The 287922-nt window shown below is 40.3% G+C and overlaps 3 protein-coding genes and 1 pseudogene across 7 annotated transcripts; 1 reads left to right on the forward strand and 3 right to left on the reverse strand.

Annotated features, from left to right (window-relative positions):
- Positions 1 to 21218: 21218 nt before the first annotated feature.
- LOC138070108 (cytochrome P450 2C21-like) lies at positions 21219 to 70893 on the reverse strand. Of its 3 annotated transcripts, none has more exons than XM_068961190.1 (9): positions 70718 to 70893; positions 64294 to 64452; positions 62592 to 62741; positions 48436 to 48596; positions 43658 to 43834; positions 42549 to 42690; positions 41812 to 41999; positions 24270 to 24411; positions 21228 to 21971 (listed from the first exon to the last, which is right to left on the reverse strand). In XM_068961190.1, exons 1-9 carry the CDS (start codon positions 70887 to 70889, stop codon positions 21790 to 21792), a joined length of 1473 nt encoding a protein of 490 aa, XP_068817291.1. In that variant the 5' UTR covers positions 70890 to 70893; the 3' UTR covers positions 21228 to 21789. The 3 variants fall into 3 exon arrangements, with proteins under 3 accessions (XP_068817292.1, XP_068817291.1, XP_068817290.1); XM_068961189.1 differs by having other exon boundaries at positions 21231 to 21971; positions 64294 to 64456; positions 70722 to 70893; XM_068961191.1 differs by lacking the exon at positions 43658 to 43834 and having other exon boundaries at positions 21219 to 21971.
- Positions 70894 to 92257: 21364 nt separating this feature from the next.
- LOC138070575 (cytochrome P450 2C21-like) lies at positions 92258 to 156679 on the reverse strand. 3 transcript variants are annotated; one of them, XM_068961870.1, is made up of 9 exons: positions 156492 to 156679; positions 149525 to 149687; positions 147807 to 147956; positions 142492 to 142652; positions 119374 to 119550; positions 118286 to 118427; positions 114945 to 115132; positions 95868 to 96009; positions 92258 to 93822 (listed from the first exon to the last, which is right to left on the reverse strand). In XM_068961870.1, exons 1-9 carry the CDS (start codon positions 156657 to 156659, stop codon positions 93641 to 93643), a joined length of 1473 nt encoding a protein of 490 aa, XP_068817971.1. In that variant the 5' UTR covers positions 156660 to 156679; the 3' UTR covers positions 92258 to 93640. The 3 variants fall into 3 exon arrangements, with proteins under 3 accessions (XP_068817971.1, XP_068817972.1, XP_068817973.1); XM_068961871.1 differs by having other exon boundaries at positions 149525 to 149683; positions 156488 to 156679; XM_068961872.1 differs by lacking the exon at positions 119374 to 119550 and having other exon boundaries at positions 149525 to 149683; positions 156488 to 156679.
- Positions 156680 to 179463: 22784 nt separating this feature from the next.
- Positions 179464 to 190392, forward strand: LOC138070538 (multiple coagulation factor deficiency protein 2 homolog pseudogene; annotated as a pseudogene).
- Positions 190393 to 214926: 24534 nt separating this feature from the next.
- Positions 214927 to 251801, reverse strand: PDLIM1 (PDZ and LIM domain 1). Its single transcript, XM_068961419.1, has 7 exons — positions 251613 to 251801; positions 236123 to 236274; positions 234537 to 234621; positions 230404 to 230603; positions 219750 to 219901; positions 215867 to 215984; positions 214927 to 215433 (listed from the first exon to the last, which is right to left on the reverse strand). The coding sequence occupies exons 1-7, from the start codon at positions 251706 to 251708 to the stop codon at positions 215247 to 215249; spliced, it is 990 nt and encodes a 329-aa protein (XP_068817520.1). The 5' UTR covers positions 251709 to 251801; the 3' UTR covers positions 214927 to 215246.
- Between the last annotated feature and the right edge of the window lie 36121 nt (positions 251802 to 287922).

The following is a 287922-nucleotide window of genomic DNA, read 5'->3' on the forward strand; positions in this document are numbered from 1 at the left end:
TGGGGGTTTTCTATGTAGAGGATCATGTCATCTACAAACAGTGAAAATTTTACTTCTTCTTTTCCAATATGGATTCCTTTTATTTCTATTTCTGCTCTGATTGCTATAACTTCCAAAACTGCTGAATAGTAGTGGTGAGAGTGGGCACCCTTCTCTAGTTCCTGACTTTATGGGGAAATGCTCTCAATTTTTCACCATTGAGGAAAATATTTGCTGTGAGTTTATCATGTATGGCTTTTATTAGCTTGAGATATGTTCCTTCTATGCCTGCTTTCTGGAGGGTTTTTACCATAATGGATGTTGAATTTGTCAAAGGTTTTCTCTGCATCTATTGAGACAATCATATGGTTTTTAATCTTTCAATTTGTTAATGTGGTGTATCACATTCATTGATTTCTGAATATTGAGGAATTCTTGCATCCCTGGGATAAAGCTCGCTTGGTCATGATGTATGATCTTTTTAATATGTTGTTGGATTCTGTTTGCTAGGATTTTGTTAAGGATTTTTGCATCTATGTTCATCAGTGATATTGGCCTGTAGTTTTCTTTTTTTGTGGCATCTTTGTCTGGTTTTTGTATTGGGGTGACGGTGGCCTCATAGAATGAGTTTGGAAGTTTACCTTCCTCTGCAATTTTCTGGAAGAGTTTGGGTAGGGTAAGTGTTAGCTTTTCTGTAAATTTTTGATAGAATTCCACTGTGAAGCCATCTGGTCCTGGGCTTTTGTTTGCTGGAAGATTTCTGATTACAATTTCGGTTCCATGCTTGTGATGGGTCCATTAAGATTTTCTATTTCTTCCTGGTTCAGTTTTGCAAAGTTGTGAATTTCTAAGAATTTGTCCATTTCTTCCAATTGTCCATTTTATTGGCATATAGTTGCTGATAGTGGTCTCTTATGATCCTTTGTATTTCTGTGTTATCTGTTGTGATTTCTCCATTTTCATTTGTAATTTTGTTGATTTGATTCTTCTCCCTTTGTTTTTTTTTTTAGTTTAATTTTTATTTTTACTTTATTTTACTATACAATACTGTATTGGTTTTGCCATACATTGACATGAATCCACCACGGGTGTACATGCACATGTACTCCCTATGTTTTTTGATGAGTTTGGCTAATGGTTTGTCAATTTTATTTATCTTTTAAAAGAACCAGCTTTTAGCTTTGTTGATTTTGGCTATGGTCTCTTTGTTTATATTGCATTTATTTCTGCCATAATTTTTATTATTTCTTTCCTTCTACTAACCCTGGGGTGTTTCATTTCTTCTTTTTCTTGTTGCTTTAGGTGTAGTGTTAGGTTATTTATTTGATTTCTCTCCTGTTTCTTGATGTAGGCTTTTATTGCTATGAACCTTCCCCTTAACACTGCTTTTACTGAATTCCATAGTGGGTTTTTGTGTTTTCTCTGATTTGTTGGTTATTCAGAATTGTGTTGTTTAGCTTCTATGTTTATAATTTTAATATTTTTTTCCTGTAGTTGACATCTAATCTCACCACATTGTGATCAGAAAAGATGCTTGAATTGACTTCAGTTTTTTGGAAATTACCAAGGCTAGATTTATAGCCCAGGATGTGATCTATCCTGGAGAAGATTTTGTGTGCCCTTGAAAAAAAGGTGAAATTCATTGATTTAAGGTGAAAGGTACTATAGATATCAATTAGGTCTAACTGGTCCATTCTATCTTTTAAAGTTTGTGTTTCCTTGCTAATTTTCTGTTTCGTTGATCTATCCATAGGAGTGAGTGGGGTATTAAAGTCTCCCACAATTATTGTGTTGCTGTTAATTTCCCCTTTCATGCTTATTAGCATTTGCCTTACATATTGTGGTGCTCCTATGTTGGGTGCATATATATTTATAATTCTTATATCTTCTTCTTGGATTGATCCTTTGACCATTATGTAGGTCTTTCTTTGTCTCTTTTCATGGCCTTTATTTCAAAGTCTATTTCATCTGATATGAGTAATGCTACTCCTGCTTTCTTTGGGTCTCCATTTGTGTGAAATATCTTTTTCCAGCTCTTCACTTTCAATCTGTATGTGTCCCTAGGTTTGAGGTGGGTCTCTTGTAGACAGCATATATAGGGGGCTTGTTTTTTTCTATCCCTTCAACTAGTCCTTGTCTTTTGGTTGGGGGATTCAACCCATTTACATTTAAGGTATATTGATAAGTGTGATCCCATTGCCATTTGCTTTGTTGTTTTGGGCTCGAGTTTATAAACTTTTTCTGTGTTTCCTGTCTAGAGAAGATCCTTTAGTATTTGTTGAAGAGCTCATTTGGTGGTGCTGAATTCTCTCAGCTTTTGCTTGTCTATAAAGCCTTTGATTTGTCCTTCATATTTGAATGAGATCCTAGCTGGGTACAGTAATCTGAATTGTAGGTTTTTCTCTTTCATCACTTTAAGTATGTCCTGCCAGTCCCTTCTAGCCTGAAGAGTTTCTATTGAAAGATCCACTGTTATCCTTATGGGAATCCCCTTGTGTGTTATTTGTTGTATTTCCCTTGCTGCTTTTAATATTTGTTCTTTGTGTTCGATCTTTGTTAATTTGATTAATATGTGTCTTGGGTTGTTTCATCTTAGGTTTATCCTGTTTGGGATTTTCTGGGTTTCTTGGACTTGGGTGGCTATTTCCTTCCCCATTTTAGGGAAGTTTTCAACTATTATCTCCTCAAGTACTTTCTCATAGCCTTTCTTTTTGTCTTCTTCTTCGGGGACTTTAATGATTCCAGTATTGTGGTGTTTAACATTGTCCAGAGGTCTCTGAGGTTGTCCTCACTTCTTAAAATTCTATTTTCTTTTTTCCACTCTGCTTCATTTATTTCCACCATTCTATCTTCCACATCACTTATCCTATCTTCTGCCTCAGTTATTCTACTGTTGGTTCCCTCCAGAGTGCTTTTGATCTCAGTTTATTGCATTATTCATTATTGATTGACTCTTTTTTATTTCTTCTAGGTCCTTGTTAAACTTTTCTTCCCTCTTCTCAATTCTTGCCTCAGGACTGTTTATCTGTAACTCCATTTTTGTTTGCAGGATTTTGGATTATTTTTACTATCATTATTCTGAATTCTCTTCAGTTAGACTCCCTATCTCTTCCTCTTTTGTTTGGTTTGCTCCACTTTTATCATGTTCCTTAACTTGCCTAATATTTCTCTGCCTTTTCATCTTGTTTAGGTTGCTGTGTTTGGGGTGACCTTTTTGTATGCTGGAATTTGTGGTTCCTCTTTATTGTGGATGTTCCTCCCTTTGAGTGGGTTTAGATGAGTGGCTTGCCAAGTTTTCCTGGTTAGGGAAGCTTGTGTCGGTGTTCCGGTGGGTGGAGATGGACCTCTTCTTTCTGGGGTGCAATGAAGTGTCTAGCAGTGAGTTTTGAGGTGTCTATGGATTTAGTGTGACTTTTGGCAGCCTGTATTTTTGTGTTAAGGGTTATGTTCTTGCTTTGTTGAAGAATTCGCTTGGTGTGTCTTGCTCTGAAACTTGTTGGCTCTTGGGCAGAGCTTGGTTTCAGCAGAGGTATGGAGGATTTTGGATGAGCTCTTGTCAAATAATGTTCCCTGAAGTCAGGAGTTTTCCAGTGTTCTCAAGTTTTGGATTTAAGCTTCCTGCCTCTGGCTTTCAGTCTTATTCTTACAGTAGCCTCAAGACTTCTCCATCCATACAGCACTGATGATAAAACATCTAGGTTAATGGTGAAAAGATTCTCCACTGTGGGGGACACCCAGAGGGGTTCAGAGTTACATGGAGAAGAGAAGAGGGAGGAGGGAGATAGAGGTGACCAGAAGGAGAAGAGGGGGAATCAGAAGGGGAGAGAGCAATGAAGCCAGTAATCACACTCCTAAGTAAAAATGGGTACTAAAGATTGGATTCTTAAATGTACAAAATTGATAACAAATACCAAAAAGCAAAGATTAAAAATCTAGAGTAGACGTTAGATTCTTAAAAATACAATATTAAAAAACAAAACAAATTCAAAAGTTATAAATATATATATGTGAAATTTGCTTTAAAAATAGGGTCTTTTTTGCAAGGTAATAGTAGGTTTTAAAAATGAAAATTAAAGGAATAATAAAGAACTTAAAACTAAAAATATTAAAAAATGATAATAATAAAATATATCTAGCAATTTCTCTGGAGCTGTTGATGGCAGTGTGGGGTCGTTTCAGTTTCAGATAGTTCCTGTTCCAGCTCATCCTTCTCAAGTTCTATAGGTCCCTTCCAATGTAGCCAGTGCTAACTATAGGGTTTTAATCTGTTGCACCTGTCACTTCCAAAGTGGTTCCCTCTTCTTTGTTTATTTTGGCTCCCTCTGTTTGCAAGTCTCTTCAGTATCTAACTTCTGCCCTGAAACAAGGGGGCAAAGGTGGTCATTTATTTAGGCTCACTTGTTCAATTCTGCTGCAGGGAGGGAGGAACATTGCAAACAAATATCACTGGCATGTGTGGTGAGTGCTCGCATTGTCTGGGCCACACTGGGTTTGCCCCCATTCATGGCGTGTATGCTTTCCCAGTCTACACTGCTCAGGCTTCAGGTTGCTCTGCAGGGGAACTGTCCTAAGGTGGGCCCTGGGTTTCATGCACTTCCCAGGTCTACGCTGCTCAGGTTCAGGTTCTGGGGTACTCCACAAAGGCACAGACTTGGTTGAGCCTGCGTTTTGTGCCCTTTCTGGGTCCGAGCAGCTCAGCCGACCAGGTGCTTGGTAAGCGCACACTCCCCAGGTGTGTGGTGCATCTTATCACCTCCCCTAGCCAAGCTGTTTCCCTGTTGCAGAGCGGGAGCACAGTCTCAGGTGTGCCATGTGTCTCCTCTGGGGATCTGAACTTCAGATGTGACCCTCCTGGCAGATGTCAACCTTCCAGGATCCCAGGAAGACTTGGTTAGCAACTGGGAGCCTGCTCGCAGTTTGGTAGAGGGTGCTGTTTCTGGGACTGTTTGCCTCTTGCCTTCCTGCTGTGGCTGTCACCCGCCTGCCTCCTTGTCTCCAGTGTGGGATGGGCTGGTCCTTTGCTGACTAGTTCTCCTCTGGTATTCACTCAGTCCTTTGTTCTGTGAGTGGCCTGGCAGTGCCTTAGCTTTGAGATTTTTGCAGGAAAGTTCTCTCTCTCTCGTCTTTTTTTTTTTTTCCTCTCTCTGGCTATCCCACAGTTTGGGTTGCTATCTCATATTAGCCCCCTCAGATTGCCCTCAGGGCATTCAGGCCCGGTCCTTACCCTAAGCAATGCAGCCCGGACCTCTCTGTTCAGCCACCGCTTGCTGGTGGCTGAGGCATGTGTTTGGACTACTTCTCCACTGGGACTTTCAGTTAGGCATGTAATCTGTGGGTTTTATTTATTTTTTCATCCAGATTATGTTGCCCTCTGAAATTCCAAAACTCCCCACAGACCCGCCAGTGAGAGGGTTTCCTGGTATTTGGAAACTTCTCTTCTTTTATGACTCCCTCCTCAAGACAGATCTCCATCCCCTAACTCTTTTGTCTCTCTTTTTATCTTTTATATTTTGTCCTACATCCTTTTGAAGACAATGGACTACCTTTCTGGGTGTCTGGTGTTCTCCATCAGTGTTCAGAAGTTGTTTTGTGATATTTGCTCAGCGTTCAAGTGATCATTCAATGAATTTGTGGGGGAGAAAGTGGTCTCCCCATCCTATTCCTTTGCCATCTTAGGACTGCCTCCTACTCTATTTTTTTTCTAAGGGATTCTTGCCTACAATAGTAGATATAATGGTTCAGTTCAGTTCAGTCACTCAGTCTTGTCCGACTCTTTGGGACCCCATGAATCGCAGCACGCCAGGCCTCCCTGTCCATCACCAACTCCCAGAGTTCACTCAGACTCGCGTCCATCGAGTCAGTGATGCCGTCCAGCCATCTCATCCTCTGTCTTCCCCTTCTTCTCCTGTCCCCAATCCCTCCCAGCATCAAAGTCTTTTCCAATGAGTCAACTGGAGTTTGATTTTCCAATGAGTACTGGAGTTTCAGCTTTAGCATCATTCCTTCCAAAGAAGTCCCAGGGTTGATCTCTTTCAGAATGCACCGGTTGGATCTCCTTGCAGTCCAAGGGACTCTCAAGAGTCTTCTCCAACACCACAGTTCAAAAGCATCACTTCCTCAGCACTCAGCCTTCTTCACAGTCCAACTCTCAAATCCATACATGACTACTGGAAAAACCATAGCCTTGACTAGACGGACCTTATATTGGTAGTCTGCATTAAATTCACCCATTCCTGCCCATTTTAGTTCATGATATCTAAAATGTTAATATTCACTCTTGCCACCTCCCGCTTTACCACATCCAATTTACCTTGATTCATGGACCTAACATTCCAGGTTTCTATGCAATAATGTTTTTTTATAGCATCATACTTTACTTTCACCACCAGACACATCCACAACCGGGCGTCATTTCTGCTTTTGCCCAGCCTCTTCATTCCTTCTGGGACTGATTCTCCACTCTTCCCCATTGAATACTGGAGATCTACTGACATGGGGGGCTCATTTCCCAGTGCCTATCTTTTGATGAGAGAGAGTTAAAAAGCTGGCTTAAAACTTAACACTCAAAAAAACTAAGATCATTGCATCTGGTCCCATCACTTCATGCAAATAGATGGGGAAAAATTGAAAAGAGTGGCAGATTTTATTTTCTTGGGTTCCAAAATCACTGTGGACAGTAACTGCAGCCTCAAAATTAAAAGATGCTTATTCCTTGGAAGGAAAGCTATGACAAACCTGGACAGCTTATTCAAAAGCAGAGACATCACTTCTCTGCAAACTCTGTCTAGTCAAAGCTGTCTAGTCAAAAACTACAGGTTTTTCCAGTAGTCATGTACAGATGTGAGAGTTGGACCATCAAGAAGGATGAGTGCTGAAGAATGATGCTTTCAAATTGTGCTGCTGGAGAAGACTCTTGAGAGTCCCTTGGACAGAAAAGACATCAAAGCAGTCAATCCTGAAGGAAATCAACCCTGAATATTCATTGGAAGACCTGATGCTGAAACTGAGGGACTGAACAACAATAACTGTTATTGTAGAACTCTCTGTTTATCATTTTAGGTCTTTCACTGTTTGCCTTATATATTTGGGGGCTCTGTTGCTAGGTATATATATGTGTGTGTATAATTATATTCCTTCTTGAAGGATTTACTTTTTTTTATCCAATATAAAGCATTTCCCTGGAGGAGGAAATGGCAATCCAGTCTAGTATTCTTGCTTAGATAATCCCATGGACATGAGCCTGGATGGCTATGATCCATAGGTTGCAATGAATTGTACACGACTGAAGCAACTTAGCATGCAAACAATTTCATTCTTATTGTTTCTTTTAAATTGCTATTTATTAAAAACCATTTCTTCCTTAACCTTAGTATGGTCATTCCTGCTTTATTTGGCTATTCATTGCGTGAAAAAGTCTCTTTTCCTCTTCTCATTCGACATATTTTTGTCTTTGTGTTTCAAAAAGTGAGTTTTGAATTGACAAAATGCAGTTATTTTAAATTGAGAGTGATTGACATGACATTAATTTCAGGTGTACAACATAATGATTCAGTATAAGGGCATATTGCAAAATGATTACCACAATAAATATAGTTAACATCCATTGCAACACATAGTTTCAATATTTTTCTTGTCATGGAACTCTTAGGATTTACTTTCCTAGCAACTTTTGAATATATAATTCAGTATTATTTATAGTCATCATGTGGTATAGTCTATCTGCAACACATTTATTTTATAACTGGAAGTTTATACATTTTGATTCCCTTCATTCTTTTTCACCACCCCTCATCTCTGGCAGGCACTGATACCCAATACCAAATGTGTATTTATGAGATCAGATTTTAAAGTATTTCACATGCAAGATTGATCATACTGTATTTGTCTTTCTGTGTCTGATATATTTCACTTAGCACAATAACTATAAGGCCTATCCATGTTGTCACATGTATCAGGATTTCCTTCTTTTTTAATGGCTATATTATATTCTATGTATGTATGGACTGTGTGTTATAGATATGTAATGGAATATTTATGTACATAATTTTAAAATGTATTCTTTTGGGAGTTCCTTGGTAGGCTGATGGTTAGCTTCCTGGTTTTCACTGCCGTGGCCTAGGTTCAATGCCTGAGATCCTACAAGTGGAGTGGCCAAAATATAAATATACATATATTCTTATAATATATGTTTAAAATTGTGAGTTCCAATCAATTAAAGTGATTATTAATACTAAAGGACTTATTCCTGCTGTTAGTTTTTGTTCTCACATATGTTTTTTGTTTCTCAGTTCTTCCAGTATAGCCGTATTTTTTGTATGAACATTTTTTTTCTAGTGTGCGTTTTTTCCCCTTTCAAATTTTTGTATATTTTTCAGTTAATCTTTAAAATGGGAATTATTGTTATTCTCTTTTAAAGAATAATTTTATTTATTTATTTTGGTTTCAGTGGGCTTTCATTGCTTTGCATGGACTTTCCCTACTTGTGGTGAGTGGGGGCTACTCTTTGTTGCTATATGTGAACTTCTCATTGTGGCAGTTTCTCTTGCTGCATAGCACAGGTTCTAGGTGCACAGGCTTCTTTAGCTGCAACATGCAGGCTCGGTAGTTGTGGCACACGAGCTTAGTTGCTTCAAGGCATGTGGAATCTCTCCTGACCAGGGATCATATTCATGTCCCCTGCACTGGCAGGCAAATTTTTAGCCACTGGACCACCAGGGATATCTTGTTAACTTCTTAAATTAAGAAAAATCCAGTGTGAATTGTTTTCACTGTAGCTTCAAATTGTATATGTTAATTCTGATCCCATCCACTTTTATTCTTTATTTCATTGGTGTCACAGAATATATCTGTATATGATTTTTTCTGGAATAATATATTTCTAATGATTGTTTTTATGCATTTTTCTTTTAAATAAGATAGAAAGTTAAAAGAAGTTTTTACATTAGAATATGATAATATTAACTTTTATATTTACCTACATGGTTATTTTTTAACAAGGAACTTTGTCAGTCTGGCTTTGAATTATCATCTAGTGCCTTTTGCTTTTAACTGGGAAGATGATTACCATTAGCATTTCCTGTAGGGTCAATCTATTAGTCAGGAATCTCCTTAGCTTTTATTTTGGGAATATCTTATGTCATCTATTTTCTGGAAGGATAGTTATGCCAGATATAGACTTCTTGGTTGACATTTTTACATCCAGGATTTAAATTATATCTTTCCATTGATTTCTGGTCTTGATAGTTTGTATAGAAAATGAACTGTTATCCTAGTATGAATGTTTTGTATATGATGAAGCATTTCTCTGTTGATGCTTTAAACTTTCTGTCTTTTGCATTGGCTTTTGACAGTTTGATTAAAATGTGCCTTGCTGTGAGTCTGTTTGGGTTTATTATTCTTGAAGCTTATTTAACTTCTTGGATTCATAGATTCATGTATTTCAACAAATTTTGAAAGTTTTCAGCTGTTCTTTTATTTTTATAAAGATTTTTTTGATGTGGACAATGTTTGAAGTCTATTGAATTTGTTACATTTTTTCTGTTCTGTGGGGGTTTTTTGTTTTGTTTTTTGTCTGGGAGGCATGTGGGATCTTAGCTTCCTGACCAAGGATTGAACCCTTACTCTCTGCATTGGAAGGCAAAGTCTTAACCACTAGACCAACAGGGAAGTTTCCATTCTTTTTTAAAATATTTATTTTCTGTTCCTTTGCTCTCTCTTTTCTCGGATTCCCATTAAATGGATATTGGTACACTTGATTGAATTCCATATGTCTCTTAGGTTCTGTTATTTTTTCTTTATTCCTTTTTCTTCCTGATAGTCACAGAGGAAATTTCTGTTCTCCTATATTCATGTTTTCTATTTCTTTCTTGGGCTTCCTCCAGTTTGCTGTTGAAACTGTCTGGTAAGTTTTTAAAAATTTGAAGTGTTTTTTGTTTTTTTTAAGCTATAAATTTGTTGGTTTATTTTCATAATACCTTCTTATTATTTCTCACTTGTTTATACAGTTTTCTGATGTTCTTTCATCCTTGTACATGGTTTTCTTCACCTGCTTGAGTATACTTAAGACATGTATCTCAAAGTTTTTACCTAGTAAGTCCAATATCTGGGTTTCCTCGGGGAAACCCAGTTGATTTCTGTCAACATCTCTTTTCTTTTAGCCATTAATGGTCCAAATTTACTTGCTTTGTATATACCTTGCAATTTTTAAATTAAATCATTCCTAGGGAAAGCACAGCCAACAATTGGAATGTACATTTGAAAACTTGACAACCACTAGCATCTGTTTTGTTTGGAGCTGAGACAGAGACAATGAGCACTCCACTGAGATATGGGCTCCTCCTCCTGCTGAAAGACCCAGAGGTCACAGGTATGATAACATGGTGGGTAGGGTGATTTCAAAATACATATTGGAAAGTGACTGGGAATGTTTTCCATCTTTGACTCTTAGAGAATTACTTAAATCTCTGTTTGAGCAGCTTAATTTTTTCAAACTTAATGAAGGGATCCTTCATTAAATACTAATGGGACATCTTTGCATAATATGAGAAGATGACTGAAAGGATGAAGACACTGTGGGCTGTAGCAAAATCATCACAGCAGTGTCTGGATTTCATGTGTAGCATGAAATGACCTGGGCTGTACAATGGTTTTCCTATGGAAAGACTACTTTTTCCTCTGCATCTGAAAATGTATAAATGTCAATCTGTCTCCAAATTCATCTCACATCTCCCTTTCCCCCTTCTTAACCATACATTTATTCTTTATTTGTCTGTGTCTCTATTTCTGCTTTGCAAATAAGATCACCTACACCAGTTTTCTAGATTCCACATACATGTGTTAATATATAATATTAGGCTGGTGCAAAAGTTACTGCAATTGGTGCAAAGTCAACTGAAAATACTTTTAAATCTCAGTAGCTTTTTTTTTTTTTACCAACAAGAATTGCTTTTGTACCAACCACAATTACTTTTGAATCTCAATTACTTTTGCACTAACCGCAGTTACTTTTGCACCATTCTAATTGTTTTTGTCTCTGACTTTCTTCACTTTGTGTGACAGTCTTTCAGTTCAGTTCAGTCACTCAGTCATGTCCGACTCATTGTGACCCCATGAATCGCAGCACGCTAGGCCTCCCTGTACATCACCAACTCCCAGAGTTCACTCAGACTCGCGTTCATCGAGTCAGTGATGCCATCTAACCATCTCATCCTCTGCGTCCCCTTCTCCTCCTGCCTCCAATCCCTCCCAGCATCAAAGTCTTTCCAGTGAGTCAGCTCTTCGCATGTGGTGGCCAAGGTACTGGAGCTTCAGTTTAGCATCATTCATTCCAAAGAAATCCCAGGGTTGATCTCCTTCAGAATGGACTGGTTGGATCTCCATGCAGTCCAAGGGACTCTCAAGAATCTTCTCCAACACCATAATTCAAAAGCATCAATTCTTCAGTGCTCAGCCTTCTTCATAGTCCAACACTCACATCCATACATGACCACTGGAAAAACCATAGCCTTGACTAGGCAGACCTTAGTCAGCAAAGTAATGTCTCTGCTTTTGAATATGCTGTCTAGGTTGGTCATAACTTTTCTTACAAGGAGTAAGTATCTTTTAATTTCATGGCTGCAGTCACCATCTGCAGTGATTTTGGAGCCCCCAAAAATAAAGTCTGACACTGTTTCCACTCTTTCTCTATCTATTTCCCATGAAGTGATGGGACCGGATGCCATGATCTTCATTTTCTGAATGTTGAGCTTTAAGCCAACTTTTCTACTCTCCTCTTTCACTTTCATCAAGAGGCTTTTTAGTTCTTCTTCTCTTTCTGCCATAAGGGTGGTATCATCTGCATATCTGAGGTGATTGATATTTCTCCTGGCAATCTTGATTCCAGCTTGTGTTTCTTCCAGCCCAGCGTTTCTCATGATGTACCCTGCACCCTGCATAGAAGTTAAATAAGCAGGGTGACAATATACAGCCTTGATGTACTCCTTTTCCTATTTGGAATCAGTCTGTTGTTCCATGTCCAGTTCTAACTGTTGCTTCCTGACCTGCATACAGGTTTCTCAGGAGGCAGGTCAGGTGGTCTGGTATTCCCAACTCTTTCAGAATTTTCCACAGTTTATTGTGATCCACACAGTCAAAGGCTTTGGCATAGTCAATAAAGCAGAAATAGATGTTTTTCTGGAACTCTCTTGCTTTTTCCATGATCCAGCGGATGTTGGCAATTTGATATCTGGTTCCTCTGCCTTTTCTAAAACCAGCGTGAACATCAAGAAGTTCATGGTTCACGTATTGCTGAAGCCTGGCTTGGAGAATTTTGAGTATTACTTTACTAGCATGTGAGATGAGTGCAATTGTGTGGTAGTTTGAGCATTCTTTGGCATTGCCTTTCTTTGGGATTGGAATGAAAACTGACCTTTTCCAGTCCTGTGGCCACTGCTGAGTTTTCCAAATTTGCTGGCATATTGAGTGCAGCACTTTCACAGCATCATCTTTCAGGATTTGAAATAGCTCAACTGGAATTTCATCACCTCCACTAGCTTTGCTCATAGTAATGCTTTCTAAGGCCCACTTGCCTTCACATTCCAGGATGTCTGGCTCTAGATGAGTGATCACACCGGATTTACTCTTAACTATTGCTACAACTTTATAATCTTAGTTTATACATTTAGATTATTGATTCAGGGCTTCCCAGGTGGTGCTAGTGGTAAAGAACCTGCCTGCCAATGCAGGAGACATAGATTATTGATTCATTCAGTTAATTTTTATTGTGATGGGAAATAATGATTATGTTTCCCTTTTTACGAACATGAATTTTATCCAATTTTTGGAGCAACATTTGTAGAGAGTATATTGTTTTTTGTATCTTTTTAAAAATTATTTATTCATTTATTTATGTATGACTGCTGGGTCTTTGCTGCTACAAGGGTTTTTCTCTAGTTGCAGCCAGTGGGGGCTACTCTCTAGTTACTGTGTGTGGGCTTTTCACTGCAGTGTCTTTTCTTGTTGCAGAGCATTGGCTCTAAGGTGCATAGACTTGAATAGCTGTGGCACGTGCGCTCAATAGCTGTCGCTCCTGGGCTCTATAGCACAGGCTCAGTAGCTGGAGCACATGGACTTGGTTGCTCCACAGCACATAGGATCTTTCTGGATCAGGGGTCTATGCGGTTGGTGTCTCCTGCATTTGTGGTGGATTCTTTACCACTGAGCCACCAGAGAAGCCTCTTTTTTTTGTACCTTAAAGAAAGATTTCCACATATTACTTGTATAAAAATATACAAGGGAATAATAAAAGTTGCAGACCTTTTATATAAGAAAATTAGGGGATGGAAGTCTTCCCCAAGTTTGCATTAATTATTGTTAAAACATTAAAAACATGTTTATGTATATGTAATACATGAATTTGTATGTTTATCTGCTTTGCAATGTCGGTGGAAATCATGAATAAACAATCTCTAATAGGAAGAGAAAAGATTTTTGATTCAAACTGAGGGCTATTACCCAGAAGGCAACCTCAGATAACTCTGAGGAGCTGCTCTGGATTTTCCGCACAGTTTTATACCTTGTCAGAATGAAGAACATCAATAAGTCAGGGATATATTCTTTTGAGGTTTAAAACAATAGCAACAAAAGATCAGCATGGACACAGAATTAGTATGGCATTGGCATCTGGGAGGGGAGTCTTATCACTGGAGTCCCAGCTTTGATGTCCCAGAAACAGGACATTTAATCTTTATATTTAATATGAACATTATTTCTGGTCAGTGCATCTTTTTCTTCAATGATTAAACAAATGTAGAGTGTGTTTGATAGCCTACAAACTGTTTTTATTTTAGTTAACATAATATTCAAGTTAAATTATGTATAAGCCAGAATGACTTCCCCATACCTCAATATGTGAAAATTTCTTCCATTAGTATTCATTTATCAATCTGTTCATTTACACATCATTACTTCCTACTTCAGTATGTATTCCTCAACAATTTTTGTATACAGAGCAGTAATAGCATGTATACAGAAGAGTTATCATTGATTCAACAATACTATCTAACATACAGGTTATATGTAAAATTTCCCAGTTTTCCTCGAATAACATTTTTTCTTTTTTTAAAAGAAAAACACCAATACAGTATACTAACTCATATATATGGAATTTAGAAAGATGTTAATGATAACCCTGTATGCGAGAGAGCAAAAGAGACAGATATATTGAACAGTCTTTTGGACTCTGTGGGAGAGGGAGAGGGTGGGATGCTTTGGGAAAATGGCACTGAAACATGTATAATATCATATAAGAAATGAACTGCCAGTCCAGGTTCGATGCAGGATACAGGATGCTTGGGGCTGGTGCACTGGGATGACCCAGAGGGATGGTATGGGAAGGGAGGTGGAAGGGAGGTTCAGGATGGGGAACATGTGTACACCCGTGACAGATTCATGTTGATGTATGGCAAAACCAATACAATATTGTACAGTAATTAGCCTCCACTTAAAATAAATAAATTTAAATTAAAAAAAAAAAAAAGAATCTGCCTGCCAGTGTAGCAGACATAGGTTCCATCTCTGATCTGGGAAGATCCCACATACCAGAGAGCATCTAAATCCTGTGAAAGAAAAAAAAAAGACAAAGGAAATAAAAAAGATATTCTTTATTGATATTTTTTGGGAGAAAAAACTTTATAGCTTTTTTTTTTTTCATTGCGAATCAATATCCAGCCAGGAGCAAGCCTATAATTTGGTTATATTTCCCTGTTTCCTCCTGTTATTGTTCTCTTTGCCTTGTTTGTTTTCTTTTAGTACATTTAACTTTGCAAAGAGTTCAGTTTAGTAGTCATGTAAAATTTTCCTCAGGCTGGTTTTATGTGATTGTTTCCTGGACACAGATTCCAGTTATGATTTGGTAAGAGAATTACATGGCGCTTTGTGTATCCCACTGAAATTCATTAGGGAGGTGGAGCACATAGTATCACTTATCCCATTGTTGGTTATACAGTGTTGTTCATATGATAAAGTGGTATCTGCCAGATTTCTCTATGACAAAAGTTTTTTTTTTATATTCAATTAACTGAATGTTTCTTTATGGCTTTCTGAATATCATGCTTTTTATTCATTTACCTAGCAGTTTTTAGCATTAATAGATAAAAATTGCTTTAAATAATGATTCTAAGCTGAATTGCTGTAAAATGATTTTTCTAATTTTGTCATCCTTCTGGGTTTCAAAGCTAGGATTAATCTGTAATAAAGTCTACTCTATATTTTTAAATTAAGACAAATAATTTGTGCGGCAATGGTAAACACTAATATTTGTTACTGTGCTTAGTGTTGTTATCACAAAAGAGGTTATAACTCCACATATTTTAAATTAACAATAATGATTTAAATCATAAACCACATATGAGATTAAGTCATAAACCACATATGAGATGAGTGAAAATTGATATAATAAAATAAATCAGCTGGTGGGGACTTATACTAGTATGATAATCAGATTGGATTCATAAGGTCTGACATCCTAGGACCCAGGTACTGAGTATTTCAGATGCTGTCGAAGTTCACGTTAGCAACAACACTGCCACTTGTCTTAAATTTATCCTTGTTTGTTACCTGTTTCTTCTGCCTCAAAATACCACTGCCCTTCTTTGGACCTAGGATCATTCATCTATATCATGAGACTGGAGTAAATAATTTGTAACATTTCTCCCAGCTCCATGACTTCTTCATAGTTCAGTTTATCTTTATCTGTTCTTTCCAGGGAACAGATGTATTAACATCCCTGACTTCTGTGCTGCTGCTGCTGTTGCTGCTAAGTCACTTCAGTCGTGTCCGACTCTGTGCGACCCCATAGACGGCAGCCCACCAGGCTCCCCCGTCCCTGGGATTCTCCAGGCAAGAGCACTGGAGTGGGTTGCCATTTCCTTCTCCAATGCATGAAAGTGAAAAGTGAAAGGGAAGCTGCTCAGTCGTGTCCGACTCTTAGCAACCCCATGGACTGCAGCCCACCAGGCTCCTCCGTCTATGGGATTTGCCAGACAAGTGTACTGGAGTGGGGTGCCATTGCCTTCTCCAGACTTCTGTGCTACATGATGACAAAGAATCCACAACCCAGAAGTGTTTGGACCTGACCACTTCCTGGATGAGAGTAGAAACTTTAAGAAGACTGACTACTTCATGGCTTTCTCAGCAAGTTACTTAAATTTATTTTCTTTTTTCTATGTATATATATTTTATTTCATTTTCTGTTTATTTCTTTTACTTTACAATATTGTATTGGTTTTACCATACATTGACTTGAATCTGCCATGGGTGTACAGGTATTCTCCATCCTGAACCCCCCTCTCACCTCCTTCCCCATCACATCCCTCTGAGTCATCCCAACACACCAGCCCCGAGCAGCCTGTATCATGCATTGAACCTGCACTGGCGATTCATTTCACATATGATAATATACATGTTCCAATGCCATTCTCCCATATCATCCCACCCTCACACTCTCCCACAGAGTCCAAAAGACTGTTCTATACATCTGTGTCTCTTTTGCTGTCTCGCATACAGGGTTATCATTACCATCTTTCTAAATTCCATATATATGCATTAGTATATTTTATTGGTGTTTTTCTTTCTGGCTTACTTCACTCTGTATAATTGGCTCCAGTTTCATCCATTAGAACTGATTCAAATGTATTCTTTGTAATGGCTGAGTAATACTCCATTGTGTATATGTACCAGTGCTTTCTTATACATTGGTCTGCCAATGGACATCTAGGTTGCTTCCACGTTCTGGCTCTTATAAACAGTGCTGTGATGAACACTGGGGTACACGTGTTTCTTTAAATTCTGGTTTCCTCAGTGTGTATGCCCAACAGTGGGATTGCTAGATCATATGGCAGTTCTATTTCCAGTTTTTTATGGAATCTCCACACTGTTCTCTATAGTGGCTGTACTAGTTTGCATTCCCACCAACAGTGTAAGAAGGTTCCATTTTCTCCACACCCTCTCCAGTACTTATTGTTTGTAGATTTTTGGATAGAATCCATTTTGACTGGCATGAGATGGTACCTCATTGTGGTTTTGATTTGCATTTCTCTGATAATGAGTGATGTTGAGCACCTTTTCATGTGTTTGTTAGCCATCTGTATGTCTTCTTTTGAGAAATGTCTGTTTAGGTCTTCAGCCCATTTTTTGATTGGGTCGTTGATTTTTCTGGAATTGAGCTGCGGGAGTTGCTTGTATATTTTTGAGATTAATTTTTTGTCAGTTGCTTCATTTGCTATTATTTTCCCCCATTCTGAAGACTGTCTTTCCACCTTGCTTATAGTTTCCTTTGTTGCGCAAAAGCTTTTAAGTTTTATTAGGTCCCATTTGTTTATTTTTGCTTTTATTTCCAATATTCTGGGTGGTGGGTTATAGAAGATCTTGCTGTGATTTATGTCAGAGAGTGTTTGCCTATGTTTTCCTCTAAGAGTTTTATAGATTTTGCTCTTACATTTAGATCTTTAATCCATTTTGAGTTTATTTTTGTGTATGGTGTTAGAAAGTGTTCTAATTTCATTCTTTTTTTTAATTTATTTATTTTAATTGGAGGCTAATTACTTTACAATATTGCATTGGTTTTGCTATACATCAACATGAATCTGCCACGGGTGTACACGTGTTTCCAGTCCTGAACCCCCCTCCCACCTCCCTCCCCATACCATCCCTCTGGGTCATCCCAGTGCACCACCCTTAATGCATATATATGGAATTTAGAAAGATGGTAACAATAACCCTGCATGCAAGACAGCAAAAGAGACACAGATGTATAGAACAGTCTTTTGGACTCTGTGGGAGAGGGTGAGGGTGGGATGATTAGGGAGAATGGCATTGAAACATGTATAATTTCATTCTTTTACAAGTGGTTGACCAGTTTTCCCAGCACCACTTGTTAAAGAGATTGTCTTTTTATCCATTGTATATTCTTGCCTTCTTTGTGAAAGATAAGGTGTCCATAGGTGCGTGGATTTATCTCTGGGCTTTCTATTTTGTTCCATTGATCTATATTTCTGTCTTTGTGCCAGTACCATGCTGTCTTGATGACTGTGGCTTTGTAGTAGAGCCTGAAGTTGGGCAGGTTTATTCCTCCAGTTCCATTCTTCTTTCTCAAGATGGCTTTGGCTATTCGAGGTTTTTTGTATTGCCATACAAATTGTGAAATTATTTACTCTAGTTCTGTGAATACCATTGATAGCTTGATGGGGATTGCATTGAATCTCTTGATTGCTTTGGGTAGTATACTCATTTTCACTATATTAATTCTTCCACCTCATGAACATGGCATATTTCTCCATCTATTTCTGTCTTCTTTGATTTCTTTAATCAGTGTTTTATAGTTTTCTATATAGAGGTCTTTTGTTTCTTTATGTAGATATATGCCTAAGTGTTTTATTATTTTCATTGCAAAGGTGAATGGAACTGTTCCTCAATTTTCTTTCTGTTTTCTCATTGTTAGTGTATAGGAATGCAAGGGATTTCTGTGTGTTAATTTACATCTCCTACAACTTTACTCTATTCATTGATTAGCTGTAGTAATTTTCTAGTGGAGTCTTTAGGGTTTTCTATGTAGACGATCATGTCATCTGCAAACAGTGAGAGTTTTACTTCTTTTCAAATCTGGAATCCTTTTACTTCTTTTTCTGCTCTGACTGCTGTGGCCAAAACTTCCAAAACTATGTTGAATAGTAGTGGTGAAAGTTCTCCATCTATTTGTGTCCTCTTTGATTTATTTCATCAGTGTTTTACAGTTTTCTATATATAGGTCTTTTGTTTCTTTAGGTAGATTTATTCCTAACTATTTTATTCTTTTCGTTGCAATGGTGAATGGAATTGTTTCCTTAATTTCTCTTTCTGTTTTCTCATTATCAGTGTATAGGAATGCAAGGGATTTCTGTGTGTTGATTTTATATCCTGCAACTTTACTATATTCATTGATTAGCTCTAGTAATTTTCTGGTGGAGTCTTTAGGGTTTTCTATGTACAGGATCATGTCATCTGCAAACAGTGAGAGTTTTACTTCTTCTTTTCCAACAAGCATTTAATCAATGACTGAAATTATGTAAAGAAGGACTCTGGTCTTGTAAATATTCTTCAACTTCAGGCTAATCTTATTCCTTAGTTGCAGATCTTCATAACCTTCAAGCTTCAACTGAAGTTGAAATGTCTACTTGGTCCATCTTTTTTTCTGATAGCCTTCAGAATCTGCAAGATTTGGGGGAGTTCTAAAACTCCTATGTGACACCTTAGAGTCAACCTTTAAGACTCTCACCTCTGGATTTCAAATCAATAATCACCTCAAAGGTAAAATCACGTCAAATAAGAGGCTTCCTAACATGGACTTCCCAATCCCTCTGCTTTCTTGTCCCCAGAAATTATCACAACTTTGATCACATTTACATGCTAACAAATATATATATATATATATATATATAATGTTTGTGTATTGTCTGTGTGTGTCTGTGTGATGAGTCAGAGAAATACAGACATAAATATGCATATATATATATATATAATATCACGAAATTTCTGGTCATTGCAATAAAATATTATCTGCAGATGATGAGATTTCTACTTGAAAGGTAACTAAAAGCTCCAAAATCCACCAAAGAATTCAGTCCTCAGTACACGTAAGGGTTTGATCAAGTAGTCTTTCTATTACAGTCATGACAGAAAAGAAAAGGACTTCCCTGGCAGTCCAGTGGTTAAGACCTCCCTTCCACTGCATGGGGCATGGTTTCCATCCCTGTCTGGAAATTAAGATCCTAACTGCCAGGCAGCGTGGCCAAAAAAACCTTTTTTTGAAGTAAAGTCTGGTTCCAAATAGGAAAAGGAGTACATCAAGGCTGTATATTGTCACCCTGCTTATTTAACTTATATGCAGAGTACATCATGAGAAACACTGGGATAGAAGAAGCACAAGCTGGAATCAAGATTGCCGGGAAAAATATTAATAACCTCAGATATGCAGATGACACCACCCTTATGTCAGAAAGTGAAGAAGAACTAAAGAACCTCTTGATGAAAGTGAAAGAAGAAAGTGAAACAGTTGGCTTAAAGCTCAACATTCAGAAAACGAAGATCATGGCATCCGGTCCCATCACTTCATGGCAAATAGATGGGGAAAGAGTGGAAACAGTGTCAGACTTTATTTTTGGGGGCTCCAAAATCACTGCAGATGGTGATTGCAGTCATGAAATTAAAAGACGCTTACTCCTTGTAAGAAAAGTTATGACCAACCTAGATAGCATATTCAAAAGCAGAGGCATTACTTTGCCAACAAAGGTCTGTCTAGTCAAGGCTATGGTTTTTCCAGTGGTCATCTATGAATGTCAGAGTTGGACTCTGAAGAAAGCTGAGTGCCAAAAATTGATGCTTTTGAACTGTGGTGTTGGGGAAGACTCTTGAGAGTCCCTTGAACTGCAAAGAGATCCAACCAGTCCATCTTAAAGGAGATCAATCCTGGGTGTTCATTAGAAGGACTGATGCTAAAGCTGAAACTCCAATACTTTGGCCACCTATGCGAAGGGTTGACTCATTAGAAAAGACTGTGATGCTGGGAGAGATTGGGGGCAGGTGGACAAGGGGATGACAGAGGGTGAGATGCCTGGATGGCATCACTGACTCGATGGACGTGAGTTTGAGTGAACTCCAGGAGTTGGTGATGGACAGGGAGGCCTGGCTTGCTGCAATTCATGGGGTCACTAAGAGTCGGACACGACTTAGAGACTGAACTGAACTGAACTGAAGCAGATATGTAATTTTTAGGGCATTATGCTTCTGTATCTACGAAAAATTAAAATGCATATATATGTGCAGCCACACCCCTTCTAAGAAACTATCCTGAAGAGACAGTAGAGGAATAATAGAAGACATGTGCATGTATTAATAGTAGCATTTTTATATTAACAAGGTTTCAAAAATAATATAAATATCCTTGAATAGGAAGATAATTTTTAAAAATTATCATATCTATTAACAAACTATTATGAGATACATTAACTTACACTGCTTGTGAAAATATCAACTTTATGCTATTATATAATGTCACCAAAAAACCATAGCTATAAACAATACATACGCATGCAAACACTAAACACACACATAGATTTCTCTGTGTATGTTCAAATATAACCCATATATATATTAATTACCTTCCCTTCTTCTTTACTTTTATATGTCTGTATGTCTGTGTGTGTGTGTTTAATCATTAGAGGAAAGAGAAAGAACATCTCTGGAAAGACTAATAAATTCAAGTTTTATCTCATACTATTCCCTCTAGCTGGAGTCATCTTCACCTGATTTCTTTTGCATGTATATACATATATACACAAACATACCTGTCAATCACATAATTATATTTTTAATAAACATTGGGGAAAAGCAAAGTTATTTATCCAAACTATCAAGAGATCATTCCCCTAGAGAGATAAATAGGAGTAAGAGATGAGTGCATTTTAAAAATTTTATCACATGGGATAATTGCCAACTTTAATTTTTAATTAAATATGACATTTATAAGGTGCCCTCCATTTGGCATACACAATAAATGGGATGTAGCTTAAGATCTCAGGACTGTAATTTAAAAAAAATTATTGGGGACAAAACTTGTATTTCATGCAAAAAAAAACTTGAAGTGAATCTTAAAGAAAATTAGAAGAGGCAGGGCTCAAGAATGTCACTCCTAAAGGAAAGGGAGAGGCGGACAATGGCTAACAGCCAGGATAGAGAGCATCAGCTTGTGTAGATGGAGCTGGAGATGCTCACTCTGCAACCTGGCAGTCAGTCCTTTCTTCAGACTGGAATGAAACACATCTCACAGAAGGGTGGAAGAGAGATCATCCCTTTGAACCTTGGTGCAATATCAATGTGCTTTGGATCAACCACAGGTTTCAAGGTAAAATGCTGTAAAATGCTGACCAGGAGTAAAAACAGCTCCATGCGGGCCAGGCCTTCTCCAACACAAACTCTTTTTCCTAAAAATGACACATAAATTAAATAGTTGTTCAATTCTATTTCTAACATATCACAAAGGGAAGCATAAATAAATATGAGATGAGTAAATACATAAACAAATTAATAAAAGACAAATTAACCTATGGCTTCTTCTATTTACACCAAAATCTGGTTTGCTTCATTTCCTCAGAACAGATTTCAGTGTACATTCTCTATTAAAAGGAATCTGTTCTGTACACCCATGTCAGGATTGCTTTCCTGAGGCTTGCCAGTAATATCTTTCTACATACACACTCACCCATCCCAAATAACATGAACTAAACACTATATTTTTCCATCTACTTCCAATTCAAGACCCAACAACAGATTTATTTCTCCTCATCTGGATTCCTAAAACTAATCTTGACATTGTCATGTCTCTGTTTCTAACAATATTTCAAGAGCTTACCATTGCCAAGTATAAAAAGAAATGTCACAAACTCGATACCAATATTATTAACCATTCTCTAAACCCCAGACACACTAGCTATTTCAAGTGTTATGAGTATCCAGTCATTCCTCCAACTGAAATATTGGTTCCTTCAGCTCTTCCTGATGAGATTCTCTACATCCTTCTAGATCCACAACAGGTGTCACTTGCTCTATACAAACTTCTTTGACCTATTCAGGGGGATATGATTCATTCTCTTGCTGGTTTTCCACAAGACTCATAAATGCTTCTAATGCAAAATGTTTCAAATGAAATTATAATTATTCCTGTGTCCCACACATGAAATATAAGCTCATAAAGTAAAGGCAAAAGGAGAAGGGATGTGACAGAGGATAAGATGGTTAGATAGTATCACCAACTCAATGGACATGAATTTGAGCAAACTCCGGGAGACAGTGGAGGACAGAGGGCCTGGTGTGCTGCTATCCATGGGGTTGCAAAGAGTCGAACATGACTTAGCAACTGAACAGCAACAACAAAGCAAAGCCTTAGGTCTTATATGATACTACAGTGCCAAGACAAAGCAATCCTGCAAACCCCACAAACGGGGCAGAAATCTTAAGCCAGTTTGTTATGAAACAATGGACCTAAAATTAAGGAAGTAGATAAGGAATACATTAGCAGGATCTCATTTTGAGATCAAATTCTGGGCATTGTTCATAATCTTGGGACCAAGCATCAAGCATTCCTTGAAACCTATTTTCCTGGATGTTCAGTGAGGAGTAAACCTCCTATTTCTATCCCTATTTCAGTTCCTTCTGTAGGAAAGGCCCTTCACCCTCTCCTTTCTACCCTTCTCCTTTGGACTGTGCTGAACACTCTCCACTTCTCCATCTTTCCAGATCCATACTGTGTTTGTTTTTCTTTTACACCTACTGTGTGTTTAGGAAGTTGATTTCTATGGACTGCATAACCCCACTAGTTAGTTCCCTTCTTCACTGTGAATAAACTCAAAGGATTAGACATTGAGAAGGTTAGAGTACGCCCTCCCTCAGTCCCGGCCTGTCAGGCCACAGTTTCAGCAGTGGCTGTATTCTCCAACCTATAGACCCATCTCCTGCTGAGGCATCCATTCTCTCTTTGCCAAAGATCTGCTTGGGTTCCAGCAACACCCTCCTTCTCCCTGTCCTTCCAACATAGGATGATAACGTTGTCTTGCTGATGTTCATCCCCAAGTACTTAACCACTCCTTGCTACTTCACTTAGTCGTGTCCACACCTCTGAAAAGAGTCTCTTCATTAAACTGCCTTTAATGAAACTTTTTGAGTACCCTGCCTCTTTCTTTGAAGGACCTCAACAAATTAAAGGAAGATACTAAAATATCTCTTCCTGCAAGAAAATTTCTCTCTGTCCTCTGCCCTGACCCCAAAGTGTAAGATTCAGGAGCTCCTCTCTCTGGGTTTCCACAGAAGCCTTTTGAATAGAACTTGTCTCTCTGGAGTATCATCACCTGTTAATTCGCATTCCTCTTTCTTAGAGGAGAGCTGTCCCTTATTCACATTTCTATCCCTGGATCTGAGTGAGCATGGGTCTACTACATTTAAGGTCCTCAGAGACATTTATTGAGTGAATGGCATCTCTGGACAGGGGAGAAAAGTCTCAGTGGAACTAAACTTCTATGAGGAGCCCTTAGGATTGTCAGAGTGGATGAGAGGGCAGAACTCAGTGAGTGCAGCCTCCAATCCAATCAGAAACTATCTGCACCTTGGGAGTGGTGCCTCTGGCCTCATGAAAATGACAATTTGTCCAGCTCAGAGTTGCCTACATACAAAGCTCTTCCTCCTCTCATTTGACCTCTAATGGACAGATAAAAATGAAGCATGCTTGCCTGCTGAAAAAGCCATGAAGTGGTCAGTCTTCTTAAAGTTTCCACTTTCATCCAGGAAGTGAGCAGGATCAAACTGCCCTGGGTTGGGAAACTCCTTACCATCGTGCAGGACAGAAGTCAGAGATGTTAATATGGCTGTGCCCTGAGATAAAGAGAAACGCAATAACTAGATTATAAAGAAAGTCATGGCGTTTTTTTAAAAATGACTTATCTAATCCTTTTATTTTATAAATGAGGTGAATGAAGCAAAAACATACTTTATTCTCACCATGTCAAAGAACAAATTAATGACCAAGCCTAAGAAGTCTTAAGCCATATGATGCCATATAAATGATTTATGATTCAATCATATAAATCAACAGTGCCAGTCCAGGGCATTGTTAAGTGACTCCAAGGCTAATCGTCTTCAGCTTGTAGCCTACCAACAGCACTTGCTCTTCAGAAAATTAAGGCAGGTGCTTGTTCTTGACAAATAAATTGGAGTGTTGTTTAAAAGTGCTGATGTCACTAAAATTTCAGCTCATTCTCTTTGGAACCAAATATAGGGTCCTCTCCAAATATGACCTGATTGGCCATATTCTTGAAAACTATTCAGTTTCTCTCTAAGATGAGAAACTGATAAGTATCCCTCTTGCTGCTATGTTTTTTCAATGTAATTGTTGAATGCGCTTGTGGAAACAGGAAGGAATTTCTGAGTTCTAGTAAGGTTTTCATAAACTCAGAGATTTGAAGTTTAGTTTTTATCATCAATCAAGTATTTCTCTCTTAAATTAAGGTTTATGACCATAGGTAAGTTGTTTAGCATTTCCATGCCCTTTACAAAACTTTCACCAACCTCGCTTTAAAGCAAAATTTATAACATTAATGGTATGTTCATAATATACAAAATATACATGTGATAGCTTTAACATAAAGGAAGTGGAACAAGTTAAATAGCCATATACAACTGCAGTGTTCTTGTATTTTAAACAAAATTTAATAGTATTAATTTTAATACTGTAAATATTTAAGGATGCAAATTGTAACCTCAGGGGCTTCTCAGGTGGTTGCTAGTGGTAAAGAACCTGCCTGCCAATTCAGGAGACACAGAAGACGTTGGTTCAATCACTGGGTCAGGAAGATTTCCTGGAGGAGGGCATGGATTGCAATGGATGAGGGCAATCCACTCTGGTATTCTTGCCTGGAGAATTCCATGGACAGAGAAGCCTGGCAGGCTACAGCCCATAGGGTCACAGAAGCGACTTAACACATGCAAATGCAGTGTAATCTCAAGAGAAACCACTAAAAAAAAAAATAGTTTGATGCCAATAGAAATTTACAAAGCACAAAAACTTAAACTATTCCAGAAGAAGGAAGAAAAGGAGAAATAAAGGAATATAAAGGGGAAGGACAAACAAAAACAATTATTTTAATATACAATTATTTCAGGAATAATAAAACAATGAAGAGGGAAGAGTGGAATATAAATTGAGTGAACAAGTTGGACAAAAGTGATAGATTTATAGAAATAAAACACCTATTGATAATTATATTAAATTTTAATGAACTAGGCATTCCCACTCAAAAGTCAGAATGCACTTAACAGACATGTAAGGAAAACTCCATCCAAAAGCAACAGAACATGTTCTTCTAAGCACAGATGAAAGATTCTCCAGAATAGATCATATGATAGGGTACAAAAAAAGGTATTAATAAACTAAGAAGATTGAAATCATATCAAGTATCTTTTCCAACCAAAATGGTATAAATCAGGTAATCAATTACAAGAAGAAAACTGGAAAATTCACAAAGATGTGGAGATTAAACAATGTGCTATTGAACAATCAATGATCCAAAGACTAAATCAGAAGAGAATCAAAAAGTACATTGAGACAAACAAAAATGTAAGCTGCTGCTGCTAAGTCGCTTCAGTTGTGTCCGACTCTGTGCGACCCCATAGATGGCAGCCCACCAGGCTCTCCCGTCCCCAGGATTCTCCAGGCAAGAACAGTGGAGTGGGTTGCCATTTCTTTCCCCAATGTGTGAAATTCAAAAGCGAAAGTGAAGTCGCTCATTTGCGTCCGACTCCTAGAGATCCCATGGATTGCAGCTTACTAGGCTCCACTGTCCATGGGATTTTCCAGGCAAGAGTACTAGAGTGGGGTGCCAGTAAGCACAGCATATCAAAACTCATGAGATTCAGGAAAAATGGTTCTAAGATAAAAGTTCATAGTGAGGGGCGGTCCTAAGATGGTGGAGGAATAGGACAGGAAGACCACTTTCTCCCTAACAAATTCATCAAAAGATCATTTGAACGCTGAGCAAGTTCCACAAAACAACTCCTGAACACTGGCAGAGGACACCAGGCACCCAGAAAGGCAGCCCATTATCTTTGAAAGGAGGTAGGACAAAATATAAAAGATTAAAAGAGAGACAAAAGAGCTAGGGATGGAGACCCATCCTGGAAAGGGAGTCATAAAAGAGGAGAAGTTTCCAAACACCAGGAAACTCTCTCCCCGGTGGGTCTGTAGGGAGTTTTGGAATCTCAGAGGGCAACATAACTGGAAGGAAAAATAAATAAAACCCACAGTTTTCGCATCTGATGGCAACTCAGCAGAGAAGTAGCCCAGATGCTAGCGTCCACCACCAGCAAGCAGGGGCTGAACAGGGAGGTGCGGGCGGCATTGCTTATGGTAGGGACCAGGCCTGAACGCCCTGAGGACAGTCTGAGGGACCTAATGTGAGATAGCAATCCAAACAGTGGTATAGCCAGAGAGAGAGAAAAAAGAGAGAGAGAGAGAGAGAGAGAGAGAGAACTTTCCTGCAAAAAGCTCTAAGATAAGGCACTGCCAGCCCACTCACAGAACAAGGGACTGAGCAAATACCAGAGGAGAGCTAGCCAGCTGCAGACTGGCCCATCCCCCACTAGAAGCAGAGAGGCAGGCAGGTGACAGCCAGAGCTGGAAAGGGACAATCTTGGCTCCAGAGACAGCATCCACTACAAAACTGCAAGCAGGCTCCCAGTTGCTAACCAAGTCTACCTGGGATCCTGGATGGTTGACATCCACCAGGAAGATCGCAACCAGAGATCAGCTCCCCAGAGGAGACACTCAGCACACCTGAGATGGTGCTCCCATTGTGCACCCAGGAAACTGAGCAGCCAGACCAGGGAGGTGATAAGATGCACCACCCCACCTGAGGAGAGTGCGTTTGCCAAGCACTTGGTCACCTGAGCTGCTCGGACCTGGGAAGGGCACAAAACACAGGCCCAACTGAGTCTGCACCTTTATGGAGTACCCACGAATCTGAACCTGAGCGGCTTAGACCTGAGAAGTGCAGGCAATCCAGGGCCTGCTATGGACAATTCCCCTGCAGAGCAACTTGGAGCCTGAGCAGTGTAGACTGGCAAAGCACACACAACCTGAGCAGAGGCAAACCCAGAGTGTCACGGACACTGCGAGCACTCCCCACACACGCCAGTGATATTTGTTGGCATTGTTGCTCCCTCCCCACGGCACGACTGAACAAGTGAGCCTAAGTAAGTGACCACCTTTGCCCTCTTGTGTCAGGGTGGAAATTAGACACTGAAGAGACTTGCAAACAGAAGAATCCAAAATACACAGAGGGAACCTCTTTGGAAATGACAGGTGCAACAGTCACTTAAAATCCTGTCGTTGGCACCAACTACATTGGAAGGGGCCTATAGACCTTGAGAAGTATAGGCTGGAACAAGGAACTATCTGAAAGTGAACTGACCCCACACTTCCCACAGCAGCTCCAGAGAAATTCCTAGATATATTTTTACTATTAATATTTTTTCATTTTTTCATTTTTTTTATTTTTAAGTCCTTTATTACTGCTTTAATTTTCATTTATATAACCTGCCTTGCAAAAAAAAAGACCCTATTTTTAAAGCAAATTTCATATATTTTTATAAGTTTTGTGATTGTGTTTTATTTTTTTAGTATTGCATTTTTGAGTGTCTAACCTCTACTCTAGATTTTTAATCTTTGCTTTCTGGTATTTGTTATCAATTTTGTACCTTTAGGAATCCAATCTTCGGTACTCATTTTTACCTAGGAGTGTGATTACTGGATTGATTGCCCTCTCCCATTTTTGACTCTCTTTTTTCTCCCCTAGGTCAACTCTATCTCCTTCCTCCCCCATCTCTGTTCTACCCAACTCTGTGAATCTCTTTGGGTATTCCAGGCTGTGGCGAACATTTAGAGAACTGATAACTGGCTAGATTTGTCTCTCTCCTTTTGACCGCCACCCCCCCTCCCCTTCTCCTAGTGACTTCTATCTCCTTCCTCCCTCTTCTCTTCTCCACGTAACTCTGTGAAACTCTCTGGGTGTTCCAGGCTGTGGAGAGTACATAGGGATTTGATTACTGGCTAGATTGCTCTCTCCCTTCTTGATTCCCCCTCTTCTTCTCCTGGTCACCTTTATCTCCCTCCTCCCTCTTCTCTGATGCATGTAACTCAGTGAAACTTTCTGGGTGTCCCTCACTGTGGAGAACCTTTTCACCATTAACCTAGATGTTTTATCATTGTTGCTGTATGGATGGAAAAGTCTTGAGACTACTGCAAGATAAGACTGAAACCAGAGACAGGAGGCTTAAATCCAAAACCTGAGAACACCAGAGAACTCCTGACTCCAGGGAACATTAATGAATAACATCTCATCCAAAACGTCCATACCTACACTGAAACCAAGCTCCACACAAGAGCCAATAAGTTCCAGAGCAAGACATACCACGCAAATTCTCCAAAAATACAGGAACATAGACCTGAGCTTTAATATACAGGCAGTCCAAAGCCACACCAAACCCACAGACATCTCAAAACTCACTACTGGACACTTCATTGCACTCCAGAGAGAAGAAATCCAGCTCCACCCACCAGAACACCAACGCAAGCTTCCCTAAACAGGAAACCTTGACAAGCCACTCGTCCAACCCCATCCATGAAGAGGAACCTGCGAAATAAAGAGGAACCACAAACTTCCAGAATACAGAAAGGCCACCCCAAAGACAGCAATCTAAACAAGATGAAAAGGCAGAGAAATATTCAGCAGGTAAAGGAACATGAGAAAGCTACTGGAGATCAGTGGAGAAATAACTCCAGAAAGAATGAAGGGATGGAGCCAAAGGAAACAACACCCAGTTGTGGATGGGACTGGTGATAGAAACAAGATTCAATGCTGTAAAGAGCAATATTGCATAGGAACTTGAAATGTTAGGTCCATGAATCAAGGCAAATTGGAAGTGGTCAAACAGGAGATGGCAAGAGTCAACACCGACATTCTAGGAATCAGCAAACTAAGATGGACTGGAATGGGTGAATTTGACTCAGATGACCATTATATCTACTACTGTGGGCAGGAATCCCTTAGAAGATATGGAGTAGCCATCATAGTAAACAGAAGAGTCCGAAATGCAGTACTTGGATGCAGTCTCAAAAATGACAGAATGATCTCTGTTCGTTTCCAAGGCAAACCATTCAATATCATGGTAATCCAAGTCTATGCCCTGACCAGTAATGCTGAAGAAGCTGAAGTTGAATGGTTCTATGAAGACCTACAAGATCTGCTAGAACTAACACCCCCAAAAAGATGTTCTTTTCATTATAGGGTCATGGAATGCAAAAGTAGGAAGTCAAGAAACACCTGGAGTAACAGGCAAATTTGGCCTTGGAGTACGGAATGAAGCAGGGCAAAGACTAATAGAGTTTTGCCAAGAGGATGCACTGGTCATAGCAAACACCCTCTTCCAATAACACAGGAGAAGATTCTATACATAGACATCACCAGATGGTCAACACCGAGATAAGACTGATTATATTCTTTGCAGCCAAAGATGGAGAAGCTCCATAAGGTCAACAAAAACAAAACTGGGAGCTGACTGTGGCTCAGATCATGAATTCCTTATTGCCAAATTCAGACTTAAATTGAAGAAAGTGGGAAAACCACTAGACCATTCAGGTATGACCTAAATCAAATCCCTTATGACTATACAGTGGAAGAGAGAAATAGATTTAAAGGACTAGATCTGATAGACAGAGTGCCTGATGAACTATGGCTGGAGGTTTGTGACATTTTACAGGAGACAGGAGGCAAGATAATTCCCAAGAAAAAGAAATGCAAAACAGCAAATTGGCTGTCTGAAGACAGCTGCAAAATAGCTCTGAAAAGAAGAGAAGCAAAAGGCAAAGGAGAAAAGGAAAGTTACACCAACTTGAATGCAGAGTTCCAAAGAATAGCAAGGAGAGGCAAGAAAGCCTTCCTCAGTGATCAATGCAAAGATATTGAGGAAAATAATAGAATGGGAAAGACTAGAGATCTCTTCAAGAAAATTAGAGATACCAAGGGAACATTTTATGCAAAGATGAGCTCAATAAAGGACAGAAATGGTATGGACCTAACTGAAGCAGAAGATATTAAGATGAGGTGTCAAGAATACACAGAAGAATTGTACAAAAAAAGATCTTCACGACCCATATAATTACGAAGGTGTGATCACTCACACTCACCTAGAGCCGGATATCCTCAAATGTGAACTCAGGTGGGCCTTAGGAAGCATCACTACGAACAAACCTAGTGGAGGCTATATATTCAGGTTGAGCTCTTTCAAATTTTAAAAGATGATGCTGTGAAAGTGCTGCACTCAATATATCAGCAAACTTGGAAAAATCAGCAGTGGCCACAGGACTGAAAAGGTCAGTTTTCATTCCAATCCCAAAGAAAGGCAATGCCAAAGAAGTCTCAAACTACCACACAATTGCCCTCATCTCACACTCTAGTAAAGTAATCCTCAAAATTCTCCAAGCCAGGCTTCAGCAATACGTGAACCATGAACTTTGGATGTTCAAGCTGGTTTTAGAAAAGGCAGAGGAACCAGAGATCAAATTGCCAACATCTGCTGGATCATCAAAAAAGCAAGAAAGTTCCAGAAAAATATCTATTTCTGCTTTATTGACTATGCCAAAGCCTTTGACTGTGTGGATCACAATAAACTGTGGAAAATTCTGAAAGAGATGGGAATACCAGACCACCTGACCTGCCTCTTGAGAAATTTCTGTACAGGTCAGGAAGCAACAGTTAGAACTAGACATGGAACAACAGACTGATTTCAAATAGGAAAAGGAGTACATCAAGGCTGTATATTGTCACCCTGCTTATTTAACTTCTATGCAGAGTACATCATGAGAAACTCTGGACTGGAAGAAACACAAGCTGGAATCAAGATTGCCGGGAGAAATATCAGTAACCTCAGATATGCAGATGACATCACCCTTTTGGCAGAAAGAGTAGAAGAATGAAAGAGCCTCTTGATGAAGGTGAAAGATGAATGAAAATGTTCGCTTAAAGCTCAACACTCAGAAAATGAAGATCATGGCATCTGGTCCCATCATTTCATGGGAAATAGATGGGGAAACAGTGGAAACAGTGTCAGACTTTATTTTTGGGGCTCCAAAATCACTGCATATGGTGATTACAGCCATGAAATTAAAAGAAGCTTACTCCTTGGAAGGAAACTTATGCCCAACTTAGACAGCATATTCGAAAGCAGAGGCATTTCTTTGTCAACAAAGGTTCATCTAGTCAAGCTATGGGTTTTCCAGTAGTCATGTATGGATGTGAGAGTTGGACTGTGAAGAAAGCTGAGCACCGAAGAATTGATGCTTTTGAGCTGTGGTGTTGGAGAAGACTCTTGAGAGTCCCTTGGACTGCATGGAGATCCAACCAGTCCATCACAAAGGAGATTAGTCCTGAGTGTTCATTGGAGGGACTGATGTTGAAGGTGAAACTCCAATACTTTGGCCACCTGATGTGGAGAGCTGACTCATTTGAAAAGGCTCTGATGCTGGGAAAGATTGAGGGCAGGAGGAGAAGGGAACGACACAGGATGAGATGGTTGGATGGCATCACTGACACAATGGACATGGTTTTGGGTGGACTCAGGGAGGTGGTGATGGACAGAGAGGCCTGGCGTGCTGCAATTCAAGGGGTTGCAAAGAGTTGGACACGACTGAGCGACTGAACTGAACTGAAAGGAACATGATAAGTGCCCACTAAACCAAACAAAAGAAGAAGAGATAGGGACTCTGCCCCCCCCCAAAAAAAAAATTCAGAAGATGATAGTAATAATGATTCAAAATCTTGAAAACAAAATGGAGTTAGAGACAAATAGCTTGGACACAACGATTGAGAAGATGCAAGAAATGTTTAACAAGAACCTGCTGCTGCTGCTGCTAAGTCGCTTCAGTTGTGTCCAACTCTGTGCGACCCGGTAGATGGCAGCCCACCAGGCTCCTCCATCCCTGGGATTCTCCAGGCAAGAACACTGGAGTGGGTTGCCATTTCCTTCTCCAATGCATGAAAGTGAAAAATGAAAGTGAAGTCGCTCAGTCATGTACAACTCTTCGCGACCCCATGGACTGCAGCCTACCAGTCTCCTCCTTCCATGGTTTCCAGGCAAGAATATTGGAGTGGGTTGCCATTGCCTTCTCCGAACAAGAACCTAGAGAAATAAAAAAAGTCAGTCAATAATGAACAATGGAATAACTGATATCAAAAACACTCTGGAGGGAACCAACAGAAGAATAACGGAAGCAGAAGATAGGATAAGTGAGGTAGAAGATGGAATGGTGGAAATAGATGAAGCAGAGAGGAAAAAAGAAAAAAAAATTAAAAGAAATGACGACAACCTTAGAGAACTCTGGGACAATGTCAAATGCCCAAACATTCGAACCATAGGAGTCCCAGAAGAACAAGACAAAAAGAAAAGCCATGAGAAAATATTTGAGGAGATGATAACTGAAAACTTCCTCAAAATGAGGAAGGAAATAGCCACCCAAGTGCAAGAAACCCAGAGAGTCCCAACAGGATAAACCCAAGGCAAAATACCCCAGTTCAGCTCAGTTCAGTTCAGTCACTCAGTCGTGTCCGACTCTGTGACCCCATGAATCGCAGCACACCAGGCATCCCTGTCCATCACCAACTCCCGGAATTCACTCAGACTCATGGCCATTGAGTCAGTGATGTCATCCAGCCATCTCATCCTCTGTTGTCCCCTTCTCCTCCTGCCCCCAATCCCTCCCAGCATCAGAGTCTTTTCCAATGAGTCACCTCTTCGCATGAGGTGGCCAAAGTACTGGAGTTTCAGCTTTAGCATCATTCCTTCCAAAGGAATCCCAGGGCTGATCTCCTTTAAGATGGACTGGTTGGATCTCCATGCAGTCCAAGGGACTCTCAAGAGTCTTCTCCAACACCACAGTTCAAAAGCATCAATTCTTCGGTGCTCAGCCTTCTTCACAGTCCAACTCTCACATCCATCCATGACCACTGGAAAAACCATAGCCTTGACTAGACGGACCTTAGTTGGCGAAGTAATGTCTCTGCTTTTGAATATGCTGTCTAGGTTGATCATAATTTTCTTCCAAGGAGTAAGCGTCTTTTAATTTCATGGCTGCAGTCACCATCTGCAGTGATTTTGGAGCCCAAAAAATAAAGTCTGACACTGTTTCCACTGTTTCCCCATCTATTTCCCATAATGTGATGGGACCGGATGCCATAATGTGATGGGACCGGATGCCATGATCTTTGTTTTCTGAATGTTGAGCTTTAAGCCAACTTTTCCACTCTCCTCTTTCATCAAGAGGCTTTTTAGTTCCTCTTCACTTTCTGCCATAAGGGTGGTGTCATCTGCATATCTGAGGTTATTGATATTTCTCCTGGCAATCTTGATTCCAGTTTGTGTTTCTTCCAGTCCAGCGTTTCTCATGATGTACTCTGCATAGAAGTTAAATAAGCAGGGTGACAATATACAGCCTTGATTTACTCCTTTTCCTATTTGGAACCAGTCTGTTGTTCCATGTCCAGTTCTAACTGTTGCTTCCAGGCCTGCATACAGATTTCTCAAGAGGCAGGTTAGGTGGTCTGGTATTCCCATCTCTTTCAGAATCTTCCACAGTTTATTGTGATCCACACAGTCAAAGGCTTTGGCATAGTCAAGAAATCAGAAATAGATGTTTTTCTGGAACTCTCTTGCTTTTTCCATGATCCAGTGAATGTTGGCAGTTTGATCTGTGGTTCCTCTGCCTTTTCTAAAACCAGCTTGAACATCAGGAAGTTCACGATTCATGTATTGCTGAAGACTGGCTTGGAGAATTTTGAGCATTACTTTACTAGCATGTGAGATGAGTGCAATTGTGTGGTAGTTTGAGCATTCTTTGGCATTGTCTTTCTTTGGGATTGGAGTGAAAACTGACCTTTTTCAGTCCAAAACACATATTAATCAAATTAAAAAATATCAAACACAAAGAGCAAATATTAAAAGCTGCAAGGGAAAAACAACAAACACACATGGGGATTCCCAGGCTGATCTTTCATAGAAACTCTTCAGGCTAGGAGGGAATGGCAGAACATACTTAAAGTGATGAAAGAAAATAACCTACAGCCCAGATTACTGTACTCAGCAAGGATCTCTTTCGAATATGAAGGAGAAATCAAAAGCTTTACAGACCAGCAAAAGGTGAGAGAATTCAGCACCACCAAACCAGCTCTCCAACAAATGCTAAAGAATCTTTAGACAGGAAACACAGAAAAGATATATGACAAAACCAATACAATATTGTAACAGTAATTAACCTCCAATTAAAATAAGTAAATGTATATTTAAAAAAAAAAACTCAAGCCCCAAACAACAATGTAATGGCAATGGGAACATATTTATCAATAATTACCTTAAATGTAAATGAGTTGAATGCCCCAACCAAAAGATAAAGAAAGACAAATACTGGCTGAATGGATACAAAAACGAGACCCCTATATATGCTGTCCACAAGAGACCCACCTCAAAACAAGGGACACGTACAGACTGAAAGTGAAGGGCTGGAAAAAGATACTTCATGCAACTGGAGACCTAAAGAAAGCAGGAGTAGCAATACTCATATCAGATAAAGTAGACTTTGAAATAAAGGCTGTGAAAAGAGACCAAGATGGACGCTACATAATGATCAAAAAGTCAGTCCAAGAAGAAGATATAACAATTATAAATATATATGCACCCAACCTAGGAGCACTGCAATCTGTAAGACATGTGCTAACAAGTATGAAAGGGGAAATTAACAATAACACAATATTAGTGGGAGACTTTAATACCCCACTCACACCTATGGATAGATCAACTAAACAGAAAATTAGCAAGGAAACACAAACTTTAAATGATACAATGGACCAGTTAGACCTATTTGATATCTATAGGACATTTTACCCAAAACAATGAATTCCACCTTTTTCTCAAATGCACACAGAACTTTCTCCAGGATAGATCACATCTGGGGCCATAAATCTAGCTTTGGTGAATTCAAAAAACTTGAAGTCATTCCAAGCATCTTTTCTGATCACAATGCATTAAGATTAGATATCAACTACAGGGAAAAAAACTATTTAAAAAATTCCAAAATATGGAGGCTAAACAACACGCTTCTGAATAACCACAAATCACAGAAGAAATCAAAATATGCATAGAAACAAATGAAAATGAAAACACAACAACCGAAAACCTGTGGGACACTGTAAAAGCAGTACTAAGGGAAGGTTCATAGCAATACAGGCATACCTCAAGAAACAGAGAAAAGTCAAATAAATAACCTAACTCTACATCTAAAGTAACTAGAAAAGGAAGAAATGGAGAACTCCAGAGTTAGTAGAAGGAAAGAAATCATAAAAATTAGGGCAGAAATAAATGCAAAAGAAACAAAAGAGACCATAGCAAAAATTTAAAAAGCCAAAAGCTAGTTCTTTGAGAAGATAGATAAAATTGAAAAGCCATTAGCCAGACTCATCAAGAAACAAAGGGAGAAAAATCAAATCAATAAAATTAGAAATGAAAAAGGAGAAACCACAACAGACAACACAGAAATACAAAGGATCATAAGAGATTACTATCAGCAACTACATGCCAATAAAATGGACAACTTTGAAGAAATGGACAAATTCTTAGAAAAGTATAACTTTCCAAAACTGAACCAGGAAGAAATGGAAAATCTTAAAAGATCCATCACAAGCACGGAACTTAAAACTGTAAACAGAAATCTTCCAGCAAACAAAAGCACAGGACCAGACAGCTTACAGCTGAATTCTACCAAAAATTTAGAGAGGACTAACACTTGTTCTACTCAAATGCTTCCAGAAAATTGCAGAGGAATGTAAACTTCCAAACTCATTCTATGAGGCCACCATCACCCTAATACCAAAACCAGACAAACATGCCACAAAAAAAGAAAACTACAGGCCAATATCACTGATGAACATAGATGCAAAAATCCTTAACAAAATTCTAGCAAACAGAATCCAATGACATATTAAAAAGTTCATACATCATGACCAAGTTGGCTTTATCCCAGGGATGCAAGGATTCTTTAATGTCCACAAATCAATCAATGTAATATACCATATTAACAAATTGAAAGATAAAAACCATTTAATTATCTCAATAGATGCAGAGAAAACCTTTGACAAAATTCAACATCCACTTATGATAAAAACTCTCCAGAAAGCAGGAATAGAAGGTACATACTTCAACATAATAAAAGCTATATATGACAAACCCACAGCAAACATCCACAGCAAACGTGAAAGATTGAAAGCATGTCCCCTAAAGTCAGGAACAAGACGAGGGTGCCCATTCTCACCACTACTAGTCAACATAGTTTTGGAAGTTTTGGCCACAGCAATCAGGGCAGAAATAGAAATAAAAGAATCCATATTGGAAAAGAAGAAGTAAAATTTTCACTGTTTGCAGATGACATGATCCTCTACATAGAAAACTCCAAAGATTCCACTGGAAAACTACTAAAGCTAATCAATGAATATAGTAAAGTTGCAGCATATAAAAATAACACACAGAAATCCCTTGCATTCCTATACACTGACAATGAGAAAATAGAAAGAGAAATTAAGGAAACAATTCCATTCACCATTGCAACTAAAAGAAAAAAATAGTTAGGAAAAAATCTACCTAAGGAAACAAAAGACCTGTATATAGAAAACTGTAAAACGCTGATGAAAAAAATCAAAGAGGACACAAATAGATGGAGAAATTACCATGTCCATGGATCGGAAGAATCGATATAGTGAAAATGAGTATACTACCCAAAGCAATCTATAGATTCAATGCAATCCCTATCAAAGCTACCAACGGTATTTTTCACAGAACTAGAACAAATAATTTTACTATTTGTATGAAAATACAAAAAAAAAAAAAACCAATAACTCATATAGTCAAAGCAATCTTGAGGAAGAAGAATGGAACTGGAGGAATCAACCTGCCTGACTTCAGTCTCTATTACAAAGCCACAGTCATCAAGACAGTATGGTATTGGCACAAAGACAGATATATAGATCAATGGAACAAACTAGAAAGCCCAGAGATAAATCCATGCACCTATGACACCTTATCTTTGACAAAGCAGGCAAAAATATACAATGGAGAAAACATAGTTTCTTTAACAAGTGGTGCTGGGAAAACTGGTCAACCACTTGTAAAAGAATGAAATTAGAACACTTTCTAACATTATACACAAAAATAAACTCAAAATGGATTGAAGATCTAAAAGTAAGACCAGAAACTGTAAAATTCTTAGAGAAAAACATAGGTAAAACACTCTCCGACATAAATCACAGCAGGATCCTCTATGACCCACCTCCCAGAATATTGGAAATAAAGGCAAAAATAAACAAATGGGACCTAATAAAACTTAAAAGCTTCTGCACAACAAAGGAAACTATAAGCAAGGTGAAAAGACAGCCTTCAGAATGGGAGAAAATGATAGCAAATGAAGCAACTGACAAGGAATTAATCTCAAAAATATACAAGCAACTCCCGCAGCTCAATTCCAGAAAAATCAACGACCCAATCAAAAAATGGGCCGAAGACCTAAACAGACATTTCTCGAAAGAAGACATACAGATGGCTAACAAACACATGAAAAGATGCTCAATATCACTCATTATCAGAGAAATGCAAATCAAAACCACAATGAGGTACCATGTCACGCTGGTCAGAATGGCTGCTATTCAAAATAAATTCTGGAGAGGGTGTGGAGAAAAGGGAACCCACTTACACTGTTGGTGGGAATGAAAACTAGTACAGCGACTATGGAGAGCAGTAAAGAGATTCCTTAAAAAACTGAAAATAGAACTGCCATATGACCCAGCAATCCCACTGCTGGGCATACACACCGAAGAAACCAGAATTGAAAGAGACACATGTACCCCAATGTTCATCGCAGCATTGTTTATGATAGCCAGGACATAGAAGCAACCTAGATGTCCCTTGGCAGATGAATGGATAAGAAAGTTGTGGTACATATACACGATGGGATATTACTTAGCCATTAAAAAGAATCCATGTGAATCAGTTCTAATGAGGTGGATTAAATTGGAGCCTATTACACAGAGTGAAGTTAGTCAAAAAGAAAAACACCAATACAATATATTAATGCATATATATGCAATTTAGAAAGGTGGCAACGATTATCTTATTTGCAAGACAGCAAAAAGACACAGAAGTAAAGAAAAGACTGTTGGACTCTCTGGGAAAAGGCGAGGGTGGGGGTCATTTGAAAGAATAGCATTGAATCATGCATATTATCATATGTGAAATAGATCACCCGTCCAGGTTGGACGCATGAGGCAGGGTGCTCAGGGCTGGTGCACTGAGATGACCCTGAGAGATGGGATGGGGAGTGAGGTGGGAGAGGGGTTCAGGATGGGGAACACATGTACACCGATGGCTGATTCATGTCAATGTATGGCAAAAACCACTGCAATATTGTAAAGTAATTAGCCTCTAATTAAAGTAAATAAAATTTTTAAAAAGTTCATAGTGATAAATGCCTACATCAAGAAATAAGAAAGATCTCAAACAAAAAAAAACCCTAACTTGATACCTCAAAGAACTAGAAAAAGAATAAAAACCAAAATTCAAGTATAGTAGAAAGGGAATAACCAAGAGTGGAAAAAATAGAGAGAGACTAACAAGACAATATGAATAAGACCTGTATTATTTTTTTAATGATAAACAAAGTTGACAAACCTTTAGATTCACCAAGAAATAAAGAAGCACAACTCAAATAAACAAAATCAGAAATAAAAGAGGAAACATTAAAATTGATACCACAGAAACACAGAGGATGATGACAGATGATAATGAACAACAATGCATGAACAAATTGGACAACCTGGAAAAAATAGATAAATTCTTTAAAACATGCAACCTATTAAGACAGAATCATGAACAAACAGAAAATTTGAACACAGCAATAACCAGTAAGGAGATTGAGTTGGTAGTCATAAACTCTCAACAAACAATCAAAAAAACCCAAAGATAGTTTTGGGTTTTCCTGGTGACTCAGACAGTAAAGACTTGGCCTGCAGTGGGGGAGACCTGGGTTTGATTTCTGGGTTGGGGAGATCCCCTGGAGGAGGGCATGACAACATACTCTAGTATTCATGCCTGGAGAATCCCCATGGACAGGGAAGCCCAGTTGGATACAGTCCATGGGGTCACAAAGAGTCAGACAAGACTGAGCAACTAAGCACAGCACACGGATAGTTTTGATAATGAATTCTACCAAATACAACATTTAAAGATAAACGAATACCAACTCTTCCCAAACTCTTCCAAAAATTACAAGAGGAAGGAACACTTCCAAATTTATTTTGCAAGGTCAACATTGCTCTGGTATCACAACCAGATAAGAACATTACAAAAAAATGAAAATTAAAGGTCAATAGGCTTGATAAACATAGATGCAAAAATCCTCAACAAAATATTAGCAAACTAAATTGACGAATACAGTAAAAGGGCCATAAACTATTAACAAGCTGGATTCATTTCAATTATGCAAGGATGATTCAAAATGTGTAAATCAATCAATGTGATACAACTCATTAAGAAAATGAGGGATAAAAATCATATGACCATCTCAAGAGAGTCAGAAAAAGCATCTATGAATGTCAACATTAATTCATGATAAAAGAAAAAGGAAACTCTGAACAAAGTGGGTATGGAGGGAACATATCTCAACCTAACACCAGCTGTATACAGCAACCCCACAGCCAATATATTCAACAGTGAAAAGGGGAAAGCTTTTCCTCTAATATCAGGAATAAGACAAGGATAACCACTCTCACCACTTTTATCGAACAGAAGGGATCAGGATTTGGGGAAATTTTTCTTAAAATGCAAAAAAGATTGAATATGTTTAAATGCTAATGGGAAGGAGCCAGCAAGGAGAGAGAGACTACAGATAGAGAAAAAAGAAGAAATGGTTCCTGAAAAAGTGATAGGAAAGGGATCCATGAGACAGGCAGAAAGATTTACTTTAGATAAAAAGAGAGCCCTTCTTCTACAACAAAATGAAAGAGAAAACAAAGGGTGTGGATGTAGCTAAATTTGTAAACCTTGTGGATGGGAGTTGAGGGAGTTTCCTACAATGGCTCTTAGTTTCTTTGTGGAAGACTAACTCACTTGGGGAGAAGTCCTCAGCGGAGAACTGGAAGGGAAGAATTCAGGGCTGAAAGCCCTTGTCGTGCTTATTGGAGCAAGTTGAGTTGGGTTAACAAGCAAGAATGTTGGATAAGACTGAGGATTCATTTAAGGTTGGTGATAATAATACCAACCTGCTAGGCTGCATGGTCTTTTTCAGGAGTCATTAGCTCAAGTACAGGCAGAAAGGCAGAAGACTGTTGCATTGGATTTTGGATAAGTAAGTGAAACAGATAGTTAGGGAAGTGACTAACTATCTGATAGATAGTCAAGTGGGGGCAGCATGGTGTGAGACATATGAGAATAGAGAATACTGGTTAAGTGCTCATAACAGTAAAACACACTGGAAAATAAGGAAGTAGACAGAAGAGTGGGCTAATGAACAGGCAGTGTGGAGTTATCAGTGTACTGAGAACCCTGTGGAAGCCTAAGCACTATTATATTTATTAAATTGTATTAAACAAAAAGGAAAGGAACACGTGGTCAGAGGGTAAAATGTATGACATGACTGTGTAATACCTGTAAACATTTGTGTGCATGCTTAATTACCCAGCCATGTCTGACTCTTTGCGATCCCAGGGACTGTAGCCCACCAGGCTCCTCTGTCCATAGGGATTTTCCAGGCTAGAATAATAGAGTGAGTTGCCATGCCTCCTCCAGGAGATCTTCCCAATCCAAGGATAGAACCCAGGTCTTCTGCACTGCAGGAAGATTCTTTATCAGCTGAACCACTTTAAGACTCAGGTTATCAACTATCACAGCAGTAGAATTATACAGTGCCTAACTGTCTACTAGCTTCCCTGTGGTTCAGACAGTAAAGAATCTGTCTACAATGCGGGAGACCTGGGTTCCGTCCCTGAGTTGGGAAGATCGATCCCCTGGAGAAGGGAAAGGCTACCCACTCCAGTATAATGGCTTGGAGAATTCCATGGACTGTGTAGTCCATGGGGTTGCAAAAAGTGTTTCTCTTTCAAGAGTCTTGAGTATAGATGAAATACTTCTTACCTTGGGAATGAGGTATTCTCTGAACTTAACATCCTGAGTTGCTACATGGGGCAGATTGCTGGGGACAAGGTCAATGTATCTCTGGATCTCATGCACCACAGCATCCGTGTAGGGCATGCGGCTCCTGTCCTGCATGCAGGGGCTTCGGTTTCTGCCAACCACACGGTCAATTTCTTCCTGAACTTTAGCTGGCAAGATAGGAATCAGAATTTAGGTCAAGTGATAAAGACATTTTTAATCTTCTTAATCATGGTTACATTGGAAAATTTGTTGTCTCAAAAGAATATAATTGAAAAGAATTTTTAATTGTATATAACTTTTTTAGAGTGAATCTTTTTGACAAAGAACTGTAATTTTGCTGAGTCAATCCTTTCATTACAAATGCATTTGAGTTAGAATTATCTTTTGACAACAATATATTTATCTGGACTTAGAAGGCTTTATCAAGCAATACCCTTTTAGAGAGAGAGGAAGGTTAATGCTTTCCAGATCCTAGGATAACTCTCTTTACTACATTTGACATGATGCAGATCAATGATACTCTGCCACAGAAAACAACAGTGACCTCAGCCCTTGAAACCTCTGCTGCTGATTAAATATTTCTTTATGAGTTTTACTTTAATTTGAATTTAATTCATCCAATTATAGGAAGATCTACTAATGATGATTTTTTTTTTCTTGTACAATATCTAGGCAGATGAAGAATGTTTCATCCTGTCCACCATCTCTGATCCTACCTGTGACTTCTGGGTGCTTTAGCAGGAGCAGGAGCCCATATCTCAGAGTGAGGCTTGTTGTCTCTGTTCCAGCACTAAATACATCCCATACAGTGGTGATCAAGTTGTCCATGGTAAATTCAGAATGTTTATTGTGTTTTTCCTAGCAATGATGTATTAGGATTACTTGATAAATAAAAGAACCTTATAAATAACCTAAAATAATTCCATATGACATCATAATTTTTTAATTACTCATTTGACAAATTAAGCCAAACATTAGAGAGTGTTATAGATGAAGGTAAAGTTAGATGAGTGGTTAGAATTACTTCAGTTAAAACATAGAGTTAAACTTTCAAGTCCTTTCTGATTCTTCACTTTTAATACTCACTAAAGCAAATCAGTTCTTCAGTAATTTCTAACTTGTCTCTTATCAAGTCATCAATGCTACTCACTGTCAATTCAAGCATCTATTGTTTATTTCATCATATCTGAAGTTCTCACTCAAGTATTCAGAATCACCTACCTTCAAACTGCAACACTATTCCCAAAATCATCAGTCATTACACCCATGACAGTTTCTCAGTTACAATCAAGATAATCTCTAAAAATTCCACACACTTCATCACTGCACTTATCCTTCCCTGAACCAATTTTGTCATCTCTGCTAATCTAAGCCGGAGTTTTCTCAAAACCTACCTCAGCTGTTTCCTACTATCTTTCCAACAGTAAGCCTTTCATGATTCCCACCAATTCCTGCTTTCTCTCATTTCTTACATCATCCATTCATGGAATTTATATGATGAAAAAGAATATGCTATCAATAATCTTGGATGTGTCTATTTGTCTGTATGTGAGTGCTTCAACCTGTCCCCAAATAAAGAACCAGCTTTAACGTGGTAAATATGAAAACTTCCAAATAATTTTCAGTGACAATTCATAAATATCTCAAGACATCCATAACGGTTTGCACAAGCAATATTCATTCTTGTATGTGCAAGCAGTGAACACATCTTTAAGAAGGAGCATTTGTTCTAATAAACCAATTTCACTGAGAAGAACAAAGCTATTCCATGTGTCACATCACTCCATTCACAAAGATGAAGTAGCGAATCTGGGTTCCATTTTACCTTTTCCATTTTAATTAGAAAGTAATCAATAAAATCTTGAGGGTTATTGAGGTCCAGGGATTCTTGGTGTTTCTTTATTTCCTCCAAAATAAACTTTCTTTGCTCAGTCATGTTTTTAAATATTGTATTATGACTTCCTGGGAAATGACGTAATAAAGAGGGGAAAGCATTGAAGAGCTGAAAGATGAAAGAATCATTCATTAATTTATTCAGCAAACTTTTATGGGCCCATATTATGGATCAAACACATTGCTATAAAATGAGTAGATTAAGATGAGTAACACATGCATCTTAAACTAGAATATATTTGAGATTGAGAGGAAACTGATAAATTGGCTGGAGTAACAGCAGGCACACGTTACCAACTAATTTCAAAACCATTCATGTTGATGTATGGCAAAACCAATACAATATTGTAAAGTAATTAACCTCCAATTAAAATAAATAAATTTATATTAAAAATATTCAAATTCATTTCTAACCATAGTTCTCTAAAGAAATTCAGGATCATACTACCATCTTTCCAAATGAGGGTACTGAGATTCAGAAAGGCTAGTCAATCAGTTTAAGACACCAAACTAGTGATAGAGGTAGAACCCAGTGTTCACTCCAGTTTACCCTACATGCATGTCTACAGAGAGTCACCTAAAAAGTGTGCAGGGATCACATCCTTTTTGTTATAGTTTTTATGAAAGTATAGCTGATGTGCAATATTTATTCATTTCAGGTGTACAAAATTGTGATTTGACGTTTATATGCATTACAAATTTTTCACCGTGGTTAGTTTAGGAACCCTCTGTCATCATACAGCTATTGAAATGTTATTGACTATTCCTTGTGCTGTATATTATATCCCTGTGACTTTATTTTATAACTAGAAGTTCAGACTTCTTAATCTCCTTCATCTATTTCATTCATGCCCACATTCTATCCCCTCAAGTGATCACTAGTTTATTCTCTGGGTCTACGAGTCTCTGTTTTGTTTTGTTTGTTTTCATTTTTAAATTCCAAATATGAAGTAAATCACATGGCATTTGTCTTTCTCTGCCTGACATTTTCCCTTTAGCATAATATCTTCTAGGCCCATCCATACTGTCATAAACAGCATTATTCAATCTGTTATATGGCTGAATAAATTTCCATTGTATATATACAAGCCATATTTTCTCATCCATTCATTCTTTGATAGATACTAAGGTTGCTTCTATATCTTGACTATTGTAAACAAAGGTACAGTGAACATAGGGGTACACATGCATTTTCAAATTATTGTTTTTATTTCCTCTGGATAAATAGCCAGGACTGGAATTGCTGAATTGTACGTTAGTTCTAGTTTTAATTTTTTGATGAGCTTGCATATTGTTTTCCATAGTGCCTGCATCAATTTACATTCCCACCAACAGTTCATAAGGGTTCCTTTTTCTCCACATTCTCCCCTACACTTGTTATTTCTTTTTGACAAGAGCTATTCTGACTGGTATGAGGTCATATCTCATTGTGGTTTTGATCTGCATTTCCCTGATTACTTGTGGTGCTGAATATATTTTCATATGCTTATTGGACATCTATACATCCTCTTTGGAAAAAATGTTTATTCAAGTCCTCTAGACACTTTTATTTATTTTGAGTTTGCTTTTCTGTTTTGATTTTGAATTGCATGTGTTCTGTGTGAATTTTTTATATTAATCCCTTGTCAGAAATATTTTTTGGAAATGTCTTTTCCCATTTAATAGGTAACTGTTTTATTCCACTGGCATCCTTGTCTTTTGGCTGATCTTAAAAAATGTTTTCAGATTTTCATTGTTGAGTATGATGTTAGCTATGGGCTTGTCATTATGGCCTTTATTACATTTTGAGGTGTATTCCTTCAATACTCACTCATGAAGAGCTGTTGTCATAAATGGATGTTGAATTTTTTAAAGTATTTTTAAACATAATTTGCGATCATAAATTTTTTCTTTCATTTTGTTAATTTAATGTATCAGATTGAATGATTTGCAGATATGGAACCACTCTTACATCGCTGGGATAAATTTAACTTAATCGTGGTTTGGGCTTTCCTGATAGCTCAGCTGGTAAAGAATACGCCTGCAATGCAGGAAACCCTTGTTCAATTCCTGGGTCAGGAATATCCACTAAAGAAGAGATAGGCTACCCACTCCAGTATTCTTGGGCTTCCCTTGTGGCTCAGCTGGTAAAGAACCCGCCTGCAATGCAGGAGACCTGGGTTTGATCCTTGGGTTGAGAAGATCCCCTGGAGAAGGGAATGGCCACTCTGGTATTCTAGCCTGGAAAATTCCATGGACTGTATAGTCCATGGGGGTTGCAAAGAGTCAGACGCAACTCAGCGACTTTCACTTCACAATCATTTGGTTTATGACACTTTTAATGTATTGGTGAATTCTGTTTGCAAATATTTTATTGAGAATTTTTGAGGAAGTGTTTCTTTCTCTTCAATTTTTTGCAAAAGTTTGAGAAAGATATGTATTAACTCATCTCTAAATCTTTAATAGAATTGACCTGTGAGGCTATCTGGTCCTATATTTTCAATGATGGAAGTGTTTAGATGATTATTTCAATATGATTACTAATGATCATCAGTCTGATTAGATTTTCTGTTTCTTCCTGATTTAGTCTTGGTATGTTATGTGTTTCTGTGAATGCACACGTTTTTTCTAGGTATCCAGTTCACTGGTATGTAATTGTTCATAGTGGTGATCATGATCCTTTGAAGTGTTGTGATATCAGTTGTAATACTTTTCTCTTTCATTTCTGATTTTATCTATTTGGATTGTCTCTCTTTTTATCTTGATGAGTCTGGCAAAGGTTTATCAATTTTTGTTTATCTTTGCAAGAACCAGCTTTTAGTTTCATTGACCTTTTCTACTGTCTACAGTTAATGTTTCATTTATTTAATCCCTGACCTTTATTATTTCCTTCCTTCTACTAACTTTGGGCATTGTTTGTTCTTCTTTTCTAGTTATTTTATGTGTAAAGTCAGATTGTTTTTTTGAATTTTTTTTAGTTTCCTGGGGTGAAGAGCTGTTTTCTACAAAACTCCCTCTTAGAACTGTTTTTGTTTTTCACAAAGATTTTTAAATGTTCTATTTCTCATTTCAATTATCTCAAAATATTTTCATTTCCTCTTTATTTATTGGCCTATTATCTGATCCTTTGTATTTTTTCTAGTTATTTTTTTCTTGTGATTGATTTCTAGTTTCACACAGTTGTGGTTAGAAGAGATGCTTGATATGATTTCAATTTCTTGAATTTATTGACATAATTAATTTGTTTGTGACATAACACAATCTATCCTGGAGAATGTTTCATGTGCACTTGAACAGAATGTGTATTTGACTGCATTTGGATAGAATGTTCTGTATAAATCTGATCTAATGTGTTGCTTAACACCAATTTTTCCTTATTAAGTTTAGATCTGCATGATTTATTTATTGGTGCAAATAATGTGTTAAAGTCTCATACCATTATTATATTCTGATCAACAATTCCCTTTATGTCTATTAATATTCACACCCTTTTTTAGTAATGAATAAACTCACCAGCAATATTAAGTTAATGCCTAAACTATGTAGCTTAGTTTTATTTAGGCATTTTATACCCTGAGAAATATGTGTTAAATCTCTTCAGTCATATTCAATTTTTTGTGACCCTATGGACTGTGGGTTGCCATGCCCTCTTCCAGGAGACCTTCCTCACTCAGGGAATGGAACCTGTATCTCTTACACCTCCTACATTGGCAGATGCCTTTTTTACTACTAGCACCACCTGGAAAGCCCTGAGAAATATACATGTTGCCCTTATTCACTTGGCTATTTCTAATCCTAAAGGTTATTGGCTCCTTTTTAAGTAGTACCTTCATGACTTAATACCTTTGCTAGACACTGAAGAAATTTATTAAGGCTGGTAGCTTGTACCAAACTAGCTAGAGAATTGAGAAATCTAGTTTCTAAGTTCGGAGAAGGCAATGGCACCCCACTCCAGTACTCTTCCCTGGAAAATCCATGGATGGAAGAGCCTGGTAGGCTGCAGGCCATGAGGTCGCTAACAGTAGTACACGACTGAGCGACTTCCCTTTCACTTTACACTTTCATGCATTGGAGAAGGAAATGGCAATCCACTCCAGTGTTCTTGTCTAGAGAATCCCAGGGATGGAGAAGCCTGGTGGGCTGCCATCTATGGGGTCGCACAGAGTCGGACACGACTGAAGCGACTTAGCAGCAGCAGCAGCAGCTTCTAAGTCTAGCTCATTCTTTTTCTTGGTTAGGCTACTTTGGAAAATACATTTAATATCTCTGGGTGAATTTGTATGTTCCAAAAAATGAGGAATAGGATATTTGTACTCTATGATCCTTCCCAAATGGAAAACATCATAACCTTACATCCCACATAGAATTTTAGTTATAAAGGATGTACCACATATGTTATTAACTTTTCCTGACATGTACTATCATAAAAAACACATTTTATATACCACTCTCTTTACTTATAGATATACAAGTCAGGGGGTTAAAAAGGTTTCTGAAAAAAATATTTTGCTATAATTGATACACTACAATATTATATTTTTCTTTTTATTACTATATTTCACATTTTAAAACTCAATTCATTAGCTAAATTGAATTGATAACTCACTAATCAGTTACAGGTGATAGTCTGAGTAACATTATCCATTTTGATAGAACACAAAGGGATGATGAAGGATGAGCAATCAATTAGCTAGAAAGTTGTCTCCCATTTAAAGAGAATCTTGACCTTACCTCTATCCAGGGGGTGCTTACAAGCATTGCATTTTCATTAAAATATTTTATCAAGGTTAGCAATTTCTCATCACTGTACTCAAAACGATTCCGGAAAACAATGGAGCATATCACATTGCAGGGAGCACAGCTCAGAAGTAAAGTAGGATCACAAGGAGATCCTAAAAAAGTCAATATAAATGTTAGAAAATATTCTAGTATAAATCTTACATTTACTGTTTAAAGTAAGAAGGTTTGAATTTCAAGATTTTTTTTTTTAATTATAGGAACAACCTGGACATGCAATCATCACTATTCAACATGCCTAAAATAAAATTTATTTGTTTTCCCAAGCAAAATTATCTAATCCAGTGTGGTTTACTTATTTTCCCTCCAAGTATTCTCCTATTTATGTCATTCTCCAAATAACAGCCACAAGGTAATTCACAAGAAAAAGGTTATTTTAAAATGTCTTTAATGTTGCCAGATTTAGCCCTCACTGTTGATACTTCTTCATCATGCCTACAGGAAATAGCAATATCATAAGAAAATCAAGAGACTGGGGAGACTTAAAATAATATTTCAAAAATGCAGTTGAAAAAATTGGACTGGTCAGAATGGTCATCATCAAAAAATCCACAAACAATAAATACTAGAGAGGATGTGGAGAAAAGGGAACCCTCCTGCACAGTTGGTAGGAATGTAAACTGATACAGCCTCTATGGAAGACAGTATAGAGATTCCTTTAAAAACTAAGAATAAAACTGCCATATGACCCATCAATCCCACTACTAGGCATTACGCTGAGGAAACTAAAATTGAAAAAGACACATGTACCCCAATGTTCACTGAAGCATTATTTGCAATAGCTAGGACATGAAAGCAACCTAGATGTCCATCAACAGATGAATGGATAAAGAGTCTGTGGTACATATATACAATGAATATTACTCAGGCATTAAAAGGAATGCATTTGAGTCAGTTCTAATGAGGTGGACAAACCTAGAGCCTACTACACAGTGAAATAAGTCAGAAAGAGAAAAGCAACTGTTGTATATTAACTCATAAATATGGTATCTAGAAAGACAGTACTGATGAAACTATTTTCAGGGTAGAAATGGGTGCAGACATAGAGAACAGACATATGGACACAGGTGGGTGAGAGGAAGGAGAAAGTGGGATGGATGGAGAGAGTGGCATGGAAACATATACACTAACATATGTAAAATAGATATCAAAGGGAATTTGCTGTATGAATCAGGGACCTCAAACCAGGGTGACAACCTAGAGGGATAGAAAGACGTGGGAGGTAGAAGGGAAGTTCAAGAGGGAGAGGACATATGTATACCCATGACTTATTCATGTTGATGTATGGCAGAAACCAACACAATGTTGTAAAACAATTATCTTCCAATTAAAAACAAATAATTTTTTTAAAAAGAAAAAAATTGGAGCATGCTTTTTCTGTAGAAGAAAAGAACAGTGAAGGAAATTGGAGTTACATTCAAATATTTTAAAAATATGTTATAGTATTAGAAACAGGCTTCCCAACCAAAATAAAGAATATGACTAGCTTTATTCCTGTTTGATAACAATTTGTAAGCCTTGTCTTTTCTTCTTCTACTGACATCTAGACTAGGTGACTTTAAAGAAAGCTCAAGTGATACTTCTTTGCAACAAGAACAAAATTTAAAGAACATAAGGTCTGGTTTTTCACTGAGAACCTTCAACCCCAATCTATCCCCAAAAGACCATAAAAATCTCAAGACTGCATCCTTTCTCTGCTCTCTCAAGCCATTTTTGGATCTGGTTCCTAGCCACCTGCCCTCCACAGAAAGCCTCATTAAGTGTGTAATAGACCTTTTCATATCCTATTGAGATGTGTGTATCACTACTAATCTCAACATCTAAACTAAATTTTCAATGGGAGGTCCACCCTGCCTCTGCCTGGTTACTACCACAACACTATACTCCAAAAGGAAAAAGTCTATCAGGGATTAAAAAGTAGAAGTTACAAGGAAAAAGGTTATGCCCAACATGTAAAATAAACTTCCAACAGTCAGTTAACCAGTGACAAACTCAGTTCAGTTCAGTTCAGTTCAGTCGATCATTCATGTCTGACTCTTTGCAACCCCATGGACAGCAGCACACTGGGCTTTGCTGTCCATCACCAGCTTCTGGAGCTTGCTCAAACTCATGTCCATCGAGTCGGTGATGCCATCCAATCATCTCATCTTCTGTCATCCCCTTCTACTCCTGCCTTCAATCCTTCCCAGCATCAGAGTATTTTCCAATGAGTCAGTTCTTCCCATCAGGTAGTCAAAGTAATGGAGTTTCAGCTTCAGCATCAGTCTCTTCAATGAATATTCAGGACTTATTTCCTTGGGATTGACTGGTTGGATCTCCTTGCAGTACAAGGGAATCTCAAGAGTGTTCTCCAATACCACAGTTCAAAAGCATATATTCTTGAGCATTCAGCTTTCTTTATAATCCAACTCTCACATCCATACGTGACTGCTGTAAAAACCACAGGTTTGACTAGATGGACCTTTGTTGGCAAAGTCATGTCTCTACTTTTTAATATGCTGTCTAGTTTGGTCATAGCTTTTCTTCCAAGGAGCAAGCACCTCTTAATTTCATGGCTGCAGTCACCATCTGTAGTGATTTTGGAGCCCAAAAAAGTAAAGTCTCTCACTGTTTCTACTGTTTCCCAGTCTACTTGGCATGAGGTGACGGGACTGGATGCCATGATCTTAGTTTTCTGAATGTTCAGTTTTAAGCCAATATTTTCATAACTTTTTCACTCTCCTCTTTCACTTTCATCAAGAGGCTCTTTAGTTTTTATTCACTTTCTGCTGTAAGGATGGTGTCATCTGTGCGTTTGTGGAGAAGGAAATGGCAGCCCACTCCAGTGTTCTTGCCTGGAGAATCCCAGGGACGGGGGAGCCTGGTGGGCTGCCGTCTATGGGGTCACCCAGAGTCGGACACGACTGAAGTTACTTAGCAGTAGCAGCAGTAGCAGCATATGTGTGTTTGAGTTTATTGATATTTTCCCAGCAATCTTGATTCCAGCTTGAGCTTCATCCAGCCCAGCAATTCATATGATGTACTCTGCATAAAAGTTAAATAAGTAGGGTGACAATACACAGCCTCAGTGTACTCCTTTCCTAATTTGGAACCAGTCTGTTGTTCCATGTCCTGTTCTAACTGTTGCTTCAGACCTGCCTACAGATTTCTCAGGAGGCAGGTCAGGTGGCCTGGTATTCCTTCTCTTTCAGAATTTCCACAGTTTGTTGTAATGCACACAGTCAAAGGCTTCGGCATAGTCAATAAAGCAGAAGTAGATATTTTTCTGGAACTCTCTCAGTTTTTTGATGATCCACCAGATTTTGGCAATTTGATCTCTGGCAATTTCCTCTGCCTTTTCTAAATCCAGATTGAGCATCTGGAAATTCACAGTTCACATGCTATTGAAGACTGGATTTGAGAATTTTGAGCATTACTTTGTTAGCATGTGTTCAGTTCAGTTCAGTCACTCAGTCGTGTCTGACTCTTTGCGATCCCATGAACCTCAGCACGCCAGGCCTCCCTGTCCATCACCAACTCCCGGAGTTCACTCAGACTCACGTCCATCGAGTCAGTGATGCCATCCAGCCATCTCATCCTCTGTCGTCCCCTTCTCCTCCTGCCCTCAATCTTTCCCACCATCAGGGTCTTTTCAAATGAGTCAGCTCCTTTCAGCTTCAACATCAGTCCTTCCAATGAGCACCCAGAACTGATCTCCTTTAGGATGGACTGGTTGGATTTCCTTGCAGTCCAAGGGACTCTCAAGAGTCTTCTCCAACACCACAGTTCAAAAACATCAATTCTTCAGCACTCAGCTCACTTTATAGCTCAACTCTCACATCCATACATGACTGCTGGAAAAACTATAGCCTTGACTAGATGGACCTTTGTTGGCAAAGTAATGTCTCTGATTTTTAATATGCTGTCTAGGTTGGTCATAATTTTCTCTCCAAGGAGTAAATGTCTTTTAATTGCATGGCAGCAATCACCACCCACAGTGATTTTGGAGCCCCAAAAAATAAAGTCAGCCACTGTTTCCACTGTTTCCCCATCCATTTGCCATGAAGTGATGGAACCGGATGCCATGATCTTCGTTTTCTGAATGTTGAGCTTTAAGCCAACTTTTTCACTCTCCTCTTTCACCTTCATTAAGATGCTCTTTAGTTCTTCTTCACTTTCTGCCATAAGGGTGGTGTCATCTGCATATTTGAGGTTACTGATATTTCTCCCAGAAATCTTGATTCCAGCTTGTGTTTCTGCCAGCCCAGTGTTTCTCTTACAGCTCTGCGTGTAAGTTAAATAAGCAGGGTGACAATATACAGCCTTGACATACTACTTTCCCTATTTGGAATGAGTCTGTTGTTCCATGTCCAGTTCTAACTGTTGCTTCCTGACCTGCATACAGGTTTCTCAAGAGTCAGGTCAGGTGGTCAGATATTCCCATCTCTTTCAGAATTTTCCACAGTTTGTTGTGATCCACACAGTCAAAGTCTTTGGCATAGTCAATAAAGCAGAAATATATGTTTTTCTGGAACTCTCTTGCTTTTTTGATGATCCAACGGATGTTGGCAATTTGATCTCTGTTTTTTCTGCCGTTTCTAAAACCAGCTTGAACATCTGGAAGTTCGTGGTTCACATATTGCTAAAGCCTGGCTTGGAGAATTTTGAGCATTACTTTACTAGTGTGTGAGATGATTGCAATTGTGTGGTAATATGAACATTCTTTGGTATTGCCCTTCTTTGGAATTGGAATGAAAATTTCCCAGTCCTGTGGCCACTGCTGAGTTTTCCCAATTTGCTGACATATTGCGTGCAGCACTTTCACAGCATCATCTTTCAGGATTTGAAATAGCTCAACTAGAATTCCATCACCTCCATTAGCTTTGCTCACACACACTTACCTAGAGCCAGACATCCTGGAATGTGGTGATATGAGTGCAATTGTGTGGTAGTTTGAGCATTCTTTGGCATTGCCTTTCTTTGGGATGGGAATGAAAAATGAACTTTTCTAGTCCTGAAGCCACTGCTGAGTTTTCCAAATTTGCTGGCATATTGAGTGCAGCACTTTCACATCTTTTAGGATTTAAAACAGATCATCTGGAACTCCATCACCTCCACTAGTTTTTTTTGTAGTGATGCTATCTAAGGCCCACTTGACTTCGCATTCCAGGATGTCTGGCTCTAGGTGAGTGATCACACCGTTGTGATTATCTCGGTCATGAAGATTTTTTTGGGGTAGTTCTGTGTATTCTTGCCACCTCTTCTTAATATCTTCTGCTTCTGTTAGGTCTATACCATTTCTGTTTTATTGTGCACACCTTTGCATGAAATAATCCGTTGCTATCTCTAATTTTCTTGAAGAGATCTCTAGTCTTTCCCACTCTATTTTTTCCCTCTATTTCTTTGCATCATTCACTAAGGAACACTTTCTTATCTCTCCTTGCTATTCTTTGGAACTCTGCAGTCAAACTGGGCAAACCCATGAGTACGAGGTCTCATAGTTAGGTGAAATTGAGCAGAGTCTGGATGGTCATCAGTGAGGAAGCTGAGAGAAGGCCATATTAATCATTGGGAAAATGAATCAGCTAACAATAATTTCTGTGTGAAATACAAAGCAGGTGGACAAAACCACTTACAAGTAATGTGTATCAAATTTCAGTATTCATTGATTTACTAATTCCATTTCAGAAATTTTATTCTAGAAAGTAATCAGGACAGCAGTCCTAAGATGGCAGAGAATAGGATGGGGAGACCACTTTCTTCCCCACAAATTCATCAAAAGCACATTTGAAAGTTGAGTAAATTCAACAAAACAACTTCTGAATGCTGGCAGAAGACATCAGGCACCCAGAAAAGCAGCTTTGTCTTTGAAAGGAGGTAGGAAAAAATATAAAAGATAAAAAGCAAGACAAAAGAGGTAGGGACAGAGCTCTGTCCCAGGAAGTGAGTCTTAAAAAAGAGAGGTTTCCAGACACCAGGAAACACTCTCACTGGCGAGTCTGTGGTGAGTCTTGGAAGCTCAGAGGTCAACATAACCAGGAGGAAAAATAAATAAGTAATTAAAACCCACAGATTACGTGTGCAACATTATTTCCCAGTGGAGAAGCAATGCAGACACCAACATCCGCCACTAGCAAGCGGGTGCTGGGCAGCTAGGCGTGGGCTGTATTGCTTAGAGTAAGGACTGGGCCTGAATTGCTTGGAGTAAGGACCGGGCCTGAATGCCCCAAGGGCAATCTCAGGGAGGTAACTTGAAATAGAAACCCAGACTGTAGGATAGCTACCCCGTGAAAAGCCCTAACCTAAGACACCACCAGGCCCGATCACAGAACAAAGGACTGAGCAGAGCTAGCCGGGTGCGGACCGGCCAATCCCCCACCAGAGACAGGCAGGCAAGGGCAGCCAGAGGTGGAAGGGGGCAATTGCGGCCCCAGAGAGGCATTATCTACCAAACTGCAAGCAGGTTTCGGTGCTAACCAAGACTTCATGGAATTCTGGACAATTGACATTCGCTTGAGAAGCTGTGCCGGTTGTACACCCAGAAAACCGAGTGGCAGGGACAGGGGAGGTGATAAGTTGCAGCAACCATGCTTGCCAAACACCTGGTCACCTGAGCTGCTCGGACCTGGGAAGGGCTCAAAACACAGGCCCAACCGAGTTTGTGCCTTTGAGGAGTACCTGAGTACCTGAACCTGAGCGGCTTAGACCTGGGAAGTGCATACAACCAGGGCAGGCATCAGACAGTTCCTGGCAGAGCAACCTAGAGCCTAAGCAGTGTAGACAGAGAAAGCACATGTGCTGTGAGCAGGGGCAAACCCAGTGGGGCCGAGACACTGCAAGGACACACCAATGTTGTTTGCTTGCAGTGTTCCTCTTTCCCCACAGCATGACTGAACAAGTGAGCTTCAAAAAGTGTCCACCACCTCCCCCTTGTGTCAGGGCAGAAATCAGACACTGAAGAGACCAGCAAACAGAAGAAGCTAAAACAGAGGGAACCGCTTTGGAAGTGACAGGTGCAATAGATCAAAACGCTGTAGTTAGCACCGACTACATAGGAAGGGACCTATAGAGCTTGAGAAGTATAAGCTGGATAAAGGAACTATCTAAAAATGAACTAACCCCACACTGTCCACAACACCAAAGAAAGTCCTATATATATATTTTCTATTATCATTCTTTAAATTAAAAAAAAATTATTGTTGAGTCCTCTATTATTTGTTTAATTTCTATTTTTATAACCTACTATTACTTTGCAAAATAAAAAGACCCTATTTTTTAAAGCAAACTTCATATATATATATATTTTATAATTTTTGTGATTTTTTTCTTTTTTCTTTAATATTATATTTTTGAGAATCCAACCTCTACTCTAGATTTTTAATCTTTGATTTTTAGTATTTGTTATCAATTTTGTACCTTTAAGAACCCAATCTTCAGTACCCATTTTTACTCAGGAGCAAGATTACTGGCTTGACTGCCCTCTCCCTCTTTAGACTCTACTTTTTCTCTATTAGATCGCCTGTATCTCCTCCCTCCCCCTTCGCTTCTCTAGCCAACTCTGTGAATCTCTTTTTGTGTTCCAGACGGTGGAGAACACTTAGGGAACTGTATACTGGCTAGATCTGTCTCTGTGTTTGATTTTCCCCTTTATTCTCCTGTCACCTCTGTCTGCTTCCTCCCTCTTCTCTTCTCTGTATAACTCCGTGAACATCTCTGAGTGGTCCACACTGTGGGGAGCACATAAAGAAGTGATTACTGGCTAGCTTGCTCTCTCATCTTTTGATTCCCCCTCTCCTTCTCCTGGTCACCTCTATCTCTCTCCTCCCTCTTCTTTTCTCCGTGTAACTCTGTGAACCTCTCTGGGTGTCCCTCACTGTGGAAAAACTTTTCAACTTTAACCTAGATGTTATATCATCAGTGCAGTATAGATGGAGAAGTCTTGAGGCTACTGTAAGAATAAGACTCAAAAACCAGAGGCAGTAGGCCCAAGTCAAAATCCAGAGAACACCAGAGAACTCCTGACTTGAAGGAACATTAATTGATAGGAGCTCAACAAACGCCTCCATACCTACACTGAAACCAAGCACCACCAAAGGGAAAACAAGTTCCAGAGCAAGACATACCATGCAAATTCTCCAGCAACACAGGAACATAGCCCTGAGCTTCAATATACAGGCTGCCCAAAGTCACTCCAAACCCACTGACATCTTATAACTCATTACTGGACACTTAAGAAATCCAGCTCCACCCACCAGAACACTGACACAAGCTTTGCTAACCAAGAAACCTTGACAAGCCACCCATCCAAACCCATCCATAGCAAGGAAACTCCACAATAAAGAGAACTCCACAAACTGCCACAATACAGAAAGGCCACCCCAAACACAGCAATATAAGCAAAATGAAGTGGCAGAGGAATACCCAGCAGGTAAAGGAGCAGTATAAATGCCAAAAAAAAACATACAAAAGAGAAAGAGATAAGGAATATAACTGATAAAGAATTCCAAATAATGATAGTGAAAATAATCCAAAATCTTGAAAACAAAATGGAGTTAGAGATAAATAGCCTGGAGACAAGAAATGAGAAGATGCAAGAAAGGTTTAACAAGGACCTAGAAGAAATAAAAAAGAGTAAGTCAACAATGAATAATGCAATAAATGATATCAAAAACACTCTGGAGGGAACCAACAGTAGAATAACGGAGGCAGAAGATAGGATTAGTGAGGTAGAAGATAGAATGGTAGAAATAAATGAAACAGAGAGAAAAAAAGAAAAAAGGAATTAAAAGAAATGAGGACAGCCTCAGAGACCTCTGGGACAATGTTAAACGCCCAAACATTAGAATCATAGGAGTCCCAGAGAAGAAGACAAAAATACCATAAGAGAATACTTGAGGAAATAATAGTTGAAAACTTCCCTAAAATGGGGAAGGAAATAATCACCCAAAGTCCAAGAAACTCAAAGAGTCCCAAACAGGATAAACCCAAGGCGAAACACCCCAAGACATATATCAATCAAATTAACAAAGATCAAACATAAAGAACAAATATTAAAAGCAGCAAGGGAAAAACAAAAAATAACACACAAGGGGATTCCCATAGAGATAACAGCTGATCTTTCAATAGAAACTCTTCAGGCCAGAAGGGAATGGCAGGACATACTTAAAGTGATGAAAGGAAATAACCTACAGCCCAGATTACTGTACCCAGCAAGAATCTCATTCAAATATGATGGAGAAATAAAAAGCTTTACAGACAAGCAAAAGCTGATATCAGATAAAATAGACTTTAAATCAAAGGCTGTGAAAAGAGACAAAGAAGGACACTACATTATGATAAAAGAATCGATCCAAGAAGAAGATATAACAATTATAAATATATATGCACCCAAAATAGGAGCAATGCAATATGTAAGGCAAATGCTAACAAGTATGAAAGTAACAATAACACAATAATAGTGGGAGACTTTAATACCCCACTCACAATTATGGATAGATCAACTAAATAGAAAATTAGCAAGCAAACAGAAATTTTAAATGATACAACAGACCAGTTAGACCTAATTCATATCTATAGGACATTTCACCCAAAACAATGAATTTCACCTTTTTCTCAAGCACACACAAACCTTCTTTAGGCTAGATCACAACCTGGGCCAAAAACTTAGCCTTGGATTATTCAAAAAACTTCAAATCATTCCAAGCATCTTTTCTGGCCACAGTGAAGTCAGATTAGATCTCAATTGCAGGAGAAAAATATTAAAATTTCCAAAATATGGAGGCTGGACAACTCGCTGCTGAATATCCAACAATTCACAGACGAAATCAAAAAAGAAATCCAAAATATGCATAGAAATGAGTGAAAATGATAACACAACAACTCAAAACCTATGGGATACTGTAAAAGCAGTGCTAAGGGGAAGGTTCATAGCAATACAGACATACCTCAAGAAATAAGAAAAAGTCAAACAAATAACCTAACTCTACACCTAGAGCAACTAGAAAAGGAAGAAATGAAGAACCCCAGGGTGAGTAGAAGGAAAGAAATCTTAAAAATTAGGGTAGATATAAATTCAAAAGAAACAAAAGAGACCATAGCAAAAATCAACAAAGCCAAAAGCTGGTTCTTTGAAAGGATACATAAAATTGACAAACCATTAGCCAGACTCGTCAAGAAACAAAGGGAGAAAAATATCAAATCAATAAAATTAGAAATGAAAATGGAGAGATCACAATAGACAACACAGAAATACAAAGGATCATAAGAGACTACTATCAGCAATTATATGCCAATAAAATGGACAACTTGGAAGAAATGGACAAATTCTTAGAAAAGTACAACTTTCCAAAACTAAACCAGGAAGAAATAGAAAATCTTAACTGACCCATCACAAGCATGGAAATTGAAACTATAATCAGAAATCTTTCAGCAAACAAAAGCCCAGGTCCAGACAGCTCCACAGCCAAATTCTACCAAAAATTTAAAGAACTAACACCTATACTACTCAGCCTCTTCCAGAAAATTGCAGAGGAAGGTAAACTTCCAAACTCATTCTATGAGGCCACCATCACCCTAATACCAAACCAGACAAACATGCCACAAAAAAAGAAAACTACAGGCCAATATCACTGATTAACATAAATGCGAAAATCCTTATCAAATTCTGGCAAACAGAACCCAACAACATATTAAAAAGATCATACATCATGACCAAGTTGGCTTTATCACAGGGATGCAAGGATTCTGTAATATCCACAAATCAATCAATGTAACACACCACATTAACAAATTGAAAGATAAAAATCATATGATTATCTCATAGATGCAGAAAAAGCCTTTGACAAAATTCAACATTCATTTATGATAAAAACTCTCCAGAAAGCAGGAATAGAAGGAACATTCCACAACATAATAAAAGCTATATATGACAAACCCACAGCAAACATTATCCTTAATGGTGAAAAATTGAAAGCATTTCCCCTAAAGTCAGGAACAAGACAAGGGTTCCCACTCTCACCACTACTATTCAACATAGTTCTGGAAGTTTTTGCCACAGCAATCAGAGCAGAAAAAGAAATAAAAGGAATCCAGATTGGAAAAGAAGAAGTAAAACTCTCACTGTTTACAGATGACATGAACCTCCAAATAGAAAATCCCAAAGACTCCACCAGAAAATTAATAGAGCTAATCAATGAATATAGTAAAGTTGCAGGATATAAATCAATGCACAGAAATCCCTTGCATTCCTATACACTAATAATGAGAAAACAGAAAGAGAAATTAAGGAAACAATTCCATTCACCATTGCAATGAAAAGAATAAAATACTTAGGAATATATGTACCTAAAGAAATTAAAGACCTATATATAGAAAACTATAAAACTCTGGTGAAAGAAATCATAGAGGACACTAATAGATGGAGAAATATACCAAGTTCATGGATCAGAAGAATCAATATATGAAAATGAGTATACTACCCAAAGCAATCTATAGATTCAATGCAGTCCCTATCAAGCTACTGACGATATATTTTGCAGAGCTAGAAAGAATAATTTCATAATTTGTATGGAAATACAAAAAAAACTCAAATAGCCAAAGCAATCTTGAGAAAGAAGAATGGAACTAGAGGAATCAACTTGCCTGACTTCAGGCTCTACTACAAAGCCACAGTCATCAAGACAATATGGTACTGGCACAAAGACAGAAATATAGATCAATGGAACAAAATAGAAAGCCCAGAGATAAATCCATGCACCTATGGACACCTTATCTTTGACAGAGGAGGCAAGAATATACAGTGGAGAAAAGACAATCTCTTTAACAAGTGGTACTGGGAAAACTGGTTACCATTTGTAAAAAAAAAAAAAAAATGAAACTAGAACACTTTCTAATACCATACACAAAAATGATCTCAAAATGGATTAAAGATCTAAATGTAAGATCAGAATCTATAAAACTCCTAGGGGAGAATATAGGCGAAACACTCTCCGACATAAATCACAGCAGGATCATCTATGACCCACCTTCCAGAATATTGGAAATAAATACAAAAATAAACAAATGAGACCTAGTTAAAATTAAAAGCTTCTGCACAACAAAGGAGACTATAAGCAAAATAAAAAGTCAGCCTTCAAAGACAGCCTTCAGAATGGGAGAAAATAATAGCAAATGAAGCAACTGACAAAAAACTAATCTCAAAAATATACAAGCAACTCCTGCAGCTCAACTCCAGAAAAATAAACGACCCAATCAAAAAATGGGCCAAAGAACTAAACAGACATTTCTCCAAAGAAGACATACAGATGGCTGACAAACACATGAAAAGATGCTCAACATCACTCGTTATCAGAGAAATGCAAATCAAAACCACAATGAGGTATCATTCCATGCCAGTCAGAATGGCTGCTATCCAAAAGTCTACAAGCAATAAATGCTGGAGAGGGTGTGGAGAAAAGGGAACCCTCTTACATTGTTGGTGGGAATGCAAATTAGCACAGCCACTATGGAGAACAGTGTGGAGATTCCTTCAAAAACTGGAAATTGAACTGCCTTATGACCTAGCTATCCCACTGCTGGACATACACACCAAGGAAACCAGAATTGAAAGAGACACATGTACCCCAATGTTCATCACAGCACTGTTTATAATAGCCAGGACATGGAAGCAACCTAGATGTCCATCAGCAGATGAATGGATAAGAAAGCTGTGGTACATATACACAATGGACTACTACTCAGCCATTAGAAAGAATACATTTGAATCCATTCTAATAAGGTGGATGAAACTGGAGCCGATTATACAGAGTGAAGTAAGCCAGAAAGAAAAAAACCAATACGGTATACTAACACATATATATGGTATTTAGAAAGATGGTAATGATAACCCTGTATGTGAGACAATTAAAGAGACACAGATATATAGAACAGATTTTGGACTCTGTGGGAGAGGGAGAGGGTGGGATGAATTGGGAGAATGGCATTGAAACATGTATACTATCATGTAAGAAATGAATTTCCAGTCTAGATTCGATACAGGATACAGGATGCTTGGGGCTGGTGCACTGCGATGACCCAGAGAGATGATATGGGAAGAGAGGTGGGAGGGGGGTTCAGGATTGGGAACTCATGTACACCAGTGGCAGATTCAGTCAATGTATGGCAAAACCAATACAATATTGTAAAGTAAAATAAAAATTTAAAAAAGAATACATTTGAATCTGTTCTAATGAGGTAGATGAAACTGGAGCCTATTATACAGAGTGAAGTAAGCCAGAAAGAAAATCACCAATACAGTATAATAACGTATATATATGGAACTTAGAAAGATGGTAATGATAACCCTGTATGCGAGACAGCAAAAAAAGGCACAGATATATAGAACAGTCTTTTGGACTCTGTGAGAGAGGGGAAGGGTGGGATGATTTGGGAGAATGGCATTGAAACACGTATATCATCATATGTGAAATGAACTGCCAGTCCAGATTTTGATGCATGATACAGGGTCCTCGCGGCTGGTGAACTGGGATGACCCAGAGGGATTGGATGAGGAGGGAGGTGGGAGGGGTGTTTCAGATGGGGAACGCATATACACCCGTGGTAGATTCATGTCAATGTATGGCAAAACCAATACAACTTAGTCTTTGAAATTATTTTCACCAAGTTAATAGCAGATTGTCAAAATTCACACTTGCTTCTTCTTCTTGTGCACACATATAAGCACATTTCCCAGCTCCTCTTACAGATAAGCACATTTCCCAACACTTGTGACTGAGTTACAGCCATGGGATATGAAAGAACTTTTGTGTGTCTGCTATACCTCACCTATTAAAAACAGTATTGTACTTTTCTTTATTCTTTCCTTCACCCCCACTACCATTCAAAGAGATGAACTCTGGAGCCACTGGAAGGCAACCATGTGTTGAAGGCATCAAAGGCCCTGGAAACCAGGTGCTTGAAAAGGCCATTACGCCAGCAACTTCACCTCCTACTACTGTCATGGGAGCCGAAAGTCAACTTCTGTTGTATTTGAGCCGTTACCACTCTGTAGTCTACTTGTAATAGCATTTGGTCTACCCCAGCAGTTACTGCTAATTACATAAAGAAATACCCACCATTGGTTTTTTTTAATGCTTCCACCAAACACAAGGCTTCCTCTTGAATTCTGTGTTCAATGGTCTTCTTCCCCATCCCCATATTTCTCAAAACCATGAGGGAGAAACGTCGAGTTTGCTTCCATATTTCTCCATTGCTGAAAACAATTCCTATCAGGACAAAAACCAAAAACAGAGAAAAATAATCCATTGCCATGAATTCTAGCTGAGAGTCTTTAAACCAGGAAATGACAAGGACACCTAAGCCGGGATTAAATATAGTAGTGACAGCCTCAGGAATTCCTATCGGGCCTTTCATCACCTACCTCCTCCTCTCTTAACCCAGCTTGTAACTTACTGTCAGGACTCTTGGTTTTACATATTACTACACTCTTCTTATCCATTAGCTTCTGCAAAATTCAGAACAACCCTAAGAACCAAGTTGTTTTGTTTCCATTTTACTTATGAGGGTGCTGAAAATCACAGAAGCAAGATATTCGCTCTTTGGTAACACAGCTAACAATCCATAGAGTCCAAGTTATAGGTTAAGTTTTCAGCATTGATTTGTGCACTGAAAATGAACTGTAGGAGAAACAACAAAAGAGTCAATTCTTAAGACAGAGATAAACAGCACTTGTGTATTGAAAGGAAGCTCATGCAAATCTATTCCTCAAGTAAGGGACATGGCCATAGCTCTTCCCATTTTGACATTTTCCTTCTATTTTCTAATCTCTTCCTTAAAATATGGATGTCTTCCCCGTGTTCTACCCTGCGGGTGCATGCCACCCCTTCTCACAGCCCACGACTAGGCCAAAGCATAAAGCACAAATATGCTCTGAAAAGAGGGTCATGGGGAAAGACAATAATTATAAATTAGAATATTAAAGAAAATCTTTTGAAATCAAATACTTGCGCTGTCATCTGTTTTACTACATTGTACCAAAAAAAGTTCAATGTCAAACTTCCAGAGCCAAGAACAAGATCAGAAGAGACAATGCTCATAGAGACCTTGTCAAATAAGATCTTAAAGAACAATGTAAAGGATGAAGTGACCCTCTTCAGGCATTATTTTTATAAGAACCCAGTGACCCACAGAGGATGGGATAGTTCAAGGTCTTACTATTAAAACACAGATGACAGACAGAGCAAGCATTTGATTTCAAAAGATTTTCTTTAATACTCTAATTTACATTAAGTCTTTCCCCATGACCCTCTTTTCAGAGCATATTTGTGCTTTATGCTTTGTATTATATTCTATTGGATAAAAAAAAAATTGTTGTGCTTTGTTTTCTAAGAAGAATAGAAAATTGAATGCAATGTACATACTCCAAACCTTTGCTGGTTCCATGTATATATTATGCAAGCTTCCAAAACTAGTCTCTTAGCAACCATGACTCAGGCCAGAAAGCAAAATGTTCAGTAAATAAGATAATTTATTGTCATTTTCCTCCTTTCTTTTTCTCTCTGTCTCTTTCTCATTTTCTTACCTTGCCATAATTTATTAATAGAACATTAGTGATTAGAAGATTTGTTTTCACTGCACTTAATGTTTCATTCAGACTGTGTCTTCTTCGTAATTTTAAATATGGATTAATGATCCATAGAAAACTGTTTAATGATGATGCTTTCATAAACTTCTTTATTACCTATAATTTCTCAATTCCTTAGCCTATTTGAATCTTTCAACCTACAATTCCCACACACTCCTCAAATAGAAGCATACCTAATCCCTGGTTGATGTTGTCTGCCACTGGTAAACTACCTCTGCCAGAAAATTCCTCACTCTGATCAATCAGGACTTGCTTCACTGCTTCATATCCATGCAACACCACAGTGGGCTTCATGCCAAAATACAGAGTGAACACAGGACCATAATCTTCTGCTAGCTGGAAAAGAAACAGGGGATGCAAGAACAGTGAGCATTTCAAAACTGAAAATGTAGATAATGTAGGAAAATGTAGATAATGTCGGAAATATTTTTAATCTTCTTAAGATTCACCCAGTATAAAAGGTTTCAATTTCTAGAACAAGTAATTTAATATGACATCACTTCACTACAATGGTAATTATCATTATATTATTAGAATACTGTTATTATTATTATCATCACCATCGATAGTTATTCTTTATTCAGCTCCTACTATGTGACAAAGACCATAGTATGAATTTTATTAGTATTATTCTATTAAGCTCTTTTCTGCCAAAACTATAATTGCTCCTTCCTTCTTATAGTGGCAATAAATGATACGTTTCCTCTATGTAAGGGAAGGCGCTCCATCTCTCACACATGCAGACTAATAATCATCCCCTCATTATCCATTCTTCACATCTTTAACACCAGAGACCTCTAAGCTTTCAAAATACATAAGGACATAGCCATAGACATTTTCCATCTTCCCGGTGTGATGATGTAAATAAGTTTCCACGAACCAAGATAAGCAGAAGGGATGTGCACAAATTCTACACTGGCATAAATGGGTGACAACACATCTTTCATTTCTCCTCATATCCATAGGTTGAAATGACAGCGTGGAGATGACCCCTCTGTGACTGCAAATGAGAACAACAGCCTTAGAGCACAGGATGGTAAACCACAAGACTGAGAAGATCCGGTTCTCTGAAAGACCTGGTGGAGGAGAGGCAGCCCAGCAGCACTTAACTCTATGCCTTCTAAGTGGAAGGCAGAAATAAACTGTTTTCCTTAAGTCACTGCATTATTGTGGTCTTTCTGTCATAACAGCTTATTTAGTGTACTACATGATACAGACTTTCACTCTTTCAACTTGTCTAATGTTTGAGTCCTTTTGCCACCATATAATTCATTCTCCACACAGCAACTCATTTTACAAAGCAAATGTTAAAGAACATCATATTGCTCTTTTGCTAAAGACCAATATTCTTAAAATGCCTGTAAGATCTACATACTCTGGTCCCTGCTTACCTGCCTAATCTCATCTCACACCGTGCTTTTACCTACTTTCTGGGTAACAAAAAATTGGTCCTCTTTCAGACATTCCAATAGCTAAGTCTGTTCCAGACTGAGAAAAAAGATGGGACAAACATTTACCTGTATCTTATCCAGTTAATGTCTAATTATATTTCAGATCTTAGCTCCAATTTCACTTCCACAGAGAACCCTTACTGACTATGCCTCCTACCTGTAATCCTTTAAACTACATCATCTTTCTCTACTGTGTTCCTATTACATGGTTTATAATCATACACTTATTTGCATAACTGTTTCATAAATATATGCCTACCATCTAGACTGTAAATTCTGTACTGCTGATTTTTTTTTTTAATTCACTGCTCAGATAGTCAAGGAATCCGCCTGCAATGTGGGAGACCTGGGTTCTGTTCCTGGGTTGGGAAGATCCCTGGGAGAAGGGAAGAGCTACCCACTCCAGTATTCATGCTTGGAGAATTCCATGGACAGAGGAGCCTGGCTGGTGGGTCACAGCCCATGCGGTAGCAAAGAGTCGGACATGACTGAGTAACTAAAATTTTCACTTTCTTTCACTTTGAAAATTTCCAGCATCTGACACACCTGGGTCTGAAAATAGGCATTCAATAACTTGTTAAGCTCAGGTATTAATATTTGTGCATAATAACTATTATTCACATTTTAAAGAAATAAATATTAAATCTCAGAGAGATTTTTAAAATTTGACCAAGGCTGTAATTTAACAAGTGCATGAGCTGGGGTGCTGACACAATCTCTTCAAAACCAGAGTCTGATACACAGAAGGAGGAGCTTCCAGGGGCAGTACTCTAATAACTACCTTTCCCAGAGAAGTCAGATTTCAGATAATTCCTTCAAGATTTAAAGAGCTATAGAACAGTTATTCATTCATTGAGCAAATACAACAGAAACTGTGAGATCTCTGGAAACTTGGTTATTTCCTTGACTTCAGATCACTCTATTATTCTTTCAGGAAGTTTGGGGTAGTCACTCTGTAACTATGCAGTTTTTAAAAATTAAAGCAATTTCATTGCCATTAGAATTCACCAAAAATAAATGTTATAAAGGAACATAGGTCACAACATGGACAGAGAATTTCTACTTTTGACGTTTTCAACAACAATCTAATTGATCTCAATCCTTTCTGGCAACCTTTAGCTTCATACCATCTAAAATCATGTCTGGGTGTCATACATCATGGACAAGAGGGATTTATCCCAGGGATGCAAGTATGGTTCAATATTCTCAAATTAATCACTGTGATACATCACATTAACAAATGGAAAAATAAAATTCATAAGATAACTCAATAGATGTAGAAAAGTTTTTTATAAAATTCAATATCCATTTAAGATTAAAAATTCTCCACAAAGTAGGTATAGACGCAACATACTTCAACATAATTTAAAAATCACATATATAATAAGTCCACAGCTAACATCATCATACTTGACAGTGAAAAACTGAAAGTATTTTCTCTAAAATCAAGAAGAAGATAAGGATGCCTACTCTTGCCACTTTTACTCAAAATATCATATTGGAAATCAAAGCCATAGCAATCAAAGAAAGTGAAATAAAAGGAACTGAAAAGAATGAAGAAAAACTGTCCTTATTTGTAGATGATACAATACTATGCTTACAAAATTCTAAGTTTAGTTCAGTTGTTCAGTTGTGTCCAACTCTTTGTGATCCCATGGACTGCAGCATGCCAGGCCTCTCTGTCCATCACCATCTCCTGGAGTTTACTTAAACTCATATCCATTGAGTCAATGATGCCATCTGACCATCTCATCCTTTGTCATCTTCTTCTCCTCCCACCTTCAATTTTTCCCAGCATCAGGGTCTTTTCCAATGAGTCAGTTCTTTGCATCAGGTGGCCAAAATATTGGAGTTTCAGCTTCAGCATCAGTCCTTCCAATGAATATTCAAGACTAATTTCCTTTAGGATGGACTGGCTAGATCTCCTTGCTGTCCAAAATTCTAAAGATCCCAACAAAAATCTTCTAGAGCTCATCAGTGAATTTGAAAAGTTGTAGGATAAAAAAATTGACATACAGAAATCTGTTCCATTTCTAAACACTAAGAACAAACTATCAGAAAGAGAAATTATTTTTAAAATCCCACTTATCATCACATAGAAGAGAATAAAATTCCAAGCAATAAATCTAATTAACCAAGGAAGTAAAAGACATGTACTCAGAAAACTATAAGATGCTGATTTAAAAAAGAAAAAAGACAATACAAACAGATGGAAAGACATAATATGCTCAAGGACAGGAAAAGTTAATATTGTTAAAATGAACATATTACATATTGCCCAAGGAAATCAACAGATTCAAAGCAAATCTTATCAAAATGCCAGTGTAATTTTCAAAGTGCTACAAGTAATTCTAAAATTTGCATGGAAACACAAAAGATCTCAAGTAGACAAAGATATCCAAAGAAAGAACAGAACTGAAAGTATAATACTCCCTGATGTCAGACTACGGTACAAAGTTACAGTAACCAAAACAGAATTGTACTGGCATAAAAACGGAAACAGGTCTTATGGAGCAGAACATATAGCCCAGAAAATAACCCACACTTACATGAACAATGAATCCATAAAAAAGGACACAAAAATATACAGTGGGAAAAAGGCAATTTCTTCAATAAGTGATGTGAGGAAAACTAGACAGCTACATGTAAAAGAATTACATTAAAATATTTCACAAGCTAGTAATATTATGCTCAAAATCTTTTAAGATAGACTTCAGCAGTACATGAATCAAGACCTTCCAGATGCAAAAGCTGGGTTTAGAAAAGGCAGAGGAACCAGAGATCAAACGTGTGCTTCACTGACTACACTAAATCCTTTAACGGTATGGATCACAAAATCTGTGAAAAATTATTAAAGAGATGGGAGTACCAGACCACCTTACCTGTCTCCTGTGAAACCTGTATGCGGGTAAAGAAGCAACAGTTAGAACTGGACATGGAACAACTGACTGATTCAAAATTGGGAAAGGAGTACAACAAGGCTGTATATTGTCACCCTGCTTATATGCAGAGTATATCTTAACTTATATGAAGAGTACGTCATATGAAATGCTGGGCTGGATGAGTCACAAGCTGGCATCAAGATTACCAGCAGAAATATCAATAACCTCAGATATGCAGATGGTACCAGTCTAATGGCAAAAGTCAAAGAGGAACTAAAGAACCCCTTGAGGAGGGTGAGAGAGGAAAGTGAAAAAGCTGACTTAAATCAGCATTCAAAAAACTAAGATCATGGCATCCGATCCCATTATTTCACGGCAAATAGAAGGGAAAAAGTGGAAGCAGTGACAGATTTTATTTTCTTGGGTTCCAAAATTACTGTGGACAGTGACTGCAGCCGTGAAATTGAAAAATATTTCCTCCTTGGAAGAAAAGCTATGACAAATCTAGACAGCATATCATAAAGCAGAGACATCACTTTGCTGACAAATGTCCATATAGTCAAAGCTATGGTTTCTAGTAGTCATGTATGGATGTGAGAGGTGAACCATAAAGAAGGCTGAGCACTGAAGAACTGATGCTTTTGAATTGAGGTATTGGAGAAGACTCTTGAGAGTCCCTGGGACTGCAAGGAGATCCAACCAGTCCATCCTAAAGGAAATCAGTCCTGAATATTCATTGGAAGGACTGTTGATCAAGCTAAAGCTCCAATACTTTGGCAACCTGATTGGAAGAGCCAACTCACTGGAAAAGAACCTCATGCTGGGAAAGACTGACGACAAAGAAGAACAGGGTGGCAGAGGGTGAGATGGTTAGATACATCACTGACTCAATGGACATGAGTTTGAGCAAACTTCAAGAGATAGTGGAGGACAGAGTATCCTGGCATGCTGCAGTCCATGGGTCGCAAAGAGTCAGACACGACTCAGTGATGAACAACACAGAAACAAACATTTTCTCATACTGTATACAAAACTTAACTCAAAAAGGGTTGAAGATGTAAATGAAGCCATAAAACTCTAGAAGAAAACATAAGCAGTATACTCTTTCACATGTATCATAGCATATATTTTTGGATCTGCCTCATAGTGAAGTGAAAGTGTTAGTCACTAAGCTGTATCCGACTCTTTGCGACCCCCTAGACTGTACCCGACCAGGCTCCTCTGTCCATGGAATTCTCCAGGCAAAATACTGAAGTGGGTAGCCATTCCATTCTCCAGGGGGTCTTTCTCAATCCAGGAATCAAACCCAGGTCTCCAACATTTGGGGCAGATTCTTTACCATCTTTACCATAAAAAAGAGTGAAATTTTGCCATTTGCAATAACATAGACTAATCTGGAGGGCATTACACTTAGTGAAGTAAGTCAGACAGAGAAAGACAAATACTCTATGTTATCATTTATATGTGGAATATTAAAAAATAAAATTAATGAATTGAACAGAATATAAACAGGCTCATATACATAGAGAAAAAGCTAGTGGTTACCAGGGGGAAACAAGAAGAATGGAGGGGGAAAAAGGGGGTAGGGGATTAAAAACTATAGACTACTATGTATAAAACAAATAAACTTCACAGGGAATACAGCCTATAATTTACAATAAATTTCAAAGGAGCATAATCTCTAAAATTTTCTATATTCTCACTTGAAATTAACATAATATTGTAAATCAACTCTAGCTCAATTGAAAATAAATTAATAGGGCTCTGCTGGTAATCCAGCAGTAATCCACCTCACAATGCAAGGGACACTGGTTTGATCACTCGTCTGGGAAGACCCCACATGCTGCAGAGAAAAAGCCTGAATGCCACAGCTACTGAGCCAACACTCTGGAGACTGTGAGGGGCAACTACTGAACCCAAGAGCCACAGAGCCTTCTCTTGTTGCAACAAGAGAAGTCACTATAGGAAAATTCCACACACTATACCTATAGTGCAGTTTCTGCTCGCCACAGCTAAAGAAAACCTGTGCATAGTAATAAAGACTGAGCACAGCCAAAAATAAATAAATTTATATTAAAAATAAATGAATAAAAATAAGTAACAATGAATAAATATATAAATAAAACCATGTCCAGGTGTCCAGTGGGAACTCCCCTTTAAAACCACTTTTAACAAACATGGTGTCTGGGACTATGGAGTCTGGGACAAGACATAGGGCAGTCTTATTTACTCATTACAAACAACTGGAAGAAAAGTAATCATACTTGCCTTGCTTATGGATTTGCTGATATTCTTAATATTTATCTGGAGAATATTTCCAACAATTGGGAGAGGAGTGGGCCCAGGTGGCAGCTTCCCTTTGCCATGCCTCTGATTCCATAGAAAAAGGAAAATCAAAATAGAAAGACAGATCACTAGAATTACAAAGAGATCCATTGGTGCACTTTGTGTGAGGGCAGCTGAAAGCTTAGAATCCAAACACTTCATAAAAACTAAGTGCAAAGAAAAAAACAAACAAACAAAGTGCAAGCTTATCATCAAACATGCAATAAGTCTTTGAACTTTTAAATAAATATTGCTTTATCATCAGTGCACTTTGGCTTGTCAATAGATATTTAAACAAAAGGTTACATTAGTATTGATAAACATGTAAATTTCACTGGAAATCTCAACTGAAAAATAATTCACTTTATCAGAGATGGCCATATTTTAGTAGTAAAATTGAAGCTATCAGAGTTTCAAAGGACTGGAATTCACAATCACAACAAGTGATGAGAACGTCTCTGCTCATCATATAAGCAGAAAAAGAAGCACTCTCTTAGAGCTTTTTTCTCATAAAATCCATGGAAAGGCCAGGTGAAAACAGAAGAAGGGGGCAGGACAAATAAAGAAAGGAATAGGGGGCTGGTCTTATCTTAGAAAAGAGTAGAGCTATCCCACTAGTTCTCACAGAGCCCTTTTTTTGTGCCAGGAGTTCTGACACCACTTGCTTCCAGAGGAGATGCTGGTCAGCAGACAGTAGACAGAAAACAGGAATAACAAGTCAAGGAAAGAAATCACTCAAAGACATCAGTGGAAGGTCCCGTGGCTGCATATCACCCACCCCGCTTCTTTGCATACCCATTTCCAATAAGCATCAGATAGCCAGAGCAAACATTTTATGTTCACACCTAGGTGAAAAAATACACTCCAGCATTCAATACTATAAATGTTTGAAAATGTCTAGAAACTCACAGATATGAACAAAATTTCAAGACTCAAAAGATATTTGAGGACCTCCAATTGCATAATAAGCATCAAACCTAAAAGTCAGAAAACTATTCCTTGAAGGACTTAACTTAGTGAAAACAGAAAAGTTAAAATAACTGTATCATCAGATAAATTTAGCCATGAAAAAGAAAAAGTTATTAGAAAACTGAGAAGTTCTTGGTAATTAAGTATGTGGTGGCAAAAAATATTTTTCAATAAATGGATACACTGAGTAATAAAATAGATTTAGTTCCATTTTCACTTATTTTAAACAGCAGTAAGATTTAGCAGTAACATGGGTTTTCACGAGGATAGAGTACAAAATAGTAATGATGAAAACATTAAACAAATTAAGTAGTATAGGAAATAGTTCTATCAATAGAAATCCTAGTGACTTTATCACAGGAGTTTCGAAGAGAGAGAAAAACAAGCAAAAAATAATAAGCAAAGGAAATTGAATACATTTTTCCTACAATAATGAAAAATCCAAAGAATCCACCAAATTCTAAACAGGATTACAAAGAAAAGACCCACACTCCCAAAATCTTGTGAAACATGAGAATAACAAGGGAAAATAAAACCCTGAAAACTTTTAAAGAGAAAAAGGAAGTTAAAAAGAATGAGACTCAATTTAGAATAAAATTTTCCTTACACAATGCTTATAAATGATTAAAAACAGTCAAGTAAAATCTTCAAAAGCAAAATAGGATATGATTTTCAAAATTGTTATTCCATACCAGATAAACTCAATTCAACCATAAGGTCAAAGTATAGACATTTGGGGGCCTTCCCTGGTGGTCTAGTGGTTAAGACTCCATGCTTCCACTGCAGGGAGCACGGGTTCAATCCCTGGTCAGGGCACTAAGGTTCTGTGCTGTGTGGCAGAGCCCAAAATAAAGTAAGTAAGAAACATATAGACACTTTTGGACATGTGAACATTCAGAGTTTTATAATCTTGAAATCATTTCTGAAATAATTACCTGAGGAAAAACTCCAAAAAAAATAAAAAACATATCCCCTAAAGGGGAGAAAGTGAGACACAAAATTAATGATGTACAAAAGGCAAGCAAAACTTTTGAGTCTAAATAATGACTGAGAATGTGGTAGCAAAGCTTAAAGAAATTATCAAGTTATTTTTCATAAGGAAAAGAGGGCTAAAATTCTAGATGTTTCTAACAAAATATGCAAGCTGATATAGAGGATAGGAAGTTGTCAGCATTTAGAGAGTGGTCTGTCTTATTCTAGTAAGGCTATCACTAGTAATTCTAATTTTTAATTATATGGACAGATACAAGCAATTACAATACCAAAATTTTGCCTGAAAGTTTAAAATAAACCTAAAATGAAATATCTTTTCGTTTAATAGAAGAAAAGCAAAATGAAATGAAGAAAGCTTGATCAGTCCAGCTAAAAAGGACAATATAAAAGAATGAAGTCTATTAAGCATGAGGTAAAAATCATCTAGTGAGGCACTATGACTTCTCATTTCCTACAAAGACTGCATGGGTTTTTATCAGAAGCACCTCCTGAATATACTGCCCAAGACCAGTATGGATCGAATAAATATGAAGACTAAAAGTGAATTCTGTGTACAAGAACCAAGTGCAAACAATAGCAATGATGAAAATTACCCCAAAAGTTGTATGGGAAATAGTTCTAGAATGTCCTTTATTGCTAGCAAGTACATCAATAACATTTATTTCAAGTATATCTAGATATTTAGTTTAACATTTAATTAATTAATTTAGGTAATACATGCATGCTAAGTCACTTCAGTCTAGTCTGACTCTTTGTGATCCCATGGACTATAGCCTGCCAGGCTCCTCTGTCCATGGGATTCTCCAAGCAAGAATACTGGAGAGGGTTGCCATGCCCTCCTCCAGGAAATCTGCCCAACCCAGGGATTGAAACCACCTCTCTTATATCTCCTGCATTGGCAGGCAGGTTCTTTACCATCAGCACTACCTGGGAAGCTCAATGTAGTTAATAAAATACTTCCTAATATTTCTGAAGCTGAATTTAATAATAAAATACAACTAGCATATAACCAACAAGATAAGATTGATTGAGGAAATATTTTACTGGCTCTTCTGTGCCAGATATTTCCCACCCAGTTAGCTCACTTGATCTTCATAAGATGCTTTGAACAGAAATGTTTTAACTGAATTACCTGATACCTCCCTGCCCAGTTAATAAAGCAGAGAGATGGAATGGAACCTAAGACATCTGCCACACCACATATGCCAAGTATAACTTTAAAAAAGAAACTGGTGTTCTACAACAACAGCTGCCTGGAGAGAAGTCCCATCTTAAGAGTTGTGCACATATAAAACTCAATCAAGACAGCCAGTGTTACTTAGTTTTCAACATGGAAGTCAGCAAGAAGGTTCTCAGAGACAAGAGCTTCCCTCCAAAGCTTCTGAGGCATCAGAGGACCATGGCTCAGGGTGGATACTGGGGAACTAACCACATCCAATAACAACCCAGTCTGGAAAGACCACCATGTCCATATTCCACAGAGAAGAACACAACATATTTAAACTAGCATCTAAATGCAATAAAATCAAAAGAACCAAATTTAAAAGCAGTCTTCTTTAAAGCCACTATTAGATTTTTAAATAATGTGTCTAGAATTCTAAAGTGGTTTTTTTAAAGAAAATAAATGGCTTCCCTTAACTAAAAAATAACTTTTTATTTGTAGAAAGTTTACAAAGCACTTTTGTGGCTGCCTTATTATTTGACTCTCATCATCAACTCATAGAACATATATCTTTCAATCCCTTTTACAGATGAGGAGAATGGGAACCAGAACTGAAGGGATGCATTCAAATTACTATTTCTAACGCATAGTACAAGACTTCAGCTCTGGTTTTGTAACTTGTGAACTCTGCATTGGAAAGTGTTTCAAGTCAAATACATTGTACATTTGCTGAGTAAATGTTATATATCTTGCAGCTTCATTTTGGCATGAAAATCCGTTTAGGATTTAAAAGTTACTGAGTCAGTAATTTCATCATGAGTAAATAAAAATAAGAGTTCAGAAAAGTTTGTCCCTTTGAAATCTTTAGAACCTCAGGAAGCCAGATTCACAGATTCAACGAATTTGATTTCAAAGCAACCCCATACCTATTGTGTGCTGCCTAAGGACATTCTTGACTGGAAGAAGAGTTGATTTTGTTGTTGTTATTCTTTTGGGATTCAGATGATCATTATATCCACTACTGTGGGCAATTGTTCTAAGAATCCCTTAGAAGAAATGGAGTAGCCCTCACAATCAATAAAACAGTCTGAAATGTAGTACTTGGGTGCAATCTTAAATGATAAAATGATCTACATTCATTTCCAAGTAAACCATTTGACCTCACAATAATCCAAATCTATGCCCAAACCACTGATGCCAATGAGGCTGAAGTTGACCAGTTCTATGAAGACTTACAAGATAGAATGAACACCAAAAGAAAATGTCCTTTTCATGATAGGGGGTTGGAATGGAAAAGTAGGAAGTCAAGAGATACCTGGACTATCAGGCAAGTTTGGCCTTAGAATACAAAATGAAACAGGGCAAAGGCTAACAGAGTTTTGACAAGAGAACAGACTGGTCATAGCAAACACCCCTTTCCAACAACACAAGGGATGGCTCTACATATGGACAATACCAAATGGTCAATATTGAAATAAGATTGATTATATTCTTTGCAGTTCAAGATGGAGAAGCTCTATGCAGTCAATAAAAAAAGACCTGGAGCTAATTGTGGCTCAGATCATCCTAATTGCAAAATTGCTCCTTATTGCAAAAATTCGTGCTAAATTGGAGAAAGTAGGGAAAACCAATAGAACATTCAGATATGACCTAAATCAAATCCCTTATAACTATACAGAGGAGGAGACAAATAGATTCAAGGGGTTAGATCTGGTAGACAGAGTGCCTGAAGAATAGACAGAGGTTTATAACATTGTACAGGGGGCAGTGACCAAAACCATCCCAAGGAAATAGAAAACAAGAAAGCAAAGTGGTTATCCGAGGAGGATTTACAAATAGCTGAGGAAAGAAGAGAAGTGAAAAAGCAAGGGAGAAAGGTAAATATATACCCAAATGAAGGCAGTGTTTCAGAGAATAGCAAGGAGAGATAAGAAAGCTTTCTTCAGTGAATAATGAAGAAAAGTAAATGAAAACAATAGAATGGGAAAGACTTGAGATCTCTTCAAGAAAATTGATAATATCAAAGGAACATTTAATGCAAAGATAGGCACAAAAAAGAACAGAAACTGTAAAGACCTAACAGAGGAAGAAGAAATTGAGAAGAGGTGGCAAGAATACCCAGAACTGCACAAGAAAAGGTTAATGACCTGGATAACCATGATGATGTGGCCACCAATCTAGAGGCAAACATCCTGGAATGTGAAGTCAGGTGGGCCTTAGGAAATATTAATACAAACAAAGTTAGTGGAGGTGATGGAATTCCTGCTGAACTATTTCAAATCCTAAAAGATGGTGCTGTTACAGTGTAGCGCTCAATGTGTCAGCAAATTTGGAAAATTTAGCAGTGGCCACAGGGCTGGAAAAGGTCAGTTTTTATTCCAATCTCAAAGAAGAAGAGTGTCAAAGAATGTTCAAACTACTAAACAATTGCACTCATTTCTCATGCTAGTAAGGTTATGCTCAAAATCCTTCAAACCTGGCTTAAGCAGTGTGTGAACTGAGAACTTTCAGATGTACAAGCTGGGTTTAGAAAAGGCAGAGGAACCAGAGGTCAAATTGTCGACATTTTTTGGATCATTGTGAAAGCAAGAAATTCCAGAAAAATATCTACTTCTGCTTCATTGACTACCCTAAAGCCTTTGACTGTGTGGATCACAACAGACTGTGGAAAATTCTTAAGGAGATAGGAATACCAGACCACGTTACCTATGTCCTGAGAAACTTATATACAGGTCAAGAAGCAACAGTTAAAACATTACATGGAACAACTTACTGGTTCAAACTTGGGAAAAGAGTACAAAAAGGCTGTGTATTGTCACCCTGTTTATTTAACTTCTATGCTGGGTACATCATGCAAAATACCAGGCCAAATTAATCCCAAATTAGAATCAAGATTGCCAGGAGAAATAGCAACAACCTCAGATATGCTGATGACACCATACTTATGGCAGAAAGTGAGGAGGAATTTAAGAGCTTCTTGATGAAAGTGAAAAAAGAGAGTGGGAAAACTTGGCTTAAAACTCAACTTTCCAAAATTTGAGATCATGGCATATTGTCCCATCACTTCATGGCAGAGAAGAGGAAAAAGTGGAAACAGTGACAGATTTTATTTTCTTGGGTTCCAAAATCACTGCACATGTAAACTGCAGCCATGAAACTACCAAAAAAAAAAAAAAACGTTTGCACCTTGGAAGAAAAGCTATGACAAACTTAGCAGTTTATTAAAAAGCAGAGACACAACTTTGCTGACAAAGATCCATGTAGTCCAAGCTGTAGTTCTTCCAGTAGTCATGTATAGATGTTAGAGTTAGACAATAAAGAAGGCTGAGCACCAAAGAATTAATGCTTCCAAACTGTGATGCTGGAGAAGACTCTTCAGAGTTTCCTGGACAGCAAGGAAATCAAGCCAGTCAATCCTGAAGGAAATCAATGCTGAATATTCATTGGAAGGACTAATGCTGAAGCAGAAGCTCCAATAATTTGGCCACCTGAGTAAACAGTGGACTCCTTGAAAAAGACCCTGATGCTGGGAAAGATGGAAGGCCAAAGGAGAAGAGGGCAGCAGAGGATGAGATGGTTCGATAGCATCACTCAATGCACATGAATTTGAGTAAACTCTGGGAGACAGTGAAGAACAGGGAAGCCTGGCATGCTACAGTCCATGGGGTTGCAAAGAGTCGACACGACTTAGTGACTGAATAACAGGAATAATTTAGGGAAACAAAAAGAATTGTCTTTATTTGCAGAGTATATGATCATTTATGTAGAAAATCAATGGAAGCTACATAGAAGAGTAGATTTTTGAATGATAACTATTCTCTCTATTTCTCCAGAGCAATCTGTTTATGTGAAAAACTTGTGACTTCCCTTTTTCTATGCAAAAATCCTAGGGTCTCATATGCCTAACCATTTTACTCTTCATAGAAGGAAGAAAACACAGAAATTGTTGAGCTGGGGCAGATCTTAGGAATACTCTAATAAAATGCCTTATATCTGTGTTTTAAGAGCAATGTGATAATGGCTCAGAGAGGCAAAGACTTTCACACATAATCACACAGTGGGTTAATATCAGAACTTCCAGTTGAAAAGTCTTTGCTTTCTCAAATATGAGTTTTTTAATCATGTGAATCTGAAGAAATTGTAAATATTGAACCTAGTAAACACATACTATTAAATTTTCACTCTCTAGTAGATTAACATGAGAAAGCTGAAAGGTTATGAAAGTTTGTAATAACCTGTGTTACCCCAGATAGTAGGGACATCAAAGTTTAGGGAACGACAGTCTTCCACATAACGTTCTCAATCAGAGCTCAAAAAGAAACTGAGATGTTAATAACAAGACATACTCTCTTGCCCTTTGCTCTCAGTGATCCACAAAATTCTAAATAAAGAATATGTCAGAATATTTGAGTACAGGATCTACTTTCTAGGTCCCTGACCAGAACTCTAATTTATGAGTAGGTAGAGAATAGACATTAGTTAAGGCTAAAAAAATCACACCATCCCCCAAGTAAGCAACGTTCAGTGTGGTGAGGGAACCTCCCAGGTAGAAAGAGTTCCCCTCACCAGGAGCAGGAGAGAAGTCTGGGCAACAGGCTTCTCCTGCCTTTGGGGTCATTGTACAAATGTCCTGCTTTGATTTCACCCTACCCAGACTCACAAAGCTCAGATGTATAGAGATGTGAGGAACAAGAAGAAAAGCAGGGACTACTAATAGCAGCCACACAGCAGAAGTCGTTGCAGTTCACAGGGACCTACTTAAGAGACAAACTCAGCAGATTCCACCACTGATCTTGCAAGCCAGCTGGCATTTCCTGCAGATGACACCAGTTTTTGCACTACAAGTATTCACATTTGCTGATGTGGCTACTGGAGCCCCTTCCCAGTCTGTCCCCAGAGAGTCCAAGAGCCACACCTAAAGTCAGCTTTTTTTCTGAGGCCGTGTGAGTGTAAGATGCAAGCCTAGACTCCTCTGGCTGAGACTCCAGCCTGAGCGCTGTGTGTGGCCTCCACTGTAGTGCACGTCTAGAGGGAGAGTTTGCAGCTGTGGGAGAATTTGCCAACAGCCAGGAGCCCTGCAACTGCCAGTGAGCCCTTAATTGGCCTGATTCTTGCTAGATAGATAGATAGATAGATAGATAGATAGATAGATAGATAGGTAGATAGATAGATATGTCTGCACCGGGCTTCTGCTCCAACATAAGACCTGTAGCTGACTCATGCTGCTGAGTTTGTGTCCACCACTTTCTCTGGCTACCATTAATGCCTGTCCTGTTCCCTAGCCACTGTGTTTTTAGACAAAACTGAAGATGCCTATTATCCTTGCAGTCACTGGGAAACCCCAGCAGTGTTCATGAAGGCCCACATAGTTTGTCAGTGTTTTGGTACCAGTGGCCTGAGCTGAAGAGACAGCATGCCCCTTTCCTCAGACTCAGTGCTTCCACATGCACCCATAACTCATATCTTGCAGCACTTGGCAACAAAAACAAGACCAGGAGCTGACTGTGGCTCAGATCATGAACTCTTTATTACCAAATTCAGACTGAAATTGAAGAAAGTAGGGAAAACAGCTAGACCATTCAGGTATGACCTAAATCAAATCCCTTTTGATTATACAGTGGAAGTGAGAAATAGACTTAAGGGCCTAGATCTGATAGATAGAGTCCCTGATGAACTATGGAATGAGGTTTGTGACATTGTACAGGAGACAGGGATCAAGACCATCCTCATGGAAAAGAAATGCACAAAAGCAAAATGGCTGTCTGGGAAGGCCTTACATATAACTGTGAAAAGAAGAGAGGCAAAAAACAAAGGAGAAAAGGAAGGATATAAGCATCTGAATGCAGAGTTCCAGAGAATAATAAGAAGAGATAAGAAAGCCTTCTTCAGAGATCAATGCAAAGAAATAGAGGAAAAGAACAGAATGGGAAAGACTAGAGATCTCTTCAAAAAAATTAGAGATACCAAGGGAACATTTCATGCAAAGATGGGCTTGATAAAGGACAGAAATGATATGGACCTAACAGAAGCAGAAGATATTAAGAAGAAGCGGCAAGAATACATGGAAGAACTGTACAAAAAAGATCTTCATGACCCAGATAATCACGATGATGTGATCACTCATCTAGAGCCAGACATCCTGGAATGTGAAGTCAAGTGGGCCTTAGAAAGCATCACTACAAACAAAGCTAGTGGAGGTGATGGAATTCCAGTTGAGCTATTTCAAATCCTGAAAGATGATGCTGTGAAAGTGCTGCACTCAATATGCCAGCAAATTTGGAAAACTCAGCAATGGCCACAGGACTGGAAAAGGTCTGTTTTCATTCCAATACCAAAGAAAGGCAATGCCAAAGAATGCTCAAACTACCGCAATTGCACTCATCTCACATGCTAGTAAAGTAATGCTCAAAATTCTCCAAGCCAGGCTTCAGCAATTCTTGAACTGTGAACTTCCAGATGTTCAAGCTGGTTTTAGAAAAGGCAGAGGAACCAGAGATCAAATTGCCAACATCCCCTGGTCTTGGAAAAAGCAAGAGAGTTCCAGAAAAACATCTATTTCTGCTTTCTTGACTATGCCAAAGCCTTTCACTGTGTGGATCACAATAAACTGTGGAAAAATCTGAAAGAGATGGGAATACCAGACCATGACCTGCCTCTTGAGAAACCTATATGCAGGTCAGGAAGCAACAGTTAGAACTGGACATGGAACAACAGACTTGTTCCAAATAGGAAAAGGAGTACATCAAGGCTGTACATTGTCACCCTACTTATTTAACTTCTATGCAGAATACATCATGAGAAATGCTGGGCTGGAAGAAGCACAAGCTGGAATTAAGATTGCTGGGAGAAATATCAATAACCTCAGATATGCAGATGACACCACCCTTAGGGCAGAAAGTGAAGAGGAGCTAAAAAGCCTCTTGATGAAAGTGAAAGAGGAGAGTGAAAAAGTTGGCTTAAAGCTCTACATTTGGAAAACGAAGATCATGGCATCTGGACCCATCACTTCATGGCATCTGGTCCAATCCCTTCATGGCAAATAGATGGGGAAACAGTGGAAACAGTGTGAGACTTTATTGTTTAGGGCTCCAAAATCACTGCAGATGGTGATTGCAGCTATGAAGTTAAAAGATGCTTACTCCTTCGAAGGAAAGTTATGACCAACCTAGATAGCGTCTTCAAAAGCAGAGAAATTATTTTGCAAACAAACGTCTGTCTAGTCAAGGGTATGGTTTTTCCTGTGGTCACGTATGGATGTAAGAGTTTGACTGTGAAGAAGGCTGAGCACCAAAAAATGGATGCTTTTGAACTGTGGTGTTGGAGAAGACTCTTGAGAGTCCCTTGGACTGCAAGAAGATCCAGCCAGTCCATTGTGAAGGAGATCAGTCTTAGGTGTTCTTTGGAAGGAATGATGCTAAAGCTGAAACTCCAGTACTTTGGCCACCTCATGAAGAGCTGACTCATTAGAAAAGACCCTGATGCTAGGAGGGATTGGTGGCAGGAGGAGAAGGGGACGACAGAGGATGAGATGCTGGATGGCATCACTGACTCGATGGACGTGACTTTGAGTGAACTCCGGGAGTTGGTGATGGACAGGGAGGCCTGGTATGCTGCAATTCATAGGGTCTCAAAGAGTCAGACACGAGTGAGCACTCAACTGACTGACTTACTAGCATGTGAGATGAGTACAATTGTGTGGTAGTCTGAGCATTCTTTGGTGTTGCCTTTCTTTGGGATTGGAATGAAATCCAATCCAATCCAATCCCTTTTCCAGTCCTGTGCCCACTGAGAGTTTTCCAAATTTGCTGGCATATTGAGTGCAGCACTGTCACAGCATCATCGTTCAGGATTTGAAATAGCTCAACTGGAATTCCATCACCTCCATTATCTTTGTTTGTAGTGATGCTTTCTAAGGCCAACTTGACTTCACATTCCAGGATGTCTGACTCTAGGTGAGTGATCGCACCATCGTGATTATCTGGGTCGTGAAGCTCTTTTTTGTACAGTTCTTCTGTGTATTCTTGCCACCTCTTCTTAATATCTTCTGCTTCTGTTAGAGCTATACCATTTCTGTCCTTTATTGAGCCCATTTTTGCATGAAATGTTCCCTTGGTATCTCTAATTTTCTTGAAGAGATCTCTAGTCTTTCCCATTCTGTTGTTTCCCTCTATTTCTTTGCATTGATCACTGAGGAAGGCTTTCTTTTCTCTCCTTGCTAGGAATTCTGCATTCAGATGCTTATACCGTTCCTTTTCTCCTGTGCTTTTCAATTCTCTTCTTTTCACAGCTATTTGTAAGGCCTCCTCAGACAGCCATTTTGCTTTTTTGCGTTTCTTTTCCATGGAGATGGTCTTGATCCCTTCTCCTGTACAGTGTCATGAACCTCCGTCCATAGTTCATCAGGCACTCTGTCTATCAGGTCTAGCCTCTTAAATCTATTTCTCATTTCCACTGTATAATCATAAGGGATTTGATTTGGGTTATACCTGAATGGTCTAGCGGTTTACCCTACTTTCTTCAATTTAAGTCTGAATTTGGCAATAAGGAGTTCATGGTCTGGGCCACAGTCAGCTCCTGGTCTTGTTTTTGTTGACTATATAGAGCTTCTCCATCTTTGGCTGCAAAGAATATAATCAATCTGATTTTGGTGTTGACCATCAGGTGATGTCCATGTGTAGAGTCTTCTCTTGTGTTGTTGGAAGAGGGTGTTTGCTATGACCAGTGCGTTCTCTTGGAAGTACTCTATTAACCTTTGCCCTGTTTCATTCTGTACTCCAAGGCCAAATTTGCCTGTTACTCCAGGTGTTTCTTGACTTCCTACTTTTGCATTCCAGTCCCCTATAATGAAAAGGACATCTTTTTGGGGTATTACTTCTAAAAGGTCTTGTGGGTCTTCATAGAACCGTTCAACTTCAGCTTCTTCACTGTTACTGCTTGGGGCATCGGCTTGGATTACCATGATATTGAATGATTTGCCTTGGAAACAAACAGAGATCATTCTGTAGTTTTTGAGCTTGCATCCAAGTACTGCATTTTGGACTCTTTTGTTGACCATGATGGCTACTCCATTTCTTCTAAGGAATTCCTGCCCACAATAGTAGATATAGTGGTCATCTGAGTTAAATTCACCCGTTCCAGTCCATTTTAGTTCACTGATTCCTAGAATGTTGATGTTCACTCTTGCCATCTCCTGTTTAGCTACTTCCAATTTGCCTTGATTCATGGACCTGACATTCCAGGTTCCCATGCAATATTGCTCTTTAAAGCATCTGACCTTGCTTCTATCACCAGTCACATCCACAACTGGCTATTGTTTTTGCTTTGGCTCCACCCCTTCATTCTTTCTGGAGTTATTTCTCTACTGATCTCCAGTAGCATATTGGGCACCTACTGACCCAGGGAGTTCCTCTTTAAGTGTCTTATCATTTTGTCTTTTCATACTGTTCATTGGGTTCTCAAGGCAAGAATACTGAAATGGTTTGCCATTTCCTTGTCCAGTGGACCACATTCTGTCAGACCTCTCCACTATGACACACCCATCCTGGGTGGCCCCACATGGCATGGCTGTTTCATTGAGTTAGACAAGGCTGTGGTCCATGTGATCAGATTAGCTAGTTTTCTGTGATTATGGTTTCAGTGTGTCTGCCCTCTCACAACACCTACCGTCTACTTGGGTTTCTCTTACCTTGGACATGGGGTCTCTCTTCATGGCTGCTCCAGAAAAGCGCAGCAGCTGCTCCTGCCGGCTCCAACAGACCCTACAGAAGCGTGGCCAAAAGGAGCTACCCCTCGCCCAAGGTCAGGTGTGGCGACCGAGAGTGCCAGGCTGCAACGGCACAGGAGCAGCCTAGAGGAGCTACCCCACACCGAAAGTCAGGGGCGACAGTCGAGAGGAGCAACCGCACGTCCAAGGAGCAGTGGCTGCACAGGGGCAGGATGGCCGAGAGGAGCTACTCCACGTTCAATGTCAGGAGGGGCGGCCCTGTCGAGATATACCAAGCTGCTCCTGCTAAGTAGCTTCAGTCGTGTTTGACTCTGTGCAACCCCATAAATGGCAGCCCACTAGGCTCCTGTCCCTGGGATTCTCCAGGCAAGAACACTGGAGTGGGTTGCCATTTTCTTCTTCAATGCATGAAAGTGAAAACTGAAAGTGAAGTCGTTCAGTCGTGCCTGACTCTGAGCGATCCCATGGCCTGCAGCCTACCAGGCTCCTCTGTCCATGGGATTTTCCAGGCAAGAATACTGGAGTGGGGTGCCATTGCCTTCTCCTCATACCAAGCTAGTGGTTGCCAAAAGAGTCTCTGTTTTGTAAGTAATTTCATTCATATCATTTCTTTTTAGATTCCATATATAAGAACATCTGCCCATTTAAAAAACGGAGTATTTTTTAAAATTGAGTTGTATGAGTTCTTTTTCTTTCTTTCTTTCTCTATTCTTTATGGATATATGAAAAAGTTTTTATTTATTTGCACATTTAAGCATAGTTGGTTTATAATATATGTTTCACATGTGCAGTATGATGATTTAGTATTTTGTAGAGTATACTCCCTTAAAAGTAAAGTAGTGGCTATAATTCCCTGTGCTATATAATATATTTTTGTTGCTTATCTATTTTGTAGATAGTAGTTTGTAACTCTTAACCTCATGCCCAGAATTAAAAGTCAATTAAGGTGAGCATCTGCCTGAAATGCGGGAGACCCAGGTTCAATCCCTGGGTCGGGAAGATCCCCTGGAGAAGGAAATGGTAACCCACTCCAGTACTCTTGCCTGGAGAATCCCGTGGAGGGAGGAGCCTGGTAGGCTACAGTCCATGGGGTCACAAAGAGTCGACACGACTGAGCAACTTCACTTACTCATCCACTCACTCAAGGTGAGGTTAAAAGTTACAAACTACTATCTATAAAATAGATAAGCAACAAAAATATATGTATAGCACAGGGAATTATAGCCACTACTCTGTTACAACTTTTAAGGGAGTATACTCTACAAAATACTAAATCATTATACTGCACATGTGAAACATATATTATAAATCAACTATGCTTAAATGTCTTGAGAAATCTGTATGCATGTCAGGAAGCAACAGTTAGAACTGGACATGCAACAATAGACTGGTTCCAAATAGGAAAAGGAGTACGTGAAGGCTGTATATTGTCACACTGCTTGTTTAACTTCTATGCAGAGTACATCATGAGAAACGCTGGACTGGAAGAAACACAAGCTGGAATCAAGATTGCTGGGAGAAATATCAATAACCTCAGATATGCAGATGACACCACCCTTACGGCAGAGAGTGAAGAGGAACTAAAAAGCCTCTTGATGAAAGTGAAAGAGGAGAACGAAAAAGTTGGCTTAAAGCTCAACATTCACAAAACAAAGATCATGGCATCTGGTCCCATCACTTCATGGGAAATAGACGGGGAAACAGTGGAAACAGTGTCAGACTTTATTTGGGGGGGGGGGGGGGGCTCCAAAATCACTGCAGATGGTGACTGCAGCCATGAAATTAGAAGACGCTTACTCCTTGGAAGAAAAGTTATGACCAACGTAGACAGTATATTCAAAAGCAGAGACATTACTTTGCCGACTAAGGTCCGCCTAGTCAAGGCTATGGTTTTTCCTGTGGTCATGTATGGATGTGAGAGTTGGACTGTGAAGAAGGCTGAGCGCCAAAGAATTGATGCTTTTGAACTGTGGTGTTGGAGAAGACTCTTGAGAGTCCCTTGGACTGCAAGGAGATCCAACCAGTCCATTCTGAAGGAGATCAGCCCTGGGATTTCTTTGGAAGGAATGATGCTGAAGCTGAAACTGCAGTACTTTGGCCACCTCATGCGAAGAGTTGACTCATTGGAAAAGACTCTGATGCTGGCAGGGATTGGGGGCAGGAGGAGAAGGGGACGACCGAGGATGAGATGGCTGGATGGTATCACTGACTCAATGGACGTGAGTCTGAGTGAACTCGGGGAGATGGTGATGGACAGCAAGGCATGGCGTGCTGTGATTCATGGGGTCGCAAAGAGTCGGACACGACTGAGCTACTGAAATGAACTGAACTGAACTGATGCTTAAATGTGTAAATAAATAAAAAACTTTTCCATATATCCATAAAGAATAGAGAAAGAAAAAAGAAAAAGAACTCATATAACACAATTTTTAAAAATACTCAGTTTTTTAAATGGACAGATGTTCTTATATGTGGAATCTAAAAAGAAATTATATGAATGAAATTACTTGCAAAACAGAGACTTACAGAGTAGGTACTTATGGTTGCCAGGGGAAAGGGATGGTTAGAGAGTTTAGGTTGGACATGTACACACTGCTATATTTAAGATAGATAACCAGCAACGGCCTCCTGTATAACATGTGGAACTCTGATCAATGTTTTGTGGCAGCCTGGATGGGAGGGGTATTTAGGGGAGAATGGGTACACATATATGTATGACTGAGTCTCTTCACTGTTCACCTGAAACTAGCACAACATAGTTAATCAGTTATAACCCAATTCAAAATAAAAAAGTTTTTTAAAAATGGGCAGATGATCTGAACAGACATTTTTCCAAAGAAAGTTTCCAAATGGCTAACAGGTTTGTTAAAAGATGCTCAACATCTCTAGTTACCAGGGAAATGCAATAAAAAACCATAGATAGGCATCTCCTCATACCTGCTTTAATGTCAATGATAATTATGAAATAATTGTGGTAATAATTCACAATGTATTCATATAAAACCATTACATTGCACCTTAAATATATTCTTTTCTGCTTTTTATTCTAGCATTCTCTCTCTTTTCATTTCCATAATTTTTCATCATACTTGCTATTTTCAGATAATTCCAATGCATAGATTTAACAGGTTTTTCTTTCTATTATCTAATTTTTATCCTCACACTTTCATGTGCATCTTGTTTTTTATGTCTATTTTTAAAATTTTTTCCCTTGATAAAATATTAATATAAAATATATGCAATAAAGTGTATTAACCTTAAGTGTACACTTTGGTAAATTTTTACATATGTGTACACCTTCCTAAGCACCATCTACATCAAAATCTAGAACATGGTCCTATACCACAGGAGGCTCTCTCACTTCCTTTTCCAGTCTCTCTACCCCAGACAATAAATCATTTTTCTGACTCCTCTCAATGAAGGTTAGCTCTGCCTATGCTAGACAGAAACAGAATCTTACAGAATATACTTTTTGGTGTCTGGACACTTTCATTTAACTTCATCTTGGAGATTCTTCCATGTTTCCACAAGTTGCACAGGATTGTCTTTTTTTATTGATGGCAGTACCCTATTCCATGAATGTGATGTGTTATATTTACCCACTATTATGCTAATAGATAGTGAGTTGATTCCAGTTTGAAGCCAATATAAAGCTATTGTGAACACTTTTTCCCATGTGTGATCTTAGATACAGGCTGACATTTTTCAAGGATATACAGCTTAAAGTCCTCAGGCTCCAGGAGAAGGCTGATGTCTAGCTTTAGAACATATGGTTAAACATTTCAAGGTTTTGAAACAGTTTGTCCTCCCACCAAAATGTATGGTAGGTCTAGTAGAACCACTTCCTCATGAATACTTGGAATTTTCAGGACTTTTAAAAAATTCTGGTAGGTACATACTAGTAGTAGTCCATTGTAATTTTAATTTTTATTTCCCACATAACTAAAAATATTGAGTACCTTTTTTTCATATTTATTGACCATATGGATATTCTTTTCTGTGAAGAATTTGTTCAGACATTTTGCCCATCTAAAAAAATATCTGAATGGAAGTCTTTCATTTTACTGATGTAATCTGGATGTAAGTCCTTCATCAGATTTATTCAGTGCAAATATTTCTCCCAGATTCTGGCTAGCTTTTTGATGATATTAAATGATATCTTTTGAAGAAGAGGAATTTTAAAATTAATTTAAATAAAGACCAATTTGTTGATCTCTTGTAATTAGTGCTTTTTTTGTTCTATTTTCTTAAAACTTTGTCAAGTTCAAAGTCATAATGACTTTCTCTTATGTTTCACAGCAGAGGCTTTATACTTCTGTTTTTCATACTTATGTCCATGATCCATCTCAAATAAGTGTTTGTAAGCAACTTGTAAGGAACAAGTTGATTTTTTCCCAATATTAATTTCATCTAGCACTAAGATTATTCTTTCCATGCTAATTAAATAGCACTATCACATGGCCATATAGGTGTGAGTCTGTTCCTGAAGTTTTTCCTATTCTAGTGTATTTCAAGCTGTTATTCTTGTGCCAATACCATATTGTCCTAATTATTATAGCTTTAAACTAAGTCCTCATATCTGGTGTAAGTCTTCTACCTTTATTCTTCCTTCTTCTTGATTATATTAGCTTCTTTGTATTTCCACACAAATTTTAGGTCAATTGATCAATTCAGAACCTCTGATATTTACTAAGAATTCATTGAATCTCTACATTGACAGAACTGACACTTAATATTGATTTTTCTAAATTTATGAACATGGTATAACTCTATATTTGGGTATAATTTCTCCCAGCAACATTGTGAAATTTGAAGTATTGAAGTGTTTCACATTATTCATTAGATTCAGCCCTAGATAATTGTGGGGAATGGTTAGCTTATTTAAAATATTTCTTTTATCCGTATCATTATTTAATTATTTGATCTTAGCACAAAGCAGTACAATTAATTCTTTTCAATTCATTTTTTTAATTAACCTCGTAGCCAGTTCTCAGGCCACTCTACTTTGCCACGAGCAGTGTACTTCTATTGCATTCTCAGGTGCAATACTCTCAGGACCTAAGGAGGACATGCTTAACAGTTCCCTTCCTTTATTTTTGTTCAGCAGCTCCTTGGAACTCACATAAAGTTTCTATTCTTTGTCATATATGTCCACTAAAGACTACTCAATTAGCTTAGTGCTCATCTAATAATTGGACAGATATTTACTTACTAGTTTTAGAAACAAAAATAGCTACTACTATCTGCAAGACACTTTATATATATATGTTGGAGCATGCTTTCAACATGCATCCAGACACTTTATAGTTTTGCTGTATCCTTCACTTCCTGCTTCAGAACCTCCAGGTTTGCCAGAGGTGAAAATTTAGGGTCTTCTCCAACCTTTTCAGAACATTTGTAGATTTCTAATGTCTCAGGAGGGCATCCCAGGTGTTGCTAGTGGTAAAGAACCTGCCTGACAAGGCAGGAGACATAAGAGATGAGGGTTCAATCCCTCGATCAGAAAGATCCCCTGGAGGAGGGCATGGCAGTCCAGTCCAGCATTCTTGCCTGGAGAATCCCATAGACAGACGAGCCTGGCTGGTTATAGTCCTTAAGGTTGCACAGAGTCAGACACAACTGAAGTAACTTAGCACACGCGCACACACACGCAGTGTCTCAGGAATTCATCAGGTTTTCAAAGCCTTCCATGAATATCTCATTCTTCAACTTTTCCTTTTAAGCTTTTTGGTTAGTGTATTGATTTCTATAGCTTCGGGCATCTACAATAGTAAAAAACTTCCCCTGACTGTTCTCAACAAATGTGTCTGTGGAAAGGTTGTTCATACTGGGAAAGTTCTGAGATCAATCCTGAATGTAATCTTCCACAGTGACCACAAGCAGGTCAAATAATAATGATTCTCTGGGAACAGGGTTTTGAAGGAGTTCCATCTCCACTCACTGCCTTCTGCTTGTGGCTGATATATTATTGATGATTTTCACCGTGATTATAGTCTGTAGCTTTTCAAGGCTACCTCAAAGCTGGGAAGATAGAAGGGAATAAGGCAAAACATGACAAACCTCACTGTTATTACTGAGGTTTATCCATTTTCTTGAAGAAACACTCTGCAGATTGATGCATGTCTTGGCTAATGGCCAAAGATCTGAAAAAGCAGACCTGATCATTTTTACTTGTGCTTTCATTGTTATATATCAGAGAGAATTATTAGAAGTCACTACTCCATACCACATTTGCTGACATCTTTCGGTCTAATTTTGAAAGGAAGTAATGAAAAGCGAATACTCTTACTTTTCCAAACTTATGGGGAATGGGTTCAATATTTCACCAATAATGAAAATAGTTTCTAGGATTTTAGAGACATCTGTTTTTCAGAATTTTTCTCAATTTACAGAGAATGTTTATCATTAAAAAAATGTTAACCATTATCAAACTTTGTACATTTACTTCAATAAAGGACAGAAATGGTATGGACCTAACAGAAGCAGAATATATTAAGAAGAGGTGGCAAGAATACACAGAAGAACTGTACAAAAAAGATCTTCACGACCCAGATAATCACGATGGTGTGATCATTCATCTAGAGCCAGACATCCTGGAATGTGAAGTCAAGTGGGCTTTAGAACGCATCACTATGAACAAAGATAGTGGAGGTGATGGAATTCCGGTAGAGCTATTTCAAATCCTGAAAGATGGTGCTGTGAAAGTGCTGCACTCAATGCCAGCAAATTTGGAAAACTCAGCAGTGGCCACAGGACTGGAAATGGTCAGCTTTCTTTCCAATCCCAAAGAAAGGCAATGCCAAAGAATGCTCAAACTACCCAACAATTGCACTCATCTCACATGCTAGTAAAGTAATGCTCAAAATTCTCCAAGCCAGGCTTCAGCAATATGCGAACCATGAACTTCCTGATGATCAAGCTGGTTTTAGAAAAGGCAGAGGAACCAGAGATCACATTGCCAACATCTGCTGGATCATTGAAAAAGCAAGAGTTCCAGAATAGCATCTGTTTCTGCTTTCTTGACTATACCAAAGCCTTTGACTGTGTGGATCACAATAAACTGTGGAAAATTCTGAAAGAGTTGGGAATACCAGACCACCTGACCTGCCTCTTGAGAAATCTGTATGCAGGTCAGAAAGCAACAGTTAGAACTGGACATGCAACAACAGACTGGTTCCAAATAGAAACAGGAGTACATCAAGACTGTATATTGTCACCCTGCTTATTTAACTTATATGCAGAGTGCATCATGAGAAATGCTGAACTGGAAGAAACACAAGCTGGAATCAAGATTGCCGGGAGAAATATCAATAACCTCAGATATGCAGATGACATCACCCTTATGGCAGAAAGTGAAGAGGAACTAAAAAGCCTCTTGATGAAAATGCAAGAGGAGAGTGAAAAAGTTGGCTTAAAGCTCAACATTCAGGAAATGAAGATCATGGCATCCGGTCCCATCACTTTATGGGAAATAGACGGGGAAACAGTGGAAAGTGTCAGACTTTATTTTTGGGGGCTCCAAAATCACTGCAGATGGTGACTGCAGCCGTGAAATTAAAAGATGCTTACTCTTTGGAAGAAAAATCATGACCAACCTAGATAGCGTATTCAAAAGCAGAGACATTACTTTGCCGACTAAGGTCCGTCTAGTCAAGGCTATGGTTTTTCCTGTGGTCATGTATGGATGTGAGAGTTGGACTGTGAAGAACACTGAGCGCCAAAGAATTGATGCTTTTGAACTGTGGTGTTGGGGAAGACTCTTGAGAGTCCCTTGGACTGCAAGGAGATCCAATCAGTCCATTCTAAAGGAGATCAGCCCTGGGATTTCTTTGGAAGGAATGATGCTAAAGCTGAAACTCTAGTACTTTGGCCACCTCATGCGAAGAGTTGAACTATTGGAAAAGACTGATGCTGGAAGGGATTGGGGGCAGGAGGAGAAGGGGACGACAGAGGATGAGATGGCTGGATGGCATCACGGACTCGATGGACGTGAGTCTGAGTGAAGTCCGGGAGTTGGTGATGGACAGGGAGGCCTGGCGTCCTGCGATTCATGAGGTCGCAAAGAGTCAAGACTGAGCAACTGAACTGAACTGAACTGAACTGAGAAGGTCACTTGTTCCATCAGCTAGGTTTGTGTCTATGCTACGCATTGTAAATCAAATAATGCAATGATAACATGGGACTCGGGGTGACATTAGTTTTCTCCAGCAGAAAGTATATTCCAGCAGGAGGAAAATGTTTAGGGGTTAATCAATGTAATTTAAGCAATGTTTAAAATTACGTAAAGACGAACTCTAGTCTTATAACTACTCTTCAACTTCAGTTTTATTCTTAAGACTTGTTTACAGATCGTCATAATCTTCAGGTCAGTTGAAGTTCGAACATTTACTTCATCCTTCTTACTTGGCAATCTCTAGACTCCAGTTTTTTTTTTTTTTTCCTCTGAGCACTCAGAACATTTCAGAATTTTTTTCTTTTTTTGGTTTCTAAATCTCCTACATAACATTTTATAGTTAGCCCTTCAGACTCTCAGCTCCTGATTTCAAATCAACAATCACTTCAGAGGTAAATCACATCAAATAACAGGATTCCTAATATGGATTTCTCAAACCCTCTGCTTTCTTGTCCCCAGAAATCCTCACAACTTTGAACTCTCCTCCCTGCTGACAAATATATATGTACATAGGCATGTGTTTGTATGTGTGTGTGTCTGGGATGAGCCAGACAGAGGAAGAAAATACAGACATAAATATAGATGTTATATCAAGAAGTTTCTGGTCATAGCAATTATATATTATTTGTAGATGATAAAATTTCCCACTTGAAAAATCCATGAAAGGAAACCAAAGTTACTAAATCTACCAAAGAATTCAGTTCTCAGCATATAAAAGGGTTCAGACAAATAGTCTTTCTATTAGAGTCATGGTAGAAAAGTAAAGAGATACATACTTTTTAGGGTATTATTCTTCAGTATTGATGAAAAAAAATACACATATATGTGCAGACACTTCACTGCTACCAAACTATCCCAAAGAAATAGTACAAGAATAATAAAAGATGTATGCAAGTAGGAGCATTTCTATATTAACAAAGGTTCAAAATTAGTCTAAATATCCTTGAACACTAAGATATTTTTTAAGATTATTATAGGCATGAAATATAGTATTATGAGATACATTTATTTAGATAGATTGTGAGAGTACGTGTTGCTAAAATCTAATGTCATCAAGAAGTCAGAGATATAATATAAATAATACGTACATACCCACAGAAACACACATGCATATTTCTCTGTGTGTTCAAATATGACCATAAATACATATTATTTTCCTTCTTTTTTGCCTTAATATGTCTGTATATCTGTAACTGGGTCTATGTGTGGGTCTGTGTTTAATAAGTAGGGGAAAAGAAAAAGGACAGCCTTGAAAATAACCAGCAAATATAATTTTTATCTCATGTTATTCCCCCTAGCTGGAGCAATCTTCCTCTTTTTCTTCCTGCATGTATGTATGTATGTGTATATATATATATATGTATACATGTATAAAAACATATATATCACACATATAATTACACTTTAATGAACATTGAAAAAAACAGAAATTATACATGCCAAACTGTCAAGAGATTACTCCCCGAAGGGATAATAGCAGTAAGAGATGAGTACATTATACATATATATTTTTTAACACATGTGATAATTTTCTACTCTAATTTTTTTTAAAAATCAAAATATGACATTTATAAGATACCTTTTCTCTGTAGATAAGTTACAGCTTAAGATCTCAGGATAGAATTACAAAAAACATTTTATTGAAGACAAAACAGTGAGCTGTAGTTCATGAAGCAAAACTTGAACTGAATCTTAAAGAAAATCAGAAGAGACAGGGCTCAGGCATGTTACTACTGACATTAAGGGAGAGGTGGACCATAGCTAACAGCAAGGGCAAAGAGAACCAGCTTGTGTAGACAGAGCTGGAGAGGCTCATCTGCGATCTGGCAGCGGCCTTTTCTTCAGACTGGAATGAAACAGACCTCGTAGAAGTGTGGTATAGAGCCCGCCCCTTTCAGAAGTGGTGTAGTGTCAATGTTCTTCGGATCGACCAGAGGTTTCAAGGTAAATTGCTGTAAAATGCTGACCAGGAGTAAAAACAGCTCCATGCGGGCCAGGCCTTCTCCAACACAAACTCTTTTTCCTAAAAATGAGACATAAATGAAATATCCATATAATTCTCATTTGACCTAGTGCACAGGGAGGTGTAGATAAATATGAAATGAAAGACTAGAGTAAATAAATAGATAAACTAAGGAAAATCAAATAATCAATGGCTTCTCCTATTTACACCAAAATCTGGTCTGCTTCATTCCTTCAGAACATATTTCTGTGTACATTCTATTTAATATAGTTTTTAAAATCTCTTCTGTACACCCATGTTGGAATTGCTTTCCTGAGGGTGGCCAGTGACATTTTTCTACACTCACACACACACACACAGATATACACAAACACAAAGACATATACACACACAGACATATATACACACACTCGCTCATCCCAATCGACATGAGACACACTATGCATTCTCCATCTACCTCCAACCCAAGTCTCAACAACAGGTTTGATTCACTTCATCTGATTTCTAAAAATAATCTTTACCTTGCCATGTCCCTGCTTTAACACTATTTTGAGTTTACCACTATCAGGTATAAAAAAAATGTCACAAACTAGACACAAGTATTACTACATGTTCACCAAGCCCGGACACATAAGCTATTTCAAGTGTTAGGAATTTCCAGTCATTCCTCCAACTGAAATACTCGTCCCCTGAGCTCTGCTAGCTGAGATTCTCTACACCCTTCTAGATCCACCACAGGCGTCATTTATTCTACAAAACTTCTTTTATCTATTCAAGTGGATACAATTTACTCCCTCACTGGTATTCCACAAGACTTATTAATGCTTCTAGTACAGAATATTTCACATGAAATTGTCATTATTCCTCTGTCCCCACACACTGGAATATAAGCTCATAAGGTAAAGCCTTAGATCTTATAATGGTAGCACAGTGTCAGGACAAAAGCAATCCCACAAACCCTGTAAATTGAGCAGAAATCTTGAGCAGGCTCACTATGTAACAATGGACCCAAAATTCAAGAAGAAGGTAAGGAGATTAGCAGGTCTCTATGCAATGACCTCTGGGCATTGTTAGCAGTCTGGGGATGTTTCTCCATCTTCCCAGATCCATTGTTTGTTTTTCTTTTGCACCTACTCTGTGTTTAGGAAGTTGATCTCTTTGGAATGCATAACCCCAGTAGTTATCTTCTTCACTGTGAGTAAACTCAGAGGATTGAACATTGAGAAGGTTAGAGTATGCCTTCCCTCAGTCCCAGCCTGTCAGGCCACAGTTCAGCAGGGGCTGTATTCTCCAACCTACAGACCCATCTCCTGCTGAGGCAGCCATTCTCTCTTTGCTAAAAATCTGCTTGAGTTTCAGCAACACCCTCGTTCTCCCGAGCCCTTCGACATAGGATGGTAACATCGTCCTACTGATGCTCATCCCTGAGTCCTTGACCACTCCTTGCCACTTCCCTTAATTGTGTCCGCACCTCTGAAAACAGTTTCTTCATTAAATTGTCTTAAGTATCCTACCTCTTTCTTTCAGGGACCCTGACAAATTAAAGGAAAATACTAAATATAAAATATTTCTTCCTGTAAGAAAACTTCCTTTATCTTCCAACTACTCTGCCCTCTGCCCTGGCCCTCAAAATGCAAGATTCAGGAGCTTCTCTCTCTGGGAGCCCACAGAAACCCTTTGAAGAGTATTTTCTCTCTGGAGTATCCTTGCCTTTAACCTGCATTCTTCTTTCTTAGAGGAAGAATGCATCTGTTACTCACATTTGTATCTCTGGACATGAGTGAGCACGAGTCTACTACATATAAGGTATATAGACTACATTGAGTGAATTCACTTCATTGAGTGAATTGACTTCTCAGGGCAGGGGAGAAAAGTCACAGTGGAACTAGACATCTAGGAGGAGTTCTTAGAAGACTCAGCAGTGAGTAAGAGAGCAGAAGTCAGGAAATACAGCCTCCAACCAATGAGAAATTATCTGCACTTTGGGAATGGTGCCTCTGGCCTCATGCAAATGACGATTTGTCCAGCCCAGACTAGCCTCCATGCAAAGCCCTTCCTTCTCTCATTTCAACACTGAAGTACAGACAAAAATGAAGCATGCTTGCCTGCTGAAAAAGCCATGAAGTAGTCACTCTTCTTAAAGTTACCACTTTTATCCAGGAAGTGACCAGGATCAAACTTCTCTGGGTTGGGAAACTCCTTGCCATTGTGCAGGACAGAAGTCAGAGATGTTAATATGGTTGTGCCCTGAGATAAAGAGAAACAGATTAACTGGATTTTAAAAATGGTCATGGAGCTCGAGAAAAAAAATACCTTGTCTAACCCTTTCCTCTTGTAAATGAGATGACTGAGGCACACACACACACAAAAATTGTTCTTTCCATGTCAGAGAACAAATTAATGACCAAGCCTGTGCTGTGCTTAGACCCTCAAGTCATGTCCGACTCTTTACAACCCCATGGACTGTAGCCCACCAGGCTCCTCTGTCCGTGGGGATTCTCCAGGCAAGAATACTGGAGTGCCATGCCCTCCTCCAGGGGATCTTTCCAACCCAGGGATCAAACCTAGGTCTCCCTCATTGCAGGCAGATTCTTTACTGTCTGAGCCACCAGGGAAGCCCAATGACCAAGACTAACAGATCTTAAATTCTATAATGCCAGTTCAGGGCACTGTTAAAACCTGACTCCAAGATAATCGTCTCCAGCTTGTAGCCTACCTACTGTGCTTGCTTTCCAGTAAATTAAAGGAGCTGCACTTTTCTTGATCAAAAAAAAAAGTCATTGTTCAAACTTGCTGATGTCACTTAAACTCTAGCTCTTTCTGTTTGGAATCAAATATGACATCTTCTTCAAAACTATATGAGTGGCCATATTTTTGAAAACTTTTTTCTTCTCCTACTAAGATGAGAAACTGGTAAGCATACCCTCCTCCTGCTATGTTTTTTCAATGTATTTGTTGAATATTCTTCTGGAAGTCGGATGGCATTTCTGGTTTCTTGTAAGGTTTTCCTAAACTCAAAGATACCATGTAACATGATGATTTAGAGTTTAGTTTTTAGAATCAGTTGAACATTTTTCTCTGCTAAATCAATCTCCGTGACTATAGGCAAGTTTTTTGTTTGTCTTTTTTTTTTTTTTAACATTTGCATGCCTCATTTTCATCACAAGTAAAATATAAACAGGGAATTCCTTGGTGGCTACGGTTCAGTCTGTAGCTTAGGTTTAATCCCTGGTTGGGGAACTGAGATCTCACAAGTGGCTCAGCATGCCAAAAAAGGCTAAAATGACAACAACAACAAAATAAATGATAAATTTGCATTATTTTATTATATAATGAGATAATATAAGAAACACTTTTTAAACAGAGGTTATTACCACAAGCTAAAATTCTCAATAAGTAGAAATTTTGCTCTTGTTGTGATAACAATGATTTTTTTCACAATATCTTGGGATCATAATACTACAGAGACAAAATTCAAATTCAGATTCATCTGAATGCATTCTGGTATACTGTATGGCCTTTCCAAATACATGATATACTTCCCACTCCAAAACGTCATGAACTGAAAGACAGACTGTCATTTCCACGTGGGAAAATAAATAAAAGAATCAAGATTGCCGGGAGAAATAAAAATAACCTCAGATACGCAGATGACAACACCCTTATGGCAGAAAGTGAAGAGAAACTAAAGAGCCTCTTGAAAGTGAAAGGTGAAAAAATTGACTTAAAATCCAACATTCAAAAAACTAAAGTCAGGGCATCCAGTTCCATCACTTCGTGGCAAATAGATGGGGAAACAACGGAAACATGACAGACTTTATTTTCTTGGGCTCCAAAATCACTGCAGATGGTGACTGCAGCCATGAAATTAAAAGATGCTTAGTCCTTGGAAGAAAACCTAGACAACATATTAAAAAGCAGAGACATTACTTTGCTGACAAAGTTCCATCTAGTTAAACCTATGGTTTTCCCATAGTCACATATAGAGTTGGACCATAAAGAACGTTGAGCACCAAAGAATTGATGCCTTTGAACTGTGGCGTTGGAGAAGACTTTTGAGGGTCCCTTAGACTGCAAGGAGATCAAACCAGTCAATCCGGAAGGAAATCAGTCCTGAAAGTTCATTGGAAGGACTGATGTTAAAGCTCCACTACTTTGGCCACCTAATGCAAAGAACTGACTCATTCGAAAAGACACTGATGATGGGAAAGACTGAAGGCAGGAGGAGAAGGGGACAACTGAGGGTGAGATGATTGGATGGCATCACCAACTCAATGGACATGAGTTTGAGCAAGCTCCAAGAGATGGTGATGGACAGGCAGGGCTGGTGTGCTACAGTCCATGAGGTCTCAAAGAGTTGGTCATGAATGAGTAACTGAACTGACTGAAATAAAGGAGAAACTGAAGTTTCAGTCTTTCCTGAACCTCTTCATTATGACACAGCTACTCTTGTGATTCATTTCCTGTCCTAGGTGGGCTTAGAGATATGCCCTGAGCATGAAGTACAGGAAGATAGTATGGCCACAGTACAAAGGTTTTCATATAAAGTTAATTAGTGACAAAAAATTTATCCTGGATGATGGGACCATCTGTTGCTGTTTAGTTGCTAAGTTGTGTCTGACTCTTTGTGACCTGGAGGACTATAGCCTGCCAGGCCACTCTGTCCGTGAGATTTCCCAGGCAAGAATACTGGAGTGGCTTGCCATGTCCTTCTCCAGGGGATCTTCCCATCTGAGGAAGATGGGACCACCTACTTCAAGGTATAACAGAGTAACTGCTTTTGAGTTGCCCTCACAAACCTGAAATATACATAAATACAGAGAGGAGGACTTCCCTGGTGGTCCAGTAGTGAAGAATCTGCCTGCCACAGGACACGGGTTTGATCCCTGGTCCGGGAACATCCCACATGCCTCGGGGTAACAAAGTCCGTGCACTACAACTACTGAGCCCACATGCTCTACAGCCTGCATGCTGCAACAAGACAAACCATTGCAATGAGAAGTCCAGGCACTGCACTAGAGACTAGCTTGTACTCACTGCAACTAGCAAAAACCCACACGCAGCAATGAAGACCCAGTGCAGCCAAATTAGATAATACTTTCTGAAGTCTACGGGGGGGAAAAAACACAAAGTAACAGCTTTCCAGCATTGAACAAGAAGCAATCCAGGATTGTGAACTTTAATAAAGAGGAATTGGTAGGCCCTATATTCACTCCTAATATACTTCTGAAAACATTTTCCTCCTAGAGTGCAGGAGATGGCAGCCAAGCAAAGTGGGACCCTTTCTGAGCTAAGGAGACAGAGATCAAAATCTGATGCCTACAACTCATGAGGAAGGACACAAGTCAGGAAGAATCTATAAACAGGGAAGATCTCAAAAGTATATGAGACTACTCTCTGTACTTTCATGTCTGTGGGTTGGGCAGCTTCAGGACTCCAATTAGAGTATGACTCCTGGGGAGGTGAGAACTGAAGGTGGATACCAGATACTGTACAGTGATAGAGAAGCTGAGGTTCCAACCCAGTGAGAGTGGAAAGAACTTTCCTGGCAACTCAGGTTTTCTGTCATGATTGATCCCCCAAATTCTAAGTTGTTGGATTAGTGAACCCACCCTGGACTAAGGGTCATGCCCTAAGATTAAATCAAATATTGAAATTAAATCACGGTGACAAACAATTATAGTAAGCTTAAGAGACTAAAGGACATCTGTCAGTAATTTAGGTGCCTATCAAAATAAAATTCAGTGCCCTTTAAAGAAAGGGTAATCCAGACTCCCCATAAGACATCATTCAAAATGTTCACTATACAACAGAAAATTTAAAATAAATGTGAAATGAAGGAAATGTGACCAAAATTTGAAAGAAAAAGAGCCAATAGAAGTAGAACCCATATTATCCTAGATATTAGAATTATCTAAGAACTACACAAGAACTACAAACCATCTATCATAAGTATAATCATAAGTATATCCAAGTTCTTAAAGGAATAATTAATAACAAAAAAAGAATAAACAAGAAATCTCAACAGAGATTTAAAACTGTAAAAATAAAATTCTAGAAATGAAATTTTTACTGGATTGAATTAAAAACATTAGAGACTGCAAAAGAAAAGGTTAGTTAATTTAGAGACATATCAATAGAGTAACAGCTAAGAAGCCCCTAGTGGAAGAACTTTCCAACAGACAGTAATTATAAACTATGAAATACACACAAACACACACATTCTGCAAGGTAGCCAAAAGCATGAAGATACTGAAGTGTAGAAAACATATGAGGAGAGAAAAAGATACTGGGTGAGTTTTCCATTTTAAAGATGTTATCATGAGGACAGGTCTCAGACAACAAAATATTGAGTGACTACAACATCGCCATAAGCCAAGTCTCACTGCTTTAAAGAATCAGTGACAACATTCAGCTGTACCTACTGCACAGAAATGAAAAAAAGGGGGTGGGGGGGTGGGGAGGTAATGCCATAAAAGAAAGAGCCAGAGAAGATGAACCTTAAATTCCCTATATGGAATATCCCAAATCTCTGACAATCCTATAAGCCTTGAATTACATGTGGAATAAATTCCAGATAAGTACCCTAAAGTTAAAAAAAACTAAATTTAAAACTCAGAACTTTGAGTTGAGAACAACATAGTTAACCACCTGCTAAAATAAGCAAATGAACAAAGCTTGATGTTTCTCAAAGGACATAAATGAATCAAGAGTCCCTATGATATATCATTAAAAATAAGTAGGACAAAATCCAAAATAATTAGACACACATACATACAAACACACACACCCCAAGAAAATGTGACCCATACACAAGATAAAAAGAACAACAGTAACACTAAGATAACGATAGTGATAATGGAATAAACAGATAAGAATTTTGAATCAGAGTCAAAATTTGAATTTATAATCATAACTATTATATTCAAGGAAATGAAAAAATGTCTCAACATTAAGTAAAATGTTAATGAATGAATGATCAAAATATAAATTGTAAAGAGAACCCAAATGGAAATTCCAAAACTAAAATTTATGGTTGATTATATTAATTATTAAATAGGCTTTACAATAGTTTGAAAGAAAAAGTGGTGAAATAGAAGATAAATAAATAAAACTTTTTTCAGTCTAGAGAAAAGGAAAAAATTGAAAACAAATAAGCAACCAGAACCTAAGGAACATTTCCAACAACACCATAAGGAGATTGGAGTACTGAAAAAAAAAAAAAAAAGAAAAGAAAAGAAGTAAGAGAGGATGGGCAAAAAAAATTGAGAAAATAATGAAGAAAATGTAGACATCTACAATGTAGACAAATAGAATAAATAAAAACAAAACCAAACTTAAACATAAATATATTGTAGTTAAAATATAGTCAAATACACAGAGAAAACTTGAAGGCAATCGAAGAAAAATGGCCCATTACCTACACAAGAACAAGAATTCAAATGACTGCTGACTACTTATCAATAAAACTACATTCCAGAAAATAGTAAAATGATAAAACTCCTAGAGGAGGACATAGGCAAAACACTTCCCAACATAAATCACAGCAGGATTCTCTATGACCCACCTCCCAGAATATTGGAAATAAAAGCAAAAATAAACAAATGGTATATTGTAAAGTAATTAGCCTCCAATTAAAATAAATAAATTTAAATTTTTTAAAAATGAAACGAAAATAGTAAAATGAAATATTCAAAGTGCTAAAGAGAAAAAATTTATACTCAATTAACACAGTAATCTATATCCAGATATCCACCTGTTGTAAACAAAATTTTATTGGAATACATCCCTGCCTATTTCTTAAAGTATTATCTATGGTTACGTTTATTCTACAATGGCAAGTTGAGACCACATGGTCCACAAAATCTGTATCACTACTTGGCCTCTTAAAGAGATGTTTGCAACCCTGTTTAGAGTACTAATTATAACACTAATGGTAGCTTTATTATATACATACATATTATACATGTGATAACTTTGGTATAAAGGAAGAGGAACAGGTTAAATAGTCATATACGATTGCAGTGTTCTTGTATTCTTTAATTTAATAGTTTAATTTTAATAAGATTGTAAAAATTTAAGAATATATATTGTAATCTCAAGACAAATCATTTAAAAAATAGTTCAATGACAATAGATATTTACAATCCTGAAAAATAAATCTACTAATCCAGAGGCAGGCAGGAAATGAGAAGCAGAGAGATATAAACAAGAGGGACAAACAAACAAAAAACTATTATTTTAAAATACAGTTATTCCCAAGAGAAGACAGTAAAGGAGGAAGAGTAGAATTATGAAGTTGGTGGATAAGCAGGATACAAATGATGAATCTGCAAATATAAACCCACCATATCAGTAATTAAATTAAATTGCAATAAACTAAACACTCCAATTTTAAAAGTAGAATGCACTTAATAGACATATAAGGACAATCAATCCAAAAGCAATAGAATACATTCCCCTCAAGCACACATGAAACATTATCCAGAATAGACCATCTGTTATGGCACAAAACAAGTATTAAGAAGTTTTAGAAGACTGAAATCATATCAAGTATATTTCCAAACAAAATGTTAAAAATTGAGAAGTCAATTATAAGAAAACTGGAAAATTCACAGAGATGTGGATATTAAACAATATGCTATTGAACAATCAAAGGATCAAAGAATAAATCGAAAGAGAATCAAAAAGTACCTTGAGGCCAAAAAAAAAAAGGTAAACATGGCATACGAAAACTTGTGAGGTCAGGAAAAGCAATTCTAAGAGAAAAGTTCAGTGATAAATGCCTACATTAAGAAATGAGAATGATATCAAACAAGCAACCTAACTTGACACCTCAAAGAATTAGAAAAAGAAGAAAAAACAAAGCTCAAAGTCAGCAGGAGGAAGGAAATAGAAACAATAAAGTAAATAAAAGAAAAAAAGACCAATAAGAAAAAAAAAGAGAGAGAGAGAGACTAAGAGCTGGTTTTTTAAAGCCATAAACAAAACTAACAAAGCTTTAGCTAGACTTACCAAGAAAAGAAGAAATAAGACTAAAATAAGCAGAAATAAAAGAGGAAACATTACAACTGATACCAGACAAAGACATACAATCATAACAAACTATTAATATAATGAACCATACTGGAACAAATTGGAAAACTTAGAAAAAATAGATTCTTAGAAACCTACAACCTATCAAGAAAGAATCATGAAGAATTAGAAATCTGAATACATGAATCATGAGTAAGGAGATTGAACTGGCAATCATACACTCCCAAAACACAAAGTGCAGGACGAGACAGTTTCACTGATTAATTCTACCAAATATATAAAGAGAAATGAATACCAATTCTCAAACTCTTCCAAAAAATACAAGAGGAAAGGCCACTTCCAAACTAACTTTGAAAAGCCAACATTACTCTTCTAAACCAAAAAGAATATTATGTGAAATGAAAATTATAGGCCAATATCCTTGATATTTGGTCCCATCACTGCATGGCTAATCAGTTCAGTTCAGTTCAGTCGCTCAGTCGTGTCCGACTCTTTGCGACCCCATGTATCGCCATGAATGGCCTCCCTGTTCATCACCATCTCCCAGAGTTCACTCAGACTCATGTCCATCGAGTCCGTGATGCCATCCAGCCATCTCATCCTCTGTCGTCCCCTTCTCCTCCTGCCCCCAATCCCTCCAGCATCAGAGTCTTTTCCAATGAGTCAACCCTTCTCATGAGGTGGCCAAAGTACTGGAGTTTCAGCTTCAGCATCATTCCTTCCAAAGAAATCCCAGGGTTGATCTCCTTCAGAATGGACTCGTTGGATCTCCTTGCAGTCCAAGGGACTCTCAAGAATTCTCCAGCACTACAGTTCAAAAGCATCAATTCTTTGGTGCCCAGCCTTCTTCACAGTCCAAATCTCACATCCATACATGACCACAGGAAAAACCATAGCCTTGACTAGATGGACCTTAGTCGGCAAAGTAATGTCTCTGCTTTTGAATATGCTATCTAGGTTGGTCATAACTTTTCTTCCAAGGAGTAAGCATCTTTTAATTTCTTGGCTGCAGTCACCATCTGTGGGGATTTTGGAAAAATAAATAAATAAAAATAAAAAAATAAATAAAGTCTGACACTGTTTCCACTGTTTCCCCGTCTATTTCCCATGAAGTGATGGGACCGGATGCCATGATCTTCGTTTTCTGAATGTTGAGCTTTAAGCCAACTTTTTCACTCTCCTCTTTCACTCTCATCAAGAGGCTTTTTAGCTCCTCTTCACTTTCTGCCATAAGGGTGGTGTCATCTGCATATCTGAGGTTATTGATATTTCTCCCGGCAATCTTGATTCCAACTTGTGTTTCTTCCAGCCCAGCGCTTATCATGATGTACTCTGCATAGAAGTTAAATAAGCAGGGTGACAATATACAGCCTTCACGTACTCCTTTTCCTATTTGGAACCAGTCTGTTGTTCCGTGTCCAGTTCTAACTGTTGCTTCCTGACCTGCATACAGATTTCTCAAGAGGCAGGTCAGGTGGTCTGGTATTCCCATCTCTTTCAGAATTTTCCACAGTTTGTTGTGATCCACACAGTCAAAGGCTTTGGCATAGTCAAGAAAGCAGAAATAGATGTTTTTCTGGAACTCTCTTGCTTTTTCGATGATCCAGCGGATGTTGGCAATTTGATCTCTGGTTCCTCTGCCTTTTCGAAAACCAGCTTGAACATCAGGGAGTTCACGGTTCATGTATTGCTGAAGCCTGGCTTGGAGAATTTTGAGCATTAGTTTACTAGCATGTGAGATGAGTGCAATAGTGCAGTAATTTGAGCATTCTTTGGCATTGCCTTTCTTTGGGATTGGAATGAAAACTGTCCTTTTCCAGTCCTGTGGCCACTGCTGAGTTTTCCAAATTTGCTGGCATATTGAGGGCAGCATTTTCACAGCATCATTTTTCAGGATTTGAAATAGCTCAACTGGAATTTCATCACCTCCACTAGCTTTGTTCATAGTGATACTTTCTAAGGCCCACTTGACTTCACATTCCAGGATGTCTGGCTCTAGATGAGTGATCACATCATCATGATTATCTGGGTCGTGAAGATCTTTTTTGTACAGTTCTTCTGTGTATTCTTGCTACCTCTTCTTAATATCTTCTGCTTCTGTTAGGTCCATATCATTTCTGTCCTTTATCAAGCCCATCTTTGCATGAAATGTTCCCTTGGTATCTCTATTTTCTTGAAGAGATCTCTAGTCTTTCCCATCCTGTTGTTTTCCTTGATTTCTTTGTATTGATTGCTGAAGAAGGCTTCCTTATCTCTTCTTGCTATTCTCTGGAACTCTGCATTAAGATGCTTATATCTTTCCTTTTCTCCTTTGCTTTTTGCCTCTCCTTTTCACAGCTATTTGTAGGGCCTCCCCAGTCAGCCATTTTGCTTTTTTGCATTTCTTTTCCATGGGGATGGTCTTGATCCCTGTCTCCTGCACAATGTCACGAACCTCATTCCATAGTTCATCAGGCACTCTATCTATCAGATCTAGGCCCTTAAATCTATTTTCACTTCCACTGTATAATCATAAGGGATTTGACTTAGGTCATACCTGAATGGTCTAGCGATTTTCCCTACTTTCTTCAGTTTCAGTCTGAATTTGGTAACAAGGAGTTCATGATCTGAGCCACAGTCAGCTCCTGGTCTTGTTTTTGTTGACTGTATAGAGCTTCTCCATCTTTAGCTGCAAAGAATACAATCAATCTGATTTTGGTGTTGACCATCAGGTGATGTCCATGTGTAGAGCCTTCTGTTGTGTTGTTGGAAGAGGGTGTTTGCTATGACCAGTGCATTTTCTTGGCAAAACTCTATTAGTCGTTGCCCTGCTTCATTCTGCATTCCAAGGCCAAATTTGCCTGTTACTCCAGGTGTTTCTTGACTTCCTACTTTTGCATTCCAGTCCCCTATAATGAAAAGGACATCTTTTTGGGGTGTTAGTTCTAAAAGGTCTTGTAGGTCTTCATAGAACCATTCAACTTCAGCTTCTTCAGCATTACTGGTTGGGGCATAGACTTGGATAACTGTGATATTGAATGGTTTGCCTTGGAGACGAACAGAGATCATTCTGTCGTTTTTGAGATTGCATCCAAGTACTGCATTTCGGACTCTTTTGTTGAGAACTCCATGAACAGCATGAAAAGGCAAAATGATAGGATACCAAAAGAGGAACTCCCCAGGTCATTAGGTGCCCAATATGCTACTGGAGATCAGTGGAGAAATAACTCCAGAAAGAATGAAGGGATGGAGCCAAAACAAAAACAACACCCAGTTGTGGATGTGACTAGTGATAGAAGCAAGATCCGATGCTGTAAAGAGCAATATTGCATAGGAACCTGGAATGTCAGGTCCATGAATCAAGGCAAATTGGAAGTGGTCAAACAAGAGATGGCAAGGGTGAACATCGACATTCTAGGAATCAGTGAACTAAAATGGACTGGAATGGGTGAATTTAACTCAGATAACCATTACATCTACTACTGCATGGCTAATAGAAGGGGGAAAAGTGGAAAGAGTGACAAATTTTGTTTTCTTGGGCTCCAAAGTAACTCACTGCAGACAGTGACCACAGCCATGAAATTAAAAATCACTTGCTCCTTGGAAGAAAAGCTACGATAAACCTAGATGCACATTAAAGAGCAGAGACATCACGTGGCCAACAAAGGTCCGTACAGTCAAAGCTATGGTTTTTCCAGTTAATTATGTATGGATGTGAGAGTTGGACCATAAAGAAGGCTGAGTGCAAAAAAAATTGATGCTTCCGAATTGTGCTGCTGGAGAAGACTCTTGAAGAGTCCCTTGGACTGCAAGATCAAACCAATCAATCCTAAAGGAAGTCAGCCCTGAATATTCCTTGGAGGACTGATGTTGAAGCTGAAGCTCCAATACTTCGGCCACGTGATTTGAAGAACTGACTCATTGGAAAAGAAACAGATGCTTGGAAAAATTGAAGGCCAGAGGAGAAGAGGGCAGCAAAGAATGAGATAGTTAGTATCACCAACTTAATGGACATGAATTTGAGCAAATTATGGGAGATGGTGAAAGTCAAGGAAGAGTGGCATACTGCAGTCCATGGGGGATAAAGATTCAGACACGACTTAGGGACTGAAAAACAACAACAATCCTTGATAAACATAGATGCAAAAATCCTCAACAAAATATTAGCAAACTGAATTGAAGAATACAGTAACAGGTGGGTTTATGAGCAAGCTGGATTTATTCCAGGGATGCAAGGATGGTTCAACATGTGGAAATCAACTGGTGTGATAGAACTCATTAACAAAATGGGGAATAAATATCATAGAATCCTCTCAGTTGATTCAGGAAAAAAAAAGCATTTGATGAAATTCAACATTCATTTATCATAAAAATTCTCAACAAAGCGGTATAGAGGGAAGGTACCTCAACCTAATACAAGCTATATATGACAACCCAACAGTCAATATGATACTCAATAGTGAAAAGGTGAAAACTTTTCCATTAAGATCAGTAAGACAGAATCACCACTTATATTGAACAGAGGGGTCAGGGTTTGGGAAATTTTTTCTTTTCTTTTTTTTTTTTTTTTACTTTACAATATGGTGTTGGTTTTGCCATACATCAACGTGAATCCAACATGGGTATACACGTGTTCCCCATTCTGAACTACCCTCCAACCTCCTTCCCCATACCATCCTTCTGGGTCATCCCAGTGCACCAGCTTAGAGCATCCTGTATCATGCATCAAACCTGGACTGGTGATTCATTACACATACGATATTATACATGTTTCAATGCCATTCTCCCCAATCATCACACCTTCACCCTCTCCCACACAGTCCATAATACTGTTCTATATATCTGTGTCTCTTTTCCTATCTCACATAGAGTATTATCGTTATCATCTTTCTAAATTCCATATATATGCGTTAGTATACTGTATTGGTGTTTTCCATTCTGGCTTACTTCACTCTGTATAATCGGCTCCAGTTTCATCCACCTCATTAGGACAGATTCAAATGTATTCTTTCTAATGGCTGAATAACACTCCATTCTGTATATGTACCACAGCTTTCTTATCCATTCATCTACTGATGGACATCTAGGTTGCTTCCATGTCCTGGCTATTATAAACAGTGCTGTGACGATGTGGGGTACATGTGTCTTTTTCAATTCTGGTTTCCACAGTGTGTATGCCCAGCAGTGGGATTGCTGGGTCATATGGCAGTTCTATTTCCAGTTTTTGAAGGAATCTCCACACTGTTCTCCATAGTGGCTTTACTAGTTTGCCTTCCCACCAACAATGTAAGAGGGTTCCCTTTTCTCCACACCCTCTCCACCATTTATTGCTTGTAGACTTTTGGATTGCAGCCATTCTGACTGGCGTTAAATGATACCTCATTGTGGTCTTGATTTGCATTTCTCTGATAATGAGTGATGAGCATCTTTTCATGAGTTTGTTAGCCATCTGTATGTCTTCTTTGGAGAAATGTCTGTTTAGGTCTTTGGCCCATTTTTTGATTGGGTCGTTTATTTTTCTGGAGTTGAGCTGCAGGAGTTGCTTGCATATTTTTGAGATTAGTTGTTTGTCAGTTGCTATTATTCATTTGCTATTATTTTCTCCCATTCTGAAGGCTGTCTTTTCACCTTGCTTATATTTTCCTTTGTTGTGGAGAAGCTTTTAATTTTAATTAGGTCCCATTTGTTTATTTTTGCTTTTATTTCCAGTATTCTGGGAGGTGGGTCCTAGAAGATTCTACTGTGATTTATGTTGGAGAGTGTTTTGCCTATGTTTTTCTCTAGGAGTTTTATAGTTTCAGGTCTTATGTTTAGATCTTTAATCCATTTTGAGTTTATTTTTGTGTATGGTGTTAGAAGGTGTTCTAGTTTCATTCTTTTACAAGTGGTTGACCAGTTTTCCCAGCACCACTTGTTAAAGAGATTGTCTTTTCTCCATTGTATATTCTTGCCTCCATTGTCAAATATAAGGTATCCTTAGGTGCGTGGATTTGTCTCTGGGCTTTCTATTTTGTTCCATTGATCCATATTCCTGTCTTTGTGCCAGTACCATACTGTCCTGATGACTGTAGGCTTGTAGTAGAGCCTGAAGTCAGGCAGGTGGGTTCCTCTAGTTCCATTCTTCTTTCTCAAGATTGCTTTGGCTATTCGAGATTTTTTGTATTTCCATACAAATTGTGAAATTATTTGTTCTAGCTCTGTGAAAAATACCGTTGGTAGCTTGAAAAGAATTGCATGAATCTATAGATTGCTTTGGGTAGTATACTCATTTTCATATATTGATTCTTCCAATCCATGGACACGGTATATTTCTCTATTAGTGTCCTCTTTGATTTCTTTCACCAGTGTTTTATAATTTTCTATATTTAAGTCTTTAATTTCTTTAGGTAGATATATTTTAAGTATTTTATTCCTTTATTTGCAATGGTGAATGGAACTGTTCCCTTACTTTCTCCCTCTATTTTCTCATTATTAGTGTATAGGAATGCAAGGGATTTCTGCAACTTTACTATATTCATTAATTAGCTCTAGTAAATTTCCGGTGGAGTCTTTAGGGTTTTATATGTAGATGATCATGTCATCTGCAAACAGTGAGAGTTTTGCTTCTTCTTTTCCAATTTGGATTCCATTTATTTCTTTTTCTGCTGATTGCTGTGGCAGAAACTTCCAAAACTATGTTGAATAGTAGTGGTGAAAGTGGGCACCCTTGTCTTGTTCCTGACTTTAGGGGAAATGCTTTCAATTTTTCACCATTGAGGATAATGTTTGTTGCAGTTTTGTCATATATAGCTTTTATTATGTTGTGGAATGTTCCTTCTATTCCTGCTTTCTGGAGAGTTTTTATCATAAATGGATGTTGAATTTTGTCAAAGGCCTTCTCTGCATCTATTGAGATAATCATATGGTCTTTATGTTTCAATTTGTTAATGTGATGTGTTACATTGATTGATTTGTGGATATTACAGAATCCTTGCATCCCTGTGATAAAGCCCACTTGGTCATGGTGTATGATCTTTTCAATATGTTGTTGGATTCTGTTTGCCAGAATTTTGTTAAGGATTTTTGCATCTATGTTCATCAGTCATATTGGTCTGTAGTTTTCTTTTTTTGTGGCATCTTTGTCAGGTTTTGGTATTAGGGTGATGGTGGCCTCAGAGAATGAGTTTGGAAGTTTACCTTCCTCTGCAACTTTCTGGAAGAGGTTGAGTAGGATAGGTGTTAGTTCTCAAAATTTTTGGTGGAATTGAGCTGTGAAGCCATCTGGACCTGGGCTTTTGTTTGCTGGAAGATTTCTGATTACTGTTTCAATGTCCGTGCTTGTGATGGCCCTGTTAAGATTTTCTATTTCTTCCTGGTTCAGTTTTGGAAAGTTGTACTTTTCTAAGAATTTGCCATTTCTTCCAAGTTGTCCATTTTATTGGCATATAATTGCTGATAGTAGTCTCTTATGATCCTTTGTGTCTCTGTGTTGTCTGTTGTGATTTGTCCATTTTCATTTCTAATTTTATTTATTTGATTTTTCTCCCTTTGTTTCTTGATGAGTCTGGCTAACGGTTTGTCAATGTTATGTATCCTCTCAAAGAACCAGATTTTGGCTTTGTTGGTTTTTGCTATGGCCTCTTTTGTTTTGTTTCTTTTTCATTTATTTCTGCCCTAATTTTTAAGATTTCTTTCCTTCTACTAAACTTGGGGTTCTTTGTTTCTTCCTTTTCAGGTTGCTTTAGGTGTAACATTAGGTTATTTATTTGATTTTTTTCCTGTTTCTTGAGGTATTCCTGTATTGCTATGAACCTTCCCCTTAGCACTGCATTTACAGTGTTCCACAGGTTTTGGGTTGTTGTGTTTTCATTTTCATTCGTTTCTATGCATATTTTGTTTTATTTTTTGATTTCTTCTGTAATTTGTTGGTTATTCAGCAGCATGTTATTCAGCCTCCATATGTTGCCATTTTTAATAGTTTTTCTTCTGTAATTGAGATCTAATCTGACTGCATTGTTGTCAGGAAAAATGCTTGGAATGATTTCAATTTTTTTGAATTTACCAAGGCTAGATTTATGGCCCAGGATGTGATCTATCCTGGAGAAGGTTCTGTGTGTGCTTGAGAAAAAGGTGAAATTCATTGTTTTGGGGTGAAATATTCTATAGATATCAATTAGGTCTAACTGGTCTATTGTATCATTTAAAGTTTGTGTTTCCTTGCTAATTTTCTGTTTAGTTGATCTATCCATAGTTGTGAATGGGGTATTAAAGTCTCCAACTATTATTGTGTTATTGTTAATTTCCCCTTTCATACTTGTTAGCATTTGTCTTACATATTGCAGTGCTCCTATCTTGGGTGCATAGATATTTATACTTGTTATATCTTCTTTTTGGATTGACCCTTTGATCATTATGTAGTGTCCTTCTTTTTCTCTTTTCACAGCCTTTGTTTTAAAGTCTATTTTATCTGATATGAGTATTGCTACTCCTGCTTTCTTTGGGTCTCTATTTGCGTGGAATATCTTCTTCCAGCTCTTCACTTTCAGTCCGTATATGTCCCCTGTTTTGAGGTGGGTCTCTTGTAGACAACATATATAGGGGTCTTGTTTTTGTATTCACTCACCCAGTCTTTTTTGGTAGGGGCATTCAGCAAATTAACGTTTAAGGTAATTATTGATAAGTATGATCCCATTACCATTTACTTTTTGTTTTAGGTTTGAGTTTATAAACCCTTTTTGTGTTTCCTGTCTAGAGAAGATCTTTAGCATTTGTTGGAGAGTGGTTTGATGATGCCGAATTCTCCCAGCTTTTGCTTGTCTGTAAAGCTTTTGATTTCTCCTTCATATTTGAATGAGATCCTTGCTGGGTACAGTAATCAGGGCTGTAGGTTATTTTCTTTCATCACTTTAAGTATGTCTTGCCATTCCCTCCTGGCCTGAAGAGTTTCTATTGAAAGATCAGCTGTTATCTTATGGGAATCGCCTTGTGTGTTACTTATTGTTTTTCCCTTGCTGCTTTTAATATTTGTTCTTTGTGTTTGATCTTTGTTAATTTGATTAATATGTGTCTTGGGGAGTTTTGCATTGGGTTTATCTTACTGGGACTCTCTGGTTTTCTTGGACTTGGGTGATTATTTCTTTCCCCATTTTAGGGAAGTTTTCAACTATTATCTCCTCAAGCATTTTCTCATGGTCTTTCTTTTTGTCTCCTTCTTCTGGAACTCCTATGATTCAAATGTTGGGGTGTTTAACATTATCCCAGAGGTCTCTGAGATTGCCCTCATTTCTTTTAATTTGTTTTTCTTTTTTCCTCTCTGATTCATTTATTTCTACCATTCTATATTCTACCTCACTTATCCCATCTTCTGCCTCTGTTATTCTCCTTGTTCCCTCCAGAGTATTTTTGATCTCATTTATTGCATTATTCATTATACATTGACTCTTTTTTATTTCTTCTAGGTCCTTGTTAAACCTTTCTTGCATCTTCTCAATCCTTGTCTCCAGGCTATTTATCTGTGATTCCATATTGATTTCAAGATTTTGGATCATTTTCACTATCATTATTCTGAATTCTTTATCAGGTAGGTTCCCTATCTCTTCCTTTTTTGTTTGGGTTGGTAGGCATTTATCCTGTTCCTTTACCTGCTGGATATTCCTCTATCTCTTCATCTTATTTATATTGTTATCTTTGGGGTAGCCTTTCTGTATTCTGGCAGTTTGTGTAGTTCTCTTTATTGTGAAGTTTCCTGGCTGTGGGTGGGGTTGTACAGGTGGCTTGTCAAGGTTTCTTGGTTAGGGAACCTTGTGTTGGTGTTCTGGTGGGTGGAGCTGGATTTCTTCTCTCTGGAGTGCAATGAAGTGTCCATTAATGAGTTATGAGATGTCAATGTGTTTGGAGTGACTTTGGGCAGCCTGTATATTGAAACTCAGGGCTGTGTTCCTGTGTTGCTGGAGAATTTGTGTGATATGTCTTGCTCTGGAACTTGTTGGCCCTTGGGTGGTGCTTGGTTTCAATGAAGGGAGGCGTTTGATGAGCTCCTGTCGATTAGTGTTCCCTGGAGTCACGAGTTCTCTGTTGTTCTCAGGATTTCGACTTAAGACTCCTGCTTCTGGTTTTCAGTCTTATTTTTACAGTAGTCTCAAGACTTTTCCATCTATACAGCACCGTTGATAAAACAACTCCTTCCAAAGACAATGGGCTGCTTTTCTGGGTGCCTGATGTCCTCTACTGGCATTCAGAAGTTGTTTTGTGGAATTTACTCAGAGTTCAAATGTTCTTTTGAATTTGTTGGGGAGAAAGTGATCTCCCTGTCCTATTCCTCCACCATCTTAGGACTGACCCCCATAGTTCGGAAAAATTTTTCTTAAGACGCAAGAGAATTGGGTATGTTTAAATGCTAATGGAAAGGAGCCAACAAGGAAGGAGAGAATAAAGAAAAAACGAGAATGATTATTTGAGGAAGAATGCTCAAACTATCACACAATTGCACTCATCTCACATGCTATTAAAGTAATGCTCAAAACTCTCCAACCAGGCTTCAGCAATGCATAAACTGTGAACTTCCAGATATTCAAGCTGGTTTTAGAAAAGCCAGAGGAACCAGAGATTAAATTGCCAACATCTGCTGGATCATTGAAAAGGCAAAAGAGTTCCAGAAAAACATCTATTTCTGCTTTACTGACTATGCCAAAGCCTTTGACTGTGCAGATCACAATAAACCATGGAAAATTCTGAAAGAGATGGAAATACAAGACTACCTGACCTTCCTCTTGAGAAACCTGTATGCAGGTCAGGAAGCAACAGTTAGTACTGGACATGGAACAATAGACTGATTCCAAATAGGAATAGGAGTACGTCAAGGCTGTATATTGTCACCCTGCTTATTTAACTTATATGCAGAGTACATCATGGGGAACACTGGGCTGGAGGAAACACAAGCTGGAATCAAGATTGCCAGGACGAATATCCATAACCTCAGATATGCAGACGACACCACCCTTATGGCAGAAAGTGAATAAGAACTAAGAACCTCTTGATGAAAGTGAAAGAGGAGAGTGAAAAAGTTGACTTAAACTCAACATGCAGAACACTAAGATCATGGCATTCAGTCCCATCACTTCATGGGAAATAGATATGGAAACAGTGGCAGACTTTATTTTGGGGGGCTCCAAAATCACTGCAGATGGTGATTGCAGCCATGAAATAAAAAGACGCTTACTCCTTGGAAGAAAAGTTGTGACCAACCTAGACAGCATAGTAAAAAGCAGAAACGTTACTTTGTTAACGAAGGTCTGTTTAGTCAAAGCTATGGTTTTTCCAGTAGTCATGTATGGAAATGAGAGTGGGACTATAAAGAAAGCGGAGCACTGAAGAAATGATGCTTTTGAATTCTGTTGTTGGAGAAGACTCTTGAGAGTCCCTTGGACAGCAAGGAGATCAAACCAGTCCATCCCAGAGGAGATCAGTCCTGGGTGTTCATTGGAAGGTCTGATGTTGAAGCTGAAACTCCAATAATTTGGCCACTTGATCCAATGAACTGACTCATTTGAAAAGACCCTGATGCTGGGAAAGATTGAAGACAGAAGGAGAAGGGGATGACAGAGGATGAAATAGTTGGATGGCTTCACTGACTCAATGGACATTAGTTTGAGCGGACTCTGATAGTTGGTGATGGACAGGGAGGCCTGGCGTGCTGCAGTCCATGGGGTCACAAAGAGTCAAACATGAATGAGCAACTGAACTAAACTGAACTGATTGAGTTGGTGACAATAATATTACCCTGAGGGGCTGCATGGTCTTCCAGAAGGGATCAGTAGCTCAAATGCAGGTAACGAGGAAGAAAACTGTTACATTAGACTTTTGACAAGTGAAACAGATAGGGAGGTGCTTACTGATTAAGTGGAAAAAGTAATAAAACATACACTGGAAAATAAGGATTGGATGGAAGAGTAGCCTAATGAACAGGCAATGTACTAACAATGTACTGAGAATCCTTTGGGAGTCTAAGCACTGCTATATTTATTAAAATGTATCTACAAACTAAAAGGAAGGAAGCATGTGGTCAGAGGGTGAAATACCTGAGACATGACTGTGCAATAATGTAGACAATTAGGCAATCTATGCATCTACTGCTGTGATAGCTGAAACCTAAGAGTCTTAATGAGGAGTATAGATGAAATACCTCTTACCTTGGGAATAAGATATTCTCTGAATTCAATGTCCTGAGCTGCTGCATGGGGTAGGTTGTTGGGGACAAGGTCAATGTATCTCTGGATCTCGTGGATCACAGCATCTGTGTAGGGCATGTGGCTCCGGTCCTGCATGCAGGGACTCCGGTTTCTGCCAACCACACGGTTAATTTCTTCCTGGACTTTAGCTGGAAGGTAGAAATCAGAATTTATGTTAAGTGATAAAGATATTTTTTATCTTCTTAATCATGATTACATTGTGGTAGGATATGGAGAGAAGGAAACATTACATGTGTTTCCCTACAGGGGAAAAGACAAAAAAGAATTTCAGTGTCATGGGCAAACTGGAATTTCATTAGAGACTTAAATACACCTACATATAAAACACAGTTACATCAGGAAATTCATTTCTTAATTCTGATTCTCTCCTTTGTGTATTTTTTAAAACAAACTCAGGAATGTGGGATCTCAAAGGCTCACATCATGCAGTTTAACCATTTTGTTTATGTCAGTTTTATTTTATAAAAGTTCTAAGAGAGTAGAAGTACTCCATGCAGTAAATACTTAATAAATGGACTAACTGAACAAGATGCTTTGTTGACTCAACACATAGGAATAATAATAAGTTAAGGGAGAATATCCAAGTTGACAGAGTAGAAAGACTGATAAACCTCCTCCCACAAGCATTACAAAATGATTAATACAATGATTTACAGAGCGACTATCAATAAGAACAACCTGAAGTCTAAGAGAAAAGTTCTTCAACAACTAAAGACATAAAGATGGAATCACGAGATGCATAGGAGAAGCAGAAACATAGCACAGTTAATAGGAGACCCACGAACAGGATAATTACAATTACAGTGGTTCTTCCTGAGGAGTGGGGGGTCTGAGCCCACTACCTGGGCTCCCTAACCCAGGAGTGCTGCACCAGGAAGATGAGCCCCCAGAGACCTTGGCTTTGCAGGCCAGCAGGGCTTATTTCAGATGGTCTAGTGAGCTGCGGGAAGTAGAGACTCCACTCTTAAACAGCATATACAAAATCTCACCCACTCTGGGACCCAGAAACAGGAGGACTAATTTGAAAGGAGCCTGGGTCAGACCCATTTATTGATCTTGCACAGCCTCCAGAGAGGCACAGGGCGGTTGGGGCTCACCTCTGGAACACATATGCTGGTAGCAGCTACTTTGGAGAGCTCATCCCAACACATGGACATGGATGATAGTAAGTGCAATTTCAGAATCTTCCCTGTGGCTTATTAGTGCCAGAACTTGGCCCTTCTGATCAGCCAGTTATCACCCGTTCTTGGATATGGGAGGCCAAGCAGCTAGCTAGGCTGGGACATAGTCCTACCCACCAGCATGCCACATACTATAATAGCCCTGAGCCCCAGCTGCCCCTGGACCCAACTCCTCTCATCCGTTGGGAGACACCAGTCCCAGGTCCCCCTGGGCCCCCATGTAGGTAACGGGCAGGCCAACTGCAACTCCAGGATCCCTAGGGTCCTACAGTGAAAGAACACAGGATCTGGCTCCCCCCAACAAGATACCCAAGACCCTGCAGCCAGAGAAGCCAGGATGTGGTCTCATACACCAGAAGGCAGGTACTATCCTCAAGACTCCTGGGGCCTGATCCACCAACCAGCAGGCCAACCCCAGCCCCAGGACCACAGCAGTCCTGCAGCCAACTATGTCAAGATCCAGCCTACTCAACAGCAGGCCAGCACCACTAGAAGACATCTTGGGCCCCAGGCTCACCCAACAGCAAACTAACACCCAGTTCTAGGAAACCCAGAACTCTCTGCCAGCCATCTCAGGAAGAGGCCCTGACCCAGCTCTAACCACCAGAGGGCCAGCACTAGACAGGACCCCATGGGGTTTCATAACCAGCTGCCACATGACCCAGCCCACCCACCATCACCCAGCAGCTACTCCACAAGTAAAATGTATTGAATACAAATGGAAGAAAAAGAAAGTTGAGGAAACAATTCTTACACAAAATAGACTTTAAAACAAAGACTGTATGGAACAAGAGAAAAAAGGACATTACATAATGATGAAAGAATCAATCCAACAAAAAGACATAACAATTATAAATCTATATGCATATAGATTTATAATAGTGCTAAGTTGTTTCAGTCATGTCTGACTCTTTGTGATCCTTTGGACTGTAGCCCACCAGGCTCCTCTGTCCATGAGATTCTCCAGGGAAGAACAGTGGAGTGGGTTGCCATGCTCTCCTCCAGGGGATCTTCTCAACTCAGGGAATGAACCCACATCTCTTATGTCTCACACACAGGTTGACAGATGAGTTCTTTACCACTAGCGCCCCCTGGTAAGCCCGAAAATACATATACATATAACTGGTTCACTTCGTTGACAGCAAAAACTAGTACAACATTGGAAAACAATTAAACTCAAAAAACTAAAAATAATAGGTCTTAATAGATCAAAGCACAAAGCATGATAGAGTAAAGGAAATATTCTCTTAGATGAGGACTGAATAAAGAAAAAAAGGATGAGGATGAGAAATTACATTTTTAGGAAATTTTTTTTTGGCCAAAAGGGTGTATTTGAACAGAATTTTTGTGTATAACTTTTTAATTTAAAGAGTGAGGTTTTTTTGATGAAGAAAGATTGTGATTTTGTTCAGTCAATCCTTCCATTGCAAATGCACCTGAGTAGAATTAACTTTTGACAAAAGTACATTTATCTGGACTTGGAAGGGTTATCAAGCAATACCATTGTAGAGAAGATTCTTAACCATCTGAGCCACCATGGAAGCCCTACTGCACCTGACCTGATGCAAATCAAGGATACTCCACCACAGTAGGGAGGACAGTGATCTATGCCCTCCATAACTCTGCTGCTGCTAAGTCACTTCAGTCGTGTCCAACGCTGTGTGACCCCATAGACTGCAGCCCACCAGGCTCCCCCGTCCCTGGGATTCTCCAGGCAAGAACACTGGAGTGGTTTGCCATTTCCTTCTCCAATGCATGAAAGGGAAAAGTGAAAGTGAGGTCACTCAGTTGTCTCCGACTCTTAGCGACCCCATGGACTGAAGCCTACCAGGCTCCTCCATCCATGGGATTTTCCAGGCAAGAGTACTGGAGTGGGGTACCATTGCCTTTTCAGCCATAACTCTGCTACTGGTTAAATATTTCATTCTCCTGTTTTACTATACTCTAATTTGAATGCAATTCATACAATAATAGGAAGATGTACTAAGGATGGAAGTTTTTCTTGTACATCTTCTAGGCAGATGAAGAGTAGAAAAGTCATCAATGTTGCCTGCCAATTTCTAACCAAAATTTCATCCTGTCCATCATCTGTGATACTACCTGTGACCTCTGGGTGCTTCAGCAGGAGCAGCAGTCCATATCTCAGAGTGATGCTTGTTGTCTCTATTCCAGCAGTAAACACATCCCATACAGTGGTGATCAAGTTGTCCATGGTAAACTCAGACTGTTTATTGTGTTTCTCCTAGCAATGATGTATTAGGATTACTTAATAAGTAAAACCAGCTTACAATAATTCCATATAACAACATAACATAATTGTTTAAGTTTACGAATTTGACAAATTAAACCAAACATTAAAGTATGCTATTGATGATGGTAAAGCTAGATCAGTTGTTAGAATTTCTTCAGTTAAAATATAACCAGAGTTAAACTTCTAACAAGTCCTTTCTCTGATTCCTCACTTTCTCACCCAATGGAGTAAATCAGTTCTTCAGTAATTTCTTTCTAATCTGACCCTTATCAAATCATCACTGCTACTCACCATCAGTTCAGGCATCTATTGTCTATATCATCATATCTGAATTTCTCACTCAGGCCTTCAGAACCACCTATCCTCAAACTGAAACACTATTCCAAAATTCATCAGTCATTAAACCCATGACAGTTCTTCAGTTACTATCAAGACAATCTCTTTAAAAATTCCACACACTTCATCACTGCACTTATCTTTCCCTGAACCAATTTTGTCATCTCTGCTAATCCTCAAAACCTACTTCATCTGTTTCCTACTGTCTTTCCAAGAGTAAGCCTTTCTAGATGCCCATCCATTTCTGCCTTCTCTCATTTCTTACATCACCCATTCATGGAATTTATTTAATGAAAGAGAATATACTATCTTATCATTTATCTTGAATGTGTGTGTGTGTGTTTCAATCTGTTCTCAAATAAAGAACCAGCTTTAACATGGTAAATATACAAACTTCCAAGCAATTTTCAGTAACAATGCAGAAATAATTCAAGACAACCAATATGGTTTGCACAACAATAAGTTGCACAAGCAATGAATATATCTTTAAGAAGGAGCATTTGTTTTAATAAACTGATTCCACTGAGAAGAACAAAGCTATTCCATGCATCACATCACTCCACATACAAAGATGAAGTAGCAAGTCTGGGTCCCCTTTTACCTTTTCCATTTTAATCAGGAAGTAATCAATAAAGTCTTGAGGGTTATTGAGGTCCACGGATTCTTGGTGTTCCTTTATTTTCTCCAAAATAAACTTTCTTTGCTCAGTCATGTTTTTAAATAATGTGTTATGACTCCCTGGGAGATAATGTAGTAAAGAGGGGAAAGCATTGTAGAGCTGAAAAAGAAAAGAAAAAGTCAATTCATTCACCAAACATTTACAAGCCCATATTATGGTACAGGCATATTGCTATTAAATGAGTAAATAAAGATGAGTAAGATATGCTTCTTGCACTGGAACCCATTTGGGATTTGAAGGAGAGGGAACTGATGAAATGGCCTGAGTGACAGTATGCACAAATTAACAACTAATTTCAAAACCATGTGAATTATTTTCCTAACCATAACTCTGAAGAAATTCAGGATCATACCACATCTTTCCAAATGAGGGTACTGAGGTTCAGAAAGGTTAGTCAACCAGTCTAAGTCACAAAACTAGTGACAGAGGTAGTGACAGTGTTTATCCCAGTTTACACTACACACATGTCTACAGAGAGTCACCTAAACAGTGTGCAGGGATCATACACTTTTTCTACATTTATTTTTATGAAAACATATTAACAGTTGACACATATTAACAGTTGACACATATTATATTAGTTTCAGGTGTACAAAATGGTGATTGACCATTTACATGCATTACAAATTGATCACCATGATAAGCCTAAGAATCATCTGTCATCATACAGTCATTGAAATGTTATTGACTCTTATTCCTTATGCTGTATGTTACATCCCCGTGACTTATTACATTTATATCTGAAGTTTATAGTTCTTAATCCCTTTTACCTATTTCATTCATCCCTTTACTTCTTCCTCTCTGAGGACAACAATTTCTTCTCTGTATCTATGAGTTTGTTTCTGCTTTATTTGTTTGTTTTAACTTTTAGATTCTAAATATGAATTAAATCATGTAATATTTGTCTTTGTCTTTATCTTCTAGGACTATCCATGCTGTATAAATGGCACAATCTCATGCTTTTATATGGCTGAGTAATATTTCAGTGTGTGTTTGTGTGTGTGTGTGTGTGTGTGTGTGTGTGTGTGTGTGTATCACTTCTTCTTTATCCTTTCATCTATCAATGAACACTTAGGTGATTTCAATATCTTACCTGTCAACAGTGCTACAGTGAATATAAGGGTGCATATATCTTTTTGAGTAAGTTTTTTTTCTTCAGATAAATACCCAGAAGTTTTCTAAAGAGAAGTACCCAGTTAAGTCCCAGATCTTATAGGAGATCTACTTTTAACATTTTGAGGAACCTCTGTACTGTGTGCTATAGTGACCGTTTCAATTTACTTTCTTACCAACAGCGCATGAGTGTTCCTTTATCTCTACATCCTCCCAACACTTATTATTTCTTTTCTTTCTTATAATAGTCATTCTGACTGGTGTGAAGTAAAATCTTTCAGTGTTTTTATTTGTATTTCCTGATAATTAGTGTCTGACCATCTTTCCATGTGCCTATTGGCCAACTGTTTGTCTTCACTGGAAAAACACCTATTGGAACCTTCTGTCCATTTTTTAATTAGGGTTTTCTTTTGGTTGTTGAAGTGTATGAGTTCTTTGTGTATTTTGAACACTAACTCCTTGTCAGATACATCATTTGCAAATATATTCTATTCAGCAGGCAGGCATTTTGTTTTGTTGATAGTTACCTTCACTGTGCAAAAGCTTTTACATTGAATTAGGTCACATTCCTTTATTTTTGCTTTTGTTTCCCTTGCGTAACAATGCATAACCAAAAAAAGATCAACAAGATTAATGTCAAAGAGTGCACATCTATGATTACTTCTAGAATTTTTATAGTTCTGGTTCTTACATTTAAATCCTTAATCCCTTTTGAATTTATTTTTATATGTAGTATGATAAAGGCATCCAGTTTAATTATTTTGTATATAACTGTCCAGTTTTCCCAATACCATTGATTGAAGAGGGTGTCTTTTCTACATTCTGTATTCTAGCTTCTTTTGTTGTATATTAATTACCTACTAAGTGTGGGTTATATCTAAGCTGTCTCTTCAGTTCCATTGATTATGTCTGCTTTTGTCCCAGTACCACACTTCTTTTTCTTTGCTTGCTGTGGCTGGAACTTCCAGTACTATGCCAAATAAAAGTGGGGAGAGTGGGCATCCTTGTGTTGTTCCTGATTTGAGAGGAAATACTTTCAATTTTTCACCATTGAGAATGATGGGAGCTTTATTATATTCAGATGTGTTCCCTCTCTATTCACTCTGGAGTTTTTATCATAATGGATGTTGAATTCAGTCCAAAAGTTTTCTTGCAAAATTTAAAAAATCATATGATTTATTCTTCATTTTTAATGTGATGTATCACATAGGTTGATTTGCAGACACTGAACTTCCGGGAGCCAACACAGGAGATCCCACCCATGACAAGGTCATGTGGAGGAGACCTGATGGGCAAGGCAGATCAGGACTCGAAGGACCCCCTGGACCTGCTCAGCACCTACCCCCAAACCAGAATCTGTCTGTCTTACCATTTTATGCCTTTCACCAACTCCTCTGACATTAATGGGGGGCTATCCCCGACCACCTCTCTCTAAAGGAAATCAACTTAGAGCTCTAGTTAATAAGTCTCCTGGGCATAATTGGAGTGTTTCAATTCAAACCCCTCTGATGGCTTTCTAACTTGCCTGACAGGTTTATCCAGACTTTTACAACCATGCCTGTGATTGTTCACAGCCTCCCAACCACGAGAGGCATGGGAAGCTTAAAACATTTTAAAAATATAGAGCCTTTTGAGGAGTTAAAAATTATTAGGATAGTACTGGTGGAGGGTTTCATTGTTGAACCAATGCTTGCTGCTAAGTTTTCATATCTTTCATTGTGTGCCTGGGAGTGCATTAATTAATATAGTTGATATATAGAAATATAAGTAGTAGCCTTGGTATTAACAACATTAAACCTTGAGTTAATAAATTCTTTCTTTGTTATACCCCACTGCACCTTTGCCCTATAGGAATGCAACTTTATCTAGTGCTTTCAGAGAATGGCACTAGACTTTAGAAAAATCACCTTTAGAGAAAATAAGTTTTTTGGTTGATTAACCTTTATCAGAAGAAAGTCATAAAATGTTATCAGGCCTCCTGGCAGAAGATGATGTAAATCACCTAAGACCTTTGTAAGTGGAAAGGTATGCAGAAAGAAAGCCTGGTCTTGATAAGGGTCAGGACTGCTGACCCTGCATGACTTTGCATCTTCCATTACTCTCTATGTACAACTTAAGGTATAAAAGCTCCTTTTGAAAATAAAGTTGCGGGCCTGGTCTCCCCGTGTCATTCTTTCCTTCTCTCTCTCTCTTTCTCTTTCCTTTTCAGGAAAGAGAAGCTTCATTCTTTCCTTCTCTCTCTCTTTCTCTTTCCTTTTCAGGTTGATCCCCTGGAGTGCAGAGGCTCTCAGAGTTCACTTTCCTGCCCGGGCTTCTAAGACCCTCTCAAGAAGGTGCTCTGTGCCTTCACCACATCGAGAGGGTGCCTGAGGCCTTCGTGAACAGAGCAAGTCCCATGCAGGGGCTTTATTGGCTTTCTTTGTAAACCAAGGAATATCAACCTCTTCCCCTCCTCTACTTTCTTAACTGCAACATTCTCTCTCTCTCTCTGTCGCCAACACCATCTCTTTGGAGGGTACCCTTGGATCCTGCTGGGGCTGGACCCCAGCACTGAACCATCTTTGCATCCCCAGAATAAATTTGGCTCATTTATAGATTATAACATGTTAATGTATTGCTGATTTCAATTTCATGCAAAGATGGGCACAATAAAGGAGAGAAATAGTATGGATGCAACAGAAACAGAAGATATTAAGAAGAGGTGACAACAATAAACAGAAGAACTATTAAAAAAAAAAATCTTAATGACCCAAATAACGATGACAGTGTGATAACTCACAAAGCGCCAGACATCCTGGAATGTGAAGTTAAGTGAGCCTTAGGAAGAATCACTACAAACAAAATGAGTGGAACGATGGAATTCCAGTTGAGCAATTTCAAATCCTAAAATATGATGCTGTGAAAGTGCTGCACTCAAAACACTAGCAAATTTTGAAAACTCAGCAGTGGCCACAGGACTGGAAAAGGTCCGTTTCATCCCAATCAGAAAGAAAGGCAATACCAAAGAATGTTCAAACTACCACACATTTGCACTCATCTCACATACTACAAAGTAATGTTCAAAATTCTCCAACTAAGTCTTCAATAGTATGTGAACTGGGAAACTCCAGATGCTCAAGCTGGATTTAGAAGAGGCATAGGAACCAGAGATTAAATTGCCAACATCTGTTGGATCATTGAAAAAGCAAGAGAGTTCCAGAAAAACATATACTTCTTCACTGACTACACCAAAGCCTTTTACTCTGTGGATCACAACAAACTGGAAAATTCTTCAAGAAATGGGAATACCAGACCACCTGACCTGCCTCCTGAGAAACCTGTAGGCAGGTCAAGAATCAACAGTTAGAACTGGACATGGAACAACGGACTGGTTCCAAATCAGGAAAAGAGTACCTCAAGGCTGTATGTCACCCTACTAATTTAACTTATATGCAGAGTATATCATGGGACTTTCTGGGCTGAATTAAGCACAAGCTGGAATTAAGATTGCCTGGAGAAATAGCAATAACCTCAGATATACAGATGACACCACCCTGATGTCAGGAAGCAAAGAAGAACTAAAGAGCCTCTTGATGAAAGTGAAAGAGAAGAGTGAAAATGCAACTTAAAACTCAACATTCAAAAACAAAGATCATGGCATCCAGTCCCATCACTTCATGGCAAATAGATGGGGAAGCAATGGAAACAGTGACAGACTATTTTATTGGGCTCTAAAATCACTGAAGATGGTGACTGCAGCCATGAAATTAAAAGACACTTGCTCCTTGGAAGAAAAACGATGACCAACCTAGACAGCATATTAAAAAGCAGAGATGTTATTTGCTGACAAACGTCTATCCAGTCAAAGCTATGGTTTTTCCACTAGTCATATATGGATGTGAGAGTTGGCAAAGAAAGCTGAGCATGAAAGAACTGATGCTTTTGATGCTTTTGAACTGTGGTGTTGGAGAAGACTCTTGAGAGTCCCTTGGACTGCAAGGAGATCCAACCAGTCTATCCTAAAGGAAATCAGTCCTGAAAATTTATTGGAAGGAATGATGCTGAAGCTGAGGCTCCAATACTTTGGCCACCTGATGTGAAGACTTGACTCATTAGAAAAGACCCTGAAGCTGAGAAAGATTGAAGGCAGGAGGAGAAGGGGTTGACAGAGGATGAGATGGTTGGATGGCATCAGCAACTCAATGGGCATGAGTTTGAGCAAGATCCAGGAGTTGGTGATGGACAGGAAATCCTGGCATGCTACAGTCCACAAAGAGTTGGACATGACTAAGCGACTGAACAGAACTGAATATTTTGTTGAGGATTTTTGCATCTAGCTTCATCAAAAGTATTGACCTTAATTATTCTCTTTTTAGTGTTTTTTGTTGAGGATTTTTGCATCTAGCTTCATCAAAAGTATTGACCTTAATTATTCTCTTTTTAGTGTTTTTTTTTCTTTTCTAATTTATGTTTAAGTGTAATGTTGGCATCACAGAAAAATTTTGAAAATGTTCATTTGGACATGTTTGGAAAGGTCAGGCATTAGTTCTTTTTTAAATATTTGGTATAATTCACTCGTGAGGACATCTGGTCCTAGATTTTTGGTTTTGATGAGTTTTGATTTCTGGTTTTATTTCATTACTAGTGTTCAGTCTTCAGATTATCTGTTTCTTCCTGATTCAATCTTGGTATATGTGTTGATATGAATTTATCCATTTTCTCTAGGTGTTCAATTTGTAGGTATATAATTATTCATTGTGGTCTCTCATAATTCTTTGGATTTCTGTGGTATATGTTCCTCTTTCATTTCTGATTTTATTTATTTGAGCATTCTTTGTTTCTGATGAGTCTGGCTAGAGTTTATCCAATGTGATTATCCTTTCAAAGAACAAGCTTTTAGGTTCACTAATCTTTTCTAAAGTGGGTGACTTTATTTTGGGGGCTCCAAAATCACTACAGATGATGACTTCAGCCATGAAATTAAAAGACACTTACTCCTTGGAAGGAAAGTTATGACCAACCTAGATAGCATATTCAAAAGCAGAGGCATTACTTTGGCGACAAAGGTCCATCTAGTCATGGCTATGGTTTTTCTAGTGGTCATGTATGAATGTGAGAGTTGGACTATAAGGAAAGCTGAGCACTGAAAAATTGATGCTTTTGAACTGTGGTGTTGGAGAAGACTCTTAAGAGTCCCTTGGACTGCAAGGAGATCCAACCAGTCCATCCTAAAGGAGATCAGTCCTGAGTATCATTGGAAGGACTGATGTTGAAGCTGAAACTCCAGTACTTTGGCCACCAGATGTGAATAGCTGGCTCATTTGAAAAGACCCTGATGCTGGGAAAGATTGAGGGCAGGAAGAGAAGGGGACAACAGAGAATGAGATGGTTGGATGGCATCACCAACTCAGTGGACATGGGTTTGGATGAACTCCGGGAGTTGGTGATAGACAGGGATGCCTGGCATGCCGCGGTCCATGGGGTCGCAAAGTGTCGGACACGACTAAGCAACTGAACTGAAGTGAACTGAACTGAATATTTTCTATTGCTGTTTTAGTCTCTATTGTTTATTTAGTCTCTGATCTTTATTATTTCCTTCCTTCTGCTAACTTTGGGCTTTGTTCTTTTTTCTAGTTTGTGTTGTGTGTGTGTGTGCAGCAGTTTTATTAAAGTAAGAAAAGGGACAGAGAAAGCTTCTGACATAGACATCAGAAGAGTGACAGAGAATGCCCTCCTCAGTCTAAGCAAGGGAGTTACATACTTTTTTAATTAGTTATTATGATGAATAAAAAGAATGTCTCAAGGTTGTAAAGATCTTACTAGATCCACTCCCATAATTAACATTTTAAGATAACAGGATTAGCCGGAAAGTTTTCAGGAAGGAGAAACTGTCCTCAAGCAGGATGTATTGTTGCTACATAATTCTTAGTACAGAGTTTAAACTGAGTTGATTGTTGTGTAATCATCAGTACCAGGCTTAGAGAAAAAAAAACGTTTTATGTGACTAAGACTAACGAATGTAGAGGGGGGAAAAGATGTTTGTCTTTTCCTCCTGCTTGAGAATTCCAGACCCTTGTCTCCACTTCATGAGCCCCAGATCCCTTTCTCCTCCTCAGGGACCTCAGACCTCTTATCATCCTGCCTAGGAATTGACTCTCTCATTCCCCCTTTTTCTTTTAGGACAATTATGTTGCCAAGAGAAAAGGACATCGTTTTCATTCCATAACTACTTCCTGCTGTTGAGAGGCATCATCCCTAAATTGTTCTCCTAACCCTCATATGGAGGGTCTCTGACCCAAGGGCCCCAAGTAATAGTTGGAGGAGGCTGTGGCACTCGTAGGAGCCTGGACAACCATTTGTAACCTAAAGGCTTTCAGACAGTTAGAAACAAACCCCTTTACAGATGTGAGGCAAAATAGTCTTTAAACCAAGTTAAAACATAATCAAAATTAAAAATACATTATGTCCATAGTTACATCAGTCCATCTTAGGATAGCTAGCAGTCATCAGATCAAGAAGAGGTGTCACATAGGATTGTTGTGGTGAAGAGTTGAAGAAAGTCCTTTCCTTGAGGTGGAGAAACCCACCATGGAAAGCCTTCAATTGATAAGGAGACTGAAAAGCTAAAAGCTGAGTCACATGGTTAATTTTAAGGCTTCAGAGTCTATAACAATGTCTGTGTGTAAGAAGGGTCTTCCATAGATACATTCAAAGTGGGACAGACCTTCCTTTTTAGGGGCAGTCCGAGCCCTCATTAAAGCTACAGGTAGAACTTTAAACCAACTGTCTTATGTTTCCTGAGCTCACTTACACGGATGCCTCTTAATTATGTCATCAGCCTTTTCAACTTTTACTGAAGATTGGGGTCTCCAGGAACTGTGTAAGTGATAGTCTACTCTTAGAGTCTTCCACGCCCCTTGAGTTACAGCAGCTTTAAAGATGGAGTCATTGTTGCTCTGAACTTTAGAGTTTAAGATCTCACTTACATCACGATGTTAGGTAGGTAGAATAGGGAAACAGAATCCAAAATGGCGGTGGCTAAAAAAACAAGGAAGGTCAAAGGAAGGTCCGAGGACCAGAGTGAAGACTTCAGGTAGAACAAACAGCACTCCTGGCTAAGCCCAATTTGCATAGAGCAGGCCCAGGTGGAGGCAAAAACATATAAAAGGAAGAGCCAAAGCGTTCTCTCTCTCTCTCTCTCTCTCTCTCCCGCGTGTGTGCACTCTTTCTGTCTCTCTCTCTTTCTCTCTCTCTCTCCCTCCCTCCTCCACGCACTCCTCCACTCTCTTCTCTTCAAGTCTTTGGGTTGGTATGCCCTCACGCTTCAAGGATGGATTCTCCTTCTATCTTCTAAATGAAATAGAGCTGTAACACTGATTTGCCTAAGAGCTATAACACGGTTTGTCCAAGACCTGAGAGCTGTGACGCACCAAGGGCTTTAATATCCGTCGCTCCAAATCTTTGTTGTGACGAGACAGAGAACCTAGGAACATACACTCGCATAACAATGAGAAGTCAGTACAGTAAGATTTTGCCCATTAGTCAACTTACGAGCTATAGGCATTAGCAAAACAATAGTAGCAATTACCCTTAAGGAATGTGGCCATAAGCTTTTTTTTAACTAAGGAACAAATTAAACTCTGATCCTATGGGCAAGCTCAAAGCAGGAGCCTGCAAGAGAGCAGTTTGAAAAGGCTTAAAAGCCTTTTGAGTCTCTGGGGGCCTAACCAGCTTGTCGATTTGGGCCTGCTGAGTTTCAGTTATAAGTTCATATAAAGGTCAGGCAAGTTCTCCATAATCCGGAATCCAAATGTGGCAGTAGCCTGTAATGCACCCAAATGTTCTCAATTATCTTAAAGTCATATTTGGCTCATTTAGGAATTTCAGACAATAAAGTATAAGGATTAGGCACTTACTATTTGTATATCTTGAATAAGTCTCCATTTATCATTTGACGTTTTTACATCCAAAATAGGAGTGTTACATGGACTATTACAGGGAGTTAACAGCCCCTTTCCTTTAAATCTTCAATGATGTGTTTTAACCCTTCCTTAACCTCGGGCTTTAGTGGGTACTGCTTTTGATGTGAATATAGGTGAGGGTCTTTGAGCTTGATAATGACAGGAACAGCATTTTGTGTTCAACCCTCAGTTTTTTCATCAGCCCACACTTCAGGGTTTATATTTTGTTCAATTAACAGGAGAGAAAGAGCAGGCTCCATATTCATGAAAACAGAGGCGTGGACCTTGTTCAGTATATCCCTCCCCAGAAGGGGTAAAGGATATTCTGGCACGATTAGAAACCCGACAAAATAGCACAGAGTTCTAGTTGTAGTCTAAAGGACAACTGAGATAATAAGGTTTGGCTTATCCAGACAGTCCCATTACAGTAGTGGATCAGGATGAAAGAGGACCAGAGGCTTCAGTGAGCACTGAGAAGGTTGCCCCAGTGTCCAAAAGAAATTGACTGATTGGCCCCCCACAGTTATTAATACCCAGGGTTCCTCAGGTGTAATTAGGATGGGAGCTTGTGTGGAGACCCCCAGGCACCTTCAGTCCCAATTGTCTTGAGAGTCCAACCCCTGGGGCCTACACCTCAGAACAAGAGACTTTATTGACCTCTCTCCCCTTGCTTCTGTCTTTCCTCTCCTTAACCCTTCCTATCCTTCCCTGTTTTTCTAGTCCCCCAGTCCTGGAGGCAGGAATCTGGTCGAAGGGCTCTCAGCCTGAGCTGAGGATTGGAGACTGATCCCCTCCTCTTGGCAGAGAACTCAAATTCTGGTTCTGGTCTGGTCTGATTTCTGGTAGGGCTGAGTTCCAGTCCTCCCTTCTCTGGAGGCCCAGGGAAAAGTCCCATAACGCCTGGGTATCTGTAGGTGGCAGGAGACGTCTGTAAGGCCACCCCTTTTGCCTCCCCTCTCCCGCCTCCTCCCCCTTCTTCTTTCAACCTGGCTTCCTTTCCTCCCTTGAAATCTTTGATGTCAGTACTTGGATCTGAAGTTCTGTGTCTCTATAGGAGGTTTACTGAGAGACTGTATTCTTGTCTTTAAAGGCTTCCCTGGTGGTGCAGAGGTTAAAGCGTCTGCCTGCAATGTGGGAGACCTGGGTTTGATCCCTTGGTCGGGAAGATCCCCTGGAGAAGGAAATGGCAACGCACTCCAGTATTCTTGCCTGGAGAATCCCAGAGACATAGGAGCTTGGTGGGCTACAGTCCACGGGTCGCAAAGAGTCGGACACGACTTCACTTTCTCACACCTCGGAAGGCAGTCTCTTCTCCATTATGGTCCTTTGCAGACTGGACATGGAGCCTGGGGCAGCTTATATGCCTCAGGCCAATCCCACTTAAGATGCCCCTCCTTTCTACAGTAATAACAAGTCCATCCCTTTTCACCTGGGTCCCTCTGGGCATTTTTCCTCAGGCTGTTTCAGAGTGGATCTAACAGCCGTGCTGGGGCTTTAGTCTTTTGCCTGGTTCTTTTTTGTCTCATTTTCCTCCTCATATTCTCCACCAAAATATACTGTCTGAGACAGCTGCAACAGTTTTTCTAAAGACTTTTTGGTCCGAATGCCCGTTTTTGAAACTTACAGCAGATATGTGGAGATGACTGAGTGAAAAAACTACCTTTTAAGATCATTTCTCCCTCTGTAATTTCAAGATCAACATCAGTAAACTTGTCAAGAGCCTCGTGTAGTCTATCTAGGAATTTACCAGGAGTTTTCTTCTCTCCCGGTTCTATGTCAGTCAACTTAGCATAGTATAAAGTCCTTGTGCTCGCTTGAGTCCTTCAAGAACACATCCGACAATCTGGCTCTGTTATTGGAACCACGTGGCTCCTAGTAGGAAGCAGCATTATTTCATGTTCCTTCTTTCCCCTTGCTTTCAAGCCATTCATCTCCAAAAGCAGTAGCTTCGAGGGGGGCGGTCCTAAGGTGGCAGAGGAATAGGAAGGGAAGACCACTTTCTCCCTCACAAATTCCTCAAAAGAACATTTCAATGCTAAGCAAACTCCACAAAACAACTTCTGAATGCTGGCAGAGGACATCAGGCAACCAGAAAAGCAGACCATTGTCTTCGAAAACAGGTAGGAAAAAATATAAAAGACGAAAAGAGAGACAAAGGAGGTGGGGAGGGAGCTCTGTCCCGGGAAGGGAAGCCTGTCCCGGGAAGGGAATTTTAAGAAGAGAGGTTTCCAAACACCAGGAAACACTCTCCCTGACGAGTCTGTGGCAAGCCTTGGAAACACAGAGGGCAACATAACAGGAAGGAAAAATAAATAAGTAATTAAAACCTACAGATTACAAGCCCAACAGTAACTCCCTAAGCGGAAAAGCAGCACAGACGCCTGCATCCGCCACTAGCAAGTGGGGGCAGGGCAGGGAAGCGCGGGAGGTGCGGGCTGCAGAGATTTGTAAGAATCAGGCAGGAACGCCCCAAGTGTAACCAGAACGATCTAACTTGGGCTAGCAAACCAGACTGTGGGATAGCTACCACGCGAAAAGCTCGAACATAAGACACTGCCAGGACCGCACACAGAACAAAGGACAGAACGGAAATAGCCAGCTGCAGACCATCCCCCGCCGGGGACAGGCAGCAAGAGCCATAAAGGCTGGAAAGGGGCAATTGCAGCCCTGGAGAGACTCTACCTACCAAACTGCAAGCAGGCTTCTTTGCTAAGACTTCTGGGGGTGCTGGACAGTCACCATCTGCCTTACAAGGGGCGCCAGTGGTACACCCAGAAAACTGAGCAGCAGAGACAGAAAAGGCGATAACTCGCAGTGACCGTGCTCGCCAAACTCCTGAGCTATTCGGACATGGGAAGGGTGCAAAACGCAGTCCCAACCGAATCTGTGCCTCTGAGGGCTACCTGAGCGCCGAACCTGAGCAGCTTAGACTGGGGAGGTGCACGCAGCCTAGGGCCGGCCTCAGACGGTTCCCGGCTGAGCATCGTAGAACTGGAGCTGTTTGTGCGCCACGAGAAGGGACAGGTCCAGCGGGGCTGAGACACTGTGTGCACATGACAGTGCTATTTGTTTGCAGCATACCCCCCGCCCCACAGCGTGACTGAACTACTGAGCCTAAAAAACCTGCAAACAGAAGAAGTTAAACAGAGGGAACCGCCTTGGAAGTGACCCCACACTGCCCGCAACATCAGAGAAGGGCCAGATATATCTTTACTATTTTTACAATCATTCCTTTTTTTTTTCTTTTTTTTCTTGCTTTTTTTTCCTAACTTTTTTTTAATTGTTAAGTCTTCTATTTCTCCGCTAATTTTTATTTCTATAACCTACTATTACTTTTCAAAAAAAGACTCTATTTTTTTAAGGCAAACACCATATATAGTCTTTATGTGGTTGCTGGAGTTTTTAAATAATTCTTGTGGCTTTTTTTTTTCTTTTTTCCTTCTGCTTCTTTTCTTTAATATTCTATTTTTGAAAATCCAACCTCTACTCTAGATTTTTAATCTTTGCTTTTAGGTTTTGTTGTCAATTTTGTACATTTAAAAACTGAGAGCGAGATTACTGGCTTGACCACTCTCTCCTCCTTTGGACTCTCCTTTTTCTCCACCAGGTGGCCTCTGTCTCTTTCCTCCCCCATCTCTTCTCTATCCAACTCTGTAAATCTCTGTGTGTTCCAGACGGTGGAGAACACCTAAGGAACTGGTTACTGGCAGGATTTGTCTCTCTCCTTTTCATTCCTCTCTCTTATCCTCCTGGCCACCTCTGTCTACTTCCTCCCTCTCCTCTTCCCTGTATAACTCCGTAAATACCTCTGAGTGGTCCAGACTATGGAGCGCACATAAGGAAGTGACTACTGGCTAGCTTGCTCTCTCCTCTTTTGATCTCACCGCATCTCATTCCAGTCACCTCTAACTACCCCCTCCCTCTTCTCTTCTCCATGTAACTCAGTGAACCTCTCCAGGTGTCCCTCGATGTGGAGAAACTTTTCATCTTTAACCTAGATGTTTTATCATTGGTTCTGTATAGATGGAGAAATCTAGAGGCTACTGTAAAAATAAAACTGAAAACCAGAAGCAGGAGGCTTAAATCCAAAGCCTGAGAACATCAGAGAACTCCTGAATTCAGGGAACATTAAGCAATAGGAGCTCATCAAACGCCTCCATACCTACACTGAAACCAAGCTCCACCCAAGGGCCAACAAGTTCCAGAGCAAGACATACCATGCAAATTCTCCAGCAACACAGGAACACACTCCTGAGCTTCAATATACAGGCAGCTCAAAGTTACTCCAAAACCATTGACATCTCATAACCCATTACTGGTCACTCCACTACACTCCAGAGAGAAGAAACCCAGCTCCACCCACCAGAACTCCAACACAAGCCTCCCTAACCAGGAAACCTTGACAAGCCACTGATATAACCCCACCCACAGTGAGGAAGCTCCGTAATAAGGAGAACTCCACAAATTCCCAGAATATAGAAAGACCACCCCAAATGCAGCAAAATAACCAAGATAAAGAGACAGAGGAATACTCAGCAGGTTAAGGAACAGGAGAAATGCCCACCAAACCAAACAAAAGAGGAAGAGATAGGGAATCTACCTGAGAAAGAATTCCGAATATTGATAGTGAAAATGATCCAAAATCTTGAAATCAAAATGGAATCACAGATAAATAGCCTGGAGACAAGGATTGAGAAGATGCAAGAAAGGTTTAACAGGACCTAGAAGAAATAAAAGAGTCAATATATAATGAACAATGCAATAAATGAGATCAGAAACATTCTGGAGGCAACAAATAGTAGAATAATGGAGGCAGAAGATAGGATTAGTGAAATAGAAGATAGAATGGTAAAAAATAAATGAATCAGAGAGGAAAAAAGAAAAACGAATTAAAAGAAATGAGGACAATCTCAGAGACCTCCAGGACAACATGAAATGCTCCAACATTTGAATTATAGGAGTCACAGAAGAAGAAGACAAAAAGAAAGACCATGAGAAAATCCTTGAGGGGATAATAGTTGAAAACTTCCCTAAAATGGAGAAGGAAATAATCACCCAAGTCCAAGAAACACAGAGAGTTCCAAATAGGATAAACCCAAGGCAAAACACCCCAAGACACATGTTAATCAAATTAACAAAGATCAAACACAAAGAACAAATATTAAAAGCAGCAAGGGAAAAACAACAAATAACACACAAGGGGATTCCCATAAGGATAACAGCTGATCTTTCAATAGAAACTCTTCAGGCCAGGAGGGAATGGCAAGACATACTTAAAGTGATGAAAGACAATAACCTACAGCCCAGATTACTGTACCCAGCAAGGATCTCATTCAAATACGAAGGAGAAATCAAAAGCTTTACAGACAAGCAAAAGCTGAGAGAATTCAGCACCACCAACCAGCTCTCCAACAAATTCTAAAAGATATTCTCTAGACAGGAAACACAAAAAAGGGTGTATTAACCTGAACCCAAAACAATAAAGTAATGGTAACGGGATTATACTTATGAATAATTACCTTAAACGTAAATGGGTTGAATGCCCCAACCAAAAGACAAAGATTGGCTGAATGGATACAAAAACAAGACCCCTCTATATGCTGCTTACAAGAGACCCACCTCAAAACAAGGGACACATACAGACTGAAAGTGAAGGGCTGGAAAAAGATATTCCACGTGAATAGAGACCAAAAGAAAGCAGGAGTGGCAATACTCATATCCGATAAAATAGACTTTAAAACAAAGGCTGTGAAAAGAGATAAAGAAGGCCACTACATAATGATCAAAGGATCAATCCAAGAAGAAGATATAACAATTATAAATATATATGCACCCAATATAGGAGCACTGCAATATGTAAGACAAATGCTAACAAGTATGAAAGGGGAAATTAACAATAACACAATAATAGCAGGAGACTTTAATACCCCGCTCACACCTATGGACAGATCAACTAAACAGAAAATTAACAAAGAAACGCAAACTTTAAATGATACATTAGACCAGTTAGACCTAATTGATATCTATAGGACATTTCACCCCAAAACAATGAATTTCACCTTTTTCTCAAGTGCTCATGGAAGCTTCTCCAGGATAGATCACATCCTGGGCCATAAATCTAACCTTGATAAATTTTTAAAAATTGAAATCATTCCAACCATCTTTTCTGACCATAATGCATTAAGATTAGATCTCAATTACACAAGAAAAACTATTAAAAATTCCAACATATGGAGGTTGAACAACACACTTCTGAATAACCAACAAATCACAGAAGAAATCAAAAGAGAAATCAAAATATGCATAGAAACAAATGAAAATGAAAACAGAACAACCCAAAACCTGTGGGACACTATAAAAGCAGTGCTAAGAGGAAAGTTCATAGCAATACAGGCATACCTCAAGAAACAAGAAAAAAGTCAAATAAATAACCTAACTCTACACCTAAAGCAATTAGAAAAGGAAGAATTGGAGAACCCCAGAGTTAGTAGAAGGAAAGAAATCTTAAAAATTAGGGCAGAAATAAATGCAAAGAAACAAAAGAGACCATAGCAAAAATCAACAAAGCCAAAAGCTGGTTCTTTAAAAAGGATAAGTAAAATTGACAAACCATTAGCCAGACTCATCAAGAAACAAAGAGAGAAAAATAAAATCAATAAAATTAGAAATGAAAATGGAGAGATCACAACAGACAACACAGAAATACAAAGGATCATAAGAGACTACTATCAGCAATTATATGCCAATAAAAAGGACAACATGGAAGAAACGGACAAATTCTTAGAAAAATACAATTTTCCAAAACTGAACCAGGAAGAAATAGAAAATCTTAACAGACCCATCACAAGCACGGAAATTGAAACTGTAATCAGAAATCTTCCAGCAAACAAAAGCCCAGGTCTAGACGGCTTCACAGCTGAATTCTACCAAAAATTTCGAGAAGAGCTATCACCTATCCTACTCAAACTCTTCCAGAAAATTGCAGAGGAAGGTAAACTTCCAAACTCATTCTATGAGGCCACCATCACCCTAATACCAAAACCTGACAGAGATACTACAAAAAAAGAAAACTACAGGCCAATATCACTGATGAACATAGATGCAAAAATCCTCAATAAAATTCTAGCAATCAGAATCCAACAACACATTAAAAAGATCATACACCATGACCAAGTGGGCTTTATCCCAGAGATGCAAGGATTCTTCACTATCCACAAATCAATCAATGTAATTCACCACATTAACAAATTGAAAAATAAAAGCCATATGATTATCTCAATAGATGCAGAGAAGGCCTTTGACAAAATTCAACATCCATTTATGATAAAAACTCTCCAGAAAGAAGGAATAGAAGGAACATAACTCAACATAATAAAAGCTATATATGACAAACCCACAGCAAACATTCTCCTCAATGGTGAAAACTTGAAAGCATTTCCCCTAAAGTCAGGAACAAGACAAGGGTGCCCACTTTCACCACTACTATTCAACATAGTTTTGGAAGTTTTGGGCACAGCAATCAGAGCAGAAAAAGAAATTAAAGAAATCCAAATTGGAAAAGAAGATGTAAAACTCTCACTGTTTGCAGATGACATGATCCTCTACATAGAAAACACTAAAAACTCCACCACAAAATTACCAGAGCTAATCAATGAATATAGTAAAGTTGCAGGATATAAAATCAATACACAGAAAACCCTTACATTCCTATACACTAATAATAAGAAGATAGAAAGAGAAATGAAGGAAACAATTCCATTCACCATTGCAACAAAAAGAATAAAACACTTTGGAATATATCTACCTAAAGAAACTAAAGACCTATATATAGAAAACTATAAAACTCTGGTGAAAGAAATCATAGAGGACACTAATAGATGGATAAATATACCATGTTCATGGATCAGAGAATCAATATAGTGAAAATGAGTATACTACCCAGAAAAATCTATAGATTCAATGCAATCCCTATCAAGCTACCAACAGTATTTTTCACAGAACTAGAACAAATAATTTCACAATTTGTATGGAAATACAAAAAAACCTCGAATAGCCAAAGCAATCTTGAGAAAGAAGAATGGAACTGGAGGAATCAACTTGCCTGACTTCAGGATCTACTACAAAACCACAGTCATCAAGACAGTATGGTACTGGCACAAAGACAGAAATATAGATCAATGGAACAAGCCCAGAGATAAATCCACACACATATGGACACCTTATCTTTGACAAAGGAGGCAAGAATATACAATGGAGTAAAGACAATCTCTTTAACAAGTGGTGCTGGGAAAACTGGTCAACCACTTGTAAAAGAATGAAACTAGATCACTTTCTAACACCGCACACAAAAATAAACTCAAAATGGATTAAAGATCTAAATGTAAGACCAGAAACTATAAAACTCCTAGAGGAGAACAGAGGCAAAACACTCTCCGACATAAACCACAGCAGGATCCTCTATGATCCACCTCCCAGAATTCTGGAAATAAAAGCAAAAATAAACAAATGGGAATCTAATTAAAATTAAAAGCTTCTGCACAACAAAGGAAAATATAAGCAAGGTGAAAATACAGCCTTCTGAATGGGAGAAAATAATAGCAAATGAAACAACTGACAAACAACTAATCTCAAAAATATACAAGCAACTTATGCAACTCAATTCCAGAAAAATACACGACCCAATCAAAAAATGGGCCAAAGAACCAAATAGACATTTCTCCAAAGAAGACATACGGATGGCTAACAAACACATGAAAAGATGCTCAACATCACTCATTATTAGAGAAATGCAAATCAAAACCACAATGAGGTACCACTTCACACCAGGCAGAAAGTCTGCAATCCAAAAATCTGCAAGCAATAAATGCTGGAGAGGGTATGGAGAAAAGGGAACCTTCCTACACTGTTGGTGGGAATGCAAACTAGTACAACCACTATGGAAAACAGTGTGGAGATTCCTTTAAAAATTGCAAATAGAACTGCCATATGACCCAGCAATCCCACTGCTGGGCATACACACTGAGGAAACCAGAATTGAAAGAGACACATGTACCCCAATGTTCATCGCAGCACTGTTTATAATAGCCAGGACATGGAAACAACCTAGATGTCCATCAGCAGATGAATGGATAAGAAAGCTGTGGTACATATACACAATGGAGTATTACTCAGCCATTAAAAAGAATTCATTTGAATCAGTTCTGATGAGATGGATGAAACTGGAGCTGATTACACAGATTGAAGTAAGCCAGAAAGAAAAACACCAGTACAGTATACTAACGCATATATATGGAATTTAGAACAATGGCAATGATGACCCTGTATGCAAGACAGCAAAAAACACAGATGTGTATAGCAGACTTTCGGACTCAGAGGGAGAGGGAGAGGGTGGGATGATTTGGGAGAATAGCATTGAAACATGTATATTATCATGTAAGAATCGAATCACCAGTCTATGTCCAACGCAGGATACAGCATGCTTGGGGCTGGTGCACGGGGATGACCCAGAGGGATGTTGTGGGGAGGGAGGTGGGAGGGGGGTTCATGTTTGGGATGGAATGTACACCTGTGGTGGATTCATGTCAATGTATGGAAAAACCAATACAGTATTATAAAGTAAAATAAAGTAAAAATTAAAAGTTAAAAAAATAAAATAAAATAAAAAAATAAAAGATGAAGAAAAATATGACTGAGGGGAAAAAAATCTCAAAACCTTAATTAGATTTTATAATGCCATTAAAATTGACAACTACAACAAAGTGGGAAAAGAAAAGGAAAGAAGAAAAAAATATCTGAAAGAATCTACAGAACAAGTGAAAACATAGGAATAATAAATGTTTTTCTTGAGTCAAAAAAAAAAAGAAAAAACAAAAGCAGTAGCTTCCCCCAAAACTCGAGTTTTTGAATCAGGAGTCAGTGTCTGTCCCAAGACATACATTACATCTCTCCAAGTAAGGTCATAAAGTAAAGTTAGTCCCATAAAACCTTCTATGTACTTTTTGGATACTCTAAATAGTCTCAACCACAGTTGGGACTGTTGGAATTTCTACTGAGACTAAGGCCACCCCTCCTGGAAGGGTACCCTGATTCTCAGCCTGTTCAGTTGGGAGCCCCAGATACAGGGGCAAAGTAAGAGAACAGGAGGCAGCTGAAGGCTTCACACCCAAATCTACACACTTTGTACATAAGTCTGGTATGTCTCACAGAGAGATAAAGAGCAACACATATGCCACTTCAACCCATTTCCTTTGTTTTCTACAGAACTGGTCTAGTTGTAATATGGTATCATAATTGAGAGACCCTTTAACTGGCCAGTGTTCCCCATTTTCCAAAGGATAATGTGGCCATTCAGTATCACAGAAGAAGAACCAGGTGTGTATTTTTTAAACTCTGGGGATCAAACTTGTCCCAAGTTTTTTAACATTTTAAAGGAGTGGTTCTGGATCTATTAGCTCCCATCTGTAAGAGAGAAAAAAGCAGCATCCACGGCTGTGGCTTCTTTCCGCCAGAAGCGTCCCTCCTTGCTCTAGATGGGTGTGCAGACAGACTTTCCACTGAAGCTTTCCTTCCCTGGTCAGACTTAGTCTGTCCCTTACTGATGAAGACATCTTTCTCATCCCTCCCAGTTCTACCACCAAGGTGGGGTGGAGATGCACCGGGTGTAGACCTGATGGCATCCCAGATTGATTTCTAGTTCCTTACCACCATGACCTTTGTTTGATTTGCCAGAGTAGTTTCCCAGAATGTTTCCCAAGCTAGGACTACTAGAGGAAGCATCCATCTTATGTGTGCCCATGTACATTCCTAAATACAGTCCTGACTGCAGTAGAAGTGGTGAGACATAAAGAGATGAACAACAACCAAGATGTCCCTTCTGAGTAGCACCATGCCAGTATATGTAATAGCAAAGGTGGTAGAAGGCTGGACAGTGAGGAAAATGATTTTTGTACTCAAGCTACTAGGTCCGTTCCTTTCAGTTCCTTTCCACAGATTCCACAATAGGAATATCTAGGGAGTTGAGACAGAAGCCATTGGAGAGCTTTCTCTGGTCTGCTAACAGCTAGCTCTACCAAAGGAAGAAGCCCATTGGACTTCCAATCTGAACAGATCCTGCAATTCCCAATCGATGTCCTCAAAAGTCACCAGCAGTGCTTTTATCCACATAGGTAGAAGGCACAGCCATGACAAAGACTCACTTTTAGGACTGTGGGCCCTGAGTTAGGCAGTCAAGAGAGTGGCCCCTAGCCTGAGAGACATTCCTGGAGTTAGAGCTCTGGCTGGTTCCCAAACATGCTCTTGTAAATTGTGCCTCCTAGCAACGCTAGGTGCTTCCATACTTGGGGTCTAAGTAAAAATATGTAGTATTGGCATGAATCCCAATTCCCTTGATAGTCTATGATCTGACAGATTAGGCTCAGTATCAGTTCATTAGCTCAGTCGTGTCCGACTCTTTGCAACCCCATGAACCACAGCACGCCAGGCCTCCCTGTCCATCACCAACTCCCTTAGTCCACCCAAACCCATGTCCATCGAATCGGTGATGTCATCCAACCATCTCGTCCTCTGTCATCCCCTTCTCCTCCTGCCCTTTCCCAGCATCAGGGTCTTTTCAAATGAGTCAGCTCTTCACATCTGGTGCCCAAAGTATTGGAGTTTCAGCTTCAACATCAGTCCTTCCAATGAACGCCCAGGACTGATCTCCTTTAGGATGGACTGGTTGGATCTCCTTGCAGTCCAAGGAACTCTCAAGAGTCTTCTCCAACACCACAGTTCAAAAGCATCAATTCTTTGGCACTCAGCTTTCTTGACAGAGTAGGTTAGTAGTTCTAACTCCCCAGGCAGTTATGGAATGGTCAAAGAGACCAGAAAAAAAGTGACCAAGAAAGGAAAGTTCACTCCACACGCTTTGCCCATTTCTGGCCACTCCCCTTGAAGGGATGTTGAGTGCCTCTTGGCATTGGCAGGTCAGCATAAACCCCCAACAAGGCTCCCCTTTTGGGAGCTGCTTTCAAGCATTATGAGGCACCTCATAACCACAGAACGGGGCTCATCACTTGCTTCGTGCAGGGCATGTCATTCATTCACACAAGCACACCATAGCGTTAGTAAAGTATAGCAAAAAAATGCGTATACTGAGAAAGCAGAGAGGCTAGAGCTCTTGAGTGTTCTTACCTTGTCCTGAAAATCCCGGATGAGCCCCCAAGATGATAGCTTGTGGTGAACTGTGTCGGATTCGTGATCTCAGAAGATTTAGCTTCAGGACCAGGGATCATTCTTGATCACTCAAGAGCTTTTGTGTAGCAGTTTTATTAAAGAAAAGGGACAGAGAACCCTTCTGACATAGACATCAGAAGGGGGATGGAGAGTGCCCACTCTTTTTCTAGTTTTATGTGTAAGGTTAGATTGCTTACTTGGTATTTTTCTGGTTTCCTGAGGTAGACCTCTTTCACTATGAACTTCCCTCTTAGAACTGCTTTTGTGAGTCACATAGATTTTGGAATGTTGTTTCCGCTTTCATTTCTCTCAAGGTATTTTGACTTCCTCTTTGACCCATTGTTGTTTAGTAGCAGCTAACAATATATTCAACAACATATTCAGCTCCTATGTGTTTGTGTTTTTTCCAGGTTTTTTTTTTTCTTGTAATTGATTTCTAGTTTCATACCATTGTGGCCAAAAAGATCCTCAATGTAATTTCAATTTCTTAAATTTACTGACATTTGTTTTGTAACAGCATATGATCTATCTTGGAAAATGTTTCACGTGTACTTGAAAAGAATGTGTATTCTGCTACATTTGGATGGAATGTTGTATATAAATCTATCAAGTCCATCGTGTCTAATGTAATGATTAAGGCCAATGATTTCTTATTAATTTAGTTTGGCTGCTCTGTCCATGGAGCTGCAAAGAGTCGGAGACGACTAAGTGACTGAACTGAACTGTTCTGTCCATTGATGTAAATGATGTGTTAATGTCTCCTAGTATTATTGTACTACTGTCGATAACTCCATTTAAGTCTATTCACACCATACCATTTTTTCAATGAAGAAACTATACCAGAAAGACTAAGGAAATGCCTATATTACCTAACTTACTTTTATTTAGGCATTTTACATCTTCAGAAATGTACACATTCATTTGACCATCATAGTCCTAGAGTTTACAGAATCGTTTTTAAATAGTATCTTCATGACTTAATACCCTCAGTAGGTACTGAAGAAATTTATTCAGCTGCTATCTTAGAGAATCAAGAAATCTAGTTTTTATATCCAACTCATTCTTCTTTTGGTTAGGTTATTTTGAAAATAAGCTCAGTATTTCCAGGTGAGTTTTCTGTTCCATAGACTACTTGCTCTCTAGAGTCCTTCCCAGGTAGAAAACATCATAACATTATGATCCATGGAATTTTAGTTGTTAGTAGTACAACATAAGTTATTGTATTTTTCTGACAGTTTACTAATAGTAAAAATACAATATATATACATCCTATTTATACACATAAAAATCAGGGGAAAAAAGATTTCTCAAAAAAAGAAAAAATCTTGCTATAATTGTTGCACTATTTTTTATTGCTATTCTTATATTTGTTTACAAATTCATTTCAGCACATTCAATTGCTTTGATAACTCACTGTTGCTCCTGCTGCTAAGTCACTGCAGTCATGTCTGACTCTGTGCAACCCCATGGATGGCAGCCCACCAGGCTCCTCCATCCCTGGGATTCTCCAGGCAAGAATACTGGAGTGGGCTGTCATTTCCTTCTCCAATGCATGCGAAGTCACCTCAGTCATGTCTGACTCTGTACAACCCTATGGACAGCAGCCCAACAGGCTCCTCCAGCCACAGGATTCTCTACGTAAGAATACTGAAGTGGGTTGCCATTTCCTTCTCCATGATAACTCACTAAGTGGTACCAAACAATAGCACAAAGAAATGTGGTAATCACTTTAGATTAAAAGTTATTTCTTATTTAAAGAGAACCTTGACCTTACCTCAATCCAGGGGGTGCTAAAAATTGTTGCATTTTCATGAATATACTTTGCCAAGGTTAGAAAGTTTTCATCACTGTATTCAAAACGACTCCGGAATATAATGGAGCAGATCACGTTGCAGGGAGCATAGGTCAGAAGGAAAGTAGGATCACATGGAGATCCTAAAAATAATATATGAAAGTTGGAATATAATTTTCAAATAAATCTTGTTTACTGTATAAAATAATGGAGAAAGTTTGATTCCTGAGATTTTTTTTTTATTATTAGAACAACCTGGACCTGCCATCATCACTATAAATTCAACATGCCTAGAGAGTTGGACAATAAAGAAGGCTGAGTGCTAAAGAATTGATGTTTTCTAACTGTGGTGCTAGAGAAGACTCCTGAGAGTCTCTTAGACAGCAAGATTAAGCCAGTCAATTCTGAAAGAAATCAGTTCTAAATATTCATTACTGCTAAAGCTGAAGCTCCAATATTTTGGCCATCTGATCCGAAGAGCTGACTCATTGGAAAAGACTGTGATGCTGGGAAAGACTGAGGGCAAGATGAGAAGGGGCTGACATGAGTTTGAGCAAACTCTGGGAGGTAGTGAAGGACAGAAAAGCCTGGCATGCAATAGTCCATGGAGTTGTGAAGAGTAGGGCATGACTTAGCAACTGAACAACAAAAACAACAAAATAAAATTGTGTTTCCCTAAGCAAAATTATATAATCCAGTGTAACTTATTTATTAAATTTCTCCCAATTATTCTATTTATATCATTCTCCAATAAAAGCCACAAGGTAATACACAAGAAGAAGATCATTTTGAAATGTCTTTAAAATTATAAAATTTAGCTCTTGGTGTTGATATTCTTCAAAATACCCAGAAGAAACTGACCAATATAATAAGAAGGTAAGGAGACTGAGGAGAATTGAGATCATATTTTACAAAATTCATTGAAAAATGTTGAATGTGCTTTTCTCTTGGAAGACAATAATGAGAGAGGTTGAAGACTAGAGATCGCATCAAGAAAATCAGAGATACAAAGGGAACATTTCATGCAAAGATGGTCACAATAAAGGACAGAAATGGTATGGACCTAACAAAAGCAGAAGATAGTTAGAAGAGGTGGCAAGAATACAAAGAAGAACTATACAAAACGCATCTTAATGACCCAGATAACCAGGATGGTGTGGTCACCCACCTAGAGCCAGACATCCTGGAATGTGAAGTCAAGTCGCCTTAGGAAACATCACCACAAGCAAAGTTAGTGGAAGTGATGGAATTCCAGCTGAGTAATTTCAGACTCTAAAAGATGATGCTGTGAATGTGCTACACTCAATATGCCAGCAAGTTTGGAAATTCATCAGCGGCCACAGTACTGGAAAAGTTCAATTTTCATTCTGATCCCAAAAAAAGGCAATGCCAAAGAACGTTCAAACTACCACACAGTTGCACTCATCTCATACGCAGCAAAGTGATGTTCAAAATTCTCCAAGCGAGGCTTCAACAGTGTGTGAACCATGAACTTCCACATGTTCAGAATGGATTTAGGAAAGGCAGAGGAACCAGAGATCAAATTGCCAACATCCGTTGGATTATAGAAAGGGCAAGAGAGTTCCAGAAAAATATCTACCTCTGCTTTATTGACTAGACCAAAGCCTTTAACTGTGTGGATCATAACAAACTGTGGGAAATTCTTCAAGAGATGGGACTATCATACCACCTTACCTGCCTTCTGAGAAACCTGTAAGCAGGTCAAGAAGCAACAGTTAGAACTGGACATGGAACAACAGCCTAGTTCCAAACTGGTAAAGGAGTACATCAAAGCTGTATATAGTCACCCTGCTTATTTAACTTATATGCATAGTATATTATGTGAAATGCTGAGCTGGGTGAAGCTCAAGCTAGAATCAAGATTGCAGGGAGAAATATCAATAACCTCAGATATGCAGATGATACCACACTTATGGCAGAAAGCAAAGAAGAACTAAAGAGCCTCTTGATGAAAGTGAAAGAGGAGAGTAAAAATGCTGGTTTAAAGCTCAACATTCAGAAAAATAAGATGATGGCATCTGGTCCCATCGCTTCACGGCAAATAGATGGGGAAACAATGGAAACAGTGACAGACTTTATTTTACGGGTCTCCAAAATCAATGCAGATGGTGACTGCAGCCATGAAATTAAAAGACGCTTGCTCCTTGGATGAAAAGCTATGGCCAACCTAGACAGCTGACTAAAAAGCAGAGACATTACTTTGCCAACAAATATCTGTCTAGTCAAAGCTATAGCTTTTCCAGTAATCATGTATGGATATGAGTTGGACTATAAGGAAGCTGAGAGCTGAAGAATTGATGCTTTTGACTGTGGTGTAGGAGGAGACTCTAGAGTCCCTTGGACTGCAAGGAGATCCAATCAGTCCATCCTAAAGGAAATCAGTCCTGAATATTCATTGGAAGGACTGATATTGAAACTAAAACTCCAATACTTTGGCCACCTGATGAGAAGAATTGACTCATTCGAAAAGACTGATGCTGGGAAAGATTGAAGGCAGGAGGAGAAGGGGACAACAGAAGATGAGATGGTTGGATGGCATCATTAACTCAATGGACATGAGTTTGAGTGGACTCTGGGAGTTGGTGATGGACAGGGGGGGCCTGGCATGCTGCAGTCCATTTGGTTGCAAAGAGCCGGACACAACTGAGCAACTGATCTGAACTGAACTATAAACAGGTTAATAATATAAAATAGAGACTATGACACCATTTATTGTTGTTTGAGTCCTGGCAACTTTTAACTTACTTTTTCTTCTTCTACTCACACATGGACTAGCTGATGTGATTGCTTCTTTGGCACAAGCAGGAAGTTTAAACCACACAAACCCTGGTCTATACATTGGAACCCTCTTCCCCACTCCAGCCCCTAACCACCGTTAATATTCCAAGCCGGTATCCTTTTCCGGCTTTCTCCAGGCATTTTTTGGTCAGTTTTCTAGCTACCGTGCCTTACCCTGAAAGCCTCATTATGTGAGTAATAGAACTTTTCATATCCTGTTGAGATGTGTGTATCACTACCAACCTCAACAGCTATACTAAATTTTCAGTGGGAAATCCATTCTGCTTCTGCCTGGTGACCAGTACCACAACACTTTACTACAGAATGAAAAAACTTAGTAGGGATCAAAAAGTAGAAATTACAAGAAAAAAGGTTCTGCCCAACGTGTGAAATAAACTTACAACAGTTAGTTAACCAGTGACAAACTGGGCTACCCCAAGAGGATGAGGTCTCCATAGTTAGGTGGATTCGAGCAGTCTAGGTGGTCATAGGCAAGGAAGCTGAGAGAAGGTCATATTCACTATGTGAAAATTTAACCAGTTAATAATAAGCTGTTTAAAAGATACTTGCTCCTTGAAATAAAAGTTATGACAAACCTAGATAACATATGAAAAAGCAGAGACATCAGCTTGCTGACAAAGATCCATCTAGTCAAAGCTATGGTTTTTCCAGTAGTCATGCATGGATGTGAGAGTTGGATCATAAAGAAGGCTGAGTGCCAAAGAATTGATGTTTTCCCATTGTGGTCCTGGAAAAGACTCTTAAGAGTCCCTCGGACAGCAAGGAGATCAAACAAGTCAATCGTAAAGTAAATCAACCCTGAATATTCATTGGAAGACTGACGCTGAAGCTGAAGCTCCAATTCTTTGACCACCTGATGGTAAGAGCCAACTCTGATGCTGGGAAAGATTGAGGGCAGGAGGACAAGGGGGTGACAGAGGATGAGATGGGTGGAGGGCATCACCAGCTTAATGTACATGAATTTGAGCAAACACTGGGGGATATTTATTGAAAAACATTGAAGCCTGGTGTGCTGTGGTCCATGGGGTCACAAACAGTCAGGTATCACTTAGTGACTGAACAACAACAACATGCTAAAACCTAGTATTTATTGAATTGTTAACTGCATTTCCAAAATTTTACTCTAGAAAATAATCAGGGATGTTCAATAATTAATATAGATTGCATTGTTTAATATTATTAGCAACAAAAAACTGAAAGCAATCTATGTGGCCTAAAATGAGTTATGATACATGCAAAATAATGAACTACTATTCTATTTTGTTAACAATATTCATGATAAACATTTAAAAATTAATCACGTGAAAATATTTATTTAATATGTTAAATTTGAACAACAGAGTAGAGAACAATCTATGCAGGATGAGCCTTGTGTTCTTCTTCTGCCAGATTCCCCACCCATTCCTAGATAATATGGACCAAATTCAAATGAGTTCATTGACACTTTATTGCCATCTTGAGAAACTTACTCAAAAGAAGAAACCCAAATCATGCAAATATTTGTAATAATTGCATTATTTATATGAGTAACACCAAAAACTGAGGGGCAAAACCGATCTGGACAAAAATATAACACTGATAAAAAAAAAAAAAAAAACGAAGTTTAGCACCGTTTAGAATATAGTGTTATTAAGTTCATAATGTTCTTCAAATTTAAACATTTTGTTTTACAAAAGCACAGTCTTAAGATCCTCATCTTACTCCTTCCATGGCAAGTCAGGAGACTCACCCCTTTCTCTCCTATCCCCTCTTCCTGTCCTGCGTGGGCATCCACACATGTGGATGTGCGCTACTGAAGCTCCCTCCCCTCACACCCCCAGGGGAGCTGTAATACAGGCCTACTCAGAGAGGGATTTAGTGGAAGCCCACACCTGAACCACTAGTTTTGTTTCAGTTTTACCAAGATATCACTGATAGACAGGACTGTTCAAGTTTAAGGTGCTATATAGCATAATGACATGACATGTATATGTTGCAAAATATTTGAAATGCTTCTCAAGAAGTTACCTGAGAACTTAGACTTTCAAGTTACTAGCAGATTACCAGAATCCATGTTCTCCTCTTCTTCCTGTGCACACAGCTAACCACATTTCCCAACTCCTTGTACATTTAGGTGAGGCCTTGTGACTGAGTTACAGCCCATGCACTAGCAAAGAACTTTTGTGTGTGAGTGCCATATCTCACCTATTAAAAACATTATTTGTTCTTTTCTTTCTTCTTTACTACCCCCCACTCTACCATTCAAAGAGATGAACTCTGGGAGCCACAGGAAGGCATTCATGTGTTGAAGGCAACAAAGGCCCTGGAAACCAGGTGCTTGAAAAGGCCATTATGCCAGCAACTTCACCTCCTACTACTGTCATGGGAGCCGAAAGTCAACTTCTGTTGTATTTGAGCCGTTACCACTCTGTAGTCTACTTGTAATAGCATTTGGTCTGCCCAAGCAGTTACTGCTAATTACATAAAGAAATACCCACCATTGGTTTTTTTTAATGCTTCCACCAAACACAAGGCTTCCTCTTGAATTCTGTGTTCAATGGTCTTCTTCCCCATCCCCATATTCCTCAAAACCATGAGGGAGAAACGTCGAGTTTGCTTCCATTGTTCTCCATTGCTGAAAACAATTCCTATCAGGACAAAAACCAAAAATAGAGAATAATCCATTGCCATCAATTCTAGCTGAGAGTCTTTAAACCAGGAAATAACAGGACACCTCAGCCAGGATTAAACATAGTGGTGACAGCCTCAGGAATTCCTATCAGGCCCTTCATCACCTGCCTCCTCCTCTCTTAACCCAGCTTGTAGCTTACTGTCAAGAGTCTTGGTTTTACATATTACTGCACTCTTCCTTATCCATTAGCTCCTGCAAAATTCAGAACAACCCTAAGAACCAAGTGTTTTTTCTCCAGTTTACTTATGAGGATGCTGAAAATCATAGAGGCAAAATGCTTGCTCTTTGATGATTCAGCTAACAATCCATAGAGTCCAAGTTATAGGTTAAGTTTTCAGCATTGATTTGTGCACTGAAAATGAACTGTAGGAGAAACAACAAAAGAGTCAATTCTTAAGACAGAGATAAACAGCACTTGTGTATTGAAAGGAAGCTCATGAAAATCTATCCCTCGAGTAAGGGACATGGCCATAGCTCTTCCCATTTTGACATTTTCCCTCTATTTGCTAATCTCTTCCCCAAAATACGGATATCTTCCCATGTTCTACCCTGTGGGTCCCTGCCACCCGCTTCTGACAACCCCACAGCTAGGCTAGGTCTATAATACAAAGCATAAAGCACAAAAATGCTCTAAAAAGAGGCCCATGTGGAAACACAATAAATGTAAATTAGAATATTAAAGAAAATCTTCAGAAATCAAATACTTGCACTGTCTGTCATCTGTGTTTTACATTGTACCAAGAAAGTTCAATGTCAGACTTCCAGAGCCAAGGACAAGATCAGAGGAAAAGAAAATGCTCATAAGGACCTTGTCAAATAAGACCTTAAAGAACAACGTAAAGGATGAAGTGACCCTATTCAGGCATTATTTTTGTAAGAACCCAGTGACCCACAGAGGATGGGACATTTTAAGGTCTAGCTATTAAAACACAGATGACAAAGAGAGCAAGTTTTTGATTTCAAAAGATTTTATTTAATATTCTAATTTATATTTATTGTCTTTCCCCATAACCCTATTTTCAGAGCATATTTGTGCTTTATGCTTTGTATTACATTCTACTGGATAAAAAATTTGTTGTGCTTTTTTTTTTTCTAACAAGAATAGGAAATTGAATACAATGTGCATACTTCAAACCTTTGTTGGTTCCATGTATATATTATGCAAGCTTCCAAAACTAGTCTCTTAGCAACCATGACTCAGGCCAGAAAGCAAAATGTTCAGTAAATAGGATAATTTATTGTCATTTTCCTCCTTTCTTTTTCTCTCTGTCTCTTTCTCATTTTATTACCTTGCCATAATTTATTAATAGAACATTAGTGGTTGAAAGATTTGTTTCACTGCACTTAATGTTTCATTCAGACTGTGTCATCTTCATAATTTTAAATATGGATTAATGATCCATAGAAAACTGTTTAATGATGATGCTTTCATAAACTTCTCTATTACCTATAATTTCTCAATTCCTTAGCCTATTTGAATCTTTCAACCTACAGTTCCCACACACTCCTCAAATAGAAGCATACCTAATCCCTGGTTGATGTTGTCTGCCGCTGGTAAACTACCTCTGCCAGAAAATTCCTCACTCTGATCAATCAGGACTTGCTTCACTGCTTCATATCCATGCAACACCACAGTGGGCTTCATGCCAAAATACAGAGTGAACACAGGACCATAATCTTCTGCTAGCTGGAAAAGGAACAGGGGATGCAAGAACAGTGAGCATTTCAAAACTGAAAATGTAGATAATGTAGGAAAATGTAGATAATGTGGGAAATATTTTTAATCTTCTTAAGATTCACCCATTATAAAAGTTTTCAATATCCAGAACAAGTAATTTAATATGACATCACTTTACTACAATGGTAATTATCATTATATTATTAGGAATACTGTAATTATCATCATCATCAATAGTTATTCTTTATTCAGCTCCTACTCTGTGACAAAGGCCATAGTATGAATTTTATTAGTATTGTTCTATTAAGCTTTTTTTCTGTTAAACCTATAATTGCTCCTTCCTTCTTATAGTGGCAATAAATGATATGTTTCTTCTGTTTAAAGGAAGGTGCTCCATCTCTCGCACATGCAGACTAATACCCATCCCCTCATCATCCATTCTCCACATCTTTAGCACCAGAGAACTCTAAACCTTCAAAAGAAACAAGGACGTAGCCACAGACATTTTCCATCTTCCCAGTGTGATGATGTAAATAAGTTTCCACGAACTGAGATAAGCAGAAGGGATGTGCACAAATTCTACACTGGCATAAATGGGTGACAACACATCTTTCATTTCTCCTCATATCCATAGGTTGAAATGACAGCGTGGAGATGACCCCTCTGTGACTGCAAATGAGAACAACAGCCTTAGAGCACAGGATGGTAAGCCACAAGACTGAGAAGATCCGGTTCTCTGAAAGACCTGGTGGAGGAGAGGCAGCCCAGCAGCACTTAACTCTATGCCTTCTATGTGGAAGACAGAAATAGACTGTTTTCCTTAAGTCACTGCATTATTGTGGTCTTTCTGTCATGGCAGCTTATTTAGTGTACTACATGGTATAGACTCACTCTTTCAACTTGTCCAATATTTGAGTTCTTTTGCTACCTTATAATTCATTCTCCCTACAGCAACCCATTTCACAAAGCATATGTTAAAGAACACCATATTGTTATGCTAAAGACCTATATTCTTAAAATCCCTGTAAGATCTACATACTCTGGTCCCTTCTTACCTGCCTAATCTCATGTCACACCATGCTCTAACCTACTCTCTGGGCGACAAATTGGTCCTCTTTCAGACATTCCTATAACTAAGTCTGCTCCAGACTGAAAAAAAAGATGAAACAAACATTTACCTGTATTTTATCCAGTTAATGTCTAATTATATTTCAGATCTTAGCTCCAATTTCACTTCCACAGAGAACCCTTACTGATATGCCTCCTACCTGTAATCCTTTAAACTACATCACCTTTTTCTACTGTGTTCCTATTACACGGTTTGTAATCATACACTTATTTGCATGATTGTTTCATAAATACATGCCTACCATCTAGACTGTAAATTCCGTACTGCTCACTCTTTTTTGTTTGTTTTAATTCACTGCTTGGATAGTTAAAGAACCTGCCTGCCATGTGGGAGACATGGGTTCAGTCCTTAGGTTGAAAAGATCCCCTGAAGAAGGGAAGAGCTACCCACTCTAGTATTATTGCTTGGAGAATTCCATGGACAGAGGAGCCTGGCTGGTGGGCTACAGTCTGTGGGGTTGCAAAGAGTAGGACATGACTCAGTGATTAAATTTTCACTCTTTCACTTTGAAAATTTCCAGCATCTGACACACCTGGGACTGAAAATGGGCATTCAGTAACTTGTTAAGCTCAGCTATTAATATTTGTGCATGATAATTATTATTCACGTTTTAAAGAAATAGAAATTAAAGCTCAGAGATTTTTAAAATTTGACCAAGGCTGTAATTTAACAAGTGTATGAGCTGGGGTGCTGACACAATCTCTTCAAAACCAGAGTCTGATATACAGAAGGAGGAGCTTCCAGGGGAGGTACTCTCATAACTACCTTTCCCAGAGAAGTCAGATTTCAGGTAATTCCTTCAAGATTTAAAGAGCTATAGAACAGTTATTCATTCATTGAGCAAATACAACAAAAACTGTGAGATCTCTTGAAACTTGGTTATTTCTTTGATTTCAAATCAATGTATTCTTTCAGGAAATTTGGGGGTTGTTACTCTGTAACTATGCAGTTTTTAAAAATTAAAGCAATTTCATTGCCATTAGAATTCACCAAAAATAAATGCTATAAAGGACGCATAGGTCACAACACGGACAGAGAATTCCTACTTTTGACAATTTCAACAATGATCTCACTGATCTCACTCCATTCTGGCAACCTTTAACTGTATACCATCTAAAATCATATCTGGGTGTCATACATCATGGACAAGTGGGATTAACCCCAGGGATGCAAGTATGGTTCAATATTCTCAAATTAATCAATGCTATACACGACACTAACAAATGGAAAAATAAAATTATATGATAGTTCAATAGATGTAGAAACGTTTTTTATAAAATCCAATATCCATTTAAGATTTAAAATTCTCCACAAAGTAGGTATAGAGGCAACATACTTCAACATAATTAAAAAATCGTGTATATGAAAAGTCCACAGCTATCATCATCATACTTCGCAGTGAAAAGCTGAAAGCATTTTCTCTAAAATCAAGAACAAGACAAGGATGCCCATTTTTGCCAATTTTAATTAAAATATCATATTAGAAATCAAAGCCATAGCAATCAAAGAAACAGAAATAAAAGGAATTGAAATTGAAAATAATGAAGTAAAACTGTTCTTATTTGTAGACGACACAATACTATCTATACCAAATTCAAAGTTCAGTTCAGTCACTCAGTCATGTCTGACTGTTTGCAACTCAATGGACTGCAGCATGCCAGGTCTCCCTGTCCATCACCAGCTCCCGGGGTTTACTCAAACTCATGTCCATTGAGTCGGTGATGCCATCCAACCATCTTGTCCTCTGTCGTCCCCTTCTCCTCCTGCCCTCAATCTTTCCCAGCATCAGGGTCTTTTCCAATGAGTCAGCTCTTAGCATCAGGTGGCTAAAGTATAGGAGTTTCAGCTTCAACATCAGTCCTTCCAATGAATATTCAGGACTGATTTCCTTTAGGATGAACTGGTTGGACTCCTTGCTGTCCAAAATTCTAAAAATCCCAACAAAAGTCTTCTAGAGCTCATGAATGAATTTGGAAAAGTTTTAGGATAAAAAATTAACATACAGAAATCTGTTCTATTTCTAAACACTTAGAACAAACTATCAGAAAGAGAAATTAATAAACCAATCCCATTTATCATCACATAGAAAAGAATAAAATTCCAAGGAATAAATCTAATTAACCAAGGAAGTAAAAGACATGTACTCAGAAAACTATAAGATGCTGATTTAAAAAAAAAAAAAAAGGACAATACAAATGGATGGAAAGACATAACATGCTCATGGACAAGGAAAATTAATATTGTTATAAAGAACACATTACATATTATCCAAGGAAATCAACAGATTCAAAGCAAATCCTGTCAAAATGCCAGTGTAATTTTCAAAGTACTACAACAGGTAATTCTAAAATATGTATGGAAACACAAAAGATCCCAAGTAGACAAAGATATCCAAAGAAAGAACAGAACTGAAAGTACGATACTCCCTGATGTCAGACTGCAGTACAAAGTTACAGTAATCAAAAAGAATTGTACTGGCACAAAAATGGACACAGGTCTATGAAGCAGAACATATATCCCAGAAAATAACCCACACTTACATGAACAACGAATCTGTGAAAAAGGACACAAAAATATACAGTGGGGAAAAGGTAATTTCTGCACTAAGTGGTGTGAGGAAAACTAGACAGCTACATGTAAAAAAATTAAATTAAAATATTTCACATGCTACTAAGGTTAGGCTCAAAATCTTTTAAGATAGCTTCAGCAGCAGATGAATAGACACCTTCCAGATGCAAAAGCTGGGTTTAGAAAAGGCAGAGGAACTAGAGATCAAACTGCCAACATTCATTGGATCATAAAGAGAGCAGGTTCAGTTCAGTTCAGTCGCTCAGTTATGTCCAACTTTTTGTGACCCCATGGACTGCAGCACGCCAGATCTCCCTGTCCATCACCAACTCCCAGAGTTTACTCAACCTCATGTTCATTGAGTCAGTGAAACCAACTGACCATCTCATCCTCTTCTAGGAGAAAGCAGGCAAATTCCAGAAAAATATCTACGTCTGCTTCATTGACTACACTAAATCCTTCTACTGTGTGGATCACGACAAACTGTGAAAAATTCTTAAAGAGATGGGAGTACCAGACCACCTTACCTGTCTGCTGTGAAACCTGAATGTGGGTAAAGAAGCAACAGTTAAAGCTGAGCATGGAACAATTGACTGGTTCAAAATTGGGAAAGGAGTAAAACAAAGCTGTATATTGTCACCCTGCTTATATGGAGAGTATATCTTAATATATATGCAGAGTACATCATATGAAATGCTGGGCTGGATGAATCACAAGCTGGCATCAAGATTACCAGCAGAAATATCAATAACCTCAGATATGCAGATGATACCAATCTAATGGCAGAAGGGAAGAGGAACTATAGGAGGGTGAAAGAGAAAAGTGAAAAAGCTGACTTAAAACTCAGCATTCAAAAACTGAAAATCATAGCATCTGGTCCCATTTTTTCATGGCAAACAGAAGGGGGAAAGTGGAAGCAGTGACAGATTTTATTTTCTTGGGTTCCAAAATCACTGGGGACAGTGACTGCAGCCATGAAATTAAAAGATGTTTCCTCCTTGGAAGAAAAGCTATGACACATCTAGACAGCATATCAAAAAGCAGAGACAGCACTTTGCTGACAAAGGTCCATATAATCAAAGCTATAGTTTTCCTAGTAGTCATGTATGGATGTGAGAGGTGAATCATAAAGAAGGCTGAGCACTGAAGAACTGATGCTTCTGAATTGTGGTATTGGAGAAGACTCTTGAGTCCCTTGGACTGCAAGGAGATCCAACCAGTCCATCCTAAAGGAAATCAGTCCTGAATATTCATTGGAAGGACTGTTAATCAAGCTGAAGCTCCAATACTTTGGCAACCTGATGGGAAGAACCAAATCATTGGAAAAGACCCTCATGCTGGGAAAGACTGAAGACAAAGGAGAAGAGGGTGGCAGACACTGAGATGGTTAGATAGCACCACTGACTCAATGGACATGAGTTTGAGCAAACTCCAGGAGATAGTGGAGGACAGAGTGTCCTGGCATGCTGTAGTCCATGGGTCTCAAAGAGTCAGACAAGACTCAGTGACTGAACAACACAGAAACAAATATTTTCTCATACTATATATAAATCTTAACTCAAAAAGGGTTGAGGATTTAAATGTAAGACCAGAAACCATAAAACACCTGGAAGGAAACATGGGCTGTATACTCCTTGACATGACTCATAGCATATATTTTTGGATCTGCCTCCTAGTGAAGTGCAAGTGTTAGTCACTAAGCTGTGTCCAACTCTTTGTGACCCCCTAGACTGGACTGTAAGGAGATCCAAGCAATCCATTCTAAAGGAGATCGATCCTGGGTGTTCTTTGGAAGGAATGATGCTAAAGCTGAAATTCCAGTACTTTGGCCACCTCATGTGAAGAGTTGACTCATTGGAAAAGACTCTGATGCTGGGAGGGATTGGAGGCAGGAGGAGAAGGGGACGACCCAGGATGAGATGGCTGGATGCCATCACCGACTCGATGGACATGAGTCTGAGTGAACTCCGGGAGTTGGTGATGGACAGGGAGGCCTGGCGTGCTGCAATTCATGGGGTCGCAAAGAGTCAGACACGACTGAGTGACTGAACTGAACTGAGACTGTAGCCCACCAGGCTCCTCTGTCCATGGAATTCTCCAGGCAAGAATTCTGAAGTGGGTAGCCATTCCCTTCTCCAGGGGATCTTTCTCAACCCAGGTATCGAACTCAGGTCTCCCACATTATGGGCAGATTCTTTGCCATCTTTACCGTAAAAGAGAATGAAATTTTGCCATTTGCAATAACATAAATGAATCTGGAGGGCATTACACTTAGTGAAGTAAGTCAGACAGGGAAGGAAAAATATGTTATCGTTTATATGTGGAATATTTTTAAAAAATAAAATGAATAAATTGAACAGAATATAAACAGGCTCACATATGTAGAGAACAAACTAGTGGTTACCAGTGGGAAACAAGAAAAATGGAAAGGGAAATAAGTGGAAGCGGATTAAAAACTATAGACTACTATGTATAAAACAAATAAACTACAAGGATAAATTGTTCAGCACAGGGAATACAGCCTATAATTTATAATAAATTTCAAAGGAGCATAATCTATAAAATTTTCTATATTCTCACTTGAAACTAACATAATATTGTAAATCAACTTTAGTTCAGTTGAAAATAAATTAACAGGGTTCCCCTGGTAATCCAGTGGTTAAGAATCTGCCTCGCAATGCAAGGGAATCTGTTTTGATCCCTGGTGTGGGAAAACCTCACATACTGCAGACAAGTCTGAGTGCCACAGCTACTGAGCCTATGCTCTGGAGACTGTGAAGGGCAACTACTGAAGCCCACGAGCCACAGAGTCTGTCTATTGCAACAAGAGAAGTCATGGCAAGGGGAAGCCTGCACACTACAACTACAGTGTACTTTCTGCTTGCCACAACTAGAGATAGCCTGTGCACAGTAATGAAGACCCACCCAGCCAAAAATAAAAATGAATAACAATGAATAAATAAATAAATAAAACCATGTCCAGGTGTCCAGTGGGAACTCCCCTTTAAAACCACTTTTAACAAACATGGTGTCTGGGACTATGGAGTCTGGGACAAAACATAGGGCAGTCTTATTTACTCATTACAAACAACTGGAAGAAAAGTAGTCATACTTGCCTTGCTTATGGATTTGCTGATATTCTTAATATTTATCTGGAGAATATTTCCAACAATTGGGAGAGGAGTGGGCCCAGGTGGCAGCTTCCCTTTGCCATGCCTCTGATTCCAGAGAAAAAGGAAAATCAAAATAGAAAGACAGATCACCAGAACTACAAAGAGATCCATTGGTGCACTTTGTGTGAGGGCAACTGAAAGCTGACAATTCAAACACTTCATAAAAACTGAGTGCAAAGAAAAAAACAAACAAAGTGCAAGCTTATCACCAATCATGCAATAAGTCTTGAACTGTTAAATAAATATTGCTTTATCATCAGTGCACTTTGGCTTGTCAATAGATATTTAAACAAAAGGTTACATTAGTATTGATAAACATGTAAGTTTCAATGGCAATCTCAACTAAACATTATTTCACTTTCTCAGAGATGGCCATATTTTAGTAGTAAAATTGAAGCTATCAGAGTTTCAAAGGACTGGAATTCACAATCACAACAAGTGATGAGAACGTCTCTGCTCATCATATAAGCAGAAAAAGAAGCACTCTCTTAGAGCTTTTTCTCATAAAATCCATGGAAAGGCCAGGTGAAAACAGAAGAAGGGGGCAGGAAAAATAAAGAAAGGAATAGGGGGCTGGTCTTATCTTAGAAAAGAGTACAGCTATCCCACTAGTCCTCACAGAGCCCTTTTTTTGTGCCAGGAGTTCTGACACCACTTGCTTCCAGAGGAGATGCTGGTCAGCAGACAGTAGACAGAAAACAGGAATAACAAGTCAAGGAAAGAAATCACTCAAAGACATCAGTGGAAGGTCCCGTGGCTGCATATCACCCACCCCGCTTCTTTGCATACCCATTTCCAATAAGCATCACATAGCCAGAGCAAACATTTTATGTTCACACCTAGGTGAAAAAATACACTCCAGCATTCAATACTATAAATATTTGAAAATGTCTAGAAACTCACAGATATGAACAAAATTTCAAGACTCAAAAGATATTTGACGACATCCAATTGCATAATAAGCATCAAACCTAAAAGTCAGAAAAATATTCCTTGAAGGACTTAACTTATTGAAAACAGAATAGTTAACATAAGTGTATCATCAGATAAATTTAGCCATGAAAAAGAAAAAGTTATTAGAAAACTGAGAGGTTCTTGGTAATTAAGTATGTGGTGGCAAAAAATATTTTTCAATAAATGGATATGCTGAGTAATAAAATAGATTTAGTTCCATTTTCACTTATTTTAAACAGCAGTAAGATTTAGCAGTAACATGGGTTTCCACGAGGATAGAGTACAAAATAGCAATGATGAAAACATTAAACAAATTAAGTAGTATAGGAAATAGTTCTTTCAATAGAAATCCTAGTGACTTTATCACAGGAGTTTTGAGGAGAGAGAAAAATAAGCAAACAATAATAAGAAAAGGAAATAGAATACATTTTTCCTACAATGATGAAAAATCCAAAGAATCCACCAAATTCTAAACAGGATTACAGAGAAAAGACCCACACTCCCAAAATCTTGTGAAACATGAGAATAACAAGGGAAAATAAAACCCTGAAAAGTCTTAAAGAGAAAAGGGAAGCTACAAAGAATGAGACTCAATTTAGAATAAATCTTTCCTTCAGTTCAGTTCAGTTCAGTTCAGTCGCTCAGTCGTGTCCGACTCTTTGCACCCCCATGAATCCCACCACCCCTTTCCTCCCTGTCCATCACCATCTCCTGGAGTTCACTCAGACTCACGTCCATCAAGTCAGTGATGCCATCCAGCCATCTCATCCTCTGTCATCCCCTTCTCCTCCTGCCCCCAACCCTCCCAGCATCAGAGTCTTTTCCAATGAGTCAACTCTTCTCATGAGGTGGCCAAAGTACTGGAGCTTCAGCCTTAGCATCACTCCTTCCAAAGAAATCCCAGGGTTGATCTCCTTCAGAATGGACTGGTTGGATCTCCTTGCAGTCCAAGGGACTCTCAAGAATCTTTCCTTACACAATGTTTATAAATGATTAAAAAGAGTCAAGTAAAATCTTCAAAAGCAAAATAGGAAATAATTTTCAAAATTGTTATTCTATACCTGATAAACTCAATTCAACCATAAGGTCGAAATATAGACATTTGGGGGCCTTCCCTGGTGGTCTAGTGGTTAAGACTCCATGCTTCCACTGCAGGGAGCATGGGTTCAATCCCTGGTCAGGGCACTAAGGTCCTGTGCTGTGTGGTAGAGCCCAAAATAAAATAAGTAAGAAACATATAGACACTTTTGGACATGTGAACATTCAGAGTTTTATAATCTTGAAATCATTTCTGAAATAATTACCTGAGGAAAAATTCCAAAAAAAAACATATCCCCAAAAGGGGAGAAAGTGGGACACAAAATTAATGATGTACAAAAGGCAAGCAGAACTTTTGAGTCTAAATAATGACTGAGAATGTGGTAGCATAGCTGAAAGAAATTATCAAGTTATTTTTCATAAGGAAAAGAGGGCTAAAATTCTAAATGTTTCTACAAAATATGCAAGCTGATATAGAGGGTAGGAAGTTATCAGCATTTAGAGAGTGGTCTGTCTTATTCTAGTAAGGCTATCAATAGTAATTCTAATTTTTAAATATATAGACAGATACAAGCAATTACAATACCAAAATTTTGCCTGAAAGTTTAAAATACACCTAAAATAAAATATCTTTCCTTTTAATAGAAGAAAAGCAAGATGAAATGTAAAAAGCTTGATCAGTCCAGCTAAGGACAATATAAAAGAATGAAGTCTATTAAGCATGAGGTAAAAATCATCAAGTGAGGCTCTATGACTTCTCATTTCCTGCAAAGACTGCATGGGTTTTTATCAGAAGCACCTCCTGAATATACTGCCCAAGACCAGTATGGACCAAAGAAATATGAAGGCTAAAAGTGAATTCTGTGTACAAAAATCAAGTGCAAACAATAGCAATGATGAAAATTACCCCCAAAGTTGTATGGAAAATAGTTCTAGAATGTCCTTTATTGCTAGCAAGTACATCAATAACATTTATTTCAGGTATATCTGGATACTTAGTTTGAATAACATTTAATTAATTAATTTAGGTAATACATGCATGCTAAGTCACTTCAGTCATGTCTGACTCTTTGCAGTCCCATGAACTATAGCCCACCAAGCTCCTCTGTCCATGAGATTCTCCAAGCAAGAATACTGGAGTGGGTTGCCATGCCCTCCTCCAGGAAATCTGCCCAACCCAGGGGCTGAAACCACCTCTCTTATATTTCCTGCATTGGCAGGCGGGATCTTTACCGTTAGCACTACCTGAGAAGCTCAATGTAGTTAACAAATACTTCCTAATATTTAAGAAGCTGAATTTAATAATAAAACACAACTAGCATATAACCAACAAGATAAGATTGATTGAGGAAATATTTTACTGGCTCTTTTGTGCCAGATATTTCCCATTCAGTTAGCTCACTTGATCTTCATAAGATGCTTTGAACAGAAATGTTTCAGCTGAATTACTTGATACCTCCCTGCCCAGTTAATAAAGGGTAGAGATGGAATGGAACCTAAGACATCTGCCACATCACATATGCCAAGTATAACTTTAAAAAAGAAACTGGTTTGGGGCGGTCCTAAGATGGCGGAGGAATAGGACGGGGAGATCACTTTCTCCCCCACAAATTCATCAAAAGAACATTTAAACACTGAGTAAATTCCACAAAACAACTTCTGAATGCTGGCAGAGGACATCAGGCACCCAGAAAAGCAGCCCAGTGTCTACGAAAGGAGGTAGGAAAAAATATAAAAGACAAAAAAGAGACAAAAGAGGTAGGGACCAAGCTCCACCCCAGGAAGGGAGTCTTAAAAAGAGAGAAGTTTCCAAACACCAGGAAACACTGTCACTGCCAAGTCTGTGGCGAGCCTTGGAACCACAGAGGGCAACATAACTGGGAGGAAAAATAAATAAATAATTAAACCCCACAGATTACATGCCCAACAGTAACTCCCCCAGCAGAGAAGCAGCGCAGATGCCTGCACCCACCACTAGCAAGCAGGGGCTGGGCAGGGAGGCGCGAGCTGCATTGCTTAGAGTAAGGACTGGGCCTGAATGCCCTGAGAGCAATCTGAGGGAACTAACTTGGGCTAGTAAACCAGACTGTGGGATAGTGACCACGCGAAAAGCCCTAACCTAAGACACTGCCAGGCCCGCTCACAGAACAAAGAACTGAACAGAGCTAGCCCGCTGCAGATCATCCCCCTCCAGTGACAGGCAGCCAGAGCTGGAAGGGGGCAATCACAGCCCCAAAGAGACATTATCTACCAAACTGCAAGCAGGCTTCTTTGCTAAGACTTCTTGGGGTTCTGGATGGTCAACATCCGCCTGAGAAGGTGCGCTGGTTGTACACCCAGAAAACCGAGTGGCAGGGAAGGGGGAGGCAATAAGTCACAGGGACAGCGCTCACCAAACACATCATCACCTGAGCTGCTTGGACCTGGGAAGGGCACAAAACGCAGGCCCAACCGAGTCTGTGCCTCTGAGGACTACCTGAGTGCCTGAACCTGAACAGCTTAGATCTGGGAGGTGCATGAAGGCCAGGGCTGGCCTTGGATGGTTCCCGGTGGAGCAATCTAAAGCCTGAGCAGTGTGGGCAGGGAGGGCACACACGCCCTGAGCAGGGGCAGACCCAGTGTGGCTGAGGCACTGGGAGCACATGCCAGTGTTATTTGTTTGCAGCATCCCTCCCTCCCCACAGCGCGACTGAACAAGTGAGCCTATAAAAGTGTCCACTACCGCCCCTCTTGTTTCAGGGCAGAAAACAGACACTGAAGTGACCAGCAAACAGAAGAAGCTAAAACAGAGTGTTGGAAGTGACAGATGCAATAGATTAAAACCCTGTAGTTAGTACCGACTACATAGGAAGGGGCCTATAGATCCTGAGAAATATAAGCCGGACCAAGGAACTATCTGAAAATGAACTGACCCCACACTGCCCACACCACCACCAGAGAAAGTCCTACATATGTTTTTACTATTTTTACTATCATTCTTTTTTAATTATTTTTAATTTTTAAGCCCTCTATTACTCCTTTAATTTTCATTTATATAACCTACTATTACTTTACAAAAAAAAAAAAAAGACAGAGAGAGAGAGAGACCCTATTTTTTAAAGCAAACCTCATATATATTTATTTTTATATAATTTTTGTGACTTTTTCCTTTCTTTCCTTTCATATTGTATTTTTGAAAATCCAACCTTTACTCTAGATTTTTAATTTTTGCTTTTTGGTATTTGTTATCAATTTTGTACCTTTAAGAACCCAACCATCAGTACCCATTTTTACTTGGGAGCAAGATTACTGGCTTGACTGCTCTCTCCCGCTTTGGACTCTCCTTTTTCTACACCAGGTCGCCTCTATCTCCTCCCTCCCCCTTCTCTTCTTTACCCAACTACGTGAATCTCTTTGTGTGTTCCAGAAGGTGGAGAACATTTAAGGAACTGATTAAAGGCTGGATCTGTCTCTCTCCTCTTGATTCTCCCCTTTTTCCTCCTGGCCAGCACTGTCTCCTTCCTCCCTCTTCTCTTCTCTGTATAACTTCATAACATCTCTGAGTGGTACAGACTATGGAGCACACATAAGGAAGTGATTACTGGCTAGCTTGCTCTCTCCACTTTTGATTCCTCCTCATCTCATTCGGGTCACCTCTAACTCTCTCCTCCCTCTTCTCTTCTCCAAGCAACTCTGTGAACCTCTCTGGGTGTCCCTCACTGTGGAGAAACTTTTCATCTTTAACCTAGATGTTTTATCAATGGTGCTGTACAGACGGAGAAGTCTTCAGACTACTGTAAACATAAGACTGAAAACCAGAAGCAGGTGGCTTAAGTGCAAATCCTGAGAACACCAGAGAACTCCTGACTCCAGGGAATATTAATTGATAGGAGCTCATCAAGCATCTCCATACCTTCACTGATACCAAGCACCACCCAAGGGCCAACAAGTTCCAGAGCAAGACATACCATGCAAATTCTCCAGCAACACATGAAAACAGCCCTGAGCTTCAATATAAAGGCTGCCCAAAGTCACTCCAAACCCACTGACATCTCATAACTCATTACTGGACACTTCATTGCACTCCAGGGAGAAGATATCCAGCTCCACCCACCAGAACACAGACACAAGCTTCCTTAACCAGGAAACCTTGACAAGCCACCTGCACAACCCCACCCAGTGAGGAAACTCCACAATAAAGAAAACTCCACAAACTGCCAAAATACAGAAAGGCCACCCCAAACACAGCAATATAAACAAGATAAAGAGACAGAGGAATACCCAGCAGGTAAAGGAATAGAATAAATGCCCACCAAACCAAACAAAAGAGGAAGAGATAGGGTATCTACCTGATAAAGAATTCTGAACAATGATAGTAAAAATGATCCAAAATCTTGAAAACAAATTGGAATCACAAATGAATAGCCTGGAGACAAGGACTGAAAACATGCAAGCAAGGTTTAACAAGGACCTAGAAGAAATAAAAAAGACTCAATGTATAATGAATAATGTAATAAATGAGATAAAAAACACTCTGGAGGCAACAAATAGTACAATAATGGAAGCAGAAGATAGGATAAGTGAAGTAGAAGATACAATGGTAGAAATAAATGAAACAGAGAGGAAAAAAGAAAAATGAATTAAAAGAAACGAGGACAATCTCAAGACCTCCAGGACAATATTAAACGTCCCAACATTCGAATCATAGCAGTCCCAAAGGAAGAAGACAAAAAGAAAGACCATAAGAAAATACTTGAGGAGATAATATTGAAAACTCCCCTAAAATGGAGAAGGAAATAATCACCCAAGTCCAAGAAACCCAGAGAGTCCCAAACAGGATAAACCCAAGGCGAAACAACCCAAGACACATATTAATCAAATTAACAAAGTCAAACACAAAGAACAAATATTAAAAGCAGCAAAGGAAAAACAACAAATAACACACAAGGGGATTCCCATAAGGATAACACCTGATCTTTCAATAGAAACTCTTCAGGCCAGGAGGGAATGGCAGGACATACTTAAAGTGATGAAAGAAAATAGCCTACAGCCCAGATTACTGTACCCAGCAAGGATCCCATTCAAATATGAAGGAGAAATCAAAAGCTTTACAAACAAGCAAAAGCTGAGAGAATTTAGCACCACCAAACCAGCTATCAAACAAATGCTATATAATCTTCTCTAGACAGGAAACGCCAAAAGGGTGTATAAACTTGAACCCAAAACAATAAAGTAAATAACAATGGGATCATACTTATCAATAATAACCTTAAATGTAAATGGGTTGAATGCCCCAACCAAAAGACAAAGATTGGCCGAATGGATACAAAAACAAGACCCCTCTATATGCTGCTTACAAGAGACCCACCTCAAAACAAGGGACACATACAGACTGAAAGTGACGGGCTGGAAAAAAGATATTCCATGCAAAGAGAGACCAACAGAAAGCAGGAGTAGCAATATCCATATCAGATAAAGTAGACTTTAAAACAAAGGTTGTGAAAAGAGACAAAGAATGACACTACATAATGATGAAAGAATCAATCCAAGAAGAAGATATAAGAATTATAAATATATATGCACCCAACATAGGAGCAGCACAATATGTAAGACAAATGCTAACAAGTATGAAAGGGGAAATTAACAATAGTACAATAATAGTGGGAGACTTTAATACCCCACTCACAACTACAGATAGATCAACTAAACAGAAAATTAGCAAGGAAACGCAAACTTTAAATGATACAATAGACCAGTTAGACTTAATTGATATCTAAGGACATTTCACCCCAAAACAATGAATTTCACCTTTTACTCAAGTGCACACGGAACCTTCTCCAGAATAGATCACATCCTGGGCCATAAATCTAGCCTTTGTAATTAAAAAAAAAAATTTGAAATATCCAAAGCATCTTTTCTGACCACAGTGTAGTACTATTAGATGTCAATTACAGAAGAAAAACTATTAAAAATTGCAACATATGGACGCTGAACAACTCGCTGCTGAATAACCAACAAATCACAGAAGAAATCAAAATATGCATAGAAACGAGTGAAAATGAAAACACAACAACCCAAAACATGTGGGACACTGTAAAAGCAGTGCTAAGGGGAAAGCAACCGGCACACCTCAAGAAACAAGAAAAAAGACAAATAAATAACCTAAATCTACACCTAAAACAACTAGAAGAGGAAGAAATGAAGAATCCCAAGGTTAGTAGAAGGAAAGAAATCTTAAAACTTAGGGCAGAAATAAATGCAAAAGAAACAAAACAGACCATAGCAAAAATCAACAAAGGCAAAAGCTGGCTCTTTGAGAAGATAAATAAAATTGACAAACCATTAGCCAGACTCATCAAAAAACAAAGGGAGAAAATCAAATCTATAAAATTAGGAATGAAAATGGAGAGATCACAACAGACAACACAGAAATACAAAGGATCATAAGAGACTACTATCAGCAATTATATGCCAATAAAATGGACAACTTGGAAGAAATGGACAAATTCTTAGAAAAGTACAACTTTCCAAAACTGAACCAGGAAGAAATAGAAAACTTTAACAGACACATCACAAGCATGGACATTGAAACTGTAATCAGAAATCTTCCAGCAAACAAAAGCCCAGGTCCAGACGGCTTCACAGCTCAATTCCACCAAAAATTTAGAAAAGAGCTAATACCTATCCTGCTCAATCTCTTCCAGAAACTTGCAGAGAAAGGTAAACATCCAAACTCATTCTGTGAGGCCACCATCACCCTATTACCAAAACCTGACAAAGATGCCACAGAAAAAGAAAACTACAGGCCAATATCACTGATGAACATAGATGCAAAAATCCTTAACAAAATTCTGGCAAACAGAATCCAACAACATATTAAAAAGATCATACATCATAACCAAGTGTGCTTCATCCCAGGGATGCAAGGATTCTGTAATATCCACAAATCAGTCAATGTAACACACCACAAAAACCAATTGAAACATAAAGACCATATGATTATCTCAATAGATGCAGAGAAGGCCTTTGACAAAATTCAACATCCATTTATGATAAAAACTCTCCAGAAAGCAGGAATAGAAGGAACATACCTCAACATAATAAAAGCTATATATGACAAACTCACAGCAAACATTATCCTCAATGGTGAAAAATTGAAGTATTTCCCCTAAAGTCAGGAACAAGACAAGGGTGCCCACTTTCACCACTACTATTCAACATAGTTTTGGAAGTTTTGGCCACAGCAATCAGAGCAGAAAAAGAAATAAAGGGAATCCAAATTGGAAAAGAAGACGCAAAACTCTCACTGTTTGCAGATGACATGATCCTCTACATAGAAAACCCTAAAGATTCCACCACAAAATTACCAGAGCTAATCAATGAATATAGTAAAGTTGCAGGATATAAAATCAATACACAGAAAACCCTTACATTCCTATACACTAATAATGAGAAGATAGAAAGAGAAATGAAGGAAACAATTCCATTCACCATTGCAACAAAAAGAATAAAACACTTTGGAATATATCTACCTAAAGAAACTAAAGACCTATATATAGAAAACTATAAAACTCTGGTGAAAGAAATCATAGAGGACACTAATAGATGGAGAAATATACCATGTTCATGGATCAGAGAATCAATATAGTGAAAATGAGTATACTACCCAGAAAAATCTATAGATTCAATGCAATCCCTATCAAGCTACCAACGGTATTTTTCACAGAACTAGAACAAATAATTTCACAATTTGTATGGAAATACAAAAAAACCTCGAATAGCCAAAGCAATCTTGAGAAAGAAGACTGGAACTGGAGGAATCAACCTGCCTGACTTCAGGATCTATTACAAAGCTACAGTCATCAAGACAGTATGGTACTGGCACAAAGACAGAAATATAGAGCAATGGAACAAAATAGAAAGCCCAGAGATAAATCCATGCACCTATGGACACCTTATCTTTGACAATGGAGGCAACAATATACAATGAAGAAAAGATGATATCTTTAAAAAGTGGTGCTGGGATAACTGGTCAACCACTTGTAAAAGAATGAAACTAGAACACTTTCTAATACCATACACAAAAATAAACTCAAAATGGATTAAAGATCTAAACGTAAGACCAGAAACTAGAAAACTCTTAGAGGAGAACATAGGTAAAACACTCTCCAACATAAATCACAGCAAGATCCTCTATGACCCACCTCCCAGAATATTGGAAATAAAAGCAAAAAGAAACAAATGGGACCTAATTAAAATTAAAAGCTTTTGCACAACAAAGGAAACTATAAGCAAGGTGAAAAGACCGCCTTCAGAATGGCAGAAAATAATAGCAAGTGAAGCAACTGACAAAGAACTAATCTCAAAAATATACAAGCAACTCCCGCAGCTCAATTCCAGAATAATAAACGGCCCAATCAAAAAATGGGCCAAAGAACTAAATAGACCTTTCTCCAAAGAAGACATACAGATGGCTAACAAACACATGAAAAGATGCTCAACATCACTCATTATCAGAGAAATGCAAATCAAAGCCACAATGAAGTACCATTTCACGCCAGTCAGAATGGCTACTATTCAAAAGTCTACAAGCAATAAATGCTGGAGAGGGTGTGGAGAAAAGGGAATCCTCTTACACTGTTGGTGGGAATGCAAACTAGTACAGCCACTATGGAGAACAGTGTGGAGATTCCTTCAAAAACTGGAAATAGAACTGCCATATGACCCAGCAATCCCACTACTGGGCATACACACCGAGGAAACCAGAATTGAAAGAGACACGTGTACCCCAATGTTCATCGCAACACTGTTTATAATAGCCAGGACATGGAAGCAACCTAGATGTCCATCAGCAGATGAATGGATAAGAAAGCTGTGGTAAATATATACAATGGAGTATTACTCAGCCATTAAAAAGAATACCTTTAAATCAGTTCTAATGAGGTGGAAGAAACGAGCTGATTATACAGAGTGAAGTAAGTCAGAAAGAAAAACACCAATATAGTATGCTAACGCATATATATTGTATTTAGAAAGATGGTAATGATAACTCTGTATGCGAGACAGCAAAAGAGACACAGATGTATAGAACAGTCTTTTGGACTCTGTGGGAGAGGGAGAGGGTGGGTTGATTTGGGAGAATGGCATTGAAACATGTATAATATCATATACGAAATGAATTGCCAGTCCAGGTTTGATGCATGATACTGGATGCTTGGGGCTGGATGCACTGAGACAACCCATAGGGATGATACAGGCAGGGAGGAGGGAGGGTGGTTCAGGATGGGGAACAAGTGTATACCTGTGGTGGATTCTTGTTGATGTATGGCAAAACCAATACAATATTGTAATGTAATTAACCTCCAATTAAAATAAATAATTTTTTTTAAAGACCATTTCCAGCAAAAAAAAAAAAAGAGCTGTGCACATATAAAACTCAATCAGGACAGCCAGTGTTACTTAGTTTTCAACATGGAAGTCAGCAAGAAGGTTCTCAGAGATAAGAGCTTGCCTCCAAAGCTTTTGAAACAGCAGAGGAGCATGGCTCAGGGTGGAGGCTGGGGAACTAACCACATCCAATAACAACCCGGTCTGGAAAGACCACCATGTTCATATTCCACAGATAAGAATACAACATATTTAAATTAGCATTTAAATGTAATAAAATCAAAAGAGCCAAATTTAAAAGCAGTCTTATTTAAAGCCACTATTAGACTTTTCAATAGTGTGCCTAGAATTTTAAAGTGCTTTTTTTAAAGAAAATAAATGGCTTCCCTTAACTAAAAAATAATTCTTTTTATTTGTAGAAAGTTTACAAAGCACTTTTGTGGCTCCCTTATTATTTGACTCTCATCATCAACTCATAAAACAGATATCTTTCAATCCATTTTACAGATGAGAAGAATAAGAATTAGAACTGAAGGGATGCATTCAAATTACTATTTCTAAGGCATAGTACAAGACTTCAACTCTGGTTTTGTAACTTGTGAACTCTGCATTGGAAAGTGTTTCAAGTCAAATACATTCTACATTTGCTGAGTAAATGTTATCTATCTTGAAGCCTCATTTTGGCATGAAAATCCGTTTAGGATTAAAAAGTTACTGAGTCAGTAATTTCATCATAAGTAAATAAAAATGAGAGTTCAGAAAAGTTTGTCCCTTTGAAATCTTTAGAACCTCAGGAAGCCAGATTCACAGATTCAAAGAATTTTATTTCAAAGAAAAGCACTTACTAGGTGTGCACAACCCCATACCTACTGTGCACTGCCTCAGGACATTCTGGTACTGGAAGAAGAGTTGCTTTTATTGTTGTTATTCTTTTGGGATTCAGATGACCATTATATCCACTGCTGCTGCAGCTAAGTCATTTCAGTCATGTCCGACTCTGTGCAACCCCAGAGACAGCAGCCCAGCAGGGTCCCCTGTCCCTGGGATTCTCCAGGCAAGAACAGTGGAGTGGGTTGCCATTTCCTTCTCCAATGCAAGAAAGTGAAAAGTGAACGTGAAGTCGCTCAGTCGTGTCCGACCCTCAGCGACCCCATGAACTGCAGCCTTCCAAGCTCCTCCGTCCATGGGATTTTCCAGGCAACAGTACTGGAGTGGGGTGCCATTGCCTTCTCCGATTATATCCACTACTGTCAGCAACTGTTCTAAGAATCCCTTAGAAGAAATGTAGTAACCCTCACAAATCAATAAAAGAGTCTGAAATGTGGTACTTGGGTGCAATCTTAAATGACAAAAGGATCTACGTTCATTTCCAAGGCAAACCATTCGACATCACAGTTATTAAAATCTATGCCCAAACCACTGATGCCAATGAGGCTGAAGTTGACCAATTCTATGAAGACTTACAAGATAAAACAAACACCAAAAGAAGATGTCATTTTCATGGTAGAGGATTGGAATGGAAAAGTAGGAAGTCAAGAAATACCTGGAGTATCAGGCAAGTTTGGCCTTTTAGAATACAAAATGAAACAGGGCAAAGGCTAACTGAGTTTTGACAAGAGAACAAACTGGACATAGCAAACACCCTTTCCATGAAAGTGTGTGATAATCTGTCTTATCCCAGATAGTAGGGACATCAAAGTTTAGGGAACAACAGTCTTTTCCTCAATCAGAGCTCAAAAAGAAACCGGGATGTTAACAGAAGACATACTCTCATGCCCTTTGCTCTCGATGATTGCCAAAATTCTAAGTAAAGAATATATCAGAATATTTGAGTACAGAATCTGCTTTCTAGGTTCCACTGGAGAAGGGAATGGCAAGCCACTTCAGTATTCTTGCCTTGAGAACCCCATGAACAGTATGAAAAGGCAAAATGATAGGATACCAAAAGAGGAATTCCCCAGGTCATTAGGTGCCCGATATGCTACTGGATATCAGTGGAGAAGTAACTCCAGAAAGAATGAAGGAATGGAGCCAAAACAAAAAAAAATACCCAGTTGTGCATGTGACTGGTGATAGAAGCAAGGTCAGATGCTGTAAAGAGCAATATTGCATAGGAACCTGGAATGTCAGGTCCCTGAATCAAGGTAAATTGGAAGTGGTCAGACAAGAGATGGCAAGGGTGAATGTCGACATTTTAGGAATCAGCAAACTAAAATGGACCAGAATGGGTGAATTTAACTCAGATGACCATTATATCTACTACTGTGGGCAGGAATCCCTCAGAAGAAATAGAGTAGCCATCATGGTCAACAAAAGAGTCCAAAATGCAGTACTTGGATGCAAGCTCTAAAACGACAGAATGATCTCTGTTCGTCTCCAAGGCAAACCATTCAATATCACAGTTTTCCAAGTCTATGCCCCAACCAGTAATGCTGAAGAAGCTGAAGTTGAACGGTTCTATGAAGACCTACAAGACCTTTTAGAACTAACGCCCAAAAAAGATGTCCTTTTCATTATAGGGAACTGGAATGCAAAAGTAGGAAGTCAAGAAACACCTGGAGTAACAGGCAAATTTGGCCTTGGAATGCGGAATGAAGCAGGGCAAAGACTAATAGAGTTTTGCCAAGAGAACGCACTGGTCATAACAAACACCCTCTTCCAACAACACAATAGAAGACTCTACACATGGACATCACCTGATGGTCAACACCGAAATCAGATTGATTATATTCTTTACAGCCAAAGATGGAGAAGCTCTATACAGTCAACAAAAACAAGACCAGGAGCTGACTCTGGCTCAGATCATGAACTCTTTATTACCAAATACAGACTGAAATTGAAGAAAGTAGGGTAAACCGCTAGACCATTCAGGTATGACCTCAATCAAATCTTTATGATTATACAGTGGAAGTGAGAAATAGATTTAAGGGCCTAGATTTGATAGATAGAGTGCCTGATGAACTATGGAATGAGGTTCGTGACATTGTACAGGAGACAGGGATCAAGACCATCCCCATGGAAAAGAAATGCAAAAAAGCAAAATGGCTGTCTGTGGAGGCCTTACAAATAGCTGTGAAAAGAAGAGAGGCAAAAAGCAAAGGAGAAAGGAAAGATATAAGCGTCTGAATGCAGAGTTCCAAAGAATAGCAAGAAGAGATAAGAAAGCCTTCTTCAGCTTCAATGCAAAGAAATAGAGGAAAAGAACAGGATGGGAAAGACTAGAGATCTTTTCAAGAAAATTAGAGATCTTTTCAAGAAAATTAGAGATACCAAGGGAATATTTCTTGCAAAGATGGGCTCGATAAAGGACAGAAATGGTATGGACCTAACAGAAGCAGAAGATATTAAGAAGAGATGGCAAGAATACACAGAAGAACTGTACAAAAAAGATCTTCACGACCCAGATAATCATGATGATGTGATCACTAATCTAGAACCAGACATCTTGGAATGTGCAGTCAAGCGGGCCTTAGAAAGCATCATTATGAACAAAGCTAGTGGAGGTGATGGAATTCCAGTTGAGCTGTTTCAAATCCTGAAAGATGATGCTGTCCAAGTGCTGCACTCAATATGCCAGCAAATTTGGAAAACTCAGCAGTGGCCACAGGACTGGAAAAGGTCAGCTTTCTTTCCAATCCCAAAGAAAGGCAATGCCAAAGAATGTTCAAACTACCACACAAATGCACGCATCTCACACGCTAGTAAAGTAATGCTCAAAATTCTCCAAGCCAGGCTTCAGCAATACGTGAACTGTGAACTTCCTGATGTTCAAGCTGGTTTAGGAAAGGCAGAGGAACCAGAGATCAAATTGCCAACATCCGCTGGATCATGGAAAAAGCAAGAGAGTTCCAGAAAAACATCTATTTCTGCTTTATTGACTATGCCAAAGCCTTTGACTGTGTGGATCACAACAAACTGTGGAAAATTCTTCAAGAGATGGGAATACCAGACCACCTGACCTGCCTCTTGAGAAATCTCTAAGCAGGTCAGGAAGCAGCAGTTAGAACTAGACATGGAACAACAGACTGGTTCCAAATAGGAAAAGGAGTATGTCAAGGCTGTATATTGTCATCCTGCTTATTTAACTTCTATGCAGAGTACATCATGAGAAACGTTGGACTGGAAGAAACACAAGCTGGAATCAAGATTGCCAGGAGAAATATCAATAACCTCAGATATGCAGATGCCACCACCCTTATGGCAGAAAATGGGAAGAACTAAAAAGCCTCTTGATGAAAGTGAAAGAGAGTGAAAAAGTTGGCTTAAAGCTCAACATTCAGAAAACGAAGATCATGGCATCCGGTCCCATCGCTTCATGGGAAATAGATGGGGAAACAGTGGAAACAGTGTCAGACTTTATTTTTTGGGGCTTCAAAATCACTGCAGATGGTGACTGCAGCCATGAAATTAAAAGACGCTTACTCCTAGGAAGAAAAGTTATGACCAACCTAGATAGCATATTCGAAAGCAGAGACATTATTCTGCCGACTAAGGTCCGTCTAGTCAAGGCTATGGTTTTTCCAGTAGTCATGTATGGTTGTGAGAGTTGGACTGTGAAGAAGGCTGAGCACCAAAGAATTGATGCTTTTGAACTGTGGTGTTGGAGAAGACTCTTGGCAGTCCCTTGGACTGCAAGGAGATCCAACCAGTCCATTCTGAAGGAGATCAGCCCTGGGATTTCTTTGGAAGGAATGATGCTGAAGCTGAAACTGCAGTACTTTGGCCACCTCATGCGAAGAGCTGATTCATTGGAAAAGACTCTGATGCTGGGAGGGATTGGGGGCAGAGGAGAAGGGGACGACAGAGACTGAGATGGCTGGATGGCATCACTGACTCGATGGAGGTGAATCTGGGTGAACTCCGGGAGTTGGTGATGGACAGGGAGGCCTAGCATGCTGCGATTCATGGGGTCGCAAAGAGTTGGACACAACTGAGCGACTAAACTGAACTGAACTGAAAGTTTCTGGAAGAGTTTGAGTAGGATAGATGTTAGCTCTTCTCTAAATTTTTGGTAGAATTCAGCTGTGAAGCCATCTTCTCCTGGGCTTTTGTGTGCTAGAAGATTTCTGCTTACAGGTTCAATTTCCATGCTTGTGGTGGGTCTGTTAAGATTTTCTGTTTCTTCCTCGTTCAGTTTTGGAAAGTTGTACTTTTCTAAGAATTTGTCCATTTCTTCCAAGTTGTCCATTTTATTGGCATACATTTGCTGATAGTGGTCTCTTATGATCCTTTGTATTTCTGTGTTGTCTGTTGTGATATCTCCATTTTCATTTCTATATTTATCGATTTTATTTTCTCCCTTTGTTTCTTGATGAGTCTGGCTAATGGTTTGTCAATTTTACTTAGCCTCTCAAAAAAACAGCTTTTGGCTTTGTTGATTTTTGCTATAGTCTCTTTTGTTTCTTTTGCATTTATTTCCGCCTTAATTTTTAAGATTTCTTTCCTTCTACTAACCCTGGGGTTCTTCTTTTCTTCCTTTTCAAGTTGCTTCAGGGTAAAGTTAGGTTATTTATTTGACTTTTTTCTTGTTTCTTGAGGTATGGCTGCATTGCTATGAACCTTCCCCTTAGCACTGCTTTTACAGTGTCCCACAGATTTTGGGTTGTGTTTTCATTTTCATTGGTTTCTATGCATATTTTGATTTCTTTTTTTATTTCTTCTGAGATGTGTTGGTTATTCAGCAGTGTGTTGTTCAGCCTCCATATGTTGGAATTTTTAATAGTTTTTCTCCTGTAATTGACATCTAATCTTACTGTATTGTGGTCAGAAAAGATGCTTGGGATGATTTCAAGTTTTTTTAATTTACCAAGGATAGATTTATGGCCCAGGATGTGGTCTATCCTGGAGAAGGTTCCATGTGTGCTTGAGTAAAAGGTGAAATTCATTGTTTTGGGGTGAAATGTCCTATAGATATGAATTAGGTCTAACTGGTCTATTGTATCATTTAAAGTTTGTTTTTCTTTGTTAATTTTCTGTTTAGTTGATCTATCCATAGGTGTGAGTGGGGTATTAAAGTGAAGTTAAGTGAAGTCGCTCAGTTGTATCTGACTCTTTGTGACCCCATGGACTGTAGCCCACCAGGCTCTTCCATCCATGGGATTCTCCAGGCAAGAATACTGGAGTGGGTTGCCATTTCCTTCTCCAGGGGATCTTCCCAACCCAGGGATTGAACCCAGGTCTCCCGCATTGCGGGCAGACACTTTAACCTCTGAGCTACCTTTTTGTTATTGTTAATTTCCCCTTTCACACTTGTTAGCATTTGTCTTACATATTGCAGTGCTCCTATGTTGGGTACATATATATTTATAATTGTTATATCATCTTCTTGGATCGATCCTTTGATCATGATGTAGTGTCCTTCTTTGTCTCTTTTCACAGCCTTTGTTTTAAAGTCTATTTTATCTGATATGAGTATTGCTACTCCTACTTTCTTTTGGTCTCTGTTTGCATGGAATATCCTTTTCCAGCCTCCACTTACAGTCTGTATGTGTCCCTTGTTTTGAGGCGGGTCTCTTATAGACAGCATATATAGGGGTCTTGTTTTTGTATCCATTCAGCCAGTCTTTGTCTTTTGGTTGGGGCATTCAACCCATTTATGTTTAAGGTAATTATTGATAAGTATGATCCCGTTGCCATTTACTTTATTGTTTTGGGTTCAAGTTTATACACCCTTTTTGTGTTTCCTATCTAAAGATCCTTTAGCATTTGTTGGAGAGCTGGTTTGGTGGTGCTGAATTCTCTCAGCTTTTGCTTGTCTGTAAAGCTTTTGATTTCTCCTTCATATTTGAATGCAATCCTTGCTGGGTACAGTAATCTGGGCTGTAGGTTTTTTCTTTCATCACTTTAAGTATATCCTGCCATTCCCTCCTGGCCTGAAGAGTTTCTACTGAAAGATCAGCTGTTATCCTTATGAAATCCCCCAGGGTGTTGTTTTTTTCCCCTTGCTGCTTTTAATATTTGTTCTTTGTATTTGATCTTTGTAGGGAACAAGGTATAAAGAAGGTTGAGAAGTGTTTGCAAATGAGACTCTCAACCTTCTTTATACCTTGTTCCCTACAGATCTTTGTTAATTTGATTAATATGTGCCTTGGAGTGTTTTTCCTTGGGATTTCTTGTTTGGGACTCTCTGGGTTTCTTGGACTTGGGTGATTATTTCCTTCCCTATTGTAGTGAAGTTTTCAACTATTATCTCCTGAAGTATTTTCTCATAGTCTTTCTCTTTGTCTTCTTCTTCTGGGACTCCTATGATTTGAATGTTGGGGTGTTTAACATTATCGCAGAACTCTCTGAGGTTGCCCTCATTTCTTTTAATTTGTTTTTCTTTTTTCCTCTTTGTTTCATTTATTTCTACCATTCTATCCTCTACCTCACTAATCCTATCTTCTGCCTCCATTATTCTACTATTTGTTCCCTCCAGAGTGTTTTTTATCTCATTTATTGCATTATTCATTATATATTGACTCTTTTTTATTTCTTCTAGGTCCTTTTTAAACCTTTCTTGCATCTTCTCAATCCTTGTCTCCAGGCTGTTTATTTGTGATGACATTTTGTTTTCAAGATTTTGGATCATTTTCACTATCATTATTTGGAATTCTTTATCAGGTAAGTGCCCTATCTCTTCCTCTTTTGTTTGGTTTGTGGGCATTTCTCCTGTTCCTTTACCTGCTGCTCTGTCTCTTCATTTTGTTTATATTGCTGTGTTTGGGGTGGCCTTTCCGTATTCTGGCAGTTTGTGGAGTTCTCTTTATTGTGGAGTTTCCTCACTGTAGGTGGTAAGTGAGTAAGTAAGTGAGCAAGTAAGTGAAGTCACTCAGTCGTGTCCAACTCTTTGCGACCCCATGGACTGGAGCCTACTAGGCTCCTCTGTCCATGGGATTCTCCAGGCAACAGTACTGGAGTGGATTGCCATCTCCCTCTCCAGAGTGGGTGGTAAACCACTATTAAAATTTTAAATAATGTGCCTAGAATTTTAAAGTGCTTTTTTAAAAGAAAATAAATGAGTTTTCTTAATTAATTTATTTATTTTTAATTGAAAGATAATTGCTTTACAATATTTTCTTGGTTTCTGCCATACATCAATATGAATCAGCCATAGGCATACTTATGCCCCCTCCCTCTTGAACCTCCCTCCCACGTCCCACTATATCCCACCCCTCCAGTTAAGGGGATGAGGGAGCCATTGAAACAAATGGAGAGAGTAACACGGAAACATATACACTACCATATGTAAAATAGATAGCCAATGGGAATTTGCTGTATGACTCAGGAAACTCAAACCAGGGTTCTGTAGCAAAAATAATAATAATAATCTTTTTATTTGTAGAACCCTGAAGTTTATGAGCATTTCTGAGGCTGTCTTATTATTTGAATCTCATAATCAACTCATACAATAAATATTTTAAAATTCCTTTTACAGATGAGGCAAGTGAGAATCAGAAATGAAGGACTTCACCCAAATTTCCATTCCTAAGAAATGGTGATGATTCCAGCTCTGGTCTTATAACTTGTGAACTCTGCATTGGAAAGTATTTCAATTTGTTTACATTCCACATTTGTTGAGTAATTATGATGTATCTTACAATCTCATTTTGGCATAAAAATCTGTTTAAAATTAGTTATTGAGTCATTAATTTCACCATGATTAAATAAAAATGAGAGTTCAGAACAATTTGGCCCTTTGTAATATTTAGAATTTCAGGAAGCCAGGATTCAAAGATTCAAAGAACTTAATTTCAAAGAAATGCAGTTATTAGCTATCCCATCCCATACTTAATATCCACTGCCTTAGGACATTTCTGGTCTTGAAAGAAGAGTAGATTTTTTAAATGATTATATTTCTTCTCTCACTCTCTCTCAATCTTGGTACTGGAAAAATAGCAAATTTTAAAACAATTTTACTCTTCCTCTCTCTTGCTCGCTCTCTCTCTTAGCATCTCTTCTAGTAATTCTTTTGCCTAAGAAACTTGTGTCTTAACCTTTTCTATGCAGCCTTTCTGGGTGCTCATATGCCTGGCCATTTTACTCTTCACAGAAGGAAGAACACATAGAAATGATTGAGGTGGAACAGATCTTAGAAATCATATAATTAAATGCCTTATTTCCAAATTTTAAGAGCAATGTGACAATGGTTCAGAGAGGCATACTTCTGCATCTAGTCACACAGAGGGGTAAAATCAGAACTGCCAGTTGAAAAATCTTTGCTTCTCAAATGCAAGGTGTTTTTAATCATGTGAATCTGAAGAAATTGTGTACATAATATTAAATGTAGGAAATACTTGCTATTAAATATTAACTTCTAGTACACAAACATGAGAAAGCTGAAAGGTTATGAAAGTTTGTGATAACCTGTCTTACCCCAGATAGTAGGGACCTCAAAGTTTAATAGGCAACAATCTTTTACCAGATGCCCTCAGGCAGAGTTCAAAAAGCACTAGGTTGTTAATCAAAGACATACTCTCTTGCTCTTTGCTCCCAGTGACCATTAAAAGAATATGTGGGAATATTTGAGTACAGAATTTACTTTCTAAGTCTCTTACCAGGATTCTAATTTGTGAATAGGTGGAGGATGGGTGTTGCTGCTGCTGCTGCTGCTAAGTTGCTTCAGTCATGTCCGACCCTATACAACCCTGTACGACCCCATAGACAGCAGCCCACCGCGCTCCCCCATCCCTGAGATTCTCCAGACAAGAACACTGGAGTGGGTTCCCATTTCCTTCTCCAATGCATGAAAGTGAAAAGTGAAAGTGAAGTCGTTCACTCATGTCCGACTCTTAGTGACCCCATGGACTGCAGCCTGCCAGGCTTCTCCATCCATGGGATTTTCCAGGCATTGGTGAAGGTTAAAAATCATGCCACACCCCGAGTCAGCAGTGTTCAGTGCCAAGAAGGAACCTCCCAGCTAGAAACAGTTCCCCTCACCAGGAAAGGGAGAGAAGACTGAGCAACAGGCTTCTCCAGCCTCTGGGGTCACTGTACAAATGTTCTGCTTTGATTTCACCCTCACAGACTCACAAAGCTGAGATGTATAAGGATGGTGAGGAACAAGAAGAAAAGCAGGGGTTACTAATAGCAGCCACATGGTGGGGGTCACTGCAGTTCATAGTGACCTACTCAGGAGACAAACTCAGCAGATTTAATCACTGATTAAACCAACATGCTGCAAGCCACCTGGCATCTCCTGCAGATGAGATCAGCTTTTGAATCAGAAGTATTCACTGTATTCACATTCACATTTGTGAATTCAAATATTCACAAATTCACAAGTATTTGCTGATGCAGCTACTAGAGTCCCTCCCCACTCCCTGTCCCCAGACCCCAGCCAGAGACCAAGAACCACAAAAAGCCAGCTCAGGTTTCTGAGGCTATGTGTGTACAAGATGCAAGCCTAGACTCCCCTGGCTGATACCCACTGTTGGGCATACACTTAGATTAACCCAACCCCTCCAACTGAGCACCTGCATGCCTGCAATCTGAGCCCTGTCTGTGGTCTCCACTGCAGTGCACATGTCTAGGGGAAAAGTTCGCAGCTGTGGAAGAGCACACTAATAGCCAGGACCCCTGCAACTGCCAGTGAGCCCTCAGTTGGCCCAATCCTTGCTGCCTACCCCAGCCCCTACACACTGTATGTGTGCTTGCATCCAGCCTCTGCCCCAACAAAAGACCACAACTGGCCCCTGCAGCTGAATCTGTGCCCACCACCAGCTCTGGCCACCACCAACACCTGTCCTGATCCCTGGTCGCTGGGCCTTGAGTTACTACTATTAGTGGTAGTAACTGGCCCCTATTGCCCTTGCTACCACTATGGAAGCCCAGCAGTGCTCACTGAGGTTCATATAGTTGTCAGTGTTGTAGACTCCAGTGCCTAAGCTGAGCCTTCCCAGACCCAACTGTATATCTTTTTTTGTTTTTAATGTTGGAGTATAATTGCTTTACAATGTTTTGTTGGTTTCTGCTGTACAACAGAGTGAATCAACTCTGTGTATACATATATCCCCTCCCTTTAGAGCCTTCCTTTGTTGTTGTTGTTGTTGTTCACTAAGTCATCTCTGAATCTTTGTGATCCCATGGGCTGCAACACATCAGACTTCTTTGTCCTTCTCTGTCTCCTGGAGTTTGCTCAAATTCATGTTCATTAAGTTAGTGGTACTATCTAACCATCTCACCCTCCGTCACTCTCTTCTCCACCTGCCTTCAATCTTTCCCAGCATCAGGGTCTTTTCTAATGAGTTGGCTCTTACCACCAGGTAGCCAAAGTATTGGAGCTTCAGCTTCAGCATCAGTCCTTCCAATGAATATTCAGGGCTGACTTCCTCTAGGAGGAGTGACTGGTTTGATCTCTTTGCTGTCCAAGGGACTCTCAAGAGTCTTTTCCAGAATCACAATTGGAAAGCATCAATTTTTTGGCGCTCAGCCTTCTTTATGGTCCAACTCTCACATCAGTACATGACTACTGGAAAATCCATAGCTTTGATTATACAGACCTTTGTCAGTAAAAAAGTGGTCCACCAGAGCAGGAAATGGCAAACCACCCCAGTCTTCTTGTCGCCAGAATGCCAGAATGAATAGTGTGAACAGCCAAAAAGATATGACACTGGAAGATGAGCCTCCCAGGGAGAAAGGTATGCAAATGATACTGGGGAAGAGCAGAGGGCAATTACTAATAGTTGCAGAAAGAATGAAGAGGCTGGGCCGAAGCAGAAATGACACTCAGTAAAGTAATGCTCAAAATTCTCCAAGCCAGGCTTCAGCAATACATGAACCATGAACTTCCAGTTGTTCAAGCTGGTTTTACACATGGCAGAGGAACCAGAGATCAAATTGCCAACATCTGCTGGATTATCAAAAAAGCAAGAGAGTTCCAGAAAAATATCTATTTCTGCTTTATTAACTATGCTAAAGCCTTTGACTGTGTGGATCACAACAAACTGTGGAAAATTCTGAAAGAGATAGGAATACCAGACGACCTGACCTGCCTCTTGAGAAACCTGTGTGCAGGTCAGGAAGCAACAGTTAGAACTGGACATGGAACAGCAGACTGGTTCCAAATCAGGAAAGGAGTACATCGAGGCTGTATATTGTCACCGTACTTATTTAATCTATATGCAGAGTACATCACGAGAAACGCTGGGCTGGAGGAAGCACAAGCTGGAATCAAGATTGCCAAGAGAAATATCAATAACCTCAGATATGCAGATGACACCACCCTTATGTCCGAAAGTGAAAAAGAGCCTCTTGATGAAAATGAAAGAAGAGAGTGAAAAAGTTGGCCTAAAGCTCAACATTCAGAAAACTAAGATCATGGCATCTGGTCCCATCACTTCATGGGAAATAGATGGAGAAACACTGGAAACAGTGTCAGACTTTTTTGGGGAGGGGGCTCCAAAATCACTGCAGATGGTGACTGCAGCCATGAAATAAAAAGAAGCTTACTCCTTGGAAGGAAAGTTATGACCAACCTAGACAGCTGACTAAAAAGCAGAGACATTACTTTGCCAACAAAATTCCGACTAGTCAAAGCTATGGTTTTTCTAGTGGTCATGTATGGATGTGAGAGTTGGACTATAAAGAAAGCTGAGTGCCAAAGAATTGAAGCTTTTGAACTGTGGTGTTGGAGAAGACTCTTGAGAGTCTCTTGGACTGCAAGGAGATCCAACCAGTCCATCCTAAAGGAGATCAGTCCTGAGTGTTCATTGGAAGGACTGATGTTGAAGCTGAAACTCCAATACTTTGGCCACCTGATGGGAAGAGCTGACTCATTTGAAAAGACCCTGATGCTGGGAAAGATTGAAGGCAGGAGGAGAAGGGGATGACAGAGGATGATTGGATGGCATCACCAACTCAATGGAGATGAGTTTGAGTAAACTCTGGGAGTTGGTGATGGACAGGGAGGCCTGGCGTGCTGTGATTCATTGGGTTGCAAAGAGTCGGACACAACTGAGTGACTGAAGTTAACTGAACTGTGGATGTATCTGGGAGTGAAAGTAAAGTCCGATGCTGTAAAGAACAATACTGCATAGGAACCTGGAATGTTTGGCCCATGAATCAAGGTAAATTGGATATGATCAAGCAGGAGGTGGCAAGAGTGAATATCAACATCATAGGAATCAGTGAACTAAAATGGACAGGAATGGGCAAATTTAATTCAGATGACCATTTGGAAATATAGTCAACATTTATACTCAGTTGAAGGCTGGAGGAGAAGGGGATGGCAGAGGATGAGATGGTTGGATGTCATCACCGACTTGATGGACATGAGTTTGAGCAAGCTCCAGGAGTTGGTGATGGACAGGGAAGCCTGGCATGCTACAGTCCATGGGGTCATAGAGTCAGACACTACTGAATGACTAAACTAAACTGACCTTAAACTGACACATTTATTCATTCTAGATGCATAATATTCCAATGAAGTAAGTACTGTAGCAAGGCATTACATTTAACAGATGAAAACATAGAGTTCCAGAGACTAACTGGCATGCCCAAAGTCACATGGCTAATAAGCACCAGAGTTGGGCTTTGAATTGATGGACTGGCTCCAGAGTCTGATTTCTTAACTATTAAACAACCTGATGCCACCTCTAAATCAGATAGGTCTGAGAATTCCCTGGCAGTCCAGTGGTTAGGACTCTATACTCTCACTGCCAGGGGCCCAGGTTTGATCCCTGGTTGGAGGATTAAAATTTCACAAGCCATGTGACCAGTAAGTAAATAAGTAAATAAATAAGATAGCTCTATGTGAACTGGTGTGAAACCACCTCCAGTTTATCCTGGTAACTCGAAAACCAGGGCACAGATCAAGAGGCAAAATAAGTAACATTTATGATCAAAGATGCCTAATCTAGTTTGATCATTATTTCCCCTAAATTTTATGAAATGTGTTTGTTGGCATCCAATTTGCTCTTGTCCACTCGGAAAGTTTTCTGACTCAAAATCTTTACAGATGGTTAGATCACTCACAGGCATGCAGGCACTCATCCTCTCTCTCTCTCTCTCTCTCTCTCTCTCTCTCTCTCTCTCTCTCTCTCAGAATTTTCAAGATTTTGAATCTCAGCACCAAGCTTTGTGATCCTTGTGCGTTGAGATATTTTTTTTCTTTCATTGTACTAACAGCTTGGTGGACACTTTCTATCTAGATGTCAGTATGTGAAAGTCTTTTCTCTAGACCAATTTAGTTTCTCTATGGAAAAAAAATCCTACAATATTCCCTTACTTAGTTGCAGGATTACTGGGAGTAGAATGGAGGAAGGGGCTAAGGACCTCAGAATTCAGGACAAACACCATGGCCCAAGGTCCCTATTTTCATCCCTGTACCTCATTCTGCCTTCACTCTGCAAACTGTCCCAGATCCTAGGTATCTTTATTCCCCTTCCACACAATTTTTCCAGTTAATCCAGCCCCCACTTAAGTCATTCAGACCTTGCCCACCTCCATTTAAGTACTCAAATAGAGCATCTCTTTCCTCATTACTGAAATTTCCCACACCATTGTCTGCTTTCTTCCAAGTAAAGTAAGTTAAGTATTAGTATCACTCAGTCAAAACCGCTCTCTTAATTAGGGCCAACTAGGAAATCCTCCAGAGAAGGCAATGGCACCCCACTCCAGTACTCTTGCCTGGAAAATCCCATGGACAGAGGACCCTGGTAGGCTGCAGTCCATGAGGTCGCTAAGAGTCGGACACGACTGAGCGACTGCACTTTCACTTTTCAGTTTCATGCACTGGAGAAGGCAATGGCAACCTACTCCAGTGTTCTTGTCCGGAGAATCCCAGGGACGGGGGAGCCTGGTGGGCTGCCATCTATGGGGTCGCACAGAGTCTGACACGACTGAAGTGACCTAGCAGCAGCAGCAACAGGAAATCCTGTTAATCAATCCAGAGACCACTCAGGGGGAAATTTCCCACCTTCTCAATTAAATCTTATTTATTCCTTCTTTTTAAAGTATTTCTCCTCCATTGGCTTCTTTGGGCCTGTCCAACTAATTCTGGTTCCTTCATCATCAAACTTCATCATCAAACATGAAAGTGAAAGAGGAGAGTGAAAAGCTGGCTTAAAGCTCAACATTCAGAAAACTAAGATCATGGCATCCAGTCCCATCACTTCATGGCAAATAGATGGGGAAACAGTGGAAACAGTGGCTGATTTTATTTTTCTGGGCTCCAAAATCACTGCAGATGGTGACTGCAGCCATGAAATAAAAAGACGCTTACTCCTTGGAAGGAAAGTTATGACCAACCTAGATAGCATATTAAAAAGCAGAGACATTACTTTGACAACAAAGATCTATCTAGTCAAGGCTATGGTTTTTCCAGTGGTCATGTATGGATGTAAGAGTTGGACTATAAAGAATGCTGAGTGCCAAAGAATTGATACTTTTGAACTGTGGTGCTGGAGAAGACTCTTGAGAGTCCCTTGGGCTACGAGGAGATCCAACCAGTCCATTCTAAAGGAGATCAGTGCTAGGTGTTCACTGGAAGGACTGATGCTGAAGCTGAAACTCCAATACTTTGGCCACCTCATGCGAAGAGCTGACTCATTGGAAAAGATCCAGATGCTGGGAAAGATTGAGGGCAGGAGGAGAAGGGGACAACAGAGGTTGAGATGATTGGATGGCATCACCAACTCGATTGACATGGGTTTGGGGGGACTCTGGGAGTTGGTGATGGACAGGGAGGCCTGGTGTGCTGTGGTTCATGGGGTCGCAAAGAGTCAGACACGACTGAGCGACTGAACTGAACTGAACATCATCACACTTCTCTGCACCTCCATGGCTGTAGTGGTTGTCTGGACCCTCAAAATGCTCTGTCTAGAAATGGAGACCTCTAGCACCTTTTGAGCTCCATCCTGATAATATTCCAAACCATTTTTGAGAACTCCTGCATAATTTCTGTCAAATATCATCTGTACTCACATTATTTTATCACATCTTCTTGCTCAAATTTCTATGTAATCATGTTGCTGTTTGGTAGAAACCAATGCAATACTGTAAAGCAATTATCCTTCAATTAACAATAGATAAATTTTTAAAGTAATTAGCTTCCAATTAAAATGAATAAATTTTAAAAATAAATAAATAAAAGTTTTAAATGGGGAACTAAAGAAAAAGAATATACGTTGACCCTGCAATCAGAAAAAAATATATTTCTACCTAATCAAATTAAAATTTTTTAACTCAGTATTCAGATTACTTTCTAAATGCCAACTTCAACTTCATATCAACCCAAGCCCCAACTTTACCAAATCATTTAAAGCCCTTTGCTCCATCTACTCAGTCTCTTTGCAATCTACTTGTCCAGAGTTCAGAATAGTTTCACCCATCTGAAATTTCCTTTCCTGTCCTCCATGACCAATTCATATCATCACTTCTTTTAAGATTTCACTATGTTCAATCACCAATTATAGCTTCACTTTAGAGTATGAGCTGCTTCTTAAAAGTTATGATTCTTTCATCCAAGATGTAAGAATATGTATACTCTGCCTTTCTTCAGTGAGACCTCCACCACTTACAAAACAGGGACTGTGTCTTACAATTCAATAACATTAACAACACTGAAAATCTCCCATGATGCTTGGAGCAAGTCCATGCACACAGTAGCTGCTGAAAGTGCCTGTCACATAGTATCTACCCAATCAATTAAATGCTTCCAGAAAGAATTAACTGATAAACTTTATACATCAGTTCACATTTTCCCTGTTCCATTTTAACCAGAAAGAGTCAAAGAAGTTCCAATGATTGTTAGTGTCCATGAATTTTTCTATTCATTTAACTCTCTCCAAGACAAAACTATTTGAACCAGCAGTATTGCTAAATAACTTATTATAGCTTCCCTGGATATGGTAAGCTTAATAGGAGAAGCCTCACATATCTTTTTTTTTTAAATAAACTTATTGAGCACATTTATACCTACACCAAGCACTGCACAAGGCTTTGGGACTATGAACGTATTTATTGACAAGGTCTCTACCCTTGAGCAAGACTTTTACTATGCATATAAGATAATTCTCTATACTGGATTTTTTGGGGGGAAAAGACTAATTAAAAGCAGAATCATTTCTTACACTCATATGTCCTTTTGCTGTCTATAATTAATTCACTCCAATTGTTTCACTTTTTAAATCAATTGTTACACAATCCTGAGATATTAGCTGTTAGGAATTATTACAGTGCAGAATTAGCAGATTAAAACAGGGGTTAAGAAAAATTATGCAATTCTCTACAGAGCACATAGCTAAATTAGTGTTCTTTCTATTTCTACAAGATGACTCAGGAAATGGAATCACATTTCAGAAATAGGAAACTTTCTAAGATGTCATGAATTCCAACTTCAGATGAAGCAACCATGGACCACAGTAGATAAGTGATTTCTCTTGGATCACTTAATTACTAATTATGTAGAGTACAAAGCATGTCAGGTCAACACGGGGTAAAACTGTGACATGTGCCTCTGATTCCAATATATCCAATCATTTTAACATTTCCCAACCCAGCTACATACTTGGAGGCTGCCAAGGTCCCAACTAGAGCATCCCAACCCAGTCTAAGTCAGTATCACTTCCCACAAAGTTTCTCCTTCCCCAAAGCCCAAGTGTCCTCTCTTCAAGATGGAGCTTCCTGCTCTCTGGGGTAAGATCAGTTAAGTAGTTTGAAGATCAGGTATCTGAAGTGTTGTTTAGAAGTTAACCCCATGGAAATGGAAGCATTTCAACAAGGTAATTGGGCCACTACTGACTGGTCTAGGCAGTCCTTTGAAAGTCCAAGAATACTTTATGGAGCCTTGAAGTGAAAGTGAAAGTCGCTCAGTCCTGTCCAACTCTTTGAGACCCCATGGACTATACAGTCCATGAAATTCTCCAGGCCAAAATACTGGAGTGGGTAGCCCGTCTCTTCTCCAGGAGATCTTCCCGACCCAGGAATAGAACCAGGGTCTCCTGCATTGTAGGTGGATTCTTTGTCAGCTGAGCTACCAGAAAGCAGAGCCTCGGAGTAGGGTGGAAAAATTGACAGAAGGCCTATAGTCATGGGTTATAGCCCTATTTCCTACTCTTGTTTTCTCAAAAAACCTTAAAATATTTGCTTCAAGAGTTAATTTCTTTAACAATTAAAGAACAGAATTAAGTATCCCCAGGGTCTTTTCCATATGGTTGCCTCTGAGTTCTGGGCAGGATTTTTGTGTTAAAACACTAGAAGCCACAGGTTGGTTTAGATAATATTTAGATTTGGACAAGATGAGAACATGAAAGATTGCTTGGGAATAAAATGACTTGGCCTCACTTGGACTCATGGCAAGCTCAGACTCTTGATGCTTTCAGCTAGTAATTTCTTTATCAAGTTAATAAAGCTTTGATCTTTGTAATCAAAATGGTTCTGGAAAAGTTATGCCTGTTGCTCTAAAGTCTATGTCTGACGCAGGATACAGCATGCTTGGGGCTGGTGCATGGGGTTGACCCACAGAGATGTTATGGGGAGGGAGGTGGGAGGGGGGTTCATGTTTGGGAACACATGTAAGAATTAAAGATTTTAAAATTAAAAAAAATAAAAATAAAAATAAAATAAAATAAAACTAGGAAGAATGAGAAGAAATTACTAAAAGCACGTTTATTTTTATTTTCATCTTTGGTACAAAAAGAAAGTAAAACAAGATGTTTTGCTTTGTCTTTTTGAACTACAAGCATAGGTAAGAAAAGGAGGGGTAGGAAGCGTTCTGGATTTCTTGTTTCAATGAACCAAAAAGCATATTGCCTTTCCAGTAAAAGCCTTTCAGTTCCACTTTAAAGGGAAATGCTCGCCATCTTGTGAAATTTTAGGATATTGCCACATAGGCCCATGACCAGAACACAGTGATTTTAAACACTTAAATACAGTTTAAAAATTGACCTTAATTTTAGCTTAATTCCTCTTTTTACAAACAAACTTATAAGGAATAAGAAATTTTTTTTTAATATAGAGAAATTGCTTACCAGTGAGGAGAGGGAAGCAGAGAAGGGCAATAGAGGAGCACAGGATTAAGAGGCACAAACTATTAGGCAGATTTTAAAAAAAAAAAAGCTACAAGCATATAAAGTACAACGCAGGAAATATAGCCAATATCTTATGATAACTATAAATGGAGTGAAAGTGAAGTCACTCAGTTGTGTTCAACTCTTTGCGACCCCATGGACTGCAGCCTACCAGGCTCCTCCATCCATGGGATTTTCCAGGCAAGAGTACTGGAGTGGGTTGCCATTTCCTTCTCCAGAGGATCTTCCTCACCCAAGGATCGAACCTGGGTCTCTCGCATTGTAGGCAGACACTTTACCATCTGAGCCACCAGAGAAGACCCAATAAATGGAGTATAACCTTTAAAAATTGCAAACAACTATATTGTACACTTGTAACTTGCCTAATATTGTACATCAACTGTACTTCAATTTTTTAAAGACTTTTTTGGAAAAGTGCACCTGTAAAATATTACTATAATAATATGCCAAAAACTGATTTTTACTATCTCTTCCTTCATTTAGATTGAAAAATGAACTCAAAAAAGAGGAGGAACAATTTGTAATGCAAGATAACAATCAGAGCAACTATGTGAGTCAAGTCCAGATCCTTGCCTGAGCAAGAACCATATGGGTTATTAGAGTTGGTCTTGGGGGCTGAAACATTACCACTAAAGTTTTCACCCATTATCTAGTATGAATTTAAGATAAGCAGTCCTGATACCAGAACCAAATTATAGACCATGAAGAAAGTGAATCCAATGATTCTTAAATATATACACTTATACCCTGGTATTTATTAGTGAGTAATCAAATAAATTTATGTTATTAATTTTCACTTAAAGAAAAAAAAAAAAACACTTGATTAGGTTTGCCCTGACTGGTACCTAGACAACGAAATCCATTGAAAGGTAGTATTCCTTGTTTAGTCAGTAAGTCTGTCCAATTTTTGCAACTCCATGGACTGTAGCCCTCCAGGCTCCTCTGTCCAGGGGATTTCCCAGGCAAGGATACTGGAGTGGGTTGCCATTTCCTCCTCCAGGGAATCTCCCTGACCCAGGGACTGAACCCTGCGCCTCTTGCTTGGCAGGTGAATTCTTTGCCATCAAGCCACCTGGAAAGCCCCAAAAGGCACTAATAATTTGGCACCAAATCACCATAGGCATAGACACAGAGAAAAACATGCAAACGTGTGTCTGGTCATACAAGTACAATCTTAACATAAAAGATGGTAAATGCATCGTGTGTATATGCTTGTTTTATGCTTATTAGGATATGATTATGTCATTCCAACAAATTCCACAAAAAATAGTCACAGGTAGCTAACACACAATTATTCTGTAAGAATACAGAACTGTATTCTGTAACTGTTGTGAAAACACATTTAGCTCACTTACTGGTGTCCAGAGAACTAAATAAGGCCTTTGGGTCTAACTCGCCAGCCGCCGACGCCAGACAAGACTATCATCTGCATCTGCCATCCAGCTACAGCACGTGGTCCCTTGAGGTGGCCCTGGGCACTGCAGCGCTCCACTGTGCCCGCCATCTTCAGAAAGGCCGCAAAGAAATAAACCAGAACCGGTTACAACTAATAAGGCCTAAGATGGTGGAAGATTTGCCTTCTAGTAGACCCTGAGCCTTATTGTGCACGCATTGTAATACATTAGCATATGTTAAGTGACACACCCACCAGCGCTAAGATGATGGACAGTCACCATGCCAACGGCTGGAAATGCCCAGACAAGGACTGAAAAGGAGTATTGCCTCAGTTCCCATCCAAACCACACCTCTGTTCTCAGATTACTCATGAATGTTCCTCCTGCTACTTCCAGTTCCTCTGTTTAACCTCAACTCTCCTATATAAATGGTGTCTCTTCCCAAATCTGGTTGAGAAGTTGATTTGTGAACCAGGTTCCTACTCCATCCTTGGCCATTGAAAAAAGCTTGTGTCCTTCCAGTCTTAGCATCGGTTTCATTATTAGCTGTGCAAATATTATGGAAAAAAAATCTTCCCTGTCCAAGACAAGGGGTGTTGGTGGGTGCTAGGACACTGGCACGGGTCCAACCAATTTGGTAACAGATCAGAGTTTCAAATTCACCATAAGAAGTTTTCTCTGTGCTGAAAGAGGTTTACCTAAAAGAGGTACCACTGACATAAGACCTCTGCAGCTGCTCAGAACTCACTTCCTGTGCAGCCTGCCCTGGGACTTTTGTGTTGCAGGTGCTAAGCCCAAGGAACCAGGGCCCGCTTCTCCCATCCTGGCAGACTGGGCCTGATTAAGAACTGAGTGCACGATCAAGCGTGTTTTATGGAGCATCTGGAAGGTGTCACCAACACCTGTCACCAACAGAAACAGATGTCCCCATTAGAACTACAGCTCCATTATTTCAAGATGCATGATTGTAATAGCAATAATTTGCCTGATGGCCTAGAACTCTCCACAGCCATCATTCACGTCCATAAAAAGGAAAGGAACAAATAGGTACCACTGTTACTGAGCCCAAGTTCCTTCTGCTGGTTGCACAACAGGCTAATAAATCAGGAAACCAGCTGTTGGGACAACCAATAATAACTTTAATCGGAAAGCTAGGAGACCAAGATGGCAGACTAGCATCTCAAAAAACCATCTTCCTTCAGTCCAAATTCAGGCTCCTTCTGTATACAAGTGGGGGAAGGGACCCACTTTGGCACCATCCAGTGGCTAAGCCAAGCCACTAAGGGTAACTGTGCTGTGCTAAGTCGATTTCAGTCGTGTCTGACTCTTTTGCGACCTCATGGATCCTAACCCACCAGATTCTTCTGTCCATGGTATTCTCCATGCAAGAATACTGGAGTGGGTTGCTGTCCCCTCCTCCAGGGGATCTTGCTGACCCAGGGATTCAATGGAGTCTAGGCGGGATCTTTACCACTAGCGCCACCTGGGAAGTTAATTGATAGTTGTTCACTAACTGTTGCTTGCTTGGGGGAGGGGCCCACGGTTGTGCCAGCCAATGGATGCCCCGGCCCCGCCAGCAATGTCAGCCGCCAGCCCTTGGTGGAACCAGGCACGCAAGCGGCTGAGACCATTGTGGCCACATAGAGGTGCTTGGCTAGTCCATCAAGCATGATCACCGTCTGAGTCAGTGAGTGCTGTGGGCTCAGCCCACCTCTGACCCCACCAGCCAGTCTGTGACGTCCGAGGTGGCCCCAAGCTGGTGCCCCCCAGAGTGGAGCTCCTGCCTGCTGGCTTGTGCAGCGGGTGAGCAGCAGGAGTCTGGTGAGATAGCAGCAGCTAGGTACAGAGAGGTACCGCGACAGAGTGGCCCCTGACTCAATGGAACACATAGGTGGGCCCCAGGAAGGGAAGGGCACATCAGGCCTCAGGTTCTGATTTGGGAGGCCGCCACTGTATCACCAATGAGAGAATATGAACTGATCAGCTTAATACATGGTGTTTTGAGAGACACTGACAAAATACAATGACAGATACATTGACTATACCCAGTTCACAAATCATGAAGTAGGTATGATTTGGTGATAACTTTCCTCCTTATATGCAAATGTGACCCATTATAATGTGATGGAACACTTTCAGTAACTCCAAATAATTCAGTTCCAAAATACCGCTCGGATATTTTCATAAAGACTTGAAGCAGTTTGTTACAGTAGGGTGAGAAAGAGAAACCAAGAAAAATAAAAGGAGGAGAAATGGGATATATTGTAGTCTCCAAGCACTATTAAATCTCTTATTGGGCAAAGGCTTGATTCAAGAAACATTTTAAGAAGATTAGACAGGGACTGCCCTGGTGGTCTAATCATCAGAACTCTTTGCTTCTACTTCAGGGGGCCCAGGATTCTATCATTGGTCAGTTCAGTTCCATAGCTCAGTCATGTCCAACTCTTTGCGACCCCATGAACCACAGCACACCAGGCCTCCCTGTCCATCACCAACTCCCGGAGTCCACCCAAACCCATGTCTATTGTGTCAGTGATGCCATCCAACCATCTCATCCTCTGTCATCCCCTTCTTCTCCTGCCCTCAATCTTTCCCAGCATCCAGGTCTTTTCAAATGAGTCAGCTCTTTGCCTCAGGTGGCCAAAGTATTGGAGTTTCAGCTTCAACATCAGTCCTTCCAAATGAACACCCAGGACTGATCTCCCTTAGGATGGACTGGTTGGATCTCCTTGCAGTCCAAGGGACTCTCAAGAGTCTTCTCCAACACCACAGTTCAAAAGCATCAATTCTTCGGAGCTCAGCTTTCTTTAGATTCATTTTAGCTATCAGTATATAAGAGCCCACACTGTGGTCTTTCCTCCCACCTCAAGGCTATGCTTACCTGTGTTTCAGCAATGATTGACCTTCACTCCAGGCCTTGAGCAAGAGTCTCTAATCCTAGAGAGGGCTTGTCACCTTTTCCCCTAGACTCCAGGCAGGAATGAAGTGGACAACTTGGTTTTTTAACTCCTGTTTCCCCTGAAGCATCTTCTTTTAAAAAAATTATTTATATACTTATTTATTTGGCTGCACCAGGTCATAGTTGCAGCATGTGGGATCTAGTTCCCTGACCAGGGACCAAACACAGGCCCCCTGCATTGGGAACATGGAATCTTAGCCACTGGACCACCAGAAAGTTACCCTATCCTTAACTTTTAATTGGTGGTTGACCAGTTGGACTACAAAGAAAGCTGAGCACTAAAGAATTGATGCCTTTGAATTGTGGTGTTGGAGAAGACTCTTGAGAGCCCCTTGGACTCCAAGGAGATCCAACCAGTCCATCCTAAGGGAGATCAGTCCTAGGTGTTCATTGGAAGGACTGATGTTGAAGCTGAAACTCCAATACTTTGGCCACCTGATGTGGAGAGCTGACTCATTTGAAAAGACCCTGATGCTGGGAAAGATTGAAGGCAGGAGGAGAAGGGGACGACAGAGGATGAGATGGTTGGATGGCATCACTGACACAATAGACATGGGTTTGGGTGGACTCCGGGAGTTGGTGATGGACAGGGAGGCCTGGTGTGCTGCGGTTCAGGGGGTCACAGAGTCAGACACGACTGAGTAACTGAACTGAACTGAACTGACCATTTCACTATTTCTTGTCTTTTTTCAAAAGAATCAATAAAGCCAAACAACAAGAATCCAATTTCACTGTTCTTACAATTACAAAGTTGCCCATGTTTTTCCAATGCCTTCTGCATTCCTTTCCACAAATAAGCCAAACTCATTCTCCATTGGTGAATATTTTAATAATTGCCCTCCTCTATTGCATCAGGCAGTGTGTCTACTTTTCATGATTGGTTTTGATTTCCTGTCCCATCCTGTTGTCTGCTTAGTCATCATCAATCCTGACCAACCCCCCCACCCCGCCCCCAAGGCTGTCGTTTACCCATCCATCTCCCCTCCCCCGTCCCCCCACTTGCTCTGGTCATAGCCATGCTGTGGTCCACAGCGTGTGGTCCACAGCGTGTGTCCCCTTAGTCGAGTTTGTGCTTTGTCTTCATGTCTCATTAAATGGTGTTTTTCCCCCATAGCAGTAAGTTGAACTGGTGTATCACTATGCAGTTACAGGAGAAGGCAATGGCAACCCACTCCAGTACTCTTGCCTGGAAAATCCCATAGACAGAGGAGCCTGGTAGGCTGCAGTCCATGGGGTCGCACAGAGTCGGACACGACTGAAGCAGCTTAGCAGCATTGCATCAGGGCACCTGCACAGTATACCAGCAGTGATAGGGCACTCATTTCTGGACGGGCAGCAGGTGAGCTAGCTCTAAATCCTACCTTAGCATCTGCTTTCATGGATCACTCCCAATATATTGTCATGGGTTAGTATATAGGTTTATTAGGGAGGATTTTTAGGATCCTCACCACGGGTAGGAGACAAAGTCAGGCCAAGCAGAAAGACAGATGAGATACAATGCAGCTTAACAAAGGTATGGGGAACTCTGAAGCTATCACAGGCTTCCAGAGTCACCTAAAGTTGGGGTCTTGGCACTTTACACCTCGATATTGATCAATCATTGCATGTGTTACTCAGGAAAAGGGAATGACATTGGGTAATGAAGAAGAGGGCTGATAGCTGATATCTGTCAGTTGGCAGTACATCCAAAAGCCGGGCAAATAAGCCCTTTGGTCCTGCGTGAAGACAGATTGGGACAGCATCACCCAGTACCTATTGCAACAGTCTACAACACCCCACAAGGCCTGGCCCCTGGGTTCCTCTTCAAAAGTATCTGCAACAACACTCCCTTTTTTCACTTCCTCTGGGCATACTGGCTTCTCTCTTGTCCCTGTAACACACCAGCCTCAGGGCCTTTGCATGTCCTGCTCCCTCTGCCTTGAATGCTCCATCCCCACATGGCCCTGTGGCTCCCAGGCTCAGATGTCCCTCCTCAAAGAGGGTACCTGACCCTCAGCTTAAAACAGTCCACGCATCCATGTCACTTTTCCCCTTGCTCTGCTCTGTCTTTCTCCATGTTGTTTCTCACTCTCTTACCATGAATTATACTTGTTTCTTTATTGTCTGTCTCCCCCTGCAAAGCAAGCCCCATGAGGGCCGGGCTGTGACCTATCTTGTCCACTATTATGGGTCCTGCCCTGGATCAGTGCCAGGCACAGGGTCAGGACTCAGCAGAAGTTAGGGAAGTGGACCAAGTCCCTCTCTCCTCCTCCCCACACCCTCTGGATGCTCCTATGAGGTTAGAGACGCCCCCAGGGCTGTGCCAGGAAAATGGGCAACCTGACTTCCTGGGCCCAGATCACCTCCTGCCTCTGAGTCTCAGCTGCTTTATCAGAAGCCACCACTCACTGAGGAAGAGGGACAGGGTGCCCAGTGGAGCCAAAGAGGAACTACCAGGTTGTGGTACAGTTTATCAATAGAGATGGATCGGTTTGGATGTAAACAAGTTGTAATTTGTGAGAACTAAAGGCAGCACACCAGGCTTCCCTGTCCTTCACCAACTCCTAGAGCTTGCTCAAACTCATGTCCACTGAGTTGGTGATGCCATACAACCATCTCATCTTCTGTCATCCCCTTCTTCTCCTGCCTTCAATCTTTCCCAGCATCAGAGTCTTTTCCAATGAGTCAGTTCTTTGTATCAGGTGGCCAAAGCATTGGAGTTTCAACTTCAGCATCAGTCTTTCCAGTGAATATTCAGGGTTGATTTCCTTAGGACTGACTGGTTTGATCTCCCTGCTGTCCAAGAGACTCAAGCCTTCAAATAACATACCAGCCAGGTTCATGTATGATACATAGAGTTCGCACTTGCAAGTACTTACTTACATGAGAAAGTTATACTAAAGGAGATGTCACCCTAAACTGGTCAAGATAGGGTTCTTTTGACCTTTTTTTTTTTTTTTTTTTTTTGCATATACAGCTAGAGAAAGCCAGTTATAAAATCAGATAGACTGAATGAAATGTTTAGTTTGATTATATTTAGCTTCTAAAAGAGGAAATGATAATGTAATTTCTTTGCAGGACACCAACAAAAACCTGCTTGAAAACATATCAAAATTTCAAAAGGCCACTGATGCAGGCCGGGCCCCTCCTTCTGTTCCTCCCAGTTCCTCTAAGTGTCCACAGTATCCTCTCCTCCTTGCTATCCACCTGTCCCTGAATTTCCTTTTTATAACACTGAAACTGATTCCCTTCAGAAGGCAACAATATTTCTAAAGCACTGATTAAAATGTCTGTGATTCAGAACTAGAATAAAAAATTTCACAATTTATATGGAAACACAAAAGACCCTAAGTAGCCAAAGCAGTCTTGAGAAAGAAGAATGGAGCTGGAGGAATCAACCTTCCTGACTTCAAATTATACTACAAAGCTACAGTCATCAAGACAGTATGGTACTGGCACAAAAACAGAAATATAGACCAATGAAACAAGATAGAAAGCCCAGAAATAAACCCATGCACCTATGGGTACCTTATTTTTGACAAAGGAGGCAAGAATATACAATGGGGCAAAGATAGTCTCTTCAATAAATGGTGCTGGGAAAACTGGACAGTTACATGTAAAGAATGAAACTAGAACACTTCTTAACACCACACACAAAGATAAACTCAAAATGGATTAGAGACTTAAATGTAAGACCAGAAACTATAAAACTCTTAGAGAAAAACATAGGCAGAACACTTGACATAAATCAAAGATCCTCTATGACTCATCTCCTAGAGTAATGGAAATAAAAACAGAAGTAAACAAATGGGACCTGATTAAACTTAAAAGCTTTCACACAGCAAAGAAAACTTTAAGCAAGGTGAGAAAACAACCTTCAGAATGGGAGAAAATAATAGCAAATGAAACTGGCAAAGGATTAATTTCCAAAATATACAAGCAGCTCATACAACTCAATACCAGAAAAACAAACAACCTAATCAAAAAGTGGGGAAAAGACCTGAAGAGACATTTTTCCAAAGAAGACATACAGATGGCTAACAAACACATGAAAAGATGCTCAGCATCGCTCATTATTAGAGAAATGCAAATCAGAACTACAATGAGATATCACCTTACACCAGTCAGAATGGCCATCATAAAAAGTCTACAAACAATAAATGCTGGAGAGGGTGTGAAGAAAAGGGAATGGTCTTGCACTGTTGGTGGGAATGTAAATTCATACAGCCACTGTGGAAGACAGTATGGAGATTCCTTAAAAAGCTAAAAATAAAACCACCATCAGTTCAGTTCAGTTCAGTCTCTCAGTCGCTCAGTCTTTGTGACCCCGTGGACTGCAGTACACCAGGCTTCCCTGTCCATCACCAACTCCTGGAGCTTACTCAAACTCATGTCCATTGAGTAGGTGATGCCACCATATGACCCAGCAATCCAACTCCTAGGCATATCCCCTGAGGTAACCAAAACTGAAAAAGACACCTGTACCCCATTGTTCATTGCAGCACTATTTGCAATAGCTAGAACTTGGAAGCAACCTAGATGTCCATCGCCAGATGAATGGATAAAGAAATTTCAGTATATATACACAATGGAATATTACTCAACCATAAAAAGGAATGCATTTGAGTCAGTTCTGAGGTGGTCAAACCTAGAACATATTATACAGACTGAAGTAAGTCAGAAAGAGAAAGATAAATATCATATTCTAACATATATATGGAATCTAGAAAAATGGTACTGAAGAATTTTATCTACGGAGCAGCAATGGAGAAACAGATATAGAGAATAGACTTATGGACATGGGGAGAGGGGAGGAGAGAGTGAGATGTACGGGAAGAGTAACAGGAAATTTACATTACCATATGTAAACTAGATAGCCAATGGGAATTTGCTGTATGGCTCAGGAAACTCCAACAGGGGCTCTGTATCAACCTAGAGAGGTGGGGTAGGGAGGGAGATGAAACGTAGGTTCAAAACAGAGGGGATATATATATATACCTATGACTGATTCATGTTGAGATTTGACAGAAAACAACCAAATTCTGTAAAGCAATTATCCTTCAATAAAAAAATTAATTTAAAAAAAGAAAATAAGAATATCATCGAGCATACAAGAAGCCAAAAATGTTGTTTTTCTTCTTACTCTTTATATAACAGGTAACTTCTTTGTGAGTTACTTGAGGATGTACTCCAGCAAGATGAGGAAGTATAATAAAGCAAAGAGAAATGAAAAAAGAAAGTCAAAATGAAAATTCTAATATCATAACCCTGTAGTAACTGTATACATCAATCAATCCAGATTGGAACAAGAATATAGAGGCCTCTGGGAATGGGTCAGTGGTTTGTTAAGGCCATCCTACCAGCTCACAAGAGTCTACTGTTAATTTTCAGGAATGTTGCAAGTCAGCTGTTTAAAACATTTTAACATTTCTTATCAAAAATTAGCTTCTGTAAACATATAGTTAAATAAGTTATATTAAAAACAAAGAAAATAAACATGCCAATAAAATGTCTCTGATTATTTTGGTCATTTTTTTAAAACTTTTTTTCAAAATTTTAATCTTAAGGAGAAAAAGTCCTTTTAAGAGGAACTTGTATTATCTCCCTGTGCCTTTGAGATGTAAATATTCTACCTGATCTTCTTAAGCATCCTGTTCTGTGTCTTGAGGTCTTGATTTGTTGACCAGTGAGAAAAATCTCTCTGGTCTCTTCCACCCAGAAAGTACTCATGCAGTGTACATTTGGCATCCAGTCAAACAGACTGGGATTCTGAGCAGTCTTTTTGCCTGGCATGCCTGCTTTCCAGGGTCCTGATCTATAAGGCCTTTTTTTCAGTTCAACCTCATTGCATCTGCTTGTATGAAGGCCTTGACTTTATAGATTATTACTGAGGGTGGTGGGGGCAGGCAGAAGGGAAGGAATAAACTCCCCAGATTTTGTGAGGGCTGCATCCCTTGCACTCTCCTGTGGGAACACCTCTTGCATCTTATTGGTTTGAGTCATTATTAAGATCCTTTTTGTCAATGGTCAGATGATGGATCCTTTCAACTGGAAAAAACTTCTAAATTGGTAAATTTTTAGAGAGCTCTAATCATAAACAGCTGTTTAATTGGTATGTATGGAAAGAGTAAACTAAAAATGAATACACCAGCAGTATTTTTCACAGAGCTAGAACAAATAATTTCACAATTTGTATGGAAATACAAAATAACCTTGAATAGTGAAAGCAATCTTGAGAAAGAAGAATGGAACTGGAGGAATCAACCTGCCTGACTTCAGGATCTACTACAAAGCCACAGTCATCAAGACAGTATAGTACTGGCCCAAAGACAGAAATATAGATCAATGGAACAAAATAGAAAGCCCAGGGATAAATCCACGCAGCTATGGACACCTTATCTTTGACAAAGGAAGCAAGAATATACGATGGAGTAAAGACAATCTCTTTAACAAGTGTTGCTGGGGAAACTGGTCAACCACTTGCAAGAGAATGAAACTAGAACACTTTCTAACACCATACGCAAAAATAAACGCAAAATGGATTAAAGATCTAAACGTAAGACCAGAAACTATAAAACTCCTAGAGGAGAACATAGGCAAAACATTCTCTGACATAAATCACAGCAGGATCCTCTATGACCCACCGCCCAGAATATTGGAAATAAAAGCAAAAATAAACAAACAGAGCCTAATTAAACTTAAAAGCTTCTGCACAACAAAGGAAAGTATAAGCAAGGTGAAAAGACAGCCTTCAGAATGGGAGAAAATAATAGCAAATGAAGCAACTGACAAAGAATTAATCTCAAAAATATACAAGCAACTCCTGCAGCTCAACTCCAGAAAAATGAACGACCCAATCAAAAAATGGGCCAAAGAACTAAACAGACATTTCTCCAAAGAAAACATACAGATGGCTAACAAACACATGAAAAGATGCTCAACATCACTCATTATCAGAGAAATGCAAATCAAAACCACAATGAGGTACCATTTCACGCCAGTCAGAATGGCTGCGATCCAAAAGTCTACAAGGAATAAATGCTGGAGAGGGTGTGGAGAAAAGGGAACCCTCTTACACTGTTGGTGGGAATATAAACTAGTACAGCCACTATGGAGAATAGTGTGCAGGTTCCTTAAAAAACTGGAAATAGAACTGCCTTATGACCCAACCATCCCACTACTCGGCATACACACCGAGGAAACCAGAACTGAAAGAGACACGTGTACCCCCAATGTTCATCACAGCACTGTTTATAATAGCCAGGACATAGAAGCAACCTAGATGTCCATCAGCAGATGAATGGATAAGAAAGCTGTGGTACATATATACAGTGGAGTATTACTCAGCCATTAAAAAGAATATGTTTGAATCAGTTCTAATGAGGTGGATGAAACTGGAGCCGATTATACAGAGTGAAGTAAGACAGAAAGAAAGACACCAATACAGTATACTAACGCATATATATGGAATTTAGAAAGATGGTAATGATGACCCTGTATGTGAGACAGCAAAATAGACACAGATGTATAGAACAGTCTTTTGGACTCTGTGGGAGAGAGAGAGAGGGTGGAATGATTTGGGAGAATGGCACTGAAACATGTATATCATATAAGAAACAAATTGCCAGTCTAGGTTCAATGCAGGATACAGGATGCTTGGGGCTGGTGCACTGGGATGACCCAGAGGGATGGTTTGGGGAGGGAGGTGGGAGAGGGGTTCAGGATTGGGAACACGTGTACACCTGTGGTCATCTGAGTTAAATTCACACATTCCAGTCCATTTTAGTTCACTGATTCCTAGAATGTCTATGTTCACTCTTGCCATCTCTTGTTTGACCACTTCCATTTTGCCTTGATTCATGGACCTGACATTCCAGGTTCCTATGCAATATTGCTCTTTACAGCATCAGACCTTGCTTCTATCACCAGTCACATCCACAGCTGGGTATTGTTTTTGCTTTGGCTTCATCCTTTCATTCTTTCTGGAGTTATTTCTCCACTGTTATCTTCAGTAGCATATTGGGTACCTACTGACCTGGGGAGTACCTCTTTCAGTATCTTATTATTTTGCCTTTTCATACTGTTCATGGGGTTCTCAAAAGATGACCATTATATCTACTACTGTGGGCAGGAATCCCTCAGAAGAAATGGAGTAGCCATCATGGTCAACAAAAGAGTCTGAAATGCAGTACTTGGATGCAGTCTCAAAAACAACAGAATGATCTCTGTTCATCTTCAAGGCAAACCATTCAATATCACGTTATCCAAGTCTATGCCCCAACCAGTAATGCTGAAGAAGCTGAAGTTGAACGGTTCTATGAAGACCTACAAGACCTTTTAGAACTAACGCCCAAAAAAGATGTCCTTTTCATTATAGGGGACTGGAATGAAAAAGTTGGAAGTCAAGAAACAGCTGGAGTAACAGGCAAATTTGGCCTTGGAATGAGGAATGAAGCAGGGCAAAGACTAATAGAGTTTTGCCAAGAAAATGCACTGGTCATAGCAAACACCCTCTTCCAACAACACAAGAGAAGACTCTACACATGGACATCACCAGATGGTCAACACTGAAATCAGATTGATTATATTCTTTGCAGCTAAAGATGGAGAAGCTCTATACAGTCAACAAAAACAAGACCAGGAGCTGACTGTGGCTCAGATCATGAACTCCTTATTACCAAATTCAGACTCAAATTGGAGAAAGCAGGGAAAACCACTAGACCATTCAGGTATGACCTAAATCAAATCCCTTATGATTATACGGTGGAAGTGAGAAATAGATTTAACAGCCTAGATCTGATAGATAGAATGCCTAATGAACTATGGAATGAGGTTTGTGACATTGTACAGGAGACAGGGATCAAGACCATCCCCAAGGAAAAGAAATGCAAAAAAGCAAAATGGCTGTCTGAGGAGGCCTTACAAATAGCTGTGAAAAGAAGAGAGGCAAAAAGCAAAAGAGAAAAGGAAAGATATAAGCATCTGAATGCAGAATTCCAGAGAATAGCAAGAAGAGATAAGAAAGCCTTCTTCAGCAATCAATACAAAGAAATAGAGGAAAAGAACAGAATGGAAAGACTAGAGATCTCTTCAAGAAAATTAGAGATACCAAGAGAACATTTCATGCAAAGATGGGCTTGATAAAGGACAAGATAGACCTGCACCTAACAGAAGCAGAAGATATTAAGAAGAGGTGGCAAGAATACACAGAAGAACTGTACAAAAAAGATCTTCATGACCCAGATAATCATGATGATGTGATCACTAATCCAGAGCCAGACATCCTGGAATGTGAAGTCAAGTGAACCTTGGAAAACATTGCTACGAACAAAGCTAGTAGGGGTAATGAAATTCCAGTTGAGCTATTTCAAATCCTGAAAGATGATGCTGTGAAAGTGCTGCACTCAATGTGCCAGCAAATTTGGAAAACTCAGCAGTGGCCACAGGACTGGAAAAGGTCAGTTTTCATTCCAATTCCAAAGAAAGGCAATGCCAAAGAATGCTCAAACTACCGCACAATTGCACTCATCTCACATGCTAGTAAAGTCATGCTCAAAATTCTCCAAGCCAGGCTTCAGTAATACGTGAACCATTGAACTTGGACTCCCTGATGTTCAAGTTGGTTTTAGGAAAGGCAAAGGAACCAGAGATCAAATTGCCAACATCTGTTGGATCATGGAAAAAGCAAGAGAGCTCCAGAAAAATATCTATTTCTGCTTTATTGACTATGCCAAAGCCTTTGACTATGTGGATCACAATAAACTGTGGAAAATTCTTCAAGAGATGGGAATACCAGACCACCTGACCTGCCTCTTGAGAAATCTCTACGAAGGTCAGGAAGCAGCAGTTAGAACTGGACATGGAACAGCAGATTGGCTCCAAATCAGGAAAGGAGTACATCAAGGCTGTATATTGTCACCCTACTTATTTAATTTATATGCAGAGTACATCATAAGAAATGCTGGGCTGGAAGAAACACAAGCTGGAATCAAGACTGCTGGGAGAAATATCAATAACCTCAGATATGCAGATGACACCACCCTTATGGCAGAAAGTGAAGAGGAACTAAAAAGCCTCTTGATGAAAGTGAAAGAGGAGAGTGAAAAAGTTGGCCTAAAGTTCAACATTCAGAAAACAAAGATCATGGCATCTGGTCCCATCACTTCATGGAAATAGATGGGGAAACAGGGGAAACAGTGTCAGACATTTTTGGGGGAGGGGCTCCAAAATCATTGCAGATGGTGATTGCAGCCATGAAATTAAAAGATGCTTACTCCTTGGAAGAAAAGTTATGACCAACCTAGATAGTATATTCAAAAGCAGAGACATTACTTTGCCGACTAAGGTCCATCTAGTCAAGGCTATGGTTTTTCCTGTGGTCATGTATGGATGTGAAACTTGGACTGTGAAGAAGGCAGAGTGCTGAAGAATTGATGCTTTTGAACTGTGGTGTTGGAGAAGACTCTTGAGGGTCCTTTGGACTGCAAGAAGATCCAACCAGTCCATACTGAAGGAGATCAGCTCTGGGATTTCTTTGGAAGAAATGATGCTAAAGCTGAAACTGCAGTACTTTGGCCACCTCATGCGAAGAGTTGACTCATTGGAAAAGACTCCGATGATGAGAGGGATTGGGAGCAGGAGGAGAAGGGGACGACAGAGGATGAGATGGCTGGATGGCATCACTGACTCGATGGACGTGAGTCTGAGTGAACTCCAGGAGTTGGTGATGGACAGGGAGGCCTGACGTGCTGCGATTCATGGGGTCGCAAAGAGTCGGACACGACTGAGCGACTGAACTGAATTGTACACCCATGGAGGATTCATGTTGATGTATGGCAAAATCAATACAATATTGTAAAGTAATTAGCCTCCAATTAAAATAAATATATTTAAATTTAAAAAAAGAATTTCTGCAGAAAATAAATCCTTTCACCATTCTTTTATCTGAAAAAATGAAAAATGAATGCAAAGAAATATAATGGCTTACTTCAAGAAAGCCTATAGTTTAAAAAAAAAATACCTCTTTGGGAAGCCTATTTGAATTTGTGGTCTCAGCTTCATCTCAATGGGTCTTACAGATGCCAATATAAACATTGAAAGTGAAAGTCGTCCAGTCGTGTCTGACTCTTTTCGACTCCATGGACTATATAGTCCACGGAATTCTCTAGGCCAGAATATTTTAGTGGGTAGTCTTTCCATTCTCCAGGGGATCTTTCCAACTCAAGGATCAGACCCAGGTCTCCCAAAGTGCAGGCAGATTCTTCACCAGCTGAGCCACAAGGGAAGCCAAAGAATTCTGGAGTGGGTAGTCTATCCTTTCTCCAGGGGATCATCCCGACCCAGGAATCCACCTGGGATCTCCCGCTTTGTGGGAGGATTCTTTACCAACTGAGCTATCAGGGAAGCCCAATCCTCTGTCAGACCAGTGATTAGCACTCCAAGCTCTCACTGCTGAGGGCCCTGGGTTCAGTTCCTGGTTGGTGATCTAAGATCCCACAAGGTGAGTGGTGTAGCCAAAAAAAAAAGAATAAAAGGACTCTCATACTAAAAATACAAAAAAGAAAACATTAACATTGTTAATCAGCTATACTCCAATATACAATAAGAATTAAAAATAAAAAGAAATGGGTGAAAAAAATAAACCAGCTCTTTCACTCCCCCACCAAAGAAAACAAACAAACAAAAAAAATTTGTTGGTTAATGTTAGGTTAATTAACAAGAGAATAGGAAGGGTTATTAAGGGGAAAATCATGGGACTTTCCAACAGGATGGAAATCTTTAGAAGGCTATTAAGAAATGAGATAAAATGGATGTTGATGGGATTAAAACAAAAGCTTTGATACAGCACTATCTAAGGTTGGATAGGTCAAATGAACCCCCTCCATTGGTCCCCCCAACGTTAAAAGGCCCAGGCAAGTCCTCTTTATTTACCCCAGTCTGGAGAAATTTTAAAAGCTGGAAGAGGAAAAAATTACACTGAGAAGGCTAACAATAATTGCTTGGGACAACAGTTATTTAGACCAATTAATCAAGTTAAAGATTGACTGAAGAACCTGGGTCCCTTGACTCGACCCCACAAAGCCTTTTATATAGGAGTGGATAAAATGGGGGCTGGAAAGGAAAGGTTTCTGGAACTCCTTTTAAGACCAAGACTTTTGATGGGATCCTCATGGAGGCTAAAGTTAAAGGTCTAAGAGCTGATGGAACTGAGATATGAAGCTTATAAGAAAATTGGTCTATTCGAACAGGCTTTATGTTAAGATGATTGCATCTCTTTTACCTGATCATATTGTGAAGACAGACCTTATGTCTCACTGGGAATTGCTTCCCCTGCCTGGCATTATAAAATAGGGCATACAAATATGCCCTTCAGGGAGTGTTAATTAAAAATACTGAAGGGGAGCAATAGAGTTACCTAAGGCCAGTGTGAAGTAACAAATAGGGGCTAATATTCAGGGGCTATTAGAAGCAATAACAGAAACTTTTACTCCTAGTATAAATTTGTCTGGGTTTGATTTGTGTGCTCAGCAGAGAAGGCCTTTATTGACTGCCTTGTGCAAACTTTTTGAAGGCATGATACATTGAACCCTGAAGTTCTAGAACGTAGAAGTCATGTTGCTTCCATTTTAGTCAGAGATCTTCCTGCTGATAGAAAGAAGCAAATTAAAGACAATGTAGTTGAGCATATCAATCTTTTGCTATCATTTTGGTGGCAGTCCAGTTCTTTTTCTTTATTTATTTATTTATGGCTGTGCTGGGTCTTCTTTGCTGCCCACAGGCTTTCCCTAGTTGGAGTGCTTGAGCGTCTTACTGTGGCGGCTTCTCTTGTTGCAGAGCATGGGCTCTAAGGCAGGTGGGCTTCAGTAGTTGTGGCGGACCAGCTTAGTTGCTCTGCAGCTTGTGAAATCTTCCCGGACCAGGGACTGAATCCATGTCCACTAACCACTGGATCACCACTGAAGTCCGGTAGTTCAGTTCTTTGAGGAACTAAAAGCAACTATATTTGTCCTGCAAATCTCTACAAATCAGAGATGTAAATACAGCCCACAAAGACCTGAGACAAAGCCTAGTTAATTTAATCAGGCAACTTAAACAAAAAAGGCTGGATTTGGAGTTGGGGTGATAGGCAAGGGAGAGGAGTGGGCATTTTAAAAGTTCAAACTGCTGAAAAGACTCCCTCATGGAAAATCTAACTGACAAAGAGCTCTAATTAACCAACTTAAATGTAAGTACTTATGAATTATATTTCTAAACATAGTAAAAACTAATCCAATTGTTTTTCAAGTTCACATGACCTAAGATTAATCTCTAGTAAAGAAAAGCAAATTTAAAGTTATTGATTTAAATAAACATGTCTGTAGAAGAGAAGGCAATGGCAACCCACTCCAGTACTCTTGCCTGGAAAATCCCATGGACAGAGGAGCCTGGTGGGCTGCAGTCCACTGGGTCTCAGAGTCAGACACGACTGAGCGACTTCACTTTCACTTTTCACTTTCATGCATTGGAGAAGGCAATGGCAACCCACTCCAGTGTTCTTGCCTGGAGAATCCCAGGGACAGGGGAGCCTGATCGCTGCCGTCTATGGAGTCGCACAGAGTCGGACACGACTGAAGCGACTTAGCAGCAGCAGCAGCAGTAGAGTTATCAAACTAAAAATAGTTTATTCTACCTGGGTTTACTAGTTAAGTAAGTTGTGTTATCTCTGTTACAACATTTGTCAGCAATTAACAACTTGGGATGATGGTTGACCCTGTTTAATGTTTCATGAATTTTCTTTGTTTTGATTTGTTTTTCCATTTGTAGAGGCTGTTTATTGGCATTGGTAGTCTGAGTTTTCTCCCCTTTTCTCTCTTCTATTTTTTTTTAACTGAAATAGAGTTGATTTACAATGTTGTATCACAAAGTTTTCATGGGTAATCAAAACATAATTGTTGAGAACAAGTAAATATAAATGGGATGGGACTTTTTAGGTGAAGTCTTTAAGAATAGTTATGTTTTATGGTATGTCTACTTAAAGAGGGAAAGGACATAGGTACATCTATGGCTGATTCGTGTTGATGTATGGCAGAAACCAATGAAATATTATAAAGCAATTATCCTTCAATTTAAAAAAAATTTTAAATTAAGAAAACACTAGTTTCTCCAAACCTTTTTGGTAACTTGAAACTTTAGAGTGTTGATGAAAAACTTAATCAGTGGTCAGTCTAAGAAAGAAATGGAAATTTTACTCAAGCAAACATGAGGATTATAACCCAGGAGACAGTCTTTCCTAGAGCTTTCAGGACTGTTCCAAAGAGGTAAGAGGGGAGACCAGTATATGCATGATTGTGGCAAAGGGATATAGGTAATCAAGCACACATCTTGGCAGAAGTTTTCTGCTATTCACAAGGAACAGATATCTTGGTTAATGGTTTTAGTGCTCTTCTAAGTATGAGAAGATGCAAAAAAAACTGAGTTCATAAAATTTTCTGCTGGAAATGTCTGTCTGAGGGCAGGTTCTGTCAGTTTTCCCAGAGCACAAAATGCCTTATCCTGATCTTCACCTGGAATTTCTTTCAGAATGTATTGTGGGTCCGTGACTGCAGTGGCTTATGACTTGATTTATTGAATTGGACAGTGAACAACATTATTTTACAACCCATCTCTTTTGGTCTTAATTTCTACCAAGGTTTGGAAGACGTTTGTCCCATGGTACTAGGAAGGTTCATTCCCAGGTTAGGTGAGGAGTTTGTTAATAGGCTACTCACTGTGCTATTTATTACCAAACTGACTAGGCTCTGTTAACAGTAGCCAAAAGCCTCTGGACTGCCTATCTTACTATCCTGTTGTGGTCCAGAAAATGGTTCCCTCTTGTTGCTTCTTCCCCTCTCTAGAGTTGTTGTTGCTGTTGTTTCATTGCTAAGTTGTGTCCGACTCTTTGGTAACCCCATAAACTGTAGCCCTCCAGGCTCCTCTGTCCATAGGATTTCCCAGGCAAGAATACTGGAGTGGGTTGTCATTTTCTTCTCTAGGGGATCTTTCCGACCCAGGGATGGAACCCAAGTTTCCTGCATTAGCAGGCAGATGCTTTACCACTGAGCCACCCAGGAAGCCCTATCTAAAGTTACACAATTACAGCCATCAATCATATAGGTTGTATATTTGGTCAATTGTTTCAAGTCACCTAGCCATCATTATTTTTATCAGAAGTTCAGTCACATATTTGGTAATGCAAGAAACAATAATCTTGTAAAATAAGGCAGAATACAATAATATAGCTAGTGACATTCATAAGGTCATAAGTAAGAATTTAAGCTGAGATCTTCCATTAGGTGCAGCCCAGCATATGTCCAGATCATCTGACCCAGTGCTTTCAGTACCAATCACTCTTTCTAAGGGAAATGATATATTGGCATTGTCCATACATTTCACCAAAGATATCCTCATGTACAAGGTGAGTGATATGTTGCCCTGACCACTTACAGGACAGAGAAAGTGCACACCTTCTAAGGAGTTACATGGCTGGTGCCAGAAGAAAAAAAAAATGGATCTTTAAGGTTGAGCAAGTATTAAGGTTAAGCAGGTATTTCTTCCATTGGAAGGTCTGGTTAATGCATAATACAGATGGACAATGCACAAAGGAGGGATGAAGGAAGTCTAAAGGGGTGGAGAAAAAAATTATGTTTAAAGTTTGCTGGTCTTCTCAGAGAGAGAGGGAGAGGGCGGGATGATTTGGGAGAATGGCATTCTATCATGTATACTATCATGTAAGAATTGAATCGCCAGTCTATGTTTGACGCAGGATACAGCATGATTGGGGCTGGTGCATGGGGATCACCCACAGAGATGTTATGGGGAGGGAGGTGGGAGGGGGTTTCATGTTTGGGAACACATGTAAGAATTAAAGATTTTAAAATTTAATAAAAAAAAAAAATTCAAAAAAATAAAAAATAAAAAAATAAAGTTTGCTGGTCTTGCCTTAAAATATGAATTTTATTTCATCAAGAGTTTTGCTAAATTAAATAATGAAAATTTATTGAATATTAAATAAGATATTGAAACATTAACTACTAAGCATAGGCTTCTTTTCAGAAAAACTAAAGATATTTTGGATTATTGATAAATATGTTCAGTGCTGCACTGAAAATTTTTCTATAAGAAAGCACATGACTTTTTTAAAAATTATAAATAACATTTATGTTTTCATTTCAAAGCTAATGTAAAAGGCAGTCCATAATTTCTTATTCTTAATTTTCACTAGAAATTAAGGTATTTAAAGATTTTGACTGAGAAAAAAAAAACAAAAACAATGTAAGAGCTATGAGTTGAGCATTATTCAGTGTCTTACTGAAGACTAGAGCCTGGAAGACGGACTCTCAGATAGCTCTGAGGAACTTCTCTGAAGAGGTGAAAGAGGAGCCAGTGTACTAATACATATGAATATCTTGGCTGGGAAATATATGTAGTCAAATCTACAATTTAAAAAACAGATATCAAGTTAATGTTTTCAGCACTTGTATATGGGAAAATGCCAGACTCTGAGGTCTTTGAAATTCTTCCTGAGATTATACACCTTAATTATCTAGGGACCCATATATCCAAAACACAGACTACGTCATCCTGAATCCCTTTCAGGATGTACTTGTAGGTCAGCAATTGCAGTGGCTAATGGCTTGATCCTTGTAGTATAGGAATAGTGGGCAATGCTCTTTGTTTACAAGGTTAAAAACTCATTTGGGAGAATGGCATTGAAACATGTATAATATCGTATATGAAACGAATCACCAGTCCAGGTTCGATGCATGATACTGGATGCTAAGGCCTGGTCACTGAGATGACCCAGAGGGATGGTATGGGGAGGGTGAAGGGAGGGGGTTCAGGATGGGGAACACGTGTATACCTGAGGCAGATTCATGTTGATGTACAGCAAAACCAATACAATATTGTAAAGTAGTTAACCTCCAATTAAAATAAATAAATTTTTATTTTTTAAAAAAACTACTAAATTAATAAGGAAAATACCTTCTTATCCAAGGAAGTGTTTTTGTTTTGTTTTTTTAAAGATACAAGGAATGGAGATGCATTTTGTAAGAAGGAAAGAAAGATAATTTGTCCTAAAGTTTGTTATTTCTAAATGGAAAAGAAAATAAGGAATGAACCAATAGCGAAATAGAAAGCTGTAAGGGGTCTGTGAGAAAAAAAAAAGAATCGTTAGAAAGGAATTTTATATGTGGTTAGGGCTGGCTAAGATTGAAATAAATATAAGTGAATGAGCTTTGTTTGTGTGAATGAGTTTTAATGGTAAACACAAGATGGTGCAAAACCTGTGTTTTTGTTTTTCTCTGTTAAGAGAGCAAAGTTTTCTTACACTATTGATCTACTTTTGATAACAGACTATAAAGTTTCTTTAACCTTTTACATAATCTGTTGCAACTTTCTGTATTGGCCTTTGAAATCGCTTTTTGCCACATTGGTTAAGTAAACAAGTATTGTTTCATAGTGATCTACAATCCTATCTAAGTATTTTAAAATTTGTTGACATCTTTGACAAACTTTCTGAAATCAAACTCTGATTTTGATTCTTTTGATCTTTAGCTAAATTTGGGATGCTCCAGAATTTCCCTGAAACATCTCAGAGAGGGATTAAACTAACTAGGCTTATTTAGCATGTTGAATTACATGGGAAGCATTGTCAAATGAGTGATGATAAAACTTCTTAGGTTATATATTAATATAAATGTTCTAGAAATTATATGAAATTCCTAAAATTGGATATGTCCTGGCATAATGCTATGTCATAATTTTAGCTATTATCTTAATGTTATATGTTGCATAAATAACCAAACTTCTTTGTCAATTGCATTGTAATCAGGTCCTTAACCATGCCATTTTAAGTCTTTGACTATATCACTCTAGTGCTTTTACAAAAATGAAGATCTTCAAGAAGGTTCATAGAAAGGACTTTTCTTTTTACAAGTATAAGTTTCTGATAACTTTTAGATCATATCACTGAAATGGGTAAGAAATTACAGAATTCTAGAGGAAAACTGATGGTTTCAGAAACTGCTAACAAGAGATCAACAAGAATAAATTGATGACTACGATTTTAAGTTTCATGACTTTTTGTCCAAAATAGTACTGGCTTTTAATATTTGTTCTCCAGATATGAGGAAACCTTAAATATTTAAATTCTATCACATATTACCACTGTTATACATTTTTTTAGAGTTACCCACATATTTAATTTTATTCCTGCTTCTCTACTATGTTATCTGGGAATTTCCCCCTTCTTAAGAAACAGTTTTTACTATCACCCTTTAGTTTGTTTTGCTAATAACAAATCTGTTATTATTTATGTATTTATTTGGCCAGGCTGTGTCTCAGTATGGCACTTGGGATCTCTGATCCTCATTGTGGCATGCAAACTCTGAGTTGAAGCATGTGGGATCTAGTTCCCTAACCAGGAACTGAACTAGGGCCCCCTGAACTGGAAGTTCGGACTCTTAGCCACTGGATCACAAGATAAGTCCCTAGTTTTGTCTTTCTCTAAATGATTTCATTTTTAAAAGATATACATATATTTTTAAATATTTTATTATTCCTATTTTGTTAATTTTTATATTTTGGCCATGACACACAGCATGTGGGATCTTAGTTTCCCAACCAGGGACTGAACCCACATCCCTTGCAATGGAAGGGCAGAGTCTTAACCCCTGGGCCACCAGGGAAGTCCCTAAAGATATTTTTGCTTGTGTACAATTCTTAGGTTTATTATTATATCCTTTTAGCACATTAAAGCTACCTTCCCATTGAGGTCCAGTTTCCATTTTTGCTTTTGCAAAATTAAATATTGATTTTAAGTTTTTCTTTTTAAGTGGAATCTCTTTCCTTCTTTCTTTCTTCCTTCTTTCCCTTTCCCTCTCCCTTCCTCCCTCCCTCTTTCTCTTTCCTCTTTTTACTCCTTCCTGACTGAAGTATACCTATGTAAACAAAGATGAAACATTTATCTTTTTTTCTCTACCTGATTTATCCAGAATTTGGCTTCTTCAGTGGGCCCCTTCTGAACTTGTTGGCTTATTAGTATCCAGATAGCAACCGGTTATACTAATCATTGTTCTAACTTTTTCTCTCTCTTTGTTGTTTTTAAACTGTTTATGCTTTGAGTTGTCTCACTACTGTACTATAGTCTTACTAATGCTATTCCTTATATCCTGCCTATTTTATAAGATTCTTGTTTCTTGCATTACCATCATGTAACCAGGTCTCTGACTAAATTAACAATGGCAAAATGTCTTGAGGCAATTTGTCACATATATAACTCTCTGTAAAATTAATTGTAATAGTGTAATTCTAAATATTATGAGTTTGAGCAGGCTCCAGAAGTTGGTGAAGGGAAGCCTGGCATGCTGCAGTCCATGGGGCCGCAAAGAGTTGGACACAACTGAGCAACTGAACTGAACTCTAAATATGGGGAAAAGCAACATGGGAGAAACATTTATTGAATCACAACAATCTAGTAAGATAAATGATACAGAGACTCTATAGGATAACAGGGCCTAATTCAAATATAGCACATGAATAGCCAATCAACGGAACTCTCATCCTAGGAACGAGTCTTCCTAGCCCATGGGACAAATTGGTCATGAAATGCCTTCCACACCTTGGTCAAATTTATGACCCAAAGTGGGAAGTAAACCAAAAAGAACAAAGAGCATCACTCATCACCTAGTTAAACTAGTGAGTTAAATCATAACCCACTGCAGTTACCTACCAACAGTGCACCCTGAAGGGAATTCAGGATGAAAAAAAAAAGGATGAGGCACTCTGTGCTTTGGCCCCTAGATAATTAGATGCATATCCTGGGAAGAAGTTCAAGGACTCCAGATTCTTGCATCTTCACATATGTAGAAAAGTACTGAAATCACTAACTTGAGATGTCTGTTCTTCATGATTAGCAGTGATCTTTTACCAAGATGTATGTTTAACTACTTGTATTTCCCAGTCAAAAAATTCACATATATACTGACTTCTCCCTTACCTCTTTGGAGCAGCTTACTCAGAGCTACTGATTGACTGGTTCCTGGGCAGTAGTCCTCAGTAAGACTCTGAATAAAGCTTAACCTCACAGCTCTCAAGTTGTGTACTTTTAAGTTGACATAGGGTTTGGCTGGAGAAAACAATAGAATGCTTTCAAAATAGCAGTCCTAGTGGAGGATGGGCAGAATTGAGAAGCCAGAGTGCAAGACAATTAGAAGAGACCTGGGACATATGAGAACAAGGAAAGACATGATACCTAGAAGCAAAACAGAAATCCAAGATGCCTTGTTTTAAGGAAGGTGCAGGTTGTGTGTTCTAGTAAAGGTAGCCAGTAGCTACATGTGCCTATTGAGCATCTGAAATGTGGCAAGTGGCATAGATTAAAATAACACTTTGGATATATGGTACTAAATACCATGTATTATTTATCTAGGCTGTTGTGGGTCCTTGTTTCTGCACTCAGATTTTCTCTAGTTGTGGCTAGTGGGGGCTACTCTTTGTTGCAGTGTGGGGGCTTCTCATTGAGGTGGCTTCGGTAGCTACAGCACACAGGCTCAGTAGTTGCGGCACACTGGGCTTAGTTAATCCGAGGCATGTGGGATCTTCCTGGACCAGGGATCAAATTCGTGTCCTTTGCAATGCAAAGCGGATTATCAACCACTGACCACCAGGGAAGCCCAAAACAGTGTACTATTAAAACTGATTTATTGGTTCTACCTTTTCCTTTTTCATTACGGTTATTAGAGAGTTTTAAATTACATATGTAGCTTGCACTGTACTTTGGACAAGGATGAAGCATACATTTACAGACTTGTTCACCAAACATTTGTGGACTATCTCCCTGCTCAGTTGACAAAACTGCTAAGGACAGAACAGCTCCTATGGGGGCTTCATTCCTTTCAAGAGACTATGATTATGTGATGAGTCTCATGTGATGTGTGCCCTTGAGGTGTGCCCTGGATATGTGGGCACATCAGATCCTAGGCGTGGTGAACCAGCAGAGAAGCCTGTCCAAGAGGCTTTGTCCTGGAAGACCACTGATGTTAACTAACTAAATCAAGAAGTAGAATGTTGCAAATCAGAGGGAATCACTTCATCAAAGTCTGTGACTCTGTTTTTCCTCTTTAGGAAGTTGGAGGCTTAGCATTTAAAGAATGATGGGATATTAGAGATATTCTAATACATTCCTTCTATTTTTGCCCTCATTTTAGATTAAGCATGACAGAAGAAATAAAATCACATGAACATGGTAGGCAAGGACAACAGGCCAATCCTTAAAATTACTCTTGGCTAAAATAATTCTATAAACCAATGGCTGCAGAAAAAGAGGAGTTCTTGGCCATAAAACATACAACTTGTACTAAGTACAGTAAAGCTGACACCCTGTTTCATTTTCTTAGGAAGTTAGTTAGCCTTGGAGACAGTAGATAGCAGCCACAGTGGTCACTTGACACTCTCAGGATCTGACCTCCAATGGAAGGGAGGCACCCTGCACCTCAGATCCACTCCTAAGAATAATACTGTCATTAAACAAGTGTCAGACATTTGGCACATTATCTGAGGAAAAGAACTGGAAAAAGTTCTAAGAGTGTAATACCCATTCATCCTTTTCCAATCAATAAACCTAAATCACAATTGTTACTGTATTTGTAAATCCATCAAACTTGCTGTGCTTCAGAGAGCTTTCATTTTGTGTGGATTTGCCCAAATTAAGAACTTTCAATCATCTTGCCATTTACAAACTTAGAAAAGAGTTTAAGAATTGTGGCCAGCAGTGTCTGACTCTTTTCCACCCCATGGACTGTAGCCCACCAGGCCCCTCTGTCCATGGAATTTTCCAGGCAAGAATACTGGAGTGAATTGCCATTTCCTCCACTATGTGATCTTCCCAACCCAGAGATTAAACCCGTGTCTTTCGTGTCTCCTGCATTGGCAGGTGGATTCTTTATCACTAACGCCACATCGGAAGCCCAAAGTAAGAACTAATTGCAAACAGGAAAAAGAAAAATCAAGAACTTGAAAGTAGTTTTCTGCCTGAAAGTTTTGCTTCAGGTCTTATAGACTAGAACTGCTTATGTCTAAACTGTCCCTGGTGCGTCCAAGTTTCAGAGAACTGCAAAGTAAAATCCTAGCACTACCATCTAATTAGAATCCTTACTCTTAGAAAGTTAGTCCATAAAGGACATCATCCACAAAGAATATCAGCTATTACCCATGGTGGTGAATACTACTTGAGAGAGACGATTTGCTCTTTCAGAGTAGGGTTGGTGGAATGACCTGTCCATCTCTTAACAAATAAGTCTCTAGAGTGATGAGAGCCATTGTTTGAGCAAATGACTCCACTAGTGGTTGGTCACCAAGAGATGACCTTTGGTAACCTCAGCTATGGTGTTTCCAGTAGTCATGTATGGATGCGAGAGTTAGACCATAAAGAAAGCTGAGCACCGAAAAACTGATGCTTTTGAACTGTGGTGTTGGAAAAGACTCTTAAGAGTCCCTTGGACTGCAAGGAGATCCAACCAGTCCATCCTAAAGGAAATCAGTCCTAAATACTCATTGGAAGGACTGATGCTGAAGCTGAAACTCCAATACTTTGGCCACATGATGTGAAGAACTGACTCATTTGAAAAGACCCTGATGCTGGGAAAGACTGAGGGCAGGAGGAGAAGGGGACGACAGAGGAGGAGATGGTTGGATGGCATCACTGACTCAATGGACATGGGTTTGGGTGGATTCCGGGAGTTGGTGATGGACAGGGAGGCCTGGTGGGCTGCAGTTCATGGGGTTGCAAAGAGTCAGACATGACTGAGAGACTGAACTGAACTGATGCTGGGAAAGATTGAAGGTGGGAGGAGAGGGGGATGACAGAGGATGAGATGATTGTATGGCATCACCAACTTGATGGACATGAGTTTGAGTAAGCTTCGGGAGTCGGTGATGAACAGGGAAGCCTGGTGTGCTGCAGTCCATGGGGTCGCTAAGAGTTGGACACAACTGAGAGACTGAACTGGACTGAACCTCAGATCTCTGATGCAAGGCTCCTTAACAGCCAGGGTTCCCCGTCTCTTCTTTGAGGAGAATGCATTTGCCACTTTCCTGAGCAATCTGCAGGTTTAGGACTGCTGGCCACCTTCCTGAGTTTACTTCCCTTCATAAAGGAGAGGTTGTAATGGCAGCAAACCAGCCTGGGGAGGGACTTGCTAGGGAGTATTTTAAGGCCATTTGGAAAGCATTCATTTCTTCAGGTAAGTCCCAAAACAGCCAAATGTAAAGAAAATATTCTGTTACAACATAACTATCTTATATTAGCATCAGAGAATAATTTGGAGTAAGCTGCAAAGAAATAAAGGAACATGGCTGTTGGCACTTCCCTGGTGGTCGTTGTGGTTAGGACTCCATGCTCTCACTGCCAAAGATCTGATCCCATCCCTGGTTGGGAACTAAGACCCTGAATGCTCTGTGGCAGGGCCAAAAAAAGAACATGGCTGTTTCAAATGCCAGTGTTCTCACACCTGGAGGAAAAGGCCTGCAAATCTCAAAGGAGTGGAAACCCCAAAACAAGAGGAAAGGCCTCAGAAATCTCATCTGGCTTGAGATGAGAGGACACATGGTCACATGGTAAAGAGACACCACACTGCCTTTAAGTCTATTAATTTATTGAGTAAAAATGAAATCATCGTCAGACATATTAAATTCAGTTTGGTTTGAATTTGGCTGACGTCCATTTGCATCAGCGATGAATGAAGGGAGAGAGAAGATACAGTGACGCTGGCAAAGGGACACCGAACAAGGCCATTTTCCATTAATTATGAAAGCAGGCATCACACAGCCAGCGTGAGTCATGAGCAAAGGGGGACGTAATGCTGAATGAGCAGCGACAAAACCAAAGTAAGCAAGAACTTGGAAGAGAGGCCAGAGCTTTCAGAGGACAAAATGCAGCAGGGGTTGCATGGAGAGCAGCGCTGGCCGGGGAGCTGCCCGCTCACTTGGGGAACACCGTGATCACGTCATAGCCCTCGGGTGGAGTGACCCGTTCCCGGGCATGCCTTTCACAGTAGATCTGATCCTCCACGAAGAAATGGCCCTTCTGTTTCAGATTGGTGCCACAGTCGGTGCACACGTAACACTCGGGGTGGCGGTGACGTTCCCGCAGCTTCACGAACACGCCACTGCAGGAGGCGGGGAGAAGAGGTGCTCCGTTAGTGACGAGCACCTGAAGGTGACAGGCTGGTGCTCCTCCCAAGGGGCTCCTTTCCAAGGGCAGATCAGAGCCTCCCTGTTGGCCTCTAGTCATAAAGGGGCTTCTCCTGCCGAGAGGCCAGAGACATTCCCCTTGAAGACTTCCAGAAGTCCCTCCCACTTCAACAGAGCAGCCCTGCTTTTTCTGGTTTTACATGTCCATACCCTAAGGGTTTCATAGCCAAGGAAAGCCTTCACCACGTGGCTTTGGGACACAGGACCAACCTCGCCTCTCTGCTCCGTTTTCCAGGCAGGATTTTTTTCTCCATCATGCCCACAACGGGCAACATCCAGCACTTTCCACATTTTCATGGTTTACACAACCTGCGGGGCCACTGACGCCTGGGGAAGGCAGATACTCACACAATGCCAGTGCCACATTTGTCACACATGGGCAGCTTCTGGGCGTTTCCAATTGAGGCAGCCACTTTGGTGACCGGAGCCTTAACACTTCTGAATCCTGAGGGCTTGTTGGGATCCCCTAAAAGGAGGAAAACATTTGGGTTAGCAAGGAAGGGCAGGATTGTATAAGCATCATTTAGCTCTTTCAGAATCACTTATATATATGTTCCAGCAAGGTCATGGGCACCAGAATCAAACAGACTTGACTGCTGTGTGATCCTAGGCAAGTTACTTTACTTCTCTGGTCCACAGTTTCCTTTTCTATAAAATAGAAGAACGTTTCCCCTTCAGAGTGGAACAAAATGGTTGAAAAAGACACATGTAGCCCTCCCTGGCATATATGGTCAGCCCTCAAAACAAATTACATTACATGCTGATTAAATACAAGCAAACACATTGATATGGGACTTAAAAATACTTTACATAGATGGAAAAAAGTTAAAACACCTGATAATCAAATGGCAGTGTAGTCAGATGCCAAAAGAAACCCACACTACAAGGACAACAAAATCATTATAGTACAGAATGCTAGAAGTCAGATAAAAATCACCTGCCGCAGAGCAGAGACAGTAGCAGCCTTCCTGCAGTCAGCTTTCTGCGTGCAAAACCAGCTCCTAGTTTCCAGAGCTCTGCCTACAGCCCAGTTCATCACCTGTGTAGGTAGCTGTGAATAATAATGGTAAGCTACTAATATTACTATTATTGCTATATATTTGGCTGGCTGTGTTTCCACATCACATTTTTTTTTCCTGCGATGTTGGCCCAGTAAGTATTGTTATGTCTGTCAGCTATTTACACGTCTGGACTGCAAATTACTAGACCACCAGAGCTCTGTTTCACATATTTTTTCAATACTCCACAGAGCCTACCACAGGCTTAGCAGAAAAGAATGGTGGGCTACAGTCCATAGGGTCGCAAAGAGTCAAACATGACTGAAGCAATTTAGCGTGCACACATGCACAGCCCAAGATATCATCTTGCCTTTCCAAACCTTTCTCCCTTCCTTGGTCACAGTCCCAGCTTTGTTCATTATAGAATCTTTTTTTTTTTTGCATTAATTTTTATTTTATAAAATATTGTACTCAAGTATTATTTCTGTCTTGATTATTAAGTTTTGGGGTACCAACTTAAATTCTATACCCAAAGCAAATGCCTCCCTCACCTTATCCTAATTCTGGCCCTGCCTGAAGGGATCTCAGAGGGGCCTGGCTGGGCAGCCTCATGACTCTGAGTGTCCCAAACAAGCTCCCTCACTTTCTGGCTGGAACCAGCTGGGCTGTCTACCCGCTGAGAAGACAAGGAAATGGCATCTTTGCATACCTGGAAAGCTTGGAGAGAAAATCAGTAGTTCTAAGGGAGCCAAACCTATGAGGTCAGGGTCTCTTATGTGATGGACTGTTTTTCACAGAAAAATTACCAGGAAAGTTAGGAAGTGCAGGAGGAGAGAAGTAACATGACACATGAGCCCCATTTGGTAGGAGAACGCACATCTCTTTTTGGAACAGAGAGAAGTGAACTGATGGAGCTGGGCACAGTGTGAGTAGAGGAGGCTGTGCGCTGCCTAATGCTGACCTTGCTGCAGCTTATGCAGCCCTGCAGCACCACCTGCTGGCTCAATTTTCCCTTACCTAGTCAGCCAACACTGCAAATGCAAAGAAAATTCCACATCTTTTTTCTGTCCACTTCACTGTTCAACAGCACTCAAGGGCTCCATACTGCCTACAGAATCAAATTCACAGTCCTTAACCTCACACCTGGTGGTCCTCCATTATCTGAACCGCAGATCACCTAAGGATTCTCCGGAAACCCTGGGCACCTGCCAAAATGAGCCTAGATACCTTCTGAGCAAGCCTCCAGCTGACTGCACCTAGGAAGTCCTGTATTAGATATATGTCACCGCAATTAAAAAAAAAAAAAAGACTCCTTCTCCCTACAAATTTTAGAATTTGACCTAGAGCAAGAGGGAGTATGAGGAATCCTGGACCCTTTCTCCCAGTCCAGAGGCTAAATTTCACCCCAAATGAGAAGACCCACATTGAGTCTGGAGATTTATCACCAAGCCCTGCTGCAGCCTCATGGCTCAGATGATAAGGAATCCGCCTTCAATGCAGGAGACCCAGGTTCAATCCCTGGGTTGGGAAGATGCCCTGGAGGAGGGAATGGCAACTCACTACAGTATTTTGCCCAGAGAATTCCATGGACAGAGGAGCCTAGTAGGCTGCAGTCCATGGGGTCGCAGGGAGTCGGACACGACTGAGCGACTTCACTTTTACTTTCATGCATTGGAGAAGGAAATGGCAACCCACTCCAGTGTTCTTGCCTGGAGAATCCCAGGGACAGCGGAGCCTGGTGGGCTGCCATCTATTGGGTCGCACAGAGTCAGACACGACTGAAGCAACTTAGTAGCAGCATAAAAGAAGAATTTTCCTAACTTCCTGTGCCTCTAAATTGCCAGTTTCTCTAAGGAACCCACTAAAGTGGGGAGGAAGCCTGGGTGCTGGGCATTCAGTAGGGGACTTTCAGCTCAGGAAGGACTCCTGGGGAGCCGACTCTGCAGTTGGGGACTTTCAGGAGGAAAGGGACTATCTTCCAGAGAGAGCTCAGTTCAGACCCTCACTGGCTGCCCTGGGCAAAGAGCCAGCCACTCTGGAGCCTGGCTGAAGTGTATCTCACAGAACCACCACATGTCCCTCCCAGACGTACCAACTCTCTCTCCACAGGCAGGCACACTGGGAGGAAGAGAGCAAGAGAAGGCAGGACTCCAGTAAGCCTCAGGGAAAAGGACAGTGCAGAGTGAAGAGGGCTGCAAACCCCAACTCTCCAGATGTCACCGGTGGCTAGGTTGACGGTGAGAACCAGAGGTGCTTATGAATGACCACCTGGGAGGTGGGTGAGCCTGAGAGCTGTGGCTCACAGGTCACCTTTTTGAGAAGAAGGAAAAGCCTCCCTTCTACAGCATACCCGTCTGCCAGGAATTTCTCACTGTTGTTGCTACAAAGCTGAGACAGCTTGCTGCCATCCGCTTGAAAATTATTGTAAGAAACAAACAGTGTCTGATGTATACAGGGCAAAGATTATCTCCTGAGACTTGCAGAGCCACACAGGTAGCCCTGGGTGCCTCGAGCACCAGATCTCACATGTGGACAAGCCAAGGCTGCCCTGGAACCTCTTGATGAGGTTTCAAACATCGGCACAGTTACCAAGAACCTACTGTGTGCGCCAGTCACAACTATGGATGTTTTGTGTAATTTGATCCTCACACCAATCTTAAGAGGAAAGGATTTTTTATCCCCGATTGACAGATACGCAAACAAGTCTAGAAAGGTTCAAAGGGTTGCCTAAGGTCAGTTCCGGGGTACGTGGCCAAACAGGGGGCCCTCAGACTTTGAAGAGGCCATCCACCCTAGAGCAAGAGCAAGTGCATGGCCCCAGAGTGAAGCCCCGAGCCTGGCTTCCCTGTGCTGCTGCTTCATTCACTCTGCTGCCACAGCCCACGACCTTCACCCACTCACACGTGCCAACCACCACAGAAGCATGGTATGTGGGCTCAACCGAAACTAGTGGCTAGCGGACAGCCCCATAGAACGCCACAACCGTCAAGTTCACCCCCGCCTTCAGCCTCCCTCAGTGCCTGCAACAGGAAACAGCTAAGCAGGTGTGGCTGAGAGCTCATTCAGTCCCCCTCTTTTTTTTCAAAGAGCTTCTAGCATTTAAGAGGCCAGCCTTCCAAAGCACACTGTGCTCTCTCCACCCCTCAGGCTGTGTTCACCTGTGTTTCAGCAAGACTACCCCTCAGCCCAGGCCTCAAACAACAGCTTTTCTGACCATACACACCGCTGATTACCTTTCTCCTCAGACTCCAGGATTTCCTGCAAAACCAGGAACGAAGTGGACTGTTTCGGAGGCTCATTTAACTCCTGTTTCTCCTGAAGCATCTTGTAAACTTCAGATTCTTTGTCGATGACGAGTCCGCTTGGGAGCTGAGAATGGTCTAAGCTGTAAAGAATGTTTGCAAGTTCATTAGGACACGTCAGAAGTTAGGGGAAAAAAATCCACCAGCCACCCCCTTCCAAGCGAAGACACCCCAGTATCAAAGAGTGAAGAGAAATTATCCCAATGGATGAAGCCAGCTCCTAATGCAGCCATGGGTCCCCTGATGATACGGTGAGGTGTCTGTAGGCAGGGCTGGTTGCTGCTTCAAGTCAGTAAAAGGCTAGTTTGGGTGATTCAACTCCTCTTTGGCCTAATCCCATGGAATGGGAATGCTGTGTTTCTTTCAAAATTATATAAACAATATTATGTCGAAAGAAAATTTAGAAGAGGGAAAATGTCAACCACAACTGAGCACTGAAAACTCAGCTGGGTCCCCTTAGTCCAGGCCTCATTCTTTCCCCAGAGCAGAAATCAGTGTTTCCTGATGATATCAAAGTGCTCTCTCTGTCTCCATAAACTCTCCTCATTCTCATGGCAAGGAGCTCTGGTCTCTTCATCCACCATACAGAGGTAACAGTGTATGCCTTGTCCAGCTCACAGTGTTGGTGGCAAGGATGAGAAAGTAAGTACTTTGTTTTTTTTATTGGAGTACAGCTGATTAAGAATGTTCTGTTAGTTTCAGGTATACTACTGCTGCTGTTACGGCTAAGTCGCTTCAGTCGTGTCCGACTCTGTGCAATCCCATAGACGGCAGCCCACCAGGCTCCCCCGTCCCTGGGATTCTCCAGGCAAGAACACTGGAGTGGGTTGCCATTTCCTTCTCCAAGAAAGTGAAAGTGAAGTTGCTCAGTCATGTCCGACTCTTAGCAATCCCATGGACTGCAGCCCACCAGGCTACTCCATCCATGGGATTTTCCAGGCAAGAGTACTGGAGTGGGGTGCCATTGCCTTCTCCGGTTTCAGGTATCGAGTGAATCAATTATACATATACATATATCCAGTCTTTTTTTAGATTGTTTTCTCCTATAGGCCATTACAGAGTATTGAGCAAAGTTCCCTGTGCTAAACAGTAAGTCCTCACCAGTTATCTATTTTATATATAGTAGTGTGTATAAGTCAATCCTGATCTCCCAATTTATCCTTTCTCCCACCCTCAAATCCCTGCCTTTTCCCTCTGGTAACTATAAGTTTGTTTTCTACACCTATGATTCAGTTTCTATTTTGTAAATAAGTTCATTTGTACCATTTTTTTTTTCTGGATTCACATATAAGTGATATCACATGATATTCGCCTTTGTCTGACTAACTTCACTATGGCAATCTCTAGGTAAGTACTCTGAAAACAATACAGTGCTGCTCCATGTAAGGGAGACGGGGGGGGGGGGGGGGGGGGGGGTGACAATGGCCTCAGCTCAAGCCTAGGGACGGAGCAAACCAGGCCTTGCTGCCCACACCTCCCCTTGTCCCTCTAGGCTCCCCACGACAGGATGAGACAGGCAAAGTTGGGGCCTCTTTCCTCCAGAGCCCATTTTCCAGGGGAGGCACTGCTGCTGCCTGGTCTGAGGGAGGGCGGAGAGTGAAAGGGAGGCAGGCTCCAGTGAGCTTTACCTTTGAAGTCTGTCCTGAGTCCCACCCCGTCCACTGCCTGCTCTAGCCACGCCATCCATTAACAGCCCAGCTGACCAGCTTTCTAACTTGTCCCCTGGCTGCCACTCTCAGCCCCTGGAACTGTCTTTCCTCTGACCGGAGGCCAGAGAGAGATTTCAAACATAAGAATCAGACTGTGTCATGATGTGGCTCAAAGTGTTCTCATCTGACTCAGAACCAAATATTTACAGTTTTAATAACAAAAACACAAGCTTACCCAAATTCATCTTCTTTGGAGTAAATATTTGCTACAAAAAGTACAAGGGCCATAAAAGATGTGGCTCTGCTCCCCTCTCCAAGCACATTGCTTGCTATCCCCTGCTCACTCCAGGCAGACAAGCCTTCATGGGGTTTCTAGGACGCACCAGCCTCAGGGCCTTGGCACATCCTGCTCCCTCTGCCTGGAATGTTCGCTCCCCACATGGCCCCACAGCCTCCATGCTTCACTCAGGTCTCTGCTCAGATGTCCCTCCTCAGAGGGGTCCCCGACCCTCAGCTTAAAACACTGCACCCCATCCACATCACTTCTCCCCTTTCTGGGCTCCATCTTTCTCCATGTTTCTAACTCTTTTACCACGAATTATACTTATTTCTTTATTGTCTATCTTTCCCTGCAAAGCAAGCCCCACGAGGGCCAGGCTATGGCCTGTCTTTTCCATCATTGTGGGTCCTGCCCTCAATCAGTGTCTGGCACAGGGTCAGAGCTCGGCAGGAGTTAGGGAAGTAGACCAAGTCCCTCTCTCCCCCTCGCTGCACCCTGTCTCTGCTCCTGTGGGGTCACAGGGAACCCCCCAAGGCTGTGCCAGGGAAATGAGCAAACCGAGGTCCTGGGTCCTGATCACCTGCGGCCTCTGAGCCTCAGCTGCTTTTCCAGAAGCCGCCACCCACTGGAGAAGAGGGACAGTGTGCCCGGGGGGAGCCAAAGAGGAAATACCAGATGGCGATGCAATTTATAACCCACCCATTGTATAATCAGTTTACATTCCATTTAAAATGTGCCTCAAGTCACAAGGTCACTCACGTCAGTGAAATTCCGGGTTTTTGCTCTGACTACACAGCCAGGTTCTCACAGTTGAGGACAGAGCCCTCCAAGAGTGCCAGCTGCTCTGCTGCCCTCAGGGAAGGCCAGCGTGTAATGGGGAGAGGCGCACCAGCGGGTCACCTGTGCTGGCCGTGGGTGCGGGAGGGGGGGCCACCACCTCTGTCTGCCCACAGTAGGTGGCCCCTGTACTTGTCTCTCTCTTCCATCTCCCCAGGCAGGTGATGGGCCACCCTGAGGAGTGACAACCACCAAGGCCCATGGTCCACCATGGGCCCACCTTTCCAGCCCTATCATTTGAGTTATACACCAGACTCCTTCTCTGGATCTTGATTTCTGAGCTGGCCCTGTACTAAATGAATTATGTTATTTTGACAAATGTTTTTCTCTGTTACACTTAGAACTATTTTAAAATCAAGATCAGACCGTGGAATGTTCTTGGGGAGAATTTTTCCCCTTCTTTGGCGTATGTTGTTATGTCTGGAAGCCACCAAGGGACCGCTAAAAATGACAGACCCCAAATTACAAGGTCATCACATATTCTTCCAGCAAACTGTCTTGGAAAATATCTCTGTGATTAAAAAAAAGAAAACAACTTAGTGTTTCTTCTTAAATAATGACAATATCTTTCTACCACTTGACAATTTATTTATAAAGCACTTTCAACATCCATCGTCTTATTTGAAGCTATGGTTTGCCTAATTCAAAAATAATATCCTAAGACCCAAGCCTTAGACATTAGACTATCAGATATGGACAAATGACATCACAATATCTTTTTTAAAAATTCTAGGACAAAAATATGCATGAGTAATGGAGTCCTAAAAAGAAAAAAGCATTCTCATTCTGTATGTATAGTGACAGCATTGAAAGGGAGAATTCTAAAGTGATAAGTTTTCAAAAAATATTAGGTATATGACTAGAATTACCAGGAGAAAAAGCTTGTGAGGGTGGGTCACTAAAAGCAGTCTTCTAAACTCAGTCTTTACAATTTTAAAACAAAATACAAGAATTTAATCAATTTACCTCCTTCAGAGTTAACTATCCATTACACTCTTCCTATTTCCTGCTTCTTGTTGATCCCCGTCAGACTTGATGCTGAATGTATACCACCAGTTCCCTCAGTGTTTAATATTTTCTTCCAGTCTCTTAGGCCCTGACCACAGGACCTGTCTCCCCAGCAATAGCCCAAGCCAGGCACTCTCTGCCTCATGGAGTAGCTGACATAGCCCAGTGTTTAAGACCAGTGATTTTTCAAACATCAGGAAAAAACTCCCTTTGAGTTTGTCTCAAGAGGAGGATTTCAGAGGCTAAGCCTGCAGACCTTAAGAGAATACACAAGCCTGTTCCAGTCAAAAGAACAGCTGGGATGAAGGCCGGGAGGTCAAGGAGAAGAAAGAAAAAGCACACCTATGGTTATGGGACAGCAACCCTGGGAAAAGAGTCCACTCCACCAAACCAGCAAAGTGCCCGGAGTGGACATAAAAGACTCTCACTTTTATTTTTTTTTGCACCATCACCTGCAGCACAACTTAATAATATGTATATAAATCTCAACTAAAACAAAGAAGCCATAAGAAAAAAAAAATCCCACTGCTGCTAGAACCTTAATGGCACCATTTTTCTCACACAGTAAGTCAACTTTGGTTCCACACTAAAACTGCCTGTTTGTGTGACAAATTTGAGACAAAAAGAGAGATGACTTGAATTACAAGATGCATCCAGAAAGAGAAGATATTCTCTTCATAAAAATAATTTTCCAGGACATCCCTGGCAGTCCAGTGGTTAAGACTTTGCTTTCCAATTCAGGGGGTGCAGGTTCCATTTCTGGTCAGTGAACTAAAATCCCACATGCCTTGGCCAAAAAACCAAAACATAAAACAGAATTTTTATAACAAAATTCACTAAACACTTTAAAAAGTGGTCCACATTTTTTAAAAAAAATCTTTAAAAATAAATAAATGAAAACTAAAAATCATTTTCCCACTGGGGAAGATGAGAATAGGCATAAGTGTCCCTATTCTTTCCGCTAAGTACATCTAAACACCTGGACATCAAATATAAGATGAACATAAGATGCAGAAGGGGGACAGGAGAAGGCAGGCCAGCAGAGACCCTGGGACCCAAGGAGTGACCGTGATGAGTCCCCAGGGTTCCCTTTTTGCTTCATATATTTCAGATGTGGAGCTAAATAAGGCAGCAACCCAGAAAGGGCAACAAGCTCAGATAAGAGAAGTCCCCAGAAAAGCGTGCCCTCTCCCACAAAATGATGGAGAAGGCGACAGCCAGGATGGTGCAAGACTCAGAAACAATAACCACTTTTTTCCAGACAAATGAAGAAACAAAAAAAGAATAAAAGGTCAGTGCAGAGTCTAGACTTCCACCCTCACTGGGCTGAAACGAAATGCACCAACCACCCCACCAGGGTACTGGAGAATGACCAGTAGGAAGCCCGTATGTCATCCCTACCCAGCTGAATGAAGCCAGTCTAGTGGGCAGCCTTGACTTTCACTACCACCCAGCAGTGAACAGGCCACCACTCACCCACTATGAGTCTCTGGAGGCCAGGTGGATAGCCACAACTCCCACTCCAGCAACAGTGAACAGGTCCCAGTAACCTCCAGTATCAACACAGACAGACTTGGGAAACTAAACTTCTACTCCCAGCTTGGTTAAAACCACTCCCGTAGGTGGCCCATCACCTGCCCGGGGATGGAAGGCTCCCACAGTTCCCTGTGGGTAGGAGGAAGACAGACAAGGGCAGGGACCAGGAGCCGTGGATGGGCAGGGGTGGGGGCTTCCTTCTCCCAGTTGCAGCCTGGGCAAGTGACCAGCTGATGAGTCTCTTCTACGTAAATTTTGCCCTTCCCTGACACCACAGAGCATGTTCATTCTTTGAACTTCACTGATGTGACTAACCCCAACATTCTAATTTTCAGGATGTTACCAATGATGGAGAGACTGGCTGAAGGGTCCAGAGGATCTCTCTTGTTTTGTTCCCTATAACTGCAGTGTGCACCTATAATTACTGCAAAATAAAAAGTTAAGTATAAGAAAAATTTTCTCCAAATGATGAAGGTTAAACACTAACTGGAAATGATGTAGAGATTTTAGTATGTGATTTTTACATAGGTGGCGAGGATGCAGGCTGACTCAGATTCTTTGTATCTGAGATGCCCCAACCTGGTTACCCCAATGTTCACAACAAATACGTAATTCTGAGAAACCTGATGGAATCATTTTTGAAAGGGGATCCTGGCCAGAATCCTCCCTAAGTTTTAGTCTTCAAAGGCCTAGATGCTGGACCTAAGGAGAAATATAGAAGCATACAGTAAGTTAGAGCAAAATCTTCTCCATGATATTTGTCTACGTGCTTCCACTCTATAGAGCTCCTAGTACTTGGAAGTAATGGGCACGGAGCACTTCATGCATGCTGAAATCTGTAGTAAGTAGCATTTATGGAGCACCACCAGAGGCCAGGCCCCATGGTGGATATTTTTTGCACATTTCATTAAAATTTCTCAATAACCTGGTAGTCAGGCAGTTCGCATTATCTGCTTTATAGATGAAGAAACTGAGTTTTAGAGGTTGTGTAGTTTACCTAAGGTCCCAACAGCTAGCAAGAGGCAGAGCTAGAATTCAAGCTCAGGTCCCTCTATCTATCAAGCTTGCACCTTTAAGAAAGTATCCAGTGGCATCATATATATACATTGAAATCTAGGCCCAAATCACCAGAAAATGATGACAGCCCCTAAACTCAGTGGAAAGAGGTCCGAGGGCAGGTGAAAATTTTCTTTTGAACAGAGCAGAATTTCCTCCACCCTCGGTACACAGTAGGCAGTCAATAAATAACTGTTAAGATGGACATGAGTTTGCGTGAACTCCGGGAGTTAGTGATGGACAGGGAGGCCTGGCGTGCTGTGATTCATGGGGTCGCAAAGAGTCGGACACGACTGAGCGACTGAACTGAACTGAACTGAAGCTGAACTGACCCAGAGGCCCTCCCACTCAATCATGTGTGTGTGTGTGTGTGTGTTTGTGTGTGTGCTGAGAGGACAGGCGGCAGATGGTACCTTTCATATGCCTTACCAGGTTAATCTGGAAATGGCAAGGCGCCTATGTTCTTGTCTGATGGGGATGTGGCTCTGGGAAATCCTATAAGACACACACACACCAGGCTATTTTGAAGTGCATGCGACAAAAAAACTCAGAGTGCACCCCAGGGAATCCGTGATGACCTCAGATGCAAAGTATGAAGTGAGCCAATTCTGGAACCTCAGCGAATTTCACAGACTAAACAGTGGGGGGTGAGCAATTGCGCCTTCTGCTGACGGAGCAGGCAACAAGACCCGGTGGCTGCTGGGTCTGCACAAGACTCTTCCTTCACTGATAAGCGCAACTGGCCTCTCTTGGAATAGACCAGTAAGCAGAGATGCATGCAGAGGGCATTTCCTCTGCCAGGGGCTGCCAGTATTTCCACTATTCCTGGATTCATCCTCAAAGAGTTTGGGATGGAGCAGAAGCTGGGCCCCTCTCTGCTGCGAAAATCTGGAAGGAGACTGGCGATAAAGACTGAGGCCACTGTAGCCAAAAAGTCTGCAATAGCAGGGGACAGGGCCTGGAGGACAGGCTTGCACAGTGTCCAGACAGTAGAGATTTAATTGTTTCGGATTGGAAGGAGGGGGCAGGCGGGAAGCATGAGAGAAGAAAGAAGACACGATTGAAAGAATAACAGCCAAGGCCATACTAAAAATACTCCCCAGGCACATACTTCTCCCAATGCATAGCAGCCTTTCAGTGAAGGATGTGTCATTTCCTGGGTTATTAAATCCAGATCATGGAACATTCCACTCTGGGACAGTAAAAGAGGGTCGCGTTCTCAGCCTCCCTCAGCACAAAAGCACCAAAGAGTGGAGATCACAGCTCTGGATGTTTCACCCCCAGAGAAGAAGCTGCCTGAGAGAAAGCTTCACTTCAGAGTCTGGCCATGGAAAGCTTAGGGGGGCCCAGCGTGGCACTCTTTCTCAGGTACCCCAGAAGTTCCCACAGTCACCTTGAATGGTATCATCATCTCAAGCCTGTAGGACTCAGAATTGGAGGACAAGGAAGTGTTAATAGCCACTTTGCCTTGGTATACTACAGCAAATGCCGGTGATCATTAACATCTTGCAAAGCCAAGTCACATCACAAGAAGTCTCCCCTAATAGGCTCTGTGAAGCTTAGAAAGAAATCACAGAGCCCTCTTGGTGCTGAGCCCAGGGGCCTGCATGCAGCCAAGTACCCTATGATGTCTCTCTCTCTTTCTCAGGGAGAAGGACCGTATGATTAAGTATGATCAAGGAGCTCTCGAGAGGGTCCCCCAAATAGCTCTTTTCAAACATTTAAGTAGTTCGGAACCTCTCATGCCTTAACCTGTCCTAATCTGCACCTGAAGTAATGGGTGCAGATCACCCTGCCATTTTTTCACCCTAACAGCCAGGCAGAGTCTTGCTGAAGGTGAACTGCAGAGAAACTGACCAGCAAAGCTGGCTTCAGAGCTAATATGAGAACTGAGGGTTTCAACCCTAAATGAACACAAAAAAACAGTCTAAGGAATGAGGGAAAATATTTGCGAGCAATGTGACCAACAACAACGGGTTACCTTCCAAAATATGCAAACAGCTCATACAATTAACATTAAAAAAAAAATCAAAAAATGGGCAGAAGACCTAAACAGACATTTCTCCCCAAAGATGACATACAGATGGCCTACAGGCACATGAAAAGATGCTTAACATTGCTAATTATTAGAGAAATGCAAATGAAAACTACAATGACCTACCACCTCACACTGGTCCGAATGGCCATCATCCAAAAGCCCACAAATAATAAACGCTGGAGAGGATGTGGAGAAAAGGGAATCCTCCTACACTGCTGGTGGGAATGTACATTAGTGTAACCACTATGGAGGACAGTGTGGAGGTCCCCTAAAAAAGCTAAACATAGAGCTACTCCTGGGCATAATATCTAGAAAAGACGAAAACTCTAATTTGAGAAGATATACGCGCCTCAATGTTCACTGCAGCACTATTTATAATAGCCGAGTGCCTAGCAACAGACAATTGGTTTAAGAAGATGTGATACACACACATACACCAGAATATTACTCAGCCATTAAAAAAATGAAATATCGCCATTTGCAACATGAATAGATCTAGATAATATCATACCAAGTGAAATAAAGTCAAAGACAAATATTATATCACTTACATGTGAATAACACACAAAAACAGAATAACACTTAAAAAACAGAAACAGAGTCAAACTTATGGTTGCCAACACGTAACAAATTTATGGTTGCCAAAGGGGTAAGTGGGGGAGGGATAAATTAGGAGTGTGGCATTAACAGATACACACCACCATAAAGAAAACAGATGAACAATAAAGATTTACTGTGTAGCACAGGGAACTATATTTAATATCTTGTAATAACCTAGAATGAAAAAAGAATCTGAAAATATTTAAATACACATATATAGATAAAAAACTCAATCACTCAGCTGTATACCTGAAACTAACACAAGGTTGTTAATCAACTATACTTCAATTACAAAAAAAGAAAGAAAGAACTGAGGGTTCCAATGAGGAAAGATCCTCTGTGATCAGACAAGTTTGGACCACATGATATTTTCCAACAAATTTGACTGTCACTGACATTGAAAAATCAGAAGATTCCAGATGAAAAACTTTCTGACTTCTATTTTGATGCAATTATCCATCAGAAATGGAAATCCTAGGTTGGCATGTGGGGTCTGACTGGAGTCAAGGAGTGGTTTCCCCTCTGGGCTGGGCATGCACTGTACAGCTCCCATGAGCTGCCCTGCTCCCCCGTGTTTGCACCCAGAGCTCTGTCCTCAAGTCCTCGTCTTCCCTGCCACCTTTGGGCAAATGAGGTGACAACTAATGACCTAGTCCCTCCTGTTTTCCACCACCCAGAACTGATCCCATCTCTTACTCTCTCTTCATTCTCAAACCCAGTTCTTTGCCATGGGCTGCAGGATTTCCTGTGTTTTTGGATTCATCTTCAAAGAGTTTGGGAGGGAGTTGATACTGGGCCCCCTCTGCTGGGAAGACATAGAGGATCCTTTAGATGAAGACTTAGAGGCAGCTATAGCTAAAGGGGACAGGCCTCCCCAGCCCTGAGCAAGATGTCTCCTTAGACCTCCCCACCCGGGCCAAGGCCTCCTTTATCCCAGATCAGAATCTGTTCCAGTGGACACACATTTATACATGCACGGACGTCTCTTCTTCCTATCATTTCTACTGGAGGGAAAAAAGCAAATACTGCTTCAGCAAAAACTGCATCATGAAGTGGCCATCCCTTGCCCAGATCAGATGGTAAACACAAGCAGAGAGCCCCAACTCTAAACACTGAAGAATTTTTCAGGAAGCAGCAGGGCTGTCAAGAACAGAGGATGGTCACTTGGAAGAAGACAGTGACCACAGAAATCAGAACAATAACAACAGCGTCTTAGTGAAGAATCGACTGGACATTTTACAGCTTACTTCTTATTTCACAACAACCCTACAAGGCAGGTGGTATCACCCCGTTTTCAAAGAAGAGGAAAATGAATACAGAAACAACTGTGCTAGGGACTTCCCCAGTAGTCCGGTGGTTAAGACAGTCCTGTTCACTGTAGAGGGTGAGGGTTTGACCCCTGATTGGGGAACTAAGATTTCACATGCAGCCAAAAAAGTTAAAAAACAAAGACAGCGCTAAAGTAGACGTTTTCCTCTGGGCCAGTGGTTGACCCTTCTGCACACCGCCTGCACAAGCCCGTCCTGGTGTGCTAAGCCTCTCCCAGGACTGGCCCAGGGCGGACTGCATGGGCCTACTCACGCTCTGCTATTCGTCTCCTGCCCACTGGCTGCTGTCTTTGACTCCAAGGCGTTGTTGAAGCTGGAGATATTTTCAGAGGAGTAGAGGCCAGCTGGGTTGTTGTACTGGTTTGTGATGACCCTGGGGGCAGAGCTGGAGGCGGGTGAGGCAGTAAAGGGCACGGCACTCCGGTTGTGGGCGCTTCCTATGTGGAGGGCCTCCTGCAGGCAGGGATCAAAGGAGAGATCAAAGCGGTGTCCAGTATGTACCACTAAGTGGATGGTCCAGGGGGAGTACCAGAGAGAGAGAGAGAGGTGTTCCAATGAGCCACGATGGCCCTGATTCAATGCCAAACTAGCTGAGGGGCTCTGACAAATATATCCACCCAACGTGGAGCAAGACTCAGGACATTGCATGAGCTGGGAACATGTGGAAGTTCACCTGCCAGCTCTGTTTCCTGATCCTTTCCTGAGGTCCAGCAGAGCCTGATCTCCTGCTGAGTAGCCCTGGGCAGGACATCCCTTGATGCCCTAGGCTGTGGGATCCAAGTCAGAGCTGAAACACCCTTTCAGGACACATTCCAGAGGGATTAAGTACCAGCAGGAGAGGAACCGGCATCACTTCAGCGCAGAGCTTGAAGAGGTAGAGATGATAAATTCCTCAGAAAGGAAAGGTTTAGACAAGCAAGATAAGAAGGTTGTGGTGTCAACACTGAAGCGGTTGATGACTAGGCAGACAAGCCTGGGTGCACTAGCAGAAGCAGGCTACTGGGAATGACTGAGCTGTTGTTTCTTGTGAGGGAAGGCCAAGCTGATAAATGGAAGGCTGGGGGATACCTATTATGGGGCAGTGCCCAGGTAGCTGCAGGAAAGGACTTTAAATTCTTTCTGTGCTCATCCTCCTCTTTCTGTAATTTGGGGAAGCACCCACCATCCACCTCCACTCTAGACTGCCAGGTCTCAGTAGATAATTACTACAGCTACACCACCTCAGAGCTACTCTATGAATACCCCGCAAAAGCTTTTAAATGTCCCTTTTTTAGGGAAAAAAAAAAAAAATCACAGCTTTTCTGATGACTCAGCAAGGTGCTTTCTGCAGAGGCATTCTGGGTCAACCCCTGCTCCTAGCCGAGAGCTTGCCCTGTGCAATCTACTGAACATGATGTGCGCCCTACTTTCTGGGCTTCCCAGAAACCTTCCTGAAACCCGGACTCCTTGTTAACACTCAGACCCAGAACAACTGCCCCAAGAGCTCCTGTCCTCTGTTGCTCCTTTTTTTTTTTTTTTCTCTTTCTTCACTAAACCTTAAAGTCTTTCATGCATTCTCAGACTTGATGATGAAAACCACTAGCTTAATTCACTGTGTACTGACTTAGCTCAGTTGGTAAAGAATCAGCCTGCAATGCAGGAGACCAGGGTTCAATTCTTGGGTTGGGAAGATTCCCCTGGAGAAGGAAATGGTAACCCACTCCAGTTTTCTTGCATGGAGAATCCCATGGATAGAGGAGCCTGGCAGGCTACAGTCCATGGGGTTGCAAAAGTCGGACATGACTTAGCGACTAAACCACCATCAGACTTAAAAGACAACATGAAAATGTGTTTATGATGATTCAGACAGGCTCCCTCTTTGACATGTTGGAATCAGTGAGGTTTTCCTGTATACCTTACACTGAGCTGACTTGATCCACATTGGACAAAAGTTCAGTACACATAGTGTGTTCACCAAAGGGAAGTATAATTAGTTCTGCAAATAACTTTAGCAAAGTTTTAGGAAAGTTTTTACTGCACGAGGAATAACAATGAAATAAGAAGTGGTCTTTAACAGCAGCAGACTTCCCAAGGGGTGGGCCTGGGACCCTGCAGCTCTGTAGGGCAGTCGCATAAGCGGCAGCCAGGATGGCAATTCTTTTCTCCTTTCTCCTTCCCTGTAGCAATTCTGAGGAGCATCTCTTGATGCTGAGCACCAGGGAAGAGCCCTCATACTCTGTCTCAGCTCAGGTTTTTCCCTGTTGCCTCCTGTTTGGCTTTGAGCAAGTTAATCTCTCTCAGCCTCTGGATTCTGCCTGGCACCACAGCAGTCAACCAGCATCATTCCCTTCTCCCTCCACAGAAACCCACATTCAACTGCAATGGAAGTCAGTAGAAAATGCAGGTTGGAAATTCTGATTTTTCACTCTACAGAGAATCTCCCAAGAATGTATCTGTTTTGTACATAAAAGGAGTATCTCTAACCCCAAGTGAATACTGGTCTTTCCAGAAGTCAGGCGGTTAATTCAGGGCCTGCCTTTTGGAAGGGATGATGTCATTGTTTGGGCTTTGTATTTATCAGTCTCCAAGGAAACTCAATAATGAGGAAATATAAACTAGGTGTGTAACTACACTGACCTCAGATAAGCTGGGGTGTGGGCTGGCCTTACGTGAACGAACAGATCCTTCAATTACAGATGAACTCTGCTCTTACTCACTCCTCTATTTTCGAGTGACTGGAAGTGGAAGATTTTGGGAAAATGAGAGGTGGGAAGTTTTTCATATGAACAAAGAATTACTGGAATTCAAAAAAATAATAGTCAAATTAAATGTTAAAGTGTTTGAGGGTTTTTTTGTAATCTGAAGAAAATTACCTTCAAAATACTAATGATAAGTACTCGTGTTTAAGATGGAAATTCAAGTATAATACATATAAAAAGCATAACTGAAATTTAAGCATTGCCTTCCTGAAGTGAAAAACTAGGATTTTAGAAAGACTGCACTAAAAGAAAATCATTCCTGATATATTATAAAACATACGATGACTTAACAGATTAAAACTTAACATTTATAGTAAACTTAATGAAGTGGCTGAGAACTCCCTAGGAAACTGGAATTGACTGTGGCATGTTTTAAATTAGTTTGCACAGCTACCAATTTATAAACTGAATGCCATTTCATGAACTTTCCTTAGAAGAGCTATAGAGAATACTACGGTCATGTCAGTTTTGAAATGGCAGATGCAAAATGATCCTTAAAGTGACTGTTAGGACTAAGTATTATTTTTATTCATTAATAGGAAAAATTTTGTGTGATTACATTTCTGACATTTTAATGGAAGACATTTGAAAAATACCATTCACATACAACCACACTAATGTACCAGTGAGTTCAATTTCATACCAGTTTCTGTTTTAGGTATAAAAGATAACTAGCTATATTTTATCTTTTGATTATATCTTAACATACCATAAAAATGAAACAGTGTCTGAAACTGAGAAAAAAAAAATTAAACTTCAAATCTTCAATTGGGGCTAAATGTATAACAATCACAAACATTTTAAAAGAAGTTTTCAAAAGCCATTATTGACTTACTACTAACATACCACTAACAACTCATTCATTTATTCTACAGACACACTGAAAAGTAGCCTACCAAGTGCGAGGAGTTTTACAAAGATGTTCTAAACATTCTTCTTTACATTTCCTGTCCTTATTGCTAAAGAACATCCATCCATTCATTGTAGAGAAGAAATAAAATCATTATTAATGATTCCAAATATGGGATCTCCAGACAATTTCCCATCCCAGGAATTTCTATTTGGCCAACAAACTGTCCATTGACTCCCTACCCTATTTTCCAATATGAATTACCAATTAATTTTAGCAATTTTAAGGAAAACTAGAGCACTTAGCATTTCCACCCTAAGACTCTTGGAAACCAGACAGTGGGATGAAGGGTGGCCAGGGATATCTGGGTCCACTACTACATGTCCCTGCAGTCTGCTAAGTTGTAGGCCTTAGGACCCAAACTTCTTTCCATCTCTAGCACAATTCATTTGCATCAGCAGTCCATCATGAGCTGAGTCAGTGCTTCTATTTTGCCGTGGTTCTGCCACTCCGTTCTACACAGGAAAGCTTCCACCCGCTTCCGTATCCCCTTCCTAACCCGAGTGTCCAGCCCGGGCCCTGACGTCACTGCTCTGGGGTTTTCCAGACCTTTCCTCCTGCAGTTCCCTTACGGGAAGAACCGAATAAGAGCCAGGTCCCAGACGTGTCAGTGGAGGGCCCTTCCTGCATCCTATCCCCAGCATCCAGGGCAGGAAAAACAGAGGTGAGCTGAGCTGTGTCAAAAGTGGAAATGTCTCGGGATGCTAAAAGCAACAGCGCTGGTGAGCAAGTACTTACTTGGGGTTCAGAGGCTAAATTCATCTTGTATGGGTGACGTTTCCCTTCCTCTGTCACCAGAGGAGACCAGATTTTCTGTTCAGATCTGCAACAGATTGACAAAGCTAAGCTGTTTCATGCGTGCTAATAAATAATACACACTAAAAATGGAGTGGGGAAGTGTCCCCTCTTACCCAGCTACTAGCACTCTGCTCCCCAGCCTCCCCTCTATTTTACCACTGATGTGATTTTCGGAAGCATCAACCTCATGACCTCATGTCTGACTGCTACTCTGACAGCTGCCCACTCAGCCCTGAGGGATTTCCCAGGCTGCTGGTCCTTTGTCCAGCCTCATCCCTCCCCTAATACATTCGGTGTTGCTGACCCAGCTGCACCGGCCTTCTCCAGGCTCCTGAACCTGCCTGATGCCACCCCACCTCTGTTCAGGACAGAATGAGCTTCTCTGTCTCATCCAGTGTTCTTGATCCAGACCAGACAAAACCAGCTTGATCATGGTGCCTCTTCTGAACTTGGGAAAGCATGTCTCTGTACCATCACACAGCAACGCTCTAGGTCTCCTCTCAGTTACCTTTAGCGTTTTTGTTTTTCACTCTTACAGGTACAGAATATTCGTACTTATCCTTCTATGGTCAGATTGCCTAGCACAGGGCCAGATGTATACAAGATATAACCACCCAATTTAATGGAAAATGGATCAAAAATCAATCTATGAATGAACGTCTAAAAGGAGAAGATCGCACTGAGACAGGAATGGAGAATGAAGGGTAAATGTGCTCCTGAGGGGATAGTAATGAAACAGTGCACCTCTCACGAGGGCAGGGCTCCAAAGCATATAAGCATGTAAGATGGTTTGGCATCCTGCCCCACACTTGGTCTTCCTGCCAGTCCTGGGACAAGGCAGAAGAAAGTCATAAAGCTACTTTGCAGAGGAGAGCAAAGCACTGTGCAAGCTAAGGTTAATGAGACATTAAAGACAGGTAAACAGGAGATCCGAACGAAGAATGTAAACTTGATCCAACAGGAAACAGGGAGCTATACAGGTCGAACCAAATCATTTCTGAAACCATGCCTTTACAGGACCCCTTCCAAGACGAAATGGAAGAACGGGAACTCTGCCCCAATTATGACTCCCAGAGCATTCTTCTCACTCATCAGTTCTAGCTCTCCTTTCTTAAACTTTCAGCACTTTGTCTAATGTGCTTAGTGAAGTCTTTCTCTGTAACTGTAATCTCGTGCAGCATCCAGGGCTCAGTATTGTGTGGCGGGAGCAGTAGATTCTCAGTGGTTTCATTTCATTATATCTGACACTATATCATTGATTTTACTTCCTCAAAATTTTTGGTTAGTTGTGTTAGATCAAGTGAAAATTCAAGTATCCTAGAAAAAGATGCCCACACAGTGAGAAGCACTGTAAAAATCGGAGAGGAAGATGAACAATCTGAAATTCCAATTCCACAGACCTTCAGCCTACCTACACCACACATGGCACTGAGCTGGGGGTATAGGGAATTCTGAAATATGTGAGGCAGTCCCTGCTTAAAAGCAGCTTCTAGTCGCTCGGAAATGAGAGAGCATTTCCTCCTCACCTGGCTACTGTGAGAGTCATGTTGTCTGTGCAGCCTTTGATTTTGTTCTGAGCTTCCAAGTGTGTCATATTGCTGGTATTTTCCCCATCGATGGCTGTGATTACATCTCCAACACATAAATTACCTATAGCAGCCTTACTTCCGGGAGTGACCTGGAAAAAAACGAGTGAGCAGGTTTAGGTACCATTTGCCTCCAAGGAAACCACTGAGTAAGTTACCACGGGGTTAAGGACTCACTGATATGATTCAAAGCATTTAAAAAGTAAAGAAGGCTAAAATCATAAGTTATAATGAAACTGACCCCTTAAAGTTATGTAATACATTGAGGTTTACTAGTTGTTTCTATAAACCATTTCACTGGACCCACATAATAACCTTGTGAGAAAGGAAGGCAAATATCAGTCCCAATATGGTCCCCATTTTAGAGACCAGGAAACTGAGGCTTTCAAAGATCTGGGATCAGCCAACTAGTATATTACTATGTTACTAGTCATCCAACTAGTATAATACAGAGCTAGGTCTCAAACCCTAAACTAGACCCAGTGTTCTTCCCACTGACTCTCGTTGCTTCCTTTAAACAATTTACCAGTTAAAACACATAAACACACACTTTAGAGAACATTCTGTATAGAAACATCCTATTTCTATAATTCATGTTATTTACACACAGAAAAAAAATGGAACACTGTATACCAAACTGTTCACAATATTACATTTCTATAATGTTTTTGATTTTCATAATGAGCTTAAAGTACTTTTGTAACTGAAAAAAAGCAACAAAGAATATTTTAAAGTATGAACCAGTGAACACTGGTTCCTCCTAGCCAAAAAGTTAACTATTAGGGTCAGCCCCTATAGGTGGCTGATTTTCTTCAGGCCAATGCTTCTAAAACAAGGGGTTCCAAATTTATGGGCCACCATGCTTGGGCGAAGCCAGCCAACGACTGCAGTGGGTCATCAAATCCATCTGCCTGCTGAGCATTACATGTGACCTGAATAAATATCATGCCTCATTTGGAGTTGTACAACTATTCGTCAAGTGAATACAGACACTATTGTGATAAACAAAGTACAAACTCATTTTGAAGCAGCACTAACCTCAGAGATGTGTTTTACTATTAAGCATTTTTTTAAACCAAGGTATACTAAAAACATCTAGCTTCCCAGGTGGTGCTAGTGGTAAAGAATCTGCCTGCCAATGCAGGAGATGTAAGAGACACAGGTCCGATCCCTGGGTCAGGAAGATCCCCTGGAGGAGGGCATGGCAATCCACTCCAGTATTCTTGCCTGGAGAATCCCATGGACAGAGAAGCCTGGCGAGCTACAGTCCACAGAGTCGCAGAGGCGGACATGACTGAAGGGACTTGGCAGCATACTAAAAACAGGACCATCATCCCAAGGTCAGTCATGACTTTGGCATTAAAAGACCTTCCTCGATGGGAAGTCCAAGCCCTCTGGAAACAGAGTACACCTAGGCTCCCAGCACCCACAGGGTTCTGGCCTCACCTTGGAAAAGGCCTTTGACTCCTGGGAGCCCAGTGAGGAAGATCTTGGGAACACTTGAGGGCCTCCATAAGGCTGAACCACAGAGAAGAGGCCCAACACACCAAATTAGGACACAGGCTTATGCCCTAAGCCTCTGTATCTGATGCAGTTTTCAGCAGCCACAGTTTCCAATCAGCCCTTGCCAGAAGGAAACACTGACCTCCTGAGGTGGCCGGTGTTATGTTGCTGTCAAGGTCTTCCCCTCCTCAGTGCCTGGACCCCACAAAATAAGGGACGGATGACTCTGGTCCCCAAGGTTCCTTCCGGTTCAGACATGCTATGACTTTATCAGGCAAAACTCTCCTGGAATGTAGCAGGATGTGGAAACCGGTGCAGAGATCCTGACCTCCTAACCTTCCTTTCTGGCTTTCCCATCATCTGTTTACCAGAGATCTGGCCTTTAGAAAATGAAAGCCCCCAATCTAAGGTTCGGATCTTCTTCCCATGCAGCCACTGGGAAAAGAAATTTAATACAGGCAAGCATGGCCGCTCTCCTTTCAGTCGACATCAGGGAGTTAGCTCTGAGTCACCCAGTATGTGCAGTAAAAACAAATTCCGCTCATTTTCTGCTTGTCTTCCTGAGGAGACTGACCTGGTATGACTTCGTATATGTTTTCCCTTTTCTAAAGAACAACACAGACCCCTTGCTTTAAAAATGGCCCTAAGCATCACTTTTTTACTCTGTCTCCAGGGACAGCAGCCTGATGAACTCATTTGTCATACCCAATTCTCATGATGTTAAAGAGAAGTTCCCTTGGATAAAATCCAAAATCATTGATGAGGTGCCTAAGGCCCGGGCCATACTAAGCTCCAGCTACAGGGGCCTTCCCTCCTTCTTTCCTGCCTCAGGGCCTTGGCACCTGCTGTAGCCACTACCTGATTAACTTCTGGGCTTAAATGACCCTTCTCACAGAAGACATTCCTGATCTCCAATCTAAATTAGGTCCCGTTGTCAACTGTTTCGTACATTCTCTTCTTCACAGCCCTTGTCACATTAAGGTTGTAAGTCTTTTCTGAATTTGTTTATATATAATGCTTGAGAGCCGACTAAATGGTAAGTGTGAGAGCAGGATGTTGTCTGCCTTTTGCACTTGATGTCCTCAGGTGCCTAGCTGTGACCAGCATAGTATGTGGTCAATGAATATGTGTCCAATGAATGATTGAATCCAAAATACCCTGCATTGTTAAATATGTAATCATGCTGCTTCATTTCATCCTTTTTTTAAAAAAATGACTATTTCAAAAGGCATCAAATAACCATCTTCCCCAGCATCACTATCCTGGAATGTGACCACTCACAAAACTAAAATAAGATGGGGGTTGGGGGGGCAAAAAGCTTGAGAAAAAGAAAACAGAGTTTCTTTTTACTTTCATATGCTCAGCTGCTAAGAACTCTGGAATTTCCAGCACTTGGTTTAAACTGTCTTGAAGGTGAGACATTTCTGCTCAATACATCCTGACAGATTCTGGACAAGCTAGAACCAGTCTTAAGAGTCCTGAGCCTGAGTAATCAAGGCCTGGCCATCCCATCTTTTGGTCTTTTTTTTTTTTTTTTAAGCCAAATTAATGGGAAGTTAAATCTCAGAAAGTTATAAAACAATATCATCAGATGGAACTTGGATGGAATCACACACAAAGTCCATATTCTTTTATGAGCTGTTTATTTCTAGGGGGAAAAATGGATTTAAATGAAATTATGGGAGTTTCTTTTTACAAAGCTCTTTCACATACTTTCTGCTACTTGAGATAACAATGACGATGAACTCACCACTAACATGTAAGATAATTTTACAGATGAGGAAATTGAAACCCAGAAAAGCTGTGACTGACTCAAGTTCACACTGCTAAAGGTTGGAGCCTGAACTTGAAACCAGATCCTCTCATTTAACCAAATTCCGTTCCTTTTCTGCTTTACCACAGTGCCACCAGCAGAAGCTCCAAACCCAAATAATTGTCAGAGTCGAAGACAAATCCAGAATTGAGGAGATTCATCTGTTGTGGCCTTCAACACAGGGAACTGGGGTGTCCCAAACTCCTACCAAGGCCTGGGTACCTCCTGCCATCTATTAATCATCTCCAATGGTCTGTGCTGAGCTGGGACCCAGTAACATCTTCCCTTATAAAATATTCAAATCAGAAATGACAAGCCCTCAGGAGAGAAGGCCTGCATCTCCTCTGGTTAGTTCCCATCTAGAATGGAGGACTCCGATCCTTACTGCACATTAACTATTCATCACAATCACAGCAACAGTCATCAGTTAATGAGTGCTAATTATGTGTCAAACACAGTGTAAGCGTCTGGCAAGGGTTAATTCGCCAATCCTCCTGAGATGCTATCAGGCAGCCAACATTATTGACATCATCACAGAGAAGGAAGTAGAGTAACAAGGGTTAAGCAGTTTGCCTGAGGTTACACAGCTGGTGAGTGGCAGGCTGTGTGGCTCTGGAGTCCTTCCACTTAAACCAGTCTGCCACACTGTCTATTCTAATTTCCTCCTGACCATCAAATTCCATCAGAACCAGCTCATAATGGAGTCAGCTTCAGCTTCTTAAAGAGAAGTCCTACCCTCTGCTCTAAAGAGACAGGCCCATTAATTATTTCAATGGACATCTGCAAAACTCTCTTCCAGCTTTCTTCCTCAGAGACCATACAATTTGATCACAACTTTTCCTGCCTGAGAATAAATGGAGTTAAGCACAATTTCCACTAATGAACAATCTGCCATTTTCTGCAGAATTCACTCAGGTCTTTCTCACCCTTTGCCCCGCCAGGCAGACACTTTGCTTAGAAGCCAACCTGTACATCTGCCCTTTCAGACTCCTGAACACAAAAGAAGATGCTCTGAATTTTACTTCTAAATGGCACAGAATAGGATTATGATGGGGCTCCCCCGTTTTCTTCAATTTACAACCCCTTTTCTTCAATTTACATCACAAAGAGTCGGATACAACTGAAGTGACTTACCACACATGCACGCGCATCTGAATAACTAATGCTGTTATATAAACCGGGATGCATACCCACTGGCCATCGCAAACGAAAAGATGACTTTCTTCCTCTGTATTAAGGCATATACCTATTTTATCCCTCCTGTTACCTCCTTTCTCTCATTCATTCACTCATCAGACAGACATTCCTTAAGTACAGTATCGCTTATTAAGATGTCTAATGAAATCATGCTTATGAGCTAAGTACTCCTGAGTGGGATATTTCACCTCTGTGTGCCTCCCTCGTCTCACCCATGAAATAGGAGTGATAACTGTCCTGATGTCAGAAAGTTGTCGTGAGGATTATACAAGATGCCCCAGGCAGAGAACACTCTCAAGTTCACAGTCTCCTGCGGCAGACAGGCACGTACAGCAGCTGATGCTAGAAACAAGTAAATAAGCAATGAGAGCCTAAAGGTGGAATCAGGGAAGACTCCCTGGAGGAGGCATTGCTTAAAACTGTGCAAAGGCACTACAGGAGGCAGAAAAAGAGTATGCCGGCTTATAGGAACTGCATGTGGACTGGCATAGATAAAACACAGGAAGCAAAGGGAGAGGAAAGGGATGAGTCTGGAAATGTAAAAACAGATCTAGCTGCAAGAGTTCTGTTATTTTCTTTTTAACAAGGCTTTATCTGTACTTTATCTGGAAAACAATGGGGAACAACAAAGGAATTTAAACATAGACTCTGACTCAACTGTCCAGTTATTGCCAAGAAACAACCACTTAGACCTAGCTCTACTGAGATTAAGGTGACTGCCTTTACAGATGGTGGCAGCTGAGGGAAGCAGACCCATTTAAGGGTCGGCCATTCAGCCTCTAGGGCAGCCATTCGGAGGCTGGCTTCCCCTAGAGGACTTGTCCAAAAGCACTTACACTTAAAGTTACCTGTTTTATTGACAGCGAGAAGGGATTCCTTTAATCCCTAGGCTCAAGATTGAGGGGGCTCATGAAATGAACCTCGCCTACTATCTCGGCTTTTTAATTACTCTGCTTGCTTCAGCTGAGGCAGACACTCTCCATTCAATTAGTCCACGCCATGCTCCTCTGTCCCCAACACAGAAACCTGGAACCAGTTGCCATTTATCATCCTTCTTGCTGCTATTAATTTTTCCATTACCTCACCCTCAAGTCAAAACCCTTTTGTTGCCTCCCAACCCCTTCAGGCAAATGTGCTTGTGACCACTGGTTTAGTTAAAAAATTCTACGTAGAAAAGTTTTATAACCAAGACTATAAGACACCCTGGTTTGTCCAGGACAAAACCTATTTTCCCAGCTTAATTATCAAAACCACCCTATTTCACTCTCAACAGTGTTCCAGCCTGGATGATAAATTGTACTGCCACTTCTTTGACAGAGATGGAGGTTTTAACCAAATATAATACCTGTCAATCAGTTGAAACAACTCTGATGCAAAGTCTCCACTGGCCCCCACCGGCAACTCTGCAAAGAAGAAATTGTCCCTATTCAAAAGGTTCTCTGATGTTTATCTGTGGACAGAAATACAGGTGAATTTCCTGAATGTTCACAGAATACTGTTAACCTTGACCCTTGGGACTGGCATCTGAACTTCAGGCTAGAGACGGACCCAGCTCACCAGTAACTCACGGGGAAACTCTGACACTGGCAAAGATGAAGCAGTGATTCCCAAATAAATTGGTCATTAGATCCCCTCGGACTTAAAAAATATAAGTAGATCTCTACATCCCAATTCAGATCTACTGAAGAGGGTAAACACAGTGGGACCCAGGAATCTTTATTTTTCTAAGGCTTCCCAGAAAATTCTGATGCTCGCAGACCAGCCTTTCTCCCAAAGCTTCCTCCCTGAGTGAAGTTAACCGGTAAATGAAAAATACTTAGACCCTAAAACCAGGGCTTCCCTGGTGGCTCAGATGGTAAAGAGTCCACCTGCAATGCAGGAGACCCAGGTTCAATCTCTGGGTCAGAAAGATCCCCTGGAGAAGGAAGGAGCAACCCACTCCAGTATTCTTGCCTGGGAAATCCCATGGACAGGGATCCCATACAGTCAGACACGACTGAGCGATGAACACACCAAAACAAAGGAAAAATAAAATAAAATCCCCTACAACGCTGATAAACAGCCTTAAATGCAAGTGGAGTACTGCAGAAGTCATTTCATTCCAGGTGCCTAAACAACTTAACATGATTCCTATTTTGCCTCAGCCAGAAAACTCACAGCTAAATGTAGTATGCAATTACAGAAACCATCTGATATAAAGGTCCTGGCACATCTCTCTCTTCTTTGTTCCAGTTTTTTGTTAAATCTTCTGATGGGCGTTTTTATGTTTGAAATTTTGTAGCAATGTATTTTACTGCTGTAAATTACCTTAAATCCATCTTACAAGTTGGCTGTATTAATTAAATATTAAATAATGATAGTTTAGCATTTTTAACATCATAGAAAACAAGACTGAACTAAAGAAATTTGGAATTCAAGTTCAAACTCAGTGCCATGTACCTTGAGGGACAACCTCCTCTGAACTACCAGCTGTGTCAAAGTATTAAGATATATAAATTTAAAAGACTCTGAGTTGGGTGACATAGCAGAGCCCAGCCCCACAGTATACCATTTAGATGTGGAATCTGAACTCTCCTCAGTCGGACTTCTGACTCAATTTGTTTGTGGGTCGAGGTTATGGCACAGACTTTGAAGCCACATTAGAGCCACAGAAGTTGTATGTGCTTAGGCAAGTCGGCCTGAAAACCCCAAGAATGTTTCAAACTGTTCTTAGTTACTCTATAACCATTTTTCTTAAGAAAATGAGGCAATAAAGTAGTTCAGGTCCTTGTAGGTGAGCTGTGCCTTAATCTAGCTTCACTTCACGGTTCAGTGCAAAAGGAAACTATTAATGCTAAGGGGTGGCCAATTAGAGAGAAAGCTCTCGAAGTCTGAAAGATCAACCATCATTTGTTACATAGGAATAGAATTAAAACAGAGACAGCAAAGTAGAATGCCTGATTAATTGATCAAGGAGTCATCAGTCCCTCAAAAGTCCCCATACAAGTCCCTCTGAACCCCATATGCTTTTTCTTTTTTTCAATATTTATTTATTTGGCTGCATCGGATCTTAGTTGTATCACTTGGGACTCTTCACTGCAGCACGTGGGCTTAGCTGCCTAAGGCATGTGGAATCTTAGTTCCCCAACCAGGAATCAAATCTGCATCCCTGCACTGGAAGGCGGATTCTAACCACTGGACATCCAGGGCAGTCCCCCCATGTGCTTTTCAACAGCCCCAATAACAATCACCCACAACCCAAAGCTTTACCATTCACTAAACACATAACCTTGGGCAGTTATACTTTTTGTGCCCAGGCTTCTTCATTTACCAAATGACTTTTTTTTTTTTTTGCTCCACCATTTGGCTTGCAGGATCTTAGTTGCCTAACTAGGGATGGAATCCAGGCCACCACAGTGACAGCACTGAGTCCTAACCTTTGGACCACCAGGGAAGTCTCTATCAAATGAAATTTATAATAGGATCAACCTCATTCGTGGTTGGATTAAATGAAATAACATTTGTAGTTTAAAACAAAGTCTGGCTCATAATAAGCACTCAGTATGCAGTAGCTACCATTAATATTTTTTCATAGTACCACTATATCCCAATGCCTTTCGTGTGTTAGTCAAACTGCTAGGATCTATCTATACACCATCTTAATCCTCGCCACAACCTTTGAAGACAAGTACTATTACTCCCACACTGAGGTTTCAGAGGCTGACCCTTCAGCTAACACAAGGAAGAGACAAGTTTTAATCCTGGTCAGGCTGATACTGAGATTTCATTTTCCCATGACATCAAGATGGCTTTAATTCTTCATTTGCTACATTAAAAACAAGGCAGAAAGCAAAAGCAATGACATCCAAATATTTCATCATGACATGGTAATTTGATTTTTAAAATGCTACATGAATGGAAAAATGTCTGAAAAGTTTTGCAGCAAACTGTTAAAAAGTGTTTACCTCTGGGAAGTAAGACTGGGAAATGGTGTGGGGAAGGCTTTTTACCGTGGGCTGTCCACATTTTTATATATTTGATTGTGTATACAAAGCACAAGAGTTTTAATGTAAGCATTTTATTGAGGCATATCACACAAACAAAAGGACATGATTTGTGAATAAACAACTGGATGGATGATCACAAACAAAAAGCGAGTCCATGGAATCAGAATCAAAGAAACTGAACACTACCAGAACTTCCATGATCCTGACTATAGATTAATTCTAGTTAACACTGTAGATTAATTTGGCTTGATTAGTCTTATATAACTGCAATGATGTGGTATTTATGCGTTATGTCTGGCTTCTTCCTCTCAACACTGCATGTCTGTCTGATCCATATTATTTATGGATAGCTGTAATTCCTCCATTCTCACTAGGCAGTGTTGCATTTCATTATTTGTTATAAATACATGTATATATACTGGCATTTATTTTTCCATTTCACTTTTGTTAATGCATTTGAGTTGTTCCGAGTTTGGGGCTATCATGAATAGTACCGCTTTGAAGATTCTTGATATGTCTTTCATGCCATGTGGACACTTTTCTATCGAGCGGTTAACTGGAGAATTGTTGGGTCATAGGGTCTGATTGTGACTTCCCTGGTGGCTCAGTTGGTAAAGAATCAGGAGACCCAGGTTCTATCCCTGGGTCAGAAAGATCCCCTGGAGAAGGAAATGGCAACCCACTCCAGTATTCTTGCCTGGGAAATCCCACAGACAGAGGAGCCTGGTGGGCTACAGTCCATGGAGTTGCGAAGAGTCAGACATGACTGAGCATATAGAGTCTGATCACATTAAAGCTTTGAAAGTGTAATTTTTTAAGAAATGCATGTAAATCATTGGTACATCACCTTAATTTCATCTATCTGTATGCATTTGACCTCTTTACCCTATATAGGTCATACCTATGTCCATATCATCTTATCTGAGTAGTCATCTCTATTAAAATTAGGCCAAGTCCTTGGTCAAGAACCTAGCCTTCTACAAGATCAGAGCGTTCTTCAGAAAGTTGTCTTTCAGGTTGACGGCATTTCCTGAGAAGGCAGTGTACTATACATGTGAAAACACACCACAGACCTCAGTTACAGATGACCTTTCCAGTTCACCCACATTGGCGCTAATAACAGTATCAACAATCACACGGGGTGCTAAGTGCCACATAGAAATTACCTTTTTCAACTCAGGTTTTCATGGGTACATTTTGTCCTGGACTTGACTCAGTTCCCACTTTACAGGCCCATCCTTCGCTGGGCGAGGTGGATCTGTCTACTCCCTGGTAATCTTCATTTGTCATAAAAACTGCCCCCAAACCCCCTCCTGGCCACCCAGCAGGCTCTTCTCTGGCAAATCATCCAGTTCCTCTGCTCTTGTGTTCTTCCCTGCCTGCATGGCCATGGCCTCCCATGGCTGGACTGTCAGTTCTCCCAGGTGGGGCCATGGCTTCTAGCTTTTCAGGAGGAACAGGAAGGGGAGTTGCTGTTCTCTGAGATGCTCTGAGCTCTAAGAGCACTGGGGCTGAGACCAGCCCAGCAAACCCCCCTGGGCACAAGGGTCTCAGGGCTGAGGAGCCCGGGGGAGTCCTACCCCTCATGATGATACCTGTCCCACGATTAGCACTTCTCAGACCTGGGTGCTGGGTAATACTATTACCAATGAAATACTGATAGTTATGGCTTATCAGGGGGCAGAATACTGTAGTTATAGCTGGCCTGGGAGTCAATCTGCCTGGTTTCAAATCTCAGTTCTGCAATTTATCCTGTGTCCTGTGTCCCTGGGTTGTGAAGAAAAAGATAATGTAAGTTCACACCTAGCACAGAGGAGGCACTCACAAAATAATAGCTCCTGCTACAATATTATTATGATAGAGCGGTTAAGGCCATGGCCTTTGAAGTCAGATCACCCAGTCAAAATCCAGCTCTATCCACTCACTACTGCACAACAAGGGCAAAGTATTTAACATTTCTATGACTCAGTTTTTTCCAACCATAAAATGGGCATCTTAATTGTATCTACCTTACAAGCATCACAAGGATTACTGAAAGAATATGTTCATATTTAGAACACTGCTTAGCATAGAAAAAGTCTTATATATACTTTAACTAGATTAACTATGACTATTGTTGCAAGTTGATTAAATAAATATTCTCATACAAACCTGTCAAGTGTAAACAGAGGCTCTTGTGATTGACACAAGAGTCACTTAGGCACAGATATTCACAAATGACTAACACAGGCCAAATTCACTGGAAAACATTTCTGAGTTCATAATACATTTTCTCAATCAACTGATGGTTAAAGATATAACTAATGCCATACGAGAGGCTGGGACACTTTTTAACAATAAAAAGGGGGGCCCTCGTATTCAAAGGGTACAAAATCATCGGTTTGCTCACTTGTTTCTTTATTTTATCCTCACAGAGAACTGAACCCCAGAGAAGGCATGTGACATACCCAGGGTCACCCAGTGTGGTGTTCAGGACTGGAGGTCAACCTGAGTTCCTGTCCCAGGCACTCTACCATGCAGCTTTTCAGGCTCTCCTCTGAGACATACTGGAAGTCAAATTATCCTTTAAAAATTAATTTTGTGACATTTGCTCATTTTTAATGAGCCTTTACCTTTTCCTTTACAAAGAAGTTAAGAAATAGTTCATTCACTGAAAAATCTGTAAATTCAAATTGCCTGACCTTTGGGCATGGAGCTTCTCACCTGTAAAATGCAAAGAATACTTGTTTCCCTCTGTCCAGCGAGCAGTGACAAGGTATGCCAAGGAATGAGCACAGCTTAGAAAACAGCCCTAGGACAAAACGAATTACGGTGCTTCTCCCAGTCCTGATCAGACTAGTGGTTAGATGATTATTTGACTGGGTGATCTGACCTCAGTGGTTAGATGATAATCTCCTATCAATTATCCCATTGCAATACGTTAACACCATTCTCTGCTCTCTCCTCCCCAAAGACAAGCCAACAGGCTGGCACCCAGGAGGTGGGGTAACAGGCAGTCTCTGGTTAAAGGGACCCAACACAGCTTAGACAGCTTCATGCCATAGGCTCAAGCATTCACTTCCATGACATTCCCTGTAATTTGTCCTCTTCCTCCACTCCTTAGACCAGCTGGAGCAGCTAATATTTCCTAGGTGATCAATTTCACAGAATGAGGGAGCACACAGCAAGGGCCATTAATGCATAATGAGCCTTTATGCAATCTGACAGATAAGCCCTGCTCTTTCACCCTTAAGAACATGACGTAAGACCTTGAATCTGGAAATAACACTCTTAAAAGTCAGAAAAGACCCTCTGACTACAGAGTATCCATTATTTAGCACCCCTTAGGATGCATGAGCGAAAACCAGAGGCTCTTAACAGAGGCTTCCCCAGGACTCAAGAGGCAAATGAGCAGCCTCCTACCAAGAGCATCCCTTATCTCTGGCTCCACCCCTTCCTGTCTTTTGTCAGTTGCTGGGAGAGGAAAGACAGTCAACAAAAACTCAACAGCAATTTTGGCCAGGGTGTGGATCCTCTGAAGGCTTCCCTTGAAAGCAACTAAAGGAAATAAGAAATTGACATGCGGGTGAAAAAAACTCAAGGAGATAGACAACTGTAGATCTGACAGAGGAAAAAAAATCTCAGGGGACAACTGCAAATGTGTATCTGAATAAGTAGGGAGTCCAAGGTAGAGGCTTAAATGAAAAACTGGGAAAAGGAAAAAAGATAGTTTTATCCATTCAAATTTGGAGATCTGGGTTGAAAATTTATTACAAAAGCACCAATGAAAATACTGAGGAATAAAAGCAGCTATTCACACACATACAAATGTATTCTGTTTGTTACTGTTCCGAAGCCAGCAAAAAACAAGGAGGCAGGTTAGTGAGCTGCTGAGGTCTGGCTATGTTTTTTTTTTAATTGGTGGAAAATTGCTTTACAATGTTGTGTTGGTTTCTACCATACAACGTCACAAATCAGTCATAAACATATATATAAATCCTCTCCCTCCTAAGCCTCCCTCCCCATCCTCCGGGTCATATTTTACACACTATCATGTGTAAAACAGTTAGTGAGAAGTTGCTATGTTACACAGGGAGCCCAGCCTGGCACTCTGTAATGTTCTATATCTTGACTTGGGTAGTAACTCTACAAGTTATTTATCACCACTTGCTGTGCATTTTTAGTTTATGACTTTTTAATTTCACAATAAAAGTAAGTTTCAAAACAAAATTTCAAGTACACAAGACTACAGAGTTATATTCAGGAACTTTAGTAGTTTAACAAAAGGATGGAGCCAATACCAGAATAATTCATGCAAGAGAAAGCAAACATAGCTATTTAAATAAAAGGCACTCCTCTTCCAGCTTAATTTTACGGCTTGCTTTGGTGTGGAGACTCAAAGTCTGCATATACAAAACCACAGCAAACTGTATCTGCCCCGATGATAAATGTACCGCACCTACCAACCAGGTGTGTATAACTTTGTGGACACACACCTCGATACTGTTCACTGTTTACAGAGCAATCTCACATACCTTAATCCACAGCCAGTGGCCAGAGTTATCCCCATTGTGGAGATTAAAAAAAAAAAAGACAGCCTCAGACAGGAGACTCCCTCCAGGTACAACTCAAGTAAGAACCAAAAATCAAACCTACACCAGATTTCACACACCTGGGGACCCTTTATGACAATGACTTTCCCATACTCAGGAAGTTCAGAGGTCCATGTTTTTTTATGTGGAAATAATGAGGTGAATAAACAGGTAAATAATTGTCATCAAGAGGATGTCACCTCCTCTGAATCACCTTCACTTTTCAATCAAAGGACAGCCCAGGGTGTTATAAAGATTAGCTTTCCTCACTAAACCACAAACATCTTGAGAGTGGAGCTGTGTCTTCTCATTTCTGGAACGCCAGGGCTTTGCGTAGTTTCTAGAATATGGGACATGCTCATGACACTTGTGCTAATAAAAAAATAAACAGATAAGGGTACAGACTAATGAATTCACAGTACTGTGGTTTTCCACCCCATACCATCATTCCTGCACAGCGCCACTTGCATTAAGCCTTTTCAAAACCACTAAAATGACAGACAGTAACTGCCCTTTCAACAGATGACCAGTAAAATCTCTCTTCCCCTCCCTTAAGAGTTTTTTAAGTTTTTTTGGTTTTCTTGTTTTAATCACCGCTACTCTGTTCTCCTGCTCTGTCTTCCATTCTTAACAGGAGCCATATTCTCCGATTCTGAAGGAAAGGTTTCATGTGATACATAAATTCAGAAGCTGGAGAGGGCTGACAGGTTAATTATAGACACAAAGAGTGGGGACAAATGGACTATGAGGTAAGCGAGTCTAAATGTCTCTTCCCTGGATAAGCATTTATTAATAAGCCTGCAAAGATTTACTAGGCACAGCCAGGTTCAGCTCGGTGCCAAGCTTGGGCACGGGGGTCCAGATTTGGGAAAGGTAGTTTCTGCACTTGAGGAATCTGGCTCGTGCCTGGGAAGATTGCATGTATACCTGGGAATACTCAAAGTGGCCCCCTGGGGACAAGAGGTGGAAGACAGGGAGGAGACAGTGCCTAAGAACTGAAGCACCTGTCCCTTCTGGGAGTGGGATGGTTAAAGACCTCATCAGTTCACTAGGCCCACCTGGAAGGAAATGTAGGTAGGACTATGGCTGGACAGAAGACCAAGAGGGGGCCCTGATTCTTTTTCTCCTGTACCTCCCATATTCCTTCCGGGGCTGGAAGCAGGGACTTAAGTCAAAAGGACCTGTAGGTCTTCTCCTCCCTCTCCAAACTGCCCCTCTAAAAAAAAGAATGTTCAGATGACTGGAAAGGCAGGTCTAGGGTCACCTTCAGCAAGCAGATGAGCCCAAGAATGGAATGAGAAGCCTAGCAAAGAGTGATACCAGAGTGCTTTTGGCTCCCCTTTTAAATTCAATCCAAAAAAATTCTGGGCCAACTTCCAGGTGGCACATTGAATGTGGCACCTCTCAGTGGAACATCAAGCTTGCCTTTAGCAGAGACTAGATGACAGCCTGGGCTTCCAAACGCTAAGTCTGGATCTCCCTCGGGTTTCCGCTTTATTTGGGAATGATGGATCCGGTCGTCTCCAGTTGAACCTGGGCCCTTCCAAATAGATGAGGGCTCTCTTAGAATTTTTCAAGCACCACTTCCCCCTGACATACACATAAGGTAGGACCCTCATCGCACCCCTCCCTGTTTAAGGCTGATCGGTTGATAATCCCGAAATGCCAGGCCAAATATGTCACAGTCATCTCCCGCGAAGGAGTGGAATATCCAAGAGGGTTTATTCGGGTTGGTTTATTGCCAAAATCCCGCCATTTCTCCAAAAGACATTAGAGAGGTAAAACCTGGCCATGAATGAAGTCCAATGAGTTAGACTCCGACTGTTGTTAATTTCACTCGTCCCTCGCGAGCCGCCCCCACCACAACCCCCGGCCTAGTAAACCTCCCACCCGCTCCACCTCAGTTTCCAGGTGGTTTCTGCTATTTCCAAACTGCTTTCGGCCGCTTTACGGCGTGGTTAGAATAGTGAAGTGCTATCTCCCAGCAAGCGGGATCTGCGGGAACCCTGAGCCCCTCGCCAGCTGACAAAGCGCGTCCACACGCCCGCCAAGCTTTCAAGGCGAAGCAACGAAAACTGGCCCCAGCTGTCCTGAGGACGCGGTAAGTGGATGCTCCGCAGCTCCTGGCTCGCCTGCGAGCTGGGCGTCCGGCAAGGGCGGCGGGCCCGAGACGTGCGGAAAGCGCTCCGCGCACCTGGCGCACCTGGACGCGCCCGGAGATCCCAGCTCCGTCCCGGGCTCCGGAAGCCACCGTCTCCGATAGCGCCCACGGGGCTCCGGCCGCCTCAGGTCCCCTCCGGGGCACGCCACTCCCCAGCCCGGGATGGCTCCGCTCCCCGCGCGTCCCGGGATCCTCTTACCCGGGAAATGGCGAGAGGCTGCTCGAAGTCCTTGCCCCCCACGAGGCGGAAGCCCCAGGGTCCCGGGCCCTGCAGGACTATTTGCAGGGTGGTCATGGCGCGGCGACGGCGGGTGGCGACCCGAGGGGGCAGACGGGGCAGGACGCGGAGCGGCGAACTGGGCTCCCTGGCAGCTGTCGGAGAAAGAGCGCGCGGCGCGGGCCGGTGGAGCCTGCGGCGGGCGGGAGCTGGGCGGGAGGAGGGCGGGGGCGGCTCCGCCCAGGCCGCGTCGCGGCCGCCCGCCCCTCCCGTCCTCCCGGCCGCGTTCCGCAGCACGCGGCCCGGGCAGAGAGTCTGGCCCGAGAGCCGGGGGTCAGCTCAGGGTCTAGGGATCTAAACAGCCCCGCCCCGGGCGCAGCTCCGGGCTCCCAGCCCCACCGCGGGCGCTAGGTGAGAGGCGGGCAGCTTCCGGCGACCGCGGAGGAGTCTACGCTTGAAAACCAGTTTGATAGCGCTTTGCAAAGTCACCCCTTTGAGGTCAGCTCCATTTCCACATTTGCTTTCATGTAAACGACAGTGATGTTGTAAAGATGCTGTCCAGTGATCTCGCTAGAAAATGTGAAGCAGTCAGGGCATTTATAGCTCCATTTTACAAATAAATTAGCTGGGTCGGCCTGAGATTAGAAGACTCGCCCGAGGCCACGCAGCTGACAGTGGTGTAACTGGATCGTCGCGAGGCTCCCCTTGCTAAAGAATCCCACACTGGAACTTTGTTAATGCTAATGAGACCGTCGCCTGAGTTTGTAAGGGAACTTCAAAACCCTCCTAGAAACCTCTCCTCCCGGCTGGATTTGCCGTAGATTCTGACCTTCCCAACAATTCAGACCTCAAGTCTGAGGCAGACCAGCTGCGTGTAGAGGTAACCGGGTTGAGTCCAAACACCTGGGTTTCCAGCGCGCCGCTATCCTCCTAAGTGGGCTCTGCCTTCGCTCGCCCTGGAGTACATGCTCCACGCCAGATCACACCACGTCTCATTGTCCACTTACTCTTGAGTGAAGCTGAATGCCTAAGATACTTGTAGGGCCACCCACGGAATGGGCCCCAGCTCCCTTTCTGATCTCATCTCCTTGTGCCACTCTCAGTCCACACCGGCCTGTCGCTCCAGCCTCAAGGCCCTGCTTCAGGGCTCCTGGAATGCTTTGCTCCAGACATCCTAAGGCTCGCCCTTTGTTCAGATGTCATGGTCTCAGCCTGGTCATCTTCCTCTCTAGAACACCGAGTCACCTTCCCCTGCTTTTATTTCCCCATTATGTTTATTATTATGTTTATCGTCATCTGACAAAATCAGTATTTCACTAATTTGTACCTGGCCCCCACCCCTAAGGGTTAGTTCCCCAGGGGTAGGGGTTTTTATCTGTTTGGGTCACTGCTGTATCCCAGAGCCTAAGAATAGTATTTAATGAAGGCAATACGTTGGCCAACGTTATGACCTTTGAATCTCAGGTTCTTCATAGTTTTCTTGGCTCCAGTTGATACTGCCACCTGAGCCCCAGTGTTCTGTCTCCTCGTGATACTGGCCTACCTACCCAGATGCCCTATGCAGAGATTTACACATATAGGGATCATCTTACTTGTCCAATTGTGTCACAGGACAAGTGACTGGTTTGGGAATGGTTTGCTTGAATTTACAGATTAAAGTGGATTTATGTCATCTATCCATCCCTCTCATTTTGCACCCTGATATTCTTTTTTTTTAATTGAAGTTTAGTTGATTTACAATGTGTTAGTTTCAGGTAAATAGCAAAGTGATTCAGATATATGTTCTTTTGCAGATCCTTTTTGAAGTTATAACAAAATAATGACAATAGTTCCCTGTGCTATACAGTAGGTCTTTGTTGTGTATCTGTTTTATATAGTGTGTACCTATTAATCCCAAACTCCTAATTTATCCCTTCCACCCACTCCCAATCCTGATATTCTTGAATGTGAGAAAAAAGAATAGTGTTACCACCAGGAGCCAGCTACCTGTTCCATCAAAGCCAAAAGTTATCTTTTTTTTAACAAAGCTCAATACTTTTAATAATAAAAGGTACAATTCCCAAAGAATATAGATATTATAAACCATTAGACACCTAACAACAAAGAAACAAAGATACGTAAAGCAAAAATCAGAAGAAATATAAAGGAAAAGAAAAAACATATAATCATTGTGAGACATACTAACATTTCTCAGACAACAATTTATCAAGTGCAGAAAAAATAAGAATGGGAGATCCTGAATGATGTTATTAATAATTTAAGTCTAATAAATTAATATTTATATTAACTTATTAATCTTATATCCTACACAAATATATTTAGATTTTTGTATCTCACACATTGTTATTAGATAAAATTATACCATTTGATTAAGATTCTCCTGATTTAAAAACATGCTTGTGTTTCAAGTCCCTGCAGAATTTGGGAGACTAACCAAATTCTGGGTCTGCCCAAAGATGGGGAGCAGTTTTGAATATTTTGTGTCCTAGGAAGAGAAAAAGGTTGAAGAGCCACAGCTCCTGTGCTCCCAAAGGTGGGAACTGCCTCTCATTCATCCCTAGGTGTCCTGCTGGGGATGTATAGACCTGATACATCATGTGTGCCAACAGTTCCTATTCTATACAGTATTCTTTTTGGATATAGGGCACTAGTACATCAGTTCAGTTCAGTTCAGTCGCTGTCATGTCCAACTCTTTGTGACCCCATGAATCGCAGCACGCCACACCTCCCTGTCCATCACCAACTCCCAGAGTTCACCCAGACTCGCATCCATTGAGTCAGTGATGCCATCCAGCCATCTCACCCTCTGTCGTCCCTGTTTTCTCCTGCCCCCAATCCCTCCCAGCATCAAAGTCTTTTCCAATGAGTCAACTCTTCTCATAAAGTGGCCAAAGTACTGGAGTTTCACCTTTAGCATCATTCCTTCCAAAGAAATCCCAGGGCTGATCTCCTTCAGAATGGACTGGTTGGATCTCCTTGCAGTCCAAGGGACTCTCAAGAGTCTTCTCCAACACCACAGTTCAAAAGCATCAATTCTTCTGCACTCTGCCTTCTTCACAGTCCAACTCTCACATCCATATATGACTACTGGAAAAATCATAGCCTTGACTAGACGGACCTTAGTCAGCAAAGTAATGTCTCTGCTTTTGAATATGCTGTCTAGGTTGGTCATAACTTTTCTTCCAAGGAGTAAGTGTCTTTTAATTTTATGGCTGCAGTCACCATCTGCAGTGATTTTAGAGCCCCCAAAAATAAAGTCTGACACTGTTTCCACTGTTTCCCCGTCTATTTCCCATGAAGTGATGGGACCAGATGCCATGATCTTCATTTTCTGAATGTTGAGCTTTAAGCCAACTTTTTCACTCTCCTCTTTCACTTTCATCAAGAGGCTTTTTAGTTCCTCTTCACTTTCTGCCATAAGGGTGATGTCATCTGCATATCTGAGGTTATTGATATTTCTCCTGGCAATCTTGATTCTAGCTTGTGTTTCTTCCAGCCCAGCGTTTCTCTTAATGTACTCTGCATATAAGTTAAATAAGCAGGGTGACAATATATAGCCTTGACGTACTCCTCTTCCTATTTGGAACCAGTCTGTTGTTCCATGTCCAGTTCTAACTGCTGCTTCCTGCCTGCATACAGATTTCTCAAGAGGCAGGTTAGGTGGTCTGGTATTCCCATCTCTATCAGGATTTTCCACAGTTTGTTGTGATCCACACAGTCAAAGGCTTTGGCATAGTCAATAAAGCAGAAATAGATGTTTTTCTGGAACTCTCTTGCTTTTTCCATGATCCAGCAAATGTTGGCAATGTGATCTCTGGTTCCTCTGCCTTTTCTAAAACCAGCTTGAACATCAGGGAGTTCACGGTTCATGTATTGCTGAAGCCTGGCTTGGAGAATTTTGAGCATGACTTTACTAGCATGTGAGATGAGTGCAATTGTGCGGTAGTTTGAGCATTCTTTGGCATTGCCTTTCTTTGGAATTGGAATGAAAACTGACCTTTTCCAGTCCTGTGGCCACTGCTGAGTTTTCCAAACTTGCTGGCATATTGAGTGCAGCACTTTCACAGCATCATCTTTCAGGATTTGAAATAGCTCTACTGGAATTCCATCACCTCCATTAGCTTTGTTCATAGTGATGCTTTCCAAGGCCCACTTGACTTCACATTCCAGGATGTCTGGCTCTAGATTAGTGATCACACCATCGTGATTATCCGGGTCGTGAAGATCTTTTTTATACAGTTCTTCTGTGTATTCTTGCCACCTCTTCTTCATATCTTCTGCTTCTGTTAGGTCCATACCATTTCTGTCCTTTATCGAGCCTATCTTTGCATGAAATGTTCCCTTGGTATCTCTAATTTTCTTGAAGAGATCTCTAGTCTTTCCCATTCTGTTCTTTTCCTCTGTTTGCACTGATCACTGAAGAAGGCTTTCTTATCTCTTCTTGCTATTCTCTGGAACTCTACATTCAGATGCTTATATCTTTCCTTTTCTCCTTGGCTTTTCGCCTCTCTTCTTTTCACAGCTATTTGTAAGGCCTCCCCAGACAGCCATTTTGCTTTTTTGCATTTCTTTTCCATGGGGATGGTCTTGATCCCTGTCTCCTGTACAATGTCACGAACCTCAGTCCATAGTTCATCAGGCACTAGTACATAGGTTACATCATTTAGTTTTTAAATGTTGTCAGTTGTAGTCTGGCTCTACACAGCAAGAGCTAAAAACAGTCAACACTCTGACCAGGTCATCCCCTTTCTGGGCACTGATTCCAGGATATAATTTAAAAGAAGAAGAAAAAGCTATATGTACAAAGATATTTATAGCTGCATTATTTATAATGACAAAAAAAATCTGGAATTAAGCAGCAACAGAAAAGTGGCTAAATATGGTATGGCCATGTGAGGGAGAAGTACACAGCCTAAAAATGATAATCATGAAGTCTATGAGAAGCCATGGAAATGTGTTTTCAAGATTATATAAAAAAGAATGAAACAATTATTTCTAAACCAAGTATTATTTATAAACAAAATTATTTATAGTTTATAAATAAAAATAAAAATTATGTCTACCTACTGCCAAAAATTAGGAGACAGTACAAAAATTTTGAGAGATGCAATTGGAGAAAAAAATTTTTAAATATTGGGTTGGCCAAAAAGTTCATTCAGGGTTTTCCGTAAGCTGTTAGACAAAAACCCGAACAAACTTTTTAGCCAATCCAATAATTTCTTCTAACATGATGTAAAGTTTTCAAAATAAAAGTAAATTAAATGGCCTCAGCTCCTTGGATGGAGACGAAATGCTAATCTTTCTCCGGGTGGGGGCTCTCATCTATATTTTGATCTCCTTCCCCCTGCTCCAGTGAACTAGCTCTGAGTTGGACACACAGCCTCTATTCAGAAAATGCCCAGTGATGGACTGACAACTCTGACCCCCAAAGACAAGCAACCTTGTTTTATCTTAAAACCATTACTTATTAATTCAGACTCTACAGTTCCCTCAGACACTTGACTCCTGCAGAGTACTAGCTGAATGGTCTTAACCTCTCTAAACTTCAGTTACCTTGTTTATTATTATTCTAATGAATTCCATGGACGTTTTTTGAGTTTTTTAGATCAAAATACCTGTGCATGAGGGGGTGCGGGTAAGGTAGAGAGGATGCTGAAGAAATGGAAGCAAGGAGGACGGGAAAAGGACAGAGGAGCGATGATCTAGGAAGTCAGGGAATAGTGGGCCTTTCCAGCTGTTCACTTTCCAACTGTTCACAAGTGGACAGGACAGGGTGGGTGGCTGTCTGCTGGTGGATTCCCGCCTTTTGTCTTCTGCAGAGCTGTCTACTCCCGCACCCAGGGTACAATTCCCAGGAACCTTCAGAACCACTGCTTCCGGGAATAGCAGCCTCATTCCTTTTTTTAATTAACTTAATTATTTTTTTAAATATATTTATTTATTTGTGTTTTGCTGTGACTGTCTTATGAGACTAGAGCTGAACTAGGCGTTACAGACGGTCTTATTTAATTTCCAGGACAAGTCCTGGACTAGCTCAGGGGACTGCAGAGCTCCCATTCCTGGAGATCGTGGCCATGACCCCTCCTCTGGGACTCAAGAGGGGGCGTAAGTGACTCCCCGATTCCAGCCTACACTGGGATCTGAGGCGGCTCTGTCCAGGGGTTAGAGAGCCGGAAGCTCTCATCTAGCCGCCTGGGGCGGGGCATGGGCGCGCAGCAGCACCCCTATCCCCAAACCAGTGCAACTTCCCGGGGCACCCTGATCTAAAGACATCAGGGCAACTTGTTTGTTCTCTCGCCGAAAAGAACTGAAACACTGAAACCCAAGCTCAGAGGTTCGCAAAACAAAGACATCTTTTCCCGCCGGTCCTATCCCGCTTGTCTGGGGGTCCCAACTCGCGACCTCACTCCCAGGGTCAGCATCCTGTACTCAGTACGGTGTACTGGGATCCCAACGCGCCCCTCCGGGACCGCCGACCGACGGAGTTGCCCTCCGCTGCGCCAGGAACTGGGCAGGAAGTTCAGCTCCCAATTCTTTCCTTTCTCCGGCTTTTTCTTTCAGTCTGGGCGTGGGGGTGGGGAGGTGGAATCCTGAAGTGGCCGTTAGGGATTGGGCGGCTCTGGGATTCCTGTCGACAAAGAGCATGCTCCAGGGAGCGGGGAGCGTGGGCCCCTAAGGACACCTGGACACCAGAACTGGCTCAAGACCCTCCTGGCTGATAAAGGTGTGGGCAGATGAGCTGGGGGATCTAAGGCCTGCCGTGTGCCTAGCAGACAAGCGGCTATTTTGTCCACCTGCTTCCTGGCTCCCTGAACATGTGGCACAAAAATCTTCAAATCATCAAAGAGGCCGGACCACTACCATTTCTCAAGCATCCCTGAATGTTCAAAGAAGAGGGCATTCCTGGTGGCCCAGTGGTTAAGAATGCACCTGCCACTGCAGGGGAACATGGGTTCGATCCCTAGCCTGGGAAGATCTCACATGTGGCAAGGCAGCTAAACCAATGAGCTGCAACTGCTGAGCCCACATACCTTAGAGTCCCTTCTCCAAAACAAGAGAAACCACAGAAAGAGAAGCCCATCACCCCAAGAAACAGTAGTCCCTGATAACTATAACTAGAGAAAGCCCTGAACACGGTAATTAAAATCCAGCACAGAAAAATAAACTAATTATTTTTTTTTTTACTAATTATTTTTAAGAAAGAAATTCCAAAACAGAATCATAGATAAGGTAGCTCCTATTAAACCTCTGTATTGGAGAAGTTAAGATAAAAAGATAATGTCGTAGAGTAGTGTTATTCACAAGATAATGAATTGTTAAAAATATATAATTTATCTGCTAAGACCTGAATTTGAAGTTGGGTGATTAATATCTTTCATTACTATTATTATATTTCAATGAACTCTTATGTAACCTCATGAGGAAAAACTTCAGAAGTCTAAATTTGAGTCTTAGTGCACTTGGACCCACCTCTTGGTCACCTCCCCAAAATATGAAAGGTAGCTTGGGGGTCAGAGTTACCCAGCCCATCCTAGCCCAATATTCAGAAAATAAACTTGGTCTTCATTACTAAACAAAGTCACAATGTGTGCTAGGAACTTGACATATATGGTTGTATTTATCCAGGGAAGGGCCCAATGAAGTGTCATGATGCCCTTATGATAGGAGAAAGCTGAGGCACCGCTGCATTGCCCAGTTCTCTCTTCGTGGAAGGACTTAATTTTCCAGCTCCTGGGAGATGGACACCTTTTAGCTTTTAGCCCCCTCAGGGACTGACACTCCCCAGGGGCATGCCTGTCCCCAGGCTACCTGTGTTCAGTGACTGATCTTAGTGGGGATAAGGGACCGGCCATTTGTCCCAAAATGGGACCTCTCTGATGGGTCATTATGGCTTGGCTCCAGAGCTCGTGGAGCTCAGCTTCTCCCTCTGCCCAGTCCAGCTTCCTGTCACACCCTCCACCAGGCACAGAGCCCAAGGGCCCTTCTTAATAAACATCCTGCCTAGAAACCCTATCTCTGGAACCAGAGAATTCAGCCTGCACAGAGAGGTTAAGAGACTTCCCTGAAAGCACTCAGTAACCAAGTAACAGAGAACAGTCTGGGCTGGGGAGGCAGAGGAGGAGCTATAGTGTTCAGGAGACTTTGTAACAGAAAAGGGAGGGACAGGAGGTTTACTCAGGGATTCTTAGGGTCCCAGAAGACTCCTCATGTTCCCAACTCACAGACGGCCCAAAGCACAGGTCTTCTTTCTTCACTAACAGGGTCACCCCCAGCCCACGTGTCAGCAACTTGATTAGAAGTCTTTGGTGGGATGGCGTTTTGGACTTTTTCCTTGGAGGAAGTAGAAATTGAGATAAGCTTTAAATGTATGAACAAATAAGGAGGCAGAAAGGCTATACTAAGCAGCAGAAACAGAACAAAATAGTAGGAAGGGTGGGGGATGATCCAGCTAAATGACGTTACTAAATGATCGGCAGCATGGGAAATTCTGTGGGCTGGGTTGAGTGCCAGTGACCTGCTGTGGTGTGCAGTGGGGACAGGCAAAGTCTTTCCCTCTATCTCATCTCATTCCTCTCATCCTACCCATTCTCTCTGTGTGTGGGACATCCTCCCCCAAATCCATTTCCTCTCAGGGTTTGCCCATGCTGCTGGTCTGGTCTGACCATGGCTGATACTGTAACTATTTATAGACTTCGAGGACAGATGGAGTGGCAGGGCCAGTTTCCATGACGCCAGGGCTCCTGGAGGGTGGCTTCCTCTCTGCTGGGTCTCCACCTACCCCCTCTGGGTCTGTCTTCTCTCCTATCTCTCTGAAGCTCTACTTCCATGTGGTCATTCCTTGGGCAGCATCAGGGCTGCCACTGGGTACCCTCGCAATGATAACTGACTCTAGGTACCACCACCTGGTGCCCACTTCCTGCTTTAGACCACATTCCAGGCTGAGGAGAGGTCTCAGCCATCACCACTGGGTGATGGGCCGGGGGGCTTCTCCTGTTCCCAGGACTAGTCACCTAGGAGCCTTTAGCTCCTACCCACTGATCACCTGAGTTTATGAATCCCAGAGGGTAGTAAGAGAGGATACAAATTACAGATGTCTAGAGTTAAAAGAGGTCAGAAATAATGGAAAAGAATATGAAAAAAATTATATATACATAGGTATATAAACTGAATCACTCTGCTGTACACCTGAAACTAACACAACATTTTAAATCAGCTATACATCAATGAAATAATTTAAAACAAAAAGGTATAAAAAAAATTAAGATGGGAAAATGACCATGAAGATATCTGCTATCCTGCCAGATACTAGTTCCTATATTGGGTCTTGGAAGCATGATAAAAAGAGGACTGTGTCATTGGTCAGCTGTGAGAATTTGGCAAATTATTTAGCCTCTTGGGGCTGTTTCTTTCTTCTGTTTTGGTCAACAACTGTCTGTTGACTACTTCCCATTTGCTGCACACTATTCTGTGCACTAAAAAGTCAACAGCAAACAAAACAGACAAAAATGTTCTCCTTTGTTTGGGATGGATATGTATACACTGCTGTATTTAAAATGGATAACCAACAAGGTTCCACTGTATAGCACATGGAACTCTGCTCAATGTTATGTGGCAGCTGGGATGTGAGGGGAGTTTGGGGGAAAATGGGTACATGTATATGTATGGCTGAATCCCTTCACTGTCCACCTAAAACTATCACAACATTGTTTGTCAGTCAGCTATACCCCAATACCAAATAAGAAAGCAAAACAAAAAATAAAAATAAATAAATAAATAAAAGAAAGCAAAACAAATTTTCTCCTTACATTTTAGTGTAAGAGATAAACAATAAGATAAATGAGTAAACTCTATGGTGTGTTTTGTGGGTAGGTATGTATTTAAATATATGTATTTAAATGTGTGTGTGCTGCTGCTGCTGCTAAGTCGTTTTAGTCGTGTCTGACTCTGTGCGACTCCATAGACGGCAGCCCACTAGGCTCCTCTGTCCCTGGGATTCTCCAGGCAAGAACACTGGAGTGGGTTGCCATTTCCTTCTCCAGTGCATGTAAGTGAAAAGTGAAAGTGAAGTCACTCAGTCGTGTCTGACTCCCTGCGACCCCATGGACTGCAGCCTACCAGGCTCCTCTGTCCATGGGATTTTCCAGGCAAGAGTACTGGAGTGGGGTGCCATTGCCTTCTCCGAAATGTGTGTGTATGTCTATGTTATTTACATGCGTGTTTTCCTGCCCAAACGGCCTAGGAGCAAAGATGCTCCAGAGCAATGAGTACACTTGCTTTCCTAACCTTGTTTTTCAAATACCATAAAAGGAACCAGGGCTTCTCAAGGAAATTCTAGGGCTGCAACAGGATAGGTACAAGAGGAACCTGAAATAGCTTTTTATGCAGAAAGTATGAAAGTGCCTGAATAAGTGGTGGATGCGCTGCAGGAGAGGGAAATGTCACATTCTGGGACCAGTGGGAGTCCTTAGGATGGACCACCAAGTGACAATTCTTGGCTTCTCAAGCAGGGAAGAAGTCAAGAGTAGCCGTAATGAAGAGAAAGCAAGTTGATTTAGGGAGAGACACATTCCATTGGTGGAATGTGGAACCCTCTCAAAACATGAATGCAGTCCTGTGGCATGGGGTCATAGGTTTTTATAGGTTAAGTATAGATAGTTTCATAGGCTGAGTGGGAGGAATAGTCTTGCTATTTCAGAGTAGGGTGGAGGTTTCCCAGAAATTGGACCACTGGCTACATGGCTTTTCTTGGTCCTCTTCAGGACTGTCATGGTGTAAGGGGGAGTCTTTTAGTGTCTCAGTGAAGGTATAATGAGCTCCAGGTCAATGACCAGACTGTTTTCAAGGCCACCTTGGTTTCAACTGGTTCCAGCTGGTCTTTATCACATCTGAACAGCTGTGCCTCTTCGTCATTATCTAGTGTTGGTGTCCTGCCCCTTTCCCTCTCAATTCTCTGCTGAGATTTTTACTCCCATATCCTTATGGGAAGCAGAAGGTTGGTGGTCCATCTTCTATAGTTGCTTCTGGGCAGGGGCATCAACCCTGCCTGTCAGGGAGAAAAAGTCTCTGGATGCCTGGTGTAGGGGTCCCAGGGGCAGGACAACTTCTTGTTTTCAGTCAGAGGGCAGTATGGGTTGGAATCCTTGCACGGCCATCATTTTAATGTGGAACTGTTGTCAGCCAGAAGACAGGGACTTCACCAAGGAATTAAAGAGGCATGGTCCAACGAGGAGGAAGAGAAGGATGACTATGACTGAGCCCAGGAGGGGTAGGAACCGAGGAAGGCTAGGGAGAGAGGGCTTCCTTACTGGTGGACCAGATGATACGAGGGTCTGACCCCTGGTTGTAGCTGTGTAACCATAATGCTTGCTCATAAATCTTTTTGACGCCCATCTCAATCTGGTCCAAATAATTAACAAAGGTACAGCAGGTTTTGTTTATAACCACACAAACACCACCCTGCTTCTCTAGGAAGTAATCCAAGGCCGAACTGTTGTCTATGACCACATTGACCAGTGAGTTTAAAGAAGTTGAAAGCCTATTTAGGGCGTTTCCAGCTGTCAGGGTTAGGCTCTCTAAAGTGTTAGTCATATTTGCTATGGTTACCTCATGGTAGGCAAAGCCTCTTCAAGGAGCTGCCAACCCCCCTTCCAGTCGTATCCCTGCCAATATTCATCTGATGGCCCTCCTGGGACAGTATTGAGTATTGTTATGTGTTGTGACTGTGAATGGGACTCAGTGTCCTAATATACAGGCTCCCTTGTGTCACATAGTGTGGATATAAGGAGAAGCATTTACATAGGGGTCAAATTTTCCCTGGGGTGCCCTTGTCTTTGGGCCCTCATTCTGAGGAGTGCCACATGTGCAGACATATCCCGAAAGTACAGATATCTAAGATGTCTGGGAACCGAAGACTTTAACAAGTAAGCAGCCATTCAGATCTGTGGAAGGGACAAGTGACGAACACAGTGCACAAGGGACAGGAGCCCATTGTTCTATTCAAAATAGTAGAACCCCGGAGTAGTCAGTGCCCTCAGCTTAGATGAGATGGTGTAGTAAGAAGGTATTTTTATTTTATTTTATTTATTTATTGGGCTGCACCCGGTCTTAGTTGTGGCACATGGTATCTTCAGTCTTCACTGAAGCACGTGGGTCCTCGTGTTCAAGCCCTCTGCCTCCTTGTTGGTAGCCCCAGTGGAGGACTCCTAGTGGTAGGACAAAGGGGGTCCTGGTTGGGGATTGCACTCCCCACCCCGCACCCAAGGTAGATTACATATCCTTGATTTGGGGCTGTGAGTTCATCAGCATATGCCTGGGCTGCACCAAGGACCGGCTTTTCTCTTTAGAGGTGCAACAGGTTGAAAGGTGATGATTGCCCCCAAGTAAGATTCATGGGGTCGCAAGGAGTCGGACACGACCGAGCAACTGAACTGAACTGAACTGAAGTCCATAGAACATTGTCAGCTTAGTGAATTGCTCTGAGAACTAACTGGGGTCCTTGGGAAAATGTCCAGATTTCTCCTTGCAAGTCATAGGAAAAAGGACGTGGACTCTGTTCCTCTGTCAGCAGTTGGCACTTCCCTTAAGGGACAGAGTTTGGTATTGGGAGGCTGATTGGTAGCCGTGCTTCCTGTAGTACTGGTGGGACTCACCTCTGGTAACAGAGGATTCAGGACAGGGCTGGAAGGATAAGGTGGTAGGGTTTCCAGGCACCCAGGTGGGGCACTAGAGGTAGGCGGTCATGAAGCTTGCCCCCTATCAGAATTGGAGGAGGGGGCAGGAGTTCCCTGATGTGGACCTCAAGGAGATGGGCTCATAAGGAGATCGTCTAAAGCACGAATGCCAGCTAGGAAAAGGAGAGGGAGTGCAAGAGTTTGAAAACCATCTTTTTGTAATATCATTGTCAAAATTAACTCCAGCAAGAATCATCACTGATTCAAAATCTAGGGTTTGATGAGGAAGAGGATGTTGGTATGGTCTTAAAGTATCTCCCCACAGATTGCTTATCAGATGCAAAGAAAAAAGAAAGAAAGAAAGAAACCAATACATAGTGACCAAGCAAGACTTCCTTTTTTAAAAAAGTATTTATTTATTTGGTTGTGCTGGGTCTTCATTGCAGCATGCAGGATCTAGTTCCTTTATCAGGGATCAAACCCCAGTGCCCTGCATTGCGAGCACAGAATCTTAGCCACTGGACCACCAGGGAAGCCCCAGGACTTGCTTTTGGTGACACCTCCCCCAACCCCTTTTATTTAGTAGAGGGTTGTCTGATGTTTCCTTGTGATATTTGGTTCAGGTTATGCTTTCCTGGCTGGAATGTTACATAGCAATGCAGCATCCTTCTCAGGATGTTATGTTTGTCACATTGTTCTTTGGCCCCTCACAGTTCAGTTGCTCAGCCGTGTCCGACTCTTTGTGACCCCGTGGACTGCAGCACAACAGGCCTCCCTGTCTATCACCAGCTCCTGGAGTTTACTCAAACTCACGTCCATTGAGTCGGTGATGCCATCCAGCCATCTCATCCTCTATCGTCCCCTTCTCCTCCTGCCTTCAGTCTTTCCCAGCATCAGGCTCTTTTCCAGTGAGTCAGTTCTTCACATCAGGTGGCCAAAATATTGGAGTTTCAGCTTCAGCATCAGTCCTTCCAATGAATATTCAGGACTGATTTCCTTTAGGATGGACTGGTTGGATCTCCTAGCTGTCCACGGGACTCTCAACAGTCGTCTCCAACACCACAGTTCAAAAGCATCAATTCTTTGGTGCTCAGCTTTCTTTATAGTCCAACTCTCACATCCATACATGACTACTGGAAAAACCATAGCTTTGACTAGATGGACCTCTGTTGGCAAAGTAATGTCTCTGCTTTTGAATATGCTGTCTAGGCTGGTCATAACTTTTCTTCCAAGAAGCAAGCATCTTTTAATTTCATGGCTGCAGTCACCATCTGCAGTGATTTTGGAACCCAAGAAAATAAAATCAGCCACTGTTTCCACTGTTTCCCCATCTATTTCCCATGAAGTGATGGGACCAGATGTCATGATCTTAGTTTTCTAAAGTTGAGTTTTAAGCCAGCTTTTTCACTTTCCTCTTTCACTTTCATCAAGAGGCTCTTTAGTCCTTCTCTTTCTGCCATAAGTGTGGTTTCATCTGCCTATCTGAGGTTATTGATATTTCTCCTGGCAATCTTGATTCCAGCTTGTGCTTCATCCAGTTCAGCATTTCATGATGTACTCTGCATATAAGTTAAATGAGAGGTGGCAATATACAGCCTTGATGTACTCCTTTCTCTATTTGGAACCAGTCTGTTGTTCCATGTCCAGTTCTAACTGTTGCTTCTTGACTTGCATACAGATTTGTCAGGAGGCAGGTCAGCTGGTCTGGTATTCCCATCTTTTGAAGAATTGTCCACAGTTTGTTGTGATCCACACAGTCACAGACTTTAGCATAGTCAATAAAGCAGAATTAGTTGTTTTTCTGTTGCTAATTTTGCTCTTCTGGCAAGGTGGTGTTGAAGTTTGCCATGTTGTTACCAAACGCAAGTTTCCTGTGTACAGTGAGGCCAAACACCACCAAAATGTTATGTTGGAGTTGGGAATCAGAGATAGGCCTTTGCAGGGCCATACAAGCCCAAACCACCTGAAGGGTTACAGCAAAACAGTTAAAGACCAAGTGAGGGAGGGGTGGTCACAAGGTACGTGATCAGCCCATGCACAGTTATCTGATTGGTTGGCTGTTAACAGGTAGTTAACATTAATCAGTTCTTAGGTGCCAGTAGGTGAGGGCTTCGAGCTCACTGTCATCAGGCAGTTAATTTCTTCCATAAGTCAGTGAGTGAAAGTTGCTCAGTTGTGTCCAACTCTTTGCGACCCTATGGACTCTACAGTCCATGCAATTCTCCAGGTCAGAATACTGGAGTGGGTAGCCTTTTCCCTCTCTAAGGGATCTTCCCAACCCACGGATCAAACCCAGGTCTCCCACATCAGATTCTTTACCAGCTGAGCCACAAGGGAAGCCAAATTTCTTCCATTTGGTGGTGGTTTTAGCATCTGAAAAACTCAAGAAATAAATGCTTGAGATCCTATTAGTTGGATACTTCAGAGAGGAGCTGTAGCAGAAGATGTGGGCGAAGGGTCTGATCCAGGAAGAACCCATAGGGTCCTGCTCAGTTACAGATGGACTATATTCTTCAAAAATGGTAATGTCATAATAGACAAAGGAAGGTTTTGGATATGCTTCAGATTAAAGGAGAGTAGAGTCAGACAATCCAAATGCTATATCAGTTCAGTTCAGTTCAGTCGCTCAGTCGTGTCCGACTCTTTGCGACCCTGTGAATCGCAGCTCGCCAGGCCTCCCTGTCCATCACCAACTCCCAGAGTTCACTCAGACTCACGTCCATCGAGTCCGTGATGCCATCCAGCCATCTCATCCTCTGTCGTTCCCTTCTCCTGTCCCCAATCCCTCCCAGCATCAAAGTCTTCTCCAGTGAATCAACTCTTTGCATGAGGTGGCCGAAGTACTGGAGTTTCAGCTTTAGCATCATTCCTTCCAAAGAAATCCCAGGGCTGATCCCTTCAGAATGGACTGGTTGGATCTGCTTGCAGTCCAAGGGACTCTCAAGAGTCTTCTCCAACACCACAGTTCCAAAGCATCAATTCTTCGGCGTTCAGCCTTCTTCACAGTCCAACTCTCACATCCATACGTGACCACAGGAAAAACCATAGCCTTGACTAGACGGACCTTAGTCGGCAAAGTAATGTCTCTGCTTTTGAATATACTATCTAGGTTGGTCATAACTTTTCTTCCAAGGAGTAAGCGTCTTTTAATTTCATGGCTGCAATCACCATCTGCAGTGATTTTGGAGCCCCAAAAAATAAAGTCTCTGTTTCCCCATCTATTTCCCATGAAGTGATGGGACCGGATGCCATGATCTTCGTTTTCTGAATGTTGAGCTTTAGGCCAACTTTTTCACTCTGCACTTTCACTTTCATCAAGAGGCTTTTTAGTTCCTCTTCACTTTCTGCCATAAGGATGGTGTCATCTGCATATCTCAGGTTACTTGACCTTGTACTGGAGAGAAACATGGATACAGAAGGGAGAAAAGCCTTGTAACAATGTTACATTTACTGGCTGATAACTCTGTGGTTGTGAAAGAGACTATCCCTACCTTTAGGAAATATATGCTCAATTATGTAGGGATAAAGGGCCACATGTATATAAGCTATTCTCAAATAGTTCAGGAAAAAAAGTTGTGTTTTTGTGATTGTGTGTGTGAAAGAGAGAAAGAGAGACAAAGAGAATGCAAATAAAGCAAATGGGATAAAATATTAGCGATAAGTGAATTTGGGTAATGACTATAGGGATGTTCTTTGTACTGTTCTTATTCTTGGAACTTTTCTGTGATTTTGAACTTAATTCCAAATAAAATGTTTCCTAAGGGAAAAAAAATTAGCATGATAGATGGTGTTATGCTCTGTGGAGAAAAATAAAGCAAGGTTGCAAATACCAAGTGATGAGGGAAGACTAAGCAGCAGGACCCTGTGCCCCACGTTCTCCGCTTTAGCTCTTCTCTGAAGTACCTAGATAATAGTATCTCATGCTTTTCAGATGCTAAAACCACCACCACATGGAGGAAATTAGCTGCTTGATGATCAGGAGCCTGTAGCCACCAGCCTTCTGGTGCCTATGGATTGGTCACCATCAACCAATCAGAGAACTATGCACAAGTTGACCATGTTCCCTGGGACACTCGGCTCTCACCTTGCTGAAACCCTTCAGGGAGTTTTGGTTTTTTGAGCAAGACCCATATGTTCTCCTTGCTTGAAAGTGAAAGTTGCTCAGTCATGTCCAACTCTTTGCAGCCCCATGGACTGTAGCCTGCCAAGTTCCTCTGTCCATGGAATTCTCCAGGCCAAAATACTGGAGTGGGTAGCCATTCCCTTCTCCAGGGCATCTTCCCATGACCCTGCAGTAAACCTTTCTCTGCTCCCAAATTCCATGAACTTGCCTTCAGTAACAAGACTTCAGGAAAGTTCTTGAGTCAAGACCTGAGCTAGGTGAGTGAGCAACCCAGGTAGCTGTTTCGGGGAAGACCATTTCAGGTGGAGGAAGTTCAAAGATGGGAACAAGCCTGGAAACTTCATTGGCAGGGAGGCCAGTGGAGCTGAAGCTGAGTGAGGGGAGGAGTAGGAGATGAGGTCAGAGAAATAACAGAGAGCGTGATGGGCATTTGAGAACCACTAGAAGGAACCACTTGGAAGAAAAGTTATGACCAACCTAGACAGCATATTAAAAAGCAGAGACATTACGTTGCCAACAAAGGTCCATCTAGTCAAAGCTATGGTTTTTCCAGTAGTCATGTATGGATGTGAGAGTTGGACTATAAAGAAAGCTGAGCACTGAAGAATTGATGCTTTTGAACTGTGGTGTTGGAGAAGACTCTTTAGAGTCCCTTGAACAGCTAGGAGATCCAACTAGTCCATCCTAAAGGAAATCAGTCCTGAATATTCATTGGAAGGACTGATGCTGAAGCTGAAACTCCAATATTTTGGCCACCTGATGCGAAGAACTGACTCATCGGAAAAGACCCTGATGCTGGGAAAGATTGAGGCGGGAGGAGAAGGGAACGACAGAGGATGAGATGGCTGGATGGCATCACCGACTCAATGGACGTGAGTTTGAGTAAACTCCAGGAGCTGGTGATGGACAGGGAGGCCTGTCGTGTTGCAGTCCATGGGGTCGCAAAGAGTCAGACACGACTGAGCGACTAAGCTGAACTCAACTGAAAAGGAAGAGGGACAGTCCTAAGGGCTTTGCAAGGAGGATTAAGATGATCTGTCTTTTGTTTTCAACACTGCTTGCTGTGTTGAAACAGATGGAAAAGGAGGCAAGAGCAGGAGCAGGGGAGCAGTAAGTGGGTTGTTGCAATAATCCAGGCGGGAGATGATTATTGGCTAGGACCCAGGGTGGATGCAGAGGAGTCTGAAAGCAGTATTTGGATTCTGGCTGTATTTTAAAGCATTTGCTGATGGATAGGAAGTGAGATACAGAAGGGGTGTCAAGCATGACTCAAGTGTTTTGGCCTGAACAGCAGCAACAAGGATGGAATTTCCATTAACTGAAATGGGGGAACCTGTGGGAGAGGCCGCTTTGGGGATATACTGAGGAATTTAGTCCTGGACATACTTGAAGTTTCCGACACCCATGCAGTATTTCAGTGGAGGGGTGGATAGGAATCAGGCCATAGGAGAGCCCCGGGCAAGAGATGAGTATATAAAGGACTTTTTAAAGACACAAGAGTGGATGAGGACACCGGGGAAGTAGAAAGGGAGGCAACATCCAAGGACTGGGCCTGGGAACGCCAACTGCAAGCTGCTAGCCTGGCGAATGAGCAGGAGCTACCCGAGGAGGCTGAGGGAGGATGGCCAGTGAGGGAGGAGGAGAACCAAGAGGGGGTGAAGTCCAGGAGGCCGGGAAGAAAACATTTCGAGGAGGAAAGTGTGATCAGTTGTGCCCAATGCTGCTGACAAGATGAGGGAACTGGTTTTTTGTGTGTTGTTTTAATTTGGCTACTCCAGATCTTCTTTGTAGTGTGCAGGCTCTTGCTCGCGGCATTCCGGCTCTTAGCAGCAGCTTGCGAAATCTAGTTCCCTGACCAGGGATTGAACCCAGGGCCCCTGCATTGGGAGCTCAGGGTTTTAGCCACTGGACCACCAGGGAAGTCCTAGGGATTTAGATTGAAAAATTAACTTCAGGGTGTAATGCTGATAAGGTCATTGAGGGTCCTGATGAAAGGGTTTTGTGGCATGTGGGGGCAAAATCCTGATTGGAGTGGGATTCTCAAGGGGGAATGAGAGGGGAGGAATTGGAGACAGCAGGTAGAAAGAGCTCTTTTGAGGCCTTTTGCTGTAAAGGGAATGAGCGAAATGAGGCAGTAGCTGGAGAGGAACAGGATCAAGAGAGGTTTTCCTTAAACGAGTATAGCAAATTGGTTATTCTTTGCTGGGTCCTCGAAAGGGACTCCATTGTTTATTATTCTCTCTCTGACCTGACCCTGCTCCCAGTTGACCCTGTAAAACACCACCCCCACTCCCTCCCCACCTCCACCACCACCAACCCAGGGTAAAGTTTAACTTGCTGTCTGTCCTGTTTCTTGCTACAGCTCTTCCTGAAAGCTCTAAGCTCTCTCTTCCCAGAGTTCCTCTTTCCCCATCTCATCTAGCCTGTTTCTCCCGTAATTTCCTACAAGTACGCTCTTAGATGCACACCAGCTGCTCTGCCTCATCCCCCTTTATGATGGCTGCCCTCCTGGACTCTCAGTGCCCTAGGTTTAAGGAGCCCCACTTTAATCTTTTGGAAACTTTTCAAAAATACTTGAGATAGTCCATCTGCAATGTATTCCCACCTCTAAATCCACAATCATTCTGTGGGTAGGAAGTATTTTATTTTAGAAGAAGAGATTTCAGGAAGTGGTATCAGTTGAGGGTGGAGTGGGGCATAAGACGATGAGTTCTTAGCGACAGAGAGGAAAGAACAAATCCAAGATAAGTTCCAAGGAAGAACTGATAGATATTGTCAACAGTTGCATGACAATATGTGTGTGTTGAAGGCCTTTAATACAGCATACTCTTTGATCTGGCAATTCCACTTCTAAGAAATTAATCTAGGGGGAAAAGTAGACGAAAAGTATGCCAAAGGTTGTTCATCATGTACTATCCATAGTTGCAAAATACTGGAGACATCTTAAGCATCAGCAGTAGAGGGCTGCTAAGTAAACTGTGTGATCACTAAAACAATGACACAGAGGTGAATGTTTTGTCAAAAATGGTGCTTGTCTGTTTATAATAGATAGGACACGGAAGCAACTTAGATGTCCATTGGCAGATGAGTGGATAAGGAAGTTGTGGTACATATACACGATGGAATATTACTCAGCTATAAAAAAGAATGCATTTGAGTCAGTTCTAATGAGGTTGAAACTGGAGCCTATTATCCAGAGTAAAGTAAGTCAGAGAAACACCAGTATAGTATATAATGCATATATATGGAATTCTGAAAGATAGTAACAACGATCCTATATGCAAGGCAGCAAAAGAGACACAGACATAAAGAACAGACTATTAGATTATGTGGGAGAAGACGAGGGCGGGATGATATGAGAGAATAGCACTGAAACGTGTATATTACCATATGTAAAATAGATGATCAGTGCAAGTTCAATGCATGAAGCAGGGCAGGCACTCAAAGCTGGTGCTCTGGAACAACCCAGAGGGATGGGGTGGGGAGGGAGGTGGGGAGCGGTTCAGGATGGGGGGACGCATGTGCACCTGTGGCTGATTCATGTCGATGTGTGGCAGGGGCCACCACAGTGTTGTGAAGTGATTGTCCTTGAATTAAAATAAATAATTTTTTTAAAAAATAAAGAAAGGTGCTTGTGGTAAGTAAAAAAGCAGGTTGCAAACACATGTGTTACACACATGCTTATGTGTGGAGAACATATCAAGATGTTATATCTCAGTGGTAGTGGTTATGCAGGTGCTCTGTTTTACTTCAATAACTATATTTTTTCCATTTTCTTTTTCATGTTTTCTTTTAATTTTTTATTGAAGTATAATTGATTTACAATGTTAGTTTCAGGTGTATAGCAAAATGACTCAGTTATACATCTATATATCTTCTTTTTCAGATTCTTTTCCCTTATAGGAAAAGAAGATACCAAATATTGAGTATAGTTCCTTTTGCTATAGAGTAGGTCCTTGTTGGTTATCTATTTTATATTTAATAGTGTATATATGTTAATTCAAAATTCCTAATTTTTCCCTGCACCCTTTCCATTTTGATAACCATATTTGTTTTCTACATCTGTGAGTCTATTTCTGTTTTATAGATAAGTTCATTTGTATCTTATTATTATTTTTTTTTTAGATCCCACATACAAGCAGTATCATATGATATTTGTCTTTCTCTTTCTGATTTACTTCACTTATTATCGTAACTGGTCTATCCATGTTGCTGTGAATGTTATTATTTCATTCTTTTTTTATGGCTAAGTAATGTCTTTGTTTTCTACATCTGTGACTCTTACTGTTTTGTAAATAAGTTCATTTGTACTATTTTTTTTAGGTTGCACATATTAGTTATAACATACATTTGTCTTTCTCTGATTTACTTCACTCAGTATGACAGTCTCTAGATGTATCCATGTTGCTGCAAATAGCATTATTTTGTTCTTTTTTATGGCTGAGTAATATTCCATCACACACACACACACCCACCCACACACCCACACACCCACACCCCACATCTTTTTTTGATATTTATTTATTTGACTGCACTGGGTCTTAGTTGAGGCTTGCAGGATCTTTACTATGTCACACAGGATCTTTTGATTGCTGCACCTGGACTCTGAGGTTGTGACACATGGGCCAAGTAGTTGCAGTGTGCAGGCTCTTTAGTTCTGGCTTGTGGGCTCGTTAGTTCCTCTGCAGTGGGAATCTTAGCTCCCTGACCAGGGATCGAACTTATACCCTCTACAGTGGAAGCATGGAATCCTAACCATTGGAACACCAAGGAATTCCTTTCATCTTTGTTTTCTTTCTCAAGATTGCTTTAGCTATTCAGGGTCTTTCTTGCTTCCATGCAAATTTAAAAAATTTTTGTTCTAGTTCTGTGAAAAATGTCATTGCTAATTTGATAGGGGTTGCATTGAATCTGTGGATTGCTTTGAGTAGTATAGTCACTTTAACAGTATAGATTATTCCAGTCTAAGAATGTGGTATATCTTTCCATCTGGTTTGTGTCGTGTTTGATTTCTTTCATCAGAGTCGTACATTGTTCAGAGTTCAGATCTCTTTACTTCAATAGATGTTTATTCCTAGATATTCTTTTTGATGCCATGGTAATTTAAGTGGTTTTCTTAATTTTGCTCATTTTTTGTTGTTAGTGTGTAGAAATGCAACAGATTTCTACACTATTAATTTTGTATCCTGCAGCTTTACCTGGTTCATTGATGAGCTCTACTAGTTTTCTGATAGCATTTGTAGGATTTTATATCTATAGTATCATGTCATATACAAAGAGTTTTACTTCTTTCTTTCCAATCTGGTTTCCTTTTATTTCTTTTTGTTCTCTGATTGCCATGGCTAGGACTTCCAAAACTATGTTGAATAAAAGTGGTGAGAGTGGACATCCTTATCTTGTTCCTGATGTTAGAGGAGATGCTTCCAGCTTTTCACCATTGAATATGATGTTAGCTCTGTATTTGTCATATATGGCCTTCATTATGGTGAAGGAGGTTCCGTCTATGCCCAGTTTCTGGAGAGTTGTTGTTGTTGTTGTTGTTGTTTTAATATAAATGGGTGTGGGGACTTCCCTGGTGGTCCAGTGGCTAAGACTCTGCACTCCCAATACAGGGAGCCTGGATTCCATCCCTCATTGGGGAACTAGATCCCACATGCTGCACCTAAAGAGTTCAAGGGCTGCAACTCAAGATCCTGTGTGCTGCAGCTAAGGCCTGGAACAGCCAAATAAATAAATGGGTGTTGAATTTTATCGAAAGCTTTTTCTGCATCTATTGAAATGATCATATATATATATATATATATATATATTTTTTTTTTTTTTTTTTTTTAAGAGAGTGAGAAGGTACCAGGCTAGTATGTGAGTGGCTTCTCTGTCTGACAGAGTCAGTGAAGGCCCCACTCAAAATGTAAGATGTAAGCAGAGGTCTGAAGAAGAGAGAAAGTATCTGGACTATATTGGAATATCATATGGTTTTTATTCAACTTGCTGATTTGGTATATCACATTGATTGACTTGCAGGCATTGAAAAACTCTTGAATTCCTGGGATAGATCCCACTTGATCATTGCGTATGACTTTTCATGTATTATTGGATTTGGTTTGCTAGTTTTTGTTGAGAATTCTTGCATCTGTGTTCATCAGTAATACTGGTTTGTAATTTTCTTTCTTTTTTTGACATCAGGGTGATGGTGACCTCGTAGAATTAGTATGGAATGGGAGTGTTCCTTCCTTTGCAATTTTTTGGAATAGTTTCAGAAGGATAGGTGTTAATTCCTCTCTAAATGTCTGACAGATTTATTTGCTGAGAGTTTTAAAATCACTGATTGAATTTTAGTGCTTGTAATTCATGTGCTCATATTTTCTGTATTCCTGGTTCAGTCTTGGGAAAGTGCCCCTTCCCAGGAATTTGTCCATTTCTCCTAGGTTGTCCATTTTATTGACATATAGTTGCCTGTAGTATTCTCTTATGGTCCTTTGTATTTCTGTGGTGTCAGTTATAATTTCTCCTTTCTCATTTCTAATTGTATTGATTTGTGCTCTCTCCCTTTTTTTCTTTAAGTCTGACTAAAAGTTTAATAATCTTGTTCGTCTTTTCAAAGAAGCAGCTTTTAGTTTCGTTGATCTTTTCATTTTGTTAGTCTCTATTTCATTTATTTCTGCTTGGATCTTTATGATTTCTTTCCTTCTACTAACTTTGGGTTCTGTTTTTTCTTATTTTAGTTGTTTCAGGTATAAATTTAGATTATTTGAGATTTTTCTTATTTTCTTATGTAAAATTGTATTGCTGTAAACATCCCTCTTAGAACTGCTTTTGCTGTGTCCTGTAGGTTTTGGATTGTTGTGTTTTTGTTTTCATTTGTCCCTAGGTATTTTTTTTATTTCTTCAATGATTTTCTGATTTCTTCTTTGATTCCTTCAGTGATCCATTGGTCGTTGGGGAGCATATTGTTTAGCTTCCATGTGTTTGTGTGTTTTTGCAGTTTTTTTTCTTGTAGTTGATTTCTAATCTATAGCATTGTTTGGAAAAGATGCTTGATATTATTTCAGTTTTTAAAAATTTACTGAGGCTTGCTTTGCGGTCCCACACATGATCTGTCTTGGAGGGAAGTAGGTAATGAGAAAAAGAAAAACTCTGTCTTATGTCCTGCTTCTTGCCTTCAAGTATAGATGTATAAGGATGTGAAGCTTGGAGTGGCCATCGTCACCAGCTGATAATGATGAGAGGCCAGGAGAATCAAACACTAACCCACAGCCCTGTCTCCTTTCCTGTGAGATGTAAGACATACCTGTGTCACATAAGCTGTTGCTTTGCATCACCTGCTGCTATAGCTGAAGTCATTCTTAACAGATACAGGCAATAAGCACAAAGTTCTTGGTAGCCTTTGAGCTTTGCAGATCCGCAGCACTACATACTGCAGCCAGTGAAGGGTCTGTGTGGCAGTGAGGAGGCACAGGCAGTGAGGCTGGACCACACTTTTGAGAGGTTTGTGAGTGGTAAAGAGTAAGATGACATGGATTCCTGAGGGACGCATGAAGATTTTTTCTATGCCATTGATACTGTTGTTGGCTCTGGCAGAAGACTGAGGAGGGACATATTGAATTTTCATTCAGGCACATAATAGGTGCTCATCAAACAGTTGTCTTTATTCCATGAGGTCACTCTTGGAGATGTTGTAATCTTTGAGTATACTTTTAGGTGTTCCAGAGGTATACTGGTCTGCAGACTTGTCCTTGATGGCTGTCCTTGAAAGCAGTAGAATCAGTGGAGAGGACCCTGGCTTTGGAGTGAGACTGAATCCACTTACTTGCTGTAAAACCTTGGGCTGAATTTCTGAGTCTCAGGTTCCTCACCTATAAACGGAGATAAGAATATCTCCCTTATAGTTTTACTATGAGAAATAAACGAGATAATGCATGAAAATTACTGGTACACAGTAAGCGCTGGAAAAACTGGAATGCTCTGTAGTGGGCCACTGCAGATTGCCCTTCAAACATCACTTCTTGTTCCTTCTTCCTGACAGAACCCCCTCTTTGGTCCAGATGTCTCCCGCTCCCTGATGAAAAAACCCAGGCTCAGCTTAAGTGACATTTCTGAGCTCTCATAACCTAGTAAGTATCAGAGACAGTACTTGAATCCAGTTGTTCTGACTTGCAGACTATTGTTTTTTTTTAATTTATGTTTATTGAAGTATAGTTGATTTACAATGTGTTAGTTTCCAGCATACAGCAAATGGATTCATATATATATATATATATACATATACATATATATATATATTTTCCATATTCTTTTCCATTATGGTATCAACTGAAAACAAAAAAGAGCACAGCCTAGAAGCTGACAGTTCTGTCTCATTCAGCAGTCTTTTGGAGGACATCAAGCCTGGGAGACCAGACTCTCAGGTCACTCTGAAGGACTGCTCCCAGGCAAATTCCGATCTTAAACAAAAGCCTTGTAGAGGGAACTTGCATTTCTCTTCCTGTGTCTTTGAGATGTAAACGTTCTGCCTGATCTTAGGGTGTTGTGTGTGTATATGTGTGTGTTTTGAAAACTTGACCTCTGCCGTGCTATTTTGGGGAGTAAACTTTCTGGATTCTTTTCAATTGACATAGTCCCCCCCATTCTCTTATGGAGAAATCTCTTGTGTCTTAGTGGTTTGAGTCACTATTAATATATATCTCATTAACAGCCAGATGATAGATGCTTTAAATTAAACTAGAGAAACTTCTAAATTGGTAGATTTTTAGAGAACTCTCATTATATGCACCTGTCTTATTGGTGCCAATGAAAAAAATCAAAGGTGAAAATATAAATATATCCGTATCTCTAATAGTTAACCTAAAAACTCCTTTAGTTTAAATCAAACAAGAAAAACTGGTTTTGAAAGCCTTATAGTGTTCTTGGCTTCTGCTCAATGGGTCTTACAGATGCTAATAAAAACATTAAATTAGGTCCATTAACAGGAAAGAAATAACTTTAGGGAAGGTGCAGAGACATTTCCCCAACAAGGTAGAAATTTTAAAGGTACTTATCTTTGGGCTCCAAAATCACTGCAGATTGTGGCTGCAGCCATGAAATTAAAAGACGCTTGCTCCTTGGAAGAAAAGTTATGACCAACCTAGACAGCATATTCAAAAGCAGAGACATTACTTTGCCAACAAAGATCCGTCTAGTCAAGGCTATGGTTTTTCCTGTGGTCATGTATGGATGTGAGAGTTGGACTGTGAAGAAGGTTGAGCACCGAAGAATTGATGCTTTTGAACTGTGAGAGTCCCTTGGACTGCAAGGAGATCCAACCAGTCCATTCTGAAGGAGATCAGCCCTGGGATTTCTTTGGAGGAAATGATGCTGAAGCTGAAACTCCAGGACTTTGGCCACCTCATGCGAAGAGTTGACTCATTGGAAAATACTCTAATGCTGGGAGGGATTGGGGGCAGGAGGAGAAGGGGACGACAGAGAATGAGATGGCTGGATGGCATCACTGACTCGATGGACGTGAGTCTGAGTGAACCCCAGGAGTTGGTGATGGACGGGGAGGCCTGGCATGCTGTGATTCATGGGGTCACAAAGAGTCGGACATGACTGAGCGACTGAACTGAACTGAACTAATCCCAAATAGATAAAGAAATCTTTAGGTAGTTATTTTAAATGGGATAAATAAAATGGACATTTATGGGATTAAAACACAAGGTTTTGATATTACACGTGTTTAGGTGCTAAGTCAATCACGTCCGACTCTTTGCAGCTCCATAGACCAGCACACCTGCCTTCCCTGTCCTTAACTATCTCCCAGAGTCTTCTCAAACTCATGTCCATTTAGTCAGTGACGCCATCCAATCTTCTCATCCTGTTGCCCCCTTCTCCTACTCTCAATCTTTCCCAGCATCAGGGTTTTTTCAGTGAGTCAGTTCTTTGCCTCAAGTGGCCAAAGTATTGGAGCTTCAGCATCAGTCCTTCCAATGAATATTCACGGTTGGTTTCCATTAGGATTGACTGGTTTGATCTCCTTGCAGTCCAAGGGACTTTAAAGAGTCTTCTTCAACAAAACAGTTAGAAAGCATCAATTTTTCGGTGCTCAGTTTTCTTTGTGGTCCAACTCTCACATCCATACGTGACTACTGGAAAAACCATAGCTTTGACTAGACAGACCTTTTTCAGCAAAGTGATGTGTCTGCTTTTTAATATGCTGTCTAGATTGGTCAAAGCTTTTCTTCCAAGAAGTAAGCGTCTTTTAATTTCTTGGCTGTAGTCACCATCTGCAGTGATTTTGGAGCCCAAGAAAATAAGTCTGTCACTGTTTCCATTGTTTCCCCATCTATTTGCCATGAAGTGATGGGACTGGATGCCATGAACTTCGTTTTTTGAATGTTGAGTTTAAAGCCAGCTTTTTCACTGTCCTCTATCCCCTTCACCAAGAGGCCCTTTAGTTCCTCTTCACTTTCTTCCATAAGGGTGGTCTTATCTGAATATCTGAAGTTATTGATATTTCTCCCAGCAATCTTGATTCCAGCTTGAGCTTCATCCAGCCTGGCATTTTACATGATATACTCTACATGTAAGCTAAATAAGCTGGATGATAATATACAGCCTTGATGTACTCTTTTCCCTATTTGGAACCAGTCTGTTGTTCCATGTCTGGCTCTAACTGTTGCTTCTTGACCTGCATACATGTTTCTCAGGAGGCAGGTAATGTGGTCTGGTATTCCCATCTCTTTAAGAATTTTCCACAGTTTGTGGTGATCCACACAGTCAAAGGCTTTAGTGTAGTCAATGAAGCAGAAGTAGATGTTTTTCTGGAAATTCCTTTCTTTTTCTAACATCCAACATACAAAAGATGTTGGCAATTTGATCTGTGGTTCCTCTGCCTTTTCTAAATTCAGATTGTACATCTGGTAGTTCTGTGTTCACATACTGTTGAAGCCTAGCTTGAGGGATTTTGAGCATTACCTTGCTAGCATGTGAAATGAGTGCATTTGTACGGGGTAGTTTGAACATTCTTTGGCATTGCCCTACTTAGAGATTGAAATGAAAACTGACCTTTTCCAGTCCTGTGCCTGTTGTTGAGTTTTCCAAATTGGCTGGCATATTGAGTGTGGTATTTTAACAGCATCATATTTTAGGATTTTATTTATTTTTAAAATAGTCTTTTAAAATTTTTTTATTTATTTATGGCTACACTGGGTCTTCATTGCTTTCTCTAGTTGTGGTGAGCGGGTCTTCTCATTGTGGTGGCTTGTCTTGTTGCAGAGCACAAGCTCTAGGTGGGCAGGCTCAGTACTTGCCCTGCGGCATGTGGGGTCTTCCTGGACCACGGATTGAACCCATGTTCCCTGCCTTTGCAGGCAGATTCTTAACCACTGCATCACCAGGGAAGTCCCCATCTTTTAGGATTTGAAATAGCCCAGCTGGAATTCCATCACCTCCACTAGCTTTTTTCATACTGATGTTTCCTAAGGCCCACTTGACTTCATACTCTAGGATGTCTTGCTCTAGGAGAGTGATCACACCATTGTGGTTATCCAGGTCATTAAGATCTTTTTTGTATAATTCTTCTATGTATTCTTGCCACCTCTTCTCAATATCTTCTGCTTCTGTTAGGTCCATACCATTTGTGTCCTTTATTGTGCCCATCTTTGCAGGAAATGTTCCCTTGGTATCTCTAATTTTCTTGAAGAGATCTCTAGTCCCTCCCTACACACACATGCACACACATACAGCTTTCCTGTTATATTGTTTTCCTCTCTTTCTTTGCATTGTTCACTCAGGAAGGCTTTCTTATCTCTCCTTTCTGTTCTTTGGAACTCTGCAATCAAGATGGGTGTATCCTTCCTTTTCTCCTTTGCCTTTCGCTTCTCTTCTTTTCTCAGCCATTTGTAAGGCCTCCTCAGACAACCATTTTGCCTTTTTGCATATCTTTTTCTTGGTATGGTTTTGATCACTGCCTCCTATACAGTGTTATGAATCTGTGTCCATAGTTCTTCAGGCACTCTATCAGATCTAATCCTGTGAGACTATTTGTCACTTCTACTGTATAATCATAAGGGATTTGATTTAGGTCATACCTGAATTGCCTAGTGGTTTTCCCTACTTTCTTCAACTTAAGCCTGAATTTTGCAATAAGAAGTTCATGGTCTGAGCTACAGTCACCTCCCATTCTTGTTTTTGCTGACTGTATAGAGCTTCTCTATCTTCAGCTGCAAAGAATATAATCAGTCTGATTTTGGTATTGACCCTCCAATGGTGTCCATGTATAGAACTGTCTCTTGTGTTGCTGGAAGAGGTTGTTTGCTATGACCAGTGTATTCACTTGGCAAAACTCTGTTAGCCTTTGCCCTGCTTCGTTTTGTACTCCAAGGCCAAACTTGCCTGTTACTCCAGGTATCTCTTGACTTCCCACTTTTGCATTTCAATCCTCTGTGATGAAAAGGACATCTTTTTTGGTGTTAGTTCTAGAAGGTCTTGTAGGTCTTCATAGAAGCATTTGACTTCAGCTTCTTTGGCATTAGTGGTTGGGGCATAGACTTGGGTTACTGTAATGCCTGTAATGCAGGAGACCTGGGTTCAGTCCCTGGGTTGGGAAGATCCCCTGGAGAAGGGAAAGGCTACCTACACCAGTATTCTGGCTTAGAGAATTCCATAGACTGTATAGTCCATGGGGTTGCAAAGAGTCCAGCATGACTGAGCAACTTTCACTTTTACTGTAATGTTGAATGATTTGCCATGGAAACAAATCGAGATTATTCTTTGTTTTTGTGGCTGCACCCAAGTACTGCATTTGGGACTCTTTTGTTGACTATTAGGGCTACTCCATTTCTTCTAAGGGATTCTTGCCCACAGTAGTAGTATTGGTCATCTGAATTAAATTCACCTATTCCTGTCCATTTTAGTTCACTGATTCCTAAAATGTTGATGTTCACTCTTGCCATCTCCTGCTTGATATTACACTACCTGTTAAACAGGCCGAAAGGAACCCCTATTGGTCCCCAACACTAAAGGCTGAAAAGTTCATTCTGTTACTCCAGTTTAAATTATATATGGGGCTGGAAAATCACACTGAGATACTTGACCAACAGTTACTTGTTGAGGAACAGGCCAGTTAATCAAGACTGACAAAAGGGCATGAGTTCCATGGTTCAATTCCATTTTGGAGATCCCAGAGTCTTTTATATAAAAGACTTTTATGTAAAAATAGATAAAATGGACTGGGAAACAAAGACTTTATGATTCCTCTTGTAAGATCAAAAACTTGATTGAGTCCTATCCTAGTGAGAACTGAAGTTAAGGATATAAATGTTGATAGGATTGAGATAAAGTTTATATCAATTTGTCCATGGGGTTTATATAAGATGATTACAACTCTTTTTAAAAACTTTTTATTTTTTATGCAAGTATAATTAAATTACAATGTTGTGCTAATTATTGTTGTACAGCAAAGTGACTCAGATATATATGTGTGTATATATCTGGCATATTGAATGGAGTACTTTAACAGCATCATCTTTTAGACTTTTTAAATGATGGCTATTCTGACCAATTTGAGATGGTACCTCACTGTAGTTTTTGATTTGCATTTCTCTAATAATTAATGATACTGAGCATTTTTTTCATATGCCCATTGACCATCCATATACCTTTTGAGAAAGGTCTAATTAGGTCTTCTGCCCTTTTTTTGATAGAGTTGCTTTATTTTTGTCATTATTTTGCTATATGAGCTGTTTGTATATTTTGGCAATTAAGCCCTTGTCAGTTGCATCATTTGAAATATTTTCTCCAAGTCTGTAGCTTATCTTTTTGTTTATGGCTTCCTTTGCTATACAAAGGCTTATAAGTTTATGTCCCATTTGTTTATTTCAACTTTTATTTCTTTTGCCTTGGAAGACCCAAGAAAGTGTTGCTACGATTTATATCAGAGAAAGTTTTGCCTATGTTCTCTTCTATGAGTTTTATGATGTCATGTCATGTTTAAGTGTGTTAGCCATTTTGAGTTTTTGTGTGTGTGTATGGTGTGAGGGTATCTTCTAGCTTCATTGATTTACATGTGGCTGTCCAACTTTCCCAGCACCACTTATTGAAGAGACTGTCTTTTCTCCGTTGTATGTTTTGCTTTCTTTGTTAAAGATTGACTGTGGGTGTGTGGGTGTATTTCTGGGCTCTCTATTCTGTTCCACTGAAACATATGTCTGTTTTTATGCCAATACCATACTGTTTTGATTACTGTAGCTTTGTGGTATTGTCTGAAGTCTGGGAGGGTGTGCCTCTTGCTTTGTTCTTTTTCCTCAGGATTGCTTTGGCAATTCTAGGTCCTTTATAAATTCCATATAAGTTTTAGCATTATTTGTTCCAGTTCTGTGAAAAATGTTCCAGCCTATTATTCATTTTAATGCCTCCTTTTGGATGTATTAGCACATTTATCCAACACAACAACTAGGACTTTGTTCTAAAGTGTAGTCCAAATAAAAGACAAAAGCCACAATGGCTTCTCTGGCCTAGACTTGTTGTTGCCTTACCATCTCTTCTGCCATGTTCTAATGGCCACACAACCCATAGAATGCAGAAGGGGACCACAGAAGGGTGTGAAAACCCAGAGGTGCAGATCACTGAAGGCCTCCTCCAAAGCTGGCTACCACAAATTATGAAAATAGTTGTTACTCTATGCATCTCCTGAAAGGGTCTGGGGACTCCTAGAGGTCCACATACCATACTGTGCAATCCTCTGACCTTGATAATATAAGTTGTCATCATTCTACATGATTTATGCTGATTTGAAGATGATTCTCAAATCTATCTCTTCTGTAATTTCACTCGAGTTTGTCAGAAGTCACTTTAAAAAGGAGTAAGCCAGAAAGATCCAGAGACTCAGTCTACCCAGGATTTTACCTCTGATGATGCCAGAGTGAGGGGCCTGGAAGAGGAGAGAAGTTGTTCTTCAGGACAGACTTCATAAAGTGTCACATGGTCATTCATAGCCTCATATCACATAGCCTCACATCAGGCTTTTAATATCTATGGGTTCATCTTAAATTTTGTTTATATTTATTTATTTATTGGTACACCATGGCATGTGGGAGTTTCCTGCTCAGGGATCGAGCCCATGTCCCTGCAGTGGAAATGCTGTCTTAACCACTGGACCCCCAGGGAAGTCCCCACATTTTTAAATACTTTCTTTGTTCTAGATATTTTTTTTCTTTTGATGTGTACCATTTTTAGTCTTTATTGAATTTGGTACAATATTGCTTCTGTTTTATGTTTTGGGTTTTTGACCATGAGGCATGTGGGATCTTAGGTCCCCGACGAAGGATCAAACCCTCACCCCCTGCATTTGAAGGCAAAGTCATAACCACTGGACCACTTGAGAAGTCCCCTAATTTTCATTTTTTAAAAAATTGAAATATAGTTGATTTATAATGTTGTCCCAACGTCTGCTGTACAGCAGTGACTCAGGTACGTGCATATAGACTTTCTTTTTAAAAAATTCTTTTCCATTATGGTTTATCATATGATATTGAATATAGTTCCCTGTGTTATGCAGTAGGACCTTGTTGTTTATCCATCCTATATAAATATTTTCAAACTGAAGCACCATCTTGGCTAATGCATTCCACAGATTACCTGTTACCAAGTAGTAACTTCTTCCGTTTGTCCAAATCAGTCTCAGCTAAGTATCCCTGAGATAGGCTTGATTCCCTCATGCTAAGACTTGTCCAATACACACTCACAACATGTCCAAAATACAACAGTTGTATATACCACATGCAACTCACCCAAACTCTTCATGACTTTTGAGACACCCATCTTTGTTCTCTTTCAGAAGAACCAGTTTTTTAGTGTGTGATACAGTTGTGCCATGTCCCCTTGGTCACATCAGCCCTCTCCTCTGGATGGCTATATTCCTATGCTGTGTCCTTCTTAAGAGCTTGGCTGGCAGAGCTTCAGCACAGAGAGCCAGCCTTCAGCTACACTGAATTTTGTCCTAGGACAGGAACACGGTATCTCATTTCCCAAAGTCTGTCACAACAATGCTTAAAGTCCACTTTGGGCCATTAAGTTATCTATTCACCTGGCTTCTTGTAGCAGGACAGTCCCTCCCCTGGCCTTTACCTGTCCTCTATTCCATGACGTTCTGGTGGGCTTGCCAATCACACTGCCATCCCTTGAACCAAAGTGATGAATCCAGGAATGATAAACCTCCAAGGCAGGCCCACCAGGATCCAGAATCATTTTCAGGGAAGCCGCAGGAAGCCCCATTTGCCTGATCTAGAGTCAGAGAACTGCAGGAATGAGGCTGGAACTGCCTGCAGCCACGGTTCCTGTCACCACATTCAGAAGGTGAAACTGTAGCCAAACGCCACCAACAGAGCCAAGACGAAGACAAATACAGAGAAAGACTGAGCCTTTGGATTCACTCCTGCTGGAGGCTAGTTCCAGCTCCTTTCTTCCCAGTGCAGTGACTCAATGCCGGCCAGTAGGTTAGTTTTCCACCACTTATCAATGAAAGGAGCCATCAGACAATTGACTCTTTGGGCCAAATATTATCATAAGAAACTTGTGTCCTGAAGGAGCACATGTGGAGAGAAACTAACAGACGTGGTGAAGGTCTAGAAAGAGGACGGAGAAGCTGCCAGCTGTAAAATGCAGGCAAACCAAGGAGCCGCCTTTCATGGAAGCAGACAGTTGAGTGGTGGGGAAGCACACTCCCAAATTTGGTGGGATGAAAATCAATGCAGTTTTTTGAGATGGAATATTTCTTTAACATTTGAAATGTTCCTGCTCTTTGAGCCAACAATTTGCAATCAACGCTGCATTGTGTGTTGTGGTAAAGCTGGCAACAGCCTCAAACTCTTGCATCATTAATAGGGGAGTGGTTAAGTAAATTATGGAAATGTGTTCAAGTTCCATTGTTAATAGGGAAAAGAGCATGTAAGACTGTGTTAAACATTTGCTTAGAGATGTGTTTTGTATATACATGTGCATACTAAGTCACTTCAGTCACGTCCGACTCTTTGTGATAACTATGGACTGTAGCCCACCAGGCTCCTCTGTCCATGGGATTCTCTAGGCAAGAACACTGCAGTTGCTTGCCATGCCCTCCTCCAGGGGATCATCCTGACCCAGGGATCAATATGCACAAAGCAAAAAGCTTGGAGGATCCTACATTGGATAATTAGGTGATCTGTGGGGAGGTGACTTTAATAACAGAGAGCTTTCACTTTCTATGTGTGCATGAGCCCAGAATATTGAAAAAGATTAATTTCTATTTTTGCTGCTGTTAGAAAGTGACATGATGATGGTCTCCTGCTTACACAATTAGTGTCAATATTCTGAGCTCTCTGGGCTAGAGGGGTTCATTTATCAATTCATTTGTTCAAAGGATTGAGTGACTGAGTGCCAGCTACTTAGATGCTCTTCTTGGTGCTGGGCATGTAATAGTGAAACAGAATCATCACCCTTGTGGACTTGTATACAATTGATTGTGAAAACAAAAAGCAGATGGTGATCAATGTTTGGAGAAGCATAGAGGAAAACAATAGGGGAATAGAATGCTGGGGTGGAGACAGGAGGGTTCTGTTGTATATCAAGTGGCCAGAGAAAGCCTCCCTGAGAAGGCAACACATGGACCTAAAGGGATGAAGGAAGCCATGCAGCTCTTGGGGAAGGGTCTTTCAGGCCCAGGGGACAACATCTATAAGACACTAAAATTGAAGCATGCTTGATGAGATTGAAGCCAGAAGGACTTCTGTGGCTGGAAGGAACAATGAGAAAGTCAAAGGTAAGGAAGGGCAGGTCAGTGTCCACTGGACTCGAGGCCATTGCACCACTCTTGAGAGGAGCAGCCACTAGAGGAATCACACTGGTTGTTCTGTTCAGACTAAGAGGGGTCAGGGGTAGAACCAGGGAGAGGACCAGCTGGAAAGTGATTGGATTGCAATGACCCAGGTGAGAAGATGGCTTGGACTATGGAGATAGAGCCAGACATCCTGGAATGTGAAGCCAAGAGGGCCTTAGGAAGCGTCACTACGAACAAAGCTAGTGGAGGTGATGGAATTCCAGTTTGAGCTGTTTCAAATCCTGAAAGATGATGCTGTGAAAGTGCTGCACTCAATATGCCAGCAAGTTTGGAAAACTCAGCAGTGGCCACAGGACTGGAAAAGGTCAGTTTTCACTCCAATTCCAAAGAAAGGCAATGCCAAAGAATGCTCAAACTACCGCACAATTGCACTCATCTCACATGCTAGTAAAGTAATGCTCGAAATTCTCCAAGCCAGGCTTCAGCAATACATGAACCGTGAACTTCCAGATGTTCAAGCTGGTTTTAGGAAAGGCAGAGGAACCAGACATCAAATTGCCAGCATTTGCCGGATCATGGAAAAAGCAAGAGAGTTCAAGAAAAACATCTATTTCTGCTTTATTGACTAAGCTAAAGCCTTTGACTGTGTGGATCACAAGAAACTGTGGAAAATTCTTCAAGAGATGGGAATACCAGACCACCTGACCTGCCTCTTGAGAAAGCTGTATGCAAGCAACAGAAGTGGACATGGAACAACAGACTGGTTCCAAATAGGAAAGGGAGTACACATCAAGGCTGTATATTGTCACCCTGCTTATTTAACTTATATGCAGGGTACATCATGAGAAACGCTGGGCTGGAGGAAGCACAACCTGGAATCAAGATTGCCAGGAGAAATATCAATCACCTCAGATATGCAGATGACACCACCCTTATGGCAGAAAGTGAGGAAGAACTAAAGAGCCTCTTGATGAAAGTGAAAGTGCAGAGTGAAAAAGTTGGCTTAAAGCTCAACATTCAGAAAACTAAGATCATGGCATCCAATCCCATCACTTCATGGCACATAGATGGGGAAACAGTGGACACAGTGGCTGACTTTATTTTTCTGGGCTCCAAAATCACTGCAGATGGTGACTGCAGCCATAAAATTAAAAGACACTTGCTCCTTGGAAGGAAAGTTGTGACCAACCTAGACAGCATATTAAAAAGCAGACATTATTTTACCAACAAAGGTCTAGTCAAGGCTATGGTTTTCCAGCAGTCATGCATGGATGTGAGATTTGGACTATAAAGAAGGCTGAGCACCGAAGAATTGATGCTTTTGAACTGTGGTGTTGAAGAGGACTGTTGAGAGTCCCTTAGACTGCAAGGAGAGCCAACCAGTCCATTCTCAAGGAGATCAGTCCTGGGTGTTCACTGGAGGGACTAATGTTGAAGCTGAAACTCCAATACTTTGACCACCTAATGAGAAGAGCTGACTCATTTGAAAAGACCCTGATGCTGGGAGGGATTGGGGGCAAGAAGAAGGGGACAACAGAGGATGAGATGGCTGGGTGGCATTACTGACTCAGTGGATGTGAGTCTGAGTGAACTCCGGGAGTTGGTGATGGACAGGGAGGCCTGGCGTGCTGCGGTTCATGGGGTCACAAAAGAGTTGGACATGACAGCGACTGAACTGAACTGTGCTTTTAAAGACATGTGTATTACTTT

This window comes from Capricornis sumatraensis, chromosome 23 (assembly GCF_032405125.1).
Source record: "Capricornis sumatraensis isolate serow.1 chromosome 23, serow.2, whole genome shotgun sequence".
Lineage (NCBI taxonomy): Eukaryota > Metazoa > Chordata > Mammalia > Artiodactyla > Bovidae > Capricornis > Capricornis sumatraensis.

Coding starts and splice junctions, on each gene's coding strand:
- PDLIM1 (XM_068961419.1), bottom strand. CDS start 251,708: ATGACCACCCTGCAAATAGTCCTGCAGGGCCCGGGACCCTGGGGCTTC. Junction 236,275..251,612: donor AGCCTCTCGCCATTTCCCGG/GTAAGAGGATCC, acceptor GTTTTTTTCCAG/GTCACTCCCGGAAGTAAGGC. Junction 215,985..219,749: donor CCTGGAGTCTGAGGAGAAAG/GTAATCAGCGGT, acceptor TCCTCCTTTTAG/GGGATCCCAACAAGCCCTCA.
- LOC138070575 (XM_068961870.1), bottom strand. CDS start 156,659: ATGGATCTCTTTGTAGTTCTGGTGATCTGTCTTTCTATTTTGATTTTC. Junction 118,428..119,373: donor TCCTGATTAAAATGGAAAAG/GTAAAAGGGGAC, acceptor CATCATTGCTAG/GAGAAACACAATAAACAGTC. Junction 96,010..114,944: donor GAGAATATCTTATTCCCAAG/GTAAGAGGTATT, acceptor TCTTTATCTCAG/GGCACAACCATATTAACATC.
- LOC138070108 (XM_068961190.1), bottom strand. CDS start 70,889: ATGGATCTCTTTGTAATTCTAGTGATCTGTCTTTCTATTTTGATTTTC. Junction 64,453..70,717: donor CAAATCCATAAGCAAGGCAA/GTATGATTACTT, acceptor TTTTCCAGCTAG/CAGAAGATTATGGTCCTGTG. Junction 42,691..43,657: donor TTCTAATTAAAATGGAAAAG/GTAAAATGGAAC, acceptor CATCATTGCTAG/GAAAAACACAATAAACATTC.